This window comes from Petromyzon marinus, chromosome 18, assembly GCF_048934315.1.
Source record: "Petromyzon marinus isolate PM22_M1 ecotype Great Lakes invasive population chromosome 18, UKy_Petmar_22M1.pri1.0, whole genome shotgun sequence".
Classification (NCBI taxonomy): Eukaryota; Metazoa; Chordata; class Hyperoartia; order Petromyzontiformes; family Petromyzontidae; genus Petromyzon; species Petromyzon marinus.
In genome coordinates this window covers 11,863,763-12,113,781 of record NC_133684.1, presented here as the reverse complement: position 1 = coordinate 12,113,781, position 250,019 = coordinate 11,863,763, and the positions used below count along the sequence as shown (strand labels likewise).

At 43.7% G+C, this 250,019-nt stretch overlaps 2 protein-coding genes across 6 annotated transcripts; one reads left to right on the top strand and one right to left on the bottom strand.

The window, feature by feature from the left end:
* Window positions 1-104,598: 104,598 nt before the first annotated feature.
* On the bottom strand, window positions 104,599-248,506 carry LOC116943676 (polycystin-1-like protein 2). Of its 2 annotated transcripts, XM_076067883.1 has the most exons (27): window positions 248,025-248,505; window positions 156,139-156,313; window positions 154,232-154,419; window positions 149,976-150,295; window positions 147,766-148,880; window positions 146,403-146,557; window positions 144,954-145,124; window positions 143,571-143,818; window positions 139,996-140,163; window positions 135,454-135,576; window positions 135,066-135,153; window positions 134,698-134,798; window positions 129,327-129,572; window positions 127,680-128,151; window positions 126,588-126,694; window positions 123,968-124,228; window positions 122,864-123,034; window positions 118,772-118,926; window positions 117,476-117,628; window positions 116,816-117,290; window positions 115,067-115,211; window positions 114,636-114,826; window positions 112,679-112,847; window positions 111,809-111,985; window positions 106,452-106,646; window positions 105,662-105,940; window positions 104,599-105,317 (listed from the first exon to the last, which is right to left on the bottom strand). In XM_076067883.1, exons 2-27 carry the CDS (start codon window positions 156,306-156,308, stop codon window positions 104,911-104,913), a joined length of 6,450 nt encoding a protein of 2,149 aa, XP_075923998.1. In that variant the 5' UTR covers window positions 156,309-156,313; window positions 248,025-248,505; the 3' UTR covers window positions 104,599-104,910. The 2 variants fall into 2 exon arrangements, with proteins under 2 accessions (XP_075923998.1, XP_075923999.1); XM_076067884.1 differs by lacking the exons at window positions 104,599-105,317; window positions 105,662-105,940; window positions 106,452-106,646; window positions 112,679-112,847 and having other exon boundaries at window positions 111,840-111,985; window positions 248,025-248,506.
* On the top strand, window positions 187,099-246,817 carry MID1 (midline 1). Of its 4 annotated transcripts, none has more exons than XR_012942195.1 (11): window positions 187,099-187,704; window positions 193,977-194,803; window positions 216,690-216,785; window positions 220,560-220,667; window positions 221,142-221,290; window positions 221,701-221,828; window positions 225,579-225,722; window positions 227,770-227,931; window positions 230,527-230,731; window positions 239,335-245,233; window positions 245,539-246,817. XR_012942195.1 is itself a non-coding variant. In XM_076067886.1 (11 exons), exons 2-11 carry the CDS (start codon window positions 193,492-193,494, stop codon window positions 239,684-239,686), a joined length of 2,211 nt encoding a protein of 736 aa, XP_075924001.1. In that variant the 5' UTR covers window positions 187,593-187,704; window positions 189,774-193,491; the 3' UTR covers window positions 239,687-246,817. The 4 variants fall into 4 exon arrangements, 3 of the variants coding, with proteins under 3 accessions (XP_075924000.1, XP_075924001.1, XP_075924002.1); XM_076067886.1 differs by adding an exon at window positions 189,774-193,531 and having other exon boundaries at window positions 187,593-187,704; window positions 239,335-246,817; XM_076067885.1 differs by having other exon boundaries at window positions 239,335-246,817.
* Window positions 248,507-250,019: the final 1,513 nt, after the last annotated feature.

The following is a 250,019-nucleotide window of genomic DNA, read 5'->3' as shown; positions in this document are numbered from 1 at the left end:
ACACGGTGTAAATAATGCATTGTGTTTTCCGTACATGGTCGGACGCTAAGTCGCATCCCTACATCGAAAAGTAGTGCTGAGAGAGTTCTGCATCAGTTTGAAAAATATTTATTTAACACGCATGTTTTTTGCATGTGTATGTTTTTATGTGCTTATGTAACACATTTGTAGTGAGTCCAACTGAGTCGCAGATGTTATCTTTGGAGCAACACTATTTATTCAATAAATCAACATGACATAACACAACCTACACTTGGGTGTTCAATGTTCATCTCGCCATGCTACGGTAGAACTAGACACGGTTCGCTATCTCGGTCCGGAACACAAGCTGGGTCCCGGACCGCGTGGCTAAAGGCTCCTTTTACCCGACGTGGATCTTCTGCACCAGCAACACGAAGAACCCTGAGCCCCTCACGGGGCCCCCGTTATATTGGCCTGGGCTGGGGCTGGCTCCGCCTCTCGCCCCGACCACCTTCTAGATCTCTCGATCTCTTTCTCGAAGGCTCCCGTGAGCTCTTTTAGATCAGTGACTGCCAGTGGCCCCCATCCACCGGTGGCACCCCTCCAATATCATCCAGTCACGTATCGGCAGGTCAACCAGCGTATCATACCCCAACATAACCCCGGCTGGCTGACACTTGCTCTTGCTCCCTCACCAGGAGCCCGCACCACACACTGTACGTGGTGCCTCCGCGCTGACCAGCGCTCACCCAAGCCCCGCTAGGGCTAGTACTACGCCCAGTAAGTGGGCTACACGTAATGCCAACACATTATCCGCCATGGCTTCGTAAGCCCGGCACCACACAGTGACAATCACAATCACTACATCACCCCCCCCCCTCCGTAGCTTCCAGCCGTCCCGGCTGCCAACTCCCCCGCAAGTAAGCAACCGACGTACAATTTACAGAACAACAACAAATGTGCTCCAACAATAACAAACAATGCAATAAATTACCCAAATCCAACTGTACAATAGAAACACGCAGAGAGAAAGAGAAAAAAATGAACAACCCAACAATCACATCGTACAAGATCCCCACAATCAACATCTCCCACCCACAATGTGTAAAAACGCCTGTGAGCTCGATGGCGAGCAGGATCAGCCAAATACTCACCACGACATGCGAGCGCGACAACCCATGATGGTGTGGAAGTGTGCAATGCGCGGAGAGCGATAGTGTGGGGAGCGATAGTGTAGCGGTTAGCGCGCTGCGCTATGAACCTGGCGACCCGGGTTCGATTCCCGCTCATGGCCAACACCAGTGACGATTATCGGAACCAGTCCCGGGCCTCCCCTAGGTCGACTCAGCCTCAAATGAGTACCTGGTGCGGTGTGTAAACATTGCCACTAGGGAGACAAAGGCGGTCGGGCGTGGTGCTGGCCACCCACCCCTTCGTGTACCGTTCTGGCCTTCATAGGTGCTCTCTAACAGCACTTGCCCCTACAGTCTGTTAAGGCTATATGGGGGATCTTTGAATGCGCGGAGATCACGTGAATCGAGTCTTTGAACGAGTCCGTGACGCCGGTCCTCCAGACGGGTTGGGCTCGACCACCGTGGAAGGGCCAGAGGGAATAAGAAATCAACTCGATGAACCCGGCTCCTCACGAAAAGAAGTAGGCTGGGTCGTTGGGTCCTTCACGTCCAGAGCACACGAGGCCGACACGAGCGGCTGCGTGCGAGGCATCAATCGCGCGGCGCCTGGGGGTGGAACAGAAACACTCTCCTGAGGGGCCGCGTTGGCAGACGCACACCCCAGCTCGTCGGGCACACCCGCCACTCGGCCCCTGCAATATGGAGATGAAACAAACTCACACGGCATGATAAACAGCTTAAAACGAGAGGGGTGTACAAAGCAGCTCCACTTACCAAACTGTATCTGGACACACTGCGGCCGCACGACTCGAACCACATGAACCGGGCCCCTCCATGGTTGCAGCAATTTGAGAGATGTGCCCACTGGCACCTGCGGACAATGCAACCAGGCCCTGTCCCCCTGCGACCAATCACACAGGGAAATAAGGGCACCATTGTGGCTCTCGTTGGCCAACTGTTTGGCCCGAGAATTAACATTGGCAGCTTCCCGCGCCTCGGAAAGTTTGGCGAGTGTGACCCGAATTGAATCAGACATTTTGGACATGGGTTGTAATTGCACATCGATGGGAGAATCATACTCCCTCCCATACATCAAAAAGAAGGGAGAGTAGCCGGTGGACGCGTGAGGGGTCATCCTATAAGCGGCAAGAACCGCAGGAATATGCAAATCCCAATCGACCTGTGACTCACTGACCAAGTGACTCAACATGGAGGTCAGAGTCCAGTGTAAGCGTTCAACCATGCCATTCGTTTGCGGGTGGTACAGCGACGTGCGTACCTTTTTCATCCCCAGCAAATCGCACTCCTCACACAGCAGCTCGGACGAATTTTTGTTTGCCTTGATCCGTCAAGAGGCGCTCGGGGGCACCCTTATCCAAAACATAGCCATTGAGGAACGCCTCGGTAATAGTCACCGCTGATTGATTCGGGAGCGGCCAGGCCATAGGTGAGCATGAAAAATACTCAACGCCCACAAGCAACTACCTATTTCCATGCGCAGAAACAGGAAACGGCCCGAGAATATCGAGGGCACCAATTTCATTTACATGCGACACCTGGATGGATTCAAGCAGAGTGCAACAGGATCTCGCTGGCGGCTTCTGCCGGGCACATTGCACGCAGCCCTTAAGCAGATCCTCGACATTGGAGGCCATGGTCGGCCAATAGAAATCAAATTTTAGAGCGGCCAGCGTCTTTTGCACTCCGAGGTGCAACAACCGTTTATGCACAGCCCAAACAACCTTGCCACGCAGGGCAGTAGGGACAACAATAGCATAACGGTGCAATCCTCCATCCCAGTACATGAGCAGGCCGCCCCGCAGGATGAATGAGGTGACACCCCGTGGAGCCGTGCCATCGGTGGTCTCCCCGACACGCCGGCGCAACTTAAGGAGGGACGCGTCCTCCGCCTGCCGCTGTCCCCACACCTCGTAGTCCAACCCCAAAATCGTATCCCTTGCAGCAGAGACGTCAGCCGTCCCTGCCATCGTGTCCGCGGCGGACGCAACGAGAGGGGAGGGGGAGGTTGAGCCAGCCGGTCGACAACGAACCGAACCTGAAAACAAGCACACTCCCTGCCCGCTGGCAATCACGATAGGGCATCAGCATTCGTATGGCGAGAACCCTTACGATACGTAAAATTGAATGAAAAATCTTGCAGGATTTCGAGCCAGCATGACAATTGACCAGAGGGTTGGTCCACACGCAGCGCGTACTGGAGCGCCGCGTGATAGGAGCGCACCTCGAAGTGTCACCCGTACAAGTACGGCTGATATTGTTGCACAAAAACCACAATGGCAAATAGCTCCCAGCGCGTTATGCAGTACCGCTGCTCGGCCGGAGACAGCACTCTGCTACCATATGCAACCACATGCTCCACGCTCATTTACGACTTGGGATAACACCGCACCAATGCCGGTATTACTGGCGTCCGTGTCCAAAACAAACGGCAACGAAAAGTCGGGATAACGCAGGGGAGGGGCGTTAACCAGCCCATCACGAATTGAGCGGAACGCAGCTTCCTCCTCCTCCCCCAATGAAATTTTCGGCCCTTAGCTGTCAAGGCGTGGAAAGCATTAGCTATAGACGCGAACCCCACCACAAATCGGCAATAATAAGAGGCAAAGCTGATGAAACTGTGCACCTCGCTGGCCGAGGTGCGGGTCGGCCACGTCCGAACACAAGCAGCTTTCTCTGGGTCCGTCGCGATTCCCGATTCGCTGACTATATGGCCCAAGTATCAAACAGATTTTTGGAGCAGGTGACATTTTTGGGGCTTGAATTACAGGTCGGCTGCACGCATCTTAATGAAAACAGCCCACAGGCGATCCAAATGCTCACCGAACGTGCGACCGAAAAAATGATGTCATCCAAGTATATTAGGCACGAATCCCACTGGAGGCCCGCCAAAACCAAGTCCATCAAACGCTGAAAAGTGGCCGGCGCAGAACGGAGCCCAATCGAAAGCCAGTTAAGCTCGAACAACCCCTGTGGTGTTCGAAAAGCCGTCTTGGGCCATGAGGCCTCGTCAAGCGGCAATTGCCAAAAGCACGACAAAAGGTCAAGGGTGGAAAAAGAACCGCGCGTCCACCAGAGCAACCAATGAATTGTCCATACGAGGCAAGGGGTTTGCATCCACAACAGAAACCTTGTTAAGTTTGCGGAAATCGGCACAAAACCGCAAACTGACATTGTGCTTCTTAACGAGGATGATGGAAGCACCCCATGGACTGGTGGTCGGCGAGATAATATCCGCGGCCAACATTTCATCAACCGCCGCATGAACGTGTTCCTTTTTGGCCAGACTCAGGCGGTAAGGATTCTGCCGAATGGGGGCGGCATTTCCCGTGTCGATATGGTGGCTCAACAGGGACGTGCGACCGATATCAAATTAACTTTTACTAAAAATGTCCAAAAACTCCCGCAGGAGCGCTCTCAGCTTCCCCATTTGTACCACGGATAAATCGCCACATTCCAAGCATAGCCTATCCTTCCATCCCTCATCCACATTCCAAGGTCCATGAGCCCAAACGCCGACCTCGACATTTACCACGACATCCGCCGGAGACGCATGTGCGTTCACGGAACCCTCCTGAATTATCGTAGTGTCCGACCTGGCATTAAGAACTTGGATAAACGGTGCCTGGTCCTGGGAAACCAGCGTTTGAGCCGCCACGAGTGACATCTGTTGTATATATAGGCCTTTTTCCAAAAAAAATAATTAAGAATAATTCTGCCATTTTTAAAAATAATAATAAAAATAATCGTTAAAATGAATAAATAAAGCACCCTCAAACCCGCTACCTCCCACAAGCACCAAGCATCTGGAGGTCGTAAAAGGCCATTAAATAATAAACTCCAGGGCAAAGGGAGGTTAACGACGATCTGCAAAATCTCCAGATTGCCAAAGGACAGCATGCCATGATCTGCTTGGCGCTTTGGACAGTTCACAAACAAATATCCAAAATCACAGGCACGGGCACAGAGCACAGGGAAAACGGACATTATAACTGATATATATTTTTTTGTACGGAAAAAGTTGAAGCTTGGCTATAAGAATAAGTCGACATTATAGACTGCAGTATTCCTTATTTTATTTCTTATTGTATCTTTCTATCTATGTAACTTCACCAAATGAACCAAAGTACATGAGCTTCTGCAATCACGAAAGCTTAAGTCCAAACTAAGTTATATCTCCAGCCTCCGGATATCAAAATATAACTCGAGAATAAAACACAGATCCCTGGTGACACAGACTTATAACAAAGCTTGGCAAACCCTCGGAATAATGGTGGTAACAACGAGGGGCATTACGAATCTTGGTTAAACATAAATCAAATAATAACCACGATATATTTGACCAGAGGTAACTCATAAGAGATACAACAAAATGGGGAGCTCGTCCGGGATCTATCGCAGACAGTTTACGCATGAATTAAGGAATGAAACACTGTTGTGTTAATCAAAGTATTGTGAACTAACATTGCCTCGTGATTGTAAACGGACGTAAAACAAACAAAAAAACGCACTCTGAGGGGAAATCCCAGAGTAGCAGAGTATAACAAAGACAGTTGGATTAAGATGATTAGCTCGAGTCGATCTGACTGCATTCTCATACAATTGTTTTGATATGCACTCTGAAGTGGAATACCAGAGATGCTGGGATTAAGAGGAATTTTTGAGTGGATTGCGGGATATTGGGAACTCGTATTAAAACGTACAGGCCGGTCTGCTACAGAGCAGACATTGAGACACATTGAGGGGAACTACTTAAGGACTTGATGAAATGTGACAAAAGTGAACACGATGTAAAAACTACAGAAATAGCGAGACTGGACTCATACCCTCTCCCACAGGCAGACAAACATATTATGGAATAAGGAAAAATTCAAAAATGGAACTGGTGAGAAACTGTCTCTGATAAACGAGGTAATATGGCTTCACACTCTCGCAAGGGAGAAGGAATCGGTGCTAGAGGCACCAGCGAAACTCACAGACGTTGATTCACAGAGCAAATACGAAGGTAGCAGTACACCACATGCTTGGGTATGTGAACGTAGTCCAGGAACAGACCACACAAAAAGTATGGTTATCAATCAAAGTAACTTTGACAAAGAAACCCCCTTGCAATTCGAGAGAAGGGATGGAGAAATATGGATGCAGCAGGAAACAAGTGGGACTGACAACCCCAAAGTCAGAGGGAGACAAAATATTAAAACGAAGTCGCCAGGATATTCTATACTGATAGCGCCAAAAAGGACGGAACCTTGGCAACACGAGCAGCACAGCAGAGACAGCTCACTAGAGAGACACACATCACTCAAACACGACCGACACAGCACAGATCGCAGGGACAGCTATGTTAAACAGCGCCACAGTTGGAGTGGTAGCTCATCTGACACCGACTCCTCTGACGACGACCAACTTTCCGAATACTCATTCAGTAGTAAGACTCTGAAATTGATGGACAAAGCGCTCGTCAGAATTCTCTATTTTGATCCACACAATATGAACAGAGACATACACACTCACATCGCAACGGTAGAAGCAGAGGCAATGATCAGAGGTCTGAGGAAAAAGGATGAGAAAGCAAGTCTGCTGAGAAGAAGTTGACATGAACATTCTATATCATGGGTAAAGTCGCTACCATACAAGGTTAGGAACGATTTAAAAGAGCTGAGCCTGGCAGTGATTCAGAAGTTTGGAGAATATTCAACACTGTCTGAGGGATTTAATGCTGCCAAATATATGACCAAGTGCGTAGACGAGGATCCGCGAGATTACCTCCTACGATTTAAAATAGCGTACTACGCAGGCGATGTGGATCAGTATCACGAAGGTGACAAAATGTTCAAGATTATGTTTTTTTGAATCCTTGAGTCCAGAGATTACAGAAATTGTGGGAATGGTTTTGGACGCATAGACGGCCTCCTTACACTGCATAGAGAATAGGGCTCACATGGCTTGGCTATATAGGACTAAAAACAACAATTCGGGTCCAACACACAGGGAGAGGGATAATGTACCCAGCCTTTCAGAGGGAAGTAAAAATCACGTGAGCAGCTACAGCACCCCACATGTGAGGCATTTAAGACACCAAGCCCCACAATGCAGAGAGGAGCAAGCACCCACGAACTACCAACATAATTACACACACAGATGGCAAGGTAACAAGTCAGCGAGACAGTGGCACACAAATTGGAGGCAATCACAGCACGCAAAGACACGTATTTACGAGAATCGCAACGTGTGGAGGCCAAGAGCAGAATTATACCAGTACCCAATGCCACGACACAGGAAAGGTCAAACACAATCTACCCACTTCCGATCGATGCCACCACCGGCTCCACCAGGAGGGGTAAGAGAAACAAGAAATAAGGAAACAAAAATGGGCTCAACTGAGATACAAAATGTGGCACAAACACGTGATGAATCACCCACATTAATTGAGAAGGAGCTGTCAGTGAAAGCAATACCCGTTGAATTACAGCAAAATCACAGCCCCGTTGGAAAGTACAAGCAGGCTGCTAGTGACGAGGCAAACCAGAAGAGTAGCGATGATTGGGAAACACTAAATGCATCGAGTACCAATTCTGATAATGTGGTAGAGAATGCAAGTATCGCTCCCGTAATTGACACACTTATCGAACAGGAAAACATAACTGCATTGAAGTGTAATCCGACAGGAGATGATAGCAAACTGCAAGGAGGGGGGGTAAAACCTGATCGCCAGGTAAATGGAAAAGCCGCTCATTGTGTCGCGGATTTGCGTGATTTTACTGTGGAGGGGGCAGAGAAAGGTGCTACAGGGACACGCCCTGAGGAATGCAGGCATCAGCCTTTGGATGAAAAATTGTGCATTGACACACTAAGGATGGATAGAGATCGGAGTGCTGAAATGGAGGAGATGAAGATCCATGACGGATCAGGAATTGTGTTGAAACCTAGCACACTCAAAAGCACAAAAAGGGAGACCCAACGTGGCACGGAATCGAATCGACTCAAGTCCACAAATGCGCATATTGTTGCGGGGAAGGCAATTGCCTCCGACAGTTGAGCACGGAAATTCGTGGTGTGTGCTGGTTCTGGTTATGTGCAACACAACTTCATGCCACATAGTCCCACATATAAAAAAAATAACAAAAACGAACCAGTAAACCGTGGTCATTTGGCCAAAGCCATAATGACGATGAACCAGGAGGATGATGTTGTGATGTTGTGTGAAAAGGTCACAGGTTACTCTAAAATACCTGGCCATGCAAATACTGATAATGGTACACTCTTAACCAAAAGTGACAGAGCAGACAACACTCATAACTTGGTAAACATGTGGCAAAGAGGTAACATAAGGAAGACAATGCACAACCGTGTTCTAAACCGCTGTCTAGCGTTTCCCAGGAACTAAAACAAAAATCACAGGAACAATAATTGATAAGAACCGATGTAACATGTTGCCCTAAGATTTTTTTTCCTTTTCTTATTTCAAGTGTAACCATGCTACATTTGTGACACGTGCGCGTGCGTTGTAAGGAAATAGCAGCCGAAACTTGAGGACAGTCGATGGTTCATTATAGAAAAGGCATTAATTTTGTTTTAAAATAACCCGTGGCCATTTGACCACTGATAATTTTTAAAAGGGCGGAATGTTATATATAGGCCTTTTTTCAAAAATTAATATTGAGAATAATTCTGCCATTTTTTTTATAATAATCGATAAAACAAATAAATAAAACACCCTCAAACCTGCTACCTCCCACAAGCACCAAGCATCTAGAGCTCGTAAAAGGTCATTAAATAATAAACTCCGGGGCAAAAGGCGGTTAACGATAATCTGCAAAATCTCCAGATTGCCAAAGGACCGTATGCCATGACCTGCTTGGCGCTTTGGACAGTTCACAAACAAATATCCAAAATCACAGGCACGGGCACAGAGCACAGGGCAAACGGACACTATAACTGATATTTTTTTCGTACGGAAAAGTTGAAGCTTGGCTATAAGAATAAATCGACATTATAGACTGCAGTATTCCTTATTTTATTTCTTATTGTATCTTTCTATCTAAGTAACTTTACCAAATGAACCAAAGTACATGAGCTCCTGCAATCACAAAAGCTTAAGTCCAAACTAAGTTATATCTCCAGCCTCGGGATATCAAAATATAACTCGAGAATAAAACACCGATCCCTGGTGACGCAGACTTATAACAAAGCTTGGCAAACCCTCAGAATAATGGTGGTAACAATAAGGGGCATTACGAATCTTGGTTGAATGAGAATAAAATAATAAATTGATAAAATGAAATAACACAATAAAATTATCACGACGTTTTGGCCACAACACAAGCGGCCTTCATCAGGTGAAGGGACGAGACTGTCTGGAGGACAGCGCTGGAGCAAAAAAGCCACGCTCAGATCACGACCTTTAAGCTGTGTGAGAAGAAACAAAGCGCCTTGACAATGGAATTAGCATAGAATTTAGCATTGAAATAGCTGAGTGATTAGCTTGTGACTGGTCACAGAAATGGCTATGTTAAAGTTAAAGCATACACATCCACAGAGGCACCCCTTGACAAAGGAATTAGCATAGAATTTAGCATTGAAATAGCTGAGTGATTAGCTTGTGACTGGTCACAGAAATAGCTATGTTAAAATCAGAGCATACACATTCACAGAGGCACCTAGTACAAATCAAACAGGAGAATTTAGCATTGAAATAACTAGGAGAATTTAGCATTGAAATAACTCGGAACAGAGGAGGGGGAGAGAGACAGCTGCGAGGTACTGTTATACTCCATGTTGTAAACCATACCATTAACCGTGGTGTGAGAGGTATTAAGAGTCAATGCCAGCGAAGGAGCTGCGGTCTGAAGGTTATCGTAAAATACAATTAATTAAGAACAGAAATGGTTTAAAACGTCTTTCCAATGGTTACTCAGCCAGAATCCATCTTCTCGGTTGAAATTGTCTCTGTGCTTGTATATGTGAATGGCCTCATGAACGAATCTCACATGGTAGCCGGTTGGTTTGCAAAGAACCTCCGTCTTGGAGAAGTCAATGAATTATAACAGTGATCTGCCACGGCAGAGGAGTTCATTCTACCGTGTTTCAAGTCTGCTTTATGTTCGCGGATGCGGTCCGAGATATGTCGTTTGGTTTCTCCAATGTAGCTACTACCACAGAGGCACTTTAGTTTGTAAACGCCCGGGTACTGTATGTCTGGAACAGCATCTTTTGTAGATGGAGCTAGATCACGGATTTTATGTACTGTGTTGAATCGGACCTGGATCTTGTGTTTATTCAGGATTTTGGAGATCTTTTTAGTGACCCCTACAATGTAGGGTAAGGTGATGGTTTTGAGTGGCTCCACAAGAGGATCCTTCTTCATGACTGGAGTGATGGCTGTGCGGATTGTGTAGTCGGAGTAACCATTAGCCCTGAGAGCCTGATGTACGTGCTTGAGTTCACTGGTAATGTGTTCCTGGTCGGAAATGCATTGGGCTCTATGGTATAGAGTCTTGATGAGGGGGTTCTTCTGGGATGGATGGTGGTGGGAATCCGGTTTCAAGTAAGCATCTGTATGGGTAGTGAATGTGTATGCTCTGACTTTAACATAGCTATTTCTGTGACCAGTCACAAGCTAATCACTCAGCTATTTCAATGCTAAATTCTATGCTAATTCCTTTGTCAAGGGGTGCCTCTGTGGATGTGGATGCTTTAACTTTAACATAGCCATTTCTGTGACCAGTCACAAGCTAATCACTCAGCTATTTCAATGCTAAATTCTATGCTAATTCCTTTGTCAAGGCGCTTTGTTTCTTCTCACACAGCTTAAAGGTCGCGATCTGAGCGTGGCTTTTTCGCTCAAGCGCTGTCCTCCAGACAGTCTCGTCCCTTCACCTGATGAAGGCCGCTTGTGTTGTGGCCGAAACGTCGTGAGAATTTCATTGTGTTATTTTATTTTATCAATTTATTATTTTATTCTCATTCTACGCGACTTTACCAAAAGAACCAAAGAAGATTAATCCTTGCAGTCACGAAAGCTTTAAATCGGAATCTTGGTTAAACATAAAAAATAATAACCGCAAGATATTTGACCTGGGGTAACTCATAAGAGACACTAGAAAATGGTCAAACACACAAGACCAGATAATATGTATTCCATGAAATCAGAGCTTCCCCGGCCACCTTTGTCTTCCAACAATTTGACACAAACACATGGTAGCCATAAAATACGTATGAAGGGTGCTTCCCCTCCCTTTTAACAGACACCACGAAGAGAGGGGTTGGTAATGCAAACAAAAACATAAACTACCAAAGGTCAAAAGGGTGGGGGCAGCCAGGCCGCTGTGGCCACGGGAGGAGGACGGTGACAGAGGGCATCTGTTTTTTTCTCTCTCGCAAGAGACGCGGAGAGAGGGGAGACAATTTCACATTTAAGCACGGAAACAGATCATGCAAGGAGAGTGCTGCGAACGACAGGGAGTACTGCGACGAGCAAGCTCCGGGGCATGGCCTCGACATCAGCAATGGGTGCTGTGTCTCGCAGAGAAGAGGGGCGAGTTGATGCTCGGTGCTGAGTTCGGCATGGACCGACAGAGTATCGCTGAAAGTAATTCTACATTCATCCTGATGTTTTGAGTCGTTTGCAAAGTCATGGATTGCGATAAGTTGTATTGTACTAAGCTATCAGAGTTGTGTAAGAGGTGTGCTAATACAATTTTCAAGTTTTTGAGAGTGAGTGATCCAGCCAGCGACGAGCAGCTCACAGCAAGAGCCCTCTTAGAAGAAGGATGAAGAGCACGAAAGTTGAGCAATGACAAAGCGCAGCCCTGTCCATGTGGCGGGTGTCGGTGTGAAGCTGACAGCTGCACGATCAAGGAGAGAGCAAGAGAAAATGAGAGAGAAAGAGTGCTGAGCAACGACAAGCAATCAACCTGGAGAAAGGGCGCAAAGCGCCAAGCATCGACCAAGCGAGCGTCGCAGAGGACCAGCAGCAGCGGATGAGCGACGAGACCCATCGTGCATCGCCAGAGAGAATGGAGCAGTGGAAAGAGCCTGAGAGCCAACGCAGCCCTGTCCATGTGAAGCTGGCAACTGCACGATAAAGGAGAGAGCACGGAGCAGGGGAAAGAGCCTGACCAGCCATCCGTGAGCAAGAGTGTCAGCACCAGCGAGAGCGCTGTGGGTTCGACCCACACTCACACCGACCAGCACCAGCTGGGAACCAAGACAAGAGTGAGGAACGGCGACCAGCGGACGAGCTGCGGGCGCTATGACGACGGATCATCGCGCACCGACGGCGAGCGTCGTGCCGACTCTTCCAGCCAGCTGTGGATAGAAACTGTGGCCGCCCGTGTGAAAGAGGGAGTGCCAAGCTGTCCGTATGTTACACACACCCTCACACCCCTACCGCTCCACAGGGAACAACACATTTTTGATACAAGGGATGCCCAACCTCGGCGTCTGCTTTACGCAAAGAATTAAACAAGTGGCAAAGAAGACACACAACACGCATATCGGGACAAATAAGATTGTACCAAAAAGTTATCTTTGTGTTTCAAGAAGGGTTGCCATTCCAAGGTGGTGCGTTAAATATCAAATGATCGTGAAGAACATTGCTGCCTGTCGAGTTACATGAATACGATTGTAGAAGTATTTTAGTCATTCGTTTTTGTTAATTGCATAATCTTGCCAATGAATTAATTGATAACTACCTCTGCCTTCGGGACATGTTTCTTTATTGCCCCTCGTATGAATATCGTTGCATGAATTTTTAAAGACTTTGTCCTGTCGCCGTATATGCTCGCGTTACTCTGAGGAATTTAGCAATTGTTCTGTTACCCAGTTTAACAACGTGATTATTGAGGGTTAAATGTATGGGTCCATGAGGAGAACATCTCCAGGAGTACTGTGTTGACACACACATAATCAGTAAATGTTAAAGCGAGAACAATTGTATTATCCCGATCGATAATACGACCCTAAACAACGAAGCCGAGCATAATCTAGCATACTTACATCACACTTGCATAAATTCATATAATTCGTTGTCTTATCCCGATTGATAATACTACCCTCATCAGTGAGGCAGGGCCCAATCATCATAACGGCTTGCATTAGCATAATCGCAGGCAATTGCATGACTTAATACGATTACACCTCCCTAATTAGCATAATGTATGCGTACAATTACATCAATTAACATAATTTCGGACAATTACGCATTTCTCCAATTTCATTTATTTTGTATTATTTTTAATACATTTTCAAGACCCGGGATATACAACACATCCCCCGACTAAGCTTATTCGAGGGACCCAACAAAATACCGTCCCCTACAGTGCGCGCATCGAGCAGTTTACGCAATCTAAGGGGCACCAATATTTGCGTGCCGGGCGGAATCTGCTCTGTTCCACACGCAAGTACTTGCACCGTGGCATTAGCAGAATATATGCGGGTCGGAGATGGGAGAAATGCCATACACCATCCTGACAGCAATTCCAAACAGTCCTGGTCAATACAAATCTTCAGAGGTATTTTGCCAAGAAAATCAGTCCCCAGCAAGGACGGAACAGCCAGGGCCGTAGAAACCAAAACATGGCCCAACAATGTGACATCGGCAATGCGCAACGCAACAGAAATCCGACTGATTATCCCCAACAATCCGCCGTTGGCGGCGAAACACGGAGCATCCACCGGCTCCAAAACCCGACACTGGGGGGGCAAGATATTGTAAATCAGATCAGAAATAATGGTTGAAGATGCGCCGGTGTCAACAAGCATGCGAATTTCAACCCCCTCAATGAAGCCAAGCACAGCCGACGACCCCGCGATCACTGAAACCACACGATGAGCCAGCTCCGACCACTGACCCACTCCAACGCAAATCGGACCCCCCCGATAAGTGAAGTGTGAGGTGCGCCGTGACTTGCCTTTACAGTAAGAACACAAAGACTGAGATACATTAAAGCATAATCATGCAACTCTATATAGGTTGTATGTCAAACTTTAACTGCCTTATGAGTGTACTGCCAATTCCAAAAAAGCTTTCTAAAGATTGTTTGCAGCGTGCCATCCTGCCCCCACAACCCCCTGCAGCATAACAAAAGGAGGTTTAACAAAAGGCTGCTTAACTCAACACCCCCCCCTCACCCACGTTCAGTTTAACAAAAGGCGGCTTAACTCAGCCCCCCCCTCACCCACGTGCCCTTTCTGGCTCCCCCCCCCCCCCTTAACCACTATATAAACCCAGGGGTCTCATAGCTTAGTCACTTGACACAGATATTCTCCTGTGTCTATTCCACCTGAAGAAAGAAGCATGCGTTGCATCAGAAACGTCGTGATTTAATTGTTTTATTTTATTTTACCTACGTGACTTTACCAAATAAAACCAAAGAGTATCTATAACATCATTCCAGCAGTGAACACAAGGTTATGATTTAGAATTTTCCAGATGGAATGGGAGAGGGTTAGAACTAGGCCTCGGCAAGGTAAGGTAATTTACCCTTTTTACCAGGTAAAAGGGTAAAGGGTAAAGGTGTCGACATGCCAAGGGGTAAGGTAAAGGGTAGGGTAAAGGTAGCTCGGAAGAATTAAATGGTAGGGTAAAGGTAGCACGAAGTATTACCCGATAAATACACTACCTTGTTTACCGCTAAAAGCTCCGTGGCGCAGTCCGTGGCCTCCATTTAATAAGTAATATTTTTTTTTAAACTTAAAAAAACACGCTTTTATGAAGTGTACGAGTAAGGGCAGAACTCCACGACTCCAGGAAGTGGCCCTGAAGCTTGCCATAACGTAAGGGACCGTGGTGATTTACAGCCAACGTCAGTTGACCCTGGACAATTAGACCCAAGACGAAACATAACATATAAAAAAGAATGTTTAAAAATATATATTTTCATTTTTATGATAGAATATAGCATTGTCATCAGTATGACATAATTATACCAAGTTTGCAGTCGATACCCCATTGGGAAGTGGGTTAAAATTTAGTTACAATATTTGAGGCTACAACAACGACAACAACAACGACAACAAAATAAAGCGTGTAAAATTGGAATAATTGAGAGTATTCTTTATGATAAAACGCTCTACCTAGCATTTACCGTTATAAACCTTTTTCATGTGTAGTATCCCAGTAATTACTCTGTAATCGGATAATTTGTATAGGGTAAGTGTAAAAGTTAGGGTAAAGGTAGGCTCGTTGCTTTTTACCTTTCACCTTACCTTGCCGAGGCCTAGTTAGAACAGGCTTATAGCAGGGCTATTGTCATGCATATTCTCATCAGACAGCCAAAGCATTGTACATCATAAAATATCACAGCAATAGCATACTAACATAAGTGCATACACATATTTATCATTCACGAATGTGAATGGGTAACTATGGGTACCCAACTTTCACAAATGTGGCAGGGGACAAAGGAACCTTGGGCTAGGGGTCTCTGTGTTGGCGATGGAGAGAAAAGTGGAATGTGGGAGACATGTTGTTTAGGGGTCACTCTTTCTCTCTCTGTGTTATTGCGAGTACCGCCATCCCCCACACCTCGGACAAAGGTTGTTAGGCCAAGTCAGTCCAAGTTGGAGGCCTGACCATGTGTTTTCCTAATGTAAGAGGTTCAATGTTGATCGAATACGTGGCGGTCCCCAGCAGAAGTATGGAAATGGCCACACCCAAACCCATGCGAACGACCGCTTCTCTCTGGGAGTAATTCAAAAGTTGATTGATAGCTAGTTAGAGGCTGGTTGAGGGAGGCAGGCAGGGGTGGAATGGGAGAGTTGGAGTCGCGTGATTAGTGCTGTCGAATCCCGTGCAGCACCTACCCTATCGTTAGCAAATCAGGAAACTAAAGCCCACAGTGGGCATAAACCAGGAAGAGAGGCACAGGGCATGAGCAGCTTAGGAAAGTGCCACGGCACCGTGCACACCAGGTCGAGTCACCCCAGAAAGTTACTCATTGCCCAGCCAAAATCGAGGTGGGAGGTCAAATGTTACACAGTCTGTGTCGTCTTGGTCTTCATATTGTTAGTGGTACATTGTGGGTGTGCAGGGTGACTTGTTGTTAGGCAGGTAGCTAACTCTGTGAGAGAGGGAAAAATGCAGACTCGCTGTGGGTGTGACGCAAGGGGCCAACTTTAGGCCGTGCTCACGTCGCATGTAAATAGGCCACCGCTGAGTAATTTGTATTACACTGTGTAACATTTTTTTTGGTTCCTGGGTAGTAAGTGTTATTTCCTAATTGCTTATGCCTCAAAAGTACAGAAAATTACTATTATTCCCCACAAACTTTTCTTTTGTGACCAGGACAGTGATATTTTGAAATGTGTCTCCCAACGTGGAGAAACAACCCACTGAGACTCCGATCAAAATCATCACGTTGCGATACACAGCAGGCGTTACCAAAAAGATTTCCAAAATTCTAAACAAACACAAGATCCAGGTCCGATTGAGCACAGTACACAAGATCCGTGATCTGATCCCATCTGTAAAGGATGTCATTCCTGACTTACAGTACCCTGGTGTCTACAAACTGAGTTTGCACCTTTGAGGATTGTTACATCGGGGAAACGAAACGACATATTTCTGATCGCATTCGCGAGCACAAGTTGGATCTGAAACATAGCAGGACGGATTCTTTGGCCGTGGCTGACCACTGTTATAATGCTGCTGGCTCTCATGACATTGTGTTCTCCGATACCAAGGTGCTCTGCAAGCCTCCTGGATACTACCAAAGATTTGTCCATGAAGCCATCCAGATATACAAACATAGACATAACGTCAACCGAGATGATGGATTCAAATTGAGAAATCATTGGAAATATGTAATTAACCAAGTCAAACTTTAGCTAACAGGCAGTTTACTGCTAGACATCCAGTTTAGATGTATTTTCATAAACCTACCCATACTCTTTGGTTCTATTGGATAAAGTCACTTAGGTAAAAAATAAAACAACAAAAATCACGACGTTTTGGCCACAACACAAGTCGCCTTCATCAGGTGAGGGACCAGACTGTCTAGAGGACAGCGCTGGAGTGAACACAGCCAAGCTCAGACCGCGACCTTTAAGCTGTGTGAGAGGAAACATAGCGCCTTGACAAAGGAATTAGCGTAAAAATTAGCATTTAATTGGCGGACTTAGCATAATGAACGGCGTAGAGGGGATGAACATGTGCAGGTTGGTGAGGGGGGGAGGGGAGGGGGGAGTTTACATATTGATGGTGTGAAAATGGAATTTAAGCAGCTGCGAAAGTTTGGGATACCACTACTTGAAAAAATATACTGTACCATTGAAAATTAGTTTAATGTTTGGTTTGATTCAGAACATCTTTCCAATGGTTGCTTAATTTGAAACCATCCTCTCGGTTGAAATTGTGTCTGTGTTTGTAAATCTGATTTACCTCGTGAACAAATCTCTGATAAAAACCCGTGGGTTTGCAAAGAACCTTGGTATCGGAGAAAATTATATCGTGATAACCCACAGTGTTGTAACAGTGATCAACTACGGCAGAATAATTCGTTCTGCCGTGTTTCAAATCTGATTTGTGCTCGCGAATTCGGTCAGAGACATGTCGTTTCGTCTCCCCGATATAGCAGTCACCACAGGTGCAGATCAATTTGTAAACTCCGGGGTACTGTAAGTCAGGAATGACATCCTTCACGGAAGGGATCAGGTCACGGATTTTGTGTACTGTATTGAACCGGACCAGGATCTTGTGTTTGATTAGAATTTTGGAGATCTTTTTAGCAACGTGTGCTATATATGGTAGTGTGATGGACGAGACCCCGATACACCTGCACTGGTTAGGCACTGCCTCAACAATACCTACTTTACTTGGAATGGCTCCTTCTACAAACAAAATAAGGGTACCCCCATGGGATCCCCCTTGTCACCAGTGATAGCCAATATTTTCATGGAGAAATTTGAATCAGACGCCATCCAGACTTCCACCCTCAGACCTTCCCTGTGGAAGAGATATGTAGACGACACTTTCGTCATTTGGCCACATGGCCTCCCGGCTTTGAACCTTTTCCCTGACCACATTAATTCCAGACACCCAGCCAATCAAATTCACCATGGAAGTGGAGAAAGACGGCAAGCTGACATTATTGAATGTTCTGTTTGAGAGGAGACCTGATGGCTCATTGGAACATTCTGTCTACAGGAAACCCACCCACACAGATTCCTACTTGAAACCTGATTCCCACCACCACCGGACGCAAAATAATTATCTCATCAAAACGTTATACCAAAGGGCTCATGGGATTTTGGACCAACACCACCTGACCAGTGAATTAAAACATGTACATCTGGCCCTAAAAAGGAATGGATACTCTGACCGTACCATCCGCCAAGCTGTTTTCCCTCCATACAGAAACAACCACTTGATACTCCGATCAAAGCCATCACACTACCATATATAGCAGGCGTTACTAAAAAGATCTCCAAAATTCTAAACAAACATAAGATCCTGGTCCGGTTCAATACAGTACACAAAATCCGTGACCTGATCCCTTCCGTGAAGGATGTCATTCCTGACTTACAGTACCCCGGAGTTTACAAATTGATCTGCACCTGTGGTGACTGCTATATCGGGGAGACGAAACGACATGTCTCTGACCGAATTCGCGAGCACAAATCAGATTTGAAACACGGCAGAACGAATTCTTCTGCCGTAGCTGATCACTGTTACAACACTGTGGGAGATCACGATATAATTTTCTCCGATACCAAGGTTCTTTACAAACCCACGGGTTTTTATCAAAGATTTGTTCACGAGGCAATTCAGATTTACAAACACAGACACAATTTCAACCGAGAAGATGGTTTCAAATTAAGCAACCATTGGAAAGATGTTCTGAATCAAACCGAACATTAAACTAATTTTCAATGGTAAAGTATATTTTTTCAAGTAGTGGTATCCCAAACTTTCGCAGCTGCTTAAATTCCCTTTTCACACCATCAATATGTAAACTTTGCCCTCCCCTCCCCCCTCGCCAACCTGTACATGTTCATCCCCTCTACACCGTTCATCATGCTAAGTCCGCCAATTAAATGCTAATTTTTATGCTAATTCCTTTGTGAAGGCGCTCTGTTTCCTCTAACACAGCTTAAAGGTCGCGGTCTGAGCTTGGCAGTGTTCACTCCAGCGCTGTCCTCTAGACAGTCTGGTCCCTTCACCTGAAGGCCACTTGTGTTGTGGCTGAAACGTCGTGATTTTTGTTGGTTTATTTTTTACCTACGTGACTTTACCGAATAGAATCAAAGAGTATGGATCCTTGTAGTCACGAAAGCTTTAAATCTAGAATTGATAACCTCTACGGGGAGGGCTTTCACCTATCTGTTACAGCTTTTAACAGACAACGGGACAAGAAGTCACAGCTCATCGAGACGCTTACCTTCCTCAAAAGATGCCGCGATCACAAGGTAATACCCATTGCTTTCACACTCACTTCTGCTGCTGTATCTTCTCCGAATTCTAAACAGATTCTGTTTAAGGCCAGCCTATCTTTAATCTCAGAGAGGATAAGGCTACTCCGATGTGAACTCGATACTTTAGACATGACTCTCCTACAAGCTCATTTAATGTTAACACAAAAAATGTCACCTTCTGATTGGAATCACGTAGACAACATGACTGCTTCTTCTACTGATTCACTGTCAGTCAAATGTAAAGCTAACCTGATTTCTAAATTCAACCACCTATTAAAGAAGAACCCAGTTCCACATAAAACAAAACTAGACGTCAACAAAATCGTAATTAATCAGAGTAGCACCCCGATTTCGGACAATCTGAAAACAGTACTGGCTAGGGGGCTGAATTTTGCTGTCACCCCAAAACACATATCAGTAGATGGTATCATCTCTCAGGTCGATGTAGCCCTCAAAGGCGTAGGACAGATCCAAGCAGACGTTGCGAGAGCTGAAATAGCCCCTATTCTTAAGAATGCTAAGAAACCCATTAATAACATCAGCAAAAATGAACGCTCTGAACTCGCGAATTTAAAAAAACAGAAGTGATATATTTCGATTTAAAGCTTTCGTGACTGCAAGGATTCATCTTCTTTGGTTCTTTCGGTGAAGTCACGTAGAAAGAACCAAAGAAGGAGAAGTGATATAGTCATCCTCTCGGCCGATAAAGGCAACGCTACTGTAATAATGGATAAAGATTCATACAACAACAATCCAGAACCTGCTCAACAATGGAAGTTACTCAAAAATCAAAAATGACCCTACTAATAGCCTAGCGATAAAAACCAACAAGATCATCACAAGTTCGACCTCCCTAATCGACCCAACTAAACGTCCCTCCCTAAAACCTTCTGCTGCAAGACCCCCTAGATTTTATGGTCTTCCCAAGATTCATAAAGAAGGCACCCCACTATGACCCATCGTATCCACGATCAACTCCCCTACCTATAGACTAGCCCGTTTTCTGTCAGATACCTTGCTGCCTTTCACTGGCAAGACCGCCTCAGCAGTACTTAACTCAGCCCAATTGGTCTCTATAGTCAAAGACCTTGTACTGTCCCCTGACGATATCCTTGTCAGCTACGATGTGGTCTCTTTGTTCACCAAGGTCCCAGTACCTGATACCATTGAAATAATTGAAAATTTAATCCAACATGGACGAGACCCCGCTACACCTGCACTGGTTAGGCACTGCCTCAACAATACCTACTTTACTTGGAATGGCTCCTTCTACAAACAAAATAAGGGTACCCCCATGGGATCCCCCTTGTCACCAGTGATAGCCAATATTTTCATGGAGAAATTTGAATCAGACGCCATCCAGACTTCCACCCTCAGACCTTCCCTGTGGAAGAGATATGTAGACGACACTTTCGTCATTTGGCCACATGGCCTCCCGGCTTTGAACCTTTTCCCTGACCACATTAATTCCAGACACCCAGCCAATCAAATTCACCATGGAAGTGGAGAAAGACGGCAAGCTGACATTATTGAATGTTCTGTTTGAGAGGAGACCTGATGGCTCATTGGAACATTCTGTCTACAGGAAACCCACCCACACAGATTCCTACTTAAAACCTGATTCCCACCACCACCGGACGCAAAAGAATTATCTCATCAAAACGTTATACCAAAGGGCTCATGGCATTTTGGACCAACACCACCTGACCAGTGAATTAAAACATGTACATCTGGCCCTAAAAAGGAATGGATACTCTGACCGTACCATCCGCCAAGCTGTTTTCCCTCCATACAGAAACAACCACTTGATACTCCGATCAAAGCCATCACACTACCATATATAGCAGGCGTTACTAAAAAGATCTCCAAAATTATAAACAAACATAAGATCCTGGTCCGGTTCAATACAGTACACAAAATCCGTGACCTGATCCCTTCCGTGAAGGATGTCATTCCTGACTTACAGTACCCCGGAGTTTACAAATTGATCTGCACCTGTGGTGACTGCTATATCGGGGAGACGAAACGACATGTCTCTGACCGAATTCGCGAGCACAAATCAGATTTGAAACACGGCAGAACGAATTCTTCTGCCGTAGCTGATCACTGTTACAACACTGTGGGAGATCACGATATAATTTTCTCCGATACCAAGGTTCTTTACAAACCCACGGGTTTTTATCAAAGATTTGTTCACGAGGCAATTCAGATTTACAAACACAGACACAATTTCAACCGAGAAGATGGTTTCAAATTAAGCAACCATTGGAAAGATGTTCTGAATCAAACCAAACATTAAACAAATTTTCAATGGTAAAGTATATTTTTTCAAGTAGTGGTATCCCAAACTTTCGCAGCTGCTTAAATTCCCTTTTCACACCATCAATATGCAAACTTTGCCCTCCCCTCCCCCCTCGCCAACCTGTACATGTTCATCCCCTCTACACCGTTCATCATGCTAAGTCCGCCAATTAAATGCTAATTTTTATGCTAATTCCTTTGTGAAGGCGCTCTGTTTCCTCTAACACAGCTTAAAGGTCGCGGTCTGAGCTTGGCAGTGTTCACTCCAGCGCTGTCCTCTAGACAGTCTGGTCCCTTCACCTGAAGGCCACTTGTGTTGTGGCTGAAACGTCGTGATTTTTGTTGGTTTATTTTTTACCTACGTGACTTTACCGAATAGAATCAAAGAGTATGGATCCTTGTAGTCACGAAAGCTTTAAATCTAGAATTGATAACCTCTACGGGGAGGGCTTTCACCTATCTGTTACAGCTTTTAACAGACAACGGGACAAGAAGTCACAGCTCATCGAGACGCTTACCTTCCTCAAAAGATGCCGCGATCACAAGGTAATACCCATTGCTTTCACACTCACTTCTGCTGCTGTATCTTCTCCGAATTCTAAACAGATTCTGCTTAAGGCCAGCCTATCTTTAATCTCAGAGAGGATAAGGCTACTCCGATGTGAACTCGATACTTTAGACATGACTCTCCTACAAGCTCATTTAATGTTAACACAAAAAATGTCACCTTCTGATTGGAATCACGTAGACAACATGACTGCTTCTTCTACTGATTCACTGTCAGTCAAATGTAAAGCTAACCTGATTTCTAAATTCAACCACCTATTAAAGAAGAACCCAGTTCCACATATAACAAAACTAGACGTCACAAAATCGTAATTAATCAGAGTAGCACCCCGATTTCGGACAATCTGAAAACAGTACTGGCTAGGGGGCTGAATTTTGCTGTCACCCCAAAACACATATCAGTAGATGGTATCATCTCTCAGGTCGATGTAGCCCTCAAAGGCGTAGGACAGATCCAAGCAGACGTTGCGAGAGCTGAAATAGCCCCTATTCTTAAGAATGCTAAGAAACCCATTAATAACATCAGCAAAAATGAACGCTCTGAACTCGCGAATTTAAAAAAACAGAAGTGATATATTTCGATTTAAAGCTTTCGTGACTGCAAGGATTCATCTTCTTTGGTTCTTTCGGTGAAGTCACGTAGAAAGAACCAAAGAAGGAGAAGTGATATAGTCATCCTCTCGGCCGATAAAGGCAACGCTACTGTAATAATGGATAAAGATTCATACAACAACAATCCAGAACCTGCTCAACAATGGAAGTTACTCAAAAATCAAAAATGACCCTACTAATAGCCTAGCGATAAAAACCAACAAGATCATCACAAGTTCGACCTCCCTAATCGACCCAACTAAACGTCCCTCCCTAAAACCTTCTGCTGCAAGACCCCCTAGATTTTATGGTCTTCCCAAGATTCATAAAGAAGGCACCCCACTATGACCCATCGTATCCACGATCAACTCCCCTACCTATAGACTAGCCCGTTTTCTGTCAGATACCTTGCTGCCTTTCACTGGCAAGACCGCCTCAGCAGTACTTAACTCAGCCCAATTGGTCTCTATAGTCAAAGACCTTGTACTGTCCCCTGACGATATCCTTGTCAGCTACGATGTGGTCTCTTTGTTCACCAAGGTCCCAGTACCTGATACCATTGAAATAATTGAAAATTTAATCCAACATGGACGAGACCCCGCTACACCTGCACTGGTTAGGCACTGCCTCAACAATACCTACTTTACTTGGAATGGCTCCTTCTACAAACAAAATAAGGGTACCCCCATGGGATCCCCCTTGTCACCAGTGATAGCCAATATTTTCATGGAGAAATTTGAATCAGACGCCATCCAGACTTCCACCCTCAGACCTTCCCTGTGGAAGAGATATGTAGACGACACTTTCGTCATTTGGCCACATGGCCTCCCGGCTTTGAACCTTTTCCCTGACCACATTAATTCCAGACACCCAGCCAATCAAATTCACCATGGAAGTGGAGAAAGACGGCAAGCTGACATTATTGAATGTTCTGTTTGAGAGGTGACCTGATGGCTCATTGGAACATTCTGTCTACAGGAAACCCACCCACACAGATTCCTACTTGAAACCTGATTCCCACCACCACCGGACGCAAAAGAATTATCTCATCAAAACGTTATACCAAAGGGCTCATGGCATTTTGGACCAACACCACCTGACCAGTGAATTAAAACATGTACATCTGGCCCTAAAAAGGAATGGATACTCTGACCGTACCATCCGCCAAGCTGTTTTCCCTCCATACAGAAACAACCACTTGATACTCCGATCAAAGCCATCACACTACCATATATAGCAGGCGTTACTAAAAAGATCTCCAAAATTATAAACAAACATAAGATCCTGGTCCGGTTCAATACAGTACACAAAATCCGTGACCTGATCCCTTCCGTGAAGGATGTCATTCCTGACTTACAGTACCCCGGAGTTTACAAATTGATCTGCACCTGTGGTGACTGCTATATCGGGGAGACGAAACGACATGTCTTTGACCGAATTCGCGAGCACAAATCAGATTTGAAACACGGCAGAACGAATTCTTCTGCCGTAGCTGATCACTGTTACAACACTGTGGGAGATCACGATATAATTTTCTCCGATACCAAGGTTCTTTACAAACCCACGGGTTTTTATCAAAGATTTGTTCACGAGGCAATTCAGATTTACAAACACAGACACAATTTCAACCGAGAAGATGGTTTCAAATTAAGCAACCATTGGAAAGATGTTCTGAATCAAACCAAACATTAAACAAATTTTCAATGGTAAAGTATATTTTTTCAAGTAGTGGTATCCCAAACTTTCGCAGCTGCTTAAATTCCCTTTTCACACCATCAATATGCAAACTTTGCCCTCCCCTCCCCCCTCGCCAACCTGTACATGTTCATCCCCTCTACACCGTTCATCATGCTAAGTCCGCCAATTAAATGCTAATTTTTATGCTAATTCCTTTGTGAAGGCGCTCTGTTTCCTCTAACACAGCTTAAAGGTCGCGGTCTGAGCTTGGCAGTGTTCACTCCAGCGCTGTCCTCTAGACAGTCTGGTCCCTTCACCTGAAGGCCACTTGTGTTGTGGCTGAAACGTCGTGATTTTTGTTGGTTTATTTTTTACCTACGTGACTTTACCGAATAGAATCAAAGAGTATGGATCCTTGTAGTCACGAAAGCTTTAAATCTAGAATTGATAACCTCTACGGGGAGGGCTTTCACCTATCTGTTACAGCTTTTAACAGACAACGGGACAAGAAGTCACAGCTCATCGAGACGCTTACCTTCCTCAAAAGATGCCGCGATCACAAGGTAATACCCATTGCTTTCACACTCACTTCTGCTGCTGTATCTTCTCCGAATTCTAAACAGATTCTGCTTAAGGCCAGCCTATCTTTAATCTCAGAGAGGATAAGGCTACTCCGATGTGAACTCGATACTTTAGACATGACTCTCCTACAAGCTCATTTAATGTTAACACAAAAAATGTCACCTTCTGATTGGAATCACGTAGACAACATGACTGCTTCTTCTACTGATTCACTGTCAGTCAAATGTAAAGCTAACCTGATTTCTAAATTCAACCACCTATTAAAGAAGAACCCAGTTCCACATATAACAAAACTAGACGTCACAAAATCGTAATTAATCAGAGTAGCACCCCGATTTCGGACAATCTGAAAACAGTACTGGCTAGGGGGCTGAATTTTGCTGTCACCCCAAAACACATATCAGTAGATGGTATCATCTCTCAGGTCGATGTAGCCCTCAAAGGCGTAGGACAGATCCAAGCAGACGTTGCGAGAGCTGAAATAGCCCCTATTCTTAAGAATGCTAAGAAACCCATTAATAACATCAGCAAAAATGAACGCTCTGAACTCGCGAATTTAAAAAAACAGAAGTGATATATTTCGATTTAAAGCTTTCGTGACTGCAAGGATTCATCTTCTTTGGTTCTTTCGGTGAAGTCACGTAGAAAGAACCAAAGAAGGAGAAGTGATATAGTCATCCTCTCGGCCGATAAAGGCAACGCTACTGTAATAATGGATAAAGATTCATACAACAACAATCCAGAACCTGCTCAACAATGGAAGTTACTCAAAAATCAAAAATGACCCTACTAATAGCCTAGCGATAAAAACCAACAAGATCATCACAAGTTCGACCTCCCTAATCGACCCAACTAAACGTCCCTCCCTAAAACCTTCTGCTGCAAGACCCCCTAGATTTTATGGTCTTCCCAAGATTCATAAAGAAGGCACCCCACTATGACCCATCGTATCCACGATCAACTCCCCTACCTATAGACTAGCCCGTTTTCTGTCAGATACCTTGCTGCCTTTCACTGGCAAGACCGCCTCAGCAGTACTTAACTCAGCCCAATTGGTCTCTATAGTCAAAGACCTTGTACTGTCCCCTGACGATATCCTTGTCAGCTACGATGTGGTCTCTTTGTTCACCAAGGTCCCAGTACCTGATACCATTGAAATAATTGAAAATTTAATCCAACATGGACGAGACCCCGCTACACCTGCACTGGTTAGGCACTGCCTCAACAATACCTACTTTACTTGGAATGGCTCCTTCTACAAACAAAATAAGGGTACCCCCATGGGATCCCCCTTGTCACCAGTGATAGCCAATATTTTCATGGAGAAATTTGAATCAGACGCCATCCAGACTTCCACCCTCAGACCTTCCCTGTGGAAGAGATATGTAGACGACACTTTCGTCATTTGGCCACATGGCCTCCCGGCTTTGAACCTTTTCCCTGACCACATTAATTCCAGACACCCAGCCAATCAAATTCACCATGGAAGTGGAGAAAGACGGCAAGCTGACATTATTGAATGTTCTGTTTGAGAGGTGACCTGATGGCTCATTGGAACATTCTGTCTACAGGAAACCCACCCACACAGATTCCTACTTGAAACCTGATTCCCACCACCACCGGACGCAAAAGAATTATCTCATCAAAACGTTATACCAAAGGGCTCATGGCATTTTGGACCAACACCACCTGACCAGTGAATTAAAACATGTACATCTGGCCCTAAAAAGGAATGGATACTCTGACCGTACCATCCGCCAAGCTGTTTTCCCTCCATACAGAAACAACCACTTGATACTCCGATCAAAGCCATCACACTACCATATATAGCAGGCGTTACTAAAAAGATCTCCAAAATTATAAACAAACATAAGATCCTGGTCCGGTTCAATACAGTACACAAAATCCGTGACCTGATCCCTTCCGTGAAGGATGTCATTCCTGACTTACAGTACCCCGGAGTTTACAAATTGATCTGCACCTGTGGTGACTGCTATATCGGGGAGACGAAACGACATGTCTCTGACCGAATTCGCGAGCACAAATCAGATTTGAAACACGGCAGAACGAATTCTTCTGCCGTAGCTGATCACTGTTACAACACTGTGGGAGATCACGATATAATTTTCTCCGATACCAAGGTTCTTTACAAACCCACGGGTTTTTATCAAAGATTTGTTCACGAGGCAATTCAGATTTACAAACACAGACACAATTTCAACCGAGAAGATGGTTTCAAATTAAGCAACCATTGGAAAGATGTTCTGAATCAAACCAAACATTAAACAAATTTTCAATGGTAAAGTATATTTTTTCAAGTAGTGGTATCCCAAACTTTCGCAGCTGCTTAAATTCCCTTTTCACACCATCAATATGCAAACTTTGCCCTCCCCTCCCCCCTCGCCAACCTGTACATGTTCATCCCCTCTACACCGTTCATCATGCTAAGTCCGCCAATTAAATGCTAATTTTTATGCTAATTCCTTTGTGAAGGCGCTCTGTTTCCTCTAACACAGCTTAAAGGTCGCGGTCTGAGCTTGGCAGTGTTCACTCCAGCGCTGTCCTCTAGACAGTCTGGTCCCTTCACCTGAAGGCCACTTGTGTTGTGGCTGAAACGTCGTGATTTTTGTTGGTTTATTTTTTACCTACGTGACTTTACCGAATAGAATCAAAGAGTATGGATCCTTGTAGTCACGAAAGCTTTAAATCTAGAATTGATAACCTCTACGGGGAGGGCTTTCACCTATCTGTTACAGCTTTTAACAGACAACGGGACAAGAAGTCACAGCTCATCGAGACGCTTACCTTCCTCAAAAGATGCCGCGATCACAAGGTAATACCCATTGCTTTCACACTCACTTCTGCTGCTGTATCTTCTCCGAATTCTAAACAGATTCTGCTTAAGGCCAGCCTATCTTTAATCTCAGAGAGGATAAGGCTACTCCGATGTGAACTCGATACTTTAGACATGACTCTCCTACAAGCTCATTTAATGTTAACACAAAAAATGTCACCTTCTGATTGGAATCACGTAGACAACATGACTGCTTCTTCTACTGATTCACTGTCAGTCAAATGTAAAGCTAACCTGATTTCTAAATTCAACCACCTATTAAAGAAGAACCCAGTTCCACATATAACAAAACTAGACGTCACAAAATCGTAATTAATCAGAGTAGCACCCCGATTTCGGACAATCTGAAAACAGTACTGGCTAGGGGGCTGAATTTTGCTGTCACCCCAAAACACATATCAGTAGATGGTATCATCTCTCAGGTCGATGTAGCCCTCAAAGGAGTAGGACAGATCCAAGCAGACGTTGCGAGAGCTGAAATAGCCCCTATTCTTAAGAATGCTAAGAAACCCATTAATAACATCAGCAAAAATGAACGCTCTGAACTCGCGAATTTAAAAAACAGAAGTGATATATTTCGATTTAAAGCTTTCGTGACTGCAATGATTCATCTTCTTTGGTTCTTTCGGTGAAGTCACGTAGAAAGAACCAAAGAAGGAGAAGTGATATAGTCATCCTCTCGGCCGATAAAGGCAACGCTACTGTAATAATGGATAAAGATTCATACAACAACAATCCAGAATCTGCTCAACAATGGAAGTTACTCAAAAATCAAAAATGACCCTACTAATAGTCTAGCAATAAAAAAACAACAAGATCATCACAAGTTCGACGTCCCTAATCGACCCAACTAAACGTCCCTCCCTAAAACCTTCTGCTGCAAGACCCCCTAGATTTTATGGTCTTCCCAAGATTCATAAAGAAGGCACCCCACTATGACCCATCGTATCCACGATCAACTCCCCTACCTATAGACTAGCCCGTTTTCTGTCAGATACCTTGCTGCCTTTCACTGGCAAGACCGCCTCAGCAGTACTTAACTCAGCCCAATTGGTCTCTATAGTCAAAGACCTTGTACTGTCCCCTGACGATATCCTTGTCAGCTACGATGTGGTCTCTTTGTTCACCAAGGTCCCAGTACCTGATACCATTGAAATAATTGAAAATTTAATCCAACATGGACGAGACCCCGATACACCTGCACTGGTTAGGCACTGCCTCAACAATACCTACTTTACTTGGAATGGCTCCTTCTACAAACAAAATAAGGGTACCCCCATGGGATCCCCCTTGTCACCAGTGATAGCCAATATTTTCATGGAGAAATTTGAATCAGACGCCATCCAGACTTCCACCCTCAGACCTTCCCTGTGGAAGAGATATGTAGACGACACTTTCGTCATTTGGCCACATGGCCTCCCGGCTTTGAACCTTTTCCCTGACCACATTAATTCCAGACACCCAGCCAATCAAATTCACCATGGAAGTGGAGAAAGACGGCAAGCTGACATTATTGAATGTTCTGTTTGAGAGGAGACCTGATGGCTCATTGGAACATTCTGTCTACAGGAAACCCACCCACACAGATTCCTACTTGAAACCTGATTCCCACCACCACCGGACGCAAAAGAATTATCTCATCAAAACGTTATACCAAAGGGCTCATGGCATTTTGGACCAACACCACCTGACCAGTGAATTAAAACATGTACATCTGGCCCTAAAAAGGAATGGATACTCTGACCGTACCATCCGCCAAGCTGTTTTCCCTCCATACAGAAACAACCACTTGATACTCCGATCAAAGCCATCACACTACCATATATAGCAGGCGTTACTAAAAAGATCTCCAAAATTATAAACAAACATAAGATCCTGGTCCGGTTCAATACAGTACACAAAATCCGTGACCTGATCCCTTCCGTGAAGGATGTCATTCCTGACTTACAGTACCCCGGAGTTTACAAATTGATCTGCACCTGTGGTGACTGCTATATCGGGGAGACGAAACGACATGTCTCTGACCGAATTCGCGAGCACAAATCAGATTTGAAACACGGCAGAACGAATTCTTCTGCCGTAGCTGATCACTGTTACAACACTGTGGGAGATCACGATATAATTTTCTCCGATACCAAGGTTCTTTACAAACCCACGGGTTTTTATCAAAGATTTGTTCACGAGGCAATTCAGATTTACAAACACAGACACAATTTCAACCGAGAAGATGGTTTCAAATTAAGCAACCATTGGAAAGATGTTCTGAATCAAACCAAACATTAAACAAATTTTCAATGGTAAAGTATATTTTTTCAAGTAGTGGTATCCCAAACTTTCGCAGCTGCTTAAATTCCCTTTTCACACCATCAATATGTAAACTTTGCCCTCCCCTCCCCCCTCGCCAACCTGTACATGTTCATCCCCTCTACACCGTTCATCATGCTAAGTCCGCCAATTAAATGCTAATTTTTATGCTAATTCCTTTGTGAAGGCGCTCTGTTTCCTCTAACACAGCTTAAAGGTCGCGGTCTGAGCTTGGCAGTGTTCACTCCAGCGCTGTCCTCTAGACAGTCTGGTCCCTTCACCTGAAGGCCACTTGTGTTGTGGCTGAAACGTCGTGATTTTTGTTGGTTTATTTTTTACCTACGTGACTTTACCGAATAGAATCAAAGAGTATGGATCCTTGTAGTCACGAAAGCTTTAAATCTAGAATTGATAACCTCTACGGGGAGGGCTTTCACCTATCTGTTACAGCTTTTAACAGACAACGGGACAAGAAGTCACAGCTCATCGAGACGCTTACCTTCCTCAAAAGATGCCGCGATCACAAGGTAATGCCCATTGCTTTCACACTCACTTCTGCTGCTGTATCTTCTCCGAATTCTAAACAGATGCTGCTTAAGGCCAGCCTATCTTTAATCTCAGAGAGGATAAGGCTACTCCGATGTGAACTCGATACTTTAGACATGACTCTCCTACAAGCTCATTTAATGTTAACACAAAAAATGTCACCTTCTGATTGGAATCACGTAGACAACATGACTGCTTCTTCTACTGATTCACTGTCAGTCAAATGTAAAGCTAACCTGATTTCTAAATTCAACCACCTATTAAAGAAGAACCCAGTTCCACATATAACAAAACTAGACGTCACAAAATCGTAATTAATCAGAGTAGCACCCCGATTTCGGACAATCTGAAAACAGTACTGGCTAGGGGGCTGAATTTTGCTGTCACCTCAAAACACATATCAGTAGATGGTATCATCTCTCAGGTCGATGTAGCCCTCAAAGGCGTAGGACAGATCCAAGCAGACGTTGCGAGAGCTGAAATAGCCCCTATTCTTAAGAATGCTAAGAAATCCATTAATAACATCAGCAAAAATGAACGCTCTGAACTCGCGAATTTAAAAAACAGAAGTGATATATTTCGATTTAAAGCTTTCGTGACTGCAAGGATTCATCTTCTTTGGTTCTTTCGGTGAAGTCACGTAGAAAGAACCAAAGAAGGAGAAGTGATATAGTCATCCTCTCGGCCGATAAAGGCAACGCTACTGTAATAATGGATAAAGATTCATACAACAATCCAGAATCTGCTCAACAATGGAAGTTACTCAAAAATCAAAAATGACCCTACTAATAGCCTAGCGATAAAAACCAACAAGATCATCACAAGTTCGACGTCCCTAATCGACCCAACTAAACGTCCCTCCCTAAAACCTTCTGCTGCAAGACCCCCTAGATTTTATGGTCTTCCCAAGATTCATAAAGAAGGCACCCCACTATGACCCATCGTATCCACGATCAACTCCCCTACCTATAGACTAGCCCGTTTTCTGTCAGATACCTTGCTGCCTTTCACTGGCAAGACCGCCTCAGCAGTACTTAACTCAGCCCAATTGGTCTCTATAGTCAAAGACCTTGTACTGTCCCCTGACGATATCCTTGTCAGCTACGATGTGGTCTCTTTGTTCACCAAGGTCCCAGTACCTGATACCATTGAAATAATTGAAAATTTAATCCAACATGGACGAGACCCCGATACACCTGCACTGGTTAGGCACTGCCTCAACAATACCTACTTTACTTGGAATGGCTCCTTCTACAAACAAAATAAGGGTACCCCCATGGGATCCCCCTTGTCACCAGTGATAGCCAATATTTTCATGGAGAAATTTGAATCAGACGCCATCCAGACTTCCACCCTCAGACCTTCCCTGTGGAAGAGATATGTAGACGACACTTTCGTCATTTGGCCACATGGCCTCCTGTCTTTGAACTTTTTCCCTGACCACATTAATTCCAGACACCCAGCCAATCAAATTCACCATGGAAGTGGAGAAAGATGGCAAGCTGACATTCTTGAATGTTCTGTTTGAGAGGAGACCTGATGGCTCATTGGAACATTCTGTCTACAGGAAACCCACCCACACAGATTCCTACTTGAAACCTGATTCCCACCACCACCGGACGCAAAATAATTATCTCATCAAAACGTTATACCAAAGGGCTCATGGCATTTTGGACCAACACCACCTGGCCAGTGAATTAAAACATGTACATCTGGCCCTAAAAAGGAATGGATACTCTGACCGTACCATCCGCCAAGCTGTTTTCCCTCCATACAGAAACAACCACTTGATACTCCGATCAAAGCCATCACACTACCATATATAGCAGGCGTTACTAAAAAGATCTCCAAAATTCTAAACAAACATAAGATCCTGGTCCGGTTCAATACAGTACACAAAATCCGTGACCTGATCCCTTCCGTGAAGAATGTCATTCCTGACTTACAGTACCCCGGAGTTTACAAATTGATCTGCACCTGTGGTGACTGCTATATCGGGGAGACGAAACGACATGTCTCTGACCGAATTCGCGAGCACAAATCAGATTTGAAACACGGCAGAACGAATTCTTCTGCCGTAGCTGATCACTGTTACAACACTGTGGGAGATCACGATATAATTTTCTCCGATACCAAGGTTCTTTACAAACCCACGGGTTTTTATCAAAGATTTGTTCACGAGGCAATTCAGATTTACAAACACAGACACAATTTCAACCGAGAAGATGGTTTCAAATTAAGCAACCATTGGAAAGATGTTCTGAATCAAACCAAACATTAAACAAATTTTCAATGGTAAAGTATATTTTTTCAAGTAGTGGTATCCCAAACTTTCGCAGCTGCTTAAATTCCCTTTTACACCATCAATATGTAAACTTTGCCCTCCCCTCCCCCCTCGCCAACCTGTACATGTTCATCCCCTCTACACCGTTCATCATGCTAAGTCCGCCAATTAAATGCTAATTTTTATGCTAATTCCTTTGTGAAGGCGCTCTGTTTCCTCTAACACAGCTTAAAGGTCGCGGTCTGAGCTTGGCAGTGTTCACTCCAGCGCTGTCCTCTAGACAGTCTGGTCCCTTCACCTGAAGGCCACTTGTGTTGTGGCTGAAACGTCGTGATTTTTGTTGGTTTATTTTTTACCTACGTGACTTTACCGAATAGAATCAAAGAGTATGGATCCTTGTAGTCACGAAAGCTTTAAATCTAGAATTGATAACCTCTACGGGGAGGGCTTTCACCTATCTGTTACAGCTTTTAACAGACAACGGGACAAGAAGTCACAGCTCATCGAGACGCTTACCTTCCTCAAAAGATGCCGCGATCACAAGGTAATACCCATTGCTTTCACACTCACTTCTGCTGCTGTATCTTCTCCGAATTCTAAACAGATTCTGCTTAAGGCCAGCCTATCTTTAATCTCAGAGAGGATAAGGCTACTCCGATGTGAACTCGATACTTTAGACATGACTCTCCTACAAGCTCATTTAATGTTAACACAAAAAATGTCACCTTCTGATTGGAATCACGTAGACAACATGACTGCTTCTTCTACTGATTCACTGTCAGTCAAATGTAAAGCTAACCTGATTTCTAAATTCAACCACCTATTAAAGAAGAACCCAGTTCCACATATAACAAAACTAGACGTCACAAAATCGTAATTAATCAGAGTAGCACCCCGATTTCGGACAATCTGAAAACAGTACTGGCTAGGGGGCTGAATTTTGCTGTCACCCCAAAACACATATCAGTAGATGGTATCATCTCTCAGGTCGATGTAGCCCTCAAAGGCGTAGGACAGATCCAAGCAGACGTTGCGAGAGCTGAAATAGCCCCTATTCTTAAGAATGCTAAGAAACCCATTAATAACATCAGCAAAAATGAACGCTCTGAACTCGCGAATTTAAAAAACAGAAGTGATATATTTCGATTTAAAGCTTTCGTGACTGCAAGGATTCATCTTCTTTGGTTCTTTCGGTGAAGTCACGTAGAAAGAACCAAAGAAGGAGAAGTGATATAGTCATCCTCTCGGCCAATAAAGGCAACGCTACTGTAATAATGGATAAAGATTCATACAACAACAATCCAGAATCTGCTCAACAATGGAAGTTACTCAAAAATCAAAAATGACCCTACTAATAGCCTAGCGATAAAAAACAACAAGATCATCACATGTTCGACGTCCCTAATCGACCCAACTAAACATCCTTCCCTAAAACCTTCTGCTGCAAGACCCCCTAGATTTTATGGTCTTCCCAAGATTCATAAAGAAGGCACCCCACTATGACCCATCGTATCCACGATCAACTCCCCTACCTATAGACTAGCCCGTTTTCTGTCAGATACCTTGCTGCCTTTCACTGGCAAGACCGCCTCAGCAGTACTTAACTCAGCCCAATTGGTCTCTATAGTCAAAGACCTTGTACTGTCCCCTGACGATATCCTTGTCAGCTACGATGTGGTCTCTTTGTTCACCAAGGTCCCAGTACCTGATACCATTGAAATAATTGAAAATTTAATCCAACATGGACGAGACCCCGATACACCTGCACTGGTTAGGCACTGCCTCAACAATACCTACTTTACTTGGAATGGCTCCTTCTACAAACAAAATAAGGGTACCCCCATGGGATCCCCCTTGTCACCAGTGATAGCCAATATTTTCATGGAGAAATTTGAATCAGACGCCATCCAGACTTCCACCCTCAGACCTTCCCTGTGGAAGAGATATGTAGACGACACTTTCGTCATTTGGCCACATGGCCTCCCGGCTTTGAACCTTTTCCCTGACCACATTAATTCCAGACACCCAGCCAATCAAATTCACCATGGAAGTGGAGAAAGACGGCAAGCTGACATTATTGAATGTTCTGTTTGAGAGGAGACCTGATGGCTCATTGGAACATTCTGTCTACAGGAAACCCACCCACACAGATTCCTACTTGAAACCTGATTCCCACCACCACCGGACGCAAAAGAATTATCTCATCAAAACGTTATACCAAAGGGCTCATGGCATTTTGGACCAACACCACCTGACCAGTGAATTAAAACATGTACATCTGGCCCTAAAAAGGAATGGATACTCTGACCGTACCATCCGCCAAGCTGTTTTCCCTCCATACAGAAACAACCACTTGATACTCCGATCAAAGCCATCACACTACCATATATAGCAGGCGTTACTAAAAAGATCTCCAAAATTATAAACAAACATAAGATCCTGGTCCGGTTCAATACAGTACACAAAATCCGTGACCTGATCCCTTCCGTGAAGGATGTCATTCCTGACTTACAGTACCCCGGAGTTTACAAATTGATCTGCACCTGTGGTGACTGCTATATCGGGGAGACGAAACGACATGTCTCTGACCGAATTCGCGAGCACAAATCAGATTTGAAACACGGCAGAACGAATTCTTCTGCCGTAGCTGATCACTGTTACAACACTGTGGGTGATCACGATATAGTTTTCTCCAATACGAAGGTCCTCTGCAAACCCACGGGTTTTTATCAGAGATTTGTTCACGAGGCAATTCAGATTTACAAACACAGGCACAATTTCAACCGAGAAGATGGTTTCAAATTAAGCAAACATTGGAAAGATGTTCTAAATCGAACCAAACATTAAACTAATTTGCATTGGTACAGTATATTTATTCAATTAGTGGTATCCCAAACTTTCGCAGCTGCTTAAATTCCCTTTTCACACCATCAATATGTAAACTCCCCCCTCCCCTCCCACCCTCACCAACCTGCACATGTTCATCCCCTCTACACCGTTCATCATTCTAAGTCCGCCAATTAAATGCTAATTTTTATGCTAATTCCTTTGTCAAGGCGCCCTGTTTCCTCTCACACAGCTTAAAGGTCGCGGTCTGAGCTTGGCTGTGTTCACTCCAGCGCTGTCCTCTAGACAGTCTGGTCCCTTCACCTGATGAAGGCCACTTGTGTTGTGGCCGAAACGTCGTGATATTTGTTGTTTTATTTTTTACCTACGTGACTTTACCGAATAGAACCAAAGAGTATGGATCCTTGCAGTCACGAAAGCTTTTAATCTAAAACCTACCCATATTCCCAGTCTGTTACCCCCAGTTTTACACACTTCGATCGCCATGGTAGTGTATACCACAAGTTTTTATTTAGCTTGCCCATTTCAGTTTGAACTCCTTACGTTGTTAGCCTGCGCGTTTCTAACTTACCCACCCGGCAGCATAACAAAAGGTGGCTTAATCCGATCTTGCTTTTTACTTCCGCCATCTACATCACAAAGCCTCAGTCTCGGCTCCACCAATTGCCTCCCAGTGCATTCTCGGTTTTGCAACTTCTCCTCCCAGCCCACTCCCCGCCCCCACACTCACCATGCCCCCCCCCCTCCCTCCATGCTCCGCTACTTTATATAATCCCTCGTCACAACCATCTCTGAGACACACTTAAGAGTTTGTGCTTTCAATACGTTGTCCCCACCTGAAGAAGGACGCTTGAGTTGCGCCCGAAACGCCGTGATTTAATTTCAAATCTAGAATTTGGAAATTTACCTATTTTCCAAAACATTCCAGATAGATACAGTGCTGAGTAAACTTGGAGAAACTTCTAGAACATTCTAGAACTTTCCAGTAATATAAATAGTTGTATAAATACACCAGTTCAGTTTAGTTCCAGCTGCCTTCGTGGATCCATATCTGCATTTTTCTGAGATGGCATCACGAGGCTGCAAGCATCCGGCAGACGCATTTTTCTATGTCTGCGGCCAATGTATCAAGACAAGAGCAAAAAAGTACACTGTGGAAGCATCTGCTAATATAAGACATATTTCGGGATGCCTGTAGGGGATCAAGACAAACCCTGGGCACCTTATTTCACCTGCGAGCAATGCAAAAACATTCTGGAAGGTAAGATATACAATTATTACTCGGAATTTTGTTATAAAATTTGTTTTGAAAAAAATGTTTGTTAAAGTTTTATTTTTAAATGTTTTACAATTTTCATTGCTATTTAAAAAATACATCATATATGAAAAATCTTGCGAGAATCTCTTACACATTAGTCATGGGTGAAATTCATTTTTTTAGGATGGTACAGAGGGGAAAAGAGAGTCATGAAGTTTGTAATCCCAATAATTTGGCGGGAACCCACTGACCACTTAAGCATGGTGGACCCTTCCAAACGTCGGACTGGCAAGAATGCACCTGCTATCACGTATCCAGACCTTTCTTCATCCATCGCCCTGGTGCCACACTGCCATGACCTCCCCGTACCCACTCCTCCAGAGAGAGAACAGCCGTCTTTAGAAGACAGCAGCAAGTCAGAGAGCGAGAAAGACGTTGTAAATCCAGATGACAGTTTCAGAGGTGGAGCTGAGGAGAGAAACCCATACTACCCCCACCAAAAAGACCTCAACGACTTTATCAGAGTTTTTGGTCTCACCAAGTCCAATGCCAAGCTTTTGATGTCTAGCCTCTAGCAGTGGAACTTGTTGGATGAAAGTGTGCAAGTCGCAGTTCAGAGGAAGCATCGCTATCCTTTTTGCAGCTTCTTCACCCGTCAAGATGGGCTCTGCTTCTGCCACAATGTGACCAATCTGTTCGGAGGCAATCGGAATCGCCTGTAACCAGAATGAGTGGCGCCTCTTCATTGACAGCTCATCCAGGAGCCTCAAAGCTGTGCTGCTCCATAATGGTAACAAGTAGCAGTCTCTTCCGCTGGCTCACTCGGTGCACCTCAAAGAGGATACAACAGCACTCTTTGGTTCCTTCAGTAGTCACGTAGGTATAAAATACAATTAATCACGACGTTTTGGGCGCAAGACAAGCGTCCGTCATCAGGTGGAACAACCACAGCAATAAACAATTGCTGAAGTGGGCGAAAGGGCTGCCGTGACAAGAGGCTATATAGGTAAGAGAGGGGGGAGGAGCAAGGGGGGAGGGATAGAGAGGGGGGGTAGGGGGAGGGGAGCGCTGCGAGAGCGTTTAGGGGACGAGCAGACGTGATGCCGGGGGGGGAAGTGGGCAGGGCTGGAAGTGAGAGGCTGAAGAAACTGGAGATGCGGATATGAAGGCAACAACCATAAAGCAGTTAAGGTTTAGGGTTAGTATGGATACCATGGAGGCATTAGAGGATGCTCGGGATATAGGACTACAAGGACACGCTTTGGAGAAATTTCTAAGAGATGAGAGAGCAGGCCGAAGAGAAACACTCAGATCAATAGAACTGGAGAAGGAAAACATGAAGCTGGAGGCGACTAGAGAGATAGACATGGAGCGGATGCTCTGCTAGTGTACCATCAGTTGAATGGGGAGGACGCAGCCGATTATGAGAAATTGAAGATGGCATTCATGGAGCGGTATGAGCTAAATGAAGAGGGTTTTCGTAGTAAATTCCAGGGTGCTAAACCGGAGAGGGGAAAACTTTAGCCAGTTTGTGGTGAGAGCACAGCATTATCTGACCAGATGGATCGAACTGGCTCGGGTTTAAAAGACATACGAAGGTCTGGTCGATCTGTTGTTAAGAGAGCAAGCCTTACAAAGCATGCCCAAAGGACTTGGCAATATTCCTGCGAGAGCAGATCTCGAGAGATATCCAAACAGTGGTGGAATTGGCCGAATATTTCCTAGCAGCACGGGACCGAACCTACGACATCTGTCGACGAGAGCTTTCTAAAAGTGGGCCTGGATTTGGCAAACCAGGTACAGAGGAGAAACCAATTAAAGGACATGAGACAAAGGCGGAAGGCAAGGACTCTTATAAACCCATGAAGTGTTACCTCTGTGGGAGAGCAGGGCATATTGCGAGATTTTGTCAGAAAAGAGGCCAACTACAGTGAGGGAAAAATGTATTTGATCCCCTGCCGATTTTGTACGTTTGTCCACTGACAAAGAAATGATAAGTCTGAAATTTTATTGGTAGGTTTATTTGAACAGTGAGAGACAGAATAACAACAAGAAAAACCAGAAAAACGCATGTCAAAAATGTTATAAATTGATTTGCATTTTAATGAGGGAAATAAGTATTTGACCCCCTCTCAATCAGAAAGATTTCTGGCTCCCAGGTGTCTTTATTGGTAGGTTTATTTGAACAGTGAGAGACAGAATAACAACAAGAAAAACCAGAAAAACGCATGTCAAAAATGTTATAAATTGATTTGCATTTTAATGAGGGAAATAAGTATTTGACCCCCTCTCAATCAGAAAGATTTCTGGCTCCCAGGTGTCTTTTATACAGGTAACGAGCTGAGATTAGGAGCACACTCTTAAAGGGAGTGCTCCTAATCTCAACTTGTTACCTGCATAAAAGGCACCTGTCCACAGAAGCAATCAATCAATAAGATTCCAAACTCTCCACCATGGCCAAGACCAAAGAGCTCACCAAGGATGTCAGGGACAAGATTGTAGACCTACACCAGGCTGGAATGGGCTACAAGACCATTGCCAAGCAGCTTGGTGAGAAGGTAACAACAGTTGGTGCGATTATTCGCAAATGTAAAAAACACAAAAGAACTGTCTATCTCCCTCAGCCTGGGGCTCCATGCAAGATCTCACCTCGTGGAGTTGCAATGATCATGAGAACGGTGAGGAATCAGCCCAGAACTACACGGGAGGATCTTGCCAATGATCTGAAGGCAGCTGGGACCATAGTCACTAAGAAAACAATTGGTAACACACTACACCGTGAAGGACTGAAATCCTGCAACGCCCGCAAGGTCCCCCTGCTCAAGAAAGCACATATACATGCCCGTCTGAAGTTTGCCAATGAACATCTGAATGATTCAGAGGACAACTGTGTGAAAGTGTTGTGGTCAGATGAGACCAAAATGGAGCGTTTTGGCATCAACTGAACTCGCCGTGTTTGAGGAGGAGGAATGCTGCCTATGACCCCAAGAACACCATCCCCACCGTCAAACATGGAGGTGGAAACATTATGCTTTGGGGGTGTTTTTCTGCTAAGGGGACAGGACAACTTCACCGCATCAAAGGGACGATGGACGGGGCCATGTACCGTCAAATATTGGGTGAGAACCTCCTTCCCTCAGCCAGGGCATTGAAAATGGGTCGTGGATGGGTATTCCAGCATGACAATGACCCAAAACACACGACCAAGGCAACAAAGGAGTGGCTCAAGAAAAAGCACATTAAGGTCCTGGAGTGGCCTAGCCAGTCTCCAGACCTTAATGAAAATCTGTGGAGGGAGCTGAAGGTTCGAGTTGCCAAACGTCAGCCTCGAAACCTTAATGACTTGGAGAAGATCTGCAAAGAGGAGTGGGACAAAATCCCTCCTGAGATGTGTGCAAACCTGGTGGCCAACTACAAGAAATCTCTGACCTCTGTGATTGCCAACAAGGGTTTTGCCACCAAGTACTAAGTCACGTTTTGCTGAGGGGTCAAATACTATTTTTCCCTCATTAAAATGCTAATCAATTTATAACATTTTTGACATGCGTTTTTCAGAATTTTGTTGTTGTTATTCTGTCTCTCACTGTTCATATAAACCTACCATTAAAATTATAGACTGATCATTTCTTTGTCAGTGGGCAAACGTACAAAATCAGCAGGGGATCAAATACTTTTTTCTCTCACTGTAGAACCAGTGGGCAGGGATGTAAAGCCCCACACTGGCATAATAGGAGAGGTAGGGGTAACAACTGTGAGGGCTAGGCAGTCTGCCGTGTTGCAAGATGGTATAGCAATTCCCGTGTTAGGAATGTGGGTGGACAGTCGGCATTACCCGACACAACCAGGGTTTATTCGTTCCGGTAGTAAACAGCATGCGATCTCTGTCCTGAGAGACACAGGCTGTAGTGGGATCGTGGTGGATCAGAAGTACGTGGAGGAATGCTGCTTGGAAGGGAGAACAAGCTTGTGCTTATTGATGGATGAGACAGCACGTCAGTGTCCACTTGCAAGAGTGGAAATCGACTCTCCATTCTTAAAGGGGGCTGTGCAAGTGTTATGCATGGACCACCCATTGTTTGATGTAGTTATTAGGAATGTGTCGGGGGCACGGCAGCCGGGAGACCCTGATACAACTTGGCTGCAGCAACATGAGGCTAGGGTGAACACTAGAGGGGCAGAAATTGCCCAAGTTGTGGTTACTCGTGAGCAAGCAAAGAAGGCCAAAATGCAGGTAAAACCCTTGAAGGTGGTAGCCATAGGAGGGCAGCAGATGCCATCGCAAGAGCTGAATGAACTACAGACCTCAGATCCGAGTTTAACAACTTTGTGGGAAAAAGCTAAGCTAGGTCGGGCCCTTGAAACAGCCAATGGGCCTTCTAGCCAACTTGTGGTAAACAATGCTCTTTTACAGAGAAAATTCCAGAGTCCAAGGGTGGACAAATTACGGAATCAAGTGATGGCTTTAGCTCATGAATCTTTGATGGCTGGGCACATGGGCGTTTATCAGACGCTGACTCGCGTATTGGCACATTTCTATTGGCCCGGAGTGGCCAGAGACATAGAGCGCTACTGCCAATCATGCGATATCTGTCAACGGACAATTGCCAAGGGCAGAGTAAGTAGGGTGCCATTGACACACCTTTTCAACGGGTGGGTGTTGATTTAGTCGGACCCCTTCCAGTGACAAAGGGGACACCAATACATTTTTACATTGGTTGACTACGCTACGCGTTACCCCGAGGCTGTGGCATTAAAAACGATTGAGACGGCTGAAGTGGCAGAAGCTATGGTCGAAATCTTCGGTCGCGTTGGGGTACCTACTGAGATTTTGACAGATAGAGGGGCGCAATTTACGGGAGATTTAATGACGGAGATCAGTAGACTCCTGTCTGTGAGACAATTGTGGACGACCCCTTATAACCCAAAATGCAATGGGCTGGTCGAAAGATTGAATGGGACGTTTAAGAACATGCTACGATGTATGTCATCAGAGCAGCCTCGAATGTGGGACAGGTATTTACCAGCCTTACTTTTTGCCTACAGAGAAGCGCCACAAGAAAGCTTGGGGTTTGCCCCGTTCGAGTTGTTGTGTGGTCGCTCGGTGCGTGGACCCCTAAATGTACTTAAAATAGTGGCCAAAAGACGAGGCTGAGGAAGAGGTGAAGACGACCTACCAGCATGTTTTTGAGCTCTGGCAGAGGCTAGAGCAAACCTGCCAATTGGCTAGAGAGTCGTTGAGGACAGCTGCAGGGAAGCAAAAGCGACAATATAATCGATGGACTAAAGACCGGAACTTTATGGTAGGTGATTTCGTTCTACTGTTGTTGCCTACTGAGCAAAACAAACTGCTGTTGAGATGGAAAGGTCCGTATAAGGTAATTGGAAAGGTGGGAGTGGCAGATTACAGGAAAGAGGTCAACGGGACTGGACGCCTTTACCATGCCAACATTCTAAAGAAATATATTAAAAGAGAAACGCCCCCTGTTTTGAAACCTGATATGGAGGTGAAGGGATGTGGCATCACCCACTTGGAGGTAGTGATGGGGGGTAATATTTGCTTTGCTGAAGATGAGGAGGTAGGCAAGGAACCAGGAATTGGACTGGTTCCATTACCATGGGATGCAGAAGAGAGGTGGGGGGACGTTATTGTTGGCACTGACCAAAGGCCCCAACAACAGCAACAAGAGTGGAACCTCTTGCAAAGGTATAATGGGGTCCTCTCGAGTAAACCAGGCAGTACAGAACTAGCAACCTTCCGCATCATGCTGACAGATAACACGCCTGTGAGACAGAACCCGTACCCTGTACCAATCGCAGTAAAGGATCAAATCGATCGTGAAGTGAAATCAATGCTTGCTCCACGGTGTAACTCCTCTGCCTGGGGTGGTTGGTGTCAGCTCGGGAAGGAATAAAAGGCTGACATCCCTAACAGCCAGGGCTTCGAGTGGTCGAATACCAGCGCAACGCGATACACCCCAACCATCAGCCCTCCTGATTAGGCAACGTGACAGGACTGCTCCTGGCCAGTCTCGCTTTCTCCCTCAGTATTCTCCACTCCTGCCTGGAAAGACAGTCCTTCCCCTGAGTGGGTTGGGGGTGCTAGTTTGGAGGCCAAAGGCCGACTGGCAGTGGCTCACCCATGAGTACGGGCGATAGCCACACCCCTCGAGCTGGCTCTCTACACCAGATGGCTCGGTGGGCTCCATGTCCGAGTCCTGGAGTGAAGTGAGGGAGAGGGGGCTGGGGGTGCAAGAGCAGCCCTGAGCCGCACTCACCCCGATTTCAGCCCCCCTGAGGGGTACTCCCCCTCCTCTGAGTGCACTGGCATATGCCACAGACTCTCATCTGGGAAACCATTCTGCACCTCGGAACCTCACTCTGGAGTTAATAGTCAACTCTGCTTTGTTGAGTAGGAAGTGCCCATGCGACGGTCGCTTAAGGTAGGTGTCTATGCGTATACAGTGAGGGAAAAAAAGTATTTGATCCCCTGCTGATTTTGTATGTTTGCCCACTGACAAAGAAATTATCAGTCTATAATTTTAATGGTAGGTTTATTTGAACAGTGAGAGACAGAATAACAACAACAAAATCCAGAAAAACGGATGACAAAAATGTTATAAATTGATTTGCATTTTAGTGAGAGAAATAAGTATTTGACCCCCTCTCAATCATAAAGATTTCTGGCTCCCAGGTGTCTTTTATACAGGTAACGAGCTGAGATTAGGAGCACACTCTTAAAGGGAGTGCTCCTAATCTCAGCTTGTTACCTGTATAAAAGACACCTGTCCACAGAAGCAATCAATCAATCAGATTCCAAACTCTCCACCATGGCCAAGACCAAAGAGCTCTCCAAGGATGTCAGGGACAAGATTGTAGACCGAAACAAGGCTGGAATGGGCTGCAAGACCATTGCCAGGCAGCTTGGTGAGAAGGTGACAGCAATTGGTGCGATTATTCGCAAATGGAAGAAACACAAAAGAACTGTCAATCTCCCTCGGCCTGGGGCTCCATGGAAGATCTCATCTCGTGGAGTTGCAATGATCATGAGAACGGTGAGGAATCAGCCCAGAACTACACGGGAGGATCTTGTCAATGATCTAAAGGCAGCTGGGATCATAGTCACCAAGAAAACAATTGGTAACACACTACGCCGTGAAAGACTGAAATTCTGCAGCCCCCGCACGGTCCCCTTGCTCAAGAAAGCTCATATTCATGCCTGTCTGAAGATTGCCAATGAACATCTGAATGATTCAGAGGACAACTGGGTGAAAGTGTTGTGGTCAGATGAGACCAAAATGGAGCTCTTTGGAATCAACTCAACTTGCCGTGTTTGGAGGAGGTGGAATGCTGCCTATGACCCCAAGAACACCATCCCCACCGTCAAACATGGAGGTGTAAACATAATGATTTGGGGATGTTTTTCTGCTAAGGGGACAGGACAACTTCACCGCATCAAAGGGACGATGGACGGGGCCATGTACCGTCAAATATTGGGTGAGAACCTCCTTCCCTCAGCCAGGGCATTGAAAATGGGTCGTAGATGGGTATTCCAGCATGACAATGACCAAAAATACACGACCAAGGCAACAAAGGAGTGGCTCAATAAGAAGCACATTAAGGTCCTGGAATGGCCTAGCCAGTCTCCAGACATTAATTCCATAGAAAATCTGTGGAGGGAGCTGAAGGTTCTAGCTGCCAAACGTCAGCCTCGAAACCGTAATGACTTGGAGAAGATCTGCAAAGAGAAGTGGGACAAAATCCCTCCTGAGATGTGTGCAAACCTGGTGGCTAACTACAAGAAACGTCTGACCTCTGTGATTGCCAACAAGGGTTTTGCCACCAAGTACTAAGTCATGTTTTGCAGAGGGGTCAAATACTTATTTCCCTCATTAAAATGCAAATAAATTTATAACATTTTTGACATGCGTTTTTCTGGATTTTGTTGTTGTTATTCTGTCTCTCACTGTTCAAATAAACCTACCATTAAAATTATAGACTGATCATTTCTTTGTCAGTGGGCAAACGTACAAAATCAGCAGGGGATCATATATTTTTTCCCTCACTGTAATCTTAATTACGGGTAGGTACTGTATGTATGTATATATGCGCATCTCTCCACAGGCGTGGTGGGAACACAACCAAAGGTCGGCCCTTTACACCCACAGCGAATCTACACTTTTCCCGCCTTTCTGGCTTCGCGGGGTGAAGTTATATCAGGCCGTGCCTGGTCTGGCCTAAGAGGGGAACTGCTTTATTGATAATTATAACATCGTCTCCATGGTGGCTGGCGTCCCACTGTCCATTTTCCGTTTTATTTGCTTTTCAGAGCCAGACAAATGTTGTATGTGTGGAGAGTGGCACTCACATACGAAGGTTTCCATGGCGGGTGAAATAGGTTGTTTTTATCAGTGACACTTTAAATCTCAACAACCAACAAAAAAACATTCCCCATGCCGACTCTGATATGTGAATATGCAGCTGCGGGTGTATGACGATTGTTATTTAGATGTTCATTTATTGGGCATCTGTTCAAAACGAGCTTCATAGCTCATCGGATTCCTCCAGGATAAATTAAGATTCTGATTAACTACGGGCACTCCAGGCATGTGGTCTGGGGAAACCACATGTGACGTGTTGGGGTGCATGAGGAGAATGCCCTGTAGTGTTGCAATGTGGTGTATCCAGTAGTTCAGCAAGACGGATAAGAAACGCTTAAATGAGGTGAGAATCTGTTGATACTGCGAGGAGGTGGTGCTAAGGTGGGGAAGAAGGCAGCTCGCTCAGGCGAGGGGAGACGGCATGTAAGAGGAGACGTGGCTACGCGACATCGCAACGTGACCCGTGGCCAAACGAGACACAATAGCGACTTGAGTTGCTTGTGCTAAAGGGACCCAAGCGCCAATACGTCGCAGCAGCAGCATCTGGAACAGACAATGTAGGAGGTCCAGGGTAGTCACATTCTGGGGCCATATGCAGCTCAGGGAAGATGAGGTCCAGGGCAGCCATGGTCGAGATGAAGCCTGAGTCATTAAAACCAGCAGATGAAGCAAAAACATGTGTGCCAGTGTCACTGAGGTACAACACCAACAAGCCTCCGGGAAGCAACGAGGGCAGTACAGCATCTGGGGTCCAACAAGCCCCAAGGGCAGATGAGGCTAGGACAGGTGGCTTGACGTGGCAATGATTTGGAGAGGTAGCGAGGCAGCATGGCAGTAATGCTAGGTGTAGTCCGGGGGAAGCAACAGCAAGTTGGGGAGAAAAGAGAAACAGATCATTATTGAGGGAGAGATTAGCATTATGGAAGCAGTACAAACTTAAAACACAAGTCCTCCAGCCCAAGAGGGGGTCTGGAGCAGGTGACAATTACAGATGAAAGGTGGCCATCTTACATTGCCAATGCAATTTTTTTCTCGACAATGAAAGCTTTATAACTATAACTTAAGTGAAATGCACGATTCCCCAAAGTAAAATCAATACAATGAGCCTAAAGGAAACGTAGGCAAGGGTGGCTCCCATCTCTCCAGCACCAAGAGCTCTGTCAAGGGAAGGAAAAGAAATTAGGGTTGAAGACAGCGACTGGAAGGCATGAGCAAAGGAATGGGCAGCGTATAGACTACACAATAAGCAGCTGTAGGCGCAGAGCAATACCAGCATCACCACAGACTGAGTCAGCAAATGTCTCCCATGATACAATGCCACACATAGGCCCCACTTCACATCCTGTATGTGGCCCACGACTTGGACAGCTTTGAGACTCTCCAGAAACACGAGCCCCCCAGTAAATATCCTCAGATACTCATTCAGTGTTGCAAGCTTCCCAAAGGTGACATTACCATCTGGGGGAAAAGAAGAAAAAAATAGCATTAACATATGCAAATCTAGTTTCACAGATATATAACGCAATACGTTGACTTTAATATGATTCAAGAAAGTAATATCAGTCTTAAAGATGGACCAGGACCACTTTATGTTGAAACGAACACAAACAGCAATAGTTTTACATCATAATAGTGGACAGCCCCACTGAAGGATCGTAACCTTATCGTGTGTTCCAATGACCCTAAGAGCTATGTCACAGTACAGTCTTGTACTCCTGGTAGGGTCTCCCTTGGCAAACAGGTCTGGAGGGAGGTTCCAGACAAATAACGGTAAAAAAGGCCATTATGAATGGTTTTGAAATAGAAGAATTATAGAACCTCGCCCGGATAAGGTATACTGAGACACCCCCCCCCCCCTGGAGCCAGGCCTGGGGGTGTTGTTCGCTGACAAGCGCGTGGTGGCTGGGTGACCTACATAACCCGGTCGGGCCCAGCCCAATATGACTACGTGGCGCCGTCCTGTGGGTGAGGGGCGGGTGCAATTTTTGTATGTCAGGGAGTGGGATGATCTCGGATGGACTAGACCTTGGCAATGGATACCAGCAATTTGGATGTAGAATGTCACATCACTGGGGGGCAAGGAGCCAGAGCTGGTTGAAAGGTATCGACTAGATATAGTCAGTCTCACCTCCACACACAGAATTGGCACTGGAACCACATTTTTTGATCAGGGGTGGTCTCTCTCCTGTTCCAGAGAAACCCCTAAAGAGAGGCCCCGGGTGGGTGTAGGGATACTCACAAGCCCCCGGCTGAGTGCTGTTCAGTTGGAGTTTGTCCCAGTAGATGAGAAGGTTGCCTCAATGAGACTTCAGGTCACAGAAAGGAAAACTCTGACTGTTGCCTGTGCTTATGCACCAATCAGCAATTCAGAGTATTCTGCCTTCTTGGAAATGGTGGGTGCAGTGCTCGATAGAGTGCCGTCTATCGACTCCATAGCCTTACTGAGCGATTTCAATGCTCATGTGGGAAATGATGGAGATACCTGGAGAGGCGTGATTGGGAGGAATGCCCCCCCTGATCTGAACCCGAACGGTGAGGTGCTATTGGAATTCTGCACTTGTCACGGAATGTCAATAACAAATATCATACTCTTTGGTTATTTCGGTAAAGTCACGTAGGTATAAAATAAAATAAAAATTATACATACGTGATTTACCGAAAGAACCAAAGAGTATGGATTCCTGCAGTCACGAAAGCTTCAAATCAACAAATATCATGTTCAAATACAAGGATGCTCATAAGTGTGCTTGGTATCAGAGCACCTTGAACCGAAGGTCAATAATTTACTTTATAGTTGTATCATCGGACGTAAGGCTGCATGTTCTGGACAATCGGGTGAAGAGAGGGGCCAAGCTGTCAACTGATCACCACTTGGTGGTAAGTTGGATCCGACGTTTGGGGTACTGAGCAGATGAACAGTGGAAGGCCCAAACAAATAGTGCGGGTGTTCTGGGAACGTCTAGAGAAAGACCCAGTGCAGAAAATGTTTAATTTCTACTTCCAGGAAAACGTATCCTACACTCCAGGGGAGGTCATGGACATTGAGTCTGAGTGGACAATGTTCCAGACCTCAATTTTCGATGCAGCTGCGACAAACTGTGGCCTGAAGGAAGTTGGTGCCTGTCATGGCGGCGACCGTAGGACCTGCTGGTAGACACCAGTGGTGAAGGAAGCCGTCAAGTTGACGGAGGCTGCCTGAGTTATGCTCAGAAAAAGGTTTGTCGACTCGATTGAGAAGTACCGGCTTTCCAAGAGGGTGGCAACGGTAGCAGTCGCTGAAGCAAAAGCCCGGGTATGGGAAGAGTTTGGTGAAGTAATGGAGAGGGACTACCAGGCAGCCTCAAAGATGTTCTGGCAAACCATCCGAGGCCTTAGAAGGGGTCGACGAGACATGGCCCAGGCTGTTCTCAGTCAGGGTGGTGGAACATTGATCTCAACAAAGGAGATACTGCAGTCGAGAGGTGGAAGGAACACTTTGAGGAGCTCCTCAACCCGGTGGACATGCCCTCCCCTCAGGATGCAGCCTTGCAAACAGGTTGGGGGGTCGGATCCATCACGGCTGCTTAAGTTACTGTGGCAGTTGAGGGCCTTCATAGCGGGAATACTGCTGTGGTGGACAAGATTTGCCCAGAGTTGTTTTTCAAAGCACTGGACATTGTAGGAATGTCGTGGTTAACACGTCTCTTGAATGTTGCATGTAAGACAGGTACAGTACCTCTGGAATGGCAAACTGGGGTCGTGGTTCCCATTTTTAAGAAAGGGGACCAGAGGGTGTGCTCCGATTACAAAGGGATCACACTCCTCAGCGTCCCAGATAAAGCTTATGTCAAATTCCTGGAGAGGAGGCTCCGCCTGGTGGTCGACCCTCAGATTCAGGAGGAACAATGTGTATTTCTTGTCATGGTCATGGAACGATGGATCATCTCTTTTTCCTCTCACATATGAGGGGTCATGGGAGCATGCTTCTCTAGTCTACCTCTGCTTTGTAGACTTGGAGAAGGCATATGATCATGTTCCCCGCAATGTCTTTTGTGAAGTGCTGCTGGAGTATGATGTACCAATGCTGCTTTTGTGTGTGATCAGGTCCCTCTATTCCCGGAGTGAGAGCTATTTCCGTATTCTTGGTTTTAAATCAAAGTTGTTCACTGTGGGTATTGGACACCGCCAAGGATACATCTTGTCTCCACTCCTGTTTGTGATTTTCATGGACAGGATATCAAGGCCCAGCCTAAGTATGGAGAGTATCCAGTATGGGGGCATGTAAGTGGTATCGCTGCTTTTTGCAGATGACACTGTCCTCTTTGCCTCGTCAGTCTGTGGTCTCTAGCGTGCACTGGAATGGTTTGATGCCGAGTGTGAAGCGGTTGGGATGAGGATCAGCACCTCTAAATCTGAGTTCATGGTTCACTCCCCGGAGATGGTGGATTGTGCTCTACAGGTGAGGGGGGAACAGCTGCCCTTAGTTGAGGAGTTTAAGTACCTCGGGGTCTCTTTCGGGAGTGATGGTAAATGGGAGCGGGAAATCGGTCAGCGGATCAGTGCGGCCTCTGAAGTGTTACGGGTGCTATACCGTTACTATGTTCCCACCCTCACCTATGATATTGCGGGTGCAAGGGGCCGAAATTAGGTTTCTCTGCAGGGTTGCCGGGCTCACTCTCCGTAATCGGGTTTGGAGCTTAATAATCCGCGAGAGCCTCAGAGTCAAGCTGCTGCTCCTCTGGACCGAGAGGTGCCAGTTTGAGTGGTTCAGGCACCTGGTAAGAATGACCCCCGGTAGACTCCCCCTGGAACTCTACCAGGCACGTCCCACTGGGTTAAGGCCTCGAGGCCGACCCAGGACACGGTTCAGGGACTATGTCGCTCAACTAGCATGGGAATGCATGGGAATTCTCCAGGAAGAGCTTGAGTCTGTCGCCAGGGAAAGGCAGGCCTGGGCCACTCTACTCAACATGGTGCCGCCACAACCCTCACCAGGACAAATGGATTGAGAAATGAACAAATGATCGAACGAAGTAGTGGTCAGCACCATAGACCATATATTGTCACACGTGGTAAAGCGAAATAAAAGTAACCATTTTAAAAGTTTTTAGTTGGTTTTGGGCATGATGTAAGAATGCGTGGAGGTGGCTTTCAAAAACACTCCAGAATTAGAATCTTTATTTAGACTGGAGAAATCCGATGAGCTGTGAAGCTCTTTTTCAGAGACTTCCAGTAGGGTACAACCACCATGTGCCCGTTACCTGCCATCTGTAAAGACTCCACCTGACAGCCCCAGGCAGAGGTAAACATTGTGGTGCCCAAATCTCCACATTCACCATTTTAAATGTTTTTTTTTAGGGCAATGTTACTTTTATATACAGGGCGAACCAGGGATTTCTTAAAAGTTGATACAAGGGGGATCTGGTCCATGCTTTTCCCTACCCCATCGTGTATGCTAAAAACAAACATGTCACAATTGGCCCGTTTAGTATGATTCTCAGTCATGCCGCCCTGTCCCCTTATTGAATTTCCTGTGACCTCCAATTTCCTTTTTTAAGTGTATTCCCTAATTATATGCATGCATTTAATGGCCTAACTCGCTGCCAATAGAAACACGTGACATTTTATTGATGTAACATAAACTCTGATAGCCATTCCAGCTGTGTGGTGCTTCAAACCAAGTAGGACCATAGTAAAAATGCTACATTTTTTAAACTTTACTAAATTGTAAAATGTACACAGTGGCGAAGCACTGGCATGTTTGAAAGCATGATGCATGGTTAATGAGATTCAATTATCAGAGGCCTGTAAGTGACGTTTTATCTACTCTTAAAATACATGCATCAGCACTTCCAAACTGTAAATACTTGGTAGACTTCATATTGAAAATATTCCTACAAATGTAATCATTTAATATAGTGCACACAACCCCAACAGTGTATTATGACATCTTCAATTAAAAAGGAATTAGCAAAACAAGGACCCTACTGAGTCTAATCTTAGTGTGGGTGTCTTTAATAAGTAAATATAAATACTAATATCAATGTTGAAATCACTCATGGAACACTTAATTTCTCAAAATATGAAAATAAATATATGGATGACTATGGGAATAAAAACAGAACTCAATATGCTTCCATTTTAATTAAGAGTAAGTATGTGTACTTCTGTTTAACTTCTAAACAACAAAAAAGAGTTCAGGTGCACCTTCTTCAATGATACGTACCTTGCACGTAGGCATTAAGGGTTTCCATTTGTGTTACGGTCACTTGATAATACACTAAACATGTAGTTATCCTTAGCACAAAGCACAAGAGTTCCACTAAATTAATACATCTTTTAAAATACTCAAATTTTGTTTTAATTATTTTTCCAATATCATAAGCCGATAGGCATAGGTTTAGGATAAAAATTGAGATATAAGCAGCCGTGGTGATGACAGACCACACGTCCCCGTTGTCGTGTATGGGAAATATCCGCATCTTGACGTGTGGGTTGACAGCACCTAAAACACGACATTTGTAGTTTTTTATGAAAGAAGAGTGAAATTGTTTTAAAGATTGTACGCCTCTTAACCTAATCTGTACTGTACCTGACATGTGTCTATATTTAAAAATTGTGTAAATTAAAATATTACTGTTGGTGTTTGATAAATGGCAACAATGGTACACTTTTGAAAAGTCATCATCGGCAGCCATGATTAATCCACTGCTGAATGAATGTCTCCGAAAGCCATCGCTATGTCTCACGGTTTTGCGATGCAACAACTTATCAAACACCTGCACACGAGCTTCTTCGATTACTCTAAGTGGTGGACTGTCAGGTGTGAATACATGTTAACAAACATTTGTATTTGTACGTTCAATGCACTTTGAATATGATAATGGCTGACAAAGGTGGTTTTCACACTACACACTTGCCCACACTATAATATTCACATAAAAAAGTCTGATCCAAGGAAAGCGTCATGTGTAACTCACCAGACGGAGAGAGAACCAGGTACAATGTCAGGTGACAGAGCAGATGTGTGTTTGCGTTAAACACTGTGAGTTCGGTGACCAGTTCTGCTGTGCGTGGGTCTATCCACAGATTCTCCTTCAAGTAGGCAACAGTGTTAGCTGCCTTTGCTGCATCGTTTGCTACTTTCACAAAGTAGCCACCTCCGCCAAATTGCCCTGAACAAAAACACATTTCATAACGTTAAGCAAATGCGAATAAGTATAATGTTGATCTCTAATGTTATAAATAACAATTCTTTAAAACTGTTTGATTTACTTTTAATTTTTTACAATACTTTACCTGGAACATCTCTTAAGTTAGTCTTCATTTGCAAGGGCATCGAGAGTACTTACTGACACTTTTAAGATACATTATTTAACATGCTGTGTGTTTTATTGAGCATGGTATGCATAAATATGCGTATAAATCGCAGTCTCAGTGTTCAATTTAACTCAGCAATGCAAACACAGGACAACCACCGTTAACTTAATAATATCTGCTGCTCACCAAGTCATTTCATAACTATTCCCTCATACCATAGAGTTAGGTTTTATGAATAAATTGATTCGTTTTCCTGTAGCCAATATTAAAATATTAGTTCAATGGCCTTACCAAGAGTTCTTGAGAGGTCCATTTCTCCAAGATCCTGGTAGAACCAATATTGGTCTCCCTCTGATCGCCCTGTTATATTGGACATGACCCATGCCTCCAAATAGCTGTTCTTGTCTTCTTCAGGCGCAGTGTACTGACCATTTTGCAACATTTTCACATAGTTCATCTCACTTGGGGCTGCCACATATATCCATATACAAACACGCAAAGTACACAGTTTATACACATTGTAAAATACTAAAAACTCATTTCTTAGAACTTCTTTTTGTGTTTATTTTGTTCTTCGCCCGCACCTCCGATTAGCACGGTTGGCTATGTAGAGTGCAAAAGAAGTTCAACATACATAGAACAATAAAATAGCATGTCAGTATTTGAGCCTTACATTTCTGGACCAATGATTCCAATCGCGTTGTTTAACCAGGACTTTATGATACTCATCTGCTTCTGTGGAGCCATAAATCACCGGGCGAGGCCAATATGCTGAACCCTGCATGTTACTTACCGATGTGGGCAGAGCAGGCACCCCAGGGAGGTGCAGCTAGAGCATATTTAACATCAGCACATACTCATAGTTGCTATCGCAGCCATATAAATGTATGACTGGGGACAAATCAACCTCGGTCTAGAGGTCCCTGTATTGGTGATGGACGGGCAAGCAGAATGTGGGAGACAATGTTTATGGATCGCGCTCTCTCTCTCAATACTAGGACCACCATTCCCTACACTTTTGACAAAGGGTTTTAGGCCAAGCAACTCCAAGTTGGAGGCCTGACTATGTGTTTTCCTAATATATGAGGTTCAATGTTGATCGAATACGTGACAGTCCCCAGCAGAAGTATGAAAATTCCCGCGCTAAAGCCCCTGGGGATGTCCCCTTTTCGCTGGGAGTAATTCAAAAGTTTATTGACAGTGGGCGGTTGAGAGAGGCAGAGAGGGGTGGAATGGGAGAGCCGGGGTCACGTGATTGGTGCTGGCAAATCCTGCACAACCCCTCCACTATCGATAGCAAATCAGGGAGCTAGGGTCCAGAGTGGGCGTAGACCAGGAAAGGCGAGATACAGAGCATGAGCGGCACAGTCTGCAGGAGAGTGGACATGTCTGGACGAATGGGAAGGTGTAGAGTTCTGTGGAAACTCTCACCTTCTGGGTTCTAGTGCCACTATGCATGCACACCACGTCGAGTTACCCAGAAAGTTCCTTTTTGCCCAGCCAAACCAGAGGTGAGAGATTCAATGTTCAACAGTCTGTATCGTCTTGGTCTTAATATTGTCAGTGGTACGTTGTGGGTGTGCAAGTGACCGTTGTGCTTGAACAAAAGAATGAAGGGGGCGTGGTAGCGTGGCGGTGAGGTGTGGGAAGCTGTCAGCCCCAGGCTACTTTGGGCTCGCCTTCCCATCAACCGGAGGCGAGGAGTGGTGGTCGTGGTTACTTATGCCCCCACTGAAGACGAACATCCGTGGAGCGATACAGGCAAAGCCGATGAGTCAGATGCCTTCTATGACCTCCTGTCACAGGTGCTGGCTAAAGTGGCACCTCGGGATAGAGTCATCATGTTGGGTGACTTCAATGCCCGAGTTGGTCATGATGCTGGCACCTGGTCTGGAGTGATTGGAGGGCATGGGCCAGATCAGCTCAATAACAACGGTAGGAGGCTGCTAGATTTTTGTGCAGCCCATGGGCTTGTAATTACCAAAACGCTGTTCCGGCATCGGCGCATCCACACAACATCATGGATGCATGTCGGGTCCAAGCAAGAACATCTGCTGGACTACATAGTGACGGACCAGTGGATGCGAGCCCATGTCCTTGACACCAGGACCTACCGTGGAGCTGATCTGCCCTCTGACCATTGACTAGTCATCTGTAAGATGCGCCTGCCATTCTTCCACTCCGGTGGTGGGTGTACACCCAGGACCCCATTCCAACCTAAAGTGGCCTGGTCTCAGTTATCTGATGAAAGTTGCAAACAAGAATTTCATCATCGCTTGCGGCTGGAATTGGCATCATCCCCCACTCCTCCTGATGTCGAGGGTAAATGGGCGAGGTTTAGGACCGTGACTCATGCAGCTTCAATGGCTGCTTTGGGTACGCAGTCCAGACCTCTCCAGAGACCCTGGCTGACAGAGGAGGTGTTCAGGATGGTTGAGAAAAGCGACAGGCCCACTGTCATCGGCTACAGAATCCCACATCAGAGCATGAGGAGGCTTACCGCAGCCTTCGCTCGACGGTTCGGAGAGTCGTGAGGCACTGCAAGGATGGGTGGTGGTCGCGGGTTGCTGAGGAGATGGAGTCTGCATCAGTGGCCCGTGATCACAAATCTCTATTTAACTTCATCAAAAAAGTAACCTGCAGCACCACACCTATTACCATCATTAGGGTAAAAAACGGCGATCCAATCTCCGACCCCCAGGAACAGGTTTGCAGATTTGCTGAGCATGTCTGTGAGGTCCTGGGGGAGAGAAAGTCCCAAAACCAGGAAAACATCGTGGCACAAAGTGAGGATGACCCTGCTGAGGCTGTGGTGCCTCAAATATTGGAAGAAGTCACCCCCTGTGAGTGGCTGGTTGAAGTACCATCTGTTGAGGAAGTACTGAAGGCGATCCGGAATCTGAGACCAGGAAAGGCAGCGGGCAGAGATGATCTCCCAAGCGAAATGCTGAGGGAGGGTGGCGTTTGTGCACAGACTGCACGATATGACATAATAACAACAGTCTGGACCACTGGACGGGTTCCGCAGGATTGGAAGGATGCCGTGGTGGTCCCCCTCTTTAAGAAGGGGGACCGCACAGACTGTAACAACTACAGGGGCATCTCACTCCTCAGTGTGCGGGGAAAGGTCCTGGCAAGGATTATTCAACATCGCCTTGCCTGGCACGCTGAGGAGAGGCTTGCGGAGCCCCAATGCGGTTTCAGGAAAGGGCGGTCCTGCAAAGATACCATATTTTCTGTCCGTCTGCTACAGCAGAGGTGTAGGGAATTCCAACAAGACCTACATCTCTGCTTTATTGACCGGGTCAAAGCCTATGATACCATCAGTAGGCCTGGGCTCTGGGTTGTTCTTCGTGCTTTTGGAGTCCCTGACCCTCTGCTCACGATCATTAAGGACCTTCATGATGGTGAGCAGGCCCGGGTAAAACTACGTGGCCGAGAGTCAGAGCCATTCCCTGTACACCTTGGGGTGCGACAGGGATGTCCTCTGGCTCCCACATTATTTAACATCTATTTTGACCACGTAGTTCGTGAAGCCTTCAATAGCTGTACCGGGGGAATCTCCATTTGGTACAGATATAATGGGAGGCTGATCGATGCCCAGGTGCGGTCAAGGGATGGCTCCCTATTGCTCAACCACGTTATGTATGCCGATGATTTGGTAATAGCTGCTCATTCAGAGGAGGAGTTGGAGACGCTGCTGCTGAGACTGGAGCGTGCCACTAAGAGATGGGGCCTTACCATCAGCCCCACCAAAACCAAGCACCTGCCTGGGTATTTTGTACCATCGGACACTGCACTCCCACAACTCCCAATTGGTGATGGGGCAGTTGTGGAGAGAGTGGAGAGTTTCCCATACCTGGGCAGTGTGCTTATGACTGGTTCCAGTTTAACAGCAGAGGTCTCACTCCGAATCAGTTGAGCGGCAATATCTATTCATTGGTTGCATAACGTTGTGTGGAAGCTACCTGGTCTGTCGCTCCGCACTAAGCTTCAGGTCATCTCGGCCACGGTCATTCCCTCCCTTCTCTACACTTGCGAAACGTGGACCCCCTTAATGGAGCATCTTCGCCAGTTGGAAACATTTAGACTGGCCTGCCTACGATCCATGCTGGGTTTAACCAGGCTGGATTGTGTGAGGAGCTCACAAATCCTTGAAAGATCCGGGCAAGGTCCCATCGGTGCGCTCCTCCGGCAGGCAAGGCTGTGTTGGCTTGGTCATGTTGTCCGCATGCCAAGCCACCGCATGCCGAAACAGCTTCTGTTCGGCCGGATCGAGGGGGCTAAACAGGCGCGGCCCGGGCTAGAGAAGAGATGGAGTGATGTGGTACAAGAGGACGTGGAGCTGAGTGGACTTGTCGATGACTGGTACCAGCAGTATCAAGATCAGCCTCTGTGGAGGCGGCTCGTGAAGGGCACTACTAGGCAGTTGGAGGCAGTTGACCTCCAGCAACAACGGAGGGCGGAGGAGCGACGCTCACAACGAGCTGAGCGCCGGGTGGCTAAAGCACAGCAGGTTGGCACAGTAGGGGGCACAGGTGGTGCACCAGCCAGTCATCTCTGTCAGTCGACCCGTGGCACCTGGGTCTGCCCCGTGACCTCCTGCCCGCGGGCGTTCGACACTTCACATGGTCTCAAGGTGCACATGGCCTGGCACAAGCGTCGTGGTGACGTCACCGCCACTTAGTGGCGAATGGCAGTTGTTGCTGTTGTTGTGCTTAGGCAGGTAGCTAATATGAGAGGGCTCGGCCTGAATGAGATGCCCTCAGTTTAGAAAATCCTCCTGCTGCCAGCGAGGCGTGCACAGGGTCTTCACCCCGTGGAACTGTATAGTTCCATTGGAACTATCATCTTCTGGGTTCCAGTGCCACCGCCCTGTGCCCACCAGATCGAGTCACCCCAGAAAATTCCTCTATGCCCTGAGCAGCAATCTCCCTGAGCCATGGAAAGGCTATATAACCTGGGGTAGAGGGGTTATTGGGGGTTGTCTGCTTGGGGCAAGGGGCCAGCTTTAGGCCCCTTGCCCCTTTGTATCATGAACAAAGCCTTTGATACAGTCGACCACAACACCGTGCTTAGTAAACTAAGTTGCCTCGGTTTTTCTGAAAACGCAGTAAAATGGTTAAAAAAATTACCTCTTTTCTCTCACCCAAACTGTATTCACAGATGGTTGGAGGTCAAACAGTGTTAAGATAACAAAAGGGGTTCCACAGGGTTCCATCCTCGGCCCCCTCTTGTTCTCTCTTCATGTCAATGACTTGGGCACTGACCTGGATCATTCCAGGGTAAATCTTTTTGCAGATGACACGATACTGATTACTGCTGGCTGTTCTCCAGATGACGTGATTGCTAAGCTCCACGGTGATTTCAACAAACTACAACATGAGCTAGTTGCTCTTAAACTAGTCAATACCTCCAAAACCAAGGTGCTATGCTTCTCACTAGGACTAAAGCAGGAAGTTATTTTTCCCCATTACATTCCTTAAATAATTATCAAATAGAGCAAGTCAAGATCTATATTATCTTGGGGTCATCCTGGATTCAAAACTGAATTTTGAAGATCACATTGATTATATTGGTAAAAAGACAAAAATAAAAATTGGTTTTCTGTATCGACACAAGCACTGCTTCCCCCCTATGTTCAGTTTGGAATTGATAAAAGCTACCATACTGCCTGTACTTGATCACTGTGACATCGTATATAAATCAGCCCCAAGTACTGTACTGAAGAAGCTTGACTGAATTTATCACTCCGCCTTAAGATTTGCATTGAACTGCCCATATAGGACTCACCACTGTGATCTCTACATTGGGTCAAACTTAATATATCTTAATGTTCGACAGCTTGTTCACCAGATCTTATTCATTCACGATGTACTTACAAAAAAATACGCAGACTACCTGCTGGATCTCCTCTCTGTTTCAAAGGACAAATTTGACCTAAGGTCTTCGCTCATGTACCAGCTTCACATTCCTTATTGCCGTACAAATACTGGAGGAAGGGCCTTTGCTATTGATGCCCCTAGGGTCTGGAATGCTATTTCAAATAAACTGCAACTTGAATCACTACCTATGAGATCTTCACTCAAAATTTCTCTAGAGGAATTGTACACCCCTAGCTGCCACTGCTATTCAGTGGCCTAAAATAAAATGTTTTGCTCCGGATGACAGCTGAAACGTATGATCTTGTGTTTTTATTTAGTGTGCTAATCTTTAAAGGTGCATTGATTTTTTTTTATACTACAACTGATGCTCCTATTGTTGTGGAGTGACTCATGCAGCCAGCTATGGCTACAGGGTTTTGGTGGTACATGTTGTTTGTCGTTTGTTGTGAAATTTCGGTCACAGTTCCTATGATCACTGTTACATTGCTTTTATGGCTTTATTTAAGTGATTTCGAAATTTTTTTTTGGTTTGGCCATATTTTTTTGTTGTAATATGGAGTTAGAATGATGGCTTTAATCTTAGATGTCTTGTGGTTGTTGTTGTTGTTGTTTGACTTGCATCCCACTGGGATTTTTGCACAGAGCGTTGGTGTACGGTGCTTTTTCTGGAATATTTTTTGCTGTTTTTTTCTGGATTTTTCTGTTTCCGCATAGTCACTTTAAGATGTTTTCTTGTTCATGTTTTTGTTTTTTGTTTGTTGTAGTTGCACCCGATTCAAGAGCCGAATGGCTCAGAGGGCTATACCAAATAAAGGAAACTGAAAAATTATACATTTGAAGCTTTCGTGACTGCAGGGATCCATACTCTTTGGTTCTATTCGGTAAAGACACGTTGGTAAAAAATAAAACAACAAAAAATCACGACGTTTCGGCCACAACACAAGTGGCCTTCATCAGGTGAAGGGATCAAACTGTCCAGAGGACAGCGTTGGAGTGAAGAAAGCCAAGCGCAGGTCGCCTCCTTTAAGCTGTGAAGGGGTAAACAGAAAACGCCTTGACAAAGGAATTAGCATAAAATGTACTACTGTGAAAGCTTGGAATTAGCATATAATGACATTAGACCACCGTGAGAGTTTGGGATGCCACTAATTGAATAAATATACTGTACCATTGAAAATTATTTTAATGTTTGGTTCGATTTAGAACATCTTTCCAATGGTTGCTTAATTTGAAACCATCTTCTCGGTTGAAATTGTGTCTGTTTGTAAATCTTAATTGCCTCGTGAACAAATCTCTGATAAAAACCCGTGGGTTTGCAGAGGACCTTGGTATCGGAGAAAACTATATCGTGATCACCCACAGCGTTGTAACAGTGATCAGCTACGGCAGAATAATTCGTTCTGCCGTGTTTCAAATCTGATTTGTGCTCGCGAATTCGGATGTTCTGTTTGAGAGGAGACCTAATGGCTCATTGGGACATTCTGTCTACAGGAAACCCACCCACACAGATTCCTACTTGAAACCTGATTCCCACCACCACCCGACGCAAAATAATTCTCTCATCAAAACGTTATACTACAGGGCTCATTGCATTTCGGACCAACACCACCTGACCAGTGAATTAAAACATGTACATCTGGCCCTCAAAAGGAATGGATACTCTGACCGTACCATCCGCCAAGCTGTTTCTCCCTCCATACAGAAATTACCACTTGATACTCCGATCAAAACCATCACACTACAATACATAGCAGGCGTTACTAAAAAGATCTCCATAATTCTAAACAAACACAAGATCCTGGTCCAGTTCAATACAGTACACAAAATCCGTGACCTGATCCCTTCCATGAAAGATGCCATTCCTGATTTACAGTACCCCAGGGTTTACAAATTGATCTGCACCTGTGGTGACTGCAATATCGGGGAGACGAAACGACATGTCTCTGACCGAATTCGCGAGCACAAATCAGATTTGAAACACGGCAGAACGAATTCTTCCGCCGTAGCTGATCACTGTTACAATGCTGTGGGTGATCACGATGTAGTTTTCTCCGATACCAAGGTCCTCTGCAAACCCACGGGTTTTTATCAGAGATTTGTTCACGAGGCAATTCAGATTTACAAACACAGACACAATTTCAACCGAGAAGATGGTTTCAAATTAAGCAAACATTGGAAAGATGTTCTAAATCGAACCAAACATTAAACTAATTTTCAATGGTACAGTATATTTATTCAATTAGTGCAGGGGTCGGGAACCTTTTTGACTAAGAGAGCCATGAAAGCAAAAAATTTGGAAATTTATTTCAGTGAGAGCCATATAATATATTTTAAAAGTGAATTCAACTAAATGTCAGTATAATAAGCCTCTGAATTTATTCTTTTAAATAATGTTGTTATAACACTCACCATTAATGCGACTTCTGGTGCTGCATGGATTTGCTGATGTCTTTGTAGTCGGGTTGGTACTTGGTGAGGTTAAGCTTCATGCAAGCGTTGAGGCTTTCATCCGTTAAACGTGATCGTAGGTTGGACTTGATGTTTTTAAGATGTGAGAATGACTGCTCACATGCATACGTAGATCCAAACATGGTCAATACAGCAATACTCACACGCTGCAGTGTGTGGTATGTGACAGGAAGCGCGTTCCAAGTTTTGAGAATCAGCTGGTCTTCGGGTTGGAGTTTTTTCATTTCTGTCCACATGTGCTTGCTCGCCAACTCCGCTTTCTGTCGTGTGATTCTTTCCAAATCTTCATTCAGTGACTTGAACTTATTCACCCACATGTCTGAGGCCTTCAGGTCAGCCACTTCTGCTTCAAAATCTCTGACGGAGACACCAGGGATGTAATTCAGGTCGGCTGTGTTCAGTGAACACTCGTTTGGATGGGTGATGAACTTAAAAAGACGAGTGTGCTCACGAAATTCTCCAAAGCGTGCTTTGAAGGACTGTAGGAGACTGGATGTGCAGCCAGCTAGCTGGTGGAGATCAAGGTTTTGAATGGGCTCACTTGCTGTGCATGCATCTTTAAATTGGCTCAGTTTTTCAAAATGTAGTAAACGACCTGTTTCAAGATCCGTGATGAAAAGCTCCACCTTTTTTTCAAAAGCAAATACAGCTTGTTGAAGGGATAACACTGTATTTCCAATGCCTTGCATTTTCACGTTGAGCTGGTTCAGATGTTCAGTCAGATCTACGAGATAGTAAAACTTGAGGAGCCACTCGGTGTCGGCTAGCTCAGGATGCCCGACGCCTTTCATTTCAAGGAAAGTCCGGATTTCGTTCAGGCAAGCCGCAACCAACGCACATTGCTGTGCAAAAGCAGACCAGGATAGTTATTTACAACTTCATCCAGCAGTGTTTTAAACTGGCGATCATTTAAGGCTCGGGCAACAATAAAGTTGATCACACGAATGACCAGCGACATCACTTCGCCAAACTGCCTGTCACACATCTGAGCACAAAGTGCCTCCTGGTGTATAATGCAATGGAAACTTAGGATGGGTCTATTTTCATGTTCACGGAGAAGCGCCACAAATGCTTTGTTTTTCCCCACCATACACGGAGCACCATCAGTACACACTGAGAGAAGTTTATCCATAGGTAGACTTTTTTCTTGAGCAAACTCCATGAAAGACTTGAATAAATCCTCACCTCTTGTGGACCCTTTTAATGGCAGAACAGCAAGACTTTCTTCGCGCAGTGTGTCACCAACAGCATATCTTGCAATCACACTGAACTGCGACAAATGGCTCACGTCTGTTGACTCATCCAAAGCCAGAGAAAAGAACGGCGCTGCATTTATGTCCTTCACTTGCGTTTCCTCCACTTTGTTTGCCATCACGATGGTACGATCATGAACAGTTCTTGCCGACAGAGGCATGTCTTGTATCCGTTTGATTATCTTGTCTTTGTTCGGAAGATCATCAAAAAGTTCATTGGCTACATCCAGCATGAACGTTTTAGCATACTCGCCATCTGTGAATGGTTTTCCGTTCCTCACTATTGCTAAAGAACCAGCAAAGCTAGCCGAATTATAGTCACCTTGCCGGGTCCATACGCGGAGTTGCTGCTGGCTAGCTTGCACCCTGCTCAGCTCTTGGCACGCTTTCTTTCTGCTGTCTCCCGCAGGGTATTTTGATGCAAAGGTAGCGTGGCGCGTGTCGAAGTGCCGCTTTACATTCGACCGTTTCAACGATGTAATTTTGTCATTGCAAATTAGACACACCGCAGAACCCGCTCTCTCCACAAAGGCGAATTCTTCGGTCCATTCGTCCTGAAATGTACGATACTCGTCGTCTTTTTTTCTTTTCGCCATCTTCGTCGAAGGGTTAGCTTTGAGCTAATGACCGAGCAGACGCAGTCTCAGACTGATTCAAAAGGGGGCGTTTATCTGTTTTACCCAGCAACGGCAAACGTAGGCCAGTATCATCCAATTAAAATAATGGACAATTGCTCCTGCAGCCCTGAACAGGACATGCGCAGTGAAAAATCGATGGATGGATTAAAACAAGTGAGAATATTTTGTTTTATCTGCGAGCCATATGCAATCATCAAAAGAGCCACATCTGGCTCGCGAGCCATAGGTTCCCGACCCCTGAATTAGTGGCATCCCAAACTCTCACGGTGGTGTAATGTCATTTTATGCTAATTCCAAGCTTTCACAGTAGTACATTTTATGCTAATTCCTTTGTCAAGGCGTTTTCTATTTACCCCCTCACAGCTTAAAGTCGGCGATCTGCGCTTGGCTTTCTTCACTCCAACGCTGTCCTCTGGACAGTTTGGTCCCTTCACCTGATGAAGGCCACTTGTGTTGTGGCCGAAACGTCGTGATTTTTTGTTGTTTTATTTTTTACCTACGTGACTTTACCGAATAGAACCAAAGAGTATGAAACTGAAAAAACTGAAACGACACTATCCAACCGATGATCACACTAGCACTTCCAACTCAACAAAGTGGGGGCGGAGTATAAACCCCTATGTGAGGTCGTGATGTGTGGAATGGTTGCCCAGCTGGGGTGTGGGATGATGAACCCCATTGCGCACGCCGGTGTACATGGAGGACGGGAGGAAGTACCCTCCAGGAGGGCGTTGCTCGGTATGTGTACAGTGTTCTATACAGGGGACGAGGACACTGAGGAAGAGATGGAGACCTGCCAGAGACAGGCCCGTCGAGTTCGCAGCCAGGCTCGGCGGCATGGTAGAGGGTTGCGCAATCCACCCCCAGAGGAGTTGCTAACGTAGACTAGCGATGATGGCGCATGATGGCCTAGCAGAGGCAGGAGCTGCCCCGGGCGAGCCCCGGGTGGAGTCGGCCCACTAATTCCCCCACCCTACTCGTGTAGACATGACACTGCTTTCTACTGCTGCCGTTGACACCATGGGCCACTTTTTACACTAGGAGCATCTCCCTAACCCTGTAGGCATTTGTAATAATTATCTCCTGGTTCCACCATCACTTCGTAAATAGCTCCTTGTAACCTTCTTTGGTTCTTTCGGTAAAGTCACGTAGAATGATAATAAAATAATAAATTGATAAAATAAAATAACACAATAATATTCTCACGACGTTTCGGCCACAACACAAGCGGCCTTCATCAGGTGAAGGGGGGCGAGACTGTCTGGTAGGACAGCTAAGTTTCTTTTCAAGGAATCCCTGCGCTATGGTGTCCTGTAAGACTCCATTATTCGGTCCCCTACATTCAGATTCTATTTAAATACATTTTAAAATATGTAGCACTAATAAACTCTAGAACCTTTATGTCCAGTTCGGTGACTGCACATTAATCATTTTGAATACGATTTTGAATGAAGTCGATCGGGAATTGAAATTCACACAACAATTGACGTGAAGATATCTCCACAATAGATGTCCTTTAATTCTCAAACTACAACGCGAAATCTTTACGACAGGAAAATGTCACTCTCAGCTCTCAGCCCACGTGTCATAGCACACACGCAGCCGCCATTACTCCACCCTCTGAAACATAAATACACATTTACCTTTTTTGTATCTCAGTTGTCTCATTTGGACCACTCCAACAACAAGCACATTGGCGAAGACTATATTGTGCAGAGTGCCACCACTGGCTGCCACGCTGCTACTGGAGGTGGCTTTCATGTGTGGCAAGAGTGAGCCGGACACCCAGTTCCAGTAACTGGCCATGTCAGCAGTCTTAAAGAAATAACAACACAGCAATCGTCATCAACGTCTTTTGTTAAACTTTCAATAAAATTCCAGCCAACAGTTAACCCATCCCTCGTTAAGAGTAATTATAGGCAGCATGAGGCAATGATGGCTATACTGTACTGATCATTCCCAGCAAGAGCGAACCCCGTATACAGTCTTCTCATTGCTCTACTGTTTATTAAATAAAATGGCCATCCTGTTGAGGATTGGGGTCTGAACAAGGCTAAATAGTGTATTCTTTCACAGCATGATAAGGTCATTTGACATAAAACGCATGTTGGGAGGACTGATTCAATGTTCATTATTAAAGATGTATCATTACAAGAATCGGTTAAGTGTAGCACCAAGTATCAACGCGTAAAGCATGCCACAATTTTCCCAAAGCGAACTGTCTTAAAACGAACACATTTACTATACATTTGCTTAGGAACGTTGTGTATTGTTAGCTGCCCCTCTCCTTACCTTTTCGAATTGCCTTGTAAATGTCTTCTCAATGTTATATTTAAAATAAATTGCACAACCTCCTGAATGTATGTACGCTGTGAATAGAAGCACTGTCAGGTACAGTGAAAGGAAAATCGTTCTTAGGTCAAAGCAGCTTTGCCACTTTGTGGGATGTGCATAATTTGACGTCTCTGTTGGAGAGTGGAAAAGCAGAGTTTATTATCATTATAAAAACATTCATCAGCTTCTTTTACATCATAAGCCTTATGGCGGGACCCCGGGGTCCCATAAGCCCCCGGCTCTCGCATAAACTGCGTTGCGACGTCATTATGTCTGTGAAAGGCGACCGATATGACAATCTATTTCTCTTGACGAGCTCTACACGATGCGCTAATCAAAGCTTCAAAGTCTGGCGGAAGACCCAGTGCAGAAAGATTTAAACTTCCACCTCTGCAAACACTTCTCCTGCACTCCAGGGGAGGTCGTGGACATTGAGTACGAGTGGTTGATGTTCAGTACCTCGATTGTGGATGCAGCTACACAAAGCTATGGCTGGAAGGCAGTTGGTGCCAGTCATGGTGGCAACCCTAGAACCCGCTGGTGGACACGAGTGGTGAGGGACGTTATCAAGTTGAAGGAGGCTTTCTGAGCTATGCTCAGAAAAATGTCTTCAAACTCCATTGAGAGGTACCAGCTTGCCAAGAGGATGGCAGCTGCGGCAGTTGCTGAAGCGAAAGCCCGTGCATGGGAGGAGTGTGGAGAGGGACTACTGGGCAGCCTCAAATATGTTCTGGAAAACCATCCGACATCTTAGGAGGGATCGACGAAATGTGGCCCAGGCTGTATTCAGTAAGGGTGGCGTAACATTCAATTCAACTAAAGAGATAGTCGAGAGGTGGAAGGAACAATTTTGAGGAGTTCATCAACCCGGTGGACATGCCCTCCTCACAGGAGGCAGCCCTGAAAACAGCTGGGGAGGTCAGATCCATCATGGCTGCTGAAGTCGCTGCGGCGGTCGAGGACTTTCGCAGCGGGAAAGCTGCTGGGGTGGACGAGATTCCCCCAGAGTTGTTGAAAGCACTGGACTGTGTAGGAGTGTCGTGGTTAACATACCTCTTCCATGTTGCATGGAAGGCGGGTACAGTATCTCTGGATTAGCAAACTGGGGTCATGTTTCCCATTTTTGAAAAAGGAGACCAGAGGGCGTGCTCCAACTACAGAGGCATTACACTCCTGCTGGAGAGGAGGCTCCGCCTGGTGGTCGAGCCTCAGATTGAGGAGAAACAATGTGGATTCCGTGATCGTCATGGAACAATGGACCAGATTTTTTCCCTCTCACAGATATTTGATGGGTCATGAGAGTATGCTTCTCCAGTCTATATCTGCTTTGTAGACTTGGAGAAGGCATAAAACTGTGTGCTCCCGCAATGTCTTCTGGGAGGTGCTACAGAAGTATGATGTACTGATGCCACTTTTGTGCGCTATACAGTCCCCTCTATTTCTGGAGTGAGAGCTATGTCCGTGTTCCTGGTGTTAAATGAAAATCGTGTCGAACTCTGCCAATGGTGTGTCTTGTCTGCACTCCTGTTTCATGGACAGGATATCAAGGCGCAGCTGAGGTATGGAGAGTATCCAGTACAGTGGCATGGAGGTGGAGTCGATGCTTTTTGCAGATAACGTCCTTTTTGCCTCATCAGTCTGTGATTTCCAGTACACACTTGAATGGTTTGATGCCGATTCCTTTTTGCCTCATCAGTCTGTGATTTCCAGTACACACTTGAATGGTTTGATGCCGATTATAAAGTGGCTGGAATGAGGAGCAGCACCTCCAAATCTGAGGTCATGGTTCACTCTCAGGAGACAGTGGATTGTTCCCTCCAGGGGAGGGAGGAACAGCTGTCCTGATTGAAGGAGTTTAAGTACCTTGGGGTCTCTTTTGTGATTTATGGTACGTGGGAGCGGGAGATCAGCCAGCGGATTGGTGCCGGCACTGTACCGTTCTATGCTAGTGAAACGGGAGCTGAGTTCTCTAACAAAGCTCTCTATTTATAGGACTATCTACATTCCCACCCTTACCTCTTGGTCATGAACTTTTGGTAATCACCGAAAGAATGATATCACGGGTATAAGGGGCCGAAATTAAGTTTCTCCACTAGGTTTCTGGGCTCACTCTCTATGATTGGGTGGGGAACTCCGTGATCTTGGAGAACCTCAGATTCCAGCCGCTGCCCTTCCGGATCAAGAGGAGCCAGTTGAGGTTGTTTGGGCACCTGGTAAGGATGCCCCCTGAGTGATTTCCCACGTCCCACTGGGCGAAAACCTCGGGGCTGGCCCAGGAAACCCTGGTGGGACTATGTCGCTCGGCTGGCCTGGGAATGCCTGGGAATTCTCCAGAAAGAACTAAAGTCTGTCACCAGGGAAAGGCAGGTCTGGATCTCCCTAATCAACATGTTATCGCTGCAACCATCACCAGGACAAGCGGATTGAGAAATGAACGAACGAAAACGTCTTTTAATTTCAAATAACAATGCATAAAAACATGTCATTAACCACATCCTTACCTTTTAAATGCACTACATTGTCTTGCTCTGCATTTGTATTGTTCATTATTTCATGATTTTCAGCATATGGTTTTAAAATTTCTTCTGCCTGACACTTAGTATTTCTCTTCCACAATAAACATTTTCCCATTGCGAACACCAGATTCTATAGTGTACACGGACGCATACACAAGTCACATACACGCACACTGGCAAAACTTCCAATCCATGATCTCTCTTTCCATGCAAACGATGAGCACGGTTGGCTACATACAGTGCAAAAGAAGTTCAACATACATAAAGGATGGAATCTATGTAAATTCAACAATTCAGGCACCTATACCATGAATACAAAACCTTACACAATGCTGTTGTCAGATGGCTGAATAGTGTGAAAGTCAAGTTATCCGAACTCCTCTCTTTTTGATTGAGATTTTTTTAACGTTACAAAAGTGAAATATTTTCACCTCAAGCAGAATATTTCAAACTGGTTTAACACCGATTGTGAAACTAAACCGCACTGTTAAAATGTATACTTTAAATACACCAGTTAAATGATATAAGTTCAGATCCACAGATGACACACAGGACATGTGTGATAATAGAGTCAACCTATGGTGTGAGTCGACTAGTGGCCATGGGAGGTAATGACAGGGGAGTCAGCCTATAGTGTGAATGGACTAGTGGCCACGGGAGGTAATGACAAGGGAGTTAGCTTGTAGTACGAAGAGACTGGTATCTACGGGAATGATCGAGGATAGGAGCGTGGCCAGGTGACGGAAGAGGATAGTAGAGGCTGCTGGTTAAACGAGCAGTCTAGAACAAGCAAGAAGGTTTGGGAATGGTGGCGTGGCCTCAGACCGTATATAAGGGAGATGTGCGGGAGACTCGCGGCTGTTGAAGTGGGGTCTACGCCTGTTCAAGTGAACATGTCTTCAATAAAATAAACCATCTCAAGAATGTGTCAAGTCGTCATTACACATGTATTTATCCTATAAACTACAGTAAGGGAAAAAAGTATTTGATCCCCTGCTGATTTTGTACGTTTGCCCACTGACAAAGAAATGATCGGTCTATAATTTTAATGGTAGGTTTATTTGTAGTTAGAGACAGAATAACAACAAAATCCAGAAAAACGAATTTCAAAAATGTTATAAATTGATTTGCATTTTAATGAGGGAAATAAGTATTTGACCCCTCTGCAAAACATGAGTTAGTACTTGGTGGCAAAACCCTTGTTGGGAATCACAGAGGTCAGACGTTTCTTGTAGTTGGCCACCAAGTTTGCACACATCTCAGGAGGGATTTTGTCCCACTCCTCTTTGCAGATCTTCTTCAAGTCATTAAGGTTTTGAGGCTGACGTTTGGCAACTCGAACCTTCAGCTACCTCCACATATTTACTATGGGATTAAGGTCTGGAGGCTGGCTAGGCCACTCCAGGACCTTAATGTGCTTCTTATTGAAGCCACTCCTTTGTTGCCTTGGCTGTGTGTTTTGGGTCATTGTCATGCTGGAATACCCATCCACGACCCATTTTCAATGCCCTGGCTGGGGATCAAATACTTTTTTTCCCTCACTGTATATGATTTGAATAAATACGTTTTCTATAAGCAACAACAGCAACCGCCATTCACCACTAAGTGGCAGCGACATCACCACGAAGCCTGTGCAGGAGGTCACAGGACAGACCTAGAGGCCATGGGTTGGCTGACTGAGATGACTGGCCGATGCACTCCCTGTGCCCCCTCCTGTGCCAACTCGTTGTGAGCGTCACTCCTCTGCCCTCCGTTGTTGCTGGAGGTCGACTGCCTCCAACTACCCAGTAGTGCCCTTCACGAGCCTCCTCCACAGAGGCTGATCTTGATACTGCTGGTACCAGTCATCTGCAAGTCCACTCAGCTCCACATCCTCTTGTACCACATCATTTCCATCTCTTCTCTAGCCGATGCCGCGTCTATTTAGCCCCCTCTATCTGGCTGAACGAAAGCTGTTTAGGCATGCGGTGGCTGGGTATGCGGGCTATATGACCCCGCCATCGCAGCCTTGCCTGCCGGAGGAGTTCACCAATGGGACTTTGTCCAGCTCACATAATCCAGCATGCCAGCCTAAATGTTTATAACCAGCAAAAATATTCCATTAGGGGGGGTCAATGTTTCACAAGCATAGAGAAGGGAGGGCATGACTGTGGCCAAGAAGACCCGAAGCTTCGTGCGGAGCAACAGACCGGGTAGCTTCCACACAGCGTTATGCAGCCGATGAAAAGATAATGCTGCTCAACTCATTGAGAGTGAGACCTCTGCTGTTAAACAGGAGCTGGTCATAAGCATACTGCCCAGGTATGGAAAACTCTCCACTATCTCCACAACTGCCCCATCACCAATGCAGAGTTGATGGGGTAGAGTGTGTGATGACACAAAATACACAGGCAGGTGCTTAGTTTTGTTGGGGCTGATGGTAGGGGCTCACCTCTTAGTGGCACACTCCAGGTCTAGCAGCAGCACCTCCAACTTCTCCTCTGAGTGAGCAGCAGTCACCAGATCATCAGCATACATAACATGGTTGACCAATAGGGAGCCATCCCTCAACTGCATTCGGGCATTGATCAGTTTCCATTGTATCTGTACCAGATGCAGATTATTCCGGTACAGCGGTGGAAGGCTTCTCGAACTATGTGGTCAAAAAATATAAATAATGTGGGAGCCAGAGGACACCCCTGCCACACCCCAAGGTGAAGGAAAGCCTCCGACTCCCAGTGAAATAACTTTATCCAGGCCTGCCCACCATCATGAAGGTCCTTAACGATTTTGAGCAGACTCAGGGACTCCAAAAGCCCAAAGAACAACCCAGAGCCCAGAACTATTGATAGTATAATAGGCCTTGAACAGGTAAATGAAGCAGAGACGTAGGTTCCCTAAACCTCTGCTGTATTTGGGCTTCTTGATGAGGGGGACCACCAGGGCATCCTTTCAATCCTGCAGAACCTGTCCATTGGTCCAGACTGTTATTGTGATGCCATATAGGGCAGTCTGCACAAAAACGCCACCCTCCCTCAACATTTTGCTTGGGAGATCATCTCTGCCTGGCACTTTCCTGGTCTCCGACTCTGGATCGCCTTCAGTATTTCCTCATAAAATGGAACTTCAGCCAACCACTCACAGGAGTGACTACTTCTTCCAATATTTGAGGAATCACAGCCTCAGCAGGGTCATCCCCACTCTGCCCAATGATGTTTTCCAGGCTGAGGGATTTCTCCTCCCCCAAGACCTCACAGAATTGATCAGCACATCTGCAAACTTGTTCCTGGGCATCGGAGATCGGATCACCTTTATTTCCCTTAAGAATGGTGATTGGTGTGGCGCCTTAAGTTACTTTTTGATGGAGTGAAAGAGTGATTTGTGATCACGGGCTACTGAGGCAGACTCCATCTCCTCACCAACCCGCGATCAGCACTAATCCTTGCTTCACCGCACGGCTCTCTGAACCTCTGAGCGAAGGCTATGGTAAGCCTCCTCATTTTCCGACATGAGATGCTGTAAAAGTTGGGAGTGGGCCTGTCGCTTTTTATCACCCAGCCTGAATACCTCCTCCATCAACCAGGGTCTCTGGGGAGGTCTGTACCATGTACCCAAAGCATCAATTGCAGCAGCATGAGCCACAGTCCTAAACCTCGCCCATTTCCCCACGGCATCAGGAGGGGGCGGGGGGGGGGCGATGCCAACCCCAGCTGCAAACGATGATGAAATTCTCACTTGCAACATTCATCAGCTAGCTAAAAACAGGCCACTGTGGAGTTGAATGGGGTCCTAGATGGGCGCATCTTACAGGTGACAAGCCGATAGTCAGTGGGCAGATCAGCTCAATGATAGGACCCTGGTGTCAAGGTCATGGGCCTGCATCCGCTGTTCTATCACTATATAGTCCAGCAGATGTTCTTGGTTGGACCCGGCATGCATCCATGATGTTGTGTGGATGCCCCGATGCCGGAACATTTTGTTGGCAATTATAGCCTCCCACCATTGTTATTGAGCTGATCTGGCCCATGACTTCCAATCATTCTAGCCTAGGTGCCAGCATCAAAACCCACTGGGCCATTTAAGTCACCCAACAGGATGACTCTATCCCAATGGGACATTTTAGCGAGCACCTGTGGCAGGAGGTTATATAAGGCATCTGACTCATTGGCCTTGCCTGCATCCCTTTCACTGATGTTTATCTTTAGTGGGGGCATAACCAACCACCACCAGTTCTTGCCTCTGGTTGATGGGGAGATGAGTCCAGAGTAGCCTGGGGATTATAGGTTCCCACACCTCACTGCCATGCTCCCATGCCCTCTTCATTTTTTTGTTCAGAAGAAGAACCACTTCCTGTTCTCTGGCAGTCTCCTGCCCCGAGTAGAAGACTGTCTACCCGTTATGATCACTGGAGCCAGAGCCAGTCCACCGGACCTCCTGAATACTGCACAAATCCAGGCTTTAACAATCCAGCTCTCGACAGAGAAGTGGCAGCGTCTTCTCCACAGTGAGCGTTCAAACATTTCACATGGCCACTTGCAGTAGCTTTTTGCCGTTTTTGGAGGACCCCAAGAGTACGGATTCAGTTTCCTGGCTCCACCAAATGGGGTTTGACAAGAAGATGTCACGGACGCCTGTCCCACCGAGTTATCTGGCACAAGCTTAGTTCGATAGTCTGCACTAGTTTAGTTGGAGTTAAATTGACGGTGGTCACTGCGGTGGCCATAAGCACCATGAAGGGTATAACTGATTGGAACTGGCCTTCCCTCCATGGCATTGCTCACATCCACCACAGCGTTACCATTCGGCACCACCGAGGAGGTAGGGGGTTGTTTTTTCTGGCCTTTGTTTTTCTATAAGCAGGAACATACCTGCATATGTTTTATATGCAGCTCACGAATACAAGTTTTACATAAATGGTAGCGGGTACAAGTCACACCCACTATTTATACTGCACGAGTCGACATAATAATGATCATTTGGGTGAACCACAGGAAATTATTAAGTAATTTTACCTTCACTGGTTGAACCAATATTACGGATATGAAGAAGGATGAGAGGAATCGAACGAGCCAGCGGTTGGCCTTCTCTGGGCCCCACTCCATGCTGTAGAGGATCGTGAAGAAGCCAGAGCTCAGGACAGCAAGGACCACGAGACACCAGGCTACGCATCTGCAGCCACCGGGCCAAGGGCCCCTCCAGGTGCTCTTCTGGCCTGGAGGGCGCTCGCTCTCTGAGCGGCTGTTGCGGAATATGAGCACGACCACGAGGCTGACGGGCACCTCCACCAGGCTGCTGAGGAGGCTGATGAGGACGTCGGTGAGAGACAGCGGCCCCACCGTGACTCCGCCGCCTGCCTCGCTGGCTGCCTGCTTCTTGCCGAACCACATGGCGTTGGCGATCATCATGAGGAAGAGGAGCGTGACACAGCAAGAGATGCGCTGCACACGGGAAAAGTTGGTCTTGAATGGGCGGATGAAAACGGAAAACCTGCAATGGACATTTGTGTTTAAAATTGATTAACATTTCCACTGATTAAATTGGTGTAGTTTGTTAAATTGCAAAATATAGTACAGTACAAATATTTGTCTTAGTAAACCATCATACAATAGTTAATTTCTAGAGTCATTATTTTAATTGTTTGAGAAAAGGGATCTAAATTTCAAGTGAAATTCTGCTGAGCATAGGCTAAAGTTAATATGTAAATAATACATTTATACAAGGTAAAACATACATGTATATGAACATTCATTTGTCGATCCACTGTTGGTTGAGGGCCTTCCCATGCCATGCGGGACGTGGGGGTTATTCCACCATACTTCACCGCACTGATCAATGCAGAATGGTCAAGGCAGCGAGCATAGATATGGTATCAAGGAAGTACAGCACAACATCAGGTTTTGCCACACTACTGCTCACTACTGTACACCATGTAGCCTATAGCAACCTGTTATACATGGTGATCACCCATACAGACACTGATCCAGACTCTACCCGACTTATCTGAGATCTGATCTGAATAACAACTCTGGTAATGCTGACACTTCAATGATTGGCTAACCCTACATGACCAGCTAATTGTAACTCAGCTTCTAAAACGTTTGTAAAATCTTGTCTTGTGCTTCTTACTTACCAAATATGGCCTTCAGAAAAGTTTCCCTTAAGTGCGTGATGAACCATCCACTTATTGCCGAAGGAAAATCGTTCTTCTTTGACGTCAAACCTTCTACCGTACTGCCCGATGCTCATTTCATACGAGAGCATTGAATTCACACAAAACAAATATCTGCAGGGGAGAAATAAGTGACACTTGTATTTTAACGATTGACCACTGCACCCGAGTGGCTGCAATAAAATAGATCATACATGCTTCATAGATACAATTCTTATATCAACTGCAGGCCTATTGCAGATTCAAATTAGTCATAGTTTCCATGCTCAAACAAACATTGTGATGACCATTTACGTTGGTGACCCTCAGTGATAGATGCTTTACCATCTGATTATGGGGTCCCGTCTCACTATAGGATTACCACCACTGTCTTCCACACAGAGATACTCGTGTATTGGTCCAATAGGAATGATGAGCTGAGACCAACGCAAAAATTTGAATAAAAACTAACAACCTCCTGTCGATGACTTGGACATTTTGCCATTACACCTTTAGGGTGGGGAACCTATACGTAAGACAGAATTATTCAAAAACACAGAATTGGTGTATTGTGATTATAGATGGAAAACATTGCACATGTAAATCCCAATTGACTGACAATATTTACTCACACTTGGTTTTTCTCAAGATCCAGAACTGATATTTCATTGATGGTCCAGAAATCACAGGGATCACCATCATTCAGCCAGAGTTTAATGTGTGATGGCTTTCCATAGTATTTAGGAACAGAGAAAAGAAAGTTGTTTGTGCTGCCCGTTTCAAATTCCTAAAAAAATTCATGGTTAGTAAACTTATGTTCATTTCATACTTCACAACACATTGTTCTTTATTAGAGCAGCCATATTAATTGGTATTATTTTCCTAACAAAATGGATTAGTCTACATACAACACTTAATCTAATATGCATTCAAATGTTTGTTTTTTTACTTAATGCTGATTGGCAACAGTGATCACAAAGCTGAACATGATTACATGAGTACAGGTAATCAATGTTGGCTGCCCAGCCAGCTCTTTCCCTGTCCGCTTCAGTTGATCTGCTTGGGCTGGACCACGTTGGTGCCGAGCAGAATCTCCCATGTGTTCTAACCTGTCCTGTATGATAGGTCGAAATAATGAGCCTCCATCACCAGGAATGCCTCCACAGTGCGTAAAAGCAAACTAGACAAGTGCTGTTAGCGAGCACCTATGAAGGTACACGAGGGGGTGGATGGCCTTTGTCTCCCTAGTGGCAATGTTTTTACACATCGCAGTAGGTACTCAATTGAGGCTGAGTCGATCAAGGGGAGGCCCAGGACCAGTTTAGATAATCGCTGCTGGTGTTGGCAATGAGCGGAAATCGAACCCTGGTCAGGCTACACATCTGCGTACTGCAATCCTTTTTGCTGGAAAGGTGCACACCTTCGGCGTTACATCACAAGCTGTCACAGCGCCTCAACATACCTTTGTAATTTAAGGCTGTATGTACTGGAAAGTCGTGCTGAATATCAACTTGAAAACAGCAGATCGACTCGTACCTTTAACTCCGGGTGGGTGAGCTCGTGTGTCCCCGAATCAAAGTCATCAAAGTAGAGGGTGAAGCAGACACAGGAGCGCGTCCCTGCATCCTTGGTTGATGCCGTTACCACTCGCAGCACGAGTGAACGCCTGTTCTCATCGTCCGCGTCGAATAGCTGAAACATCCTATTCTGAAAGTTGAAAGGTTACATTACGTCGTGTCTATTAGATTTGTCTTGTTTTAAATTTTAAATGTCATTTTGGTTTAAAGTAACCGTTTAATGGAAAGCAGTCATCATTTACAGTCCTTTGTCAATCAACTGGTGGATGAAGGCCTCTCCATGCCATATCAGTCATGATGTTTGTTTGACTATTCTTCATTTTGCCAGTCTGTGCGGGTTGATGATGAATCGGGCGCCCAGGACTGGTTCAGATATCACTTGCCATTCATATTAGCCATGGCAAGGAATCGAGCTCAGGTCACGAGGTTTACAGCGCAGTGCGTGAACCACTGCGGCACCGCTCCATACCCATGCAGAGTCCTGCTGTGTGCACATGTACTGTACATACAATCAAGTAATGATAAAGCTCTACGTTTCGTGTTAAAATCAACCCATTGAAAGGTTCACGGACATAATTCTCCAATTATCAAAATGCAATTATCTGGACCAAATGTCCAGGATGTTGATGCAACATGTGTAGTTATATACAACAGTTTTGCTTTTTATTCCACCATCAATCTAATAGAATTTGCCATTCAAATGTCAATATTGACCACAGAAAACAATAACAAATGGTACTGGTTACCTTTTCGTTATCCTTGATGTCTGCCTTCCTTGCCCACAGCAGCATGATGAGATAGAGCAGGATGATCACAATGACAGCGGCAAACACGGCGCCGTTTGACACCAGGTCGAACTTCGTGAACACCGTCGAGAAGTCGATGGTGTTTGGGACCAACACCTCTGCCGCCACGAAGACTCGCTCGCGACCGACGTTCGTTGTGGTGCCCTTGTGACCTCCACCAACCACACAAACGGTGCTGTTCATTGTGGAGTTAGGGTGCACCTGTGCAAGGAATATCAAGGTGAAGCTATTGCAATTTTATTTACAGTAGAAATTATTGTTTCGAAGATAATGCATCATGAATTCAATGAGTTAAACGAGTGGACGACATAAAAGGCTTACGTGTTGATTGTCTCTGTTTAAGTACTGGAAAGTACGACGGTTAAAATAAGTTGGCATCTCGTGATTTGTTACACTCGCAATGTGATGACTCGTCACAATTCGTGCTCGTGATTTCATTCAATGATTATCCCATATCCTTGTGGTGAATGCAGTGCATCTAGTGGCGGCACGGATAGTTTGGAACTACGGTATTGCATTCAGCACCAAAACAAATAGTTCACGCCTGATTCCATGGCAGTAGCATGAGCATAAAATTTTATTTTAATTGATTAATACATGCATCATTACTTGTTTCACAATAATTTAACACATAGACTATTAAATATGAAAGATACGTTGCGTTGGACGTACTTGTGCCAAACTGTAACTCCATTCACCATGGACACCATCCCACACTTTGCAGGCAGCCGTCCACAACAGTATTTTTACAGACACACCATTGAGGCTTTTATTGCTATCTAAAAAGGCCGTGAAAGAAAAAAAATCAGGCAAGCAATAAATATTCACTTTAATCAATCGCAATATCCATTGCGTGTTTGAAGTTACAGGTGACAAGTCTTACCTTTAGACTTTAACGTGATGTAATAAACCCCGGGCTGAGTTTCATTACTGGGGATGAAAAATGAATGTTGACGTCGTTGTCCGTCCGCGGTATTGTTTTTGCGCTCAGTGTCGTTTCTGATTGGTGATTGTTGGTCACTGCCTGCCGAGTTGTTTGATTCCCATACGAAGTGGTAGTCAAACACCAGAGGCTCAAGCTGAGGAGCCTGCTGATATCTGATGAGGAGCTCCAGCCCGCCTACCACGTCGTCGGCTTGCAAAATGTCCAACAACACTGCGGATCCGTTGCTTTTAACCGTGAACCGTTTATCCACTGAAATGTCGCCGGCAGAGGTTGCCGTAAAGTTTGTCACCTGCTCGGCAATCGCTAGGTTTTTTACCTTGACCAGTGCCGACGTGGCGTTGATGCTTCTCTTCACATCACTCACTTGCAGGCTTGCCACTGAACTGTTTATTGAGTTGTCTCTGTTCCACGCAAATGGATTCACTGCAAAGGACGACAACTTAAAAAAAACAAAGAGAGACGATTATTAGCTTAACGCAACATGCTGTTTAATCAACACACGACAATGGATTTATATCGGATGGCTGGTTTGGATAGGACGAAATTTTCATACAAAGTACTTCATTTAATGCGTTAAGAGGACTGTACAGTTCGAGTTGGCAAATTAAACGCTCAGCTCGTTAGGTTTTGTATGTATCGTCTCATTATTACTCGGCACAATTACCATCAAGGGCTACGAGATCAGTAGATTTAGATTTTCAATAAAGCTTTGCGATACAATTAGCAATACTTGTGTTTACAAGTTACCACTGTGTTTTAAGTGTGCCATGTATAGAACGTGATCCATTTATAGAAACCCCACTAAATTACTATGATGGGGGAGTCAATACAGATAATAAATTTTCATTTAAATACTCTACATGTCTCCCACCGATCTCAATCTATATGTTAAATATGTTCACACTTCTGTTCCACTTTGTCCAACACAGCCGGTATAATTTACTGAAGTCAAAGGTATCAGTGGGGTCTCTATTCATGGATCACTGAATTTCTGTAGGTTTATATGAATATCATTTGATATGAGGGACTGTCCATAAATGACGTCACGTGATTTTGGACGATGTTTGACCCCCCCTCCCCATCGTCACACGGCGTCACAAAAGTCAGACCTTCCTTCAGATATGACGTCACAAAGCTCTGCCTCCTCCCCCCAAAAAAAAATTAAACGTGCTTCAAATCGCTTTAAACTATTGTAATTGTAGTGCGTATTTAATGTGCTGCTGCACTCATCTTGTAGGAGAAAACATTTATTAAAAAGTCTATTTAATTAAGTAGAACGTGTTGTCTATATTTATGTAAAGTTGCGCATTTTTACGTGACGTCACATTTCTCAAACACCCCCCCCCCCTCGTCACACATCCTCACAAATGTCTGACCCCCCCCCAAGTGCGTGACGTCATTTATGGACGGCCCCTTAAGTGGGTTAACTTAAAGGTATTTATCAGCCAATAATCATTAATAAATGTTCCCCAAATCATTTGCATTTAGCTGATTCAGTATTTTTCTTTACAAGTACAGACAGTCCTCGGGTTGTGGAAGACCCGACTTACGGAAATCCGACCTGATGTAAATGCTCCCATAAATCATATAAAAAAATTATATATTCGGAAATGTTTGCAGTAGTTGTGTAAGCGCAAGTAGTGCAGCGCGGTGAGGTTGCGGATGAATACCGTGGAGCGAGGTGCAATGCGGGCCGCCTTACACCCCGCTCGAGATTCACGAGGATTAAGGTCAATTAATGTTTTTTTTTGTAACATTACGTAATTGTTTGTTTTCTATGCTCAGAACAATCTTTTTTTCCTCATGTTTTTATTGCTAGTTTTTTTTGTTCATTTTAAGCTTATTTCATGAGCTATTTACTGCATGTACTTTATTTAACACAAATATACTTCGATCGCTATGTCTCCAGCCAAGAGCGATAGGAGAAAGTCTAGGCCTAGCCTAAGGCACTGTAAACGAACATTCGGAAGTGACTGCTTTCTGTTAACAATTCACGTAAAAAAAATGTTTCGTGGTATTCACAAACAATTGGATACAGTATATGTTTCATGAGTTTAATTATGGGTAGTATTAGGGTAGATATTCGATTAAATGAAAGAATCATAGGAAGCGCAGAGCATATGTACAGCGATACGGCATAGGTAGCGATAGAAAATAGACGGCAGCGCGATACAGTACTGAGATTAAAGGGACTAGTAATCGGGTAGGGGAGGGGGTCACAACAATTTCCAGATATGGGATTTTATCGTTAATTTTGGGGGGAAATTGTTCAGTTTCGACATATGTACAATTCGGGTTACGGATCGTTGTCGGAAACCTAACCCAACTGTAACCCGGGGACTGTCTGTACACAATATGTATTGTATATTTACCTGGACATTGACATTATCCGTTTGCTTTAAAGCAATTTCTGATATATTGTTTAACAATATGGAAGCACTGCTCCCATCTGCCGTCTGCCATGATGAGCTAAGTAGTTTACTGCCAGTGACCTTCTGTGTCGCAGTGGAAACGTAGCTCGAGTCTAAGACAACTGCCCTTTCACCAGCAACGGCCTTCTTGTTCTGCAGTGTCCCCAACGCGAGTAGCGTTTGGTAAATACCATCAAATGATCTGGCCTGGGAAGCACAAAGAAGTCGGTTAAAACAACTTTTGAGATACGCTGTCCTTCATTAAATTTGCCCTGTCCATAAAGATATTCAAATAATTTTGCACAGACCAGGTAATCACAATGCAAAAGTTGTACTGAATAATCCAATTATGATTACATAAAAAACAATTCAACACATCTTCTTTGGTTCTTTCGGTAAAGTCACGTAGAATGAGAATAAAATAATAAAATAAAATAACACAATAAAATTCTCACGACGTTTCGGCCACAACACAAGTCGAAATTTTAATCGAAATTCAACACATTTAAAGGGGCTGAAAAAGTATGTACATGGTGGGACAGCACCGTTTACTATAAACCCCACGACCAGAGTTCAATTCCCAGCCACTGCTAACATCAGTGGCAAGCAATTTCCGAATCCATCCAGCCCCCCATCAAACCGCACTGATTAGTGCGGTGAAGTATGACCAAACAACCCCCATCACCGACACAGCATGAGGAGCCCTGCATCCATGAATAAACTGATAAATGGCTGTACATTGTCGTTTTGAAATTAATATTTACTTAGCATTAATTTATATGTATGTATATATGTTGAACGGCGTAGCCAACTGTGCTAATTGGTGGTGCTTATCAACGTCTCATCTCTTCGCTGTTAAAAGTACACAGAATATCTTTGTACAGTTATGGTTTAAAATGAAAATCATAACTGCACTGGTCATGTGACAGAACATTACAAAGGCAAGTGAAACAATTTTCAATATGGTACTACACGTACCAGGGGAGAATCGTTCCCTGGTGTTGTTGCTGTTCCACTGAAAATGCTCTGAGCATCAAAAGCCCTCTCAAGCACAACTGCACTCACAGAGAAAGTGTCTGCAAAATGCCAAACAGACAACCATACAGTCAAATATTATGAGCAAACCGTTACATATCAATTACAATGGGAATGTATTTTGATGGGGTTTTCGTTTGTGGATATAGTTCCATTACTGTACCACGAGTTGCCTTCAACAGAGATGTTCTGTCAATGTTTCTGAGGCTGCCCACGCTTGTTAGTGCCAGGTTAGCGCGTCCCAGTAAAGCGCTCTTTATACAAATGACATAAGTTAAAATATGTCAACAGTCGCCCAACAATAGCAAATATATGCATATATATTACACGTGGATACAATATATATTAAATTCAGTTGTGTACATTTTACGCATGACATATAATATATTGCAGTTTAGGCATGAAGTCATTTAAAATAGTGTGTTTTTATGAATTTGATAAACAGCACGCACATACCTGATCATCTTGTGTAAAGTATGGTGCCATGTAGCTCAGAGCACTCGTGTATTGCAAAATCGCATGAGCGCTACCTAGGGACACATTCACCCTGGACATTGTGTGTGAGAGTTCCGCTGTCAGCTGGAAGGCACGCGTAAAAAATGGCCAATTTTAAGAATTAAAAATACAACTCATCGCTGAATTACTGTTAGTTTAATTTAACAAGTGTTTAAATATAGTGTTTGACTATTTTTCTGAGGTAAATATGCATTAGATATGAACATATTTTAAATTTAATCAAGGACTGTTATAACAGGAGACGAATTTATGAAAAGGTAAAACATTTGCCGTAGATTTAATGTCGATATCAAATGTTATTCACTCCAATACAGGTATTCCTCGATTTACGAACGTTCGGTTTACGATATTGCGTGTAAACGCAATTTACTAATTATTAGGACGTTTCTATTAATGAAATAGAATTTCTGCGCGAACGAAATTTCACTACGGCACACGCCATGAGAATAAACAAAAAGCACCAAGGAGGCTGTGGCATCCATCTACAACAGTGCCACGGTATCCCTAGAGAGCAAAGATAACACTTCTACATGACCTCGCTAGTCATTACAACATACAGATCTTTTCATAATAAAGTTTTTTGGGTTAGATCGCTTTATTTATAAATGTGTCATAACCCTCCACCACCCGACACGGCCAATCAGCAAGAAAGTGTCACGTTGACAAAAGACAAATAGTTCACTACTTTAGCCCACCGGTATGTTGAAGAGTGAATCCACAACATTTACAGTTTGAGTACGACGTTTCGCTGGTAATTACATCCAGCATCATCGGGCAATTCGCCAGAATGGTAAAGCCCTCACTTGCTCCCGGTCTTAAATAGAGCAGCAGGGTGACGTCATCATTTAACTCATTCATGTGCAGTGATTTGAGGTGGAGGGGGTGGATATTGTAATTATATAATCGATTGCTAATCAGTCAATGCTTATGAATAGTAATGAGTTGTAGATGAGTAATGTGTGTTATTGTGATTATATGCTATGTTAGTAATCCGTTAATTAGTATGTGTTTCCCCTATAAGGAATTGTAATATGGATTATTTCATAATACGCTTCTAAGCCGCACTAAGCCTGTAGCTGTCAGAGCGATTAAAGTTATTTCTATTTCTCTCAATTTCAATGGATTCTCTAATTAGTCTTTGCTAGTAATAATTCGTTTTACACAACATTTCAACGTTATCAAAATCAATTGAGTGTCCTTGTTGACAAGCATGTTCTGCCACTGCCCACAGTTGTGTTTGAGATAATTTAATATTTGCTTGGTGTTCTTTTAGTCTTATGCTGATGTTACGTCCCGTCTATCCAATATAGCATCTGCCACATAAACAATTAATCCGATATACACCTGTTGATAATTTAGGTCATTCGTCTTTAGTGCAAGATACTAATAATAGGGTTTTTCCCCTTTTTTTCTGGCAAGCAAACTGAAACCTTTTTACAAGGATTCATGTCTGCATTAACCACAATAACTGCAGTCAAAATGCAAACAAAAAACATACTATGATAATATATGCATTGTCCTGGAAACTGATTGGTCCATACGGCTTTATTTTGAGCCTCGACCCAATTGGTGCTCGACCACATGACGCCAAAAGGCCTTTCAAGGACAATGCCTATATTATCATAGTATGTTTTTGTTTGCATTTTGACTGCAGGTATTGTGGTTAATGCGGACATGAATCCTTGTAAGAAGGTTTCAGTTTTGTTGCCATAAAAAAAGGGGAAAAACCCTATTATATTTTGGTGCTGGAAAAGGAGGTCTAATGATGTAGATGCTCACCCCGAGCCCTCATTACTTTGATAGTGCATTGTCTTTGAGCTGTACGCCTTTTGGCGTCATCTGGTCGAGCACCAATTGGGTTGAGGCTCAAAAGAAAGCCGTCCCTTGGTGTGGGCCAATCAGTTTCAAGGACAATGCATATATTATCATAGTATGTTTTTTGTTTGCATTTTGACTGCAGGTATTGTGGTTAATGCAGACATGAATCCTCGTAAAAAGGTTTCAGTTTTGTTGCCAGAAAAAAAGGGGGAAAACCCTATTATTACATTTTGGTACTGGCAAAGGAGGTCTAATGATGTAGATGCTCACCCCGAGCACTCATTACTTTGATAGTGCATTGTCTTTGAGCTGCACGCCTTTTGGCATCATCTGGTCGAGCACCAATTGGGTTGAGGCTCGAAAGAAAGCCGTCCCTTTGTGTGGACCAATCAGTTTCAAGGACAATGCATATATTATCATACTATGTTTTTTGTTTGCATTTTGACTGCAGGTATTGTGGTTAATGCAGACATGAATCCTTGTAAAAAGGTTTCAGTTGTGTTGCCAGAAAAAAGGGGGAAAACCCTATTATTACATTTTGGTACTGGCAAAGGAGGTCTAATGATGCAAGATACTAGATTTTGATTTTTGTGTACTGTAGAAAATCTTACTGTAATATTTTACTTTTGCAAAACACGGGCTAATTTGTCAGTTACTCCTGAGATATATGGAATTTTAATTGTTTTAACAATCTGATCGCTTTCAGCAGTGTTGCTTTGTGATCGTGATTTGGCATTCAGTACTCTGTTAATTTGAGTATTATTGTAGCCATTCTGTCATAATGCTTCTTTAACTTGTTTGATCTCTCTCACTAGACTTTCACCATCTGACACTGTTTTAGCCCGATGTATGAGCGTCTTGATAAGAGAGGATTTCTGAGCTGGACGATGATGCAAATCTGCATTTAGATAGGCATCAGTGTGTGTTTGCTTTCTATAAACGCTGTGTGTTATTTTACCGTTTAGGCCATGTCCAAGCAAAATATCTACGAACGGGAGTGTATTATTCACCTCCATTTCCATGGTGAACTGGATGGCCGGGTTTCGTGCATTGAGATGATTTAGAAAATCATTAAGTGTATCTTTACTATGTGGCCAGACAACCAAAGTGTCATCCACATATCTAAACCAAAAAGATGGTTTTAATGTGCTCAAGGCATGTGCTCTTATTTAAAAGTTTTCCATGTACAGATTTGCTATAGCAGGAGATAAAGGAGAGCCCATTGCTGCTCCTTCCTTTTGTTTAAATAAATCCCCTCTCTATAAGTAAGTGTTATTTAAACAATGTTCAGCAAGTTTCAGAATATATTTTGGAAAACCTGTATTCTTGACTTGTGTATAAAGTAATTTAAGCGATTCGTTCACTGGAACCTTAGTGAATAGAGAAATCACATCAAAACTTACCAGAATATCATTAGGATTAAGTTAAATATCTTTAATCATATTCACAAGATGTTCTGAATTTCTTATGAATGAAAATGTCCTACCGATGTAGGGCTGGATTTGTTTAGTTATATATTTTGCTAATTTATATGTGGCAGAGCCAATTGTACTGATTATGGGTTGTAATGGGATGCTGATTTTATGAATCTTTGGTAGCCCATACAGTATAGGGGGTTTTGAGGCCCTTGGCGTAATTTGGTATTGCTCATTCTTAGGGATTAATGAATTTGCAATTATTGCAGTAGTCTTACGTTCTAAAGTATTAGTTGGATCTCGTTTTAATTTTAATGTAGGTACTTTCCTCTAATGAATTTCTAATTTTATTATCATAATCGGCTCGTGACATCACTACAAATTAAGCCAAGGGCCTCAAAACCACGTAGACTTATGGGCTACCAAAGAATCATAAAATCGGCATCTATCACGACCCATAGTCAGTACAATTGGCTCTGCCACATAAATTAGCAAAATATATAACCAAACAAATACAGCCCTACTTCGGTAGGACATTCAGAACATCTTGTGAATGTGATTAGAGATATTAAGCTTAATCCTAATGATATTCTGGTAAGTTTTGATGTGATTTCTCTATTCACTAAGGTTCCAGTGAATGAATCTCTTGAATTACTTAATACACTAGTAAATAATACAGGTTTACCAAAAGATATTCCGAAAATTGCTGAACATTGTTTAAATAACACTTACTTATGGAGAGGGGATTTCTTTAAACAAAAGGAAGGAGCAGCAATGGGCTCTCCTTTATCTCCTGCTATAGCAAATCTGTACATGGAAAACTTTTAAATAAGAGCACTTGCCTTGAGCACATTAAAACCATCTTTTTGGTTTAGATATGTCGATGACACTTTGGTTGTCTGGCCACATGGTAAAGATACACTTAATGATTTTCTAAATCATCTCAATGCACAAAACCCGGCCATCCAGTTTACCATGGAAATGGAGGTGAATAACACACTCCCGTTCCTAGATATTTTGCTTGGACATGGCCTAAATGGTAAAATAACACACAGCGTTTACAGAAAGCAAACGCACACCGATGCCTATCTGAATGCAGATTTGCATCATCATCCAGCTCAGAAATCCTCTCTTATCAAGACGCTCATACATCGGGCTAAAACAGTGTCAGATGGTGAAAGTCTAGTGAGAGAGATCAAACACGTTAAAGAAGCATTACGACAGAATGCCTACAATAATACTCAAATTAACAGAGCACTGAATGGCAAATCACGATCGCAAAGCAACACTGCTGAAAGCGATCAGATTGTTAAAACAATAAAAAATCCATATATCTCAGGAGTAACTGACAAATTAGCCCGTGTTTTGCAAAAGCAAAACATTTCAGTAAGATTTGGTACAGTACACAAAATTCAAAAACTAGTATCTTGCACTAAAGACGAATTACCTAAATTTTCAACAGGCAGTGTATATCGGATTAATTGTTTATGTGGCAGATGCTATATTGGACAGACGGGACGTAGCATCAGCATAAGACTAAAAGAACACCAAATAAATGAAATTATCTCAAACACAAGTGTCGGCAGTGGCAGAACATGCTTGTCAACAAGGACACTAAATTGATTTTGATAACGTTGAAGTAATAATAGGGTTTTTCCCCTTTTTTCTGGCAACAAATCTGACACCTTTTTTACAAGGATTCATGTCTGCATTAACCACAATACCTGAGGTCAAAATGCAAACAAAAAACATACTATGATAATTTATGCATTGTCCTTGAAACTGATTGGTCCACACCAAGGGACGACTTTCTTTTGAGCCTCGACCCAATTGGTGCTCGACCAGATGACGCCAAAAGGCGCCTTTTGGCGGCATATATTATCATAGTATGTTTTTGCTTGCATTTTGACTGCAGGTAATGTGGTTAATGCAGACATGAATCCTAGTAAAAAAGGTTTCAGTTTTGTTGTCAGAAAAAAGGGGAAAAACTCTATTTTTACATGTTGTTACTGGTAAAGGAGGTCTAATGATGTAAACGTTGAAGTGTTGTGTAAAACTAAGTATTACTGGCAAACACTAATTAGAGAATCCATTGAAATTGAGAGAAATATAAAAAACTTTAATCGCTCTGACAGCTACAGGCTTAGTGCGGCTTGGAAGCATATTATTAAATAATCCATATTACAATTCCTTATAGGGGAAACACATACTAATTAACGGATTACTAACATAACATATAATCACAATAACACACATTACTCATCTACAACTCATTACTATTCATAAGCATTGACTAATTACCAATCGATTATATAATTACAATACCCCCCCTCCGCCTCAAATCACTGCACCTGAATGAGTTAAATGATGACGTCACCCTGCTGCTCTATTTAAGACCGGGAGCAAGTGATGGCTTCACCATTCTAACGAATTGTCCGATGATGCTGGATGTAATTACCAGCGAAACGTCGTACTCAAACTGTAAATGATGTGGATTCACTCTTCAACACACCGGTGGGCTAAAGTAGTGAACTATTTGTCTTTTGTCAACGTGACACTTTTTTACTGATTAGCCGTGTCGGGTGGTGGAGGGTTACGACACATAAATAACGCGATCTAACCCAAAAACCTTTATTATGAATAATATTGGTCGCGAAAGCCTACGTGTTTTACAGATCTTTTGGTGAGTTCCCTGAGAAGGTTAATTATTTTTGTTGTGTTAATTATTATAAATCTTTTAAAATATATGTTCTTTATTCGTATTTTTGCGTTGTGAAAAGTGATATACTGTAGGTGTATATTTGTCGGTTAGGAGCAGAGTTCGAATGACTGTCCGAAACGCATCACTCATTTTTTTAATTACATTTATGGAAAAATCCAGTCCTATTTACAAAATTTAATTTTACGTGTGGTTTTGTGAAGAAGCATCCCTTTCGTAAATTGAGGGGCACCTGCATATGCATGCATTCTGTAACAATTAATTAATTAATTGCCAAGGTTAACCACAATCATGCCTACGTTCGACTACTAATTAATTTAAGAAAGTTAAGTCTGAACAAAACAAACGTGTACACTCTTACCCTCAAGGTTAGATGTGGAATTATACTGCACGCGGCGAGTTCAAATGGAATTTCTAGTGCCACAGGTGATGAGGTCAGTGTGCAGATCAGTGGGAAAGCTCTGGAAATGAACTACACTACTGCCGGGCACACGTTTACACCGCAGCCCTGGACAACTTCACAAAGGAGATGTTCCATCCCAATTTATTTCCCAGGGGAAATATTCAAGAAAATACATATACTACATTTTATACCTTTGTACGGTACAATTACTGACAATACAAGGTCAGAATCAGTACATGCAGTGAATCGTTTTGCCAATAAACTGCTGAATGCGGATTTCGCCATCCCGTCTGAGTCATGAGAGATATTTCACCGTACTTCATCACGCTGGTCTGAAAGTTGGCTGGATTTACATTGGAGCAGAGTACCAACGTACATCAATGGATTATGCTACAGTGCCCTCTGCTGACCACCCATGCACTCTATATATTACTATATTTTTTATTTTACCAGGTAAAGCCCACCGAGCTTTCTATCACTTTTTCAGAAACGACTTGGTTACAAATGATAGCTCAACGAAGTAGCTTATCGTGTGGAAATTAATAGCAGCCAAATACTTTAAATGCATCTTTCTAAAATGTGGAGGGAAAAAACCGGAGGCCCCAGAGAAAAATCCATGCGACCACGGGGAGAACATGCAAACTCCAAATATACCGGCGTCAGGGTTGGAATCGAACCCACGAACTCCTGTAGACCAGGCGAGGTTGTTAACATCTCACCCCCATGGTGCCCCACGATGATCATAAAGAATTATGGATGTGGAGAAGCACATTCTCATATCCTCTAGAAAAAATTTCATATTTTGGTTGAGTTGAATCAACACTTACGTTTTTGTATTAAAAGTGTATAAAATGTATATTAATTTATATATACTCTTCACTACACATTTAAATTTAAATAACTTTTTTCTGACCGGGAATGGGCTGCTGATTGAAAATGATTCTGCAGTGTTGATGTGCATGTTTTCAAACGAATACCTCTTTCACATAGTGGTCTGGGGCTAAGTTTTGAAGAGATGCTGTTAAAATCTGTATCAACCCGACGACCATGACATTGCCCGTGCGTGCCATCGCTTGGATTGTCCCATTGGCTGCCAGCATTGCACGGGTATTGTCAAACAGCTGCTCTGCAGATAGATGCGTTACCTGAAAAGTAAGTCATGTTAGACCCCACCAAGCGAGCACTTTCTTTGACTGGACAATCACACATGAACAGTGAGTTGAAATGGAATTTCGAGTGCCACTGGTGATGAAAACAGTATGCACAATTATGCCCAGTGTATGTCTCAATGTGAAACGCTAGCTTCTGGGGACCGCTTCCCGAGCTTACTTATGCTCATTATCCACTGGCACTTCTGAGCCGAGCCAGCATGGGATTCTCATGGTACGGATAGTTTTCCACGGTTTTAGTTTTTCCTTCGCCAAGACTTGGGGCAAACCTGGGCTGATAATATTGTCAAGACAGTTAATTTTCAAGCAAAAGTATTTATATATATAATCTTCTTCCAACGTATGGCAAGTATGTGCAAATCACACATCCAAGTTTAAGTCTGAACCATGCGATTGCTTTTATGTCATGGTTATTAAAATGGTGGATTTAGACAGTCGTTTTGGATGGATATGGCCGTAGTTTCCACCGTTGGAAGTAGTCTTCTAATATGGAAAAGTCTGTTAGGGTGTGACTAATGGACTTAACGTCTGTTCCCTGAGTATCCATTGTTATGTTGTCCGCATAGTCAAATTTGCGGGATGATGTCTTTGGCAGGTCGCTGGTGAAGATATTAAACTGGATCCGAGCCAGTACTGATCCCTGAGGTAAGCCATCGTTGATATTTTTTGTATGGCTTGTTTTACCGGAAAGGTGTACCTGGAAGTTTTTGCTTTCACTGGAATTCAGCTTCGATGTTGCTGGTTAGGGAAAGGACCTGCTCACAGCATCTTTTGGACGGTTGAAAGCCTGCTTGTCCGATGGGCAGGTGTGGCTCAACTATGGGCTGCGATGCGTGTGAGCAGCGTGCTCTCCATCAATTAGTATACCGTCGATAGCAGTGTGATGGGCTGGTAACTTGAGGCCTGAACTTCTACAGCTTTCGGCAGGCTGACAACTTTTGCTGCCTTCTAGGCTCTGGGGATTGTGCCACTTAAATGGACAGTGGTAAGCATGGCCGCGAGCCAGTCTTGGCCGACAGGTCCCAATTACGTGAGGAATTCGGGATATACAGTAGGTTGTCGTTGCCTGTGGTTTTTTGGGCTTTAGTGGCCCATAGTGTGTGAAAGATCTCTTCCCTTGAGTACAGATGGGAGAATACGGAGCTTGTTGGAAGGCTCCTTTCAGTTGCAGTGAGATCTTTGCGCATGTCTTGTTTGTGCTGCTTATTTTTTGTGTTTTTTGTTTGCGCAAAGAGGTGAGAAGCGATTTGCCTTTTTATAGGTGGTATGCTGGTGCCAAGATGGTGAAAGAGATTCCATGCATTGTGGCTGGAGTGTGCTTTTGTCTGGCCGAATTTAGAGCCTCTGAGAGTGCTTATGCCTTTGTCTCATTGCCAGTTCTTTTGAATGCTTTTAGAAATTCATCGGTCTCCAGATTTCAGCCACATTGATCATTGCGGTGACAACATTTTGTAGTTATGTGGCACCAGATCAATGGTTTGCAGCGCAATTTCTGTTTTGCCCTGGAAGGCCAATCAGTTCGCTTTCTGGAGGTTCCAGCGATCAACTGGTTTGGATGTGATAAACGGAATTTGGAGACCGATGTGGATGACTGCTGGTCGGTGTTGGCTTCTGGGGAAAGATCCTAGGATTTTCCTTGTTGCGGAGAGTGGGAGGCCATAGTGATCTTTGGTCACAAAGCAGAGGTCTGGATTGTATCCCCGTTTACATCAAGCAGAGTGGAAACTGCCTCTCTATTTAGGGTCGAAAATCAGATAATTTATGGATGGCCAGTCAGAGAGTTGATCTCCTGCTTTGTCATTTGTGGAGTAACCTCATTGTGCGTGGTGGCTGTTAGTCACCCTATGTATAACAATGGATGAGCTGCTATAGGGATCATTGCAGTTGGTCAGGGATTCTTCGGTGGTTTGTAGATGTTGGTCACTGACACCTGGCCTATTCTGATGGTCATGGCTAATGTTTCATTGGTGATTACTTATTATGTCACCCCATGGTCTCTAAGGCCTTGCTTGATGTAAGTGGCAAGGTCGTATTTCGTATGGTTGATGGCGGAATTCGTATGGTTGATGGCGGAATTCATGTTCGCTCCAGTGCTGTCCTCCAGACAGTCTCGTCCCTTCACCTTATGAAGGCCGCTTGTGTTGTGACCGAAACGTCGTGAGAATTTTTATTGTGTTCTTTTATTTTATCAATTATTTTATTCTCATTCTACGTGACTTTACCGAAAGAACCAAAGAAGATTAATCCTTGCAGTCACGAAAGCTTTAAATCGAAAAATCATGTCATATTCATTGATTTTATAGATCGCGAGTCAGTTATCTTCGGCATGGGTTTCCGGGAAAGCAACAACGTCGATGTGTTCTTGATGTAAACACTTGGCGAGCACCTCACACTTTGCACGTTAGAGGCCTTCCACGTTTAATTGATACACTCGTAATACAGGTCCCACTCTTCTTAGGCTGATCTTTTGGCCCCTTAAAATTACTGTTTTTTGGACGGGATTTACACATCCCTGAACTCGAAACTTTCCACAATTTCCAAAAAGGCCAAAGTATTAGTCTTGTGATGAGGCACTTAACGGGTGGGCCATGAAAAGACTACCATCTCCCACCCTACACATATATAATAACTTACTAAAAGAGACTTACTTTGACTTGTATGCGGGAAGACGTGCAAGCTCTAACGGAGTTGCACACGCTCGCCCTGAGGTCCAGCGTCCCTTGGGTGTCTAGGTCTCCCACGGGCAGCAGCAGAGAGGGAGTCTGGCTCAGCCGAGAGTTATAGATCAGGAACTCGGTGTGGTTCGACACGGCCTTAAACGAATAGATGAGTTGCTGTCGGGACTCACTCTCATTCGTCCAGCCACTGCATGAGAGCTGGAAGAGTGTCACTGCTGCAAAACCTTGAACAAAACACAATAACGATGTGTTGATCTTCGAATGTCAAATCTTCACTCCACGCGCTGGGAGCTATTTCAGGACTGAGGAAGTCCCAAGCATGTGCGGTGAAACGTTAGATAGCGTGCCTGACAACACGCAGTACCACCCGAAAAAACATGAGAGGGATGTAAAGCAAAACAGCAAACACATGCGCAGTAAAAGAACCAAATTCATAATATGATGAGAGCATCCGTTATCATAGACATTGGGTGTGCAGTTGTGTAGTTTGATAGTATTATGCTAAAATGTTGCATCACATGCAATCAGAATTCTGTATATGACTTTTAGCCAATTAAAACAAAGCATCAAAGCAATTATTGTTGAATAAAATACTCTGGATATAGCATTGCATCGGCACTCGCTTGTCAAGTGTGACAAATGTGAGTCCAGGTTTAAAGATTATTTTAAAAATAAACTTAAATTCACAGATATATTCTGTGTCCCTCACTGCCCAACTATCTACCTGTGCTTACCTTTTTTACATCACACGTGTTAGAATTTCTGTACAAAATTCCGCGACGAGTTTTATTCAATAATTGAATCAGATCTGGGTGTTAAAAGTGAATTGTGGAGACTCTATAAGAGTGATTGTTTTAAAGAACGAAGAACACAAACTGCAGTACTAACCAGACAGAGGGTTGCTCATGCATGTGATGCCATTGAGAGGGCCAAGACTAGTGACAAAGCTGTAGCTGGCCTCCACGGTACCTCTACCATGGGCAGTAACACTGACTTGGATGTAAAATAGAGCCCCTTCCTTCAAGGAATTCTCAGTGATCACTAAGCCTTTGTTGTGAACACCTGAACATCGCCAACAGCAACAGAAAGCGACAAAATCAATTTAAAAAATCAATTAAGATATTATTCAAGCAGGAACAAATGCATGCAACCTTTTGAGTATGAATCATACCTCCGATTAGCATGGTTGGCTATGTACGGCGTGAAAGAAGTTCAACATACGGTACATGTATGAATTAACGTTATGCACTGCTACAAATCAAGTGTATCATAAACAGATACAAAATGTATATGCAGTGGATAAGCAGTGGACTATATAGAGGTGGAAATCTGACCACTAATCCGAATGTCACTGCATGCTAACAAGCATTACGAGTTAGTCTGAGAAAACTACATTGCGCTATAGGCCCCGTGTCGGCATAAGTAACCTCTGTAGACTGACGAGTATGATTGACTGGCGGTCTGCAGGCAACAGTTGCTGCTGCAACCAGTTCGCCTTTTGGAGGTTCCAGCGAGCAACTGGTTTGAAGTGCTCCAATAAGAAACGTAAATTTAAATATTGTGTTCGTTGCGTTAAAATATAGTTGCTTGTTTATTGTACGTTCAAATGGTTTGTTTCAGGTCTTACAGATTAGATATTATAAGCAGTTTTTAAGCAATTAAATATGAGATTAGAAGGATGGTTTTACTTTAAATACCATTTTTTAAGGGTGTACATTATAGCTATATTGTGGATTATTTGAAAAAGAAAAAGACATCTTCAAAACTAATCTCGTAAATACTTTTACCTGTGGAAGTCATGTGCTCAAAATCTGTGACAGTTTCGTTATTGGACAGTAGCTTCCATTGGTATAGTAAGTTATCATCGTCGCAGTTACCACACTCGCTTGAGAGCACAAGTGGATCCAAAGTGGTAACCTTGTCAGCGCAGGTATCTCCACAGCTGTCAGCAAATTGTTAAGGATATATCAAAACAAATTAGTCAATAATATGTTAAGCTACATATTCACTAGGTTAAACACACATATATGAGCTATGTAGCTCTTTAACAGAAGTGATCTGGCCACAAATAATAGCTCAACGAAATGTCTTATCATTTGGAAATTTATGGCAGCCACATACTCTAAACACATGTTGATTATATAATGTGGAGGGAAAAAGCGGAGCGACTTGTAGAAAAATCCATGCAAACACGGGGAGAACATCCAAACTCCAAAAATACAGGTGTCAGAGTCAGGATCAAACCCACGCCTTCCTGAATGCTAGGAGAGGTAGTTAAAATCTCACCATCGTGGCACCTTCAAGAGCATCAGTCATTCAGAAACATTTACAATATGACTAACATGCTGCCTTCGCATGCCCATATGCCCGATACCTTTAACATTAAATATAGCCAACGTCAACGTTTTTCTCCAATGACCAAATGAGCATTTGGTGGTACAGTATTCATCTCAATTGTGGCCCTCAACCACTGGTGGAAATTTTACATTTCTATGGCAGGAGCCAGTCTATCCATAGGGCCACCACAGTGATTTCACAGAAAGTGGTACACATTGTATCAACACCCAAGATGCTTGCCAAATAATGACTGCATCAGTGATGATAGCAGTTACTACATAGATGTAAAAACATGACTGCATTATTCTGCAGTGGCGTTCGAAGCAGAGGGTGAACCACAATCTATTACTATCATCCTTAACACCATCAGATAATATGCTGTATATGGTCTTTAACTTGTGTGTTAATCACCACCACCACCATCGTGAATAATACCGTGGCAAACATGTTTTCTGTTGCATATTATAACGTGAAATTGTTCTTATCAGAAAATCCAATAATGCAGCATGCAGACTGCATGTGTAGACTGACGATAGAAATAGCGGCTTACATACCTAATGTAAACATCCAGGGGATTCCCGTCCAACACAGAAATCACTTTAGTTCTGTTGGCTTCACGAGTTCCTTTAGTCGCTGTTAATTGTACCCAGACAGTGGTATTTATTGTCAGCTCGGACTGCGGTATGTATATGGAGCCAATGTCCACATTGACATATCTGCAATCTTGCACGACTTCACCGGGAAGCACTTTGCTACATTTCCACTGAAAATTAATTCCATGAGCACTACAGTCTCGATTATCTGGATCGTAAGACAGTTCAGATGCATCGATCTGCACGTCGGCTCCGTTGCCAACAGCTGATGTGTCTCCGCCAGTGATGTGTACTTCTAATGGAGTCGCATGAACAGTGATGGTTATATTGTCAGTAAAACTTTGTAAACTTATTGGCTGGATGTCGACTGTGACCCGTATTAAAAAGGTATCTTCTGTGAAATAAAAGGGCTCAAATTGTTGGTAGTTGGCATCATACCATGGGATGGTTTTAATGTTGCCAGTTTGCAGGGTCGTGATGGACCAGATGTAGTTTGTGTCTTCAAATTGGGCCAAGCATGTCATGTTCACATGAGCCATCAGGTGCATTGCCTCAGAAACTTGGAGTACACGAGTTTTATTGTTGCTTTGCATGTCATCTACGAGTGTCATTGTATATGGAATACAACCATAGGCATTGACATAAACAACCTGTTCATATGTGTTATTGCCATTGCCAGTTATTTCTTTCACCTTATATGTGTATATGCCAAATTCTGCATAGCTATACAAAAATGATATCGGGTCTGAAAAAACTGATGTTATTATTGAAAAATGTGACCCCCAATTGTAACAAAAGTCAGGACCAAAAATGAATGTTTGTCCATCCCCAAAATCCCAGATGTAGCAGGCAAAGCCAATGGAAACATTTGCTGCTTTAAAAGTAATGCCTCCTTTAGTGTTGTTGGGGTTGTATGTAAATTCAGTGGGACCAGCCTTGGTGCAGAATATCAGAATCTCCATGCGAATGGCTATATGAGTTTGCCAATTCACAGGCCTAATCCGAATGCCACTGCTGATCAAGGGCGGTCCAATTGTTGCAACCTTCGGTTCATCAGAACTAGAGAGGCCAGTGAAAAACTACAAAGGCACAAAACACAAATGTCAATACAATTAAATATTATTTTAGGAATCAGAAATGAAATTATTGCTAATAACATCTTGCGAGACCAGTATTTAAGAGCTTCATCATTTTACATTAAGTAAATGTAATAAGTAAGGTGGAACAATGCGGTCGTTTGCGGTGTGTGTTAGTCTAATTAAAATTAACAGAGTATATACGTGTAAATGAACTTACCGTGGTGTTTGTGCTAGTCCATGAGAAGGTTTCCGGGCTCATGGTGTCCATGTTGAAGGCTTTCACCCAGCTGGCGTTTAGCCCATAGAGGGTGTCGATCTCGGGCACTGATCCTTGCAAAACTAGCCCAGTCACGATGACCCTAGCCTGGAACACTACCAGTAGGTATTGCTTGTTGTTTAGCGTTGCTGGTTTCCAGTAGCCCAAGGTATTGTTCAGACGGGCCTGTTTGGCATTGAAGCTAACGTTGAATGTGGATGAGGCGGTGATGAGCTTGTCTGGTATTGTGCCTGATTGCAGTCCAATTGGACTAGTATTCTCTGAAAGGCACAGTTCGCGCACTTGGTCAATCATGAAATAGCTACTGCGCAGATAAGAATAGTACTTTGCGTGGAGAAACACATAAAATAATGTAATCAGCTAGACCATGCGTTAATTGTGTTTTGACCGACCCTCTGTGCTGCATTATATTGTTTCCAAATTTTACTAAATCTTGTTCAATTTGATGTGCTTCTCCATCCCTCTGTGTTTCCTCTGTTTGTGTCTCCGTGTATGTGTCGTCTCTCTCTCTCAAATGTCACACTTAACTTAAGTTTGTGTCTCTATGTTGTCTCTACCTGTGTTTCTGCCTTTGTGTCTATGTGTATGTGTCTTGTCTCTCTCCACAGTCCCTGTGGGCATGCTAATCTGATTTCTGTGCCTCCTTCCCCCCCCTCTCCACGCTGCAGCGGCATGTGCGGTGGCTCTTTTACTTGCTCCATGCTAATTTGTTTTCCTTTGCTCTGTCTCTGCCCCCCCTCCCTCCCCTCTATTTAAGGCTTCGACACAGAAGCATTTTTCACTGTGTCTCATGTGTGTTTCTCTCTGTGTGTCTCTGTGCTGGCTCTCTCTGCTTGGATGTCTATATATGTGTCTGTGATCTGTACTCTATCACTCTTAACCTATAATTTAGCAATCTTTGAAATAACGTAATCACCCAGACCATGCGTTAATTGTGTTTTGACCGACCCTCTGTGCTGCATTATATTGTTTCCAAATTTTACTAAATCTTGGTTCAATTTGATGTGCTTCTCCATCTCTCTGTGTTTCCTCTCTCTCTTAAATTTAGCTCTTCTATACCTGATGATGATTGCTTGCGTTGCAATCGAAACGTCGTATGCTATTATGTAATTTTATTTTATTATTATTTCTTATTTCTACGTGACTTTACCGAAAAAACCAAAGAGTACATAAAATAATCTTCCTCTAGCTCTGACAACAAATCGGGTAAGAGAAGTTTCACTACAGCACTTATTTTACTTTGCTCATTTACATTACAAACAAAAGCGATAATCACTCTACAGTATGTCTCCTTCATGTATATTTTCCTTGAACGTTCAAAGGCCTACTCACCGTGAGTTGATGTGTTGTTGGTAATGCAGTAGACCGCACTGAAGCCTCTGTAAACCCTGCTTTGATCACTCGTCAATTTCACGGTCAGGGTGCCACTGTAAGACTTGAATGAATAAGCAGATGTCACGCTGATGTTGGGCGTCGTCTGGGTCTCATAAACATACACAAAATCAAAATCCACTTCCAACCTGTGAAACGAATGTAAATTTAAAAAAAAACTGCATTAAAACCCTACTGTAGCACCCCTGTGTAAATCCAATGCTGGATGAAGGCCATATCTCATGCCACGTCGATCATGGGAGTTTGACCATACTTCACCACACTGGTCAGTGTGGGTTGGTCAAGAGGGAGGGAGGGATGGGCAGTTCAGGATCGTGTAAGATATCACTAACCATTGATGTTATGGCAGCCAGATTAATAGCGCAGTGCATTAGCCACCAGTCCCTGCCTCACATTAAACATGCCTCGTAGGCCCATTGTCTCAAGTCAAATAGGAATTTTCCTGCATTTACATTTGGCTATTCACCATAATCACGTTCTCACAGACGTCTAGCATGTCACCACTCTGTCAACCTATTCGATTTATTTATAAGGGATGTTATGTTACCATGGCACATCACATGACTAGTATTGGAAGGTTGTGATTTGAAATCTGGGTTGGGGGTTGACTCAGACCTTAATTGACTCAAATCAAAAGCAAGGAGTGTAATTAACACACATTGGTAAGGGGATACAAATCTGTCTAAAAAAAACTGTTTACATTTAATTAATACAAATTATGATTAGCAAAGAGCAAAACGTCCTAAATGCATACATGTTCTGCCTGGTTTGGCATTGCAAACAACTGAGAATAATAGGTCCCTCGGTTTAAAAGGTCACATGACCTTTTCCCAGAGTTGTGCCATGGGCAATTTGGGAGCACTTAGTTCAACAGCAACTCACTATTTACAAATGTGAGAAGGCTTGTAAAAATCAACGTTTATCAGCTGATAACTTTATGTCATGTACATGTTTTACGGTTATACCATTGTAACAAAATATAATTTCTGAGTGTTTCAGACATAGGTAAATTACATTAAAAGTTGGTTGTCATGTTTGTACATGTTTTTATAGAAAGGAAATGGCTCTCCGAAGTGTGCTTGTCACTTACTGTACATCGGTTATAGTCAGGGTGATTATGGAATTGGGTGGCCCTTTAATAATCCAAGTGCCATCATAATAGAGCGGGTATGTACGTGGGTAGTTTGGGCTGGTGAAATTCCCATATGGACTTGTCAGGTTGAACACAGCAAAGACGATGCTCTCTGCAATGCAAAATAACAAACGCAAACTTACTGCATAACACCACCTAATATTTACAAACAAACCAGTGAGACATGTACTGTAGTTTCTTATGTGGGTGGCACTCCAGCAAAGCAATTGACTCTCCAATTTGTGTTTTTAGGTTCTTGGTATGATGTCCAACGTTTTGCTCCATGTGACTTCTGCTTCTTCAGAAACTGGATTTGGTTACTGAAGAAGCTCCGAGAACACAAAGCTCCCAACACAGAGCAAAAATGTCAGACATCATGAGAAACAACTAAAAACACGCCGGAGAGCTGTGCAAGACAACTGTGGAAACCTAAGCATCAGGGCCTGGTTGGGCATTTAACTGTGAATCACAGGGTGTGATCCTAGTCCTGGTTAGACATTTAACTGTGAATCACGGTGCGATCCTAGGCCTGGTTGGGCATTTAACTGTGAATCACGGTGGGACCCGAGGCCTGGTTTGACATTTAACTGTGAATGACAAGGTGTGATCTTCGGTCTGGTTGGACATGTAACTGCGAATCACAGAGTGTGATCCTCGTCCTGGTTGGACATTTAACTGTGAATCACTGTGTGATCCTAGGCCTGGTTGGACATGTAACTGCGAATCACAGAGTGTGATCCTAGTCCTGGTAATCACAAGGTGTGATCCTAGGCCTGGTTGGGCATTTAACTCTGAATCACAGGGTGTGATCCTAGGCCTGGTTGAAGGGAGCTAGCAGTGGTTTCTCTATAGAGATACTGCCCTCAGCCATGGGAATGTGTAACTGAGCACAACCTTGTGCTTGCTGGAGCATGATGACAAGTTCCTCTATGGCATTAGAATGGACAAAATATCTCAAGGTAAAAAGGGGTTTGTATTTAGCTTCAATTTTTAGCACTCATCCTTTAAATACTGTCTCTACCATTGGATTGTATAACTTCCACCACTTACTTAAGTCCTACCTATGACGAAATCACTCTTAACGTGCCTGATCTTATCAGATTACACAAGCTAAGCAGAAATTAAGCCTGGATAGAGCTTGGATAGAGCTTGGATAGGTGACCATCACCATGCTCAAAACACAGGTGCAATTGGTGGTGTGGAGAGCAATGTCCATAGTTCTGCTATGGATTTTGCATAGCAATATGGATTTTGTAGAACTATGCCAGAGCAGGAAATGCTACGGCATAAGGTAGCAACACTTTATTGATTCCTTTCGAATGGTTATCACATAATTCACTGTTATTGGTCATTGAATGAAATTTAAACCACTAAAGTTATGTCACCTCATGTGGTACTGACTAAACGAAATGTCTGGTCTGAGCTCATGGACTCAAATTTCACCAACTCGTTCAAGCCATGGTGAACTTCGGTAAAATAACCCCCACAACTTGCATGGAGTGGTGAGGCCCTTATCCAGTTGTGGATTGACAAAAGAGCAGTACATGGCAATCAATCTATCAAACTCCATGGGCAGAAAGCCCGTAGGTGTGGACTTGTCACTTGTTTCCACTTCCCTCTGTCCTGTGCCAACATGCTGAGGCTATGCAAATCTCTCTGGCACCAATTTCTTATGTCATTGAGCCATTCTCTACAGGGTATTTCTCTTCTTCCAGTTCCCTCCATTATTCCCATCATTACAGTTTTTCTTTTCCTGTTGTTCTGCATCCTGCATATGTGCCCAAATAAGCATAGTTCCTTCTCACTACCACTTGCATCAAGTCTTCTGTTATATTCAGGCTTTTGATTACTAATACATTTGTCACTTTGTGTCCAGCTAAGATGTAATATCCTCCCATAGCAGTACATTTCAGATGCCAGTATTTTGTCCCTGTACATGTACATGATGCTAAAAATAGCTCCAAAAGAGTTAAGCAAAGTATCATGTTCGCTGGAAGCTGCTACAATGTGTTCATATTATGTACATATCTTTTACTTAACTGTCATAGTAATGCTGAATGTATTTAATAACTTACCCGACAGTTGAGCGGAATTGAGGAGTATCAGTAGCGTTGCAACCACACATGTATTAACAGCCTTCAGTGCCTGCAAATTAAAATATAAAACTCAGCACTCGTTTTACAACAGTTCATGCCACAAAGTTATATTTCAGGTAATGCGTTATACGAATGCACAGCACTGCATGCACAGATATGAGAGATGAAACATTCACCATTTTGGTAATAGTTTTACACAATATTAATTGACTCGTGTAAGTATGAAAAGTAAACGAAAGCACTTCATTAAAAACAGCCCAGTGTGACCCATTGGCTGTCTCATATTCTGTGGTCACTTCTCATATCTATCTCATTTATATATGAGTAGGAATATATTAAGCAGGTTAGGTACAAAGGATTTTATTTGACACCTGAGCCGTTTACTTCATTGTGCTTAGCATGATCTTTGCTGTATAACTTGCAACTCGAGCATTTGTTTCCTTTACCGTCCATCCACGATGGTTGATTGGTATTAATCCAACACAAACACACGGGGGGAAAAGCAAACAACAGATGATACAATGAGTTATCACGCATCAATAAGAGCGGCAAAAGTGTTCGCAAACAATTATTCAAAACGTTAAGCGCTCGTTCTTAACAAACAATGGTTTATTATTTAATTTAGAACATGAGAATTGAACACTGGAATTATGAATACGTATGATTCATGCTGCATATCAAATTTTGGAGGCTGTTTAAACCTCATGTTATGTGCACAGTGCGTGTGCTATTCTCCAGTCCATATGAAAACAAGATCTTGTTACTTGAACAGTAATCACGTATGAAAAGAAAAATAAACCCTGGTTAGGGAATTGAATTTCACATCCATCACTTGCATTCAGGCTGGATATAGCAATGCACATTAAGCCTAAAAACAAGCCCTGCCTTTCCAGTTGAGTGAAAAAATACACTTTTGAATAAGTGCATAACACAGCCTCCAAGATGGACACTCAGTTCTGTTATTACGCGTGATATTGCAATAACGCGAATTGGATATAACGCAATGAATGTATTAGAGAAACCATTTTTTATAACGCGGAAGTGGATTGGATATAACGCGATTGAGTGAACAGAACTACGTCACGCGAGTAGGAATGAGCCGTTTGTGCGGCTGCCTTGGCATAGTATCGCACATGGCGAGATGCTGCTGGATGCTAGATGGTACCCATGCGCCTCAGTCTTTGTTCAGCCTGCATATGCACCTCACCTGTTACCCTACTCGTCTCAAGCAGCCATCTTATCTTGTGGTGTTGCAACATTTGTATACGTTTATTCACATTTAATAAATATTTCTTACGGTTAAAAATGTTTTAACCTAAAAAGATTTTATCATAAAAGCTGTGAAGCGAGTCACTTCACAACCTTCGTTGTCTGCTCTCTTCACCATCCTCCATGGCTACGTTTTACATCGCTTAACGACTAACACTGTAATATGCAGTGTTTTACCAATTTTCATGTTTTTATTAACGTAATTAATTATATTATCAAACTAAAACACAGTAGCATACGACGTTTTGATTGCAACGCAAGCAATCATCATCAGGCATAGAAGAGCTAAATTTAAGAGAGAGAGGAAACACAGAACCGCAGATATAGATATAGACACCTAAGTAGAGGGATATATGTGTCTGCGATCTGTACTCTATCACTCTTAACCTATAATTTAGCAACCTTTGAAATAACGTAATCAGCCAGTCCATGCGTTAATTGTGCTCTGACCGACCCTCTGTGTTGCATTATATTGTTTCCAAATTTTACTAAATCTTGTTCGATTTGATGTGCTTCTCCATCTCTCTTTGTCTCCCCTACATGCTAAGGCCTCGGCACAGAGACCCTATCTCTCTGTGCTCCATACGTTGTCTCTCTTTGTGTCTCTGTGTTAACTCCCTCTAGTTAGGTGTCTGTATATATATCTGCGGTTCTGTTTCCTTTCTCTTAAATTTAGCTCTTCTATGCCTGATGATGATTGCTTGCGTTGCAATCGAAACGTCGTATGCTATTATGTAATTTATTATTTATTATTATTTCTTATTTCTACGTGACTTTACCGAAAAAAACAAAGAGTAAAACACAGTAATTATAATATAACGCGTAATAATCAACAATAATACTGTATAATAAATTATCATGAAAAATGTCAGTTATGTTGGTGTTTTTTAAACCTACTACCCCTTAATTAATATTCAATCAATGGTTGTTATTATAACGCTGTTTTTCCAGAATGCGGTCTTCTTCAGAAACGCAGCTACCTCGTTATAGGAGAACTGACTGTACTTTACTTGTCTTTTTAAACTGTAGGTGATACATCACCCTGCACAGAACGTGTCAGATGGTGATAGTCTGAGAAGTTAAATTAAACATGTTAAAGAAGAACTGCAAATGAACGGTTACAATGATGCACAAATGAACAGGTCATTGAATGCCAAAACCAAATCAAATAACACCAACATTGAAACTGCCCAACTAATTAAAACGATCAAAATACCGTACATTGCGGGAGTAACTGATAAACTAGCCAGATGTTTGGAAAAACAAAACATCCGAGGCAGATTTGGCATGGTACATAAAATATGGAAATTAATATCTGGTACTAAATATGTATTACCGAAGCTATCAACAGAAGGTGTGTCCAGGATTAATTGCACTTGTGGCAAATGCTATGTTGGGCAAACAGGACGAATGATCAGCACGAGACTTAAATAACATCAAATACATTTTAAATACTCCCAAATACAACTGTCAGCAGTATCAGAACACACGTGCCAAAAAGGACACTCAATACATTTTTATCATGTTGAAGTTCTGTGCAAAACTACTGTACAAGACTAATTCGAGAATCTATCAATATTGAAAAAAAAAAATTTTTAACCGTTCGGATAGCTACCGACTTAGTGCTGTGTGGAAGCGAATAATCGAATAATACATTGTTTAAATGCATGCCTATACAGGCCACCATACTTCAATAAGGATTACCGTTAGTACGGCTATTTTAATAAACACAATGGACAGGAAGGACAAGATCGAAGGGCTCGCATAATGCGCATGCATAATGTACGCTGACTCAGTAATCCCCCCCTCATACTCAGATTGTAAATGTTGTGGCTTGGCTCTCCAACACACCCGTGTGCTGTACTAGTGACGCATTGGTCACGTTCTGTTTACGTGACATCCCTTACTAGTTGGCTGCGTCGGGTGGTTGCGGGTTTAACAACACATATATTTACGCGATCTAACTTTAAAAAATACCTCTTATGGATATTGGTCACGCAAGCCAACGTGTTAAACATCTGAAAAGTGTTTTGTTTTTGCTTTGGTCATTTTGGTAACCCAGACCACTGTTAAAAGAGGCTCTATCCTGGTCTTTTGAGTTCAGACTTGGTTAAACAAAATAAACTTTAAACTTAATCACTGTTTCTCTAATGCTGTGTTGTAAACATAAAACCCCCAGATTAAGTAACATGCTGAGTGCACGTGAGATTGTTTTTGCAAAGCATCTTAAAATGGAATTGTATTAAAGCATGACACATATAAATACGATTTGTTTATTGTTGTAATTGTATGTTGCAAACTAAATGTTTTTATTTTACATTGATACTTTTTTTCTGCAGTGAGTGACTTCTTATGCATGGCAATATGTTCCGGAGTTAAATGCCAATGTCGAGGTCTGCTAGCCATGATGAGAGGGCTTCAGGAGCGAGAGTTTGTGTAGTTTTACTGTTCCTCGTCCTCCATTGAAGGAACGCAGACCACAGTGGTGTACTATACAGCCCATAGTTTGTGGTGCATGGCCACAATCGCACTGTGGTTTGTTTTTAATTTTCCATTCATGAAGTGGCATTGCTGATAAGTATGCAGTTCCAGTACCTTCATTCTTTTCAGTGACCAACCATACTTGTTGAGCTAAATTCTTAACCAAAGTTAAATAGGACATTTAAAAAATAAAATACTCCAGCGGAAAAGTGTACTCTAGTTTGTATTTTATTCAACAAATATCACCATACAGATACAAAACATATAGTAGTTATATACTACCGTAAACGGTACGTAGATACACATTATATCTCGATTATATATTTTTTTTAAACACATAGATACCAGACTACTCATTAAGATTAAAACTTGCAAACTCTCAATTGTGAATTGAGCACTGTGACATGACTCTTTCTGGTAATTACTCAACTGGCGAACGCTCAACAACTAGATCCATTACACTCCACGGCTAGATCCATTACGACAATGTGGAGACTAAGGAATGGGACAAAATATATTGTCCTATTTACTAAGTAAGTAGAGCAGGAGAAAGGCCATCAGCCTGAAGGAGAGGTATGCGAGCGTGGCGCATGCCCCTCCGCCACCAAGCGCCTCTCCCAGACGTGACATGCGCACGAGCGCAGAGGTCACGGACTGGAAGGCGTGGGCCCAGGAGCGGGCGCCATACAGGCCGTTCAGAGAGAGGCTGTAGGCGCACAGCAACAGGGCCAGCAACAGGGCCACCATCAACAGCCGGCTCTTGACTCGTGTCTCACGGTGCAGCAGAGGCAGCGCCAGGCACCGCCTCGCTCCGCGGTGGAGTAGGGGGAGCTGAAGAGCCTTGAGGGACTCCACGAACACGAGCAGTGCCAGCGCCACCCTGAGACGCTCCTCCAGCGAGGCCAGCTTGCTAAACGTCACATTGCCATCTGGAAGATCCATCGTCATTCAAATTAACAATGGTATATGTTTACGTTATGTAGGTGTGACATAAATTGTAAGGTCTTTGACAGCACAAGTTAATGCGCCGATACAGATAATTCAAGTTCGCTGCATGTGCACGTCACAACACATAAGGCATAATGTGCATTACCCCGCTTGAGCTATAACATTTTCCATGCAGTAGTTTTACTGAATTACACAGTATTTAGATGTAATTAGTATTTAATAGGTTGTAGAAATTAAATATCATAGATTACCACCCTGTTATACTGTAGTTTTATTTTAATTCTAGTTTATTTGTCATAGCATACATTTGTTATCAAGTACATACCTTGTGTATATGTTTCAAGGGTTTCTTTGAGTGTCATTGTCTGCTGATAATACGCCACAGCAGTGGTTATCCTTAGACCAAAGCACAGAAGTTCTACTAAATGTGTCACCTTTTTAAAATAGGCACCTCTCTCTTTACAGATTTTGGGAATGTCGCACGCCAATAACAGCAGGTTAAGGACAAAAATGGAGACGTAAGCAGTCAGGTTGAGATTAAACTGCAACTCTCCGATCTCCAGGATGGAAAAGACCTGTGCGTTGACTTGTGGCTTGGCAACACCTACATGGAAATGTGTGGGTTTTAATGTTACTGCTGTATATGAATTGACAAAAAAGTGTCCATTAAAAAAAGTATATATATTCTACACATCACTTTCATTAAATAAATTAGAAACGTGTTCCTCTGCCCAAAGGAGCATTGGAAGGAGCTCAGCTCCACTGACAGCCCTGAGCCAGTAGTGGAAATTCCACAGTTCCATAGCTGGAAGCAATCTCTCAATAGAAGAACGAATGTAATATTTTCCAAATACGGTCGACAATTTTATTTTACACTGGAAGAATTATGGGCCAAGTCTACCCCCAAACGGGGTGTTTAGACCAATTTGTTCCATTTATTTATTAAGCATTCTGGCTTACTCGAGTCTGATTTTGAGTGGTTTCACCAAAGATACTATTTGCTTCCAATTGCGTGAAGCAACCACCAACTTTTGCAAAGTTTGTAATTGTCAAATGAATGTACATGTTTAATAAAATTTCACACAATTGTCAATGGTGAATACAGAGGGACTCACCAGGTGACGAGAAGATCAGCAGCAGAGTTAAATGACAGAGCAGTTTTGTGTTTGCGTTGAGCACTGAGACTTCGGTGACCAATGCTGCCGTGCGTGGGTCTACCCAGGAGTTCTCTCTCAGGTAGGCCACAGTGTCGGCTGCTTTCACCGCATCATTCGCCACCTCCACCAAATAGCCGCCTCTGCCCTGGCGTTCTAAAAACATGACGTTCAGTGTTAAGTAAAATAAAGTTCAACAGAGCAGTGGTATAATGACATACTTGAGTTTGTCCCATTCCGAACCGTATTCACCAGTATTGCAATGTCAGGATAATGTGTTGATGTCGGATGTATCAATTCAATCATCATGATAATCAGGGTGCTTATACAATAAAGCTCAAACAGGTAGATTATTTAACTTTCAGTGTAATATAATTATTTCTTTATTTGTTAATTTTCACCTGCATATTCCCTCGAGATGGAACTTTTTGTTTGCAAGGGTGTTCATGTTGTCACATCGCATTTTATAAACTTTCATTATTGTATATCCAAGAATTAAATCATACCAATTTATACTAACAAGGTCGTTTAGCAAATGCATTCATGAAATTTAAGTTTAAGTTAACTTGGGTTAAGGAGCAATCCACTGGAAGTTTTTGCTAAACAAAATAAAGTAAACACACGAAGACCTTAGTGGAGGATTTCAGTTCCTCGGGGTCTCTTTCGTGAGTGATGGTAAGTGGGAGCGGGAGATCGGCTGGTGGATCGGTGCAACGTCCACAGCGATGCGGGCACTGTGCCTTTCCGTGGTAGTGAAGCAGAGGCTGAGTTCTCAAACAAAGCGCTCGGTTTAAAGGACGATCTATGTCCCCACCCTCATTTATGGTCATGAGCTTTGGGTAATGAGCGAAAGGATGAGATCGTGGGTACAAGGAGCCGAAATGAGGTTTCTCTGCAAGGTTGCCAGGCTCATTCTCCGTGATCAGGTGAGGAGTTCGGTAATCCGGGAGAACCTCTGAGTCGAGCCACTGCTCCTCCGGATCGAGAGGAGCCAGTTGAGGTGGTTCGGGCACCTGGGAAAGATGCCCTCTGGTAGATTTCCCCTGGAACTCTACCGAGCACGTCCCACTGGCCGAAGACCCCTGGGCCGGCCCAGGACACCTGGCGAGTCTATGTCGCTTGGCTGGCCTGGGAACACCTGGGAATTCCCCAAGAAGTGCTAGAGTCTCTGGCCAGGGAAAGAAAGGTCTGGAACGCCCTACTCAATATGCTGCCGCTGTGACCCTCACCAAGATAAGCAGATTGAGAAACGCATGAACGAATACCTTAGGGCAGTTACTGAAGGCAAACTGGCATCATAATGTTACATTAAAGAGAGGGAGGTTGCTCCTTTTCAATCCTCCCCACCCCTTTTGTTCTTCGTACTATATATTCGCCTCCCTAGAAAAAAACAAAAACCTACACTTCCGCTCGTAGTCCCGACGTGAGTGAGGCAGGGAGCCCAATCTCCTCCCATTCCCTCAACCCAGGAGCACTGAGTTCGGGCTTTTGTCTTCGGGATTTCCGTACTACCTTCCCGTGTTATGGTTCGTTCTTTGTAATGCCGGGCTCTTGTAAACAAAAAAAGTAGGTTGGAGCACTTTTGAAAAGCTTAACGTAATCATGGAAAGCACCGTACCAGTGTGCCTAAAGAAGAAGGTGTTCGACCAATTAATAGTATCTGTGATGATAAATGGATCAAAAACACGGACATTGGCAAAGGCATTGGACACAAAAGTTGAAAAAGTGGGCAAAGAAGCTCTGAGAATTGAACGCTTGCAATTGCACCGAGCGAGGGAAAGAGGAGCACGTGAATCAAGAAAACAAACGCAGATCAGAGACATCACACTGACTGCTAAGAAAAAGTCAGCTCGACAGAAAACATCACTACAACATTGCTACAACCGATGATGACCTGTGGTCGAGACTAGGTACAGAATGGCACCCAAAGGAGTGAATGTGCCTGAGAGCACCGCCGTGAAGAGGGAGCAACGAGACGAATTGTGGCATCGAGAGATTGTGTAGAATGGAAATGGTGTGGGAAGGATACCATCCAACAGTGGGTAGACAATGGTGACTGTTATGAGATAAATTTTGATTTAAAGCTTTCGTGACTGCAGGGATTCATATTCTTGGTTCTTTCGGTAAAGTCACGTAGAAGAAAAACAATAAAATAATAAAAATATAAAACAATAAAATTCTCACGAAAACCACAGCAAGAAAATTCTCACGAAAACCACAGCAAGAAAATTTGAAAAAAGTGGCGGTTATTTTTAACGTTAGCACCACGGAGTGCGATTTGACAGTTTGTTCAGATGGACGAGTCCATTTATGTTCGGAAAAGAGGAGGGGGGAGACGAACAAATAGTGGATGCGGTCTGAAAGCCACCGTAAACGTGAACAATCAATTAAGACCCGAAATGGTTTATCAAATCCTTCCAATGATTGCTAAGCCAGAATCCATCTTCTCGGTAGAAATTGTCTCTGTGTTTGTATATGTGGATAGCCTCATGAACGAATCTCTCATGGTAGCCAGATGGATTGCAAAGAACCTCTGTCTTGGAGAAGTCAATGTCATGTGAGCCTACTGAATTATAACAGTGATCTGCCACGGCCGAGGTGTTGGCTCTACCGTGTTTTAGGTCTGCTTTGTGTTCACGAATGCGGTCCGAGACATGTCGTTTGGTTTATCCAATGTAACTACGACCACAGAGGCAACTTAGTTTGTAGACACCAGGGTACTGTATGAACGGATTCACATATTTTACAGACGGAACCAGATCACGGATTTTATGTAATGTATTGAATCGGACCTGGATCTTGTGTTTATTCAAGATTTTGGAGATCTTTTTTGTGATCCCCGCAATGTAGGGTAAAGTGATGGTTTTGAAAGGCTCCTCAAGAGGGTCCTTCTTCATGGTTGGAGTGGTAGCTTTGCGGATTGTGTAGTCGGAGTAACCATTAGCCTTAAGAGCTTGGTGTACGTGCTTGAGTTCACTGGCTATGTGTTCCTGGTCGGATATGCATTGGGCTCTATGGTGCAGAATCTTGATGAGGGAATTCTTCTGGGATGGATGGTGGTGGGAATCTGGTTTCAGGTAAGCATCCGTATGGGTAGCTTTCCTGTAGACAGAGTGGCTCATTCAACCATCAAGTCTCTTTTTTAATTAGGACATCCAAAAAAGGTAGCTTGCCATATTTTTAGACTTCCATGGTAAATCTGATGACTGGGTGTATGGAATTGATGTGGTCAAAGAAATGGTCTAGAGCAAGCCGGCCATGTGGCCAGATGACAATAGTGTCATCCACGTACCTCTTCCATAAGGTTGGGCGCAGAGTGGCAGTCTGGATGGCGTCAGTCTCAAATTTCTCGATGAAAATGTTGGCTACAACCGGAGATCGGGGGAGCCCATTGGGGTGCCCTCAGTTTGTTTGTAGAAAGTTCCATTCCAAGTGAAGTATGTATTGGTAAAACAGTATCTCACCAGGGGGGGGTACCTCAGTGTTTAGTCCTTGATGAACCAAGTTTTCAATGATTGCGATGGTGTCAGGTACAGGAACTTTGGTGAATAAGGAAATTACATCAAAACTGACAAGCAGGTCGTCTGGGGACAGGGAGATACCCTTGATTGTCGATACCAGGTGAGTAGAATTTTGTACCGCAGAGGTGGTTTTTCCAGTGAAAGGCCGCAGGATTTCAGACAGAAAACGAGCAGTTTGTAGGTGGGGGAGTTGATAGTAGAGACGATGGGACAAAAGGCTATCTACTTCATGTATTTTTGGTAAGCCGTATAATCTTGGTGGCATGGCAGCAGAATATTTCAACGAAAACTGGTTTGATCAATTAATGCGGTTGAATCAGAAATGATTTCGTTGGTTTGTATGACGAGGCTGTTGGTGGGATCTCTATTTATTTTTGTATAGCTGCCATCGTTGAGTAATTCTTGAATTTTGTTGTTATATTCTATTTTATCCATGATGAGAGTGGCATTGCCCTTGTCGGCTGAGAGGATAACAATGTCATCCCTCTTTTTAAATTTATATAATTCAAAACGCTCATCTTTGCTGATGTTGCTAGCTGGAATCTTAGCGTTTTTGAGGTTTGCAGCGATTTCAGATCTTGCTACGTCTGCAACAATGTGACCCAGGCCCTTGAGAGCCACGTCTACTTGGGCAATGATATCATTAACTGGTATGTGTTTAGGTGTGACTGCAAAGTTTAGCCCTTTAGCTAAAACGGATATCAGACCATCGGAAATAGAACTGTTACTGCGATTAATTACGACTTTGTTAACGTCTAGCTTTTTGGTGTGTGGGTCCGGTCTTTTATTGGAGAGGAGGTTAAATTTGGAAATCCTTACATTTGGTCGACATAGTGGCAGCTGAAGAGGCAGTCATATTGTCTACATGTTCTAATGGTTACTCCGACTACACAATCCGCAAAGCTATCACTCCAACCATGAAGAAGGACCCTCTTGAGGAGCCTATCAAAACCATCACTTTACCCTACATTGCGGGGATCACAAAAAAGATCTCCAAAATCTTGAATAAACACAAGATCCAGGTCCGATTCAACACATTACTTAAAATCCGTGATCTGGTTCCATCTGTAAAATATGTGATTCCGGACATACAGTACCCTAGCGTCTACAAACTAAGTTGCCTCTGTGGTAGTAGTTACATTGGAGAAACCAAACGACATGTCTCGGACCACATTCGTGAACACAAAGCAGACCTAAAACATGGTAGAACCAACACCTCGGCCGTGGCAGATCACTGTTATAATTCAGTAGGCTCACATGACATTGACTTCTCCAAGACAGAGGTTCTTTGCAAGCCATCTGGCTACCATGAGAGATTCGTTCATGAGGCTATCCACATATACAAACACAGAGACAATTTCAACCGAGAAGATGGATTCTGGCTTAGCAATCATTGGAAGGATTTGATAAACCATTTCAGGTCTTAATTGATTGTTCACGCTTATGGTGGCTTTCAGACTGCATCCATTATATTTTCGTCTCCCCCCTCCTCTTTTCCGAACATAAATGGACTCGTCCATCTGGAAAAACTGTCAAATCGCACTCCGTGGTGCTAACGTTAAAAATAACCGCCACTTTTTTCAAATTTTCTTGCTGTGGTTTTCACACCTGATGATGATTGCTTGTGTTGCAGTCAACGTCGTGAGAATTTTATTGTTTCATATTTTTATTATTTTATTGTTTCCCCTCTACGTGACTTTACCGAAAGAACCAAGAATATGTTATGAGATAATCACGGTTTTGAGTGAATATGTTGGTTGTGCTTATAAATAGTGGCATTTAAAAGTGTCGTCTTACCACCATTCATTGAGATGATCTCTTCTCCCATATCCTTGAATATCCAGTATTGGTCTCTCTCGGCTCCACCCGTACTATTGGACATCACCCAGGCCTTTGAATAGTTGTTAGTGTCTTCTTCAGGTGGAGTGGACTGACCATTTTTAAACATTGTCACAAAATTCAGCTTGCTTGATCCTGACATAGAAATAGATCATCAGTTACATTTATATTCGTTTGTATATTTTGACTTGGAAAATAATCTCAGGCGTTGAACCTGCAGTGGAGATGCCCATTATCTCGTATCATTCACATGACATTTTCCAAATTTTAATGGGGCACTATTTCAAAACGTCAGTAATTTGAAGATTAACCTGTGACTGAATTCTGATATCAACAAAGTTCAATACTCCGATGCCTTACAAATTGTATTTCCATACTTTCCTATGATGACATTTTTTTGCACGTTTCCTTTTGAAAATTAGTTTTTTGTTGCAAATAATATCCAGAACATAATAATTATCATCAAACCTGAAAGTTACATGACTATCACCCACACAATTAAGTAATCCATGGAAATAAGTTATTTCAAACAAAATTCATGAAAACTAAATTTATATTTATTATTAAGATATAATAAAGCTTCATCATAAAGGTTTTTAGGTAAGATCGGGTGAATATATATAAATGTACTTATGGGATCTAACACAAAAACCTTTATTATGAATAGTGGTCGCGAAATCCTTAATGATATAATAAGCATTTTTGTTTCATAATTATATTTTAATGTAGTAGCATTAAAACCTCATGATAGCCATTTGAGACATGTCCTTGCTATATAGAAAACCAAAGTAAACCAGACTGTTAGCATAATTATTAGTATAAATTTACCCTTGGTGTATCTCAGCTGTTGCAGACGTACAAGCCCAACAATACATAAATGAAAGCGATTCATCTCGTTTGCAGAAGCTTCCCTCGTAGTCGCGCTGCTGCTGGTTTGTTTCATGTACGGTAAGAGTGAGTTGGACACCCAGTCCCAGTAGCTTCGGGCATCGGTAACCTTAATGCACATAAAGCATGCATTCGTTCAATGTGCAACCTTCACGTGTCTACTGAATTGGTATAAAAGTTAACAAATAATTCCCACGGCTTATGTGCAGGTGGGACCTTTTTGCCAGTATCAAAGTATGAAAAAATAATAGGTTCTACCCTTTCTGGCAATAAAACAGTTTGTGTTAAGATGTTCAAACACCAAACAGAAACCTTTTGCAAGGAATCAAGTTCGCATTAACCAAATTTACTTGTGGTAAACATGCAAACAAACATGCATATATTTCAAAATATTTCTATTCGGTGTTTGAACATTTTAACAGCCGTTTTATCGCCAGAAAGGGTAAAATTTATTCTTGTTTTTTTTTTCATATTGTGTACAGGTATCTATTTCCAAACGTTCGGTTCACGAAATTTTGCGTAAACGCAATTGACAAATTATAGACACTTTTCAATTAATTAATTCTAATTTACACGTGAACGACATTTAATCACGGCACGTGCCACGAGATCATCAAACAAGAGCCACCCGGGAGACCGCATCATCCATCGGCGACAGCGTCACGGTGTCCCTGCAGTGCAACAGTAACGCCTCCACATTGCCTTTCCAGTCATTCCAACATGCAGCAGATCTTTTGGTGAGTTCCCTGAAAAGGTTAACTATTTTTGTTTTAAATTATTATTCAATTGTTTTATATTACGTTCTTTATTATTCATATTTTTGCATTGTGACAATGTATATAGGTGTACATTTTTAGGTTAGGAGTAGAGTTGAAATGACTCTCTGAAACACATGCCTCATTTTTAGTATTAAATTAATGAGAAAAGCCATTCCGATTTACTAAATTTCGTTTTACGTGTCTTTTTTAAGAACACATCCCTTTCGTAAACCGACGTATATCTAAGTGCCTGCGATATAGTTTGGAAGATTTCTGCATTTTCTTTGTGTATTCATTGTTAAAGCAAGTTTGCTGTAAGGGTAAATATATCATGGGCAAAATTAATACCTTGCCAGGAAGATCATTTACGGGTCTTGTCATTGCCATCCGACGTTCGCTGGTAAAGTTTGGATGGCTACAGTTATTTGACAGCGTACGGATGAGAGTTTGCACACCCTACAGATTCACGTGCCAGCGCACACCACATTCATGCATCTGCAAAGTCGTTCTGGCTCTGAGCCAGTTGGAAGCGGCACCAGGGATTGACTGCAAGGCATAAGCTGGTTGCACACCTACTGTGGGTCTCACACTTGGTGTCCCACAGACACGGCCACGCTCCTAGCCGCGCACCCAGCACCTGCTCACCCTGATCCTTGGTCCACCAGACCCTTTATGTACATATGTATGTTGAACTTCATTCGCACCTTATGTAGCCAACCGTGCTAATCGGAGGTGCGAGGGAGGGACAACAAACTAAACACAAAAATCAGTTCTAAAGAAATGTGTTTAACGGTGACATGTTGCTGCCATGCTGGTGGCTATTGAGGCCAGCCATCAATGGTGCTGCCAGCAGGCATACCAGGGAGCAGGGGGAGGGTGATGTGTCACCAAGAGCACATTGCTTTGCGAGGAAGGCTCAGCGCAAGTTGGTTGGGCCCCATTGCGCTTGGCTTAATGTGATGACGAACCCACCGCTCACATGTGATTGGCGAGAGAGAAATTTACAGAGGGCCGTTACGGTCTGAAGTTCATCAACTTGTTAGACTAATGTGCCCAATGAAAGAAAATTAGACTGACAGGTGTATTTACATATATTGAAAAAAAGTGTTGTGAGTGACTATGAAATGCATTTTTGTTACCTTTCCAAATTTTCCCACGATAAAGGTTTTCTCTACATTAGTTTTAAGAGACTTTGTATAATTTCCTATAATTAAGCATTCAGCTAACAGCAGCGCCACGAGATACAGAGCGCGTAAAACGTGCGTCGGTTTGAGACATGTTTGTCTTTTACTTTCGGAAGCACCTTGTCTTGGGATTGGAGAAGACTTCTCTGTTGGGAGGAAATACATTCTTTGTGACACATTCTATAATGTTCTTTAAGCAACTTCAACATTTAAATATATTCTCAGTAAAAAAATTCGTATTCCAAATGCTATTTTTTTAAAGTACTGTGTTAATATATATTGCTTTGGAAGGTTGTCTATTGGTGTGTGTATATTGTGAGCATTATTTGCAACACGGCTTATATGGCTCTCTCCCATGACATGTTATAAAGATTGCAAGTCCTTGCCCTGTACATTGCTGGTCTGCAGTTTTTCTTTTCCAACGCTGTCCATTATTTCATAACTCTCCGTGTACGGTTTTAATATCTCGTCCGCTTGATATTTTTCATTCTTTTTCCACATTAAAACTCGACCCACAGCAAACACGATATTCTGCAATGCACACAATGCGTAAATTACAGTCACATAAACACGCAATAAACATTTTGCGAGCTCCAATGGACACCTCACAGTATTAAACAATGCATTTCACTGCACGGCAGTTGAAAAAGTTATTTGATGATGAAAGAAAAATCAAGTTAGTGAACAATTAATGTTTCTACCTTATTAGATGTGCTGGAAAATCTTGCCCAACGCGGCAAGATTTACCTAATGAGGAAGGTTTTCCGGAACATGGGGGTAATGTTTCGGCTCTATACAGTTTGACTCTGAAAGATTCTCATCTCCGTGTCGACAAAGTAGTGCCGTGAGAGTGCTGCATCCGTTGGAAGGTGGGAATCAATCGACTGTGATAACGATTTATTAATCGTGCATGTTTTTGCGTGCGTTTGTTTTTGGGTGATAATGTAACACTCAACACACACAACGACACAAGCAAATATTCCCATATTGCCGCATGCATTTAGCTGTCCACTTGTTCAGGACATTAGACAGACGCCCAGATGGCGAAACATTGACTTTCAAGTGGCAGTGCTAGGGGCGAGTGTTGGGTGTGAGTGCCGCGATGCGGGGAGAGGAATGGAGACGCGGGATTTGTGTTAAGGTGAAATTGAAAAAAGAAAGGTGGTATACACAAAAAATAGAGAGCGACTCAGCATCCTGTAGAACAATAAAAATGGCTTAAATCTTGTATAATTCGTCAAACAAAGAGGAAGTGAGTGATCATTTCGTACCAAGGAACACAACTCTATTTTCCCGATGAGTTATATTATTTGTCGAACACGGTTTTGGTCAATACTGTACAGCATTTTCCCGAAACGTAACCCCCAGGTTCAGCGAGGTCTGCCTGTACTTCCAATTCAAACTTTAACATATGTAAGGCTAATCATCCCTGAAAATGACCTTAATAGGTAAACTATAGTACAGTTGAGGGCTGTGTTTCTTGTTCGTGTTTTTGTTTTTTTTGTTTGTTTTGGTTGCACCCGATTCAAGAGCCGAATGGCTCACTGGGCTATACCAAAATAAATAAACTGAAAACTGAAACTGTACTTTGAGAAATATTTTCCTCCATTGACTTTCCCCCCACAAAATGGGAACGGATCATCTCAAACCATCTGTACATGTCCTCAGAGCTCCTATACGAAACGTAATAAATCTTTCAGTGAGACTGGCAGATGACAGATATAAGTGGTGGAAGGTTTTAAATACCACCAGCCCTCTGAATAGAGGACATCACAACAATAAATATGCCCTCTAATAGAAACGTTTCAAGATAACACCGACCCTAACCCAGCAATGGCAGAGGAACCCCGCTGCTTTCTTCCCGAACTGTCCATGTGCTCTTCCCCCACATCCAACATTGAGCAATCATCCTGCAGATTGACCCCGATGTGCTGCTGATAGGATCGAGGCCGAAGTCCCACTTAAAATACGCATGAGCTAACTCTTGATTGCTGACCTAGAGGCGTGCATCACGAGGATACCTTGGAATTATGTAATATGTTGATGTCAATGAAAAAACTGTCTTGTAAATCATCCACAAAATATTACATAATCTCGCTTCAGAATGGGACATGTGACTTTATTCACCATTTTACCTTCATGGGTTGAATCAGTATAACCGACAAGACGAAAGTGAAGAGGAATCGAACGAGCCAGCGGTTGGCCTTCTCTGAGCCCCACTCCATGCTATAGAGGATTGTGAAGAAGCCAGAGCTCAGGACAGTCAGGACTATGAGACACCAGCCCACGAATCTGCAGCCACCGGGCCAAGGGCCCTTCCAGGAGCTCTTCTGGCCTGGGGGCCGTTCACTCTCCGAGCGGCTGTTGCGGAATATGAGCACGACCACGAGGCTGAGGGGCACCTCCACCAGGCTGCTGAGGAGGCTGATGAGGACGTCGGTGAGAGACAGCGGCCCCACCGTGACCCCGCCGCCCGCCTGATTGGCTGCCTGCTTCTTGCCGAACCACATGGCGTTGGCGATCATCATGAGGAAGAGGAGCGTGACACAGCAGGAGATGCGCTGCACGCGGGAGAAGTTGGTCTTGAATGGGCGAAAGAAAACGGAAAACCTGCAAGAACAGAAACATAAACTTCACTAAAAGAAAGCATTCCTAGATGTATTCATATAATTTAATGATCTTCCAAAGTAGTTTTAAACAAGCATGTCTTAATGTTAACTTAATAATCTTGTAAAAAAAACAATAAAGAAAGGCGTCTCACATATACCACTATCGTCTTCTTTGGCTTTACTCACCAGAGATGACCTTCAGAAAAGTTTCCCTTAAGTGCTTCATGGACCATCCATGAATTGTTGAATGAAAAGTGATCATTTTTAACCTGAAATATCTTTCCATAATGCCCTATGATCATTTCCGATGATTCCATTGAATTCACACAAAAGAAATGCCTGTAGAGGAACCATGAGTGGTAAGAGCATGTTTTACATGAGAAAATAAAAGCATTTCAGGTTTGAGCCCATGAATGTTCGTTTTTACGTGGCTAGCAGGTTATAAAAGTTGCACTGCATCTCATGAAGTCATGCTCACTGGCACTGCCAGGCCATTTACCTGAATTATTTGAATCATGATTACACATTATTTTTTTTAAATATGTCATGTCATCACAAGCAGCAGTTGTTAAAATGTATTTTTATACGAATAATTGTATTAGCTGAACTCATGCATATGTATTATCACTTAAAAAAGAAGAGAGCAGCACAACACTTGCTAAGAGCACGGCAGCACGATATTTGTTTACCTTACAATTGATACAAATGCACAATTATATTATTTTATCTAAAGCGACAAATATTGGGGAGGAGGCGTTATTTACATTGTTATTAACATTCTCTATAACGGCGCTGAATGAATATTTTTGTAACTAAGTTGTGATTCTATGTTGTACAAGTACAGAACAGGAACATGCCTTTTCCGCAGGAGCTGAAGTTATACAGCTGTACTTTATTACAGTGAGTGCAGCTGCAATGTATTTAAATTTTGCTTGAAAACCCAGGAAGTTTATGCCACGTTTTGAGAGCGTTTTGAGAGCTAACACATTTAATAATAATTTAAACTTTTAACGCGCACTCTTGAAAATAGAGAATGACTCAGAGGCGCGAGGCAGAACCACAGACGAACGGGAAGACAGCAGCCACGCTATGATCCAATGCCAACAATTACCCGAGCTCTGCGGTTCTCTATATACTAAGGTGTTATCAGCCCATTAATGAGTGTTTACACGTGGGAGGAAACCGGAGCATCCGGAGAAAACCCACGCATGCGAGGTGGAAACATTCTGTCCCATACAGATGTTTAACTTACGCTCATGTATGAAAGGATAAAGATAAAAGTGTGGTTGGAGTCTGAAAATTAATCAATATTTTGATCATGCCTCGTGTGAAAACATAATAACAGGTAACGCGTTGATGCGTAAATTTTGTTAATTTAATAAGTTAATTTGATTACATTTTCAGCGTACTACTATACAAAATACCGCATGGTGTCTTTCAGTTAGTGTAATTATACAATCTGTGGTGTTGCACTATACTTACACTTGCTGCTTTTCTAGGTCCAGTACCGATATTTCACTGACAAACAAACAGTCAAAGGAATCTGCATCTTTGAGCCACAGTTTAACATCCAGTGGGTATCCATAGTTTTTTGGCACAGAGAAGAGGAAGTTGTATATGCTGTCTCTTTTAAACTCCTGTTAACAAGATGGTGCATAATTGTCATGTTCATGAAAATGTAAGATTTCCCCCGAGGCAAGGGTGGTTGATCATATTCTGTCAAAAAAAGTGTTTGAATACATGCGTCCATCTTTGGGTTAGATCGCATAAATATAATGTGTCGTTAAACCCGCGACAGCCAATTCATTACTAGTTCAGCACACTGGTGTGTTGGAGAGTAAACCCACACCAATTACAAGTAAAACGTTTCTCCGGCAATTACAACCAGCATCATCAAGCGACAGCCAGAGTTTTGGAGTGTTTTATGGCACAAAATACCCAGCCAGGTGCTTGGTTTTGGTGGGGCTGATGGTGTGGCCCCACCTCTTAGTGGCACGCTGCACTGAGCAGCAATCACCAGATCAATAGGAAGCCATCCCTTGACCGCATCCAGGCATCGATCAACCTCCCATTGTATCTGTACCAGACAGAGATTGCTCCAGCACAGCCATGGAAGACTTCTCGAACTACGTGGTCAAAGACGATGTTAATTAATGTGGGAGCCAGAGGACATCCCTGTCGCACCCCAAGATGAACAGGGAATAGCTTTATCAGGGCCTGCCCACCAACACGAAGGTCCATAATGATTGTGAGCAGAGAGTCAGGGACTCCAAAAGCACAAAGAACAACCCATAGCACAGGCCTATTGAAAGTATCATAGACATTGACCAGGTTAATAAAGCAGAGATGTAAGTCCTGTTGGAATTCCCTACACCTCTGGTGTAGCAATCGGACAAAATATGGCATCTGTGCAGGACAGCCCTGACCTGAAAACAACTGGGGCTCTGCAAGACTCGCAGCGTTCCTGGCAAGGCGATGTTGAATAATTCTTGCCAGGACCTTTCCCGGCACACTGAGGGAGATTCCCCTGTAGTTGTTACAGTCTGTGGTCACCCTTCTTAAAGACAGTGACCACCAGGGCATCCTTCAAACCCGTCCAGTGGTCCAGACTGTTATTATGATGTAATTTAAGGCAGTCTGCACACAAACGCCACCCTCTCCTCAGCATTTTGCTTGGGAGATCATCTTTGCCCTTGTGCTTTTCCTGTACTCAAACTTTGGATCACCTTCCGTACTTCTTCAACAGATGGCACTTCAGCCAGCCACTGATGGGGGTGACTACTTCTTCCAATATGTGATGCACTACAGCCTCAGCAGGGTCATCCCCACTTTGCCCCATAATGTTTTCCAGGCTCAGGGATTTCCCTTCCCCCAAGACCTCACAGAAATGCTCAGCAAATATGCAAACCTGTTCCTGGGGGTCGGAGATTGAATCACATTTCTTTCTCCTACGGATGGTGATAGGTGTGGTACTGCAAGTAACTTTTTTGATGGAGTTAAAGAGTGCTTTGTGATCACGGGCTTCTGAGGCAGACTGCATTTCCTCAGTAACCCGCGACCACCACTCTTCCTTGCAGCGCCGCACAGCTCTCCGAACCACCGAGCGAAGGCCTCCTTATTCTCCAACGTGGAATGTTATAGATGGTGGGAGTTTGCCTGTCGCTTTTTCTGAACCACCCGGAACACCTCCTTCATCAGCCAGGGTCTCTGGGGAGGTTTGGACCGTGTACCCAAAGTAGCCATTGCAGCTGCATGAGCGACAGTTATAAACCTCGCCCATTTCCCCTCGGCATCAGGAGGAGGGTGGGACGATGTCAAACCCAGCTGCAAGCAATGATGAAATTCTTGCTTGCAACTTTCATCAGCTAGCTAAGGCCACGCCACTGTGGGTTTGAATGGGGTCCTAGATGGACACCCACCACTGAGGTGTAAGAATGGCAGGCGCATCTTACAGATGACAATCCGATGGCCAGTGGGCAGATCAGCTCCACTGTAGGTCATCGTGTCAAAGACATGGGCCCGCATCTACTGTTCTGTCACTATATAGTCCATCAGATGTTCTTGCTTGGACCCAGCGTGCATGCATGATGTTGGAGGATGCGCCAATGCTGGAACAGCGTGTTGATAATTACAAGCCCATGGGCTGCACAGTAGTCTAGCAGCCTCCTACCGTTGTTACTGCGCTGACCTGGCCCATGCTTTGTAATCACTCCAGCCCAGGTGCCAGCATCATTACCCACTTGGGCATTAAAGTCATCCAATAGGATGACTCTATCCCGAGGAGCCACTTTAGCTAGCACCTGTGACAGTAGGTTGTAAAAGGCATCTGACTCATTGGCCTTACCTGCATCCCTCCACTGATGTTCATCTTCGGTGGAGGCACAAGCAACCACCACCACTCCTCGCCTTTCGTTACTGGGGAGGTGAGCCCACAGTAGCCTGGGGCTTACAGCTTACCGCACCTCACCGCCACGTTATCACGCCCCCGTCATTGTTTTCTTCAGAAGAAAAGCCACTCCCTGTTGTTTGGTAGTCTCCTGCCCCGAGTAGAGGACTGTCCACCCCTCATGGTGACTGGAGCTAGAGCCAGTCCACCAGTCCTCCTGAATACCGCACAGATCCAGGCGGTACCGGTCCAGCTCCCAACAGAGAAATGGCAGCCTCCCCTCAACAGTGAGCATTCGAACATTCCAAATGGCCACTCGAAGTGGCTTTTTGCCGTTTCTGGAGAAACCCCGATCATAAGGATTCAATCTCGTCACTCTACCAAATGGGGTTTGGCCTGATGACGTCATAGATTCCTGCCCCCCCGGGGCCTCCGGCACAAGCTTAGATTTTTTTCTACGTCATTTAGTGGTAGTTAAATTGAAGGTGGAGGGGTTACCAGCCCCTTAAACCCATCCAGAGCCCCTATTTGGCTGCTGTTGTGGCTCCAAACGCTATGAGGTGTATAGCCAATTGGAATTGGCCTTCCCTCCATGGCATTGCTAACATCCAAAACAGCGTTATCATCCGGCACCACATTTACAACTTTAAAGGTTATACTTCATAATTCAGTTGCTATTAATCTAGAATGTTAACATCAACAAATATCAGCCCACTTTTATATGTAATCTTTATATCTGATGGATAATGTAGAATATGAACATCGAACATTTTTATTGTGCTCTAGTAGTGCCAGGCTTGAAGGTCATTTGAGCCCATGGTTGGCTACAAACTCCCAAACAGGTAGAAACGAGCTGGCAGTCCCCTCCCTCCTGCCATGTCCACTTACAGCCACGACCACTGAACCACTAGCACCACCGCCCCTCACAGCGAATGGCCGCAACCTTTCTGATGGTGGCCCAGCCGACAGCTTGTAGGCCCCACTTTTTCCCCCTATAATTTGTCAAGCATGAGGCCAGAAAATTCTCAACCAGTACAAAATCCCAATGTTTGTAAATTATTCACCAGGACAGCCTTTCCCTAATCGGGACTATGCAGGCCAACACAGGACAATTTGCAGCTTTTTTCTACACTGGCCACTCAGTGATCCAAAGCCGTAGCCATGGAGTCAACATTGGGGGGGACCAAATCTTCCAGGGGGTCTAGGGGTCCCCCCCCCCCAGAAAAAAATATATCTAAATTTGAAAACTAATTTCCTGCCTAAAATATAAAAAAATTCACTAACACATGGGATGGACTTTATATTTATTTTTTACAATAATGTCTAATAGTGTATTGTATCACAGTGCTCTGTTTTTTTTTGTTCTTTTTGACCTTTTCTTGTTTCATTGTATGTAATGGCAGATATTAGGGATTAATCAAGTACAACCATAACCACAATCATATAAATAGAAATCTATGCATTGTTATATGAAGGCAAGTCCAGATAGTGGCCAAGGTTTAGTAAATTGTTATTTTTATTTACATAGCATAGTATTTTTTGGTATATATTGTTGATAGCAATATATTGGGGGGGGGGGGGAATTTTTAGCATATTTTAATATTGGGGGGGATGTGTGTCCCCCCCCCCCCCCAATATATATTATAATTACGGCCTTGCAGTGATCCAAACACAGGGTTAGACCTTACCTTTATCTCTGGGTGAGCGAGCTCTCGTATCCCCGTGTCGAACTCTCTAAAGTAGAGGGTGAAGCAGACCCGACAGCGCGTGCCCGCATCCTGTCGTTTCGCTGTGGCCACTCGTAGCACGAGCAAGCACTGGTTCTCATCGTCCACGTCGAACAGAAAGAACATCCTGTTCTGCGAAATTAATATATCACATTACGCAACAAGATGCAAAAACAGAAGCAATAAATTAAGTTATTAAACTATTTTACGTGTCAGTGGGTTCGAACCCAACCCTGATGCCTGTATATTTAGAGTGTGCATGTCTTTCTCCACATGGTCGCTTGGATTTTTATCAGGGTCCTCCAGTTTTTCCTTCCACATTTAGTAGCATGCGTTTAGAGTATTTGACGGTTTCAATTTCCATGTGATAAGCCACTTCGTTGAGCAATCATTTTTGACCAGGTCGCTTGTAAAAAAGTGCTTTACAAGTACTCCTTTACTTACGAACATTCGACTTACGAAATGGCCATATGTCCAGATGCATGTTCAGACCGAGAGTCGTAAGTTCGGTATCATTACCCAGCATTCCCAGCATTTATGCTTCCCAGCATTTATGCTGGGAATGCTGGGTATGGATCCAAACACTGAAAGGTTTACGAAGGTGTCGGCAGCTGTTCATGATGCTATTGCCTATTACAAATGTAATTATGAAGAGAAGAAGAGAGCAACTGTGCAGACATTTCTTCTTCAGTTTTTCAAGAGAGTAGAGAGGAAACACAAGCACCAAAGGGAATTAACATCTCCATCTGCAGAACATGAAGAACAAGTGGCATCTACAGATTATACAACTTTTAAAGCCATTCCCGTGTTTAGTGTACATGCCGTACAACATGTTTGGAATCAACAGGAGTAAAGTTGGACTTACGAACAAATTGACTTTCAAACAGACCTCTGGAACCTAACTCGTTCGTAAGTAAAGGAGTCTCTGTATAGCTCAGTGGGCCTTACCTTTATATTTACGTGATCTAACCCAAAAACCTCTATGATGGAAGCTAAAAGTAGTTTATTTTAGTTTATGCATACATAACAAATAAAACAAGGCTACAATGATACCATGCCAGTTACCTTTTCGTTGTCCTTGATGTCTGCCTTCCGTGCCCACAGCAGCATGATGAGATAGAGCAGGATGATCACAATGACAGCGGCAAACACGGCGCCGTTTGACACCAGGTCGAACTTCGTGAACACCGTCGAGAAGTTGATGGTGTTTGGTGCTAACACCTCTGCCGCCACAAAGACTCGCTCGCGACCGGCGTTCGTTGTGGTGGCCTTGTGACCTCCACCAACCACACAAACGGTGCTGTTCATTGTGGAGTTAGGGTGCACCTGTGTAAGGCATATCAAGGTGAAGCCATTACAAATTAATTTACAACAAAAATTATTGTTTCAATGTGAATTAATCATTAATTCAATACATTCAACTAGCTGATGACAGGAAAAGGATTACGTGTAGATTTTGTTGGAAACAGATCAAATAAGTCGGCATCTCGTGATTTGTTACACTCGCAATGTGCTGACTCATCACAATTCTTGGTCGTGATTTGATTCAACGATACTCTTTTAACCTTGTGGTGAATGCAGTCCGTTCGTTTTCGTGGTGCTTTGTATCACACAGACTGTTTCATTTACGGTGGCGCTAGGATGCACCTTTTCCATTATTCAAAAACATGAATAAGTACACGTTTTGGCATTTTTTAAATATTTATTATGGCTTTAATATTGATTACCAAGTTATTTACCATGTGCAGTATAAATGACACAAAGCGGCTGTCAAATTTTATTTACAATAGTTTGACACTTTTAGATAAAGTGGAAGTTTTTTGGTTATGTCATTTATTGATTTCAGCTCATTAGTTTGCCTTTGAAATTCAGGTATGGTCCCACAAAATCCACTGGTTTACTTCTTTTTTTACTGTACTTTAAAGTTGCTGAAGAATTTTGATTAAAGCTTTCGTGACTGCGGGAATTCATATTCTTGGTTCTTTCGGTAAAAGGGAAACAATAAAATAAAAATAGAATATATATAAAACAATACAATTCTCACGACGTTTCGACTGCAACACAAGCAATCATCATCAGGTGTGAAAACCACGGCAAGAAAATTTGAAAAAAGTGGCGGTTTTTTTTTACGTTAGCACCACGGAGAGCGATTTGACAGTTTGTTCAGATGGACGAGTCCATCTATGTTCGGAAAAGAGGAGGGGGGAGACGAAAAATAATGGATGCGGTCTGAAAGCCACCTTAAGCGTGATCAATCAATTAAGACCCGAAATGGTTTATCAAATCCTTCCAATGATTGCTAAGCCAGAATCCATCTTCTCGGTTGAAATTGTCTCTGTGTTTGTGTATGTGGATAGCCTCATGAACGAATCTCTCATGGTAGTCAGATAGATGGCTTGCAAATAACCTCTGTCTTGGAGAAACCAATGTTATGTGAGCCTACTGAATTATAACAGTAATCTGCCACGGCCGAGGTGTTGGTCCTACCGTGTTTCAGCTCTGCTTTGTGTTCACGAATGCAGTCCGAGACATGTCGTTTGGTTTCTCCAATGTAACTACTACCACAGAGGCAACTTAGTTTGTAGACGCCAGGGTACTGTATGTCCGGAATCACATCTTTTACAGACGGAACCAGAATGTCTAATAATTCGCATCCATTTTTTTCGTCTCCCCCCTCCTCTTTTCCGAACATAGATGTACTCGTCCATCTGAACAAACTGTCAAATCGCTCTCCGTGGTGCTAACGTTAAAAAAACGCCACTTTTTAAAAAAATTATTGCTGTGGGTTTCACACCTGATGATGATTGCTTGTGTTGCAGTCGACACGTGGTGAGAATTTTATTGTTTTATATATATTTTTTATTTTATTGTTTCCCTTCTACGTGACTTTGCTGAACAATGTCTAATAATTCGTGCAACTCCTCACATTTGCATCCCTCTTATCCACAGTCCTCTAATCTGGAACTTCTGTCGCGTCGGGATGATCTACTATCCCTCCCATTATCGCAGATCAGCACTCCTTTTTATTCACAATTTTACAGGTAATAGCAAGAAATGACAGAACGGTAGCTAAATTAATTAGTTCATATGAGTTTATCCGTGACTGTTTTGCACATAAAGGGAGTAATGTTGGCTACGTATGGTGCGAAAATAGTTAAACATACAAGAATGCTCGAATCATAGAATTAAAACTTTGCCTATCCACTCATCCACGGAAGGGGTATCCTCCCCTAGTGAGATGAGTGGAATTCCACTCTATAAAACTTCCAACAGAACATGTGCAACTTTACTTGTTTTTAAACAAACAGTATATTAGTTTTTAAGGTGTAATTCTTTTCGGACATTTTTCAGTGCTTCTCAGGCCACTGCTGGATGAAGATCTCAAGTCATGCTCGTGATTGCTTGACACATCGCTCCTCGCTTGTGTTCATTGTGACAGTGAATCAAATGCAGATTTTTGCACTCATAGCCCAGTGCACTAACTACCCACTCTACCCTGGTGCATTGGCTATGAAACCAGCGACCTTGTTTTTATTCCTGGCCACAGTGACAGATAATATTGTAAATGGTCCTGCCCCTTTCCCCACCCACACTGCCCATACGATGGGAAAGAAGTTCAACATGCATCCAGAAGTGGAGTGACAAAGGTCTCTAATGTGTCACTGTTTTATTCATTAACACGTACTTGTGCCAAGTCATAATTCCACTGGCCATTAACATCATCCCACACTTTGCAGGCAGTTGTCCTTATTCTGACTTTCACATTTGTGGCATTGCCTGCAGTTTCATTTCCTGCCAAAGAGCATAAAAATATTAAGCATAAGTTAACAGATGTCTTGCTAGCATCTAGGTAAAGATTCGGGTGTTTTCTCATTGTGAAACCTCATGGAAAAATAACATTTGAAAATGGAAAAAACTGAAGAAAAAGACCATTTTTAAATCAGCATTCTTCAAGAGCATATCCTATGTATCCACTGCAATTCTCTCAATCTGTACACGAGTGACATGTGTGTATATCTGCCAGATAATCTCGCAGAGCTGGGCTTGACTTATATAAATAAAGTATAATTGGATGTTGTGCTATCATTTGTGATTAGGTTTGCCACCTTTTTGACATACCAAGCCCGGACGTCTCAGTCAGAACAGGTCTATCAAAATCGTGCTGTACACCGAGTTCAACACAATACAGTACCAGTACCATGTGTACAAATCAATTCCTCCCACCCGATCAGAGGTGCCAATTCCTTTTACTTGGACTGCCGCTCCAAACCAGTTGCGATGTCACAGGCTCGACACGGAAACAGATGCACCCTTCATTGGCATCCCTCTCAAGAGTCCATGCTCAGAGCCATGTGTTCGTTTAAAATACAGAGCAGAAAGGTTACAACAACGGAAGAGTTTGGGATAGCTTAGCCTAACCCAAGCTAATATTAAGACTTTCAAAAAGTGTTATGAAGATTACAATCAATTGCTTGTAGGGATTGTTGTGAGGGAGGGGGCAAGGGTGGGGTGAGGGAGTGAAGGGGGAGGGGGCTGAACCCGCGGAGCCTCATGGCTTGTGGGGGGCAGCTCAGAACCGTGCTGTTGCTTTTGGGTCCAAAATTAACCACCCCAAGCACCTATGCCAAATCAACGTGGAAAGGTAGCATGAGATTTATATGCAGGATTTCAGCAGTGATCCCCAAGTGCTCTCGTCATCCAGCCTGGAGCAGGTTTTTAATATATACAGCACATTTGCTCAATAAAACATGCATAAAATGTGTTAGGCACGCCTTACCAGTATTCTTGAGTAAAATATAATAAATTCCAGCATTGGTTTCATTGCCAGGGATGAAAAATGATGTCTGTGTCCGAATCACAGAATCACCTGTTCCTTCATGTCGTTCTTTGTTCCTTGCCGCTTCTCTCGACTCCATGACAAAGTGAAAATCAAATTCTGGAAGGTCAACCACTGGGGCTTGATTGTAACGTAAATATAATTCCAGTCTGCCATTGACATCACGAGAATTTGAAATGTCCAATATGATTGCAAAGCCACCGTCCTTAACGATAAACGATTTACAGGCTGAAACGTTATTTGTTTCTACAAAAAAGTTTACTTTAGATCCTGAAATTTTATTATTGCTAACCGTCATCAAAGTGAACATGTTCACGTTTTTATCTTCCCCACTCACTTGCAGGCTGACGACTGAACTGTTTACAGGAGAATCTTTATTCCATGCAAATGGGTTTTCCTTGAAAGCAGATATCTTTAAAAGATACAACAAATAAGTTTATCATACAGTGTATAATTGTAACAGTGATTTTGTCAACGTTTATTTCAAATGTATTTAAATAAATAGCCAGCTGTTTCTTTTCAAGTAATTGTCATCAGTAAGTATACTCCACACCACAAATACAAATGAAGGCGAGAGATGGAAACAAGCCTGGACTGCGACCAACGTCAAAAATAAAGATCTCATACAAGACCATACTGTCGAACCTCCCCTTTTCAACCCTCCACGCCGCCAATGGTCAACCATCGACCGAATCAGGACCGGGTATGACCGAAGAGGCCACCCGATGCACAAATGGTGTATCAAAGATTCGGCGGCCTACGAGTGTGGCCACGAATCCCAAACCATCGACCGCATTGCAAATACTCCACTGGTGTCTTAACTCCTTCAAAGGTGGAATGGACGAGATCCACTCTGCTTCTGAACAGACAATTTAAGTGGACAACAAATCTAAAAATACATTCTTAATTTGAAGCTTTCGTGACTGCAAGAATCCATACTCTTTGGTTCTTTCGGTAAAGTCACGTAGGTAGAAAATTAATAGATCACAACGTTTCGATCGCAACACAAGCAATCGTCATCAGGTGGGACAACCACAGCAGTTTTTTCTTGCTGTGGTTGTCCCAACTGATGACGATTGCTTGTGTTGCGATCGAAACGTGATCTAAAAATACATCTTTAATTTGCTGTTATTAATCCATACGAAATAAGAAGATGTATATTTGAATTATTCCATCATGACAAAAAACTCTGTCTCAAGCCAAGTTTGGATACCTACAGGGAAACCGGGTGTGCATGGCCTGCAATCAGGTCCAGGTGACATGGATCGCAAAGCAGTCTGCTAACCACAGATCAAATATATACTCAATATGCGCACTATTCTAGGCAGGCTGATAAGTATATATTTCCAAATCACACACTTAAAGGACAGCCAATTGCAAAATGTAATTCTGACTTTTCTCGCCAAATGGGAAGCACTTGGAAATGCACCAGGGACGATTGGAACTGGCCATTTCAATTTTCACGAAAAAATATTTTGGCCAAATAAGTATAATACCTAAAATGTATGCGTTCTAAATATTGAGCCTTGTAATTTATTAAAGTAATGTCTAAAGTATTAAAATAAAGCACACCATTTGCATGTTTACCTGTACATTCATTTTCATGGTCGGTGTTATAGACGGTTTGGTATCATTCAGTGGAAAGAGAGAAGCGCTGCTCCCATCTTGTGTCTCCCACGATGAGTTGAATAATTTATGGCCAGTGACCTTCTGGGTTGTTGTGGATACAGACCTTGAGCTGAGACCCACTGCTTTTTCACCAGGTTCGGACTTCTTGTTTTGCAGCGCTCCCAGCAAAAGCATTGTTTGGTAAACACTGTCAAAGAATGTAGACTAAGAAAAATAATTAAAATTTAACATAAATATGCGGTACAGATTACGGAAAGGGTCAATCTATTTTGTGTGGCAAGAAGATTACTATAATAATAGGGTTTTTCCCTATTTTTCTGGCAACAAAACTGAAATCTTTTTAAAAGGATTCATGTCTGCATTAACCACAATACCTGCAGTCAAAATGCAAACAAAAAACATACTATGATAATATATGAATCCTTGTAGAAAGGTTTCAGTTTTTTGCAAAAAAAACAGGGGAAAACCCCTATTATTATATTTTGGTACTGGCAAAGGAAGTCTAATGATGTAGATGCTCACCCCGAGCCCTCATTACTTTGATAGTGCATTGTCTTTGAGCTGTATGCCTTTTGGCGTCATCTGGTCGAGCACCAATTGGGTCGAGGCTCAAAAGAAAGCCGTCCCTTGATGTGGACCAATCAGTTTCAAGGACAATGCATATTCATAAAGGTTTTTGGGTTAGATCGCGTTATATATAAATGTGCCGTAACCCTCCACCACCCGACACGGCCAAACAGTAAAAAATGTCACGTTTACAAAGAACACATAGTTCACTACTTTAGCCCACCGGTGTTTTGAAGAGTGAATCAACATCATTTAAAATTTGAGTACGATGTTTCGCTGGTAATTACATCCAGCTTCATCGGGCAACGGAGGAGGAGAAATGCACGAGATTCTTCTTCAAAGCATGTAGGGAGGGTGATAACGTAGTCAGGGAATTGGTAAGCTCTACCAGGGGCAGGCAGACGACGGCGCAGGGATGACGAGTATAGCAGAGGACTACTATAGGGAGCGTATGGGAGAAAAGGAACAGATGGAGGGAAGCAGGAGGCGCTGTTGGGGGCACTGGGGAGGAGGATTGGGAACCCAGAGGCGCTGGGGGAGAAGATTTGGCCGGGTGAGGTGGAGGAGGCGGTGAAGGGGCTGAATAGGAATAGAACCCCGGGCCCGGATGGTATCCCAGCGGAGTTCTACGTCAAGTTCTGGGAGCACCTGAAGGAGGACATGTTGCAAATCTGTAGGGAGACTTTAGAGGAGGGCCGGGTGCCGGACGATATGCGGGAGGGATTAGTTACGCTGATTTATAAAGGGAAGGAGGATCACAGGGACTTGCGGAGCTGGCACCCAATTACACTCCTAAACACGGACTATGAGATTTTAGCGAGGATAGTTGCGACGCGATTAGGGAAGGTGGTGGGGGGGTTGGTAGAGCCAGATCAGACGTGCGCGGTCTCGGGGAGGAGGATCGCGGACTCCCTAGTGGTGCTGAGGGAGGCTATAGAAGGGGAAAGAGAGAGGGGGTGTCCACTGGGGATTCTGAGCTTGGACCTGGACAAAGCCTTTGACCGCCTGTCGCATGAGTATATGCTGGCGGTGATGGAGGGAATGGGAGTGAATGGGCCCCTGTTGGAGTGGGTGGCGCGGCTCTATGGTGGGCTCAGGGCTAGGCTTTTGATCAATGGGGAATGCTCGGGGGCGATCCCAGTAGAGTCCGGGGTGAGGCAGGGGTGCCCGATGTCCCCGGTCTTGTTCATCATGAGCATGGAACCTCTTGCGCAGACAATAAGGGATAACCAAAGGATAAGGGGAGTGACAATCCCGGGCAACAAGGAGCAAGGGAAAGTGACATTGTATATGGACGACGTGGCCTTGCTATGCATGGACGTCGCGTCAGTGTGGAGAGCTATGGAGGAGACGGGACGGTTTTGCGCGGCCTCCGGCTTAAAGATTAACACGAGGAAGAGCGAACTGATGGCTTTTGGGGACTCGAGGTTGTTCGAGGGTCGGCCACCGGAGTTGAGACTATAGACGGAAGAGATCACGGTGTTGGGGGTGACCTTCTGTAGGGATAGATCGGCGGAACATAACTGGGAGAAAAGGATAAGGAAGGCGAAGGGACGTTTGGGTAAGTGGGCAGGGAGATGGCTCACGATGGCTGGGAGGATCATGGTGGTGAAGGTGGAGATTCTGCCAACGCTAAACCACCTGGCGCACGTATTCCCACCTGGTAGGAGGGAGGTCAGGGCCTTGACATCGATGCTATTCGGATTTATCTGGGGGGGAGGGATGGAGAGGGTAAGGAGAGCGATACTGTGCAAACGGGTTGTGAACGGGGGGAGGGGCGCCCCAAATGTGGCATACACCCTGATCTCGATCTTTGTGTGTAATGCCATGAGACTGTTCTCCTCTGCAGAACCGCGAGGCAAGGCGGCATGCTACATGAGGTACCGCCTGACGTGGCGCCTGCGGGGCCTCGGGATGACCCAAGCGGAGAGGAGCACACCCTTGGACTGGCCGGGGGGCTGGTTGAGTGAAGTGGTGGGGGACTATATAGAGCAGCACGGCCTGAACCGGTGGGGGGGCCAGTGGAACCCCAGAGAGGTGCGGGCCGAGGCGGAGGAAGGGGAGACCTGTGAGGAGGTGCCAGGTGCGAGGAAGGCGGTACACCGGCAAATTTGGAGGAACACGTCGTCGACTGCACGCACAAAAGAGCAGAGGGACCTATCCTGGCTGGCGGTCCGGGACAAACTGGGGACGAGGGGCTTCATGTACGCCCGCCAAATGGCACGCACCCCCAAGTGCCCGAGGGGCTGCAATGTGGACGAGAGCGCTATACATGTGATGGTGGCATGCCCCTTTGCACAGAAGGTGTGGAGGCGGAGCGAACCACTGTTAGCCCGGTTCGCCCCAACGAAGGTGACAACGTGGGACATGTGGGGGGAATTGCGGGGAGTGAGAGGGGAGGACAGGGACCGGGCGTGGGCCATAATAGGCGCAACAAAGGAGGCCTTATGGAAGGCGCGCAAGAAGGAACTGGATGGGTCCCAGATGTCCCCTTTGGAAACGTGCTACATGGCAAGGAGGTTGTTGGAGAGGTTGGTGGATTGGGTGAGGCTGGGATACGAAGCCGCATGGGAAAAGTGGAATTGGCCGCTGCCCAGGGTGGGATAGGGTGGGGCCAGGTGTCAGGAGGAGAGTGTGGTGGGAAGTACACGAGTGTACCGCGCCGGCCGGCTGAGGGGCGGGACACAGAGCGCCTGGAATTTCAGGTCGGGAGGACGGGGGGGGGGGCGGCGCGGGAACGGACAGTGCCTGGGATGGGGGGGGGGCTTTACGGGCGCCTGGGGGCGAGGTCGCGCGTGGCTGGAGGGGAGGTGGCCCTCCATGCACATGCGCCCCAGTGCTGTGTCGGGCGGGGGTGATTCCGGTCTCGCGGATGTGTCGGTGGCCGGGTGGGGCCTTTGTGGCGCGCGGGAGGGGGCGGCTCCTCGTTCTTTATTTGAGTTCTTCGCTGAGAAGCTGAATAAAATTCAAAAAATCGTAATTACCAGCGAAACGTCGTACTCAAATTTTAAATGATGTTGATTCACTCTTCAACACACCGGTGGGCTAAAGTAGTGAACTATTTGTCCTTTGTAAACGTGACACATTTTTTTACTGTTTGGCCGTGTCGGGTGGTGGAGGTTAATGACTCAAATATATATAAAGCGAACTAACCAAAAAAACATTATTATGAATAATATTGGTCGCGAAAGCCTACGTGTTAAACTGACAATGCATATATTATCATAGTATGTTTTTTGTTTGCATTTTGACTGCAGGTATTGTGGTTAATGCAGATTTTTGTACTGGAAAAGGAGGTCTAATGAAGAAGATTACTTTTACCATTATGTCTAAATATCAAATAAATGGTTATATATTTCATGAATTTATACGCTGTTTCCCCTCGCTTTGTACGGCAGTCGTATATGTATTCCAAAAAAAGGGCACACAAAGCGAAACCGAACGAGACAGCCGCCTACCGAGTAGTGCACGCAGTACACAAGCAATGTCCCACGTCCGACCACATAGCCATGTTTGAGTGAATTCAAACCACATCGCAAATTTTAGGTAAAAATAGATTAGCCGCATATTCACGAAATCACACAAACCGAAACCGCGTAAAGCGAGGAAAACCTATTTACAAAATGTATTTTTTTCTTTCTGGAATGGCAAATTTACACGTTGCCTATTTCTAAAAATTTCAGCTATTCATAAAGATAAGATGTGCTATATTAATACTAAATTAGTCATTTGCTTTTTTTATTTGCTGCATCATAACATTTTCAAACTTGCTCGGTGACACTGGAATATTATAGTACAATTGTATCACAAGGATCAGAATCCAAATCTCAATCATCGTGGAGAAATCTGATGAGCTATGCAGCTCTTTTTCACAGATTCCCAGTAGTTTCAGAGATGCCCAACAAGAAAAAAAAAATGTTAAATTTATAAAACATGACATTTTGCGTGTTTCCCAATGCATTCCAGTACAGAGTTGTATCTGCTAAACACAGGGCTATTCTTTGCCCAAAATAATGCCAGACACTAAGCTGAAAATGCACGAGGTTAAAAGGAAAACTACACTAACATAGCAATCTAATGAATGCAGTACATTTTACAGTACTAAAACCCAAATCTTAAGGAGATGGTCCTTGCAGATGACTACATCTGGTAGTTTACCAGTATTGATTCAAGCAAGCCTGATTACTGAAGGGATGCTATGTCAAAATGGGTCTCAAGTTTGCTTTTACTGAATCAATGCTGCTGACATTGTGCACTCCCAGAAGGCCATGGGGCTGATAGTATGGGTAAAACTATATATATTTTTTTATTTTGAGAGATATTATTATATATAGGGAAACTTTCACCAGAATAGGGTGGCAACATTTGGTAAAGTAAATAGTCAAAACCAGCTGATAGTAGGCAAATATCACAAAGAATATCACAATGCATTCCATGAATGACACTATAGTTTTTAAAGTTATTCCAATTAAATAGTGGTCACTTATTTGATTGACCGGCACGAGTAGAGTATTTTTTTTTCCAGTCACCATAGCGCAGCTGTGCAGTGACGAAGCAGATTCAGTTTGCAAGCCAAGGCAAATCCCACAAAGCTCCTCATGATAATGAGACTGGACAGCAGCTGCTCGAGGCTTTTAATAGCAATAGCTTGCAGAACAGGTCAACATTATCCCTTAACAAATAGCATCTGGATACGATTCCAAAAATTAAACGTGTAACAAATAACTTCAATGGATATCCAGAATTCATGAGCAATACGTACCGCCTGAGTGTAAGCTGAGGACCTCTTTGTTCTATTTCTGTCCAAGCTACTTTGCTCTGCAAGCATTTTCTCGATTACCGCTGTGCACACGGAGAAAGCATCTGCCAATGGAAAGATAAGCCTCGTGAAATGAAAACATTCACATGGATCTATTTCTAATCGTATTCATCAAAGGGTATCTGCCTCTGTGTCGACAGTTACGGTATATACATTTAAGTAGTAAAAAAAGTTGACCCAAATAGTGAAATATGGTAATATTTTACTGGATAAGTAGTCATTGTACACATTTTTGCTCCACTTTGCTTTGATCGTTTAATATCTGTGTATACAAGTATGATACGGCAGTACATTATTATGGTTTACATTACCTTTGGTTACTTTCATTACGGATCTTTTCCCAGTTGTCAGACTATCCATACTCTCTAGTGCGTTGGTAATACGTCCCAGCAAAACAGTCTGAAACACATGAAGCAAGCAATGACAGTAAAACAAATACACGTACACTATGGGGAGTAGTTTTTGCTCGTTGCAAACTCCCAACATATTTTCTTGAGCCTTAAACTATCATCATGTACTCATTTAACCATGATGTAATGATGAAAATGGGATTTTGAATAGGTTAAAATTGATGGTATGTTTTCGTACAGTTTGTGTATAACTGAGAAATACGTATTATTCAATAAAATGTGGCAAGAATATTGGTTATTCGCATTTGAATGTTGTTACAAATGTGTGGTGCATTACGGCGGTGCATACCTGATCATCATTTGTAAAATACTCTGCCATCTGGCTCAGATCACGAGTGTATTGCAAAATCGCGTTTGCACTATTGAGGGACATGTTTGTACTGCCCATTGCCTTTACGAGCGCTGCTGTGAGCTACAAAACACAAACGGCAGTTCCAACGAAGGATTAAACACACGCCAATGGCAACTGCAATATAATAATTTCACATTTGCGGGCACTGTACCGTTCCATGGTATTATGAGACCTCCTTTGCCAGTAACAAGATATAGTAATAGGTTTTACCATTTTAACTGGCGCAAAAACTGACACCTTTATTCAAGGCATCATGTTTGCAATAACCACAACACAAGCAGTCAAAATGCAAACAAAAGAGACAACTCTGATAATAATATGCACTGTCCTTGAATTTGATTGGTCCACACCCGAGACGGCTTTTCTTAGAGCCTAGTCTCCAATGGTGTTGGACCAGAAGACGCCAAAAGGAGTACAACTCAAAAACAGAGCACTATCAAGAGTATTGAGGGCTCGGGGTGAGCATTTACATTATGAGACCTCCTTTGCCAGTAACAAGATATAGTAATAGGTTTTACCCTTTTAACTGGCACAAAAACTGACACCTTTATTCAAGGCATCATGTTTGCAATAACCACAAAATAAGCAGTCAAAATGCAAACAAAAGAGACAACTCTGATAATAATAATATGCACTGTCCTTGAATTTGATTAGTCCACACCCGAGATGGCTTTTCTTAGAGCCTAGTCTCCAATGGTGTTGGACCAGAAGATGCCAAAAGGCGTCAAGGACAGTGCATATTATTAGCAGAGTTGTCTCTTTTGTTTGCATTTTGACTGCTTGTGTTGTGGTTATTGCAAACATGATGCCTTGAATAAAGGTGTCAGTTTTTGTGCCAGTTAAAAAGGTAAAACCTATTACTATATATTATTACTGGCAAAGGAGGTCTCATAATGTAAATGCTCACCCCGAGCCCTCAATACTCTGATAGTCTTATTTGGTTCTTCCGGTAAAGTCACGTAGAATGAGAATAAAAGTATAAAATAAAATAAGACAATAAAATTCTCACGACTTTGCGGCCACAACACAAGTAGCCTTCTTCAGGTGAAAGAACAGAACTGTCGGGACGACAGAGCTTCAATTAACGCTGCTAAGATTCGCAGCATCTTTTAAGCTCAGTGAGAAGCGTAAAGAGCCTTGACAAAGGAGTTTACATACCAGAGCAGGAGAATTTAGCATTTAAAAAACTGAGGGATTAGCTTGTGACAGAAATAGCTGTGTTAAAGTCAAAGTTTACATATCAACAGAGGCATTTAGTATATGAACGCTAAGGGCCTCCAACTAACCAACTATCATAAAGTAAACCGATGTTAAAAACTAAGTCTATATCACGTGAATATAATAAATGTAATAAATTGATAAAATAAAATAACACAATAATATTCTCACGACGTTTCGGCCACAACACAAGCGGCCTTCATCAGGTGAAGGGACGAGACTGTCTGGTAGGACAGCGCTGGAGTGAAAGAGCCACGTTCAGATCACGGCCTTTAAGCTGTGTGAGAGGAACAAAGCGCCTTGACAAAGGAATTAGCATATAATTTAGCATTGAAATGGCTGAATGATTAGCTTGTGACTGGTCACAGAAATAGCTATGTTAAAAGTTAAAGCATACACATCCGCAGAGGCACCCCTTGTTAAAGGAATTAGCATAGAATTTAGCATTGAAATAGCTAAGTTAAAGCATACACATCCGCAGAGGCACCCCTTGACAATGGAATTAGCATAGAATTTAGCATTGAAATAGCTGAGTGATTAGCTTGTAACTGCTCACAGAAATAGCTACGTTAAAGTCAGAGCATACACATTCACCGAGGCACTTAGTACAAATCAAACAGGAGAATTTAGCATTGAAATAACTAGGCGAATTTAGCATTGAAATAACTGAGTGATTAGCTAGTGACTGGTCACAGAAATGACTATGTTGAAGTCAAGGCCTACACATCTGAGCTATTCACAGTACTATATAGTGAACCAATAAAAAATAAAAAAATAAAAATTAGCTTAATGTTATCAATAAACTCTATATTCTCCAATCAGCTAAGCTACCAACAATAAGTCGTTATATATCACAATGCTATATGGCGAAAAAATGGCTGGATTCTTACCCTCAACTTTAGCACCACGGATAGCTACGGGCCCCGTTCAGACGGACGAGTTCGTCCATGGTCGGAACAGAGGAGGGGGAGAGAGACAGCTGCGAGGCGCTATTATACTCCATGTTGTAAAACCATACCATTAACCATGGTGTGAGAGGTATTAAGAGTCAATGCTGGCGAAGGAGCTGCGGTCTGAAGGTCATCGTAAAAATACAATTAATTAAGAACAGAAATGATTTAAAACATCTTTGCAGTGGTAACTAAGCCAGAATCCATCTTCTCGGTTGAAATTGTCTCTGTGCTTGTATATGTGAATGGCCTCATGAACGAATCTCTCATGGTAGCCGGTTGGTTTGCAAAGAACCTCCGTCTTGGAGAAGTCAATGTCATGTGAACCCACTGAATTATAACAGTGATCTGCCACGGCAGAAGAGTTCGTCCTACCGTGTTTCAAGTCTGCTTTATGTTCGTGGATGCGGTCCGAGATATGTCGTTTGGTTTCCCCAATGTAGTTGCTACCACAGAGGCACTTTAGTTTGTAAACGCCCGGGTACTGTATGTCTGGAACAGCATCTTTTACAGATGGAACAAGATCACGGATTTTATGTACTGTGTTGAATTGGACCTGGATCTTGTGTTTATTCAGGATTTTGGAGATATTTTTAATAACCCCTGCAATGTAGGGTAAGGTGATGGTTTTGAGTGGCTCCTCAAGAGGATCCTTCTTCATGACTGGAGTGATGGCTTTGCGGATTGTGTAGTTGGAGTAACCATTAGCCTTAAGAGCCTGGTGTACGTGTTTGAGTTCACTGGCAATGTGTTCCTGGTCGGAAATGCATTGGGCTCTATGGTATAGAGTCTTGATGAGGGAGTTCTTCTGGGATGGACGATGGTGGGAATATAGACTTAGTTTTTAACATCGGTTTACTTTATGATAGTTCGTTAGTTGGAGGCCTTTAGCGTCCATATACTAAATGCCTCTGTTGATATGTAAACTTTGACTTTAACACAGCTATTTCTGTCACAAGCTAATCCCTCAGCTATTTCAATGCTAAATTCTCCTGCTCTGATATGTAAACTCCTTTGTCAAGGCTCTTCACGCTTCTCACCGAGCTTAAAAGACGCTATGGTTTACTTTATAGTAGTTGGTAATTGGAGACCTTTAGCATCCATATACTAAATGCCTCTGTGGATATGTAAACTTTGACTTTAACACAGCTATTTCTGTCACAAGCTAATCCCTCAGTTTTTTCAATGCTAAATTCTCCTGCTTTGATATGTGAACTCCTTTTTCAAGGCTCGCCACGCCTCTTACCGAGCTTAAAAGACCCTGCGAATCTTAGCAGCGTAAATTGAAGCTCTGTCGTCCCGACAGTTCTGACCTTTCACCTGAAGAAGGCTACTTGTGTTGTGGCCAAAACGTCGTGAGAATTTTATTGTCTTCTTTTATTATTTTATTCTCATTCTACGTGACTTTACCGAAAGAACCAAAGAAGATGAATCCTTGCAGTCACGAAAGCTTTAAATCTAAATTTATATACTCTGATAGTGCGCTGTTTTTGAGTTGTACGCCTTTTGGCATCTTCTGGTCCAACACCATTGGAGACTAGGCTCTAAGAAAAGCCGTCTCGGGTGTGGACCAATCAAATTCAAGGACAGTGCATATTATTATCAGAGTTGTCTCTTTTGTTTGCATTTTGACTGTTTGTGTTGTGGTTATTGCAAACATGATGCCTTGAATAAAGGTGTCAGCTTTTGTGCCAGTTAAAAGGGTAAAACCCATTATTATACCGTTCCGTGGTCGTTAAGCAGGAGCTGAGTTCTCGAACAAAACTCGCGGTTTACAGATCGATTTACATTCCCACCTTCACCTATCTTCATGAGCTTTGGGTAATGACCGAAAGGATGAGATCAGGGGTACGAGGGAACGAAATGAGGTTTCTCCGCAGGGTTGCCGGGCTCACTTTCCATGATCGAGTGAGGAGTTCGGTAATCTGGGAGAGCCTCAGAGTTGACCCGTTGCTTCTCCGGATCGAGAGGAGCCAGTTGAGGTGTTTCGGGCACCTTCTAAGGATGTCCCCTGATAGACTCCCCCTGGAACTCTATCGAGTAGCACGTCGAAGACCCCATGGCCGGCCCAGGACACGCTGGCGGGACTATATCGCTCAGCCTGCCTGGGAACGATTGGGAATTCCCAAGGAAGAGCTTGAGTCTGTCGCCAGGTAAAGGGAGGTCTGGACCACCCTACTCAATATGCTCTCGCCGCGACCCTCGCCAGGACAAGCGGAATGAGAAACGAACGAACAAACATTCTTGATCAATACAAAAACGCATTGCTAACATTGCACATTAAATTAACACATTTGTTCAACGAAAGTACCTGCGTCACATCATATTCACTGGCAATGTCTTTCAAGGCTGCTGTTGTAATGCTGATGAATGTAGAGACAATTGGATTGCTATGTTGCACCATGAGCTGGATTGTGCCACCAGATGCTAGCATTGCGTGCGTGTTGTTTACCAACAAATCTACTGGAGGACGTGTCACCTGAAAAACAAATTGCATCTGTCAATAAAGCCCTTTATAAACGGTGAACTGTAATACATATATCGCAATGCAATTTTAATTCAACGTATTATTTTTGTTAATAGTTCTTCGGACATGACGATATGGCTGAGACCAAGGTGAGATCACTAAGCTGTCATCACTCAGATCCTCGATCCGAATCCAGGCACCAATCCAGGCTTAAACTGAGATTACAAATGTCGTAAGTTGATGATCTTAGTCTAGTCACTGTAACCAAACATTTTTCATTAGGTTTGCACCTAATGTGTCTGAATTCCAACACTGAAAATAAAATAAAATCGGACTTTCCATCTCACAAATAAACATTTATTGATCGATTTGTTTGACTGCAATTCATCTATTTCTGATGTAGAAGGTTGCACTGGCGGAGCCAGTGGGGGGGAGGGGGGGTGGCACGTGCCCCCCCCCCCCCCCCAATGATCCGATCAAAATTATGGATTTCGATCGGATCATTTGGGTTTATCTATCTTTCATATCTATATGAAAGTCAAAAATTGTCTGTTTGTAAGTTTGTGGCTTTGTGTGTGTTCGCGCACTTGCGAAGGATTTGGCTCTCCAACGGTGGGGTTTACATTAAATCAAAATAGCCAGCTACCACGCCGTAAGCTCCGCCGTGAGCAAGCGCTATTCCATTTTCACATCCGTCAACTTTTAATAAGTTTAATTAGCGATTTAGTGCGATTTTTTCGTGCTATATATTTACGATGCGTGCACGACCATACCAACTCACGCGCCTTTAGTGGGAGGACGGCCCATGCCAAGTCGCACGCCTTCGGTGGGAGTGAGGGGGACATTTTCTTTCACATTAATACTGCTTTAAAAATACACAACGCTGAGCTTAATTTTTTACTGTGTGATGTCCCCCTCACCCCGATGCGGGCAGTTACTAATATATAGTCGCTAGATGCTACCACTATAGGCCGTAGATATTACTGCAGAGCGGCTGGGGAGATTGTGGCTGGGAGGGGGGGGTCAGGGGTAGCAGCCCAGCTCCAGCCTGCCAAGGTGCCACCTCGGCTGGCTGGACAATCTAGGCGAGGCCGGAGGCTCTGCAATGGACTAGGCCTCACCACGCCACTCTGTTAGGTGAGTACTTTGTAATATAGAGTCGATAAATACTGCTATAGAATCAGTATGTACTACTGTAGTGATAGCAGGTACCACCACAGTTGGTATGCACTGCTGTAATCATAGGTACCACCACAGTCAGTACGCACTGCTGTTAGATTTTTAAGAGTAGTTTTGAAATATTTTTTTGGCCCGGGCAACACCGGGTATATAAGCTAGTTAGTGAAAAAAATCGGCGTTTCGCGACCCCTACTGCCACTGTGTAGCATATTACTATGTGCCGGGGACTCTATGAGATGATAAGACAAAAGTGAGTCCATAATTGGCAATAAGTAACGGCAAAGCAGTTATAAGTGACTCAGAATTGTGCGTAGTTGTGTATACAGTACATGACATCCCTGAAGGCATACCTTCAGCGAGCGTGATGCCGATCACACACGGTTCGAATTCGACCCCCGATCGATGGCTGTGCCATCGCCGCACACGCTTCGAATAAAAAGCAAGGGACAACTCCTTACTTACAACTATCATTTTTCATTGCTGGAGGGGTTGTCCCCCTACCTTAAAATCCTGGCTCCGTCATTGGAAGGGTGGAATGTAAAAGTGGCATCACCTATTATTCATCAGAGGTTACTTAAAACGAAAACATGTTTATTTTATCAAGTAAGGCCCACTGAGCTTCATAGCTCTTTTTTTGAAGTGACCTGGCCACAAATGATTGCTCAACGAAGTGGCTTATCACGTGGAAATGTATAACAGCCAAAATACTCTAAACGTGTGTTGATTCGAAATGTGGGGGGAAAACCCGAAAGACCTGTAGAAAAATCCACGCGACCATGGGGATAACATGCAAACTCCAATATACAGGCGTCAGGGTCGGGATTTAACCCAGGACCTCCTGCATACCAGGGAAGGTAGTTAACATCTTGCCACCGTGGCCCCATAGGATCTCACAAGCAGTGTTACTATATCCAATCCTGCGGGCCATTCTCTAACCAGGGATGTTGCATTGCTCTGTGAGAATTCTAAACGGATTCCTGAAATTTATAGCTCAGGATGAGCAGCTAAAAAATGGGACCATTTTTCCAGTAACAAGGTATGAAAAAAAAAGAATACGTTTTACCCTTTCTGGCAAAAAAAACAGGTGGTAAGATGTTCAAACACCAAATAGGAACTTTTTGCAAGAAATCAAGTTCGCGTTAACCACACGTACTTGTGGTGAACGTGTAAACAAACATACTATGATAATATATGTGTAGTGACTGTACTTGTCACTGTATGGTGCCGGGACTTGCAAAGTCACGGCCGGTGATGTTGTCAATGCGGGCAGCCTGGGTTGCGGGCTGCAGTACCAACACTAGCGGTGGTTGGGTAAGCGCTGGTGAGCGCGAAGGCACCACGAGCAGCGTGCGGTGCAGGCTCCCAGTCAGGGAGCGAGAGCGAGTGTCAGCCAGCCAGGGTTACGCTGGGGCATGACACTCTGGCTGACCTGTTGTCACGTGACCGGACGATGGTGGAGGGGGGCCACCGGTGGACGGGGGCCCAGGGGCGGTCACGTGGTCCCGGAGAGCTCTCGGGAACGTTCGAAAAAAGCCCTGTAGAACCTGGAAGCTGGGCGTGGCTAAGGGCAGAGCCAGCCCCAGCCCGGGGGCATATAACGAGAGCTCCGTGAGGAGCTCGGGGTTCTTCTTCAAGGTTTGGTGTTCGAAGATCCATGTCGGGGAGTAGAAGCCTCTAGCCACGCGGTCCGGAACCAAGCTTGTGGTCCGGACCGGGATAGCAAACCGTGTCTAGTTGTGCCGTAGCGTGGCTCGATGGGCATTCGAGACCCGAGCGTAGGTTATGTTGTGTTGGCGCTGTTGCGTTAAATAAATAGTGTTGCTCCCAAGTTAACGTCTGCGACTCCTTTGGACTCACTACATATGCATTGTCTTTGTGAGACAAGGCCCTAAAGAAGGCTGTCTCTGGTGTAGGCCAATCAATTTAAAAGACAATACATATATTATCAGAGCATGCTTGTTTGCTAGTTCATCACAAGTACGTGTGGTTAATGAGACCTTGATTCCTTGCAAAATGTTTATATTTGGTGTTTGAAAATTTTAACACCTGTTTTATTGCCAGAAATGATAAAACGTATTTTTTCATACAATGGAGATTTCTTAAATGACTGCCTTTCCAGATTGTTTCACATTGAGGAGTCTCATTGACCAAAGAGGCTATTAGAATGAAAATCCAAGCAATGTTCTTTTTTTACATTAGTAAAAAATAATTCACAAATGAGTATGTATACAAACTCTTACCAACACATGTATGGGGGCCGACGCACAAGCTGCCGCGGAGTTGCACACGCTCGCCCTGAGGTCCAGCGTCCCTTGGTTATCTAGGTCTCCCACCGGCAGCAGCAGAGAGGGAGTCTGGCTCAGCTGAGAGCTGTAGAGCAGGAACTCGGTGTGGTTCGACACGGCCTTAAACGTGTAGGTGAGCTGCTGTTGGGACTTACTCGTCCAGCCACTGCATGAGAGCTGGAAGAGCGTCATTGCTGCAAAACCTTGAGTGAAATTACGAGAGAGAATATAAATGTAAAAGTCTGTAGGGCAGCATTAGTTATGACTGACACAGAATATTTATTTAGACTGGAGGAATCCGATGAGCGGTGACGCTCTTTTTCACAGATGTCCAGTAGGGGCACGGTGTCAGCAAGTTGCAATGCAACAAACAATACACAGACAAAAACACGAATGAAATGAGTGCAAGGTAAGCAAGTCACGCTAAATAAATATATTGTTAATAAATAAAGCTTTTAAGTATAACATTCCTGGAGAGTTTTCAACGCTAAATTCAAGCTTGGGCAAGGCAACTAAAAGAATAAAAAAAACAGTCACAGACCACACCAGGAGAACACACGTTCCCTCAATAACATTGCACATTAAAATGTAACGATACACAAGTGGTAAGGCTCAAACGTACAAACCAAATTTACAAATGTGATTGTATCCAGCCAGGTTATTACATATTCAGAGGACGCTTTAAAAGTCGCTGTTCTAAAACCAATCGTCAACGCAATACCTGAGCAACACATTTCTGTTCACTATGACATGCGACTAAGTGCATTGTTAAATCATTGCTTTAACTTCATGGAGCTTCACCTATTTCATTAAACATGAATATCTGTTAAGCTTCAAGCAACAAAGAAGCTCAAGTACAGCGTTAGCCAGCATTCGTTTTGGAAATAAAGCAGCCTTTGAGCATACTTTCACAGATAGTGTATATATTCAAGGGGCAGTGAAACATTTTAATATCAGTTTTTTAAAGTGTAACACCAACTTGGTGGCTTTGTCACCTAACATGAATAAACTAAGGTGACAAGGGTACCAAGAATAAAGTTCGGTAATGAATAGTACAGCTGCGCAAGTCTCACAATTTACAGACTGGAATCGTGATTACACTCTTGGAATTGAATGCTATTCCAAGCAGGTTTGTGGGATCAGGGGAGTTTGGGGTGCGAAGAGAGGGCTCATGGGCCGACCTAGTGACTCGTACTTACATAGCATCTGTGTTTAGTTTGTTGTCTGTCCCCCGCACCTCCGATAAGCAAGACGCGACAAAAGTTCAAAATATACGTACATATGCTTCAGTCCTGGTTCCGGACAGTGTACTGTTGCGAGACACGGTGTAATACTGACCCGATTCTGGGTCGCATGTGCACGTGCCATTGCTTTGGGGGATGCTTGTTGAAAATGCGTATGTGGCCTCTGCAGCAGCTCTACTGGCAGTTCCAACTCTCACTTTAATCTGGTATTCCTCCCCGATCTCCAGCATGTCTTCAAGCACCACCAAGCCTCCATCTTCGGTGCCTTAAAACAAACATACATAGCCGATAATAAAGGTTTTTTGTTGGGTTAGATCGCGTAAATATAAATGTGTCGTTAAACCTGCCACCACCTGATACAGCCAATTAGTAACGTTTGTCACGTAAACAAAACGTGCCAATTAGTTACTAGTTCAGCACACCGGTGTGTTTGAGATACGTACAACATACATAGCCCATGTAATCATACACACACACTGCATGTACAATATAAACTTTACAAGAATAAACTGCAGAAAACCAATAACTGTGCAATTAGTTCAAACTCAGACACAGTTATGGATGGTAAGTAAATTAGTTGTCAACATTGCTGAAAAATGTGCATGCATAAGGATATGCATTTGTTGGGAACAACACATGCCTCGACAATTGATAGCACATCTTCTCCACCATTCCATTGCGCTGCTACAGTCTAGTGCTTCTTAACCTTGACTGCAGCCTTGCACCCCTTTCGTTCTCAATCGTAAAAAAAAATTATAATGCAAAAAAATACGTAGGGTTTAATGAAACAAGGTAGTTGTACTTACGTGCCCGTGCTTAATTTGCGTTTCGATTATTTACCTTCTAAAAAAAATCTGGCCATGTCTCGCACCCCCAGAAATTGCATCTCGCACCTCCAGGGGGTGCGTGCACCCAAAGTAAAGAGCCACTGGTCTAGCCCGATGGAACCTCCTGCGGCAAGCTGTTCCCTGCGTGGCACGAAGGTGGACGCAGCACCGCCCTGCCAAGTGCGCATTACATTCGTCTGCCACCGGGGGGTTGATGTTGCTCTACGCTGTGCTTCCCAATGAGGTAATTTACGCAAGATTGATCAACTTTGGCAAGTTGGGATAACATTAGTATACACCAGCGTTTCATCAGAATTTTAATGGCGTTTCAGCAGAGCTACGTTTCTAGGAATGGTTGCAGAAAACTGTGGCATGGGTTAGTTATTGTTTTCTCAGCGACTGTTATTGTAAATTACCGCGGTTATTGCACCATCCCGCAAAGGGTCAATAACATGAGTAATATATTTTGATAAGTCAATAGTGGCTGTTCTATAGAATATATTGAGCCCACCGCAGTATTGTGCAATTTCCACCACTGACTTAGGGAATGCAAATCAAAATAAGCACTGCCTTACAAGAGTGTATGGATGAAGACATTACCCTTGTTAAATAGTTTAAATAATTTAGTACTGGGAAAAAAAACATATTTTGTACGTTTTAATACATTTTGCCAATGCAATCAGATATTTAAAAAAAAATGCCAATGAAATGTTTACCGGTAGATGTCATGGCTGCGAAGTTGCTGACGATGTTATTCCTGGACATCAGCTCCCACTGGTAAGATACGGTGTCATCATTGCAGTTTACGCACTCAACTGACAGGACAAGTGGCTCCGTAGTGGTCACAGTTTGAATGCAAATATATTCACAACTGGAAAGACAACATTTTAAAAATAAATAAACAATTGTGATTGGACAATATCAGTCAAACAAAGATGCGTGCTTATCTAGTAATAGCAGCTGCATAAATATTGGAACAGGGGACACCTTGAAATAATGCTCAGTTGATGGTCAACTCTCTAAAGGTCAACAAATTAAGTACTCGTGTGGGACATCAGCAGTGCTTCTACTTTGGAGTGTCTAACTCGACCACATGAATATGGAATTTCCAACAATAGCTTTAGCCACAAATTCACAGGAGCACCACACACCGTCATTTAGACATGAAGTGACTGTGACCTTTCAATCTCATTATCTTTACATAAATCCTAAGTACAGTATTGTATTCATAATTTGTAGGTAAAAAAACGATCGACTAAAGGAATACACATTACACATGTAATAAATAAACAGACTATGCCTCCTTCACATATATATATTTTAAAAAATGTACCTAAATATGCTGTTGGGGCAAAGTGATTCTTGTGAGCACTTTTAAAGGCCAACAGAGCACACGAGTGAGGCATGTGGCCAGAATGACTTTGCCTCACGAGTGTTGCAATAACTGTCGATTGCCAACTTATTGAGAGCTCATACCAGATCAGATAACAAATACCCATTTGTTAGGAGTTTACCCAGTCTTACAGATCATAATATTGGGCACTAATCACTGTGTGCACCCAACAAAGACAAAGATTCCCCGTATAACGTTAAAATACCGTTAGGGCAAGTGCCGTTAGGGAGCACATATGAAAGCCAGCACAGCACATGAGGGGGTGGGTGGCCAGCACCATGCCCGACCGCCTTTATCCCCAGTGGCGATATTTTTACACACCACACCAGGTACTCATTTGAGGCTGAGTCGATTCAGATAATCGTCACTGGTGCTGGTGGCCGTGAGTGGGAATTGACCTTGGGCTGCTTGGCTTGTAGCGTGGTGTGCAAACCGCTGTGCCACTGCTCCCCTCCACACACACAACGTATACACACACAAACCAGCGACGTGGCTTTTGAGTGTGCAGGTGGTGCTACTGCACCAGGGCCAATAGCCGGAGGGGCCCAAGGTCCGGGCTACGAAAAGAGGGGGCGGAATTGAACGGGGGATTCCCATTTCATTATTTGCACCATAGCCCACGCTACGAACGCCACGACGCCACTGATACAGGTGCACAGTGGAACATAACACAATGCGTTATGTACCTTATGTATATGTCCAGAGGATTTCCTTCTATCACGTGAATAACTTGTGTTTTATTTGCAACACGAATATCTTTAGTTGCCGTCACCTCAACTTGTAGGACAGAATTTGTTTGCAGTTCAGCCTGAGGGATGGATATGATGCCAGAGCCCAAGACAACATACGTGCAGAGTGTCAATTTGTTATCATAAGATACTTTGGTGCATCGCCAATTAAATGCAATCCCGCTGTTGCTCTGGCTGGGATCGTCTGGATCATAAGACAGAGATGCATCGACCTGCACATCAGCTCCATTGCCAACAGTCCTGGTGTCTCCACCAGTGATCTGCACTTGTAAGGGAGTCGCATTGACGATGAGGGTCATATTGTCCACCAAATTTTGCAAGCCGAGTGGTTGGAGATTGACGGTGACCTGTATTAAGAACGTGCCTTGGGTGAAATAGAAGGGATTGAAATGTTGCAAGCTATTATTGTTTCCATTTACTGCTCTTATGTTCCCATTTTGCTGGTTTGTGATGGACCAGATGTACTGAATATTTTCATATTTGAGCAAGCAAGACATGTTCAAAGTTGCCATCACATCCAATTGTTCGGGCACTTTTAAAAACTGCGTCTTGGGTTTATTTGCCGTTTCACCTCCAATTATCAACGTATAAGGTATACAGCCATAACTGTTTAAGTACAGAGTCGTGTTGTAACTGCTGCGGGAAAATCCTGTGATTTCTTGGAGTTGGATTGAATACTTTCCAAAGGATGAATAGGTATATGAGAAGGTCAAAGTTTCTGACGCGTATTCGTTTACCGTGGCCACGTTTGGCCACAAACGTTTACAGAACTCGGCACCATAGGCAACTGTGTGACCATCTCCAAGGTCCCAGAGGTAGCAAGCAAATCCCATGTAGACGTTTTCCGCCATCAGAGTCACAATCATGTTCGTGTTGCTTGCCACGCATGTCATTTTAGTGGCGTTGGCTCTGGAGGTGCGTGAAAGAACCTCCACGCGCAGGGCTATGTCACTCTGCCAGTTTGTGGGCTTTATCCGTATTCCCGTGCACTGCAAGGGATTTGTAAACAGTATGGTCTTTGGATCCTGATAGTTATCGATGCCAGTAAAATACTGAAACAACAAAAGTAAACATTGGGTCAGCTCATGTAGTTATTTCCATAATATTGAAGATAAATGAACATAGCATCACACACCAATACAAAAAAACAAGTGTTGCAAAATCACATCAATGTATTCCCCTCGACTAAATGATAAGATGCACTCTATTAAGAGGAAATTTGAATTCATAACCAGGTGAGGCCCCCACAAGTGTTAAATGCAAGACCTCCTTTACCAGGGGGGGTTCTGGCTACTTACACAAGGAAGCTCATTGCAAATTATTTGTTATTTATAAATGTATGTCAACAGATTGGTTTGGGATATAACTGGGACAATGAGACAAAGTGCCTTATTCATGTAGCTATTTCTGGGAATCGTATCACCACCTTTCTGGTGGAAAGACAGCAGTTTATATGTGGGGGGGACTGCCCCATTCCACATTTGCGATTTACGTGAAGCTGATTCCATGTAAAATTCCACATATTACATACACAACTCGTGCCACAATTGCAACATGGCCTCAAATTGGTGGGTTTTGGGTGGAGCTAATAATGACAGAAAGTTTCTGGAAATACGTGGAAAATTTTCCAACATCTTGTGGAATCACGTCAACCAAGCTCTGGGGGCATGGCCTGTGCCAGGAGTAGAAAGAGAGAAAGCATGGGTGTCCATTCTGCACAGAGTCACGCGTGTGGTACCTCCATTCCACAACATTTATTTTGCATTTCTATTTAAACTGTCAAATGAGTTTTAAGTGTTCTAATCCTTGCAGAACATAAGAAGAACTGAGGTACACAGGCACGTGAAGATGCCAGTGATGATGAAGACAAAGACAATGAACACGATGATGATATTCTTGATGAATGTCGTAATTCTACGGATGATAACAACAGGTTTCACTAGCAAAAATTGTCTGATGGTACATTATTACATTAGGCAGTTTTGAGGATTAAATATTGGATGGAACTTTTCTTTTTTCCAAAAGGACAAAATGGTTGGGGTCCTTAAATAATGCAAACCAGATAGAGTTAAATAAGGTGAGTTCAGACCAGCAGAGGGTTGGCCATGCTTAATGCTATTGTGTGCAGTGTCTTATTAAATACTTACTATGGTATTTGTGTCCTTCCAAGCGGAGGTTCCTGGGTCCATAATGGCTATGTTGATGGCAGTAACCCAACCAGGAGTTAACTTATTGAGTGAGGCCACCTGCGGTACTGCCCCTTGCAAGATCAGTCCTGTCACAGAAAGCCTGGCCTCAAACAATATCTGCAGGTACTCATTGGCGTTGAGAGTTTGTGGTCTCCAGTATCCCAGTGTGCTATTCAAGCGGGCTTTTTGCGCTGTAAATGTGGAACCGGATGTGGATGAGGCAGTGATAAGACTGTCTGGTATAACACCAGATTCCAATCCGATAGGCCTTGTGTCGTCTGAAAGGCATTTCAATCCAAGTTATCTTAAACGTTTAAGTAATTCAGATTTCATATCATACTCATTTCATACCATACAGATTTCTATATATGTCCTGCTCATTAATGATGATTACAAGTACTGTCAATATAACTTTTGAGGACTCACAATTAAGAACAAACTGATCAGCAGTAAGACCTTCAATGCAATTAATGTGTGCAGCACACCATTTTTAAGAAGGCCAATCAATTATTGTTATCTATTTGATATCATTTACAGAGTTCAAAAAAGTTAAACAAGCAACAACAGCAACCTATCATACCTGTCAACCCATACAATTTAGCCGTATTCTTATACAGAGAAATTGAGTGTTCAGGTCCATACGGCGTACAGCCATTTCAATAGGGCAGAAAAAAATGTTTGTCATTATGTTTGTGTTTCTCCCTTGTGATGGGACTTTGTAGGATGAATGTTGAGAATTATAAGGGCACTGGATGACCAATAAGGTCTGAATTGGTCTGTAATAAGGTAAGAACTGATAAGGGGTTCACAGGTATGATCTCTTCATCCTTACATTTATAGTCTATGTCCTTATTCTACACCTTACTAAATTGTATAGTCAACTAGCTTTACTACCTGGCTTCGCCCGGGAATTGGATTCTTATTTTGTATTAATTTCATATTCCCTTATATTTCACTGAAAAAGCCTGAAAAAAATGTATGCTTGCAAGAAACAAAAAAGCCGAAACAAATAAATTTTACTAATTCAGTCATCACAAATTATTTATTCATAGTGTGATTATTTCAACACTTGGCCATACACAACATTTTTGGTTTCTGTTTCTTCATCGATGACAATGTATAATTTTGTTGGATCCTTTGCTCTTGACATTCCAACATACAGCTGTCCATGTGAGAAGCATTCATCTGTCAAATCCAAGCCCGTAACTTTAAGTGACTGTCCCTGCGATTTTTTAGTGGTGATTGAAAATGCAAGCCAAACTGGAAATTGTAATCGTTTGAATGAAAATGACAAATCAGTTGTATTCAATGGAATCCTTGGAATGAAGACGTGCTCGCCTTCAAATGGACCAGTTAGAATCGATGCCTCAATGAAATGAGCATTTAATGCCTTCACCATCAGTCTTTATCCGTTACACAGTTTTGGTGGGTCCAAATTTCTTAACAGCATGATGGGAGATCCAAGTTTGAGCACTAATTTGTGTGGCAGAATTCCGTTGGATTCAAAGAATTCAGAAATTCTACCGGTTAGCTTGTCGTTCGTTTAATGAATGGATTTGTTGATTTCAACTTTGACGTTTAGTGGTGGCAGGATTGCACGTTCCTTAAGCCATTTGCGATTCAGAAGATTTGCTCTGATGTTCGGATACACGCAATTGATGAGACTCTTCAGAGTAAGAAAAATTTAGCAGAATTCTTCGGACAGCTGGATTTTTCCAGTTTCACTTGTTGCTTCCTTGCCATTGCCAATTTTGAGCAAATACTCATACAAATTATTGGAGTCATAGCTATCAGATTGTTGAACTCTAATGTTGGTTGTGAGCTTCATTGTTGTGACGTTTCTCCAAGCTAAGATGATTTTAGGCAGGCTTTGATCTCATCAACTATCGTGGAATCAATGGTAATGTTTGGACGAAAACCACCAGCAAAGACAACAATCAAACCGCCCATAAGATATATGTTGCCACGAATGTCTTGCAGTGTTCTGTTGACTGCCTCAAATCCGTGCTTATGCATCATCGAGATTTCATCCCAGAATAACGCTTTAGCTTCCAGCAGTACTTTTGTCTTTCCACTTCCTTTCTTGATGTTGCAAACGGGCGCTTCATTATGGACCAAGTCAATCGTGATTTGAAGCGTTGAATGCGCTGTTCGTCCACCAGTCATCAACGTTGCCGCGATGCCAGAAGATGCAACAGCAAGTGCAATCTTCTTCTCCTCTGATGCGGGCCAGCAACAAATTGATCAAAAAAGTATTTCCAGTTCCTCCAGGAGCGTCGATGAAAATTACTCCGCCTTCGTTGCTATAATGTCGTCGTAGAACCTCCTGATACATTGTTTGTTGCTCTGCATTCGTTCTGCGTGACGTAATCCAGAATTTTGTCAGAGCCATATGACAACTCTCGAAGCATTTCTCGAGTCATGTTCACTGCTTGCTGTCGTGAAGGACTTTTAATGCCGATCTCCGACAAAGACTTTCCAATCATCTCCAAAACTTTATCTTCAATCGTGATAAGTCCCTCAATATAGATGTCATCAGTGAATTCCAAAGTCATTTGAGGATTATCTCGTCGAAGTCTATTCAAAATTTCTTCAGACAAGCAGTCTTTGTGGCTCTCCCAAAGCGCTTTAGGATTTGATGGTTCACAAAACAACAGGATGACTGTGAAGAGAGGTCTGATTTTTGATGGTGAATCCAATTCCTTCGCTTCCTTGAATGTCTCGTGCCATTGATTGTCGTTCTCTAGGAGTCGCAATGCCAGGCAAGCTGCATGATAAGTGTCGTGTTCAACTCCATCGACTGTTCGGAGATCCTTGAAGCAAGTTGGGCCTTTCACTTTGTGCAACAACATTCTCAAGTAGTAGCAATCAAAGTTTATCATGTGGACTGTGTAAACACGGCCAAGAGCGTCACCTGATCGAATACCGACATGTCCTTCAACAATCGCACCTTGTTTGTGTCGACTGAAGACTTTCTTTGGCTTGTCCCATGTGTAATACTTCGGAACTTCGCAATAGAGGAGTGTTTTGCAAAATCGTCTGTTTTGCATAGCTCGAAGTATCCTGTCAATGTTGTGTTTGGTCGATTGGCCAGAAGATTTTGCAAATTGCCTTGGCTAAAATAGATGCGCTGGCCGTTTTCGAGGTGAACATGAAGATGCACGACTATTGGGTATCGTTCGTGGATCAGAAATCCGAAAATGCGCCACGCCGCTTCATTACTGGAGATGTAGCGGCCTGCTTGGTCCTCCGAGATCTCATCAATTTCGGAATTGTTACGTGTTTTAGTAAAAACACAGACAGACACACAAGCAGAGAGAGACAACACAGAGACACACAGAGAGAGACACACAACATAGACACACACTGTGTGTCTCTGTGTGTGTCTCTCTGCTTGTGTGTCTGTCTGTGTGTCTCCGTGTCTGTGTTTTGTCTCTCTCTCAAATTTAGCAATCTTTGAAAGAACGTAATCAACCAGCTGAGGTGCTGACTGTTGTGTTGGCCGACTCTATTTGTTGTATTGCATTGTATTTCTAAGTTCACTAGGTTTGATTTCTACCTGTTGAAGGTTGCTTGTGTTACGATCGAAACGTTGTATTTTGTATTATTTAATTTATTTTCTTTCTACGTGACTTTACCGAAAGAACCAAAGAGTAATTCCTGCAGTCACGAAAGCTTCAAATCAAGTTTAAATTGTAAATATTTCACTAATGAAACATGCGATGAGGAAACACAACATTATACAACTTTTACAATGATAAGAATCTCTGACTGAACAAAATTCTTAAGAATGAACGTCACGAGATTTTTTAATTTCTAAATCGGATGTTTTTCACTCAAGGAAATTCAACCTGAACCCACTTATACGTAAGGTCGATTTTGGCAACTCGGGAAGGGAATGACGTAGCGAACAGAAAATAGTCGCGTTGACTTAGAAATTCCAGACAGCGTAAGCTGTGCAAATTTCATGACACCAGAGCTCAGCGTTCAAGAGTTTTTGCTGCTTCACACAAACAGATGTATTTTCTGCTTCATAATAAAGATGGGGATCACACACTCAGGATGACCTCCTCACATTTAAGCACTTTAATTATGAATTGACATGAATAGCAAGGTAATTGAAAAACCTTGCATTGCCACAGACGAGTAAACAGTGTCCATAATGGTAACAGTAAAGTATTATCCAGCATACCTGTATTTAAAATAACACTTACCATCTTCCAAAAGAAGTGTAATTATAGTATAATTAGCATATAAGCCTCTTTGCGTTGGATGATTGCCACCCGTAAATCTGATAATTAAAGTGTTTTGATATGATCGATATGAATATACTTGCAAAATCCCTAATTGAGGATTTGTATTCGTTTCATAAATGTAGATGTTATCACTTTGCACATTCAATCTGTGGGTACAAATCATATGATTAGAAATCGTAGCACTGTATACAAGGCATATGCACACAAATTAGCAGGGGCGTCATATGGCATGCATTGTAACTTCTAATCCAGCTAACTACTGTCAAGTTTCCTTCCATGTTTTGCCCAGTGAAGGCTCCTCACATTGTGGAGTGTTGAATGTGCATCACGGGTTTTTTGTTTCTCTATTCGTTTTGGCAGTCTTCATTCAAGGACAGAGCCACAACGACGCCAAGTATGAGGTCAATCAAGGCCTGAAGCCAAAGCGCCAAGCCCAGACAAAGGTCAAGTGCCAAGGCCCACCGTGGCGTGTGGCGTCGTGAGATCGCATCGCTGCCTTGGTCGACAAGGCTTATCAAATTCAGGTTTTGGACAATAATTTGATAAATTTGGTTGGTAATCTCTAGGCGATTTTTCTGATGGTAACACAACGTCATTCTAAATGTGTTATGTATGCTGGATCATCTTTACAAGAGTTATCGTGACCCCCCTCACCCATGTCACGCTACAGACAGAGCTAATGCATTAAACATGAGTTTCACGCCACCAGTTTTAAACACCCCAAGTCTAGAAGGCGTTAGACCTTGGACGCCCGCGGCTACACGTCTGGGGCCAAGGTCGAAAGCGAAGCCTGAAATAAATCGGAGCAGGCGATATTTATCTCGAGCCATCTTGCACAGCTCTCTTGTTTAATTTAGATTTAATATTTTTCACTAATTAAAGTGAATCGCAATGTTATTAAACTAATCTACGAATGCAGAGCAACTATTTCTTCTGATTCAGGAACTACTTACAATTGGAGCGATATGTCTGACGGTGACATGACCCTCCAGTTATATCACACGGTTGTGTTCGATGTCCCATTACCGCAGATGGTTGAACCAGAAAATTGCATCGTTCTGTTACTCCTGACGCAATCGTCTGGCTCAACCACGTCAATGTAAAGTCACAGTTATTGCTCTATCTCAACGTCAGCCATGCGAGGAAAATTAAGGAGACAACTTAAAATGCATACAGTTCCCGTAACTGTTCAGATGAGTGAGATATTTGTAACTTTTCCTTTCTGCTGATAATGTCTCTGGCCTGGAATGTAATTAAGTGAAACACATGTGACTGGGATACACTAAACTGAGCCTGATCACTTAACGCACTGACAATACTAGAATCGACCTGTAATAAGGATTATATTGTTTGAGTCTCTCAGCCTCTGTGTATTCCAGACTAATATTTGTATTATATTTTGTGTGGATAAGACGGAAGATTGTTTTTTTTTTCCAATGCCATCAACAGAGCAAAATAAATGCTGTATCGTGCTATTTTGGCTGTGCTGATGGACCCATAGTTTATATGGATGGCTTCAGTCTCTCATATCTGATAACATAACACGATTTTTTTCACAAGTCTAACTCTGCTGATGAGAACTCAGAAGATTGACACTGCTTGCCTAAACAGATGCTGTCATGAAACAACAAGGCCAAAACAAAATATATTGCTCCATTGTGATGGATTTCTTATCATTTACAGGTTTGAACATGTATTAAGAAAACACCGTACTCATTAGTTCCATCCATTGCCCAGATATAATGTTTAACATGTTTTAACAAAGCATTATTATGACGTAAGAAATACGTAACAATCAGTTGATGCCAAATTAAACAAAAGAGGTGTCCCACGTGTGCATAGAGAACAGAGCGAATGTTACTTACTCCACATCTAAAACGTTCACTGTGACTATGGACATAGAAGGGCCTGAAATAGTCCAAGTACGGTCATAGTGCTTGGGGTATGGGCTCGGGTAGTTGTCACTGGTGATAAATCCCTCCAAAGTAGTGGTGGAAACTCCACTGGATGATTTCCCCTGTACTTTTGGGCACATTATCTCTGAAATAGAATCAATCGCGTTACCAAAAGTAATACAAATCCATTCGAGCGATTAAAAATGCAGGGCAATTATTTCACATCAAACAAAACGGTTTTTGATAATTGACCATTTTGTCTGCTGAACGTGAACAACAATAGATGGACTTTAATGGTTTGTATCTTATGCCTACGTTATATGCCGTGGTATATGTAACTTAAATTAACATATAGTACATGAATGACACTCAGCATTATCTTTGTAACACTATCGTTGCATCCAAATTAAATAACAATGTATGAAAATTTAAGTGGGACTTTACCATATGTTAAGATAATAATGATCATTTTGACAAGCACACATGGTTGTTCCATCTTCATTATTGTTCAGTCGTGATTCTGATATACGGAGAGAAAAAAAATCTGACTTAATGAATGCAAAAAACACAAGATATTTCATAGACATCAATACACAACATTCGCTAATTATGCATATATTGTATGAAAGCTAAATTACAGTGCAACTGAACATATATTTGTGGTGTAATGTAAAATAATTATTAACATGGATTCTTTATGCATCGAATTGCACGTTCGAGAATTGACAGTTTCGTATGTGTGTTTCTGGTGTTAGTAATGTTGATTTTATATATAGGTTTTACCGACCAATATCATGATTCATATTTAGGTTATTTTCGTTTAGATCCTTGTTTAGCTACAATGACAAATTATATCCATAGCCCTCCACCACCCAACATAGTCAACCAAATCAAATTGTCACGTAGGCAAATACGTCAATTTGATTTGGTTTATCTGCAAAACCGTAATGTGGCCACCTGACAAACTTGATTTGATTGTATCTGTCGGTTGTGGAGGGTTATATTTGTAACGTGTTCACGTGACCACTGCAGCTGCTGGTGGCCAGAGAAGTCATTTTAAATATATTATTTAAAATAAACATTTATAGGTTCAATGAAACACACACTTAATGTAGTATTTCCTTGCTTTAAAATGTATTTAAATATTGGTTGGTATCTTATTTGTTGGTTAAAATAACTCATTTGGATACGTAAATATATTTTCTTAAATATAAAGAGACACTTAATGTATTAGTTATTGAGCAAAGAATTGGCTATGTGTAGACCACAATATCGTTTTAATGGGTTAATTTTAATTATTCGTAAAATAATAAAATTACATTTTAATATACCAACATAAAGCCATCTTATTACACAAAAAATATTGTTCTTGTAAATATGGAATCTCATCTTCAGTCAGCACAGTGCAAAATGCTGTCCTAAACTGTCACGATTTTATTATTTTTGTATCAGTTTCATAATTCAATTGTGAATTATAATATTGGTCATGAAAGCATGCATGTTAAACTTTTTCCGAGTTAAGAAAGTATTATTGCCTGAAAACATTGCATTCATTAAAATAATTTCCAGATGTGCACGTGATTTTATTTTAAAACTACAGTATAACACTTATACACTTTCTCCATAAGAAACCCAACAAATGTGTTTGTAGTTCACATATTCAACACACTGGATATATCTCCGAATAGTGCAGTTGCCTACGTACGGTGCGAGGTAAGTTCAACATACATATACATATGTCTACTTGCCTCTAGTGATGTACTCCTTACGCCAGTCTTCTGTCTTAGCAGCAATTCAGTAAGGTGTGCGTATTTATAGAGCCCATCATCCTATTTGCGGAGAAAACAATCTGTATACGGAGTGTCAAATTACACCTGAGTACCAAATAGTGTGCTTCTTTACAAACCTTAGATTAACCTTATACCCAGTGGGTTGGGCACACACAGAAGCATCGTGCCCTGCAGTTTTGAAAGATATTATCACTTCCATGTAGCTTCTTTAGACAGCAGGAACAAGGCAATGTATTTGGACGTCAGTACCACAATGTCTAGCTAATAATGTATTTCTTTGTCATCTCAGCCTGTGATTGGGATACATTTTAGGTGTAATGATGCAACAGCCCTGAGTTAGGCGAGAAATTCCAATTGTGGGCTTAATTTAATTCAGACGCAATATCAACCAAGAGTGGAGTTTATGTTTCAATTTGCTGGATATATTTTATGGTCTTGGCAATTACTGTTAACACATAGGTGATTGTATTTTGTGCGATGTGAATATGTATTGTAAAATTTGTAAACACATTTTCTTTATTAGAGAATGCATTCAAGTTGCCACTCAGGTAATAAATCAGCATGCGCAGCCGATTCTCCCTGACACACGCGCGGCCTTCCTGCTTGGTGAAGAATGGAACTCCACGCATTCCCTGTGGAAAATTGGGCACCAAACCATTATATGATGATGATTAATTTTTCATTTTTGGGTGAGGCCACATAATGATCTGACCAAATCTGTGCCATTAGGGACATACATCTTGAAGATATTTCACATCACAGCAACGATTTTGGGGGCTGAGGCATTCCGACTGCATCTTAAGAGTCATAATCGTACCTTCATACGGCTCTATAAGCCTCTGGCATTGACATTGAATGCTAGCAATCCAACAGGAACTTTTGTCAGCTTTATTCAACATGCTCCTTGAAATTGTAAGAGTAATAGACCGCAATGCAAGACTCTCCGGAAAAAAATAACTCTTGAAAGTCATACTCTTTGGTTCTTCCGGTAAAGTCACGTAGGTAGAAAAATCAATAATAAATCACGACGTTTCGATCGCAATACAAGCATTCGTCATCAGGTGGAACGATACAGCAGTAGAACTGCTAAACAAGAAAGGGCTGCTGCAACACGAGGTTATATATAGGTTTGAGGTGGGTGTCACCCAAGGGTAAGTCGGCGGGGTCAGAGATGGAAAGGAGTTCCGTCGCCGCACGCACGCACAGCAGCTGCATTAAAGGGAGAGAGATTGGCATGTTAATGTAAACGAGTATTATGGGAAATGAGCCCCGTTGCTGCACGCACGCACAATAGTCAGTGAGACTTTCCCAGGTTGATAAATGGTTTATTACTATTATCATTATGATGATGGCTGAGCATTCTATTGTGACTTGGTGCACACTCAGCTGCTACGCATGTCAATTACTCATTTATGTATGCAGTATAATGCAAATGTGAAATGAATAAATACTCTATAATGTCTGCGGTGTTTTGACGTCCCAATGCCCCCTACTTCACTGACTCTTTGCGACAAACAAAAATAATATATTCTAACCATGTGCTTCATGTCTATGTGTTTTTTGTACCGTAAAAAGTCCCGTTACAAATGATATGGCTGCGATTAAGTCTCATTGTTATAACTAAGCCAAGTCCACTGAACATTTTTTTCATTAAAATTTGAATGCAAACATGTGTTTCTAGCAAATAGTATTGACTGGCTTTGCCGGGACATAATTATTGTTCATGTTACAGAGGATATAGTTTCACTTTACACATAGCTCGTAGTACTAATACCTGTGTCAGAGACACTAAGCTGTTTGTGATTAAATTCAGTTCTCCTGTGTAGCTGGTCGATTGTCTGACCCTTCATCTTTGGAGAAACAAGTATAACATTTGTATTTAAGAGGTATCCATGTGGTTCTAGGAGATAAAGTCAGTAGACATTTAACGGGTAACATTTAACAAGTGTCTTTTATTTGTGTGGCTTAGTGTCAGACGATGACGATTAAAAAACACTTTCCAATGTATTATTGTTGTAGATGTTGTACACCTGTAAATTACTTTATACAAATAAGTGCCAATAATATTTACGTGTATTCTTCTTTTATCGTGGGGTATATTGCAGAGATAAGCAACTGATTGGTCAGACACTCTTTGGTTCTATTCGGTGAAGTCACGTAGGTAAAAAATAAAACAACAAAAATCACGACGTTTCGGCCACAACACAAGCGGCCTTCATCAGGTGAAGGGATCAGGCTGCCTCGAGGACAGCGCTGGAGTGAAACACAGCCACGCTCAGACCGCGGACCTTTAAGCTGTGTGCGAGGAAACAAGGTGCCTTGACAAAGGAATTAGCATAAAAATTAGCATTTGATTGGCCGACTTAGCATAGAGGTGGTGTACGTGCGGGTGGACTTGCCGTTTGGCGCGGGGGGGGGGGGGAGTTTACCTATTAATGGTGTGAAAAGGGAATTTTTAAGAGCTGCGAAAGTTTGGGGTACCACTACTTGAAAAATATACTGTACCATTGAAAATTAGTTTAATGTTTAGTTCGATTTAGAACATCTTTCCAATGGTTGCTTAATTTGAAACCATCTTCTCAGTTGAAATTGTGTCTGTGTTGTAGATCTGAATTGCCTCGTGAACAAATCTCTGATAAAAACCCGTGGGTTTGCAAAGAACCTTGGTATCGGAGAAATTTATATCGTGATCACCCACAGCATTGTAACAGTGATCAGCCACGGCAGAAGAATTCGTTTTGCCGTGTTTCAAATCTGATTTGTGCTCGCGAATTCGGTCAGAGACATGTCGCTTTGTCTCCCCGATATAGCAATCACCGCAGGTACAACTCAATTTGTAAACCCCGGGGTACTGTAAGTCAGGAATGACATCCTTCACGGATGGGATCAGATCACGAATTTTGTGTACTGTATTGAACCAGACCTGGATCTTGTGTTTGTTTAGAATTTTGGAAATCTTTTTAGTAACGCCTGCTATATATGGTAGTGTGATGGTTTTGACCGGAGTATCAAGTGGTTGTTTCTGTATGGAGGGAGAAACAGCTTGGCGGATGGTACGGTCAGAGTATCCATTCCTTTTGAGGGCCAGGTGTACATGTTTTAATTCACTGGTCAGGTGGCGTTGGTCGGAAATGCAATGAGCCCTATGGTATAAAGTTTGATGAGAGAATTATTTTGGGCTGGGTGGTGGTGGGAATCAGGTTTCAAGTAGGAATCTGTGTGGGTGGGTTTCCTGTAGACAGAATGCCCCAATGAGCCATCAGGTCTCCTCTCAAACAGAACATCTAAGAATGGTAGCTTGCCATCTTTCTCCACTTCCATGGTGAATTTGATGGCGGGATGTCTGGAATTGATGTGGTGTTAGAAAAGGTTCAGAGCTGGGAGGCCATGTGGCCAAATGACGAAAGTGTCATCCACATATCTCTTCCACAGGGAAGGTCTGAGGGTGGAAGTCTGGATGGCGTCTGATTCAAATTTCTCCATGAAAATATTGGCTATCATTGGTGACAAGGGGGATCCCATGGGGGTACCCTCATTTTGTTTGTAGAAGGAGCCATTCCAAGTAAAGTAGGTATTGTTGAGGCAGTGCATAACCAGTGCAGGTGTGTCGGGGTCTAGTCCATGTTGGACCAAATTTTCAATTATTTCAATGGTGTCAGGTACTGGGACCTTGGTGAACAAAGAGACCACATCGAAGCTGACAAGGATATCGTCAGGGGACAGTACAACGTCTTTGACCAGAGAGACCAATTGGGCTGAGTTAAGTACTACTGAGGCGGTCTTGCCAGTGAAAGGCAGCAAGGTATCTGACAGAAAACGGGCTAGTCTATAGGTAGGGGAGTTGATCGTGGATACGATGGGTCGTAGTGAGGTGCCTTCTTTATGAATCTTGGGAAGACCATAGAATCTAGGGGGGCTTGCAGCAGAAGGTTTTAGGGAGGGACGTTTAGTTGGGTCGATTAGGGAGGTCGAACTTGTGATGATCTTGTTGGTTTTTATCGCTAGGCTATTGGTAGGGTCATTTTTAATTTTTGAGTAACTTCCATCCTTGAGCAGATTCTGGATTTTGTTATTGTATGAATCTTGATCCATAATTAAAGTAGCGTTGCCTTTATCGGCTGAGAGGATGACTATATCACTTCTGTTTTTTTTAATTCGCGAGTTCAGAGCGTTCATTTTTGCTGATGTTACTAATGGGTTTTTTAGAATTATTCTCCGAATTCTAAACAGATTCTGTTTAAGGCCAGCCTATCTTTAATCTCAGAGAGGATAAGGCTACTCCGATTTGAACTCGATACTTTAGACAGGACTCTCCTACAAGCTCATTTAATGTTAACACAAAAAATGTCACCTTCTGATTGGAATCACGTAGACAGCATGACTGCTTCTTCTGCTGATTCACTGTCAGTCAAATGTAAAGCTAACCTGATTTCTAAATTCAACCACCTATCAAAGAAGAACCCAGTTCCACATATAACAAAACTAGATGTTAACAAAATCGTCATTAATCAGAGTAGCACCCCGATTTCGGACAATCTGAAAACAGTACTGGCTAGGGGACTGAATTTTGCTGTCACCCCAAAACACATACCAGTAGATGATATCAGCTCTCAGGTCGATGTAGCCCTCAAAGGCGTAGGACACATCCAAGCAGACGTTGCGAGAGCTGAAATAGCCACTATTCTTAAGAATGCTAAGAAACCCATTAGTAACATCAGCAAAAATGAACGCTCTCAACTCGCGAATTAAAAAAAAAACAGAAGTGATATAGTCATCCACTCAGCCGATAAAGGCAACGCTACTGTAATTATGGATAAAGATTCATACAACAACAAAATCCAGAATCTGCTCAACGATGGAAGTTACTCAAATATTAAAAATGACCCTACCAATAGCCTAGCGATGAAAACCAACAAGATCATCACAAGTTCGACCTCCCTAATCGACCCAACTAAACGTCCCTCCCTAAAACCTTCTGCTGCAAGACCCCCTAGATTCTATGGTCTTCCCAAGATTCATAAAGAAGGCACCCCACTACGACCCATCGTATCCACGATCAACTCCCCTACCTATAGACTAGCCCATTTTCTGTCAGATACCTTGCTGCCTTTCACTGGCAAGACTGCCTCAGCAGTACTTAACTCAGCCCAATTGGTCTCTATGGTCAAAGACGTTATACTGTCCCCTGACGATATCCTTGTCAGCTTCGATGTGGTCTCTTTGTTCACCAAGGTCCCAGTACCTGATACCATTGAAATAATTGAAAATGTGGTCCAACGTGGACTAGACCCCGACACACCTGCACTGGTTATGCACTGCCTCAACAATACCTACTTTACTTGGAATGGCTCCTTCTACAAACAAAATGAGGGTACCCCCATGGGATCCCCCTTGTCACCAGTGATAGCCAATATTTTCATGGAGAAATTTGAATCAGACGCCATCCAGACTTCCACCCTCAGACCTTCCCTGTGGAAGAGATATGTGGATGACACTTTCGTCATTTGGCCACATGGCCTACCAGCTCTGAACCTTTTCCTACACCACATCAATTCCAGACATCCCGCCATCAAATTCACCATGGAAGTGGAGAAAGATGGCAAGCTACCATTCTTAGATGTTCTGTTTGAGAGGAGACCTGATGGCTCATTGGGGCATTCTGTCTACAGGAAACCCACCCACACAGATTCCTACTTGAAACCTGATTCCCACCACCACCCAGCCCAAAATAATTCTCTCAACAAACTTTATACCATAGGGCTCATTGCATTTCCGACCAATGCCACCTGACCAGTGAATTAAAACATGTACACCTGGCCCTCAAAAGGAATGGATACTCTGACCGTACCATCTGCCAAGCTGTTTCTCCCTCCATACAGAAACAACCACTTGATACTCCGGTCAAAACCATCACACTACCATATATAGCAGGCGTTACTAAAAAGATTTCCAAAATTCAAAACAAACACAAGATCCAGGTCCGGTTCAATACAGTACACAGAATTCGTGATCTGATCCCATCCGTGAAGGATGTCATTCCTGACTTACAGTACCCCGGGGTTTACAAATTGAGTTGTACCTGCGGTGATTGCTATATCAGGGAGACAAAGCAACATGTCTCTGACCGAATTCGCGAGCACAAATCAGATTTGAAACACGGCAAAACGAATTCTTCTGCCGTGGCTGATCACTGTTACAACGCTGTGGGTGATCACGATATAATTTTCTCCGATACCAAGGTTCTTTGCAAACCCACGGGTTTTTATCGGAGATTTGTTCACGAGACAATTCAGATCTACAAACACAGACACAATTTCAACCGAGAAGATGGTTTCAAATTAAGCAACCATTGGAAAGATGTTCTAAATCGAACTAAACATTAAACTAATTTTCAATGGTAGAGTATATTTTTCAAGTAGTGGTACCCCAAACTTTTGCAGCTCTTAAAAATTCCCTTTTCACACCATCAATAGGTAAACTCCCCCCCCCCCCCCCCCCCCCGCGCCAAACGGCAAGTCCACCCGCACGTACACCACCTCTATGCTAAGTCGGCCAATCAAATACTAATTTTTATGCTAATTCCTTTGTTAAGGCACCTTGTTTCCTCGCACACAGCTTAAAGGTCCGCGGTCTGAGCATGGCTGTGTTTCACTTCAGCGCTGTCCTCGAGACAGCCTGATCCCTTCACCTGATGAAGGCCGCTTGTGTTGTGGCCGAAACATCGTGATTTTAGTTGTTTTAATTTTTTACCTACGTGACTTTACCGAATAGAACCAAAGAGTATGGATCTTTGCAGTCACGAAAGCTTTAAATTTAGAATTGATTGGTCAGATGGCAACATAAGTTATAAATCAATGTCTAGGTTATTTAGCCATTTAAACGACATTGACTGTAAGCTAGTGGATTGCTTTTGTACCACCGCTAAATGATCACGAGAGGCAGCAGTTGACTCTATTTCGTTGTTTGTCCCTATGTGCAGTTGCAGGTATAACTGTTGTTTTATCTTCAACTTGCGTGGAAGATAAGCGCATCGGCCATGCGAGATGTTAACTACCTCACGTGATATACAGGAGGTCATTAATTCGATCCCGACGCCTGGCACCTGTATATTTGGAGTTTGCATGTTCTCCCTGCTGTCGCGTGGATTTTTCTCCGGGTACTCCTGGTTTTCCCTCCACATTTAAAAACATGCATTGAGAATATTTGGCTGCTATAAATTCCCACATGCTAAGCCACTCCCTTGAGATATTAGTTGTGGCCAGGTCGCTTCTGAAAAAGAGCTTTTCAGCTCAGTGGGCCTTACCTGGCAAAATAAAAAATATGTTTTCAATAGTCGATAGAATGCCGTTCACCGTGGCCCTGAGTTCACACTTTACGGGTTCATGGGCATTGGCATCTGTCAAACCCCCAATAATAAATTCCATCATCTTGGCACTGAAATCAAAATGATACGTTTACATTTTTGATTGAAAGCTTTCGTGACTGCAGGGATTCATATTCTTGGTTCTTTCGGTAAAGTCACGTAGAAGGGAAACAATAAAATAATAAAAATATTAAACAATAAAATCTACGTGACTTTACCGAAAGAACTAAGAATATGGATACGTTTACAGTTACACCGCACATTATGCACGAAGTATATCCAAGCGTAGAGTAAAGACGTAATTCAAACCATTAAGAAAAGTGAGTAGCCTTGGTGAAGAATAACAATGCAAGAATGGGATCATGAATGATGGTCAAATAATGGAAATGCAGTGGCAGCCAAGGATTTCCGCGTCCACCGAGGGGATGGAATGGTGACAATACGTGTGCAGGAACTGGGTGGATTAGTACACCGCAGCATTGTGAGAGGTGGTAGCAGGTTGGTAGGCCTTCATCCAGCAGTAGAATGATCATGACTGATGATGATGATAATGATGATGATGACGGGGTCTCCTCACTTTTTTGAACAGATAAAGAAGTTCTAACATAACCTATATATAATCTCTCTTTTGCATAAGATTAATTTATCATAGGATTTGATCAAATAAGATATAGTGATTAATTAATATGCATATGACATACTAGTTCAAAAAGCTTGTCTTCGCCAGATATAAGTTTTCAATAAATATGATCATTAACCTAATATGATTTTTTACAATTTATATCTACGATCAGACACTAACAAATACTCTAAAAATGTGTATTTTTCCACCAAAAAAGCAAAAATTGTTGACTTGATTTTTCTTATATTTAAAGACGTACCCATCGGAAACCTCTCAAATTTATAGATTCCGTTGTTTTTTATTATTTGAAAGACCACATTTTTTTAACTTAATAGTCTCTCAAAATCGAGATTTTGGGGCCTTAAAATGAAAAAGCTCGAATTTTCTGCTTTTCCTGTTGTTTGTGTCCTAAAAGCTACCTATGTACACAATGTAAGCTTTCTACCTTGTCGGGAAGTACCCGAGAGGTTTTTGAGACATACAGGTTAAGGTCTTTAAAAATACGATGTTATGTGTTAGCTAACAATTTACTATAACCAAACTGAGTGATAATAATAGTATTTTGGTTTCGCCCACATTGTCATGGCGTTACACTACCACTCAAACCACATCCAAGTCACTGTTACATGTGAGACATCCTCAGGCTCTCACGTGGTTAAACAAAATATACTTGAAACTTTGACCATCCACGTTAAAAACCTTACCATTCACTGTACACGGTGGTGGGTCAGATGTCTTGTGACCCCCGATTAATTGACCCCAAATTTGTTTTCCTTTTGCATATTAAGTTCGGTTTTAAATAAACCATACTTACCAAAAATATATAAAGTTTTGCAAAGTTAAATAATGGGGGTCACAACACCATACTGTACAGTTCTCTCCCAACACACCACCACCATAGACAAAGATCCCCCGTAAAGCCTTAACAGACTCTTGGGGCAAGTGCTGTTACCGAGCACCTATGAGGGAGTGGGCGGCCAGCACCACGCCTGGCTGCCTTTGTCTCCCTAGTGACGATGTTTACACACCAGACTAGGTACTCGTTTGAGGCTGAGTCGACCTATGGGGGGCCCAGGACCGGTTCAGATAATCATCACTCGTGTTGCTTTTGAGCAGGAATCGAACCCACGTTGCCGGGTTCGTAGCGTAGCGCGCTAACCGTTACTCTACCGCTCACCATGCACACAGCACCACCTTACCTTACAAACAGTTTTTCTTCCTAAGTCTAACCATCAAAACAAAACCAACATAATAAAATGAACAAAGAAAATTGAAGCACATGACTGTGTAAGTTTCCGCAAACAACTCTTACATCCTTTATTACGAAATTACCGCATTGCTCATCTCACTTAAATCCCACACACCTGACACCAAGCCCCGTCTTACATTACGAGTTTGCTCGAGCTTGCAACACCAGACGCATTTCCTCCTCTGCGACATGTTGGTCCAGCAGAAGTTTTTTTTTTAATCTGCTACACTCACCTGCATTTGTGGCAATAATGTTCAAACAACAAATAGGCACCGACTACAAGGCATCAAGTCTGCACTAACCACGCATCATACTTGTTGTTAAACATGCAAACAAATATGCTTGGATAATGTGGACATTGTCCTTCAAACTGATTGGCCTACGCCAGAGATAGCCTCTTTCATGGCTTTGTCTCACCGGTGATTGAGACCAAAAAAACGACAAAAGACCAACAGCACAAGGAAGATGCAAACGCCAAAACATAAATAACTGGGCGTCTTTGGTGTAGAGAGGAGGACATTGTGACTGACTGCTTCGGAGCATTCTCCTGAAAGCTGTCATACAGGGTGACACTGAGTGAAGATAGAGCTATAAAGTGGTCCTAAGATTTCCTACGGTCAACTCAGCCTTACATCTTCTGAGATAACAGAGGGAGCCGCTCGGATTTAAGCCAATTATTGATGAACAGCGATTAACTCTTGGATCATCTTAAGCAATGTATGGACCCTTTGTTTCATCCTATGGTTGAATTACTCAAAGCCAAATGCATAAAACATAAACTTGTGTTATATGATACCAGGCAGACCTCGCCCAACGCGGGTGTTACGTTCTTGGAAAATGCCGTGTTCAGCAAAACCGCCTTCGACAAATAATAGACCTTACAGGAAAAATATGATTGCATTCCTGAGTCCGAAATTATTACCCCCTCCCTCTTTGTTCAACTCAGGGGTCTACAATCAAAATACCAAGAAGAGCAATTTTTTTCGAATTCGGTCAACAAAAGTCAAGCATTCAAGAGCCGCAATGCATGTGAATAACATCACGAAATAGTCGTTAAAGAGCCGCATGTGGATCTTGAGCCACAGGTTACCGGCCCCTGGTTTAACTAACTCTACATGATTTTAGACCATGTTGTTGTACTCAGAGATGCCGAGTCGCTCTCCATTTCTTTTCTATTTATCCTCAACACAAAACCCCCGTCTCCATTCCTCTTCTCGCACTGTGGCACTCACGCCCAACGCACGCCTCTGAAGCTGTAAACCCAGCCTGACGTTCGCCCCTAACACTGTCACTTGAACGTCAATTATTCGCTATCTAGACGTCCGTCAAACGTCCTCAACGAGTGGACGGATTCAATGCATGTGTAGTGATGTTAATGGAGTCACTATGGAGCTACTGTCACAAGAGTGGAACTGTGCGTCTTGAGCCTCTCTCTGGCACCAGAGTAGCTATGTCATGGAAGCGGGCCCTAGGGGGCATGGTTCTGGTGGCGGTAAGAAAGAGGGCAAGTAAGGACCTGACAGTCTGGGTGAACCCGAGAGGAACGTGACCGGGACAGGGTAGCGAGGGGGCCCAAAGGGCGGCTTGAGGGACATGTGATGCTTGGTCGAGAACCTTCTGGTGAGATCTATAAGGGGGCGTGGCCAAGGGCGGAGCAAGGCAACGCTCAGGAGCATAAAGGAGAGGTCCCGAGAGCGATCACAGCTGTCTGCTGGAATGGACCCTAGGTGCTACGTCTCTTCAGTCTTCGGTCATTAAGCTCGGCTTCATGGGTCAGGCAGTGTGTTACTGACCTGACTCGTTTATGTAGTTACCCTGTTGGGGTCTAGTAACAGTGTACGTTTATGTAGAAACCCTGTTGAGGTGTTATAATAAACGTGTGGCCTCCAAAGTCAAGTGTGTGCCTCCGTAGAACCCACTACACATGCAGCAATGTGAACACTTGCGTTGTGCGCGTTGAATGTGTTACATGGTCACAAAAATACACAAAAAAACATACACACAATTGTTGCTTTTAACAAAGTCCAATACAGTAACAATATCATTAATTTACAGGGCATTTCATTAATTGTTGTTGTTGAGAAACCTAATAAAGTGAACAGAATACATTAACCGCCCCCCTCTGGCCTTCACACCTCTTTGGCTCACAAGTGACGACATCACATCTATCCCTCTATTTAAGACCGATATAGGAGGATTTCTCCATAACTCTGGCTGCCGCCTGATGATGCTAGTTGTAATTACTGGCGAAACGTCGTACTGGAATCGTAAATGGTATGAGTTTACTCTCCAACACACCGGTGTGCTGTACTAGTAACGAATTGGCACGTTTTGTTTACGTGCAAAATTGGCTGTGTCTGATGGTTGCAGGTTTAACGGCACATTTATATTTACGTAATCTAACCCAAAAACCTCTATTACAGAAGACGAGAAATTAGATTTTCATCCGGCAGAGGGTAGTCGCACACAAACACAGGTTTGAGGCAACTGCAACACGCCAAGTGAGCCACTGGGTGTCATGCGCCTTCTAATCGCCATTTTAAGTAGCACGTCCCCTTTTTCAATATTCACTTTTCATGACCGTCAGATGTTCAATTTTCACAGACATTGTATTCTATAGTAGAGCGTCATACCGTTTGTTTGCCTCAGTTGGTGCACTTTTTTGCACATACCTATATTTCAAGTGTGCAAATTTTGTAACTTTTAAAATATCTCGGAAATGTATTTCATATCACATGGAGTTTAAATCTAGCTTGGCTTGGCGAGGCGTGTAAATAATTGTCACGCTCATATTCCTGGGTGAGCGTCTGCCATTTGGTTTAATATTTGTATTGGGGCTGTGACAATGCTTTCATGCAAGCCATATTTTAAGATTATTTATGGCTACGTGCTGATTAACATTGAAAGGATTGTTTGAGTACTACAATGAATATTAATGAGATCACCATTTTTTTTATTACGTGTTGTGTGCAAATCATTAATATTAAAGTGTCTTTAGGCTTCTTCGGGTTTAATGAAAACTTGCAGACTTGAATCTAATGCACATTTGAAACTATAATGATTATTTTAATGTGTCCACAATTTTAAGATCCACACTAAGACGTGTAGGATCCGTAAGCTTTTAGATTAAAAAAATGCATAAAACGCGTGTGGATACACACCAAAACAGTGGAATGTTTATCAAATCATAAAGAAAACATTTCGAGGTATTCAGTACAAAGTGGTTAATTTTCATAACAGGATATAATATTTGAAATAAACCTTTTGAGAAACGTATAATGCTATTTCATCGTACATTATACACACACCGATGCAATATCCACAGTGCAAATAATAAAATCCCATTTCGCCACAAGCAAGCAGGTGAATAAGAAGGCAATTTTGCACAGGCCCAAATGGGTTTGTTCTCCCTTGTCCCAGCTGGCAGACACTAGCATTACAATGTTATCTCCTATGTTTCATGCAATAAATATATATTTATTTTCTGCTCTTACAAATGTTAATGTTGGCTACTTTTCATGTTGTTTAACAAAATCATGATTGACTATTCGTGGGATATATGGCTCCAACCATAGACATGTTTTACACTTTGTTCAGGTCTACCAACAGTAATGAGCACTGTTCCATGCGTGTTTTTGGAGGGGGACACTTGACTGAGCCACTGGAGTTATAACCCCTATATCAGAGTGCAATCGGATCTCTACTGAACGTCTCTTCTGAGACACGGAGGGGAAGATTGTTCCCATAGGTTTATGTACGCTACAGATGAGCTGTACAGGAAGAAGCCCGTGAACAAAAGTAAAAGGGCTATCTTTAAAAAAAATACTAAAGATAGAATATTTAGAAATTCCACAATGGCTACAGTTCTTGTATTTTCTAAGGGGAATAAACACTTGACATTGACGTTTCCCGCGTAAATCCAGAATGTTTTAGTCTTGGTTCTTTCTGCAAAGTCACGTAGAAGGGAAATAATACAATAATAAAAATAAAATAATATTGTTTTATTTTTATTATTGTATTATAAAATAATATTGTTTTATTTTTATTATTGTATTATTTCCCTTCTACATGACTTTACCGAAAGAACCAAGAATATGAATCCCTGCAGTCACGAAAGCTTAAAATCTAAAAATGTTTTAGTCGTTTAAAATTTGCAGATACTCGTACTAGATGGGTTCTATTTTGCACACAGGAATTATGTTGAGTGTATAAAGGTTTTGACAGTGAACATGGTTATAAAAAGAAAAATAACTCAATGCTTTGAATATGCCTCATCGACATTTTGTCATTGTTATGTTATGCTCTTATATAATGTGGTTGTACCGTATTATTGTTCAATCACCTTTGACTTGTTTAAGGATTGCCTCGTGCCCAACAAAATACAATACCTGGAAGTGCATTTCAGGTCAAATAGTTAGACATTGTTTGCATTCATAGTAGAGTAGTAAGGCAAATGAATCCCAGTAATCCCATTGTGTGGAATAAAATGTCACAAGGCTTTTATAATGTGTTGCATTGGGATTGATAATTATTGGTGGTATTATTAGAGGTGTTTAAGTGGTGGTTTAAATGTAGTCAATCTTCAAAGTGTGCTTGTGTAAAAAAAATAAAACCATGCATATTTTTTTTATTTAAAGCTTTCGTGACTGCAGGGATTCATATACTTGGTTCTTTCGTTAAAGTCACGTAGAAGGGAAAAAATAAAATAATACAAATATAAAACAATATGTGGTTTCAGGAAAGGGCGGTCCTGCACAGATGACACATTTTTTGTCCGTCTGCTACAGCAGAGGTGTAGGGAATTCCAACAAGACCTGCATCTCTGCTTTATTGACCTAGTCAAGGCCTATGATACCATCAGTAGGCCTGGACTCGAGGTTGTTCTTCGTGCTCTCGGAATCCCTGACTCTGCTCACGATCATTAAGGACCTTCATGATAGTGAGCGGGCCCGGGTAAAACTACGTGGCCGGGAGTCGAAGCCATTCCCTATACACCTTGGGGTGTGACAGGGATGTCCTCTGGCTCCCACATTATTTAACATATATTTCGACCACGTAGTTTTTGATGCCTTCAATGGCTGTACCGGAGGAATTTCCATCTGCTACAGATACAATGGGAGGCTGATTGATGCCCGGTGCGGTCAAGGGATGGCTCCCTATTGGTCAACCATGTTATGTATGCCGATGATCTGGCAATTGCTGCTCACTCAGAGGAGGAGTTGGAAGTGCTGCTGCTGAACCTGAAACGTGCCACTAAGAAGTGGGGCCTTACCATCAGTCCCACCAAAACTAAGCACCTACCTGGGTATTTTGTACCATCAGACACTCCAACTGCCCCATCACCAACTCCCAATTGGTGATGGGGCAGTTGTGGAGAGAGTGGAGAGTTTCCCATACCTGGGCAGTGTGTTCATGACCGGCTGCGGTTTAACAGCAGAGGTCACACTCCGAATCAGTCAAGCGGCATTATCTTTCATCGGTTGTGTAATGCTGTGTGGAAGCTACCTGGTCTGTCGCTCCACATGAAGCTTCAGGTCTTCTCGGCCACAGTCATGCCCGCCCTTCTCTACGCTTGCGAAACGTGGACCTCCCTAATGGAACATCTTTGCTGGTTAGTGAGATTTAAGCTGGCCTGTCTACGATCCATCCATTGTGTGAGGTGCTCACAAATCCTTGAAAGATCTGGACAAAGTCCCATCGGTGAGCTTCTCCGGCAGGCAAGTCTGCATTGGCTGGGTCGCATGCCCAGCCATCACATGCCTAAATAGCTTTTGGTCGGCCGGATACAGAGGGCTAGATGGGCGCGGCATGGGCTAGAGAAGAGATGGAGTGATGTGGTACAATAGGATTTGGAGCTGAGTGGACTTGCCGATGACTGGTACCAGCGGTGTCAAGATCGGCCTCTGTGGAGGAGGCTCGTGATAGATGCTGTTGGGCAGTTGGAGGCAATCGCCCTCCAACAACAACGGAAGGCAGAGGAGCGGCGCTCACTCATAACAACGAGTGGAGTGCCGGGTGGCTAAAGCACAGCAAGTTGGTACAGTAGGGGGCACAGGTGGTGCATCGGCCAGTCATCTCAGTCAGTCGACCCGTGGCACCTGGATATGTCCCGTGACCTCCTGCCAGCGGGCATTCAACACTTAACATGGCCTCAACGTGCACATAGCCTGGCACAAGCGCCGTGCTGACGTCACCGCCACTTAGTGGCGAATGGCAGTTGTTGTTGGTGTGTGGTGAGTGGTGGCGTATCGGCTAGCGCTCTGCCCTACGAACCCAGTGACCCGAGTTCTATTCCCGCTCACAGCCACCAACCCTGGTGAAGATTATCTAAACTGATTCTAGGCCTCTCCTTGGTAGACTCAGCCTCAATTAAGTACCTGGTGCGCTGTGTAAACATCGCCACTGGGAGACATTGCCACCCACCCCCTCGTGTGCCGTTCTGGTCTTCATAAGTGGTCTCTAACAACACTTGCCCCAACAGTATGTTAAGGCTATACGGGGGGTCTTTGTATTTGGTGTGTGGTGTGCTGATTGTCCGTGCGCTTGTTTGGAACAAGTGTGATTGGTGTACCTGCGTGGGGATTCGTATTATTGTATTATTGTGTCACATAGAAGTTGTAAGCAAAAGCTCCAAAAAAATGTGCCTTTAAAATGGTATGACTGAATACACCTGTGCAAATCAGCGGTGTGGTCACAGCTATATTAGTCCATGAGTCCAGACCAGATATTTCACTGTTTAGTACCAACTGAGCTGCTACAATTTATTTACATGACCAATAACATTAAAGTGTACTAACCATTGTAAATGAGTGCATTATCAAGTAATTTACTCACTAACCATGTAAATAAATTGCTATGACGAAAATGTTTTACACCTTGTACCAATTTCTGCGCTGGCCCAAGGACTATTAGCAGCTACATTGCTACTGCGCCGTTATTTTCAGTGCATTCCACTCTAAATGCTTAACAGCAGTGGCAACAAACTTAATCCTTGTATACAGAAGTCACAATGCCAAGCATATGCACACAACTTGTATATTTCTGAGCCGTGATATCTTGACTGCCAGCTATCATCACGTTAAACTAATACAAGGAGTGCCTTGCATGTTGTGTAACAGCCCGACACCAACATAATTTCCTGAAGCACACATTTGTGGAGGCTACATGAAGTTATTTACCAGATCCAGCATGGACAATACAGCTGAGATGCACCTTCTGGTGTAAAAAAAATTTCTATGCATGGCATTTATCAAAAATGACAGCCCGAAGTGCTGCCGTTTAATTCGTAAAATTGGTGACTGCATAAACAAAAATAGCATCATTAATCTTGTACCAGCATTTGAAGTGGAAACAAAATATATACTTATCGAGAACTTGATATCATTTGGGAAAAGTTGATCCAATGAATCATGTGAAAGTTACTGCCAGTTTCCTTGTTTTTGGGACCTGCATGTGTGTATCACGAACACAAACATTATCCCTGTTTTTTAATGCACAGTGTGCGTGTTTTGCTCTGAGAGCATAATTTATATTATCTTGCCATGTTTCATTTCTTAGTGGCATTTCACTGAGGCGACGGTTACAAAACTGGAGTTCTGAAGCCAGATGCAACTTCTTAGTTGTGCCCTCCTCCCCCCCCCCCCCCCCAAGGGGTTAAGCTCTAGCCTCTATGCGGGTAGCCGAAGGCAATTCCAGCTTTCTATAGCAGCCCCACTCCACTTGTATCAGCTGCCTCGGCATTGCCAGACCGTGACAACATTTTCCGACACATCAACTCCTTCTCCAGCTTGTCTCTCCAGGGTGTCCCGACAGCTAAGTCTGCAGCCTGACCTGCCGTGCAGCTGCTTGGATGCATGGCTGTCGTTCCCTTTAGGATGACTGACACGGCTTTACATCGCACTCTGTGCGCATGGTGTGTGTGCTGTGAGGAGCGGTGGCGTCGCGATTTACGAACCCGGCGGCCCGAGTTCGACTCCTGCTCACGGCCAGCACCGGTGACGATTATCTGAACCTGTCCTGGGTCTCCCTAAGTCGACTCAGCCTCAAATAAGAACCTGGTGCGGTGTGTAAACATCGCCACTGTGAAGACAAAGGCGGCCGGGCCACCCACCCTTCGTGTGCCGTGCCGGCCTTCATAGATGCTCGCTAATGGCACTTGTCCCAACGGTCTGTTAAGTCTATGTGGGGGATCTTTGTCTTTGTGCGCATTCTGATGCACTCAGCGTAACGGTTCCCAGTTGCCACCCTGGGGACTGTGAAAATAACGTGGTATCCCAAAAGGAACGGAGGCTTTGCCAAACACTGTGGGCTGGATTCCGACTCTCAGTGGGCGGATTGCAGGCACCTCTTACTTTTCTAATTTCTAACTCTGGGTGTGGCCTCGAGACATTTCTGTGAATTGCAATGAGGTCTACAGTTAAGTTGACTGCAAGTTGTCACAATCTGCATGGGAAACGTTGCATTCCCATGTCATTATTACAGTAGCGTAAGAGCATTTATGGAGGCCATTTTCGAGGTAACATTTATATGCTACAAAACAATGAAATCATCTTAATTATGTGTAGTCACAGGAATGCGAACCGCAAACATTCTATAATGTGTGAAAAAATGCCGTACCCTCGTTTCGCATAGAATGCATGATGTACCAAAGCCTCTTCAGCAATGAGTTTATTTCGGTGGCCCCAATAACCACAAAGCGTTAGCAGGATGTAGCAGCACTATAAATGATTAAATGCACAGCCAAACATTTCGGAAATCAAGCAGAGGTGGAGACAACATTCCTAGTCACCACTGATGGTGAGCATGATTTTTTTTGCTGTATTGCGTTTTTAATGCTTTGCAACTAAGGTCGAAAATGTTTATGCATTCGCTCTGTCCATCAATGTGTTGGGGAAGGGGGGGGTTCACAACCCTGAGTCATGCCGCAATGAAAGAGTCGAGTCCCGAAAGTGCCGACTGGCACAGAGTATAGTGGAAATGATTAACCCCTACTCTGGCACTGCTGAGCTCCGAGCCAGTCAGATGGTTTTTAGGTCAGCTTATCACAGTTTGGTGTTCGCTCTGCAAATAACCAGTGGAAAACCACCCGTAACATAATAGCCCCATGCTGGCATGGCTCAAATGTGCCAGTGGAAGAGGGGTATAGTAGTCTTGGTAGGTGAAATTAACTCGTGGGTGGCGTCAAACACTCGAAATAGGACTCTTGGAGGGAGAATCAGCTGGTGGGGGGAATCAATTAGTCATCAGTGAAAGAATAAAAACACCCTAATATTGTTTAACTTGCATTCACCGAAGCAGTAGCTTGATAGCCAATGTTGTCAGCTGTTTAATAACACCTCGGCTTCATCAAACAATAATTTTATGGGACTATTGTAAAACACACATGTAGGTATAATGCTACAATCTCTCTCAGGGACACCATGTGCCTTCCGGAATTTTACTGCTGGCTCACAGAAGTTGATTTAAAAATCGATTTGCCTATACCTCGAAGAATTTAAAAAGATCGCACAGTGATTTAGTGCTGTTGTCCCCTTCAGTGATAATGGCTCCAAAATGACAGAACAGCCACTTCCTAAGCCAAGGCTTGAGGCATAAATATGCAGCAGACAAATGTAATAAGCTGCCAGATCACGAGGACAGGTTTGCCAATGGCCTCGTGATGGTTTTGTTCAGCTTTGAACCAAATACACTAAATTGTATAGCGCATTGCTCAAGCACTGCATTAAAGACACACAATCTGGCGTTCGTGTGTGTAGATTATATGAGTCAATTGTGATAACATCTCAAAAGTCTGGTGAAACTTAAAATTAAATTAAATATTATAGCAAAAGGAAAATGTCACACAGTGGCTTTTACACTCACTCATCCCCAGCATTCAGCCTTAATTCAGCAATGAAAATTCCACACTCCATGTAATCATGATATCGTAGGTGAGAAAATATATAATGCATGCCTCGATTCATCAACTTGTAGAAGTGGAATTTAACAAAAAACATGCTTTCATCTTTTGCTCTTCTTTTACTGTCTTTAATAATTGAGATTAACAGACTTTGTAAGATTAGTTCCATTTAAAATTATTACATTTTATGGAGGGAAAATTCCAATTCAGCTGGCCCCAATGGTATCCCGGAATTGTTATTAAAGTCCGCATTAAACGCCAAAGCCTCTGTGGCATATTTGAAATCTGTCAATTATCTTCAATCTCAGTACCTAATGATTTGAAATTGGCAAATGCACATCCCCTTCACAAATGCGGTGGAATTATACATCCCCATCATTGTAGGGCCTCGTGGAAACGTGCTCAGTCCAAAATCCAAGATATAGTATCTAGAATGCAGCGTGGTTCGTATTTAGAGGCCATTACATTCTTAAATGCCACCCAATTAGGTGTCATATCTGGGCAAAATACTATAACTGCTACCTCCACAGTACCAAATTACATTTAGATAACAATAGGTATATTCAACCATCTTTATTGATCTCAAAATAACATTTTATGTGGTTGACCAAGATGCCCTGAGCTGCCACAGACCTAGACATCTACCTAGGTCTAAGGCCACTCTTCGACTCTGATTAGTCTAAAAGGGCCTAGTCCCAGCACACTATCTCTTATTCCTACATATAACATGATACAATATTTAAATTTTATTCAGGTGCTAAATGCTCTTCAAAAATATCTTGGAGTAATCTCATGTACCTTGGGTCGCAGTGTATTTTTCACCAACAATTTGAATTAACGCATGACAAAATATGGTATTTCTAATAAATAGTTATGTTCAAATTCAATGATACATTCCACAAATACTACTTGATGGAAATTGGTCAAATGCAATTTTCATAGGTGTACATTTGATGAAATATGCTGTAGCATTTCTCATGCATCCTTAAACACATCTTTAACTACATATGTCAGCTTCTGTTATGCAATAGCATGCATAATAACTTACTGTTGTGCTTCAAACCATGCAACTCTCCCATGCTTTAATTTGCCACTGGATGTTATGTTTTTAAATAATGTATTCATCCGAAGCCAGCGGGGGGTGAGGTGGCACGTGCCCCTCCCCCCATGATCCGATCGAAATCCTTAATTCTTAATCCTTAATTTCGATCGGATCATTGGGGTTATTAGTAATAAATCGGCATTTTGCGACCCACACTGCCACTGTGTATCATATTATGACGTGCCAGGGCACCTATGAGATGATAGGATAATAGTCTGAGTTCATAACTGGCAATAAGTAACGGCAAAGCAGTTATAAGTGACTCAGACTTATGCGCGGTTGCGTATACAGGACACGACTTCCCTGCAGGCTTTCACCTTCAGCGAGCACGATGCCGATCACACACGGTTCGAAATCGACCCTCGATGGATGGCTGCGCCATCGCCGCACACGCGTCGAATAAAAAGCAAGGGACAAGTCCTTTACTTACTAACAACTCCTCTATCATTTTTCATTGCTGGAGGGGTTGCCCCCCCTACCTAAAAATCCTGGCTCCGCCATAGCATCCGTTTACTTTCATGAATTGCACACTGCGACCATGCCAGTGCTTATTATTCCAATACAACAGCACGAGCTCATTTCTTTAGAAATTATTTTCGTGTTTAGTTTTTTTGTCCTACCGCCACACCTCCGATTAACACGGTTGGCTAGGTACGGTGCAAATAAGTTCAACATACATACGAGCAGCAATGCATTCCTGTGCTTAACTCCGAAGCCATGTCTCCATTATATTGCCAGCCATGGCATGGAATTCGTCTATCCTACCATATACATGTATCACGTGGACTCAAAAGTCAAAGTTTCTCTCTGTTCAAGTAATTGCGGGGTAGTCATCATTTCTACTGGTAACAATGATTCAGTATTGGAAATTGTACATTCCTGTACTTCGCATTTCTAAGGTTGGAATAGTCTCTCAATGAGAGAACTGCTTTTGACAATTTTTCAATATTATGAAATGCCAAAACATGTGATGAATATATGTTCAACTTCATTCACACGGTACATAGCCAACTGTGTTAATTAGAGGTGCTAATCGGAATGTTATGAATAGTATATCAATTTAATCATTTATCAATTAATATATATTTAAGACTCGCAATGCGTGCATTGTATTATATAAACGAACACATTTTTTTACAAAATTATATGTACGTGAAAAGCCAATGTTACATTTTATCTAACACCTGTACAAATGAGAAACAATCAATTCATGAGAATAAAAAAGCCGAGGCTTAAAACAATCTGATTATTGGGTTAAATCGCAGCCAGTGGATCGTAATAATGCGTAGAATAGTGGAGCGATGAGGTGGGGGGCGAGGTGACTCCACCCCGAAAGTGAAACTCCCTTTCTGAGCATTGACTTCTGAAAAGATAATCGCGTGGTGCGCGAGACACCGGCGCAGAACAGGAAAGGCAGTGCATGGGACGCGATTGATGTCTTCATTGACAGAAGCGCTGGGAGTTCCTCTTCGAGCACAGAACAGCAAGACATTAATAGCCGCTTAAAAGAAGGAGCGCTTCCCGGCCAGTGCGGACTTTCAAACTTCAACAGAAACGTGAAAACAGAAGACTTATATGTATGTGCTGTGAAAGTCAATAACGTTTACATGTGGGCCATTCGTTATAACAATTGAGATAATAGCGACTTAGATAGGGAATATTGTGCTCTGAGCAACAGGGAGCAAAATACATTTTCTTTGTTCATCATCATTATCATGAGTATACTGATAGTCCATATATAATGCATGATGTGCACATCTGTGGAATCAGAAATGTGGACCATGATGGGTTTCAGAAAATCGGTCATTACCAACTGGAACTAAAATATGAATTTTATCAATATAGTTTTTCGACTGTACTATCAAGTTATCATTTCAGTCATCCTGTGCAGAATGCTCAACTGCTATGCATCTGCCATTTTATTGAGGGACTGTTTTGTTGATGTCTTTGCTGCCTTGCTCAAGCTTGATAAAATCGGAATTATATAATAAAATTAGATTTAGTGACCTGCGTACCATTTTCACTATTTTGCACTCATATCGTGTTTGCTGTTGAAATTTGCTGACCCGCCCATACTGGACATGTGTGAAAAAGAGCTTCATAGCTAATCGGATTACTCCAGCCTAAGCTAGAGATTCTGAGTCTGATGTTGGTTCCGTGAAAACAACGTTATCTTGGAGAACAACTAAAAATTGGAGCACATTGCTCGAATGCTGCATTTCTATATATACGGAAATTGTCACAAATGTTCTTGATAGATTTTCTTACAGGGTTGTAGTACGGCAGTGACCCCGGTAGGCTATGACAAACCGTATGTGACCACAGTTTCAGGCTGTATTCAGTGTTCACTTTCTTATTGTAAAGAAATGCGCGCCTTGTGCTCGCTGCAATCCATTTTAAAGGGGAATTTTTGTTACATTTAATACAAGTTGGAAATCATAGGAAATTACCAAAGGGTCAAGTGGTACAAAGTGGGTGAATAACAAGCTCACATTACATTTTGGTGATTTTGTTTTTATGTTAATTCAATTAAATGCTCAATGCGCACGGTAGTGAAATACCATCCGATAGCCGTGTCCCAAGTGTACAACTGCATATCTAATTTTACTCTCACAATTCCCACCAATTGTATCATTCCACAATTGTGGAATGGCCCCCGAAGTGGGGCCTGGTTAGGTAGCGAGCCAATCGCGAGCGAAAACCTTCCACAAATAAGTGGAAACGTTCAGCCACTGTGTGGGATCGAACCGTCTCGCATGTATGTATATTGAACTTCCTTCGCGCCGTACGTGGCCAACCGTGCTAATCGTTGAGAGGGCCTGTGGCCCATTATGCACAAATTCCTGTGCACGTTTTGCGCCTCCACTACGCAATGTTCATTCTGCGCTTGTACGTAAACTTGAGAGCAGGTTTTTTGTGCTCAAAGCTCTAACTTTGTGTGAAAATGGCGGAATGAAGGGTCACACGATGATGAAAACAAAAAATAATGAAGATGTAAATTATATTATGATAGTTATAACAGCAGATTGTATATGAAGATGATAATGGAAAGTGATTATGTTTATCGCATGAATGATGGCTCATGAAGTTGTTGGAGAGATGGCAATGATGCCGATGGTGATACAATTGATATTGCTGCTGTTGATGTTGCCTCTGCTTACTGATGATGGTGCACTAGAGTGTTCCAGGGAGAGCATCACGGCAATGAGTCCCAATATTGTACTTGTTATTAAGAGTGTTTGGTATGTGTGACCTCAAACAACAACAACAACACATTCAGGTGAAATCAATGTGAAGTTAATAATTACAACTAATAATATACACATTTTTATATATGGCTTTAATATTACTGCAGAAACTTGTGGCAGTATTTTTTTATAAAGAGAATGTAATAAAAGCACAGAATAGTTTAGAATTTCAACAGACACACTGGTATTGTCATTTATTTCTAAAATTAATATTTTAACAAGCACGATGGGTTTAGAAACATCAGAGCGTGTTTCCAATGCAGAGTAATTGATACAATCAAATGCATATGACTCACTGCGTGTGTAATGCATAGCTTTGCACCGTATCATAGTAACACCGTTACATTATATAAAACTACATGATGCTTCCACTTCAGTTAAGGTGAAAATATCGTATTTAGTGGCACAGCATCAGTCGAGACACTTTATTCTCTCAAGGTTATTTAAAATTGATCTACAATAGTAATGTGATTTTGGCAGTTTATAATTACCGTAATTACCCAAACAGGGCAGGTAATGAATAAATAATGTAGCACACACACACATCGACTGCCACCTGTAATTATAATTGTTTATAGCTAGTCATGATGCATTCTGCCGCAACAGTGCTACCACTCGACCATCTTAACCCGCTCCTTGAGGTTTTTACCCTTCACCCGCTTGATCAGGTTATTGCCCTGTTAGCGAAGATGCTCCTTGAAAAAAAAAAGAGTGACGTGTTAGGTCACATGCACGCTAGCGTAGAGAAATAGCAACGCACCAAGGTGTGCTTACAAACAGCAAGAACTTGAACGGCTAGTCAACTTCGTGACCTGGAGCTGACAGCCACCACAAACTCAAGCACACGGGCGAGAAGGCGTACATATGCGACGAGTGCGGCAAGACATTACTCGCGCTCGGCCTACCTGTACGTTTTTCACTTGTGTTTACTGTTGTGGATCTTTGTTATCTTAAAGATGGCAATTCTCCTGCTGTGTATCATACTACTGTCGTTCCCGGCCATATCTAGTGCCACACTCAACTCTACAAACGGCTACCCTCGTTACTTTGCGTCCATACTTGTTGCTCGATTTGCCACTACACCTGCAAATGAAACAGCTCATAGACACTTCTACACTCCATAATTGTATCCTTTTAAACCCTATCTTTGTCCCATTACTTCACCAGCACTCCTTCCAAACTTCATTCTGCTCTTAAAAATAACACCATCTGCGAACTGCTGCTATTCGTCCAAGGTTCACCGCTCTTCATCCTTTCACAGAAAATACTTGTGCAAACTATTAATTCTACTTTTCTTATTTCTGGGTGGTATTGAGCTTCATCCTGGCCCAAATATAAAGAACTCGTATAATTCTGTAGATTTTTCTGGCAGGAAAGGTGTTGGTGTTCTACATGTCAACATCAGAGGGCTTGTGATTAAATTAAGTCAACTTAAACTAGAAATGGCAAATCTTGACCCGGACATTTTTTGCCTAACAGAAACATTTCTCATTCCTGCCGTCAATGACTTGCAGATTACGATTGACAACTACAACCTTTTTCGGCTTGACCGAGGATCTAAAGGAGGTGGAATTGCCATCTATGTTTGTAATACTATTGCATGTTCACCAGCTCACTCCTTGTTTAAAAAATGTTGCTTTGAAGGTTTGGCTCTCAGAATAACTAAAAAAATCTACAGATATTGGTAGTGTGCTGCTATAGACCGCCTAGTGGGAAGGATGTTGAAGCTGCATCTGCACTGAGAGAGCTTTTTGGGGGCCTCCCTAAAGGTGAAATAGTTTTAGTAGGTGATCTAAATTGGAATTGGCTAAACCCGCCGGCCATGGCCACAAATTTTACAGATGAATTTAACCTGTTTCAATTAATAAATGTCCCCACAAGACCCAACCTAAAAAATCCGGGACAGTCATCTCTGCTTGACGTCCTATTGACAAATGCGCCTCACAATTTCACACTGACTGGTGTTCTGGGTAATAACCTTAGTGATCACTCCTTCATTTTTGGTGTGAGATCATCAGCCAGTCCCAAAGCCCCCCCTAAATTGGTTGAGAGGCACTCTATGAGACACTTCAGCACTCAGGCATTTACTAATGATGTGCTTCACTCGGATATTGACAAGGTCTGTGATATCCCCAACCTGACTATGGCTTGGGAGACCTTCAGGTACACGTTTCTCCAAATTCTTAACAAACATGCTCCGTTGGTTAGATTTAAAACTAAAGGCAACCGCCCACCATGGTTTGATCCTTTGATTACAAAGCTCATGAAAACTAGGGACAAGGCTTGGGCATGTGCTCAGAAAAGTAATTTGGTCAATGACTGGCTAGAATACAGGACTTTAAGGAATAAATGTGTAAAAAAAATACGGCATGCAAAAAATGCCTATTTTTCCTCCACTCTCCTGAAATCACATGGAAATGCCAGGATTTTCTGGAAAACAATAAAATGTATCGAAAAGGCATTCAAAATAGACAATCTGCCCGTTGAGCTTAACCGAAATGGGGAATATTTTTCAGATCTGTATTGGGAGTCACCCCTGCTCATGCAAATTCCGAAACCCCAGTCCAAACATTAAACGAATTTAGTTTCCAGCCAATCCATGAAAGTAATGTTCTGAAACAACTGTCCTACCTCAAAGGGTCCTCCTCTACCGGAGCAGATAGTATTCCTGTCTTTGCTCTACTAACTGTTGGTCATCTAATATACAAACCTATAGACCATATTTACAACCTGTCCCTCAAAGAAGCATCAGTTCCTCTAGAATGGAAACATTCCTATGTCTGTCCACTTCACAAAGGCGCCCTAAAGATGATCCAAATAACTACCAACCTATCTCAATTTTGTCCCAGTTGATTAAAATTTTTGAAAAATTATTGACCTACCAAATTAGCAGTTTCCTGTCCACCAACAATCTACTACATCTAAAACAATCTGGGTTCCGAAAAAAATACAGCACCACATCTGCTGCATTAGACTCTCTGAATCACATTTACAGTAGCCTTGATAATAAGCAGTACTGTGCCTGTCTTTTTCTAGACCTGTCCAAAGCTTTTGATATAGTAGACCACAACACCCTGCTTAGTAAACTAAGTTGCCTCGGTTTTTCTGAAAACGCAGTAAAATGGTTAAAAAATTACCTCTTTTCTCGCACCCAAACTGTATTCACAGATGGTTGGAGGTCAAACAGTGTTAAGATAACAAAAGGGGTTCCAAAGGGTTCCATCCTCGGCCCCCTTTTGTTCTCTCTTCATGTCAATGACTTGGGCACTTACCTGGATTATTCCAGGGTACATTTTTTGCATATGACACGATACTGATTACTGCTGGCCGCTCTCCGGATGACGTGATTGCTAAGCTACAGGGTGATTTCAACAAACTACAACATCAGCTAGTTGCTCTTAAACTAGTCCTGAATACCTCCAAAACCAAGGTGCTATGCTTCTCACCAGGACTAAAGCAGGAAGTTATTTTTCCCCAAATACATTCCTTAAATAATTGTCAAATAGAGCAAGTCAAGATCTATAAGTATCTTGGGGTCATCCTGGATTCAAAACTGAATTTTAAAGATCACATTGATTATATTGGTAAAAAGACAAAAATAAAAATTGGTTATTTGTGTCGACACAAGCACTGCTTCCCCCCAATGTTCCGTTTGGAATTGATGAAAGCTACCATACTGCCTCTACTTGACTACTGTGACATCGTGTATAAATCAGCCCCAAGTACTGTACTGAAGAAGCTTGATTCCATCTATCACTCGGCCTTAAGATTTACATTGAACTGCCCATATAGGACTCACCACTGTGATCTCTACATTGGGTCAAACTTAACATCTCTTAATGTTCGACGGCTTGTGCACCAGATCTTATTTATTCACGATGTACTTACAAAAAAATCCGCAGACTACCTGCTGGATCTCCTCTCTGTTTCAAAGAACAAATTTGACCTCAGGTCTTCGCTCATTTACCAGCTTCACATTCCCTATTGCCGTACAAAAACTGGAGGAAGAGCCTTTGCTATTGATCCCCCCAGAGTCTGGAATGCTATTGCCAATAAACTGCAACTTGAATCGCTACCAATGAGATCTTCTCTCAAAACTGCTTTAGATGAGTTGTACACCCCTAGCTGCCACTGCTATTCATTGGCGTAAAATAAAATAAAATGTTTCACTCCGGATGACGCTGCAAAGTATTATCTGTATTTTGATTTAGCGTGCTGATCTTAAAGGTGCATTGAAAAATTTGATACGCCGACCGATGCTTCCGTTGTTGTGGAGTAACTCATGCAGCCAGCTATGGCTCTAGGATTTGGTGTTACATGTTATTTATGTAGTTTATTGTAAAAATTCGGTCACAGTCCTTGTGATCACTGTTACGTTGCAATTATGGCTTTATTTTTTGGTGATTTTGAAAAGTTTTTTGGTTTGGACATGTTTGTTTTGTTGTAGTACGGAGTTAGACTGATGGCATTAATCTAAGTTGTTGTGGTTGTTGCTGTTGTTGTTTGACTTGCATCCTACTGGGATTTTTTGCACACAGCGTTGGTGTACGGTGCTTTTTTCAGGAATATTTTTGCTGTTTTTTTCCATGGATTTTCTGTTTGCACAGTCACACACAGTCACTTTAAGATGTTTTTCTTGTTCGTGTTTTTTTGTTTGTTGTGGTTGCACCCGATTCAAGAGCCGAATGGCTCACAGGGCTATACCAAAATAAACTGAACTGAAAACTGAACTGAACACTCAATACCCATTGAGCCCAGAGCTTGTGTAATTAACTATTTATCCACCAACCCTTGTTCACACCACCAGTGCTGGATCACTGGCCACGTACACCTTAGCCTGCAGCTCCCGACTATCAGTGCAACACACAAACTCAAGGCGCTAGTGCACTGCAGCTATTCAGAGTGAAGACAATGCAGTAGCCAATTAGCAATTATATAGTTAGGGCCCATGAATATACTGCAGTCTATGGCTCAAATCAACGCATGTTTATAAGTTACATGTAATGTACAATTTAGAAACCGTAGTCTTGTAATGAACACTATACATTTAGCCTCTATCATAAACTACTGTATAGTTATTTTAAAGTTGTTGAAGTTTTTAAAGCACACACTTCTCTGTGCCTACACCGAGCAACTCGTAGAGCAGTAATGAATGATGACGTTGTCATCTTCGGTACATACTGCACTGTATATATATATTGTGAGGTGGTGTATATATTTAGAAAACACGACCCTGCGAGTTACATTTGCATTGACCTTTCTTTCTATCGTATGGCTGTTGTAGATGCAGAGACACCGACTAGAATTGCACATGCAGGTGGTCAAACCAGATCATAACCGCGTAACGAGTAGGGAATCGCTCCGATGTCTCCTTTGTGTCTTTGGCTCTTGCATTGCCTCGCTCCTCGTTGTACCACGGTCTGTTCTGGATGACCACAGCCGCACACTGCTGGGAGATTTCGATTTAAAGCTTTCGTGACTGCAAGGATTCATCTTCTTTGGTTCTTTCGGTAAAGTCACGTAGAATGAGAATAACATAATAAATTGATAAAATAAATCAATTGATCAAATAAATCAATTTATTATTTTATTCTCATTCTACGTGACTTTACCGAAAGAACCAAAGAAGACTGCTGGGAGAGTTTTAACTTTTAAATGCATTGGCAACGGCATCACAACGGAAGCGCGCGGTGCTGCACGGGAATTCCCAGCGTGTTGGGCAATGCACGTGAATGACTCGACCATAATTACAAAAGTTTATAGTTAATTACGTCTTCGCTTAGGCATTTTACAAAGAGAGGTGGATGGGAGGAGTACGTAATAGGTTTTAAAAAGCGCGTGTGTGTGTGTGTTTTGTGCCTTTAAAAACGGCGGGGCGTGTATGAGCTTTGTGTATTCCCGTGTCGATTCAGCTGCCGTGCCCGCCACACTTTTTGGGCTAAAGTCGCAGTGGGAACCGCCGGCGTCTCTGGCGGCGGGGTGGGGGGGGGAAGATTTGGGAAGACCGGGGCAGCATCCGGCCCATCCCCGAACACTGACAGACGAGTGATGATCCAATCTCCTCCTTAAGATTATTTTATTTTTTCTTCAGGATGGCCCTCGCATCACCTCGCGTGGACGTCCTGCTGGCCAGTCAGCTCTGCAAGCCACTGGGCGAAAGTCCCTACGTCCAGGGTCGCTGTGTCAATCGTCTAACCACCACCACCACGACCGCCACTGCACAAGGTAACAACGACGACGGCGACAAGAGTCACTGCCTCACAGGTGAGAGCCGGGCACCCGATCTGGCGCGTTCTCTGACGAATGAGTCACGCTCCTCGTTTATTGGACACCCGCGCGGCTACAACCACATCCGTCGTCGACACGAAGCGAGGAGTTTGCACCAAGTGAGGTGGGAGGGTTGGGGGCTGCTGCTGCTGCGTTCGACCTGCGCGGAGCCCCCTGCGGGCGCCAACGGGCTCATAGAGGAAGCGGCGTTGGTGGAGCTTCCTTCCTGGCATTGTGGCTGCACCCCCGCTCCGCTCTCTCCCTTTTGCGAGGTGACCCCCCCTTCCCCCCCCCCCCCTCTCCGCGTGGCCGATGGTCACGAGCTGCGTGCCAAAAGCACTTCCCCTGGAACAACGAACGGGCAGAGCAACACCGTAGCCAAGGGGGCAAGCGGGTTGAGAGGCGTTTTTGGAGCCGGCGGCGCCGGGGAGGGTCGGGGTGGTGAGAGGATGTTGGATGGAGTCGCTTAGTTGGGGACTTCTTCTGGGAATCTCAGCCACCCCTTACGTGTGAACTGTCGCTGTTGTCCTCGCCTGCAGTTCAAATCGTCTCGTTGCGGTGTGCCTCGCCAAATTTATGATGAAAAACACGTTCTGAAAAATTGGTGAAAGTTTTGGTGGGGCGTGAGGGGGGGGGTTCCCCCTCTGGTCCTGAGCACTGCACAGATGGACCCACATCCAGCCAGAGGGCCGCTCTATGACTGCGGGTATTGCATTCCTGTCACCCCATGCGGGTTTACCCGTATTCTTGTGCAGGGAAATTGAGTTATCAGGTCCATACGGGGTACATCCGTTTCAATATGGGCTAAACCCCCTTTTTGTCAATTTGTTTGTATTTCTACCTTGTGATGGGACTCTGTAGGATGAACGTTGAGGTTTATAAGGGCACTGGGTGACCAATAAGGTCTGAATTGGTCTGTAATAATGTGTACATTGATAAGGGGTTGACGGGTTTGGGGCCATCCATAAATGGCGATTTTTGACCCCCCCCCACCTAGTTATGTGACGTCATTTGTGGACGGCCCCTATGGTATTGCACGGGTTGGCTACGTACGGTGCTAAAAGACGTTCAACATACGGTAGAGTGAAGTGCCTGCGTCTGTTGTGTTGGGCATTGAGGGATTAGGTACGAGGGGGGGAGGTGGTCCCAGGGTTGGCGTGCTGACTGAAATTGGGACCTGCCCGCCAACCACAGTCTCGTTGAGCTTTGGATTTTTCTGACACAAGCTATGAATTCTGCTGATATTTATGACGGAGGAGTAAATCCTCTGTGCCAATTGGGACGCATTGCTGGCAGATTCATTCTTGAGATCACTGTCTCGTGATTGCAGTAACATCTTAAAGAAAATTGAGGTGTACAGTTTTTGGTATTGAATCTTTGCGTGTTTGGGAAATTCGCATTCATTCATGTGATCAGGACAAATTATAATAGCAATATAACAATGTGATATCTTATTTTTGTTATGACTGTATCATTATCAGAAGTGACCAACATGGTGAAGTATATGTAAACAAAAGAAATCGCCACCAACTGCATGGTGTGCAGTTAGGGCCTCATCCAGCAGTGTATTGACAAAGGGCTTGCTGTACACGTACACATTGTTAGTACGTACTGCTGTAAGTATCGAACCGGAGCACGGCATGCCTCGCATTGTCTTCTGAAGAGAGTGTTGTATTTTGCATTAATTCATTGGGTCCATTTAAGCCAGCAGAGCGGCATGCACACACACTGACCTACTTTAGAGGCGTGCACCATGGGATGTGTGTGAGCGGCAGCAGGGAGCAGCTGGCTTGGTGTGTGTGTGTGAACGCACTGAACACGTCTCTAGTCAGTGGGGCTTGCGCCCGAATCAGCAAACCTTGAAATAGAAGGCGAGCATGATTTCTCCGTGTGTCTAGCCCGCATGCATTATTTGTGCGAGCTATGAATGTTTGTTGAGGCATTTAAACAAGGTGTGTGTGCGTGCGCTGCGTTAACCACGGCCTAACGAATGGGACACGCCAACCAGTGCTCGGGCTGTGTCACTGTAAACGTCAACATGATCATGAACCTCGATATGTCCACAGCTCAATCCCTCCGCTGCTCAAGGCCTCCTCAAGCCGTCAATAATCCTCACGCCGTCAATAATCCTCACGGTCACGCCATGCAACAATCCATCAAGCCGCTGCTACGCGAGGTGATCTCGTCAATCCGTCTCTATGGTGGACGTCCTCTCGTCTTTGTCCCTCGTTTGGCTGCCACTCTGTTGTTAGTCTCCACCACTGGCGATCATCCCTTATAGCGACGGGTGATGCCAAAGCCCACTTACATTTTTTAGCGGTCTACGTGCCGTGTCTAACGTGTGTATATTATATGATCCACGTGATTGTCTTTCTGTCGCTGCCAGGCATGTACCTCTGATTACAGCCATTCCTCTGTAGGCACTAGTAAGTTGTTATTTATATTAAATAACAAAAAAATTCCAAAAGCATTCCAACCGGTGGTTATCCACCACTTAATTTTATCAGTTTGATTCCCATTCTCTCTTCAGTAACTGCCCTATGTAAACACACTGCTGTGTTTCCCAAAGCAACTGTTACTATTGTTTTGTTCGTTTTTATCTGGAGCCTAACTTAGCAGTTTTCTTCATTACAGATATATTATATTATTATTATTGATCGTGACGATAATTGGGAACAGAATATCAGAAAATGTAGGGGCCAAGCAACCACATGAGCAAACTGGGATTACGAAAGGTTTCTCAATCATTGGCCACATACATTTGATCAGATCCTGGAAAAGACTCTCATCAAATATTCTGCCGAGCTTGTGTAGAGTATGGATCAACATTTGATTTGGTGTAGATTTATGCAGTCATCCAGACTCACACAAATCACAACCTAGATACAAATTATATATAGAGCAATCCCGCGCCAACCGTCCAATCATTTATACCGTGTTCATTATCTGTATAACAATTTACCAACCATGACCTGCAAATGTTGAGTATCTACGGGTAAGCACGAGTCCGCAACACGCATTTACAAATTTGGCAGGCCAGCGGTTCTCCTCCATGCCGCAAATCCACCCATGGCTACCCGTGGCGCTGCGTGGCTTATTACCTGTCCATCTGTTTTGTTGTACTGTTTCGCATTGCAACTGCATTCACATTAACCCTTTCCCATTGCGAGACGTCAGTAAGTAAGACATTGTACTGTACTCACCACAGAGAACTTTAGCAACATGACCACACTATGATAGCTGGCGCCAAACTGCCATACACCCTTCCGAATTGCCTTGTGGGAGCCTCGGTACCTGAAGACGTACCAATAAAGTTATTTTAGTTTTTCTTGTGATTCCATTTCGATGGCGTACACGTACGCCTGCCCACTCATGTCATTGATAACCCAGATGAAGAGGGGGAGGGTGGGCTGAGCCCCTCCTCTTTCTAACTATCCCTTCCCCCATGGTCTCATTGTCATTATCATTGTTAATATTAAAAGTACAAAAAGTTAATGTAATGTTAATTTATGTTTTCTTATGTTATTCTGTATTATAATGTTTTATTCCGTGTTTCATAAACAAGCAAGTTAGTTAAGCTATGACGAGTCTGACCGTGTCCATTGGTTCCCCTAACCCCCTATTTCCCATCGGCCCCTGTACTTTATCCACCGCGGATTTGCCTACCATGGCCTTTTCCAGGAACCTAACCCCCGCGGTCAGTGAGGGATTGCTGTACAGGCGAACCTTGCCCAACACTGCTTTATTGAATGTATGCTTCGGCTCTACACGGTGTACGTAATGGGGACTGTTTTATGAAACATGGGGGTGAAGGCCGTGCTGGTAGCATAAAAGGAGCCGAGAGCGGGAGCTCAAGGCTGCTGGTTCTGGGAGTGGACTCGTCACCGTCATCGCTGCCGTCTTCGCTAGATATTGCGCTACAAGATAGTAGTGGGCTATCTCAGTCAGCGCCGTCAGTGTTAGACGGTTGTGTTGTGTACACGCTAGGCTAAGCAACTGTGGAGAGTGTGTGGACGAGACCGTGAAAGTTGTTAAATAAAGAAGGTTCCTCCTACAAACCTTGTCTTTGAATCAGACACTACACATATATGAATAACGTAGGATTGAATCCATTTTGGTATTTTTCTGACTAATATTCATCATGCATTAAACACGTTCCTTCAGAGTGGGCAGGTAGGAACTTGGTTGGACAGCGCATTCGTGCGATCCGTGTTGGATACTGTAGTCGTGTTGGAGGTTGTAGCTGTTAGTATTGCATCCGATGATGAATCTTGATTTATTGCTGATCTTGGTCTTTAAGTTCATGCAGCTGCTGCAGCAGCAGGTCGCTACCCCTGTGCTGTGACGCCGCCTCCTGCGTGTACCACGCGCCAATCAACCTGACCTGGTCCTTGAACGGCCACGATGCTGTCGTAATCGCGCACCACGGTGCACGATGTTGAGCAGGGCGTAGACGCCCCAGTCGTAGCCGTTCGGTTGCTGCGGCACAAACACCGTGGCTATCGACACCGGCGTGCTCGCCAGTTCGGCGCGCACGACCCGGGCCACCACCGCGCTCGCGAAGGCCGCGGTGCTCTTGGCGTTGCGCAACTGCCCCCGCGCGCAGCCATTGAGTCTAACAGCATGGCAGTCGACCTTGGTGGGCACGTGGCGTTGACGATGACCATATGATTTGCGTATTTGCATACGGAGGATATCATACTTTGTTCAAGCTAAAAACAACACTCACCAAATACGGATAAAAATTAGTGCTGAAACTCCAATTATGCGGATGGAATTCCGGATATGCACGACAGACAGACAAATAATTCCTGGTGGGCAGTGTGGAACCTGTTGTTCCTACCTGTATAGTATTTGTAAATGCTAATGATGTGGATATACTATATTTTAGGTATGTGTGTGTCTATGTATGCAAGTAGCGGTGCAGCAATTCGTACACAACACTACAATTCTGAGTTGGATTCCTGGCCATGTACATCAGTGGAAAGAGGTATCTGAACCTGTACTGGACATCACCGAGGTCAACTCAACCTTAAATAAGTAGCTGGTGAAGTTTGTAAATATCAGCAATGGAGGGAAACAAAATGTGGCCGGGCATGTTGCTGGCCATGGTACACCCCAATTCCTGTGCCAACCTTAACAGGAGCCCGCTAACCCCACTCATCCCGACGGTCTCCTGGGCGGAATGAATAATGTACGTCTTCGTGTGTTAGTATGCAGTACTGTGTACGTATATTAACTCTGATTGTGTTCAAATATAAAAATATATATCATAGGGACTTAGAGGTGCGACCACAACTTAATGCCAAGGGTGGCGAATTTAGCTTTTATTGGTGGTCGTGTGTGCGGTAGTGTTCACACGACGTGCGGCAAGCGTGGAATACATGTGCGAGCTTCGTCTCCCAGAAGATGGGCGTATTAATGTTTACACTGGCCAGGAGTCAGAGCTGCCCCCGCTAGCACGGCACTGTACCCTCGCTCGGTGCGCCGGCGTCCCAGCGAACCTTCCTGCGTTTGTCTCCCAAGGAAGTGACTGCACAAGGAAAACAATGGTCTGTCACATTGTGTTATGCGGCTGCTCAACCGGATCACTTAATTATTAATGTTTGTGATTGCATGAAAAAAGGGACTCACTGTCGACGTTACATCTCGCCGCAAATCACCAGGCCTCCAGACAATACACGTGGAAATTAAAAAATATTAAAATAATTGCACGCGCTTGGGATGGAGGAGTGCTTCGCTTAGTTTCGTGGCCAAAATTAAGTGTCGAGTGTAATTGGGAAAATGTTTTGGCGGAAAGACAAAGGGCCCCCTGCAAAAACAGGTGAAGGTATTATTTTTGCTCAATCGTACGTTTTAAAATTAGTGACCTACTTTTTTTCATTTGGCCTCATGTTTTGGACGGTCATACAGTGAAGACCAATTTGGTGATGGGGATTGATTGCACACTTCACTGACCTGTCGCATTAAGGAAGCACAGACAGCAAGATGGGAAATCGGGGTCGGTTTTGTGGGATCCGGCCCTTTGTTAAAGAAATATTCTGCAAGCTGGCTGACTCGTCGGCGCGCCTCCATGTAAGAGTGCCACGCTTAAAAAAAGAAAAAGAAAGAAAAAAAGTACATAATCGTTTATCCAAATGTAGGGCAGCCAAGAGCAGCTGGGGGTGTGTGGCCATGTGTGGCGTTTTCTGTGATCTACGCTCACTATTAGCCGGCGTTGCGTTTTTTGTTTTGTTTAGATTTTTTTTTCTTTCCCCCGCTGTATGTAGCCGCAGCGAGGCCGGCGCAGCGTTGGCGGCGGTGCCGGACCATGGAAACGTTGGAGTCGGAGCTGACCTGCCCTATCTGCCTGGAGCTCTTCGAGGACCCCTTGCTGCTGCCTTGCGCGCACAGCTTGTGCTTCGCGTGCGCCCGTCGCATCTTCGTCTCCCACTGCACTTTTGGCGGCGGCGGTGGCAACGGCAGCGGCGACACTCCCGACTCCGTGTCCAGCGCCTTCCAGTGCCCAACGTGCCGCTATGTAATCACGCTCGGCCAGCGTGGATTACAGGGGCTCAAGCGCAACGTCACTCTGCAGAACATCATCGCCCGCTTCCAGAAGGCCTCCATGAGCAGCAGCGGCCTCGGCTCGCCCGGCGGCAGCCGGGAGGAGATCTCGCCGGGAGGGTCCTTCTTGCCGGACGCCAACAGCGGCAGCACTGGTAGCGCCGGTAGCACCGGCAGCGGCAGCAATGGAAGCACGAGCGGTGGCAGCTGCTGTGGTGGAAGGGGGGGCGTCGAGGTCCTCTGCCAGTTCTGCGAGTCGGAGCCGCCGCGCCCGGCCGCCAAAACGTGCACCACCTGCGAGGTGTCGTACTGTGAAGAGTGCCTGCGCGCCACCCACCCCAACAAGCGGCCCTTCACTGACCACCGGCTCACTGAGCCGACGGCCGCGGGAGGGCCCGCGCGGGGCCCCATGTGCGCCGAGCACGAGGCCGAGAAGGTCAACATGTACTGCGTGACCGACGAGCAGCTCATCTGTGCGCTGTGCAAGCTGGTGGGCCGGCACCGCGAACACAAGGTGGCATCACTCGCTGACCTCTACGCCAAGCACAAGGTGAGGGGGGCACGCGATCTGCCTGTGTCAACAGGGCTCTTGGTCCTCTGATCTTATTTGTAAGCAGGTTGTGCATCTGATTGCTTTAATGCCATCGTTTACAAATCGTGTACACATCGTACACAAATATGCAATTTATTTCAAATCTAAATTCTGCGTGGAGAACGTTCATTTACCTGCGTTATGTGCTGCAGATGAAGACCAATAAGTAGCCTAGAAATATACGGTGTCTTTTACAATGTGTATGATGTATAGATGCGGTGTACGTGAGCTGCTGTGGTGTTAAAGTCAGCGCACTGGACTTGCAATCCGTGGTCGCCAGTTCGATTCGATCTCCAGGCGCAGCAGTTGAAACGATGAAGCAAGTTTCTCAAATCTTCCCACCTCTGTCCACCCAGGAGTATAAATAGATACACCAGAGTTTGTCGATCGGTCGTGTGTAGTGGGATCAAGTGGGGGTACTCCCACCTCTTCCAAGCCGTCTGGCTAGCATGGAAGAGTAGGCCACATGGCTTCTTGAGGAGCCTTCTAGAGCTCCCTCGAGCTTAAGTTATTTCATCAGTAGTGGCATGAGCAATCAATTGTGGGGCTGTGCCTTCAGATGTATTGTAATATATATTTATACACTCATTATTTACCTGTGTGAGAACTCTTCGAGATGTATTATTTTGTTTTCAAATGAAATACTGGCAATCACAACTACAATGGGTAAAATACAAATGTAAAAAAATTATCTGTGGGCATTTGGCATATGGGCTATGACATTGTGTGTGTATTTGGATTCCAGTGCATGCACGGCATAACACCTCCCACTCGAGCTGAGCGCAAGAAGAGTTTAGCACGAGCTTGCAGGACTCTGAAGCTTCCTTATCCTCATACAGAGTGAATGCGGGGGGGGGGGGGTCTTCACTCATAATGATTCCTACTTTCTCCAGGACACCAAAGGCAGAATCTACTTGCCATCCGCACAATCAGCGAAGGCACGTACGTGCATGCATAATGTACGCTGTACAAATTTACCATTGCTCCAGGATGCGTGTGAAGGCACGATGTTTAATCTTAACGGGTGTTCCTGTTTAACTATTTCAAATATATTAGTAAACATATACATTATGTCAGTAATGTGCAGGTTGAAACAGGACTGAGTCTGATAGGTTCATCCGTGTATTCTACCTGTTAATTATTTTTGTACAAGTAGGCATCAGGTCACTTTGGATGTGTTTGCCAATAAAAATCACGTTCCTAGCACCAAAAGTTTCTTAGAAAACTCAGTGTGAAACCTCGCAGTATAATATAATGTGCCACGACACAGTTTGGTTTGTCTGAATCACCGTCTCTTTGTGCAGCTGTTGAAAGAATGGAGCAATTCTCTTAATTCTTCCCACCTATGTCCACCAAGCAGCATACATGATTTTACTGCAGTTTGTTGATCAGCAGGTTGTGTGCGGTGGGGTAAAGTGTTGTAACGCTCACCTCTCTCACCTAAGACATTTGGCCAATGTAGAAGGATAGGCCAAATACCCTTGAGTTGGAGTGTGGCTAGAAAGCTCCCTCAAGTAGATGAATCTCTGCCAGATGTGGCGTGAGCAATAAATTGTAGCTCAGTCGGCCGTGCAGGAATGGGTCGTGAGATTGTGAGCTCAGAACCCAGCCAGGGTGAACTCGGCCCTCCCGTTCCTCGGAGGTCACCATACAGAGAGAGTAAGCACCACCTAATGAGGCTGCACCCAATTGCATCACCAAGAGGCAGATTGGCAGCCACTGCTTAATTGGAGCAATGGTCACGAACGTGGATCATATAAGATGGCATGCAGCTACAGAATCCACCCTGTATAAAAAAAAATCTATTTGTTCTCATGGCAGTCTTCATCTAATTCTTTGTGGTAAATAAGTAGCCTGCAACCTCTCGATTTTCACATTCAATCTGTTTTTGTGTGTATTATATGTGGCTTGTTCTATTTTCATGTGCAAGGTTTTTTTTCCCATTCAGGCATTATTCAAAACTTAACAGCTGGGCCACCGAGGTTTGAATCCCTCGGGGTGTTACGCTGAGTTCCTGTAGCATTAATGTCGCGAGAGAACGAAAGGGCTTAAGAAAAAAAGCAATTACAAGACTGCTGTCTTGAGTTGGGGCTACAGTTATTACTGGCAAATATTTTTTTAAATCCTCTAAGCTGTTGAGAATGCACTGACGTGGTTATACTGTGGTGGTGAATCATAGTACCTGGACTTCACGGACGACTGTTCATAATTATACAATTACATTTAAGATTAAGAACCCATTGTACCCAATAGCAATGGCACCACATCGCCTCACCATTGCTGCCTTCCATCTGACAGTTCCCACAGCAATTGCACAGTCAGTGCCGATTCCCATCATTTAAGTCAGGGTCTTCCCCTTAGGTCTCAGGCCTCTTGCTGCCATTCCATTGCCTGTCTCCGTAACTTGCCTCTTTATCTGTCCTGACTTTGTCAGAATACTCAGATCAGAGATGTGGAATCGGCAAACAATGATATTGCAAGGTTGCAATTACCCACAAATGATATTCTCCATGTTACTTACTGCAATGCTTATTATATGATCAGAATAGGAAATTATTATCCGGGCGGTGGTGGTTATGCTGCACATGGCCTGTAATTCAGCACTGTTGAGGCAGTGTGGTCTCGTGGATAACACATGTTGTGAAACTCATTTCCCTTGGGCGTCAAAGAGGTGCCTTACCCTGACTTGCCAGGAGAAAGCTGCCTATTCTGTCTGTATGGGATAGAGTGTCCCCTTGCACGCGTGTGATTTCTCCAGGCGTTGCGATTTCTTCCTACATTGTTTGGCTGAAAATATCTTCATATATAGGAGACAGCAGAGCTTGGGAAATTGTTGGTGCTGGCTCATGGCCTGATTGTCTGGTTCTCTCTCTTCGAGAATAAGCAAATACTGCATGCTACAATGTGACATTAATTATCATTACATCTTAATGATGGGAACTGCATTACTTCATAGTGGTTATTATAATTTAACATTAACAGTATTTTTAATTCACTGCTGGATGAAATCCTCTCTGCACCATGCCAAATTTAAAACTAATTTTCTAGATTGGAAACTCATTTCTTTAGAATTGCTTTTTGTGTTTAGTTTGTTCTTACCCTGCACCTTCGATTAGCACGGTTAGCTACATACGGTGCAAAAGAAATTCAACATGTGCACACACACACACAGTTATGGGGTTTGACCATACTTCACCATAATGGTCGGTATTGGTTGGTGAGAGGTGCCCTGGAACCAGTTCACGTGCCACTGACGTGAGCAGTGGTGGGGAATCGAACTCAGATTGCCGGGTTCACCTGGCACTGTCCACACCTTGGCGCCACCGCTCACAGCTCATTACTAATTTATGTGATTGGCACTTTAACATTGAATAGCAATCGTGCACCTTGTGTCTACTGCCCCTGTAACACCACGGGACACGTTGCGTGTGCTGAGCAGGAGTTGCAATTTTTAGGACATTTTACTTCTATATTCTGTCATCACCACAGATCATTGCTATTATCATTTGATGATACATTTTGAGATTTCTTGTCAAGGGGATCATGTAAGGAATACAGTTCAGGACATGCATTCATTAACTGAACCTTTACTGCATCCACTTGCTGTGAAAAAAAGGTAACGTTTTTATGCAGATGAGTATGGCCTTTTAACCAGTGGGCTTGGAAGTTACTAATTTCTATCGTGGGGGCCAGTCTCTCCATAGTTCAACCACTGTTGACCTATTTTTATTGACGCTGCACGGGGTTAATCGGCTCGGCCGACTCTACGGGCCAGGGTTTGAGGCTGAAGCGGAGCAAACAGCCCCATCATCCTCAGCCAATGCCAAACAGATGCGGGAATGGCACTGCCGACGTCACTCAAACTGGCTGAGCGATCGTCATCATTGTCAGTCGCGGTCAATCCACTGCTGGATGAAGGCCTCCCCAAGCCGCCGCCGCCGCCACCTCTCGCCATCCCACGGTGTAACAATCTACCTGGCACCTTGCACGTGAGCTGATTTCATCACTCCATCCCCTCGAATGACGTCCTCTCGGACGCGGTCTATTTCTTGGCTGTCCCTCCTTCATTACTCTTGACCGTCTTCCACATCCCTCTAGCAATGCACCCTGCTCAAGCCCACTTACTTTTCTTAAGAGTGTGGATGATGTCATTAACCTGGGTTTTTTTTATCCCGCTGTAATTCCAAGCAATGCACCTCTCCTCGCTTATCTGCGAGATTTTCATTTTTTTCTTCAATATCTTTCATGAATGACCGTGGTGATGGTTCTGATGTTTCTGAGCCATATGCCATTAGCAGGATGAGTCCAGACTGAATCAAACCTTTCTGCTGTGGGCGAATTGGTATGTTAATTTTCACGATCAATTCCAGCTTGCTCATCACTTAACCGTCCCTCCTCTCTTCAAATCAGAATGGCTCTGGTGGCTTTACTCCACGAGCAGGCACTAATTTGTAAAGGACTCGAGCCCCTGTCTGGTCGCGGCACTGTGGGAATGCCGCACTTAGCGCAGCTGCGTTTGGGGGATTTTTCAGTGCAGAGGGGGCCAGGGGAGGGCAGTTTCACCTCCCCACCCCCCCCTTCAGACTCCCGCAGGGACCTCCATGGCTTTGTTTCATGATTATATCCCTTGAGTGTGTCCAGGCAACTATAGGCTAAAGGGTAAAACAACTCGTGGAGCTGTGTAAACGTGATAAGGCTTCAACAACAACTGACGAAGGCTCAGGTTTATTTAGGACCTGTTTTTTTTTATATTTGGCCAAAATAAATGTTTCCACCGTCACGTAATAAATCGAAAACCCGGCCGTACGTTTTTAATGGAGCACTTATAGTGCACGGCATGAAATATAATCTATACGTTTATATTAAAAAAACAGTGCCATCGGTTATTTTACAAAGTTCACACCTGACGTGTTCAGCACGTGATACCGTCTATTTCCAACTTACGCACATTATTTCAGATGCATGCTTTTTTAGTATACCGTTTATGCATGACATTTCTAACGAAATTAAGCTTAATGGAAACAATTGTTGACACAAATACGCATAGTATTGTATGAAAAATACATGTGTACTATAATTTAAGCACAGTAGAGCTGGATATAACCACACTGGAAGCAGAATTATGATAAGCAATACATCCTTAAACTCATAATTGATGTTTGGGTTAGGTCGGCATGATGGTGGAGGGTCTTAGGAAACACGTTTGACCAGATCTTTGTGGCCTAACCCACAAATGTATGATGGTTCATAATATTGGCTTTGAAGACCTACGTGTTGAAGTATACACATCCCTGCATCGCAATAGTGGGAGAAGGCTAAGGACAACTTTTTATATAAGCACACTACTTGGGATATAAGCACATCTGGATTTTCTCCCAACGGGTGTGCTTAAATCCAGCGTCTACTGTACAACTATCAAATAAACGTTTTAAGATATTCAACAAATGCCGAAACAGGGACACCATGGTGGCAAGATGTTATCTCCCTCGCCTGCTATGCAGGAGCTCGTGGGTTCGATCGCGACCCTGACGATGCCTCTTCTCCCCATGGTAGTCGCGTGGATTTTATCCAGGTTCCTCTGGTTTTGCCCTCAATGTTTAGATGATTTGCCTGCCGCGATAAATTCCCACTTGTGATGATCAGAAAGCCACTTCGATGAGCCACCATGTGTGGCCAGGTCACCTCTGGGAAAGAGCTAATAGTTCAGTGGGCTTTGCCTGGTAAATAAATTGCTTAATTTAGTCTAATATTACAAAGCCACGTTACATACAGGGCAGTACTATGGGTGAGCTATAGCCCCACTTACTTTCCGTGGAGTTTCCCCATTGCATGCATGCATTAATTAAAAATGTGCGGCAACGCAGACTAACATGGAGAGGTTAAAGACAGAAGCCAAAGTGAAATGGTTTGAACGTGCCACGATGCACGTCTCATTCGGAAAGTAATATCTGCACACGTTCCTTTGAATGTATTTCCAACATGTGTCACACCCTGTCAACTGGATTCCATTGATTGTGAAATCCTTTATGAAGGAAAACATGATTGTTAATTTTTATTGTCTGTGCATGAGTAGCTCATGATGCGAAGACACGTTTAAGTGATGGCCACATAACTACACTACTTGACCGATTGAAATGCCTTTGTCAACTATATCTGGTGTCTTATTTTACAATCCGTTGTACTTAACTGTTCATACGGCACATAATCACAGTACAACACAGCATAATGCACGACCGTTAATGCTGATGTTTACAAGTTGCCCTTGTAACTAAAACCACCAATCGAAAAACACGTTACGTCGGACAGGTGTTTGGTTTAAATCATCTTTAAATCCAGGATACAATTCAGGTCGGGTACCTGCAAACTTGTGCCATTATTCTAAGCCTCTGTTTCAGTCTCAGACCATTTATTATTTGTCACAGCCACCTGTGTAAGCATCCTGCTTCTATGCCAGGGCCATGTGATGATTAAGAAAATATGTATAGTACACTACTACTGTCCAATACTTGGGAGGCAGATAAAACACAAACATGTGAACATTTCACTCCAGGCGTAGGCCGAGAATACCGCCGCTGTAATGCACCAGCAATTATGTCATTTTGGTTAATAATGGGGAATTAGAGTACTTGTTAATTACTGGGAAATTAACCCACTTGCATTCCAAGCAAATGTAGGAGCTGCACAGACATTTGACATGAAGCAATGTCTGTGCTAATACACGTGGCAATATACTGCATGGGGCTATAAGAGTATCCCGTGATTTATCATGGCGTAACACATGAGGCTGGTCATCCAGCTTCTTGCGTTCAGTGAGCGTACTTTCACCATCACCTGATGAGAAATTACAGTCTCCCACCATGCACTACTGAGGGGTTTACAAATGCTTCCTCATGTAACGGCGTTTTTAATGTTGTTGTACCAACAAACCATGACTACAGTACAGTTGTGCATGATGGCAATAGCCAACACTGGTACTGAGGAAATAAGATATATATTTTTTCTTTTACAAAAATCTGATCTACGTAGGCATACCGCAACCGGTAACCAAAACTCTGGCTTTAGGTGATACATGTTGAGAAAGAAAGAGCCAGAAACCACTCGGAATCGCCCATTTGTTAATGATGTCACCTCCAGTCTCATGTCATAAGCTCAGGTGGCAGCGAGTGTCATGGGTGGGATGACACGCGATAGTATTGGGCAAACGCAATCGGCAACCATAACGTAAGGTCATTTGCTAACAATCTGATCTATGTACAGAAAACTGCGGCTATTTATTTATTTAGAGTACTTGATTGCTATAAATTTCAACATTTATAAGCCACGTCCTTTAGCCAGGTCGCTTCTGAAAAATAACTATATAGCTCAGTGGGCCTTACCTGGTAACATTAAAAATATCAGTTTAATACTAGTTTTAGTTTATGCATGAAAATAAGCCGTTCATCTTTCAATGCATCGATCTGTCCATCTGTCAGCTTATCCCTCCATCCCTTGGCACCATTATTGGCTGAAATGAGGTCACAGTACAATATGTATTATGTTGAACTTTTTTCGCACGGTACGTAACTAACCATGTTAATTGGAGATGTGGGGGAAGGACAACAAACTAAAGACAAAAAGCAGTTCTACAGAAATGAGTTGTCAATCTACATTTAAAAGTGCATAGTTCCAGTGGATTCCTAATATCAGAAGGAAGGGCATTCCAGACGGCCGAAGAAGCGCATCTGTAAGCGAGCGATGCATTGACCGTCTTTGTTTGATGGCAAGCCAAAAGCTGCTGCGAGTATAACCCAGATCAGCAGCAAGGTAATTGTGGTTCATTTGTGGCAAGCACTTTGTGTAATGAGTGCGACCTTATAATGTATTCGTTTGGCAACCGGAAAAGTAGCTGTACTATAGTGAATTCAAATTGTTAACAAAGGTGGGGGGGCGCATTATTTGTGGGAGTGCAAATAGGAAGGGCTGCTGGGTAATGGGTGAGTGCATGACTGCCACTTGCACCTGCAGACAGTTCCAGTCCCAATGACAGCAATGCGTTACAGTATATTTCTAACTTATTTACTGTGCGGTAATTATCAACAGTTTAATTATAAACTAACTAGCTTTACTACCCGGCTACGCCCGAGACTTGGATTCTTGTCTAGGATTAATACACGGCCTACATGGGGGGGGTATGCGTGACATGAGCAGGCACACTGCGGAACGCTTCCGCATGTGGGTGACATCACAGATGTGATCACAGATGTGATGTCACCACTCACTTGCCATGCAAAATATATCCATTATTGCGCCCCCCCCCCCCACCAAAATACAAAAGTCTATTTTATACTTTTTGCATTGTGTACAGTCTGAAAGCTACCCACATTCCAAATTTTAAGTTTGTTGCATGTTGGGAAGTATGCTAAACATTTCGAACAGACACACATTCACAAATTTCCCTTTTATATATATAGATGATGGGCGGAGGGGGGAAGCGATGGGTGATAAAATTGTGGATCTTTTTGTTATTGTGACAAAATGTGAGAACCGGTACAACCCGCTGGTGAATATTAAGGGGAGGGGGACCCAGAAAATACACGAGAATTCCGACTTGGCGAGACAGGACTACTTAGGGGAGAGGGTATTGGGCCCCACTGAAATCGTGGAATTTTACAAACAGGGATCCGGTGCTCACGTAAAAATCCTTCCCCTCGAGTCCCCACAAAAACGTGGCTCCTCCGCTCACATCTGTTGATGCCTGGCCTTGGTTGACTCTCCGAGAAACTCTCGCTCTAAACGTGTTTTGAAAAAAAATCACAGCTCCGGGCGTGAGTTTACGAAACATCAGAGACTCAAAGCATTTTCAAGACGAAAGCTTCAGATGAGCATTATCCGCTTTACTGACAATTCTGAGAAACTAGAAATACCCACTCAATTCCGGACGTTCTATAAATCTCTTGTATAAGCCCTGACATTTGAGATCTGGACCACTAACTAACATCAGCCAATTGAATGGGTTGACATACTCTGTGGTCTGTTGGTGCACTCGGCTCCCGCATGCCTTCCCGCCGCAGTTTTCTGCCGTTGACTGCAGCCACTGGGTTTTTCTCTGTGCAGTCATGCAGGGCGGTCGCACGACCATCAACGTTTTTGAAATACCAAGTCGGGGAGTCTACGCGCCATTAACGCTGATGCGGTAAAGGGAGCTGCGCGTGCTCAGAGGAAAAGTTGCTTTAAAAATGTTTATAAAAACCCGTCGCATACTGGAGAGCGATCCACGACTCTTGCGGAGAGGCTCACATTCATGCACGTTATACCTGCATGGTTGGTGATAATTATTTTGACAGTAGAACTCCTTCAGATACCATCCCCCCCCAATCCAGGTAACCCGTTGCACACACGGAGATGAGTGATTATTCCCATCAAGCCACGGTTGGCTAAAAAACAAATTTGACATAAGGAGAATGAAAATGTCATCGTGACCATAGCGATGTCTGCCGTACTGCCTCGGCAGGTGTACACACACACATATTATTTCACAACCCTTATGAATGCAGAACAATTACTGTGATGTTTTGTAATAGCAATTAACATTGTCCACAATAACTCATGACCTGTCAAAATCACCAGCAAATGTGGGTCTCCTTGCCTTAGCTTTTTCTCACATCTGTAGTAACATTAATAATGTACAGCCTCTTCTTTGGTTCTTTCGGTAAAGTCACGTAGAATGAGAATAAAATAATAAAGTAAAACAATGAAATTCTCACGACGTTTCGGCCACAACACAAGTAGCCGTCCTCAGGTGAAGAAACAGGACTGTCCAGAAGACAGCGCTTGAGTGAACCCTGTCAAGCTTGACAGCGTCTTTTAAGCTGTGTGGGAGGAACAGAGAGCCTTGACAAAGGAGCATGTAACTGTGAAATTAGTATTACGGAGAGCGAACGAGCTGGGACTGGAGGAGGGGGGAGGGGAGTTTACATATAAATTAGCATCTAACTGGGGGATCAGCATAATGTTGGTGTGAGGGATTAGCACCACGGCGAATGACGAGCTCGGACCGGGGGACGGGAGGAGAGGAGTTTACATATAAATTAGCATGTAACTGGGGGATTAGCGTTGGTGTGAGGGAGAGAAGAGCACCAAGGAGAGAAAAAACGACCGTTTTTCCGATCTCCTCAACAACCAGCACCAAGGACAGTGACATTCAGGCGGACTGGTCAATCCATACTCGGAAGGGAGGAGGGGGGAGGGAGAAACAGTCGCAATGCCAGCGAAAGAGCTGCGGTCTGACGGTCACCGCAAAATACAATTAATTAAGAACCGAAATGGTTTAAAACATCTTTCCAATGGTTACTAAGCCAGAATCCATCCTCTCGGTTGAAATTGTCTCTGGCAGCTATACAAAACTAAAAAGAGATCCCACCAACAGCCTGGTTACCAAAACGAACAAAATAATCTCCGATTCAACAGCATTAATTGATCAGACCAAACAGTTCTCGTTGAAACCCTCTGCTGCCAGACCTCCAAGATTATATGGCCTTCCAAAGATACACAAAGAAGATACACCCCTTTGTCCCATCGTCTCTACTATCAACTCCCCCACCTATAAACTGGCACGTTTTCTTGCTGATATATACTGGATGGCTTCATGAACGATTCTCTCATGGTAGCCGGTTGGCTTGCAAAGAACCTCCGTCTTGGAGAAGTCAATGTCATGTGAACCCACTGAATTATAACAGTGATCTGCCACGGCAGAAGAGTTCGACCTGCCGTGTTTCAAGTCTGCTTTATGTTCGCGGATGCGGTCCAAGATATGTCGTTTGGTTTCCCCAATGTAGTTGCTACCACAGAGGCACTTTAGTTTGTAAACGCCCGGGTACTGTATGTCTGGAACAGCATCTTTTACAGATGGAACCAGATCACAGATTTTATGTACTGTGTTGAATCGGACCTGGATCTTGTGTTTATTCAGGATTTTGGAGATATTTTCAGTAACCCCTGCAATGTAGGGTAAGGTGATGGTTTTGAGTGGCTCCTCAAGAGGATCCTTCATGACTGGAGTGATGGCTTTGCGGATTGTGTAGTTTGAGTAAAAATTAGCCCTGAGAGCCTGGTGTACGTGTTTGAGTTCACTGGCAGTGTGTTCCTGGTCGGAAATGCATTGAGCTCTATGGTATAGAGTCTTGATGAGGGAGTTCTTCTGGGATGGATGGTGGTGGCAATCCGGTTTCAAGTGAGCATCTGTATGGGTAGCTTTTCTGTTGACAGAGTGGCTGATTGAGCCATCAGGTCTCCTTTTAATTAAGACATCCAAAAAGGGTAGCTTGCCATCTTTTTCGACCTCCATGGTAAATATGATGGCTGGGTGTATGGAATTGATGTGGTCGCGGAATTGGTCTAGAGCAGGCTGGCCATGTAGCCAGATGACAAAAGTGTCATCCACGTACCTCTTCCATAAGGTCGGGCGTAGAGTGGCAGTCTGGATGGCGTCAGTTTCAAATTTTTGCATGAATACGTTGGCTACAACCGGAGACAGGGGGGAGCCCATTGGGGTGCCCTCAGTTTGTTTGTAGAAAGTTCCGTTCCAGGCGAAGTATGTGTTGGTTAAGCAATGTCTCACCAGGGGGGGTACATCAGTATGTAGTCCTTGATGGACCAGGTCTTCAATGATAGCGATGGTGTCAGGTACCGGAACTTTGGTGAACAAGGAAACCACATCAAAACTGACAAGCAGGTCGTCTGGGGACAGGGAAATGCCTTTGATTGTCGATACTAGGTGAGTAGAATTTAGTACCGCAGAGGTGGTTTTCCAGTGAAAGGTCGCAGTATATCAGCAAGAAAACGTGCCAGTTTATAGGTGGGGGAGTTGATAGTAGAGACGATGGGACGAAGGGGTGTATCTTCTTTGTGTATCTTTGGAAGGCCATATAATCTTGGAGGTCTGGCAGCAGAGGGTTTCAACGAGAACTGTTTGGTCTGATTAATTAATGCTGTTGAATCAGAGATTATTTTGTTCGTTTTGGTAACCAGGCTGTTGGTGGGATCTCTTTTTAGTTTTGTATAGCTGCCAGAGACAATTTCAACCGAGAGGATGGATTCTGGCTTAGTATCCATTGGAAAGATGTTTTAAACCATTTCGGTTCTTAATTAATTGTATTTTGCGGTGACCGTCAGACCGCAGCTTTTTCGCTGGCATTGTGACTGTTTCTCCCTCCTCCCTTCCGAGTATGGATTGACCCGTCCGCCTGAATGTCGCTGTCCTTGGTGCTGGTTGTTGAGGAGATGGGAAAAACCGCCATTTTTTCTCTCCTTGGTGCTCTTCTCTCCCTCACACCAACGCTAATCCCCCAGTTACATGCTAATTTATATGTAAACTCCTCTCCCCCCATCCCCCGGTCCGAGCTCATCGTTCGCCGTGGTGCTAATCCCTCACACCAACATCATGCTGATCCCCCAGTTACATGCTAATTTATATGTAAACTCCCCTCCCCCCTCCTCCAGTCCCAGCTCGTTCGCTCTCCGTAATGCTAATCTCTCAGTTACATGCTCCTTTGTCAAGGCTCTCTGTTCCTCCCACACAGCTTAAAAGACGCTGTCAAGCTTGACAGGGTTCACTCAAGCGCTGTCTTCTGGACAGTCCTGTTTCTTCACCTGAGGACGGCTACTTGTGTTGTGGCCGAAACGTCGTGAAAAATGTATTGTTTTACTTTATTATTTTATTTTCATTCTACGTGACTTTACCGAAAGAACCAAAGAAGATGAATCCTTGCAGTCACGAAAGCTTTAAATCGAAATGTACAGCCTCTTTGTCAATCTACTGCTTTATGATGGCCTTACCACATCCTGTCGGTCATAAAGTTAGTATGACCATACTTTACCACGCTATTGAGCATGAGTTGGTGTAGTGAGTGCCCAACACCGGTTCAGATATCACTCGCTACTAAATTATCCGTGATCGGGAATTAAAATCAGGCTGCTGGGGAGATAGCACAGTGAATTATCCACTGTGCCACTGCTTCCTCCAACCATCTATTTAGCAAGTACTGAAATCTCTTGTGTCAGTTCCAGCACATGCGACAACCTGGCATGGACTTCGCTGTCCTTCGGGCTTCTATAGAATGTAAGCAAAATGCTTTGTCCTGTGAAACTAAAATTACAAACCAAACTATTTTTTATTTTACCAGGTAAGGCCCACTCAGCTATCTAGCTATTTTTCAGAAGCAACCGGGCCTTAAAAGATTATTCTACGAAGTGACTTATCACGTGGGAATTTATAGCAGCCATATACTCTAAACTCAAGTTTAGTCTATAAATGTGGATGGGAAAAACCGGAGTGCCTGGAGAAAAATCTACGCAACCATGGGGAGAACATGCAAACTCCAAATATATAGGCGCCAGTGGTCGGGATTGAATCTACGGATTCCTGTATACCAGGCGAGGTAGTTAACACCTCGCCACTGCGGCACCCTGTGCCCAGGTGCCAGTCGCATAATTGGTATGAAAGTTCGGTTCAGTAGCCTTTGTTACTCGGTGGAAGCCCATTGAGACAATAAGCTTCTTTAAAAAGTAAGACAAAGTGAAGAGACTGGTAGGTATTGCATCGTCTCAAGGGGTTCTGGTTCTCATGCCAGGGAGGCTCAAGGCTTGGCAGGGCACAACGTGCATAGACAAGCCGCCATGCTTGCAACAGTGGCGGCGCAGAGGCGCAGGGCGGCAACGCCAGTGGAGCGACGCTGAAGTCCACATGACTCTCTGGGACTATAAAAGGCTGCTGTTTAATAATAGGCTGTACAGTGTAAATAACAGGCTGTAGATTATAGACGTGTAAGGACAGTACGGGGTGATGTAGGGACAGTACGGCTTCCCGTGGCCATGGTTACTAATTAAAGTAATGGAACAGACATGGTCACTTTAGGGTAATGTGGGACCTAAGTGGTTGCTAATAATGATTTATGCGACAAGCTTTGTCAGGGTCACGTGAGGGGAAGCACGGGACCTAACGGCCATAACTTTCAATAAGGGCAGAGACAGACAGGGCCAGGTGCGGTGAGAAAGGGTTCGGGAGTAGGGGTGTGGCCGGGTCGTGAGGGGGATAAAAGCCAGCATGAACCGGGGCTCTGGGCTGCTGTTGTCGGGGAACTGCCGTCGCTCTCGTCACCTTGAAGCGGGTCGTCTTCATCATCCTGGAGTGGGCACCTTGTAGTCTTAGAAGGCTAGAGTTATATTGTCTCTGAATAGAGTTATATAAGTTACCCAAGTGTATATAGTCACTCGCGGTTACTCGGTAAGTTTTCAGTGAGTCGGCGGACTTTATTCATAATAAATATACATATAACTGAACAAGACGGTGTCTCTGAGAGCTACATTACACACGCACTAATTAAATAATACAGTGCTGTACATCTAAAATTAGGGAGGGGGAGTGGGGGGTATTCCCAGACACGCACAAAAAAATAGTGCGGGCACCCCTCTGGCATCAAGTACAGTATATATGCTCTGATGCCTCTGAATGTGAAATATGATGACACACAAAGACGTATTGGCACTGCATATTCAGAGAAGTACAAAAGTGTGTGCTGGGAATGAATATGTATAGGTCTGATGTCGCTCGCTTGCCAGCATGTTTGCTGCATTGATTCCCCCAAGAAGAGCGCATGTGGCTTTTGTTCCGTCGTTATGGCCTGAGATTACACCCACGCTTGGTCATGAGCTTTTAATCAACCAGAACGTTCTGTTGGGTTATTGGAATGTACAAATGACTGCATTTACCCCTCTCTTCGCTTTACTTTACACAAGGAATTTAGTTTTGTTCGAAGAAAAGTCAATCGATCACACTACACTTCCTATCCACCACCCTTATGTATTTGTTTCATCCGTCTTCAGATGAAGACATCGTGTAACTCATTGTGTCGTAACAACGTCGAGAAACTCTCTTGTAAGTGCTGTTTAACTTTCTTTTGTGAATTCTTATTTTAAACTTAAATATTTGCAGTATCTCAACACAGACATTTCCAAAACTCTCTAGTCTGAACTATAGTTTTCTGAAAGTTAAAAATGTATGAATAAATGTTTTATTACAGTAAAAGTGCCTTTGCTAAACTTTCCACCCTTGCGTGCGGTGTAAGTGATAAGCCATAGTACATGCAATGTAAGTGCACTTGTGTAACAATACTTGGTCACGTGGAGTTTATAAATGTGAGTTTATTTCAGCCTGACAATACTCCTCGTGATGGCCTCGGTAATGGCTCCATTAACGCCCATGGGTCACACTCGAGAGAGCCAAAGCCAGGCTGCTCACTCTGGCATGAGTCGCGTTGAGTTGAGCTGCCCTCCAGCCTGCCCTTGGACCACTCACATGGAGTCCTGGGACCATGACTGCGGTGGCTTAGAGCAATCTCAGAGCGAGGGCCTTGAATAAAGGGGGTTCCACAGAACTCTTAATGCACCACTACTGCAAAGGTAAAATGGCAGCAATGCATTTTTGAACAAACATGGCTGCCCCCTTGCTGGCTTCTCACTCGGGCGTTGCTACACCCGGGCATAATGCTGCCTCGTGTGGCCTGCGTAGGGCAATCTTGAATCCGATCATTACACGCAAAGTGCTTGCCATAAATGAATCACAAATCAACCACAAAACCTTGCTGATCTTGTCACGGAGCATATAAACAATCATGCAAACTCCGCTCATCCTCACAACAACGGCTTTTGGTTAACCATCGAACGAAGAGGTCACCGCATTGCGCGCTTTCAGATGTGCTTCTGTGGCCATCTGGAACGCTCTTTCTTCCAATATTAGGAAGCCATTGGAGCTATGCACTTTTAAATCTAGATTGAAAACTCATTTATTTAGAACTGCTTTTTGTGTTTAGTGTGTTGTCCTTCCCCCACACCTCTGATCAGCACGATTGGCTACATACAGTGCAGAAGAAGTTCAACACACATACATATATAAGTGCCCATATATGTGGAGGTTCGTGCCTTGCGGTGGCGCGCCACTTGTTATTGCACGTCAGCATTAATCAGTGGGGGAAGGAAAGTATGAATGTGTGGGTTGGAAGCACTTAAGAGCATGCTGGGTATGTGCTGATTATTTGAGTTTAATCTTCATTAAAGTAATTTTATCGCATACAGAGATATTTCAACGCATATGTTTTAGATAAGCAGATTCTGTGTTGTAAATCAAAGTGACATATGAGTCAGAGGATTGTTCTGTTCCAGGTCTAGACTGATGAATATCAGATGCCAGTGTTTTTCTATGCCCTGCTGCATTTGTCTTCCCAGGGTTAACATTTAAACAACACGGTGTACTCATTTTAGGCTGAATCGACCTAGAGGAAATCAAAGTAGGTTTAGATGAAATGTAAATATTTAGGGATGGTCAACCAGCTTAACAAGGTGTGCCCTTACACTTAAAGCAGGACGATTTTGCAAATCTCACTCGCTGGGGACTGAGCTATTGGCGGTTGTGTGAAAGGGTTATGTATGTGAACATTTACATAAAACGACCGCTAAACCGCCACGCACAAACACTGCATTGGGTAACGACGGTTACTTTTTCAGGGCAGATATGTGACAATCGGACATGGCACGTTGTTCCAACATTGTTTTGGTACAGAGGACATACACTGCTTAGGGTAAAATAGTGGTGCTTGTAGAGTACAGTATTTACGTGAGGGTACTTAACACATGGACCACACACAGATGCACGCACACACACACACACAACTGTGCAATATGCAATGATGTGGCTTACCATTAGACTCAAATGTCCATACACCCAGTAATACAGTACGTATCTGCGCATTTGAATTTCAAATTTTGTAAGTGGCTGTGCACCAAAACATTGCTTCCTGAGGTGGCACTGAATTTGGATGTGTGATGGAGACTCCCTTGTGTAATTGTGCATTATGTATTATGTATATTTCGTCCCACTTGACCTAGGTGAAGAAGATTAAAGCTTTTAATGTCATACTCACAAGTAAATCCACAAAGCTCTTTTTGTGATGTAAATCTACACACACCAAGCTGTGACCAAGTAGATAGATAGGAGTGTGTCCAATTGTAACCATACAATGCAAATATTCAAAACCAATTTTTTTATTTAACCAGGTAAGGCTCGCTGAGCTATAAAGCCTTTTTTCAGAAGCGACTGGCCACAAATAATAGCTCAACAAAGTAGCTTAGCATGTGTAAATTTATAAAGCAGCCAAATACTCTTCATGCATGTTGATTCTAAATGTGGAGGGTTAAACCGTAGAACCCGTAAAAAAATTCACAACACCACGGGGAGAGAGATATTCAAACTCTAAATAAAGTATACAGGTGCCCGGGTCAGGATCGAACCTATGGCCTCCTGTATACCAGGTGAGGTAGTTAACATCTCGCAAATATAATGGTGCTTGACGATTGTTGATGTACTGCTGGTGGAATGACACGTGGCAATTTCGGTATCCACTGCAGGAACCGTGAGAATCAGAACCTGTTCAGAGTTGGTGCAATGCCATCACCAGCGGACGTGGAGGAGTCATATTGATGGTACACCTGAGCAGATCTGAGGCCAATGCCTCAATATTAGTGTTGCGCCATACCAAGGCGCTGTAGGTCTCCTTTGGTCACCACCCTCACAGGCCGATAGGGGGCGGCCGAGAGAGTGAGCGGGAGGTGTGGTGGTTGACCTGGAGTAAAACCCCTCCTGGGTACCCCTTGACCGGAGGTGGAGACCCCAGACCCCCAAAGGGTGGGGGATCTGGGCTAGAGGCCAATGGTTCATTCCCGACCCTTCCAGACACTTCTGGAAGGTTTGGGGGTAAGTGTGGTTAGGGGTGGGGTAAGCCCCAACTTGTGTATAAAAGCCGGTCCTCTCAACGGGACCGGCAGTGTTCGTCCACTCAAGACCCGAAGACATCTGAAGACTAGACCAACACCCTGGGACCCTCAACTGAGGCTCTTGTCAGAGCCGGGTTTCAGCGGACCAGCGGTGAGACCAGTACCCTGGCTAGGTCGGGTCAGTCTAGCCTCCCCTAGCTCTCGTAGTGGAGGACCCGTGAGAGCGTAGCCCGGAGTCTGAAGGGCCCGCTAGAAGGGAGGCTGTACCTCCCTTAGGTTATCGGGTGATGGGGCTGTACCCCGCAGTGTTACAGGGGCTATTGGTATTGTTATAATTTATTGTAATAAACACGTTGCCTCCAAGAGAGAAGTCTCACTTCCCGTTTATACCCACAACATTAGTATACATCCATCAAGCAGCAGGTAGAAAAATTCCCGTTGTTGGCAATGGTGATATTTTTAATCATTCTATTATTAGTAATGTATTGCCATTCATTTACCCTGCAACATTTCATTGGTCTCGAGACAATGTACCCACATTGGTAATTTTGGCCAATTCTATGAATGTTTGGCATGTGGGAGTGCCCTGAGAAAATAGAACAAGATACAAACATTAACGATTTCACTGCTGAACTACCATCTCCAGGGCACTTCACAAATAAAGCCTACATCACCTGTTATTCCCAGGCAGACTCCCATCCAAGTACTAACCATGCTAAATCCTGCTTAGCTTCCAAAGTTTTAGTGCGTTCATGACGGTTTAGCTATTATCACTTTGCCACGAATTAGTAGTGTGTGAGAACACAAACTTGTAGCAGACCACAGTCATTCGATGACTGTACAGTTGTAGTTACGACACTCCCTCTGTACACAGACTAATGGCTGCGCAAGCAACAGCTCCTGAGCCTTATCAGTCTGAAGGCAATCCCATCCAGGAGACTTTGATAATGCAAAGGAACTGTTATCTATCAAATCTAAATAAGACACTTGGAAAATGCAAATGGAGACATGCTTTCATCATTAGACTTTGTGATAAATACCACTTGTATACTGCACATGTGTAATGACAGGGTAACACCTGCTGGCCTGTCGGGGTAATTACGGTTATAGCTGCATTACATAATGCCTTATTATGAAGGGGCGTATCTGGGGTAAAGGTTCAGGACGGAGTCATTCGAGAAGCTCCGGGAACCAATCCAAAGGTTCTGGAAAGGGGGCGTGGCCAGAGATGGAGCTTGGCCGCGCCAGGCAGATATAAGGAGCACCGAACCTCCGGTTCGGGGCTGTTAGTATGGGGTCTGGGTCCTAGTTGCGTCGCTGCTGTCGTCATTTCTTCGTCTTCGACCACGTGACTGTTCTTCAGCAAGACCAGCTCTGTCACCGCTGCTACGCTCATCAACCAGCCAGCGTAGCGCAAGAACAGAGATGGGCTGCGTGTTTGGACAGCCTAGGTGTAGCCGCGTTACAAAGTGTATCGCCCTGTGTGCTCTTAATGAATAAGAAGGCTTCTACTAGACGTGTGTCGGAAGTCGCTCACTACACATGCAAATGTAAACCATAATATATTGCGAATTGGTTGGCACTGCCTTTTGTAAGTAATGGTCTATGCAAGTTGTGCGTCTCTTTGTATTTATGTATGTGAGCAAGTATCTGCAATTGCAAGCACTTCCGTAGCATGTGTGCCTGGCCAGCCTCTGCAACAATGTGCTTTCGGGTGAACTGCACACAGCCGACGGGCACCATCTTTCGGTTCACATGTCACAATTTGTGCCAGATCTGATCGCAATTTGAAGCGATTAAATATTCAAGCCGGAGTGAAGAGAGACGTGCTAATTCACTGCATCGTGCTGCCCCGCATGCCCGGCTGTGCGCAGTGGGCGGCTGCCGCTTTGAGTGGCTGCCCTCCAAAACGACGCTGGGGGGGCGGCTGTCGCCGCACTGTTAAAGGGTTCCTTCTTCCTCGCTGCTCGACTACTCGCGGTGTTCGGCGAACGAACGTCCCGTCAATAATTCATCAACGCTATTATTTTTGGGGCTGCAAAAACTTACCGAAACTTTGACAATTTGTTTCACCTTTGTTACTTGTTGGGTACTCTTCTCTGGGCCTGGCAGATCTTGTTTGTTTCCACGTATTTTTGGGACATTGTTGCAAAGGCTCTCGGCTGGGCCAAAATTTGCCATGTAATGAAATATCTGAAACAGTTAAGTTTTTTATAATCTGACTTTAAATGTAATGAGTTCCATGGTTTTATGGTTTTCACTTAACAAATAAATAATCCTAAAACATTCTAAACCACCTACAAAACAGCTTTAATCTAACCTATATAATTCATTTTTTTGTCTGTCTGTCTGTCCGTCTGTCTGTTCGTCTGTGTACGCTCGCTTGCGGGGGATTTGGCACGCCCCGGGCCCCCCGCTTGGCAAGAAAGCCATCCCTTGGTGTGGACCAATCAGTTTCAAGGACAATGCATATATTATCATAGTATGTTTTTTGTTTGCATTTTGACTGCAGGTATTGTGGTTAATGCAGACATGAATCCTTGTAAAAAGGTTTCAGTTTTGTTGCCAAAAAAAGGGGAAAAACCCTATTATTACTATACAGTTAGTCGTTACTGCTATAGAGTCGGTAGATACTACTGTAAGCCCAGTAAATACTACTACGGTCAGTAGTTACTGCTACAATCAGCAAATACTACTACACAGTCAGTAGCTACTACTGGCTCAGTAGATACTACTGTACAGTCAGTAGATACAACTACAGAGTCAAGAGATACTACTTACTCTGTTGTATGTAGGGTGTGTAGGTATATATACCTATGCGGGGTTAAATATATTTTTTGAGGAGGGGGTTGTCCACAATTTTCAGAAACCTTTTAGATCAACCATTTACCTCACACTTTCTATTACTTTTTGGAGTTTTGCAAGCCTCTTATAATTTTGTTGGTGGTGAAATGGACAAATGGCCCACCGGGCTTTCACAATATCTTAGTATCTGTGTATGTATATGTAAGGTTTTTAAGATTAGTTCTAAAATATTTTTTTGACCTGGGCAACGCCAGGTACTTACCACTAATAATTTATAATCCTGTGCTGCGCTTGTGAGTAACATTAAACATATACAGGATTGTACGTTCATATTCGCGAAAGCACGATGGCTGATATCACAGCAATGGCCTAACAAGCTTTGCATTTACACACTTGGAGTGGTTTTACCACAGACATTCACTAAAGACAAGTGGTCAAAATGGAGATTGAGAAGACCCGATGTGAAACCTATTTGTCCTGTGGCCCATGTTCACTGCCAATTCCCATCAAAAATACTTGTGTTGCTTGAAATTACAACGTTATACAAAGTGCCAGTGTGGACGTGTTTTTGCATTCTGAAAATTGCAAGTGGGGCATACCATCTTGTACTGGGCCGTATAGACCACAGCTAAATATAGCACAGGTAATCCAGCAGTGGGAGATAGGAATGGCTTCCCAGGAGTTGGACCGGCTGTACTCATGAATGCTTGGAAATGCACCAGAGGTTGGAAACACAGATCACAGCGGTATACACAAGTACACATTGCGTGGGTTGTTACATGTACGAATGAGGCGCGGATACAAGTGTGCATTAAGAGTGCTCTCTGGCCACTGGCTTGATCGGAGCCATGCCGTGTGGGCCGGTGGCACTGATCGCCACTGCTCAACCCAAACTATAAATACTCTGATACTTGCATTGCCTTTGTACTGTTTGCCTTTTGGGGTTCTCTGGTCTGACACTGGTGAGACTATGCCATAAACAAGGCTGCTGTCTCTGGTGTAGGCCAATCAGTTGCAAAGACAATGCATATATTTTCAGAGCATGTTTGTTTGCATGTTCACCACAAGTACGTGTGGTCAATGCAGACTTGATGCCTTGCAAAAAGTGTCTGTTTGGTGTTTGAACATCTTAACATCTGTTTAATTGCCAGAAAGGGTAAAACAATCTATTCTTATTTTTTTCATTCTCTCCTGTGTGTCTGTGGCATTGCCGTGCTCCGTGCTGCCGTGAAAGCAGCAAGCACTGGAAGCAACGCTGGGGCTGCTGGTGACGAGCAGCAACGAGCTGGAGCTTCTGCTCGCTCGCCTCCTCCAGCTTCACCAGCAAGTGGAGGTACGGAAGGAGGAGATGGCCGCGAACCCACCCCTGTAGAACACTGCTCATCAGAGCATTTCAGTGGACAATAATAATCTATGCTCTTCTCCTGGAACTGCGTTTCAATTAACTTATCTTTTACTAGTGACCATTTACCAGAGCTCGCAACTCTGTTTTTTGGGAATGAAAATAATTGCAGCATCTCTAGTCTGTCCCTCTATGGCTCGTGCCGTTTGACAGCTTGACACATTGTGCCTATTCACACAAAGACAAAAAAAACAAAAGCAGTTGAACTGTATTGCCCTCAGTTGTCTAATTCCTTGCATATTGCCATTGATCGCTGACCCTCAAAAACATAACAAGGTGGGGATCAATACCGTCAACATTATTTATACCGGCTTTGAAAATGTTTTCGACAACTTTGCAATCAATGCAGCCGACAAGACTTTCACTCCAACACGAGTGAAACTCTGAATTGCTTGCGAGCCTGACCGGAGTGGAGCTGCTACCCTCTTTCTCTTTACGCAACAATTGTAATATATGTGCACTGACATAACTCAAAGTATCCCCATTTGACATTAAATACATTTGCCAGAGTTGAAGCAATTTCTGAAAGTGGAGGTGGTGGGGAGGGGGGTTAGTTTTAAAGTGAAAGTGTTCTTTTTCACGTACATTGATATCACATTTAAAGGCAGGTCATATAATATCTTACTCGGCACTTTTGTCTTACAATTTAACATTAGCACACAGGCGAGCAATATATTCGTGAAAATGTATTTTATATCCAAAATACTTGGTGAATCGTACATATAAATAAATAAAAACTGCTTATGTAAATGCACTCGACTTATAAACATATACTGTAATGATTAAACTACTGCAATATACAATTTAACCCGAAAACATCGTCAAATGCAAGAAGATAAAACATTATTAGAGGCAGTCTGTTTTCCGATAACGCGGTAGTTGCGTTCCTGAAGAACACTGCATTATGGAAAAATTGCGTTATAATAATATATATGTAGTGACATCGCGGGATGTCACTGTAATGCCGGCCCTAGAGAGGCACGGCGTGCGGTGTATTGACATCGCAAAACCCACGAGGATGTGGGTGCAGTACCGGCCCTAGAGAGGCTCGGTGAGCGCTGATCGATAGCGCTGAATGGCACCACGCTTGGCGTGCAGTGCCGGCCTCTACAGGATAGGACGTGGGAGTGCCGGCCATGAAAATGGGGTTACTAAGGGCGTGGCACTCTGGTTGACCCCAGAGGACACGTGACCGATTAAGTCTACACAGGGGCCCCGAGTGGGGGCTAGGGGTGGTCACGTGTCAGGGTCGAGATCCTGCTCGAGGATTCTAGAAGGTGGTCGTGGCCAAGGGTGGAGCCAGCCATGCCACCGAGAATTTAAGCGGGGTCCCCCAGAGGGACCGGCGCTGTTGTTCATCCTGAAGAAATCTTCATTTACGTCCTACATTCTACATGTCTCCAACACGTGGACCTGGACCTGAGCTGTTGGTCCTGGTCCGTAGTAGATAGTTACGGTGTAATTAGTGTAGTTAGCCTGGTGGTCACCACCATAGGTTGTTATTCTGTAAAGGGGCAGTTACCCCGTGTGCTGGTGTTAAATAAATGTGTTGCCTCCAAGAGTAGTCTGCGACTCAGTTGAACTCACTACATATATAATTAATATAGGGTAAAGCACAGTCTGTGGTAACACGTGAGATGCTTACGCAGGCTGAACAAAGACTGAGGAGCGTGGGTAGCATCTAGAAGCATCCAGCAGCATCCCGCCTTGTGTGATGTTATGCCGAGGCAGCCGCACAACCGTTGATTCCTACTCGCATGACGTAGTTCCGTTAACTCAATCGCGTTATATACAATTCGCATTTACGTTATAAAAAATGTGTTCTCTCATACATTCTTCGCATTATATTAAATTTGCGTTATGAACACACGTGGCATGATAGGAGAACAGACTGCATTACGCAAATTAGAGGCATCGTATTGGCTGTGACTAAACGTGCTGAGCTTGGGCAGGACACCTCATTGGAGACTCCAGCTTGTTCAGAATGCAGCTGCTAGAGTGCTTAGACATACACCATTCCGTGAGCATATTACACCAGACCTCTTATCTCTTCATTGGCTACCAGTCAAATTCCGAGTGGATGTTAAGACACTACTATTATCCTATAAGTCTTTAAGAGGGCTCAGCCCACATTACTAGCTGGAACTTACACATTTGTATATTCCATGAAGGTCCTTAAGATCTTCTGATCTACAACTGCTCAGCACTCCTAGGTCTTGGTTGTGCGCTCTTTTGGTGATCCCACTTTTGTTAGTGTGGCACCCAAGCTATGGAACACCTTGCCGCTTGAAATTAGGCACTCAGAGTCGGTAGATATATTTAAGTATGCTTTGAAAACCCATCTATTTAAAGTGGCCTTCCCTATATAGTGTGGTCAGTTGCCATGGTTCTGTTTTTTGTTTCCTGCTTTTCATGCATTGTGTATTTGGATCCTAGGATGGAATGCGCATTATACATTTGAATTATCTTTCTTATTATTTGCTGGTGGTCAAGACTAACGATGGAGTAGGAGCCAAGGAAGGGAACACGCCAGAGAGTATATCCACTGAGGAGATGGAGTGATGACACGTGGGTAAAGTTGGATTGCTACATCGAAGGACCATGGGAGATGGGAACAGCTTGGGGAGGACTTCATCCAGCAGTCGATTGATCATGGCTGATTGATGATGATGCTAATGGTTCTTAAATTATACTTGCCTTTTGCCCGTCCAAGGACGGGTGTATTTCAGTAAATCTGAAACTTGCAAGCGAAAAGCAGACCACGACATGATATTCATTGCATCCATTCGTGTGCAATTGGTAAGGCCGCGGTAACACAGACATATCATTTCAAAGTTATAATCCCTTGTTCATCATGACGTCCTTTTTACTTCTGTCTCAATAGCGTTACGGAGATCGCGTGACGTGAGGGTTCTGCCTTTGTAGGTAGTGAGGGTTGTAAGTTGACGCTGAGGAGGGGGGAGGAGGCGCCTCGCCCCCCCCCCATGTGGAGTGACGTCACGCGCGGGACACACAGACATTCTTGGCTCATAGTAGTAAATTCCAAAATTATAAAAAAATACTCCAACTATTATACCGCCTACGCAATAGCAAACATTATCACCACTGCCACTGGAAGGCACGAATGGAAAATGTAAACGAGCCTAGCTGCCTCACTTCACTCACAGCGCCAGACAACAAACAAAACAATGCCTAATGCAATTACGTAAACAACAGCAAACTACACTGACAGCACTGGGTCTCGGGTCAACGGAGTTTAAATCACTGACTCGTGATTCAGCTGCCCGTTCTTCAAGAGTCATGAAATTAAGGCCTCCATCTTACAAAGCTGCCCACAGCCAATCTCCACTGGATGGGAGGTCGCTCCTTCTCGGCTACTGCTCTCGCGGTCTGGAATTATCTTCCCCTTGAACTTTGCGCAGTCGAGACTGGGAACATTAACACCTTGTTTGTCTTCATGTGCTGGAGCCAATTCCTTTGTTTTGTGAAGCGACTTGAGATGTGTTTGCGTTTAGACGCTCTATAAAATGTAAATCGTGTAAGTAACCGCTTTGTGAACAAAAAACAAGCGTCGAATGGATGCTGAACCTTGCCACAGGTATGTGGAATTTTCACCACGGGCTCGGCGTCACTGGGATGGCCCGATTCTTGTTTAAGCATGGAGAGACGGACTCACTGTGTTGTCTCTCCTCTTTGTTCGTGAAGGAGAACTCGTCGATTCAGGAGAACAAGCTCGAGGGGGAATGTGAGAATCTGATGCAGATCATCCGCCAGAGGAAGCAGGCGATCAGCACCCGCATCCACGAGGGCAAGGCAAGTGCTCTCCTCCTGCTCTGTCAGAATCTGAATCGGAAGTTGATTTCTCCATCAAGTAAAGCCCATTGAGCTAAGAAGCTCATTTTCAAGGGCGACTTCGGCCTGCTTTGAAGAAGACAACTTCAAAGCAGGCAGGACTATAAGAGGGTTCAAGGAGGAAGCTGCAGAGTTGCATTCGCCATGCTAATTGCACCCCCTGATTTAGCACGGTTGGCTACATCCCGTCTCAATGAGAGGTACACTCTCATTGAGATGGGACGATGGTCCAGAATAATTATGGAGCTGCAGCCAAGGAATGGAACACGTCCGAGATGGCACCCACTATGGAGACGGAGCGATAAAATTATGCTCGTGTGCCGGGACGAGGTGGTTCTTTGGGGAGGCCTCCGGCCAGCAGTTGATGGATCATGGCTGCTGCTGATGATGCTGATGATGCTGATGATTGTGACTGCCCCTGTGGTGTGCGTGCAGTTTGCACGCTTGAGGAAGCTGGAGCAGCAGATGTCAGACTGCAGGCAGTGCCTGGAGCACTCCACCCTGCTCATGGGTCAAGCAGAGTATGGCCTCAAAGAGGCCGACCATGCGCGCTTCCTACAAACTGCCAAGGACATCACTGAGCGGTAGCGTCTCGCAATCACCCGCAGGCTTCACAGGCTGCTTCGTCTCCTCTGCACCGCGTTCAGCCAACCCCTTTGCAGCGAGCTCGCAGCACTCCTCTTTCTGCTTCTTCCCTCGTACTGCTCCGCTTCACAATCTCCTCCCGTTGTCGCTTGTCCCAAGCTCTTGCTTGACATAAAAATATATGTTTCAAAGTAAGAGGTCAATCTTCATAATAATTTGGTGGCATGCCTGAAAATCACTCGCTTCGCTTATATGACGCTTACAAATCATGTCCGCGAGCCTGGAAATCATACTCTTGGAAGGTGCCTACATGATTCAAGCCATCTGTGTGCACGGCGCTTTGAAGGATCCCATTTGAATAATCGATTTGCGTAACGCTGCTTCTTCCATGGCACGCAATGTGGTGCAGGTTGACCATGGCGACCGCCACGTCCCAGATGCTGTTGCCCGAGGTGACGCTCGGCGACTCATTCGATCACCTCACGCTCGACTTCACCAAGGAGAAGAAGCTCCTGGAAGCCTTGGACTGCCTGACGTGTAAGGTTGCCGAGCCGTGTGACCCGCGGAGAGGCTACAAACAAAAACACAATAGGGAGGGGGGTGCAACCACGCGTGGCCACGCCGGGTCGTGTGATGATACAGTACTCGGTTGGGAGATGATTCAGCCAATCGTTTCCATCTGAGGTGAACAAAATAGGCACCACTTTGTCAAAAGCCAACAATGGTTACCCTGTTACTAAAACTGACCGCCCCCATAGATGCATTAAATTTTATTATCGCTGGGTCACGGCCCAGCTCATGGAGATGTGCATAAGCTACCGTTTTAAGTTTGGGAACAATTTAATGTTTACTGTGATAATAACCATGGACAGATATTTACGCCATTTGACGATCTGGTAGAAACCGTGTATACAGAACATGCATAACATACAGAACATATACAGAACCTAGGTCCACAGTGATGACCTCACCTTTACCCCTCTATTTAATACCGAAACAGGAGGACTTCACAATTATGGCTATCGCCTGATGAACCTGGTTTTAATCACCAGCGAAACGTCATGGATGAATTGTGAATATTGTGGGTTTACTCTCTAACACATCGGTATGCTGAAGTAGTAACTAATTGGCACGTTTTTTTTACGTGACAAACCTTACGAATTTGCTGCGTCGGGTGGTGGCGGGTTGAACGACACATTTATATTGATGTGATCTAACCCAAAAAAACCTTTGTTATGGATAAATTGGTCGCGAAAGCCTACGTGTTAAACTATACAGAATATGCCTCGGACACAACCAACATCCCATCTTGTCAGATCTCCGAAGCTAAGCATGTTTGAGCCTGGATAGCGTTTGCATTGGCAACCACCTTGCATAAAAACCGGTGATGTAGGCTGCCGCAGAGCACCAATATGGATTGACCCACATGGTGAAGTATGGTCAAATGACCTCCACGACCCGTATCCAGCAGTGGATTGATAAAGGTCCACACGTGTAAATATAGAACATACCGATCTAACTGACTGCAATTCAGGAATATGTTTCATCAGCCAGGTGAGAGTCTATTGCAAAGCAGATCTATCCTAAGTGACTTGTCACTGCGAGGCCTTGTCAACATTCATGGTGCAAACGAGACCAGAAAAAGGACAGAAGGCCACCTCCTCATTCAAATTGAATACCATTCGGTCGGCAGAACTGAATGAACGCCTCACCTTCACTTGAAACATAGTTGTATTATTCAATGCAAGACTGTCATTTGAACCCTTTTTAGGTCCCGATATGGTGTAACCTCCTTCTGGAACACACATTTGTTTACATAACAAATTTTGCTTATCAGTAGAACTGGGTAACAAGGGCAATGTAAAAAAATGCTTCCTCCACCCTTCTTGCCAAGGTTCAGGAAGTTAAACATTTGCAAGTCCCTTTGATAGCTTTGATCCCTGCATTCCTTCAGAGCTTCTCTAATCCCTTTCAAATGGGATTTGAGCCCAGGCAATCATCACCAAGTGCATAATGCAAATTATAACTCTATTGAAATGACAATTGAACCCAGAAATGCTTCACTAAGTGGATTGTAAATAGATTTTTCGACTTCGTGAGGAAACATTATTATAGTAGTTTAATTCTTATCAGGCCCCCATGGTGTATCGAGTGCTGTCCCCAATTCTAATCCACTCTACCTCTCTCAATGTGCTGTAAAGAAGGACCATTGCCCAAAATGTCACCGATCATATACTGCCGAGTTATTGACAGGTCACGGGTTATTTCGGATCAATGTTAATTCCTATTATAAAATATCAAAGTAATTGTTCTGGGTGCGTGAGGGTTGTGAAAGGACGTGTGTGAGTGTATGTGGACCTGCTGAGGCAGCACAGAGACTTTACCGCGGTGACGATGACATTTTCATTCTCCTCTCAGAATCTTTTTTTCTCACAAACTGGATGATGGGAAAAATCACTCGTCTCTGTGTGTGCACCGGGTTACCGAGATTACGGGGGAGTTCCGCTGTCATAATAATTATCCCCAACCACGCAGGTATTACGTGCATGTGTGAGACTCTCTGCAAGAGCCGTGGATTGACAAAGGGCTGAAAATGATTCATTTTCTACACATCTCTCCCCTCCGTCTTGTAGAGTAGTGCATTCTCTCTCACCTCATTTACTTTCACTGAAATACCCATCGATAATCTATCCACTCTGCCTTATACCACCCTCAATCTGCATGTCCCAAACCTCACATGCTTTACAGATGCATAAAAAACATCTGAATGCTGCACCGGCGTATTTTTGTTTTTGATGTACGAGTTTCATAACTCCTCAGCCGATAGAGACCATTGCAGTAGTGGGGAGAAACGCTCAACAACAAGAGCGTGTGTAACGCCAATGATGCACACCGTTTGGAAAAGAGCACACGAGCAAAACGGAAGTAGCGTTTTTATGGTTTGAGAAGCTGTATTATTTAAAGTGAATAATGGACAGCTTATTGCCGGCACCCGTAGAAGTAGCGCTGTGAAAAGGAACCGAGCAAACGTCGAGGCAGCCCTCTTGGCTGTCGCCCACGGCGCAGGAAGCTTCGCATGAGAGCGTTGGCATCTGTGCGCATCAGCGGTCATGGAATGTAGTGAACGATGGTCCAGTGTGCTCATCCTCTGGAAATTCATACCGCATCTCTCATAGCTCTTGACTGGATGTCAAAACTCTTCCCCCGTAAGACATCATCAGTCATCACGGAGGGCTTACCACACAACAACAATGCACCCATAGCGTAGTATGTGTCTACCAGCTACTCTACATTACCTGAAGGAATTTTAGACCCGGCTCTGAACGGATATTAATTAATAATTTCACTACAGTTCTACAGATTAAATGATTCCACCAATATGATGCTAAACAGTGTGACAGAAAAGACTAAACTGCTAATGTGGGCACCTGTGTTCACAAAATATGTCACGAAGCCATTCATACACAATACCTGTTACATATTTTCATTATGGGTGTTTTTGTATCATCATGTAAAAAACAACGTGTTCATTAGTGTGGCAGGGCGGCGCAATGGTAGAGCACTTAACCGACAAGGGCAATGTTGTCAGTTAAAATCCACACGTGTTCTCACGTGAGGAACATGGGTATCACTCTGTGCAAAGTCAACAGAAGTCGTCAGTGGAGAATCTCACCCTTGCCATAAGAAAGTGGAATTTCCACCACCAGATCAGGACTACCAAAAGAGATGAGCACTACCCAAATCTCATCTGAGTATACATGTTGGATATATATGTTCAGTATATGTAAATATATGTATTTTATAAAATGCCTCTGGGCAATGTTGTTATTGTTCAGTAGCTTGTAAACAGAGAGACTGGCTTCTGTCATAGGAGAGTGTAAAATCGATTAACATCACCAGCTCTCTGGGTCACCAACAGCAACGTACGGACAGTACCCAATCGTCGTCCATTTTCTTCGAGGAGACGCGTTGCCCTAAACTATAAATTATTTTTATTTTACTCAGTAAGGCCCACTGACCTATATAGCTCTTTTTCAGAAGCGACGTGGCCACAAATGATAGCTCAATGAAGTGGCGTATCATGTGGAGATTTATAGCAGCCAAATACTCAACGCATTTTTCTAAATGTGAGAAAATCCAGGGATTCCGGGGAGAACATGCAAACTCCATATATACAGTGGGCGTCAGAGTCGGGGTTGAACCCACAACCTCCTGTATAGCAGGCGAGAGGTCGTTAACATCTCGTCACCGTGTTGACCCAAGGTGTTGTGACGCGTGTCATGGCAGCGCCCAACACTCCAGTCATCAAGAAGGACCTGAGCATGGCATCGCACGACAGCGTGACGGTGCAGTGGGTGTCCGACGACGAGTTCAACGTGGAGTCGTACGAGCTGCAGTACACCATCTTCACCGGACAGACGAACCTCCACAGTGAGCGAGCAGCTGCCAGTCAGCACATTTGTCATGCGCTCATTTGCACCCAAGCCAATTCTGTCATCGCAGAGTGTGTGCATGCGCACACACACACACACCTGCGAGCTGTTTGCATAGAACGAGTGTCACTAAACGATGCGCTATTTGGTGGCCAATCAAACCATGGCTTTTCCTACGTCTATATGTATGTTGAACTTCTTTTGCACCGTACATAGCCAACTGTGCTAATCGGAGGTGAAGGGGATGGACAACACACTAAACACGAGAAGCCTTGTTCCCTGCCGTAGAATTGTTGTGTTTTACTACTAGATACAAAAATATCTATACCGGGTAAGGTGACCTGGCCGCAAATGAGAGCTTAATTAATTAAAATACATGCGACCACAGGAAGAACATGCAAACTCCAAATATACAGGCGTCTCGGGTCAGGATCAAACCTGTGGACTCCTGTATACTAGGCGAGCTAGTTAACATCTCGCTGCCATGGCGAGCTGTTATGAAGATTGCCAAATGCTCAGGATCGTTTTGTGCACTCCTCGGTGACCAGGCTGCCACGATCAAGATGCTAAAGCTGCAAAAAAACTCAATATGTGTTGCCGTGGAGCATTGTATATATTCATAACTCCATTCTGTATCTCCACATATACATTAAACATATATGATTTTTGGTTATATATGTGTAAACTGATACATTTTTCAGTTTTACATGGAGGCTTCCGCGACCAATAGCCATAATACAGGTTTTTGGGGTGAGATCTTGTAAATATTTACGCGATCTAAAATACATTTTGTATTTCTAAGTGGAGTAATAGTGGAGTTCTGTTTATTTACTCTTTTACCCATTATACTTCACGGAAATGCATAACGTTCTTGTATATGGTATTACTTTGTGTGTTGAACAGGGTGCAGACATTGAAATGGAGTCTCCCTTCTGGTATTTGTTTAACAAGCCTGATGAGGCCCAGAAGGTCGGAGCTGGTGGAGAGTTTGCTTGCTTAAACAAATGCTGCTTGATATTGGTCTGGAAAGCTAATGGGCCGATGGACTGATGCAGAGACACAGACCCAAGCTTTTCTTGAACTTTCTGAACCTGAGAACGTGGTTTAATGATGTAGATGCTCACCCCGAGCCCTCATTACTTTGATAGTGCATTGTCTTTGAGCTGTACGTCTTTTGGCGTCATCTGGTCGAGCACCAATTGGGTCGAGGCTCAAAAGAAAGCCGTCCCTTGGTGTGGACCAATCAGTTTCAAGGACAATGCATATAGTATCATAGTATGTTTTTTGCTTGCATTTTGACTGCAGGTATTGTGGTTAATGCAGACATGAATCCTTGTAAAAAGGTTTCAGTTTTGTTGCCAGAAAAAAGTGGAAAAACCCTATTATTACATTTTGGTACTGGCAAAGGAAGTCTAATGATGTGGATGCTCACCCCGAGCCCTCATTACTTTGATAGTGCATTGTCTTTGAGCTGTACGCCTTTTGGCGTCATCTGGTCGAGCACCAATTGGGTCAAGGCTCAAAAGAAAGCCGTCCCTTGGTGTGGACCAATCAGTTTCAAGGACAATGCATATATTATAGTATGTTTTTTGCTTGCATTTTGACTGCAGGTATTGTGGTTAATGCAGACATGAATCCTTGTAAAAAGGTTTAAGTTTTGTTGCCAGAAAAAAGTGGAAAAACCCTATTATTACATTTTGGTACTGGCAAAGGAAGTCTAATGATGTGGATGCTCACCCCGAGCCCTCATTACTTTGATAGTGCATTGTCTTTGAGCTGTACGCCTGTTGGCGTCATCTGGTCGAGCACCAATTGGGTCAAGGCTCAAAAGAAAGCCGTCCCTTGGTGTGGACCAATCAGTTTCAAGGACAATGCATATATTATCATAGTATGTTTTTTGCTTGCATTTTGACTGCAGGTATTGTGGTTAATGCAGACATGAATCCTTGTAAAAAGGTTTCAGTTTTGTTGCCAGAAAAAAGGGGAAAAACCCTATTATAAACGTGGTTTAACTCGTGGCGTACGCCGGCCGCCTCTCCGCGTAGGCCTGTGCAGCAGCGTGGACAGCTGGCTCATCGTCCCCAACATCCGGCACAACCACTATACGGTGCACGGCCTGCAGAGTGGCACTCGCTACATTTTCCTTGTCAAGGCCATCAATCAGGCCGGCAGCCGCAGCAGCTCCTGCGTCACGCTCAAGACCAACAGTGAGCGCCACCCCGTGTCGTGCGTTGAGTCTGCAGCACCGCGATACGTCGGCGTGCCATTAAGACACGCACCCGCGAGTCTTCACCTGCAACGTGCCCGCTTCTGGCTGATGGCTAACTATCGCACGAAGGCGGTCACCGCATCGCACACTTTCAGATGCGCTTCTGCAGCCGTCCGGAATGCTCTTCCGACCGATATTAGGAAGCCACTGGAGCTATGCACTTTTAAATCGTCTAGATTTAAAACTAATTTCTTTACAATTGCTTTTTGTGTTAAGTTTGTTGTGCTTCCTCCGCACCTCCGATTAGCATGCTTGGCTACTTACGGGGCGAAAGAAGTGCAACATACATACAAGCTGTTTAAATACAATGTTGTACGTGTTGATATACAAGGGGGCAATAACTTCCATGTTCTCATGACAAGAGGGAGGGTATTATGGTTTCTTGTTTCAAGATATGTTTTGCTTCAAGGTTTCCAAAATTTTAATGTTACTCTCCGTCAGAGTGTACGTTTCCATTTTTACAAGTCATCAGATGCTACCAAGTGTAACAGATTTATTTGCATTTAAATGAAGAAGACCATTGTGACTTTGAACAGGCAAAACTTGATCTACTCATGTTACATTAACATGGGCAGAGTAATGATAGTGGTTAACTATAATGAGATGATTAATTCTTAATTCGTGACCCATAATTAAAATGTTGTGGTTTATGTATCACACGAATGTGTATCTTACTATCCCAACTTTATATTTTTTTACATTTAAAGAATGGTGTATGATTATGATTGTGTGTTAACTCCATTATGTCGTTATTTAACACCAAAGGGTTTTCTTACATTCTTGAAGTGGTTGTCGCAAGTGTGGAAAACAAGCACAATTTGACCAAGGAAGGTGACATAAAATAGTGATGACATTGCCACAAAAATGTAATAAATGTTTATCTCAAATGTTTTCGTCTTCCCCAAATTTTCCCAATTGTGTCATGTCATTAAATATATCCATTCGGATCCCGCTGAGCAATGTAACCCTTTATGTTAGAGAACAGCCCACGAAAATAGATATCACAGAGCTACCTTGGAGTTCCCTTCTCGTGACTTCCGCTCCTCCAAATGGTAGGGGGCAGCACCTAGAGGAATGTTCATAGCATGACAGTCAAATAAACATTTTTAATTCTGAGTTAGCCAAAATAAGTGCAGAACCTAATGTAATACGATGCTCTGTTTTGCACTTAATGGTGACCATGCTGAGATCATCAGCTCAATAGACTTGAGGACTGCCAGGATTCAAACCCAGGATCTCATTGGAGCCAACTCAGTGCTTTTACCTCTTAGCCGCTCGGCCACCTCTGCCCCAGGGTGTCATTTAAAGCGGCAGTTAAATATCCAACTTGGTGGCACCGTGCCAGAGCGCTCAGCCCACAATCATAAATTGGGGGTCAACTCTGCTCAACATTCCTCATCGCCATTGAGATAAATGCCATGTCATGGGAAGTCATCGGTCTGTTGTCCCACGGAGAAACATACGCCAGCCTTGGGAATGTGGAATTTCTACCATTGGCCCCCTGATCTTGCCACAGAAATGAGTACTGCGGCACACTTAATTTGTAATTAATGATTATGAAAATTAAAATGTTTATGAATTTTTTTTTCAGGATTCGAACCCAGGATCTCAAAAAACTCCTCTTTTCTGAACATACATGGACTCGTCCATCTGAATAACTACCAAATCGCTCTCCATGGTGCTAACGTAAAAAAAACGCCACTTTTTTCATATGTTCTTGCTTTGGTTTTCACACCGGATGATGATTGCTTGTGTTGCAGTCGAAACATCGTGATAATTTTATTGTTTTATATTTTTATTATTTTATTGTTTCCCTTCTACGTGACTTTACCGAAAGAACCAAGAATATGAATCCCTGCAGTCACGAAAGCTTTAAATCAAAATATAAGTTTTCATTAAATATAGTTTTTCATAATCATTGCCTGGCATGGAGAACTGTAGTTTCATGGATTACCCAAGATCAAATATAGTTAGGAATCGGTGGATATGATGAATAAGTTACTCACAAATGACTTGATTGGGAAACTGTAAAACAACATTGGACCATACTGGTAGACTCATGCCCACTTATAGGCCGGAGCTGCATTCACCTTGGGCCTCATACTGGTGGTCCCCTTGGCTAGGCTGCAGCAGAGCATTTAAACCATTGAGATTGGATGTGATTTAAGGGGGCTTTGAGTTACTGATGAGTTTAAGCAAGCACCACTATAAAATTAAATGCTTATCCTTGCTAACATAGTTGGTAATTACTTTTCAGAGGCGAGCAAACCTCTGCAAAAAAGATAACAAAATATTTATTTATATTTAGTGACTTGCTTACCATTTTTTATATCTTGCACCCCTCCAGTTTTTTTGTATTGGTTGCTGTTCTAACTTGCTGAGCCACCCAAGTACCAGACATCTGTGAAAGAGAATTTGATAGCTCATCGGATTCCTCCTCCAGTCTCAATAAAGATTCTGAGGATTGTGAACCAAACGCGGGGTTTTGCGATGCACCATCTCAGACACAGCGTGGGTGTCCCCCCTCGCGCAGGCCAGCCGTTTAAGCTGGACCCCAGCTCGGCCCACAAGAAGCTCAAAATCGGCAACAACAACCTGACGGTGGAACGCGAGGAGCCGTCCAAGAAAAACCACACGGCGGAGCGCTTCGGGGGGCACAGCTGCTATGGCGTGGCCGGGAACGTTCTCATCGACAGCGGACGCCACTACTGGGAGGTGCTCACCAACGGCAGCACCTGGTGAGTGGATGCACGTGCAAGCGAACGATGCTATAGTAGTTAGTTCACGTTAATAACATACCGAACACTTGGTTTCAGGTACAGTTACCATCATAATGCCATCCTGCTATAGGCCAGTTTATTCTTGAGGAGTTATAATAAGCAATGTACAGAATTAGGTTTGAAGCTTTCGTGACTGCAGGAATTACTCTTTGGTTCTTTCGGTAAAGTCACGTCGAAAGAAAATAAATTTAATAATAGAATACGACATTTCGATTGCAACATAAGCAACCATAATCAGGTACGAATTAATGAGAAAACAAACATCTAACAAAACAGTCAACATCCTACCTGGTTGATTACGTTCTTCCAAAGAATGCTAAACACATACAGCCACACACACAGAGCATTCTTTGGAAGAACGTAGTCAGCCAGGTAGGTTTGTTGACTGTGGAGAGAATTTGCCGTGTTGGTTTACGTTTTTGTTTCACACTTAACTTCTAATTTAGTAATCTTTGGAAGAATGTAATCAACCAGGCTATGCGTTTACTGTGTGTTAACCGACTCTCTCTTGTTGCATTGCATTACACTTCCTAATTTTACTCAACTTGCTTTCTCCATGCTTGTTTGGTAAGTCTATTGTCTCTCCTCCGGCCTCTATGGGCTGGAATTCCACACAACTCTCCGTGCTTGTTTGTTTAGAAGTCCAGTGTCGCTCCTCCGCCCGCTATGGGCAGGAATTCCATGCAACTCTCTCATTGTTTTCTACCCCACCCCCCCCTGCCCCACCCCCCCTCTCTATTTATGGCCTCGACACTGAGGTGTTGTCTTTCTGTGTGTCTATGTGTGTGTCCCTCTCTGTGTGTCTCTATGGCAAAACAACCCCCTACCTCCTTGTGGTGCCGGACAGGCAATGCTGTCGTGAGCAGTGCCGTGGGGGGAGGGCCAATTCAGATTGGCCTTTCCCCTCATGGCGTTTGTAGCCACCACAGCGGCCAAATGGGGGCTCTGGATGGGTGTGAGGGGCTGGTAACCACTCCACCTTCAATTAACTACCATTAAACTACGAGGTAAAACATATATTAAGCATGTGCCGGAGGCCCCGGGGGGACAGGCGTCTATGACGTCTCCTGGCCAAACCCCATTTGGCGGAGCCAGGAGACTGAATCCTTACCCTCGGGGCTCCTACAGAAACAACAAAAACCACTGCATATGGTCACGTGGAATATTAAAACGCTTACTGCGGAGGAGAGCCTGCCACTCCTTTGTCATGAGCTGGACCGGTACCACCTGGATCTCTGTGGTATTCAGGAGGTCCGGTGGACCGGCTCTGGCTCCTGCCACCATGAGGGGTGGACAGTCCTCTACTCGGGGCAGGAGACTGCCAAACAACAGGGTGTGGCTCTTCTTCTGAATAAATAATGAAGGGGGCGTGGGAGCGTGGCGGTGAGGTGTGGGAAGCTCCAAGCCCCAGGCTACTTTGGGCTTGCCTTCCCATCAACTAGAGGCAAGGAGTGGTGATCGTGGTTACTGATGCCCCCACTAAAGACGGACATCCGTGGAGGGATGCAGGCAAGGCCGATGAGTCAGATGCCTTCTATGACCATCTGTTACAGGTGCTAGCTAAAGTGGCCCCTCGGGATAGAGTCATCTTGTTGGGTGACTTCAATGCCCGAGTTGGTCATGATGCTGGCACCTGGTCTGGAGTAATTGAAAGGCATGGGCCAGATCAGCTCAATAACAACGGCAGGAGGCTGCTAGATTTTTGTGCAGCCCATGGGCTTGTAATTACCAACACGCTGTTCCGGCATTGGCACATCCACACCACATCATGGATGCATGCCGGGTCCAAGCAGGAACATCTGCTGGTCTACGTAGTGACGGAACAGCAGATTCGGGCGCATGTCCTTGACACCAGGACCGACCGTGGAGCTGATCTGCCCACTGACCATCGACTTGTCATCTGTAAGATGCGCCTGCCATTCTTCCACTCCGGTGGTGGGTATACACCCAGGACCTCATTCAAACCCTTAGTGGCATGGTCTCAGCTAGCTGATGAAAGTTGCAAGCGAGAAGTTCATCATCGCTTGTGCCTGGGGTTGGCATCTTCCCCCACTCCTAATGTTGAGGGGAAATGGGTGAGGTTTAGGACTGTGGCTCATGCAGCTGCAATGGCTGCTTTGGGTACATGGTCCAGACCTCACCAGAGACACTGGCTGACAGAGAAGGTGTTCAAGCTGACTGATAAAAAGCGACAGGCCCACTTTCATCGGCTACAGCATCCCACATCGGAGAATGAGGAGGTTTATTGCAGCCTTCGCTTGGGAGGTTCGGAGAGTCGTTAGGCGCTGCAAGGATGGGTGGTGGTCGCGGGTTGCTGAGGAGATGGAGTCTGCCTCAGTGGCCCGCGATCACAAATCGCTCTTTAACTCCATCAAAAAGTAACCTGCAGCACCACACCTATTCCCATCATTAGGGGAAAGAACGGTGATCCAATCTCTGACCCCCTGGAACAGGTTTGTAGATTTTCTGAGCATTTATGTGAGGTCCTGGGGGAGGGGAAATTGCTCACCAAGGAAAATAACATGGGACAAAGTGGGGATGACCCTGCGGTGCCTCAAATATTGGAAGAAGTTACCCCCTGTGAGTGGCTGGCTGAGGTGTCGTCTGTGGACGAAGTACTGAGGGCGATCCAGAGTCTGAGACCAGGAAAGGCACCGGGCAGAGATGATCTCCCAAGCGAAATGCTGAGGGAGGGTGGCGTTTGTGCACAGACTGCCTTACATGACATCATAACAACAGTCTGGACCACTGGACGAGTTCTGCAGGATTGGAAGGATGCCGTGGTGGTCCCCCTCTTTAAGAAGGGGCACCGCACAGACTAATAACTACAGGGGCATCTCACTCCTCAGTGCCGGGAAAGGTCCTGGCAAGGATTATTCCAGATCGCCTTGCTAGCCGCGCTGAGGAGAGGCTTGTGGAGCCCCAATGCGGTTTCAGGAAAGAGCAGTCCTGCACAGATGCCATATTTTCTGTTCTTCTGCTACAGCAGAGGTATAGGGAATTCCAACAAGACCTACATCTCTGCGTTATTCACCTGTTCAAGACCTATGATACCATCAGTAGGCCTGGGCTCTGGGTTGTTCTTCGTGCTTTCGGAGTCCTGACCCTCTGCTCACGATCATAAAGGACTTTCATGATGGTGAGTGGGCCCGGGTAAAACTACGTGGCCGGGAGTCAGAGCCATTCCCTGTACACCTTGGAGTGCGACAGGGATGTCCTCTGGCTCCCACATTATTGAACATACAATTTGACCACGTAGTTCGTTAAGCCTTCAATAAGTGTACCGGAGGAATTTCCATCTGGTACATACACAATGGGTGCGGTCAAGGGATGGCTCCCTATTGATCAACCACGTTATGTATTTTTCGATTTGAAGCTTTCGTGACTGCAAGGATTCATCTTCTTTGGTTCTTTCGGTAAAGTCACGTAGAATGAGAATAAAATAATAAAATAACACAATAAAATTCTCACGACATTTCGGCCACAACGCAAGCGGCCGTCTTCAGGTGAAAGGTACAGAACTGTCGGGACGACAGAGCTTCAATGAACGATGTTAAGATTCGTAGCGACTTTTAAGCTGGTTGGGAGAAGTGAGGCACCTTGACAAATCCTTCAGCTATTGATATGTAAACCCCTTTGTCAAGGTGCCTCACTTCTCCCAACCAGCTTAAAAGTCGCTACGAATCTTAACATCGTTCATTGAAGCTCTGTCGTCCCGACAGTTCTGTACCTTTCACCTGAAGACGGCCGCTTGCATTGTGGCCGAAACGTCATGAGAATTTTATTGTGTTATTTTATTATTTTATTCTCATTCTACGCGACTTTACCGAAAGAACCAAAGAACACGTTATGTATGCCGATGATCTGGTAATTGCTGCTCACTCAGAGGAGGAGTTGGAGGCGCTGCTGCTGAACCTGGAGCTTGCCACAAAGAGGTGGGGCCTTACCATCAGCCCCACCAAAACTAAGCACCTGCCTGGGTATTTTGTACCATCAGACACTCCACCCCCACAACTCCCAATTGGTAGGGCAGTTGTGGAAAGAGTGGAGAGTTTACCGTACCTTGGCAGTGTGCTCATGACTGGCTCCTTTTCATCGGTTGCGTAACGCTGTGTGGAAGCTAACTGGTCTCTCGCTCCACACGAAGTTTCAGGTCTTCTGGGCCACAGTCATTCCCTCCCTTGTCTACATTTGCAAAACTTGGACCCCCCTAATGAAACACCTTCGCCGGTTAGAAACATTTAGGCTGGTCTGCCTACGATCCATCCTGGGTTTAACCAGGCTGGATTGTGTGAGGAGCTCACAAATCCTTGAAAGATCTGGACAAAGTCCCATCGGTGAGCTCCTCCGGTAGGCAAGGCTGCGTTGGCTGTGTCGTGTAGCCCACATGCCCAGCCACTGCATGCCTAAACAGCTTTTGTTCGGCCGGATCGAGGGGGCAAAACGGCCGCGGCACGGGCTAAAGAAGAGATGGAGTGATGTGGTACAGGAGGATGTGGAGCTGAGTGGACTTTCTGATGACTGGTACCAGCGGTGTCAAGATCGGCCTCTGTGGAAGAGGCTCGTGAAGGACGCTACTGGGCATTTGGAGGCCGTCGCCCTCCAACAACAACGGAGGGCAGAGGAGCGACGCTCACAACAACGAGCGGAGCGCCGGGTGGCTAAAGCACAGCAGGTTGGCACAGTAGGGGGCACAGGTGGTGCACCAGCCAGTCATCTCAGTCAGTCGACCCGTGGCACCTGGGTCTGCCCGTGACCTCCTGCCCGCGGGCATTCGACACTTCACGTGGCCTCAAGGTGCACATGGCCTGGCACAAGCGTCGTGGTGACGTCACCGCCACTTAGTGGTGAATGGCGGTTGTTGTTGTGTGAGTCGCTATGTGTGTGTGTAAGTTGACATGTATGTGTGTAAGTCGATGTGTGTGTGTGGCTCTATGTGCGTGTGTCAGTCGATGTGTGTGCCTGGCACACGCATCCTGGTGACGTCACCGCCACTTAGTGGCGAATGGTGGTTGTTGTCTCTGTGTGTGTTTAGCATTCGTTGGAAGAACATAATCAGCCAGGTGGGATGTTGGCTGTTGTGTTAGATGTTTATTTTCTCATTCACTCGTACCTCATGACGATTGCTTGTGTTGCAATCGAAATGGTGTATTCTATTATTATTTCATTTATTTTCTTTCTACGTGACTTTACCGAAAGAACCAAAGAGTAATGTACAGAATGTTCATAATTGGCACGGATAAATTAGAATATAATTGCATGTTATTATAGAATATGATTTACTCATCTGTAATGGTTAGTTTCTAGTTTAATTCTAATTGTTATTGTGCTGTCATGACATCTCTTTAAGAAGCTGGATCAGGTGACACACTTATTCTGAATTCGTGGATTTTATTCTGACTTGGCTGGACGTTTTCCTGAAAAAGCTAATTTGCAGTTTCATGCAAGAGATATCTAATTGTTAAATTCACTTTTGAGAAATTTCCTTCAGGTTATCGGTGAGCTTGCTAGCCAGCAGTGAACTGGATCCTACCAACTTTTAAATATACAATTATACTCTCGGGAGTATTCATGCAGAGTTAATCATATTATCCCTGTTCATGAAAATAACGTCAGATAGGCATATATTAATTTATGGATATATGCGGATAGGATACATTTTCCACGACGTCCAGGTGACTCCTTTATATGAAAAATAAGAATAGGTTTTACTATTCACATACATGTGGTTAATGCAGACTTTATTCCTTGCAAAGGGTATCTATTTGGTGTCTGAACATCTTAACACCTGTTTCATTGCCAGAAAGGGTAAAACGTATTCTTATTTTTCATACTTTGATACTGGCAAAAAGGCAACCTAGATATGACTCCTTTTTATCTGCCAAGACGTGAAAAGGATGAATTTGGCATTTCTGTTAGACCACCTTGTGGCAAATCACCCGCGCATAAACACGCATAATAGACGACTTTGCTGCCACTTATGGGCGGCTCCTCATGTTTGCAGATAGGCACTGAAAATAAATGTAATACTTTTTGTAGCTCTTCATCGTGAGAGAAGGAGGCTTCGTTAATGAAAAAAGCCAAGGTCGCGAGCACTGGCACACAGTGCTCTCGTGACGTCACTGTGCCAGCGACCTCACGATGCACAGTGCGGAGTGGAGCCTCACTGCCACGTGAATGGGGTTCGGCGTGCACAGCGTACGTCAGAGAGAGAGCCGTGCTGAATCCAGGAGGCCATTACACAGGGTGCCTGTTGTATATTTGGAGTTTGCATGTTTTCCCTGTGGTCACGTGTATTTTTCCCCCGGTTTTTCCCTTCAAAATTATAAACATGCGTTTGAAGTATTTGGCTGTGAAAAATATCTATGTAATAAGCGACTTCGTTTAGCTATCATTTCTGATTGCCAGGTCGCTTCTGAAAAAGAACCATAGAGCTCAGTGGGCTTAACCTGGTAAAATAAAAATAAAATAGTTTGAGAGGTGAGGTGTAAATTGTCTTCGTTTGTGTGGATAATCGTTGCATTTGCAACTAAATAAAACAATACGAGTTTGTTAGGTGATGATCGAAACGTCGTTATCTACTATTATTTTTCTACGTGACTTTACCAAAAGAAACAAAGAATATGAATTCCTGCAGTCACGAAAGCTTCAAATCAATAATTATATATTTAAATGTAATAGGAGCATAGAGGCAAATAAAAGCATGGTGGAGTCCATTTTGAATACTGATCTTGATATGGAAAAGCAGCACACCCATTGTGCCTTAAGCTGAAAGTATTCAGTCACTGGATATTGTCGGCTGTGTGCGAATGCATCAGACACTTGGACACTGACAAAAAAATAAACAAAGCTGAAAGGAAGCATGAAGAGATGGATAATCAGAACTACACTGAGAGACACAATGAGGAATGCATGAACCGGTGAACAAACACACATCAGGGACGTCATGTTGGCTGTTAAAAATGTCAGTGGGTTTGGGCAGGATACACCGCTTGAAGGGATAATTGGCAATGCATGTTAATGGGGAAAAGAGTGGCAGCCAAAGGAGATAACACCAAGAGGATGACTACCACAACACCCATAGAATTTCACAAAGTAGCGTGAGGGTTGACCTGCAGGACTAAAGTGTCCACACCGGTGGTACGAGGGAGGCGTATTGTCATCACACTTCTCAGCCCTCGGGCTGATTAATGCAGCTTGTCCATTTGTTAATATGACTTGGCAGAGCCCTCTCCAGCACAGCCTCGCTCCAAAGAACAACTCAGTCAGATTTTATCTTTCATATGCACGCATCCGTGTAGCCGAGCGATGGGCTGAATACATTTGTGTTTCTTGCTTGGGTCTATATTAAATGGAATGTTTCTTGGTTAAAAATTATGTTCTACTACTACTTACCATGATGGGACTATCCAAAAAAAATCTGCAATTTTATTTTCAAAATCCTACATTTTCCAGATTATCTTGAATCAAATATACAGTAATCCAATTTACATTTTTATTTAAAGCTTTCGTGACTGCAGGGATTCATATTCTTGGTTCTTTCGGTAAAGTCACGTAGAAGGGAAACAATAAAATAATAAATATATAAAACAATAAAATTCTCACGACGTTTCGACTGCAACACAAGCAATCATCATCAGGTGTGAAAACCACAACAAGAAAAATTTGAAAAAGTTGCGGTTATTTTTAACGTCAGCACCACGGAGATAGATTTGACTCGCCCATCTGAACAAACTGTCAAATATCTCTCTGTGGTGCTAACGTTAAAAATAACCGCCACTTTTTTCTAAATTTTCTTGTTGTGGTTTTCACACCTGATGATGATTGCTTGTGTTGTAGTCGAAACGTCGTGAGAATTTTATTGTTTTATATATTTGTTTTTATTATTTTATTGTTTCCCTTCTACGTGACTTTACAGAAAGAACCAAGAATATGAATCCAATTTACCTTCATTGAATAACCATACAATGTGTACACCTTAGCAAATGCACAGGCTACAGCATTGTATCAATATCCTAACTTCTACACGTGTGGTGTTGTTGCGTGAAGAGCAAGTAAAATAACGTGATTTCTTTTGCGAGTGAAGCCTCAATGAGTCTCAAGACTTTTAAAGAAGTTTAATGCACTGGGATGTTTGACCAATTCCTTAAATGGCTTGCATGTGGAAGCAAATCGGAGCAGCCAGAAAACGCCACGCATCAACGGAAAACGCTAAAAATCATCAGGCACAAGGTCAAACATCCATTTGTCAAATGCCTGGGGCAATGGGTGGTTATTGCCCCCCTCCTCTCGAGACCCTGAAAATTGATACAGTACAGTATGTCATGGATATTTGGCAGAGAAAATAAACATCGAATTATTTATTTAAATATATTTAGATGTCGGGAAGTTTTAGAGATTTACTTCTGAATCCACAAACCCTACCCTGCAAAGCACCGGTTAACAGCAGTGTACCACCTCCCGTGGGTACGCTGCACCAAGACTAATGGTCCTCCCTTGACCTAATGGCACGTGACCCCGCTCATTCTCCCACCCTCCACCCGACAACATGGCTTGTGCAGGTTCGCGGTGGGCATCACTTACCACAGCACTCCCAAGCACGAGTGGATGGGCAAGAACCCTTCGTCCTGGGTGCTGGGCCGCTGTAACAACTCCTGGGCGGTGCGCGGCAACGGCAAGGAGGCGGCGCTCGAACCCCGAGCCCACCTCCGGCGCCTGGGCGTGCTGCTCGACTACGACGGCTGCCTGCTATCGTTCTACGATGCGGCCACGGCGCAGCACCTGCACTCGCTCTCCATCTCCTTCGTGGAGCCCGTGCTGCCGACCTTTGCCGTGTGGAACCGCTCCATGAGCGTGCTCACCGGCCTTCCTGTACCCGACTACATCGACCAGGATGACCAGATGCCCGAGTGAGTGTGGCCTGGGCCGCTACCCTCCAAGACCAGACGCCGGTCGAGCGGCCATCCACCACGCCATCGCCATCGTTGCTCGGCAAGCTCACGGTGGCGAGATGTTAACTACCTCGCCTGGTATGCAGGAGGTCGTGGGTTCGAACCCAACCCTGATGCCTGTATATTTGGAGTTTGCATGTGCTCCCCGTGCTCGTGTGAATTTTTCTCCGCGTCCTCCAGTTTTCCTTCCAGATTTAGAATCAACATGCGTTTAGAGTGTTTGGCTACTATAAATTTCCACGTGATAAGCCACTTCGTTGAGCTATGATTTGTGGCCAGGTCGCTTCTGAAAAAAGAGCATAGCTCAGTGGGCCTTACCTGGAAAAAAATGAAATAGTTTAATAGTTCATAATACAGGTTTTTTGGATTAGATTGTGTAAATAATTAAAGAAATGTCGTGAAACCCACCACCACCCAACACAGACAATTATTAAGGTTTGTCACATAAGCAGAACATGCCAATTCGTTACTTGTAGAGCACACCGGTGTGTCCACAGCCACTCTCCCCAAGAGCATCAGACGGACAAGTTTAGCACACATTCCTAGCTTGTGGAACAGACACAACCATTCCGAACTTTCAAGAATGAAGAGCTTTGACATCTGTATGTTATCCCTGGATGCATCACTGTTCAACCGTTCAGCTGCCTGACCTGTTTATCAACAACGATGGATATGCTTCACCAATTCAGCTGCATGCCCACTTAGTCGTTTACGATTAAAAAGGGACCACCACTGTCAAGAACACCTAAAGTGGCGTGCATGCAAAGGTTGAATGCCAAGCTTGGATGACAACATAAAATAGACATTTATATATGTTTTAACATTGGTAAACAAACAAAAAACCCACGAGTTCACTTGAACAAAACATTAAGCACGTTTCTGGAATAATAAAATGAGGCCGTAGAATTCTGTTTTACTCGTGGGAAAACATCACCGCACGTGTGGAATTGTTGGTCGAAACGAGGATTGAATCTACTCAACTGGCAAACTGCATCGCAGCCAACGGGAGCCCGACATGTCACACGCCGCTCCAATAACGATGTTGAAAAGAAATGTCGTCATGCACAGACTGCGTACAAACATAAGTATTTATCCAACAACCCCAATGACATTCGTGGTTTTACTCTGCGAGGAGAAAATTCGTAGAATGTGGCTTTGTTTGGTATCATAATTGTGAATTATATTAGACCTTTATTTATAAGCTGGTGAGAGCCAACTGAGGCAACAGGACTCATTTGCAATGGATATGTGCGATTAAAGACAACTGTAACTGTGAGTTGGCACATTGTAGCAATAGAGCAATGGAGATATGTAATATTCAATATAGAGTTAATATTGAATGTGTTTGCAGTGGCAGCGTATAGCTCAAATTTCTCCATGCAATACACTTCGAGCCTTGGATATTAAAGTCTGAGGAGACAAGTTCAGATTATTAATTGATGAACAGAATGTTAAGGCACAAATTATAATGTCTGGGTGCTTATCATTCCATAGATCAACACACCCAGGAAGCTACGATGACTTCATGTACTATGAGTAGGATTGCCACAGTGTGGCGAAACGATGATATATTGTACAATATGAGATCTACACTAATCGTATTGTCCTTTTTTCTAAATATCATCATAACCATATTATTGTTGCTCATTCTATTTTGTTCAGTATTGAATTTTCTGACAAAATGTTAGTAATTGTTAAGTTACAATGATTATAAGACTCATTGCAGGCATATGTTCAGCGAACTGCATTCGAATAACTTTTAAGCAATCTTCATTCGAGCTTCAAATGCATCAATATACAAAAACAAGGCGATACAAATTACAAAGTTGTTGCAATAATCAACATTTCGTGATATTTAAAAGTGTTGTTGTGAAAAGTTATTACAGCAATCCTAGTCGATCCCCGTTGTGCATTTGTAAGTCGAAAACAAATACTGTCGGGTGAATAACATTTTGTTTGTGCAGTGCTTTCCACAGGGCTCCAAGCAGTCACGTGACCACACCACTAATTTGATTCATGGAGTGCCATACTCTTTAGGTGAAACGCATATTTTAAAACCAGGACACAACCTGTACAAGTGAATTATGCAGTTACGATCCACACAAACCCATGCTTACTCAAAATAACATTTCCGTCTACCTCTGGCTAATTACTACAATTTGGGATCAATAGACACATGGACCGTGCAGTTAAAATCTATATTTAAGAAGTAAATATTTTATTTTTTGCAATTCCACGAATAAAGTTGCCCCAATCAAGCATCTATGCATCACTATCTCACTACAAGAGATAACATTGGGTCTATACCTTCTTTCATTGCCAACAACATGTCAAGAGAGTTGGCCTATATCAGTGGATTGATGCACAAGGCGGGCATACACTCGGAGTCTATGTATTCACAAAATGCATGGGAGAATTGAGTGACCATATTGCACAGAGGGTCATCATCATCAACAGCCATGAACTAATATCCAACGCTGGATGAAAGCTGTCACCATCCCTTGTGGTCTCGCAATGCAACAATCCATGTAACTCCAGGACATGAGCTGATCTCATCACTCCATCTCCGTGGTGGACGCCATCTCGGGGGTGTTCCCTCCTTTTTCTGCCACTCCTTAATATTGACCACCATTGAGTCATGTGTCCCACCCAAGGCCACTTTTCTTAACGGCCAACATAAAGCTTATAACTTGTATTTGTTCTCTGATCCATGCAATCCTGTCTCTCAGTGTACTTATTCTTCAGTGTCCATGTATATGATGCATGTCATAGCAGGTAATATACATTGATTAAATATTGAAATGAAATTATCTGCTGGAGGGACACAGAATATGTGCACTTATTGGTGGTCGGCAGGGATACAAATAATGAAATTAGGTTGGCGAGAGCAGGTTGGAATGCATTTGGAAAACTAAACTTGAAAACTAAAAGCCACACCCAGAGTAGGCCATGGATAATGCAATGCCCTTCAATGTAACAACCCAAGGTTAATTTTCAGTCGTACTAAAAGATTAATGCTGTACCTCATCGCAGGCGTGGCATTAAAACATTTACAATCTGTACCCACATTTAAACTTTGTCTTGTTGCATCTGGAAACATTTTAAAACAAAGGACAGATGCAAAGACGGCCATGAATGTTATCATTCATTGTCTCTTGAAAAATTACACAGCCTGAGGACAACATACTTATCGCTGTTTGTTAGATTAATTTTGACTCGTGGGGAAAAGCGCACCGTACATAAAACATAAACTTAACAAAGATGCGTGTTACATTTTTTTATCTCGGCAGCTATCGCTGGTGTCTCGGGGTGCCGATCTGTTGACAGATGGTGTGGATGTTGTGAGTGCCAGGATATGAAAGAAAAAGTCCAAAAGGGCACATCTCGGAAAGTAGCTAGAGGGTTTAAATAATGTAGGTGGATGGGTGCAGGAACCACATCAGTGTTGGTCAGGGGCCACTCTCAAGTACTGTATAACGCCTGAATGCATGCATGGCCTTGACAGCTTTTCCACGCTCTTGCACCGTGACGTGGCAATTTTCAATGCCCAATTCGTGACATGTGCTTTATTTGTATTTGTAGTTTCTGTCGTGTAGTTCGCATTACATTGGCTCCATCACAATTTTTGTTAAATATAACATGACACTTTAAAATAAACGATTGTTAATGTTAGAAAACATCAAATTTACTATAGATGATGCACTTCTCGATAATAACATTCACGAATTTAAATCTGAGTGCATGAACTTGGTGGTGTGTGGACATGTGCAACAGCATAGTACTGCCATACAATGGTCGTGGCAAAAACAAACAATTACAATCCTTTGTCAATCCACTGTTGGATGAAGGCCTTCCCACATCATACCGGTCATGGGAATTATTTGGCCATGCTCCACCACGACGTTTAGTGTGAGTTAGTGAAGGGAGGGTGGGATGTTCGATTCTAAAATTAACTCTGGTAACGGGGTTCATGAAACGGTGTGCTAACCACTGCCCCCCCCCCTCATTAGTCATGATATTGTATTAAAACATCGTTTATAAGGATATTTTCTGCATCTCAGGGCCCAAGCATGTGTTTCCGAGTTCCGTGGTCCCTTGCTGGATTTTGTCCCCCATACCAGTCCTTGCAGAAACCAAGCAACCACACCCACCAAACGGGTACTGGTGACAAGATGCAGGATAGAAATATAATATTCGTTGATTGATTTGAAATTTCTGGAGTGCAATTTAAGCTATGGATATTGATCTTAATTAGATATATGGAACGGATTGTATTATTTGTATATTTATGAAATGTAATGAAGGTCACTTTTGTAATTTAACAGGAATATGTTTTTGCATAAAATGTGCTTCACTATGGCAACAGTAAGTAAAATGTGGTGTCATTCAAATAATTGTAGTAATATCGCAAAAATACAATAGTTCCTATTTAGTTTTAGTAGAGTATGAGTATAATGTATCATTATGTGATCACTTATATTTTAGCATAAGATTCACTTGCATAAATGTAATAATGATTTACTCGTAGAGTAATGCCACTGTCACTTTTAATTATGAAGCACTGTAATGCTTAACACATACGTAAGATTGAAGTGGGGGAAATAGACGCATTATCACCAGGGTTTGATGAATGTTATGAGTTTTGCTACAACAGAGCTGTGGTTCTCATACTTGGGTCCTTGGAGCACACCCCAGTGAGCCGACGTTGTCAGCCATAATACAGATGAATGTATCCAGCTTGTATGGGAATGGATGGAACATGACAAGCAAGACTGGAGTCCTGCCAATAGACCAAAGTTTATAAGCCAAGTTTATATTACGAAGATAGAGTTGCTCTGTACATTAAAGTTTAAAATATGAAATTTTGGTTTAAAGCAATGGTGGATTTGCACACTAAGGGACTGACTAGGATTGCCACCTGTCCTGGTTTTCCAGAATTCATCCTCTTTTTGAGACGACTGTCCTGGGAAATCTGTACATCTTCCCAGGACAAAAAAATTCCCAGGTTTATTCAATTGAATAATAATATACCACTCAAGACGATGCATTTCAAAATCATAATCTTTATTTATCCTGGAGAAATCCGATGAGCTATGAAGCTCTTTTTCACAGATATCCAGTAGGGGTGGGTCAGAAATTTACAACAATACAAAAAACTATTGGAGTGCAAAGTATAGGAAAGGTAAGCAAATCACTAAAAACAAATAGGTAAACTAAAACGAAACTATTTTCATTTAACCAGGTAAAGTCCACTTAGCTATTGGTTCTTTTCAGAGGCGACATGGCCACACATGATAGCTCAACAAAGTGGCTTATCGCATATAAATTTATAGCAGCCAGATAATATAATAATTTACACATTTAGCTATACCCTCTGCTGGTATTGAGATAGTATTCTTCCCATACATACTGGTGTTTTGTACCTCAAGAGGTGGCAATCCGAGGGCTGACACTCAATGCTATACACGTATTTTAAAAGGGCATTTGGATTCTTTATTTAGGCAAAGAGGTTCTGTTCATATTCTTAGTTTTTTCGGTAAAGTCACGTTGAAGAGAAACAACAAAATAATATATATAAAATATATATAAAACAATAAAAAATTCTCACGACGTTTCGACCATAACTCAAACGGTCATCATCAACTCAAACGGTCATCATCAGGTGTGATGATGACCGTTTGAGTTATGGTCGAAACGTCGTGAGAATTTTTTATTGTTTTATATATATTTTGTTGTTTCTCTTCAACGTGACTTTACCGAAAAAACGAAGAATATGAATTACTGCAGTCACGAAAGCTTTAAATCAAAATTTAGGTTCTGTTCAATTTGTATAATCTATGAATTTGTCATAATATCTAATGTGAAATTGCACTAAAGACTACATTGACGCTTCTGATCGCAGTTTGTATATTGTTTCGTAACAATTAAATATATTGTAAATGTAGCAATATATGGGTGCACTCTCATACTGAAGTTATTCTGAATTAAAGATTTACACCAACACAAAATAAGTATCTCATCACAAAATAATCGTATTGCAGAAAGTAGTTTTACCGTTTAGCAGATATATTTTCTTTAACACTTAAATCTAGTAATACTGGACCAATAATTCGTGTCAATCCACTTCTGGATCATGGCCTCCCGACGCAGGCAGGCCGTGGGGGTTATTGAACCATACTCCACCATGCTGGAAATTGTGGGTTTGTGAAGATGGAAGTGCAGAATGAAAAATTTGCTGCCTTCAACCGCACATGACGCATATTGTACCCGTCGTTTGCAGATGATGGTCGCCCAACCATGCACTACCCAGACGCCTGATTAGCTTCTGAGATCCAACACTATCGGGTGCATTCCGGGTGATTTGGCCATAGGAATTCAGGTGTACACTGATACACCTGAATATCCTGAATAGATGAGGCGCAATAAAACCCAACATTCCCCATGTGTCCATGATACGAAAACGTCGGTGAACAGGTGCAATGTCAGAATTTGGATTGATACATTTCTCATGGAATATGTTCTGTCCGTTTAACATGTGACCAATGTGCTCCCCCCTCCCCCAATCTAAATCAGGATAATTGTAAAAGAAACAATTTCTTCAATTTGCAAATCATTACCACAGCTCAGTTGATCACAATAGGTAACTGTGGGTATGACATACACAAGATACAGATCTTGATTTGAAGCTTTCGTGACTGCAGGAATTACTCTTTGGCTCTTTCGGTAAAGTCACGTAGAAAGGAAATTAATTAAATAATAGAATAACGACGTTTCGATTGCAACGCAAGTAACCGTCATCATGTCGAACTAAATTTGAGAGAGACAAAACACAGACACGAAGACACACAGACAGACATGTCTCTATCTGTGTGTCTCTGTTGTCTCTCTCTTCTTGTGTGTCTGTCTGTGTCTCCGTGTCTGTGTTTCGGGGCTGTCCATAAATGACATCACGCGATTTTGGACGATATTTGACCCCCCCCCGTCACACGGCGTCACAAAAAGTCACTCCCCCTTCAAATATGACGTCACAAAGCTCTGCCCCCCCCCCCCCAACCATATTTCCATTTTGAAAATAAAACATGCTTCAAATCGCTTTAAACTATTGTCATTGTAGTGTGTATTTAATGTGTGCGCTGCACTCTGATATTTTAGGAGAAAACACGTATTAAAAAGGAGGCGTTGGAAAGCTTAAATTTAGCATAAAATTCACTTGAAAATATTCAACGTCTAACTAAAACTGCAGATGTTCAGAATATTATATTGAAATTATCTTATAATTATAAAATATTAAAAGTAATAATAACCATAAAACATACTTGAAACTTTGTAGTAGAACGGAGCAAAATGGAGATTACAATTATAACAATCATATATTATTTTAGATTTAAAGCTTTCGTGACTGCAGGGATTCATATTCTTGGTTCTTTGGGTAAAGTCACGTAGAACGGAAACAAAATAATAAAAATATAAAACAATACAATTTCGATTTAAAGCTTTCGTGACTGCAATGATTCATCTTCTTTGGTTCTTTCGGTAAAGTCACGTAGAATGAGAATAAAATAATAAATTGATAAAATAAAATAACACGATAATATTCTCACGACGTTTCGGCCACAACACAAGCGGCCTTTATCAGGTGAAGGGGGCGAGACTGTCTGGTAGGACAGTGCTGGAGTGAGAGAGCCACGTTCAGATCACGGCTTTTAAGCTGTGTGAGAGGAACAAAGAGCCTTGACGAAGGAATTAGCATAAAATTTAGCATTGAAATGGCTGAATGATTAGCTTGTGACTGGTCACAGAAATAGCTATGTTAAAAGTTAAAGCATACACATCCGCAGAGGCACCCATTGTTAAAAGGAATTAGCATAGAATTTAGCATTGAAATAGCTAAGTTAAGGCATACACATCCGCAGAGGCACCCCTTGACAATGGGATTAGCATAGAATTTAGCATTGAAATGGCTGAGTGATTCGCTTGTAACTGCTACAGAAATAGTTACGTTGAAGTCAGAGCATACACATTCACCGAGGCACTTAGTACAAATCAAACAGGAGAATTTAGCATTGGAATAACTAGGCGAATTTAGCATTGAAATAACTGGGTGATTTGCTAGTGACTGGTCACAGAAATGACTACACATCTGAGCTATTCACAGTACTATATAGTGAACCAATAAAAATTAAAATATAAATTACCTTCATGTTATCAATAAACTCTATATTCTCCAATCAGCTAAGCTACCAACCATAAGTCGTTATATATCACAATGCTATATGGCGAAAAAATGGGTGGATTCTTACCCTCAAATTTCCGTACCACGGATAGCTACGGGCCCCGTTCAGACGGACGAGTTCGTCCATGGTCGGAACAGAGGAGGGGGAGAGAGACAGCTGCGAAGCCCTAGTATACTCCATGTTGTAAACCATACCATTAACCGTGGTGTGAGAGGTATTAAGAGGCAATGCTGGCGAAAGAGCTGCGGTCTGAAGGTCATCGTAAAATTACAATTAATTAAGAACAGAAATGATTTAACACATCTTTCCAGTGGTTACTAAGCCTGAATCCATCTTCTCGGTTGAAATTGTCTCTGTGCTTGTATATGTGAATGGCCTCATGAACGAATCTCTCATGGTAGCCAGTTGGTTTGCAAAGAACCTCCGTCTTGGAGAAGTCAATGTCATGTGAGCCCACTGAATTGTAACAGTGATCTGCCACGGCAGAGGAGTTCGTCTTACCGTGTTTCAAGTCTGCTTTATGTTCGCGGATGCAGTCCGAGATATGTCTTTTGGTTTCTCCAATGTAGCTACTACCACAGAGGCACTTTAGTTTGTAAACGCCCGGGTACTGTATGTCTGGAAGAGCATCTTTTACAGATGGAACTAAATCACGGATTTTGTGTACTGTGTTGAATCGGACCTGGATCTTGTGTTTATTCAGGATTTTGGAGATCTTTTTAGTGACCCCTGCAATGTAGGGTAAGGTGATGGTTTTGAGTGGCTCCACAAGAGGATCCTTCTTCATGACTGGAGTGATGGCTTTGCGGATTGTGTAGTCGGAGTAGCCATTAGCCCTGAGAGCCTGGTGTACGTGCTTGAGTTCACTGGTAATGTGTTCCTGGTCGGAAATGCATTGGGCTCTATGGTATAGAGTCTTGATGAGGCAGTTCTTCTGGGATGGATGGTGGTGGGAATCCGGTTTCAAGTAAGCATCTGTATGGGTAGCTTTCCTGTAGACAGAGTGGCTCATTGAACCATCATGTCTCCTTTTAATTAAGACATCCAGAAAGGGTAGTTTGCCATCTTTTTCGACCTCCATGGTAAATCTGATGGCTGGGTGTATGGAATTGATGTGGTCGCGGAATTGGTCTAGAGCAGGCTGGCCATGTGGCCAGATGACAAAGGTGTCATCAACGTACCTCTTCCATAAGGTCGTGCGTAGAGTGGCAGTCTGGATGGCGTCAGTTTCAAATTTTTCCATAAATACGTTGGCTACAACCGGAGATAGGGGGGAGCCCATTGAGATCCCACCAACAGCCTGGTCACCAAAACGAACAAAATTATCTCTGATTCAACAGCATTAATTGATGAGAACAAACAGTTCTCGTTGAAACCCTCTGCTGCCAGACCACCAAGATTATATGGCCTTCCAAAGATACACAAAGAAGATACACCCCTTCGTCCCATCGTCTCTACTATCAGCTCCCCCACCTACAAACTGGCACGTTTTCTGGCTGATATACTGCGACCTTTCACTGGAAAAACCACCTCTGCAGTACTAAATTCTACTCACCTGGTATCGACAATCAAAGACATTTCCCTGTCCCCAAACGACCTGCTTGTCAGTTTTGATGTGGTGTCCTTGTTCACCAAAGTCCCGGTACCTGACACCATCGCTATCATTGAAGACCTGGTTCATCAAGGACTGCATACTGATGTACCCCCCCTGGTGAGACATTGCTTAACCAACACATACTTCACCTGGAATGGAACTTTCTATAAACAAACTGAGGGCACCCCAATGGGCTCCCCCCTATCTCCGGTTGTAGCCAACGTATTCATGGAAAAATTTGAAACTGACGCCATCCAGACTGCCACTCTACGCCCGACCTTATGGAAGAGGTACGTTGATGACACCTTTGTCATCTGGCCACATGGCCAGCCTGCTCTAGACCAATTCCGCGACCACATCAATTCCATACACCCAGCCATCAGATTTACCATGGAGGTCGAAAAAGATGGCAAACTACCCTTTCTGGATGTCTTAATTAAAAGGAGACATGATGGTTCAATGAGCCA

What these genes read in the sequence shown, in the direction of transcription:
- LOC116943676 (XM_076067883.1), bottom strand. Translation starts at nt 156,308, where the DNA reads ATGTGCCCAAAAGTACAGGGGAAATCATCCAGTGGAGTTTCCACCACT. An exon ending in CGGCCCCCATACATGTGTTG is followed by an intron (nt 140,164 to 143,570) that starts GTAAGAGTTTGT and finishes TTTGTTTTTCAG; the next exon opens with GTGACACGTCCTCCAGTAGA. An exon ending in CCTTGAAACATATACACAAG is followed by an intron (nt 105,318 to 105,661) that starts GTATGTACTTGA and finishes TGGATCTTCCAG; the next exon opens with ATGGCAATGTGACGTTTAGC.
- MID1 (XM_076067885.1), top strand. Translation starts at nt 187,533, where the DNA reads ATGGCCCTCGCATCACCTCGCGTGGACGTCCTGCTGGCCAGTCAGCTC. An exon ending in CAAGAGTCACTGCCTCACAG is followed by an intron (nt 187,705 to 193,976) that starts GTGAGAGCCGGG and finishes CGCTGTATGTAG; the next exon opens with CCGCAGCGAGGCCGGCGCAG. An exon ending in AGCTTCACCAGCAAGTGGAG is followed by an intron (nt 216,786 to 220,559) that starts GTACGGAAGGAG and finishes TTGTTCGTGAAG; the next exon opens with GAGAACTCGTCGATTCAGGA.